Raw genomic sequence first — 282530 nt, forward strand, 5'->3', positions numbered from 1 at the left:
TGCTGAGTGGGAGAAGACAGAGAGTGGTTGTGGATGATTGTTTCTCAGATTGGAGGCCTGTGACTAGTGGTGTGCCTCAGGGATCTGTGTTGGGGCCATTGTTGTTTGTTGTATATATCAATGATCTAGAAGATAATGTGGTAAATTGGATTAGTAAATTCGCGGATGACACTAAGATTGGAGGTGTAGTGGACAGCGAGGAAGGCTTTCAAAGCTTGCAGAGGGATCTGGACCAAATGGAAAAATGGTCCAGAAAATGGCAAATGGAATTTAATGCAGACAAGTGTGAGGTGTTGCATTTTGGAAGGACAAATCAAGGGAGGACATACACAGTAAATGGTAGGGCACTGAGGAGTGCGGAGGAACAAAGGGATCTGGGAGTTCACATACATAATTCCCTGAAAGTAGAGTCACAGGTAGACAGGGTTGTAAAAAAGGCTTTTGGCATCCTGGCATTTATAAATCAAAGTATTGAGTACAGGAGTTGGAATGTTTTGGTGAGGTTGTATAAGTCATTGGTGAGACCAAATTTAGAATATTGTGTGCAGTTCTGGTTGCCGAACTACAGGAAGGATGTCAGTAAGACTGAAAGAGTGCAGAGGAGATTTACAAGAACATTACCGGGTCTTCAGGAGTTGAGTTATAAGGAAAGATTGAGCATGTTAGGACTTTATACCTTGGAGCGGAGAAGAATGAGGGGAGATATGATAGAGGTTTACCAAATGATGAGGGGCATAGACAGAGTTAATGCAAGTAGGCTCTTTCCACCTAGATTAGGAGAGGGAAGTACGAGAGGACATGGCTTTAGGGTGAAAGGGGAAAGGTTTAGGGGGAACATTAGAGGGAACTTCTTCACTCAAAGAGTGGTGGGAGTGTGGAATGGGCTGCCATCTGATGTGGTAAATGCGGGCTCGCTCTTAACTTTTAAGAGTAAATTGGATAGATACATGGACGAGAGAGGTCTGGAGGGGTATGGGCTGGGGGCAGGTAGATGGGACTAGCCGAATGGCCTGTTTTCTGTGCTGTAGTTTTCTATGGTTCTAATTCCATTTTCCAGCATTTGGCCCATTGCTTTCTCTGGCATGGCAATTCAAGTGTTCTCTAAGTAGTTAAATGCTGTGAGAGCACCTATCTCCACCATCCCCTTAGGTATTGCCATCCAGATTTCAAACACCCTTGGTGAAAACTTTCTTCCTCAGATCTAAAGGTGATCTTAAAACACAAGATTCTGCAAAGGATTGATTGAGTGGGTTCTGAGAGGTTGTTTCATCATACAGGAGAGTCTGGAACTGGACAACAAAGTCACAGGATAAGGGGCCAACTATGTAGGTGTGAGGTGAGATACGTATTTTGGAAAGTTTTACTGTAGAGGATTTTTGATACTCAGATACTGAGCATTGTCAAGGCAGAGACTATAGATTTTTAGACAAAAGGGATTCAGAACGAGAATCAAGAGCCATGGGGTTCAGGCAAGCATGTGAACAAGATACTCTGAACATCTATGATGCTGAGAACATCACAGGAGCTTTAGTGAGGTGGTTACACCTTAGGTGCAGGAAGCTGGTAGATGGGTGATCACCAGGAAAGATCAAGGGTGTATGCAGGGAGTGCAGGGTTCTCTTGTGGCCATTCCCCTCAGAAACAAGTATCTTGTTTTGGATGCTGCTGGAGGGTTGGCTGTTCAGAAGAGAGCAGCAGCTAGGTCTGGCACAACAGGCTCTGATGCACAGTGGTGAAGGGTGGAGACAAGGAGAGTTGTAGCGATAGGAGGCTCAATAGTGAGGGGGACATACAGAAGATTCTGTCACCGCGAATGAGACTCCAGGATGGTTTGTTGCCTTCTGGGTGCCAGGATGTTTCCGAGTGGTTGTAGAACATTCTCAAGGGGGAAGGGTGAGCAGCCATGTCGTTGTACACATTGGTACCAGTGACATAGGTAGAAAAGGGGATGAGGTCCTCCAGAGTGAATGTCGGGAGTTAGGCAGAACGTCAAGAAACAGGACCTCAAGGGTTGTAATCTCTGAATTACCCTTGGTGCCATGTGCTAATAAGAGTAGGAGGACAGGACAGATGAATGTGTGGCTGAAGAACTGGTGCAGGAAGGAGGGATTCAGATTCTTGGACCATTGGGATCTCTTCTGGGGCAGAGTTGACCTGTACAAAAGGGATGGGTTGCACCTGAAGGGAGTGCCATATCCTGACTGGGAGATTTGCTAGTGCTACTTGGGAGGGTTTAAAATAGTCTGGCGGAGGGGTAAGACCCTAATCAGTAGTGTAAGCAGTTGGGAAAGTTGAGGCAAATATAGAAGTTAAAGCAAGCAAGTTCAGTAGGCAGGCCAGGCAGGGGCAGGATAAGGAGTGAGAAATGTCTGATGGAATAAACTGCATTTATTTTAATGCAAGAAGCCTGACAGGTAAGGCAGATTTGATAGAAGTGTACAAAATTACGAGAAGCATAGATTGAGTGGACAGCCAGCACCTGTTCCCCAGGGCGGCAATGACCAATACCAGAGGAAATCAGTTTAAGGCCAGAGGAGAAAAGTTTTAGGGGAGATGTCAGAGGTAGGTTTTTTTACCCAAAGAGTGGTGGGTGCCTGGAATGCACTGCTGGCTGGTGGTAGAGGCTGATACAATCGGGACATTTAAGAGATTCTTAGATATGCACATGGATGTAAGAAAAACGGAGGGTTATGGGCTGAGTAGGAGGGAAGGGTTAGATTGATCATGGAGGAGGTTTATATAGGTCGGCACAACACCGTGGCCCGAAGGGCTCATGCGGTGCTGTACTGTTTTATGTTCTAACTGGGAATGTGGGCAAAGGAATGGCAGGTGGGATTTAATTTGGACAAATGTGTGGTGCTGCATTATGGGAAGTTAAACCAGTGCAGGAATTGCACAGTAATTGGCAGGGTCCTGGAGAGCACTGTAGAACAGAGAGACAGAGGGGTTCATGTACATAGTTCCCTGAAAGTGGTGACGCTGTTGGATAGGTGGTGAAGAAGGTATTTGGCACACTTGCCCTCATTGGTCAGAGCATTGAGTACATGAGTTACAGCATCATGTTACAATGTACAAGGCAGTGAGACCACACTTGGGGTACTGTGTGCAGTTCTGGTTGCCCAACTATAGGTAGGATGTCATTATGTTGGTGAAGGTACAGAAGAGACTTACAAGGATTTTGCTGGGATTGGAGGGCTTGAGTTCAGGGAGAGGCTAGAGTCTTTTTTTTTAATACAGTCTGAGAGGCTGTGTCTGTTTTTTTATAGTCATAGAACTATCCAGCATGGAGACATGCCCTTTGGCCCAATTCGTCCATGTGGACCAAGTTGCCTAACTGAGCTAGTCCCATGTATCTGTGTTTGGCCCATATCCATTAAAACATTTCCTATCAATGTAACTCCAAATGTCTTCTAAATGTTGTAATTGTACCCACCTCTACCACACCTTCTTTCAGCTTGTTCCTTATACCCACCCTCATCTGTGTGGAAAAAGTTGCCGCTCTGGTCCCTATTAAATCTTTCACCTCTCACTGTAAACCTATGCCCTCTAATTTTGGACTCCCCTACCCTGGAGAAAAGGCTGGCTTTTCACCTTATTTATGCCCCTCATGATTTTATAAAAGGTCACCTCTCAGCCTCCTTCGCTCCAGGGAAAACAGTCCCTGCCTATCCAGTCTCTCCTTATAAATAGTCCCAGTCACATCCTTATGAATCTTTTTCTGCACCATTTTCAGTTTAATGATATCCTTTCTATTGTAGGGCAACCAGAACTGTACACGATACTCCAGGTGTAGTCTCAGCAACATCTTGTTCAGCTGTAACATGACATCCCAACTCCTGTACTCAGTATCCTGATAATGAAGGCAAGTGCCAGAAGCTACCTATGTCACCACTTTCAAGGAACTATATACCCGTACCACTCGGTCTCTCTGTTCTACAACACCTCATGGGGTCCTACCATTTGCTGTGTAAGTCCTGCCCTGGTTTGTCTTGCCAAAATGTGACACCTCACAGTTATTGGAATTAAACTCCACTTCCTAGAGCATAGGAATCTGAGGGGTAACCTTACAGAGGTATATAAAATATGAGAGGCATAAATAGGGTGAATGATCTCTGTCTTTTTCCCAGGGTAGAGGAGTCTAAAACTTGAGGACGTTGATTTAAGATGAGAGGGGAAAAATTTAAAGGGAACCTTTCACACAGAGGTTGGTGGGTACGTGGAACGAGCTGCCAAAGGAAATAGTAGTGGTGGATATAATTACAATATTTATATGGCATTTAGGAAATATTTAGAGGAATTTGAGCGAAACACAGGCAAATGGGACAAGCTCAGGTAGGCAACTTGGTCGGCCTGTTTCTCTGCTGTATAAATTTTGACTCCATTCAGTCATTGAATAGTGAAGCAGGCTTGAGAGGTCAAATGGACCCTCTACTTCTGGTCTCATTGGCCTTGATTTATATTGTATCTCATCTCCGTTTTCAACATGGTTGCCCAATTTAAATTGATTTTGCATTCATTTTTTGAAATCAGGGTATCAGTGGTAAGCATCTTCATGGATCACTGCATGCTTTCTAGTGAATGAGCTCCCATAGTACAGAGGGGAAGGGAGTTCCAGAATTTAGGCCCAGTGACTATGAAAGGACAAAATATTTCCAAGTCAGGTTAGTAATTGGAGCGACCTGCAAGTGGTGGCATTCCCATGCACCTGATGGTAGAGGCATAATGTTTGGGTGCTATCAGGGAAGTCTAGGCAAGTATCAGCAACACATTTTATATAAGGTGCTCAGAAGCCACACTATAATGGTGGTGGAGGGAATGAATGTATAGGTTTGTAGATGGGATGCCTGTCATGTAGGCTGCTTTGTCTTGGATGGTATTGACTATACGGTATTATTGTAACTGCACTCATCTAGGCTGGTGGAAAATATTCATTAAACTACTGAATTACTGAATTATGCCCTGTAGATGGTGGAAAGATTTTGGGAAGTCGGAAGATGAGTCATCCACCACTAAATGCCCATCCCCTGACCTGCTATTGCAGCCATAACATTTATGCTGCTTGTTCACTTGGGTTTCTAGTCAATGATGTTCAAGGGGCTCAGTGACGGTAATGCTGTTGAATAAGAATACGTATTGAACATAAGAATTAGCAGTGGGAGTATGTTCAAGCCTGCTCTGCTGTTTATCCAAATCAGTACTGATCTTTGACCTCAGCTCCATTTCCCTGCCCTATCCCCTTTCTGCCGTGATTCCTTTCATACCCAGATATCTACAGTTTCTGTTTTGAATGAATTAAATGACTGAGCCTGCAATGCCCTGGACTGCCCAAAGTACCACCCTCTGAGTGAAGCAACACATAAAGGCACTGGAGGAACTCGGTGGGTCAGGCAGCACTTATGGAGAGAAATGGACAGTTGACGTTTAGGGTCGAGACCCTTCATTGGAACTGGAAAGAAAGAGGGAACAGGTGGGGGGGGGCAAGAGCTGGCAGGTGAGGGAAGGGGGAGAGTGGGAATGATGTAAGAAGCTGGGAGGTGATAGGTGGAGGTGAAGATGATGGAATCTGATAGGAGAGGAAGGTGCAGCATGGAATAAAGGGAAGGGGGTGGGGAGGGGAACCGGAGGGAGGAATGTGTGGGTGATGGGCAGATGGGAGGGGGTGAGGGAGGGGAAAGAGATGGGTGATGGGGGCTAGTGGGATCAGGAGGAAAAAAGGAAAAAGGGACAGAGGGGAGTGGTTACCGGAAGTTAGAGAATTTGATGTTCATACCACCAGGTTGGAGACTGCCCAGGCAGAATATGAGGTGCTGTTCCTCTAATCTGTGTCTACCTTGACCTGGCAATGGAGGAGGCTGTGGACAGACATGTTGGTGTGGGAATGGGAAATGGAATTAAAAAGGCTGGCCACCAGGAGATCCCAGCTGGTGTGGCAGACAGAGCAAAGGTGTTCGATGAAGCGATTTCCCCCAATCTGCATTGGGTCTCACCGATGTAGAGGAGGCCACACCGGGAGCACTGGATACAATAAATAACACCGAGGGATTTGCATATGAAATTATATTCCGCCTGGGTAGTCTCCAACCTGATGCGGTCTGGTGAATCCTCTTATCACTCCCTCAATGGGAAATACATCCTTCTGGAGACCAAAGCTGTACAGAATATTCCAGGTGAAGTCTCATTAAGGCCCTTAATGATTCCAGTAAGACATCTTTATTTTTATACTCAAAACATTCTGCAAAACAGATCAACATGCAGTTTACCCTCCTAATTCTTAGCTGGACCTTTTTGTTGGCTTTCAGTGACTTGTGTACAAGGATAGCCGGGTTCCTTTGAACATAAACATCTCTCACAATTTAGAAGAATACTTGAAATTTTTGTTTTGTGCACCAAAGTGGATAACTTTTTCACATTATGTTCCATCTGCAATGTTCTTGCCCAATTTATTTAGCTTCACCGTATTTCCTTGAATACTCTTTACATTCTCCTTTCTACTGACAATACCACCTAGTTTATTCTCTGCAGCAAACTTTGAAATATGTACTTTAGTCTAATCAGCCAAATCATTGATGTAGATTACACATGGCTTTGTCTAAAGCATTGATTGCTGCGGTACCCCAACAGTCACAGTATGCCATCCTGAGAAAGACCCATTTATTCCCACTTTTTCTGCTCTCTTTGAGTTCTCAATCCATGTCGGTATATCTTACCTCCAACTCCATGTGTTCTAATGTGGTTGACAACCTCCTGCAAGTGACTTTATCGACAGCATTCTGAAAATTTAAATATAGCATGTTCTCTGCTTCAGCCTTATCCATTCTTCTAGTCATATTCTCGGATCAACAAGCTGTAGTTTGATGTAGTCATGCCTGGCACTTTGGTGGCATGAATGTCACTTGCCATTTATCAGCCATGATTGCATGTTGTCAAAGTCTTGCTGCACGCAGGCATGGACTGTTCCATTTGCTGAGGAGATGTGAAGGGAATGGAACACTGCAATCATCAGCAAACGTACTTTGGGTCTAATGATGGTAGGAAGGTCACTGATGAAGGAGCTAAAGATGGTTGGGCCCAGGACACTGCCTTGATGTGCTGGGGATGGGCTGATAGATCTCCAGCTACCAGAACCATGGAACATAGAAAAGTACAGCACAGGAACAGGGCTGACCATGATGCCAATTTAAACTCATCCTATCTCCTGCACATGGTCTAAAATCTTTCCATTCCCGGCCTGTTCATGTGTCTGTCTAATGCCTATCATTGCTATCATACCTGTCTCCATCACCTCTCTGGCAGTGGATTCCAGGTAGATGTAAGGTTCACCAACCTATAATTTCCTGGTTTATCTCTCTGTACCCTTCTTAAACAAAAGAATAATGTTGGCTATTCTCTAGTCTTCTAGGACCTCGCCTGTGACTAAAGAGGATACAAAGATCTCTGACAAAGCCCCAGCAATCTTGTCCCTTGCTTCTCTTAGTATTCTATGATAGATCCCATCAGACCCTGGGGTCTTATTCAAATTAGTATTCTTCGAGACATCATAAGTTGTTGGTGAGGCCGCACTTGGAGTACTGTGTACTGTTTTGGTCACCCTGTTAGAGAAAAGGCATGGTTAAACTGGAAAGAGTGCAGAAAAGATTTATGAGGATGTTGCCAGGACTAGAGGGCCTGAGTTATAGGGAGAGGTTGTCCAGGCTAATCTTTATTCCTCGTAGGAGAATGAGGGGCGGCCTTATTAGAAATGTTTAAAATTATGAGGCATAGATAAGGTGTGGGTAGCAGTCTTTTCCCCAGAGTAGGGGAGTCCAAAACTGGGGTGCATAGATTTAGGGTGAGAGGGCGAAGATGTAAAAGGGACCCGAGGGGCAACTTTTTCACGCAGAGTGTGGTGAGTATATGGAACGAGCTGCCAGAGGAAGTGGTTGAGGCAGGTACTATAGGATTATTTAAGAAGCACTTGGATAGGTACATGGAGGGGACTGGGCTTGGAGGGATATGGGCTGAACTCAGGAAAATGGGACAAGCTGGATGGGAACCATGGTCAGCATGGACTTGTTGGGCCAAAGGGCATGTATCTGTGCTGTATTACTCTATGACCATCTCCTTCTCGATATTGACGTCCTAGAATATCAACATACCCCTCCCCAATCGCACCATCATCCATGTCCTCTTTGGTGAATACTGATGTTGAGTGCTCATTAAGGACCTCAACTACTTCCTCTGGCTCACATATAATCCCCCCCTTTGTCAATGAGTGGACCTACCCTTTCCCTAGCTACCCTCTTGTTCCTAATACACGTATAAAAACCCTTGGGATTCTCCTTAATCCTGCTGCCATGGACATTTCATGGCTCCTTTTAGCCCTCTCATTTCTTGTTTTTTTTCCTGTTTCCTTTATATTCATCAAGGCCACGTCTAATTTCAGCTTCCTAAACCTTACACGTGCTTCCTTTTTCTTTTTGACTAAACTTACAATATCTCTTGTCATCCAAGGTTCCCGATCCTTGCCATCCTTATCTTTCATCTTCACAAGGACTTGCTGGACCTGAACTTTAATAAACTGTCAGATGTGGATTTTCCGTCAAATAGCCGCTCCCACTCTCCCCAGCTTCTGCCCAACACTATTGTAATTGGCTTTCACACCACCTAGGCTGCATTGAGATCTGGAGCTGAGTAGTTCTAACAAAACCCAAACCTGGTGGTCAGGTAACTGGAGAATAACTGCAGTTTGGCAGCACTGTTGTTAATATCTTCCATACTGTTGTGAGTAGACAGGGTGATAATTAGACCAATAGGAATTTTCCTGCATTTTCTGGAAATGAACATGCAAGGAAAGATTAAGAAACAAGCCATTTGCACCTAAACAATATCTTCATGGACAGGGTCGCAAATGCTGTGGATAAGGTGGAGGTAATGAAGCCTTTACTAACAAAAAAAGGGGATAGGCGTGGGTTCTAAATATGCCAGAATTCAGGACAGGAAGGAGTTGGAATGTTGATTTTAGGAGATCAAATGCAAGAGGAAAGTATACAAGAAGTGGCAGAGCCCTTAGTAGCAATAATGTACAGAGAAATTTTGGGGTGCAAGTCCATAGCTCACTGAAAGTGTAACACAAGTACTTAGGGTGGTAATACAGGCGTACGGCATGCTTGCCTTTATCAGTTGGGGCATTGAGTATAAAAGTTGGGAAGTCGCGTTGCAGCTGTGGTTAGACCACATTTGGCCATGTGCAATTCTGGACGCAACACTGGGAAAGATGTGGAGGCTTTGGTGAAGGTGCAGAAGAGGTTCACCAGGATACTGCCTGGATTGGAGTGTATAAACTATAAGGAGAGTTTGACAAAACTTGGATTGTTTTCTCTGGAATGTTGTAACCTGAAGGGCGGCCTGATAGAGGTTTATAAAATTGTGAGAGACGTAGGCAGGGTAGAGGGTCAGAGTCAGGGATGTACAGCAGAGCCACAAGCCCTTTAGACCACCATTTCTGTGCCAACCATCACACCTGTCTATACCAATCCCACTTACCTGCAGTAATTCCATATCTCTATATGCCTTGTTCATTCGAGCTCATTCATTTTTTTTTGCAGTTCCAGCAGCCAGAGCAGCGGAGGGGAGGAGCCAGCAGCTTTTTTTTGAGTTGTTTCTGATTGGCTAAATGTGTGGCAACTCAGCCAATAAAAGGCAGGTAGGGTAAAGCGGAGCAGCTATTGTATGAGAGGGCCTGTGTAAGAGTGGGGAGCTGAGGCTTTGGCTCAAGAGGCTGAGGTGTGGAGGTCGAGGCTAAGGTGAGGTTCTGTTGTTCTCTTTCTTTCTTTATTATTGCACAGGTAGAGCAATGGGAATGACACCTAGTGCAGTGGTGTGCTCCTCTTGCATGATGTGGGACACCTCCAGTGTCCCTGATGACTACATCTGTGGGAAGTGCATCTGGCTGCAGCTCCTTACAGACCATGTTAGGGAACTGGAGCTGGATGACCTTCACATCATTCAGGACACTTGAGGGGTTGATAGACAGGAGTTACAGGGAGGCAGTCACACCTAAATTGCAGGAGGCAGTCAGTGCAGCATACCCCTGTGGCCTTTCCCCTCAATAACAAGTATATCATTTTAGATACGGTTAGGGGGGAGGAGGGGGTTGGGGGGGGGGGGGATGACCTACCAAGGGAAAGCCCCAGTGGTCAGGTCTCGGGCACTGAGTCTGGCTCTTTGGATCAGAAAGCAAAGGGGGAGAAGAGGCAAGCAGTATTGAGAGGGGATTCATTGGTTAGGGAAGCAGACAGGAGGTTCTGTGGACAAGAAAGAGACCCTCGGATGGAATGTTGCCTCCCAGGTGCCAGGGTTAGAGATGTCTCTGATCGAGTCCACAGCATTCTTAAGGGGAGGGTGAGCAGCCAGCAGTCATGGTACACGTTGGTGTCAATGACACAGGCAGGAAAAGTCCTGCAAAGTGAATTCAGGAAGTTAGGTGCTAAGTTAAAAGACAGGACTTCCAGGGTGGTGATCTCAGGACTGCTACCCGTGCCATGTGCTAGTGAGGCAAGAAATAGGTAGATAGTGCAGTTTAACACGTGGCTAAGCAGATGGTGCTGGATTGAAGGCTTCAGATTTTTAGATCATTGGGCTCTCTTCCAGGGCAGGTGGGACCTGTACAAACGGGACGGTTTGCACCTGAACTGGAGGGGGACCAATATCCTTTTGGGAAGGTTTGCTAGTGCTGCTTGGGGTGGGGTGGGGTGTGGGAGTTGGAGTTTAAACTGCAGTTGCTGGGGGATGTGAACCAGAGTGGCAGGGCAGCAAGTGGTGAGGCTGTGGGGAAAGTAGATGTTAAGACTACAAGCAAAGATGCAACCCGAAAGGTTGAGTGTGGTGGGACTAATGTTATGAGTTGTGTCTATTTCAATACAAGGAGTATTGTAGGGAAGGCAGAAGAACTTAGAACATAGATCCGTCTGTGGAATTATGATGTTGTAGCCAACAGTGAGACTTGGTTGCAGGAGGAGCAGGACTGGCAGCTCAATGTTCCGTGGTTCTGTTGTTTTAGACAGGATAGAGGGGGAGGTATTAAAGGGGGAGGGGTGGCATTACTCATCAGGGAAAATGTCACAGCAGTGCTCAGAGAGGACATACTGGAGGGCTCGACTACCGAGGCAATTTGGGTGGAACTGAGGAATAACAAAGGGATGACCATGTTAATAGGACTATATTGTAGACCTCCCAATAGTCAGCGGGATTTAGAGGAGCAAATTTGTAGAGGGATAGCAGACAGCTGCAGCAAATATAAAGTTGTGATAAAAGGTGATTTTAACTTTCCACATACTGACTGGGACTCCCACACTGTAAAACGACTGGATGGGATTGAGTTTGTCAAATGTGTTCAGGAAAGTTTCTTTAATCAATACATAAAGGTCCCAACTAGAGAGAATGCGATATTGGATCTCTTCTTAGGGAATGAGACAGGGCAGGTGACAGAAGTGAGTGTGGGGGAACACTTTGGATCTGGTGATCATAATTCCATTAGTTTCAAGATAGTTATGGAAGAGGATAGGACTGGTCCTAGGGTTAAGATTCTAAACTGGAGGAAGGCCAATTTTGATGGCATCAGAAAGGATCTGGCAGGCGTGGATTGGAACAGGTTGTTTTCTGGCAAAGAGATGCTTGGTAAGTGGGAGGCCTAAAGAGTGAAATATTGAGAGTACAGAATCTGTACAGAACTGAGGAAAAAGAGTAGTGGTGTCATGGACCATATCCAGATTACGGAAGAGGAGTTGCTGACTTTCTTGAGACAAATTAGGGTGGATAAATCCCCAGGGCCTGACAAGTTGTCCCCTTGGACCTTGTGGGAAGCTAGTGCAGAAATTAGAGGCCGTGGGATATTTAAAACATCCTTAGCCAGGGGTGAGGTTCCAGAGGACTGGAAGGTAGCTAATGTTGTTCAAGAAAGGCTCTAAGAATAAGCGGGGAAATTATAGGCCGTTGAGCCTGACATCAGTTGTGGGTAAATTATTGGAAGCTATTTTGAGGGACGGGATATATGAGTATTTGGATAGATGGGGCCTGATTAGGGATAGTCAACATGGCTCTGTGCATGGCAGGTCATGTCCTACCAGTCTTATTGTTTTTCAAGGAGGTTACCAAGAAGGCTGATGAAGGGAAGGCAGTGGACGTTGTCTACATGGACTTTAGCAAGGCCTTTGACAAAGCCCCACATGGGAGGCTGCTCCAGAAGGTTAAGTCGCTTGGCATTCAGGATGAGGTAGTCAATTGGATTCAAAGTTGGCTTAGCAGGAGAAGCCAGAGAGTGGGAGTTGATGGTTGTCTCTCTCACTGGAGGTCTATGACTAGTGGTGTTTTGCATGGATCATGCTGGGACCATTGTTGTTTATCATCTATATTAATGATTTAGATGATAATGTGGTAAACTGGATCAGCAAATTTGCAGATGATACCAAGATTGGGGGCATAGTGGACAGTGAGGAAGTCTATCAAAGCTTGCAAAGTGATCTGGGCTAGCTGGGAAAATGGGCTGAAAAATAGCAGATGGAATTTAATGCAGACAAGTGTAAGATGTTGCACTTTGGGAGGACAAATCAGGGTAAGACTTACACAGTGAATGATGGGGCTCTGAGGTGTGTGGTAGAAGAAAGGGACCTGGGAATACAGATCCATAATTCCTTGGAAGTGGCATTGCAGGTAGATAGGATCGTAAAGAGAGCTTTTGGCACACTGGTCTTCATAAATCAGGGCATTGAGCACAGGAGTTGGGATGTTATTTTGAAGTTGTATAAGATGTTGGTGAGGCCGAATTTGGAGTATTGTGTGCAGTTCTGGTCACCTACCTGCAGGAAAGATATCAATGAGCTTGAAAGAGTGAAGAGAAAATTTACACGGATGTTGCCAGGACTTGAGGACCTGAGTTACAGGGAAAGAATGAATAGGTTAGGACTTTATTCTCCAGAGTACAGGAGAATGAGGGGAGATCTTGTAGAAGTATACAAAATTATGAATGGTATAAATACAGTGAATGTATGCAGGCTTTTTCCCCTCAGGTTGGGTGAGACTAGAACTAGAGGTCATAGGTTTAGGGTGAAAGATTAGATATTTAAGGGGAATCTGAGGGGGAACTTCTTCACTCAGAGGGTGGTGCAAGTGAAGTATGGATCGGTACATGAATGAGAGAGGTATGGAGGGCTATGGTCCGGGTGCAGGTAGATGGGACTAGGCAAAAAACTAGGCTGGCATGGGCTAGATGGGCCGAAGAGCCTGTTTCTGTGCTGTTGTGCTGTGTGACACCTGTTCTCATATTGTTGCTGTTCCTAGTTTTAGACTCCCTGCCATGGGAAACCAACACTATCTCCCATATCCATTCCTCTCTTAATTTAATATTCTTGCATCAGGTCACCCCTCAGCCTCTTTCGCTCCAGGGAAAACAGTCTCAGCCTCTCCGGTCTCTCCTTGTAACTCAGACCATCCAATGCAGTAAACATCCTTGTGAATCTTTTCTGCACCCTCTATAGGTTAATCACTACCTTCCTATGATGTGATGACCAGAATTGCACATGATACTCCAAGTGCAACCTAACCGATGTTTTGTACAACTGTAACATCACCTCCCAACTCTTGTACTCACTGCCTACGTTTGCCAAGGCACTGTGCCAAACCCCTTCCTCACTACCCTGTCTAACTATGTTGCCACTTTCTGGGAACTATGTGAAACCACACAGTCTTCTGCCCAGGGAAAGGGAACCTAAAACTAGAGGGCATAGGTTTAAGGTGAGAGAGGAAAGCTTTGAAGGGGACCTGAGAAGCAACTTCTTCATACAGAGGGTGGTATGTATATGGAATGAGCTGCCAGAGAAAGTAGTTGAGGCAGGTACAATGACAACATTTCAAAGACTTTGAATAAGTATGTAGATAGGAAGTGTTTAGAGGGATACAGGCCAAACACAGGCAAATAGGACCAGCTTATTCGTGGGTGTCTCGGTCAGCATAGACAAGTTGGGCCGAAGGGTTTGTTTCCATGCTGTATTACTCTATCACACTATGTAACTTTACCCCTTGCTCTTTCTGTTCAACAACGCTCCCGAGGGCCCTAATATTTATTGATCAAGCCAGCTCTGCTTTGTCTTACCATCTGCCATTTTCTTGCACAATTTCCCAGTTCATCTATATCCTGTTGAACCTTAGACAACTTTCTTCACTGTCCACTATACCACTAATTTTGGTGTTGTCTGCAAACTTATCATGCCACCTACATTTTCATCCAAATTGTTAATATATATGGTAGCAGCACTACCACTCAGCTAGACTTTGCCAGAGGACTGTGGAGGGTAGCTCACGTTGTTCTGTTGTTTAAAAAAGGCTCTAAAAGTAAATCAGGTAATTACAGGCCAGTGAGCCTGACATCAGTAGTAGTTAAATTATTGGAAGGTGTTCTGAGAGATCGGATATACAAGTATTTGGACAGCCATGGGCTGATTAAGGATAGCCAGCATGGCTTTGTGTGGGGTAGATCGTGTTTAACAAATCTTGTAGGGTTTTTCGAGGAGGTTACCAAGAAAGTAGATGAAGGAAAGGCTGTGGATGTTGTCTACATGGACTTTAGTAAGGCCTTTGACAAGGTCCCACATGGGACGTTAGTTCTGAAGGTTCAGACACTAGGTATCCATGGAAAGGTTGTAAATTGGCTGTGTGGGAGAAGACAGAGTGGTAGTGAATGACTGTTTCTCAGACTGGAGGCCTGTGACTAGTGGTGTGCCTCGGATCTGTGCTGGGTCCATTGTTGTTTGTTGTCTATATCAATGATCTGGATGATAATGTGGTAAATTGGATGAGCAAGTTTGCTGATGACACTAAGATTGGAGGCATTAGGGACAGCGAGGAAGGCTTTCAAAGCTTGCAGAGGGATCTGAACCAACTGGAAAAATGGTCCAGAAAATGGCAGATGGAATTTAATGCAGACAAGTGTGAGGTGTTGCATTTTGGAAGGACAAATCAAGGTAGGACATACACAGTAAATGGCAGGGCACTGAGGAGTGTGGAGGAACAAAGGGGTCTGGAAGTTCAGATACATAATTCCCTGAAAGTGACGTCGCAGGTAGACAGGGTTGTAAAGAAAGCTTTTGGCATCCTGGCATTCATAAATCAAAGTATTGAGTATAGGAGTTGGGATGTTATGGTGAGGTTGTATAAGACATTGGTGAGGCCAAATTTGGAGTATTGTGTGCAGTTCTGGTCACCTAACTATAGGAAGGGTATCAGTAAGATTGAAAGAGTGCAGAGAAGATTTACTAGAATGTTGCCAGGTCTTCAGGAGTTGAGTTACAGGGAAAGATTGAACAGGTTAGGACTTTATTCCTTGGAGCGTAGAAGGATGAGGGGAGATTTGATAGAGGTTTACAAAATTATGAGGGGTATAGACAGTTAATGCAAGTAGGCTCTTTCCACCCAGATTAGGAGAGATAAGTATGAGAGGACATGGCTTTAGGGTGAAAGGGAAAAGGTTTAGGGGGAACATTAGGGGGAATTTCTTAACTCAGAGAGTGGTGGGAGTGTGGAACGAGCTGCCATCTGACATGGTAAATGTGGGCCTACTCTCAAGTTTTAAGAATAAATTGGATAGATACATGGACAGGAGAGATCTGGAGGGTTATGGACTGGGTGCAGGTCAATGGGACTGGCAGAATAAAATATTGGCACAGACTAGAAGGGCCAAATGGCCGGTTTTCTGTGCTGTAGTGTTCTATGGTTCCCTGCTGTACAACAGAGCTAGTTGTGGTGCCGCTGATCTGACTGCTGCTATCACTTTCTCCTGCTGGGTTAAAAGAAAGAAAAAGGAAAGACCTTGCCTTGATGTACCATACCTTGTCACTGCTCAGCCTCTTTGCCAAAGCCACTCATCAAAGCCTCTGCAGTAGGACCTCAAGCATAGCACTTACTTCTAAACATAACCACTCTAAAATGGGCTGCTCTACTGCAGCTTACAACCTTTTTAAAATGGACCTTTCCTTCCTTGCAAGTGCTCACAACTCTGTCTCCCAGAGTGGAAATGTTGAATACTACAGGGCATAGCTTTAAGGTGAGGAGGAAAAGTTTAAATGAGTTTTTTTTTATACAACAAGTGATACATGCCTGGAACACGTTGCCAGGGAAGCAGATTGGCAATGTTTAGGAGGGATTTAGACAGACACATGAACAGGCAGGGAATGGAGGGATGCAGTCCATGTGCAGGCAGATGGGATTAGTTTAATTTGCCATCATAGTTAGCATGGACATGGTGGGCTGAAGGGCCTGTTCCTGTTCTGTACTGTTTTATATTCTATTATTAGAGTTATACAGCATGGAAACAGGCCCTTGCAATAGAGTCCATGCTGACCAAGTTGAGGAGAATAATGCAGTGCTGGGTAGAAAGACTGTTCTAAAATAATAGGATTTAATTTGCCTGTTTAGAATCAAGAGGCAGACTTGGACCTCTTCTTAGGCAGTCCCTCGGGTTTGCAGATAACTTGGATTACTATTCTCTCGGCTGCCAACTAGTGGGAATCACAGAAAATTTATTACACAGGAGAAGGCCATTCAACCCATTGTCTGTGCCGGTTAAAACAGCCCTCAAAATAACATTGAGGCACAGAATTGCAGGGAAATCACAGCTTGTATAAGCCTTAGGAGTGGAAAGGACGGGTGATTTCGACTATCTAGATATAGATAAAACAGCAACAACATAAGGGACAAAGAGAGGGAGGACTTTTTGAAGCATGTTCAGGGGAATTTTCTTAATCGGTCTGTCTCCCATCCAAGGAAGGGGGTGTTACCGGCCTTGGTTTTAGGAATGGAACCAGGCTAAGTGGAGCAGGTATCAGGGGGACACTGGCAAATGGAAAATGTTTAAAATACTAACCATGTCAGGCAGTATCTGTGGAGAGAAACAATCAAGATATCATGTCCATCAGAACAGATGATGAAGAGTCAGTGACATGAAACATTAACTGTTTCTTTTTCCACAAATGCTTTCTGACCTGCTCTGTATTTCTAGCACCTACAGTGTTCTTGTTTTTCATTCTAGGAAACAGCAGTCATAATATCACCAGGCTTAGAATTGTTATAGAAAAGGATATAAACCTCTCCAAGGTAAAAATAGTCTATTGCAGAAAGGCTGATTTTTGTTGTGATGAGAACAGATCTGTTTAGGGTTCAGATTCAAAGCTTGGCAGACAAGACGGTAATTGATCAATGGAGGCCTTTAAAGGAAGGTGTTTAGCTACAGTCTAGGCATATTCCTATGGCAAAGAACTCAGTGGCAGAGCTTCATAGATAGAACAGGTCATAGAGTAACAGCATCAACAGAAAAGCAAGTAAAACAGTGGAAAGAGGGAGCATAAGACAAATACAAGGTGATTAATATTGTTGAACATGAGGGTGGCTATGGAAGGTTCAGACTGCACCTGGAATATTGTCTGCAGTTCTGGTTGCCACATTATAGAAAGGGTGTGATTAAGTTAGAGAGAGTGCAGAAAAAATTCACAAGGATGTTGTCAAGACTGGAGGGCTTGAGTTACAAGGAGAGACTGGATCGCCTGGAACTGTTTTCCCTGAAGCAGAGGAGGCTGAGGGGTGACCTTATCGAGGTTTATAAAATCATGAGGGGCAGAGATAAGGTGGATGGTCACAGTCTTTTTCCCAGGGTCAGGGAGTCTAAAACTAGAGGGCACAGGTTTAAGGTGAGAAGGGAAAGATTTAAAGGGGACCTGAGGATAGGTGTGTGAAATGCTCTGCCAGAGGAAGTGGTAGTGGTGGGTACAATTATAACATTTAAAAGATACTTCGACAGGTTAGTGGATAGAAGAGGTTTAGAGGGATATGTGTAAAATGGCAAATGGGACTAACTCGGGAAAGCACCTTGGTCAGCATGGATTAGTTGGGTTTCCATGCTGTGTAACTCTGAATCTATGACCTTACTGAATAGTAGAATGACCACCTGCTGCTGTTTTTTACGCTCTTAAATTAGGTGGACATGAGGGCCAAAGTCCAGGGGATGAGAATGATTAACAGAAGAACCAAAAGTGATGTGAGCAAAGGCCTTTTACACCGCGAGTATTTAGGATCCAGACTGCACCAACAGAGCGAGTAGTGGAGGCACGTGCAACTATAGAGTTCAGAAGGGGAAAGGATATGTACTTGAAAGGAGGGAATTTGCAAGTTTATGAGGAGTGGATAGTGGGATTATCTAGACTGTTCTATGTTCCAAGTATATGAGAACAATACAGCACAGCAACAGGCCCTTCAGCCCACCATGTCTGTGTTCACCATGATCTAACCCCATCTGCCAGCACCTGGTCTGTATCCATCTACTCCCTGCCTTTTCATGTGTCTGTCTAAATGCCTCACAAACATACTATCATATCTGCTTCCATCATCTGTTTTCCCCACCCCCACCAACGTTTTATACAGCTGCAACATGACTTCCAAACCTTTATACTCAATGCCCTGACTGGTGAAGGGCAATGCCATATGCCGCCTTTACCTCCCTATCCACTGTGATGCCATTTTTAGGAACCTATGGACTTGGACCCCAAGATCCCTCTGTACATCAATGGTCCTAAGGTGCCATTTGACCTCCTAAAATGCAACACCTCACACTTGCCCAGATTAAATTCCATCTGCCATTTCTCCACCCGTATCTGCAACTGATCTATATCCCGCTGTATCCTTTGACAATCTTCTTCACTGCCCACTACTCCACCAATTTTTGTGTCACCTGCAAACTTACTAATCAGTCATCTACAATTTTGACCAAATCATTTATATATTTTTACACGTATAAGGTTCCAACACTGATCCCTGTGGAACACCACTTGTCAGAGACCTCCAGTTAGAAAAACCCCCCTTCCACCACTACTCTCTATGGCCAAGCCAATTTTGAATCCAGTATACCAAGTCACCATAGATCCCATGTGGCTTAATCTTCTGGATCAGCCTACCGTGAGGAGCCTTGTCAAGTAGACAATATCTACTACCTTATCCTCATGAATCATCTTTGTCAGTTCCCCAAAAAACTCAGTCAAGCTCATAAGATATGACCTGCCCTGCACGGTCATGCTGACTATCCTTTATAAGTCTATGCTTTTCCAAATGCAACTAAATCCTGTCACTAGGAATCCTCTTCAACAGATTCCCTTCCACTGATATAATGCTCACGAGCCTATAATTTGCTGGATTATTCCTATTGCTCTTCTTAAACAAAGGAACAATATTGGTACTGCCCAGTCCTCTGGGACCCTGCCTGTGGCTACAGACATTACAATGTCTCTGTTAAAATACCAGTAATCTCCTCTCTTGCCTCTTTCAATAATCTGTGACAGATCCCATCAGGCCCTGCGGATTTATCCGCCTTAATGTTCTTTCACAGACCCAGCTCCTCCTCCCTGATATCAACATGCCCCATAATATTAGCATACTCCACACTGATCTCACTATCCTCCATGCCCTTCTCCTTGGTGAATACCACTGTGAAGTACCTATTTAGTGCTTCCTCTGGCTCCAGGCATAAATTCCTCCTTTGTCCTTGAGCTGGTCCTAACCTCTCCTTTGTGACCTTCTTGTTTTTAACAAAATACCATGGCCCCTTTTGGCCCTCATGAATCCCTGTTTGAGTTCTTTCATTATATTCCTTAAGGGCCCTGTCCCATTTCAGCTTGAAGCATTTGATAGACTAAACCGCTTCCTTCCATGCATTAATTTCTATGATTTTTGTCATTCTGCTTCTGTGCTTACTATTAGTTATTGCCTGGTTATTGTTCAATCTACTTACAGCAGTGTTTCAGGCAGCATATCCTAGATCATGACATGTGTCAAGTTTTCTCTGGCTCACCTGCCAGTTATTTTATATCCATGTCCTGTTTCCCTATTTTATTCCAGTACTCAGTATCTTTGTTATTTTTCTCTGGCTTGTTTCTCATAGGAAGCACAGTGGGGAGAAACCGTATGTCTGTGACCGGTGTGGACAGCGGTTTGCTCAGGCCAGTACACTCACATACCACGTCCGTCGGCACACTGGAGAGAAACCCTACATCTGCGATACATGTGGAAAGGCATTTGCCGTCTCCAGTTCCCTCATTACACATGCACGCAAACACACAGGTAAGATATACTAACTGCAAGGTTCCTCATCAACACCAGTTTCAAAAGCAATCTTTTATGAAGTTAAGTTCCACGTTGATTTAAGTTGACTTATTTGCTGTTCACTGTAACCACAAAAGCTCGTCATTCAATAATAGTTGTGGGTTCCCCAGTTCTCAGGTAGTAAATATTTCTTGTCTCTTTATTAAACCTCTGCATCAAATAGTGGACCCTGCAAGCAAAATTATAAGTGAAGTCTCAGTCCTTCAATGGATCACTCTTCAACTGATTTGTGTGCATTGGTCTGTTGGCCACCAGTCCTCCTGCACTCTGGCCACACTCTGGGTGTTATAGTATGATGCTAGTGTTGGAGCATTCGGTCAGCCCTTGTATCTGCATAAACCAGTCAACATAGTCTGTGGATTTTAATCCCACTTTCTGGGACTTCTCTTCCTTGCAGACAGTGAGTTGCAGGCTCCCAGTACCCTTGTATGAAAACGTTTCCTTTTCTATCTTCTAGTCCTTCCGCCAACTATTTTGAATCCATGCCTCTGGTATTTGACCCATCTGCAGAGAAATAGGTCCTTCCTGTTTAATCTATCTAGGCCCTGCATAATTTTATTTCTGGGCACACAGGCATAAATATCTGCCTTTTTCTTGTCTTATCTGTTGGCCGTGCAAACAAATTAGATTTTATGAGATTGACTTTATGTCAGCAATCCAGCACAGGTTCTGTCCCCACCATCCCGCCTCCCACCCACCACCCCCCCCCCCCCCCCCCCCCCCCCCCCCCCCCCCCCCACCTCCTGTGAGCACCATACTGGAGTGATTAACAGCAGGGACACAAGTTGTGATGCTCAAGCTGCTCTCTGGGTTAGTGAGAGGAAGAATAAGCCAGTCGTCTGCTGACCCAAATCACCATCACTGTGCCATGGGATACTGATCCAAACCTTTGGTAGTGGCTCCCAATCCCGGTGCTGTAGGTAACGATTTGTGGACAAGTCTTGTAAGAACAGAATGGTCTGTGATAGTCCCCAGTGACACAGAAATCAATTCCTAATGGATACTGGAACCCAGGGGCAAGTTCATAGCTACCTCCAAGGTATTGATCCAGAAATGATGGACCACATTCAAGAGTATGTTTACTAGTGTGAGAACAGCATGCTTCCCATGGTCCTTTACAAATCGAGGCTCAAGTATTTAAGTAACTTCTCATTGATAGTGGAAGAAAAGAAATGTCCGTCTACAGCAAAAAACTGCAGGTTCTGGAAATCAAACATTCTCTCTGTTCACTCCAGCCTTTCCCTTCTCTGCAACATAAAACATGTTTGTTTTCTAAATTTCCCTCATTTTAATGAAAGATCATCAGTCTGAAATGATAACAGTTTCTCTGTCCACAGATGTTGTCTGACCTGAGTATTTCCAGCATGTTCCATTTTTGTTTTCTGTCTTGTTTCCTGTGATTGTTTCAACCAATTCATTTATAGATTTAAGAAAAAAAATGAATTTGCAGTTATTTCAGGGCTCCCTAAAGCCGTGGGTTAACCCATAACATTGGTGGTATGGTAATGTAGTTGTAATGTTACTTGAAAACATAAACAAGAAGTTGGACTAATGATCTGAAGATGTGCATTCAAATCCTGCCACTGAAGCTGGGGAGTTTTAATTTGGTTAAATAAATCTGGAATAAAATGTTGTTCTTCATGAAAGTGAAAATGAAATTGGGTAATTATTTATTATTGTCACATGTACCAAGGTACAGTGGAAAATCTTTCTTAAGCTGTCCATACAGATCATCTCGTCACTTCAGTACATGGAGGTAGTACAAGGGAAAATCAGTAACAGAATGCAGAATATAGTGTTACAGTTACAGAGAAGGTGCAGTGCAGGCAGACAATAAGGTGCAAGGCCATATTGAGGTAAATTGTGAGGTCTTATTGTACAAGAGGTCCATGGAATAGCCTTGTAACAGTGGGATAGAAGTTGTTCTTGAGCCTGAGCCTGGTGGTACATTCTTTCAGGCTTTTGCATCTGCTCAATGTTGGGGGGGGGGGGAGGTGTTGGGAGAGAAGAGAGAATGTCTGGGGTGGGTGGGGCCTTTGATTATGTTGGCTGCTTTATTGAAGCAGTGAGAAGTATAGACAAGAGTCCATGGAGGCTGGTTTCCGTGATGTGCTGAGCAGTGTCCACAACTCTCCAGTTTCTTGCGGTCCCGGGCAGAGCAGTTGCCATACCAAGCCGTGATGCATCCAGATAGGATGCTTTCTATAGTGCTTCTAGATTGGTGGGGGTCAACAAGGACGTGCCAAATTTCTTTAGAACATAGAATAGTTCAGTATGGGCCCTTCAGCCCACTATGTTGTGCCGACCTATATAAACACCTGCTCTGCAATCAATTTAACCCTTCCCTTCAACACAGCCCATAACCCTCCATTTTTCTTACATCCATGTGCATATAGAACCATAGAAAACTACAGCACAGAAAACAGGCCATTCGGCCCTTCTAGTCTGTGCCAAAAAATTATTCTACTAGTCCCATCTACCTGCCCCCAGCCCATACCCCTCCAGACCTCTCTCGTCCATGTATCTATCCAATTTACTCTTAAAAGTTAAGAGCGAGCCCGCATTTACCACATCAGATGGCAGCCCATTCCACACTCCCACCACTCTTTGAGTGAAGAAGTTCCCTCTAATGTTCCCCCTAAACCTTTCCCCTTTCACCCTAAAGCCATGTCCTCTCGTACTTATCTCTCCTAATCTAGGTGGAAAGAGCCTACTCGCATTAACTCTGTCTGTTCCCCTCATCATTTTGTAAACCTCTATCATATCTCCCCTTATTCTTCTCCACTGTAAGGAATAAAGTCCTAACATGCTCAGTCTTTCCCTATAACTCAACTCCTTAGTTGTAACTCAACTCCTTAGTCTCTTAGATGTCCTGATTGTATCAGGCTCTACCACCACCCCGGCAGTGTGTTCCAGGCACCCACCACTCTCTGTGTAAAGAACCTACCTCTGACATCTCCCCGGAACATTCCTCCTCTGACCTTAAACTGGTGTCCTCTGGTATTGGTCATTGCTGCCCTAGGGAAAAGGTGCTGGCTGTCCACTCTATCTATGCCCCTCGTAATCTTATACAATCTATCAAGTTGCCTCTCATCCTGCTTCACTCCAAAGAGAAAAGCCTGAGCTCGCTCAACTTTTCCTCATAAGACATGTTCTCTAATCCAGGCAGCATTCTGGTAAATCTCTGCACCCTCTCAAAAGCTTCCATATCCTTCTTATAATGAGGCAACCAGAAGTCAGCACAATACTCCAAGTGTGGTCTAACAGAATTTTATAAAACGTTACCTCATGGCTCAATCCCCCGACTAATGAAGGCCAGCACACCGTACGCCTTCATAACCACCCTATCAACTTTTGCGGTAACTTTCAGGGATCTATGGATGTGGACCCCAAGATCCCTCTGTTCCTCCACACTGCTAAGAATCCTGCCATTAACCTTGTACTCCCCCTTCAAGTTCAATCTTCCAAAGTGTATCATTTCACACTTTTCTGGATTGAACTCCATCTGCCACTTCTCCGCCCAGCTCTGCATCCTGTCTATATCCTGTTGTAACCTACGGCAACCTTCAACACTATCCACAACACCTTCAATCTTCGTGTCATCTGCAAACTTACCAACCCATCCCTCCACTTTCTCATCCAACTCATTTATAAAAATCACAAAGAGCAGGGGTCCCAGAACAGATCCCTGTGGAACATCACTGGTCACTGACCTCCAGGCAGAATACTTGCCATCTACTGCCACCCTCTGCCTTCTGTGGGCAAGCCAATCCTGAATCCATGCAGCCAAGTCTCCATAGATCCCATACTTGACGACTTTCTGGATAAGCCTACCATGGGGAAACTTGTCAAACGCCTTACTAAAGTCCATATGCACCACATCCACTGCTCTACCTTAATCAATTTGTTTTGTCACCTCCTCAAGAAACTCAGTTAGGTTCGTGAGGCATGACCTGCCCCTCACAAAGCCATGCTGACTGTCCCTAATAAGAATATGCTTCTCCAAATGCCCGCAAATCCTGTCCCTAAGAATTCTCGCCAGTAGCTTGCCTGCCGCTGATGCAAGACTCACTGGCCTATCATTCCCAGGATTATCCCTATTACCTTTCAAGCAGGTGATAGCTTCCTGAGGAAGCACAGGCACTGGTGCGTTTTCTTAACCGTGGTGCCTACGTGGTTGGACCAGGACAGACAGCGGAAGTCCCAATTGGTTGAGCCATGTGGATACAATGTATAAACAAAAACTGTTCCTTTGTAACTGGTGTTTCTGGAGAATGTCTGATCTTGGATTATGTTAGTTCACACATTCTCTGGTGAGTTTAATTGATTTAAGTAATTGTGTAAATTGAAATATTTTTTTCTGATTCTGCTCCCCAATGAGGCAATTGAACAATAGAACATAGAACAGTACAGCACAGGAACAGGCCCTTCGGCCCATGATGTGCCAAACTAATTAAACTAATAATTTAAACACCAAACTAAACTTAGGCCTACACAATGTCCATTTCCCTCCATTCTCTGCACATTCCTGTACCAATCAGAGCTTTTTAAATGTCTCTACCGTATCTGCCTCCACTACAACCACTGGCAGCACCTTCCAGACACCCACCATTCTCTGTGTTTAAAAAAAATCTTTCTGCACATCTCCTTTGAACTTCCCCCTATTACATTAAATGCATGCCCTCTAGTATTAGACATTTCAACCCTGGGAAAAAGATACTGGCTGTGTACACTATCTATACCTCACATAATCTTAAACTGCTGTCAGGTCTCCCTTCACATTTTGCCACTCCAGAGAAAACAACCCAAGTTTGTCCAATCTCTCCTTATAGCACATGCCCTCTAATCCAGTGTCTTGGTAAACCTCTCCTAAACCTCCACATCCTTCCTGCAACAGGGTGACCAGAATTGAATGCAATACTCCAGATATGGCCTAACCAGAGCTTTATAAAGCTGCACATAACTTCCTGGCTCTTGAACTCAGTGCCTCAACTGATAATGGCAAGCGTGCCATATGCCTTTTTTACCAACCTATTGACTTGTGCAGCCACTTTCAGGGAGAAATATGAGATTAGTATGGGAGGGTGGCACTGATGTCAAAGATCAGCTGTGATCTCATGGAATGGTGGTGCAGGTGGGAGGTCAGGTTCACTCTTGTGGTTTTTTAATGGTGTTATGACTTTTGCAGTGCCTTGAGCTTGCTCACTCTTATACTCCCTCTCTCCCATCTCCCATTCTCACACATTTATCTCCTGCCCTGTGACCTCTCCACTCCACCGCCCTGTGCCTGCTCTACTCCGTCTCTGCCGTCCTGCTCCATCCCCACCACCCTGTGCCTGCCCTACTGTCCCTGCTGCCATGTGCCCGCTCTAATCCATCTCCGCCACCCTGTGCCTGCCCTACTGCCTCCGCCGCCCTGTGCCTGCCTGACTGTCCCCACCGCCCTGTGCCCGCCTTACTCCACTCCACTGCTCTGTGCCCACCCTGCTCTGTCCCCGCCACCCTGTGCCTGCCCAACTGTCCCCACCGCCCTGTGCCCACCCTTCTCCATCTCTGCTGCCCTGTGCCCGCCTTACTCCACTGCTCTGTGCCCACCCTGCTCTGTCTCTGCCACCCTGTGCCTGTCCAACTGTCCCCGCCGCCCTGTGCTGCCCTACTGTGCCCGCCCTACTGTCCCCACTGCCCTGTGCCTGCCCTACTGTGCCCACCCTACTGTCCCCACCGCCCCACTCCACTCCACTGCCCTGTGCCCACCCTGCTCTGTCCCCGCCACCCTGTGCCCGCACTACTGTCCCCACCGCCCTGTGCCCGCCCTTCTCCATCTCTGCTGCCCTGTGCCCGCCCTACTGTCCCCACTGCCCTGTGCCCGCCCTACTGTGCCTGTCCTACTCCACTGCACTGCCCTGTGCCCACCCTACCCTCTCCGCCCCCCTGTGCTCGCCCTATTGTCTCCACCGCGCTGTGGCTGCTCTACCTCCCAAACTCACCTGCACATTTGTCATAGCGCTCTCACATGCCGTTCTTGCTGGCCTCCCTGCCTCTCACACTCCCTCCATGGTGTCCCATTCTCTACCCCACTTCCCCTCCCTCGCCCTTACTGACTCCTTTGCCCTCTCCATTTGTTTGTCTCACTCATCTTTGTCTGTCTGTCTCTCTCAGGTGAAAAGCCGTACAGCTGCCGCTCATGTAACAAAAGCTTCATTTCTTCAGGAGAGCTGAATAAACACACCCGATCCCATACGGGTAAGTGTCCGGATCCCTGAGGTCACTGGGAACCAACTTCATGGATCCTCATTCAGCAGAGCTTCTGACCTTAGAAAAAGTATTTATCTGGAAGCTTTCCTGCTGGGCAGTTAGTACATGGAATGGCAGCAGTAGACACCCCTACAACTGGACTGGGTACAGGCACTGTTGTGATAGAACAAACAGTTCCTGAAACAACCTTGGGAGGGTACAATTAGCCAATGAATTGCTTTTGAAATGCAGTGTGCAAAGTAGGGAAGAGATCCTGTGGTATTTAGTCTCCTTCAGTGCCTGGTAATGTATGAGAGATGAGATTTGTATCTTCTAATTGTGTTTTTATAAGCTCTGTACAGTCTTAAAGCAAGTGATCCCTTAAAGAAGGCTGAACATCTGTTGTATTAAGAGCAAAGAAACCAGATTCAATGAATTGTTATATTTTTTAGGGTTGTTAGAATACTCTGGTAAAGCTACATTTATCAATTACCTTGCAGTAATGTGAAAACGGAATCACTGAGGAGCCAAATCAGTTTTGAATCAGCAATGTCCCTTTGAATCAGCAAACGTATGAGTTCTTACAACAAAATTCAGTCTTGATAGCCAACTATTACCAGATCCTCTTTGGATTACGTTTCCCAAGGTGCCCTTGCGAGATTTCATATCAAACTCAGGAGCAGGGCTGGTTCATTCACCCCAAAACCCCCACCATTCACCCCAACACCCTTCCCCACCATTCACCCCAACACCCTTCCCCACCATTCACCCCAACACCCTTCCCCACCATTCACCCCAACACCCTTCCCCACCATTCACCCCAACACCCTTCCCCACCATTCACCCCAACACCCTTCCCCACCATTCACCCCAACACCCTTCCCCACCATTCACCCCAACACCCTTCCCCACCATTCACCCCAACACCCTTCCCCACCATTCACCCCAACACCCTTCCCCACCATTCACCCCAACACCCTCCCCCACCATTCACCCCAACACCCTTCCCCACCATTCACCCCAACACCCTTCCCCACCATTCACCCCAACACCCTTCCCCACCATTCACCCCAACACCCTTCCCCACCCTTCACCCCAACACCCTTCCCCACCATTCACCCCAACACCCTTCCCCACCATTCACCCCAACACCCTTCCCCACCCTTCACCCCAACACCCTTCCCCACCATTCACCCCAACACCCTTCCCCACCATTCACCCCAACACCCTTCCCCACCATTCACCCCAACACCCTTCCCCACCATTCACCCCAACACCCTTCCCCACCATTCACCCCAACACCCTTCCCCACCATTCACCCCAACACCCTTCCCCACCATTCACCCCAACACCCCCACCATTCACCCCAACACCCCCACCATTCACCCCAACACCCCCACCATTCACCCCAACACCCTTCCCCACCATTCACCCCAACACCCTTCCCCACCATTCACCCCAACACCCTTCCCCACCATTCACCCCAACACCCTTCCCCCACCATTCACCCCAACACCCTTCCCCCACCATTCACCCCAACACCCTTCCCCCACCATTCACCCCAACACCCTTCCCCCACCATTCACCCCATCACCCTTCCCCACCATTCACCCCATCACCCTTCCCCACCATTCACCCCATCACCCCCACCATTCACCCCAACACCCTTCCCCCACCATTCACCCCAACACCCTTCCCCCACCATTCACCCCATCACCCTTCCCCCACCATTCACCCCATCACCCTTCCCCCACCATTCACCCCAACACCCCCACCATTCACCCCATCACCCTTCCCCACCATTCACCCCATCACCCCCACCATTCACCCCATCACCCCCACCATTCACCCCAACACCCTTCCCCCACCATTCACCCCATCACCCTTCCCCCACCATTCACCCCAACACCCCCACCATTCACCCCAACACCCCCACCATTCACCCCATCACCCTTCCCCACCATTCACCCCAACACCCTTCCCCACCATTCACCCCAACACCCTTCCCCACCATTCACCCCAACACCCTTCCCCACCATTCACCCCAACACCCTTCCCCCACCATTCACCCCAACACCCTTCCCCCACCATTCACCCCATCACCCCCACCATTCACCCCAACACCCCCACCATTCACCCCATCACCCTTCCCCCACCATTCACCCCAACACCCTTCCCCCACCATTCACCCCAACACCCTTCCCCCACCATTCACCCCAACACCCTTCCCCCACCATTCACCCCAACACCCCCACCATTCACCCCAACACCCCCACCATTCACCCCATCACCCTTCCCCCCACCATTCACCCCATCACCCTTCCCCCCACCATTCAGTATGATTGTGGTTGATCATCAGTACCTATCCCACCTTCTTCCCATATTGCTTGAGTCCTTTAGCACCACCTCAGGCAGCACATTCCAGATATTAACCATGATCACATGGAATGGTGACTCACTCCTGGAATTTTTTAGTGTTGTGATAAAGGTGAAGTGGTTGGTATCAGGGAATTGTAAACTGTCAGAGTGGTATAGGGTTGGTTGGTATCAGGGAATCGTAAACTGTCAGAGTGGTATAGGGTATCAGAAGTGTCACAGGTAAAAGTGGGGAGGGCTGGACCAAGGAAGGGGTCAAGGTGGGAAGAAATCAGTTGGGTGAGGCAAGAGAAGGCGGAAATGGTGAGTGTCTGTCTTGCTTGTGGATCTTAGGCAGAAGTAGGCTCTGTGGGGTGAAGGAAAGTGAGGTCTGTGGCCATCTGGGAGATAATGACGTGACGTTCAGTGGTGGAATCAGAGGGAGATCAAGTATTTGAGAGCTGATATTTGACCTTGGTGTCAGTTAATCAGACCACAGCAGCATCATCCTTGTCAGCTGGTATCAGGGTTGGTTCTGAGTGAGCAGAGCGTTGCAAGGTTAGAAGGGGGGAGTAAATAATCAAGATGGTCATTGCCCTGTATGCTGTTAGCAATGAATAGATCTAGAGAGGGTAGAGGCCAGAAGGAGAAGTTCAGGTGGATTGGGAATTCTGGAAAGAGGAGAGGAGACCGGTGAGATGACTCCTGGCCAATGCAATGGGAACGGAGGCAGAGGCAACAGAAGGAGGGTTCAATGTCATGTCAACTTAGAATCCACTAAGAAGAGAATGTAGGGGGTTGAAGCTGAGGTCGCTGTTGAAGACTGATCATCTGAGGTCAGAGATTGGGAAGATCAGAAGGAATAATGAAACCACATCAGGAATTCCATGTGTTTTAGCCCTTCTGAAAAGGATGTGTTTCCAGATTATCCTTTGGAACGCAGAATTGTACCAATGGAAATAAAGAACAAATTCTTTGTGACCAGCTGCACACACTGGTTTTGAGTGTCTGCACAGAGAGCAGAATAGATTTAGAGCAGACCGACTTTCTTCACTACATCCTTTATGTCGCTGTGACAAAATGCAGGCAATAGAACACAGAACAGTACAGCACAGGAACAGGCCCTTCGGCCCACAATGTTTGTGCCAAACCAATTACATTAGTAATCAAATGCCCAACTAAATTAATCCCTTCTGCCTCCACAATGCCCATATCCTACCATTTCACTTACATTCATGTATTGGTATTGGTTTATTTTTGTCACTTGTACCAAGGTACAGTGAAAAACTTGTCTTACAAACCGATCTTACAGGTCAATTCATTACACAGTGCAGTTACATTAAGTTGGTACAGGGTGCATTGATGTAGTGCAGGTAAAAAAACAATAACAGTACAGAGTAAAGTGTCACAGCTACAGAGAAAGTGCAGTGCAATAAGGTGCGAGGTCACAACAAGGTAGATTATGAGGTCATAGGTCATAGTCCATCTCATTGTATAAGGGAACCGTTCAATAGTCTTATCACAGTGGGGTAGAAGCTGTCCTTAAGTCTGGTGGTCCGTGCCCTCAGGCTCCTGTATCTTCTACCCGATGGAAGAGGAGAGAAGAGAGAATGTCCCGGGTGGGTGGGGTCTTTGATTATGCTGGCTGCTTCACCAAGACAGCGAGAGGTAAAGACAGAGTCCAAGGAGGGGAGGCTGGTGTCCGAAATGCGCTGGGCTGTGTCCACAACTGTCTGCAGCTTCTTGCAGTCTTGGGCAGAGCAGTTGCCATACCAAGCCATGATACATCCTGGTAGGATGCTTTCTATGGTGCATCAGTAAAAGTTGGTGAGAATCAAAGGGGACAAACTAAATTTCTTGAGCCTCCTGAGGAAGTAGAGGCGCTGGTAAACTTTCTTGGCATCCACGTGCCTACCTAAGACCTTCTTGAATGCCCCTATCGTACTTGCCTCCATCACCACCTCTGGCAGCGCATTCCAGGCACCCACCACTCCCTGTGTAAAAAAAAAACACAAACTTGCCACACACACATCTTTTGAACTTGCCCCCTACCACCTTAAATGCATGCCATCTGGTATTAGACATTTCAACCCTGGGGAAAAGATAGTGGCTGTCTACTATGCCTCTCAATCTTATGAACCTCTATCAGATCTCCCCTCAGCCTCCGCCGCTCCAGAGAGAACAACCCAAGTTTGTCCAACCTCTCCTTATAGCACACACCCTCTAATCCAGGCAGCATCTTGGTGAACCTCTTCTGTACCCTCTCCAAAGCATCGACATCCTTTCTATAATAGGGCGACCAGAACTGAATGCAATACTCCAGATGCGGCCTAACTAACGTTTTATAAATCTGCTGCACAACTTCTTGACTCTTGAACTCATTGCCTCGACTAATAAAGGTAAGCATGCCGTATGCCTTCTTTAACATACTATCAACCTGTGTAGCTACTTTCAGGGAGCTATGGGCTTGGACCCCAAGATCCCCCTGCTCATCAACACTGTTAAGGGTCCTGCCATTAACTGTGTACTGTCTCTTTACATTTGATCTCCCAAGGTGCAATACTTCACATTTGGCTGGGTTGGGCTCCAACTGCCATTTCTCCGCCCATATCTGCAACTGATCCATATCCTTTGCCAGTCATCTATGCTATCCACAACACCACCAATCTTCATATCATCTGCAAATTTACTAACCCACCCGTATACATTTTCATCCAGGTCATTGATATACATCCCAAACAGCAGAGGTCCCAGTATGGATCCCTGAGGAACACTACTAGTCACAGACCTCCAGCTAGAATAAGTCCCCTTGACCACTACCCTCTGCCTTCTACGGCAAGCCAGTTCTGAATCCAAATGGACAACTCACTGTGGATCCCGGCACGGTAGCATAGCGGTTAGCGCGATGCTATTACAGCGCCAGCAATCGGGGTTCGATTCCTGTCTCTGTTTGTAAGGAGTTTGTACGTTCTCCCATGTCTGTGTGGGTTTCCTCCGGGTGCTCCGGTTTCCTCCCACATTGCAAAAACGTACGGGTAGGTTAATTTGGGTTTAAAATGGGCGGCACAGACTCATTGGGCCGGAAGGGCCTGTTACCACGCTGTAAATAAAATTTTAAAAAATTTAAATTTAAATTTAAAAAATTCTGGATGTGCCTCCCATGAGGGACCTTGTCAAATGCCTTACTACAATCCATGTAGACAACATCCACAGCTCAACCTGCATCAATCACCTCGTCATCATGTCAAAAAACTCTATCAAGTTAGTAAGACACGACTTTCTATGCACAAAGCCATGCTGACTGTCCCTAATTAGGCCATGATTTTCCAAATGTTCATAAATCCTATCCCTAAGAATCCTCTCCAGCAACTTCCCTACCACTGATGTGGGACTCACCGGTCAGTAGTTACCAGGATTAAATAAGATATCTTTATTAGTCACATGTACATCGAAACACACAGTGAAATGCATCTTTTTGCGTAGAATATTCTGGGGGCAGCCCACAAGTGTCGCCACACTTCCGGCACCAACATATCATGCCCACAACTTCCTAGCTCGTACCTCTTTGGAATGTGGGAGGAAACCGGTGCACTGGGAAGACACCCATGCAGACACAGGGAGAACGTACAAACTCCTTACAGACAGTGGCTGGAATTGAATCCAGGTTGCTGGTGCTATAATAGCGTTACACTAACCGCTACACTACCGTGCCTGCCCAGTTTCCCTTCTTGAATAATGGAACGACATTAGCTACTTGCCAGTCCTCCAGGACCTCGCCTGTGGCTAAAGAGGACACAAAGATATTAGTCAAGGCCCCAGCGATCTCTTGTCATGCCTCTCTCAATAATCTGGTGTGTATCCCATCAGGTCCCAGGGACATCCCACGTTAATGCTCTTTAAGAGACCCAACACTACCTCCTCCTTTATCTCAAAATGCCCTAGCACGTTAGCATGCTCCGTATCCCTGCACTGATCTCCCTATCTTCCATGTCCTTCTCCTTGGTAAATACTGATGCAAAGTACTCATTAAGGACCTCACCCATATCCTCCACTTCCAAGCACATGTTCCCTCCTTTATCCTTGTGGCTCTACCCTCTCCCTAGTTATCCTCTTGCGCTTGATGTATGTATAAAATGCCTTTGGATTCTCTTTAATCCTACTTGCCAAGAACTTTTCATGGCCCCTCCTGGCTTTCCTAATTCCCTTCTTGAGTTCCTTTCTGGCTTCTTTATAATCCTCAAGTGCTCTGTTTGATCCTAGCTTCCTAAACTTTATATACTTTTCCTTTTACTTCTTGACTAAATTCACCACCTCTCTCGACATCCAAGGTTCTCTTCCCCTGCCATCCTTGCCCTTCCTTCTTACTGGAACATCCCTGTCCTGTACTCTGTGCAGTTGGTCTTTAAACCCCCTCCACATGTCAGATGTGGACTTGCCCAAAAACAGCTGTTCCCAATTAACTCTCCCTAGTTCCTGCCTAATGCTCCCATAATTTGCCCTGCTCCAATTTAATACTCTCCCACAAGGTCCATACTTATTCTTATATATAACTATCTTAAAACTTAAGGAGTTGTGGTCACTGTTCCCTAACTGTTCTCCCACTGAAAGGTTGGTCACTCGGCCAGGCCCGTTACCCAACACCAGGTCCGGTACAGCACCTCCTCTCATTGGACTATCTACATATTGATTTAAGAAACCCTCCTGGATGCACCTAATAAATTCTGCCTCATCTAAATGTCTTACACTTAGGAGGCCCCAGTTTATATTGGGGAAGTTGAAGTCCCTCACAACAACAACCCTATTAGTTTTACACCTTTCCCTAATCTGCTTGCATATCTGTTCCTCAATGTCCCCATGGCTAATGGTAGGTCTGTAGTATAATCCCATCAGGGTGATTGCACCTTTCTTATTTTTCAGTTCTACACATATAGAGTAAGTGGACGAGCCCTCGATTATGTCCCCTCTGGCCCGGTGCTCTGGTTCCCATCCCTCTGCCAACTAGTTTAATGTTTCATGCGTTGAGGTGTTTCCTCTTGCCAAAGTCACAGGAACAATACTGAACTCAGAAACTGTAGGAGCCTTGTCTTTTCTGCAGGTATGACTTCACTAAGTAATAAACAAGAACAAGTGGGGCAATGATGTAGGTTTGGGACTGATGCAGGAGTATGGGGACAGAGCACATAGTGGGATTGGATTGGAACTGATCAATCAAACAGTGAGAGATTGAAATATTGAAGATAGCATAAACGAGCTTTCTGGAAAGGGAGATAGATTATAATAATTTGCAAAAATATCCATTTTACTGAGAGTTTCTTTTAGGTGAGAAACCTTTTGTCTGTGAATTGTGTGGGAACTCCTACTCTGATGTGAAGAATTTAAAGAAACACAACAGTAAAGCTCATGGTGAGTATTTCCTGGGAATCATCTAATCTCAGGTTACAGAAGGAGACCATTCTGCCCATCCTGTCAGGGCTGGTGTTTAAAAGTGATGCCCAATTTGTCCTTCACCCTTGTTTCTCCCAGTAATCCTGCAAATCATTTCTCAACTTGTAGAGCTGCCTTCAGAAGGCATATATTAATTGTTCATATATCTACACCTCTCTGGGAACTTCTTAAATAAAGACCAGCTGTATTTTTTTGATCACCCATTCATGGTACAGTCTGTCTTGAAGGATATAGACCATGGAACAGTACAGCACAGGAAGAGGCCCTTCGGCCCACCATGTCTGCGTTGAACACGATACCAATCTAACTAATCCCACCTGCCGAGCATGGCCCGTATCCCTCCATTCCTTGCATTTTCATGTGTCTGTCTGAATGTTTCTTAAACAAGGCCATCATATCTACTTCCACCACCTTCCCTGCCAGGACGTTCCAGGCACCCGCCACTCCCTATGTACAAAAAATAATTGCCTCACACATCTTCTTTGAACTTCCCCCTTCTCACCTTAAAGCCATGGCCTCTAGTATTTGACATTTCCACCCTGGGAAAAAGACTCTTATCTGCTCTATCTATGGCTCCCATAATTTTATAATCTTCTTTCAGGTCTCCTCTCTGCTTCCTATTGAGAATCTCAACAATTAAAGTCTTAAATGTGCTGGTGAGGGAGGAGATTGGGAGATTTCCAGGATTCCTGACCTTGTTTGATCCGTTTTCCTTGACAGCTGTGAAGAGGAGTGATGATGGAGTCGACTTTGTGGAGCATGAATCTCAGGATGACTCTGAGTTGAACTTACCCCTCAGTGTGGCTGTGGGAGCAGATCAGCAGCAAATGTTGCTCCCCATGACCGATGGATCGTCCTTATCCACAGAGCACTTGTTGCGACCATCTGCGTACCCAGAGACACAACTCATCTTCTTGCAGCAGTTGTACTGACAGGGTTACAGCTCAGCACAGACAGGGCAACTGGGAGAGGAAAGAGTAAAGGAGACAGAAAGGGGGGTGGTGCAGCAAGGTAGACACTGTAGGGTAGAGAGAGCACGATTGGGGGAGAGGGGAGAGGGGTCACGGTGAGAGAGAGAGGTGGGGTCAGGGAGAGAGGGGTCGGGCAAGAGAGAGGGGGTCAGGGCAAGGGAGAGAGAGGGGTTGGGCGAGAGAGAGGGGTCAGGGCAAGGGAGGGGTCGGGGCCAAGGGGTGAGGGTTGAGAGGGGTTGAGGGGAGAGAGAGGAGGGGTGTGGGAGAGAAGGGTCGGGGGAGAGAAGAGAGGGAAGAGAGGGGTTGGGACAAGGGAAGGAGAGTAGTCAAGGCAAGAGAAAGGGAATGGTGGGGGCATTGGGGGGAAGTGGTGGGAGATCAAGGGGAGGGGAGGGGTGAGTCTATGAGCCTGCAGGGGGCAAAGGGAGTTCACTTCTTTGGACTGGCTCATGAGACGCGTATAAAGCACTATATTCAGACTTCTGACTCTCCCTCACCGTGTTGCTGCTAAATGGCACTGTTGCATTGTTAGTCTAGTTGTATGTATATTTAGTATACAGGGTCTAGGCAAAGCAATATAATCATTGTAACCGAGACATTGCATTGTTCTTGGGATGTGTTCTTTTACTATAGGCAGAGAGTAAACCTGTCCAGTCTTTGTGCTTCTTCCTGCCCCAGCACCTAACTGTACCACCAGCTTTCAGTAAGATTCTCTGAATGCACACAAACCTGCAGAACTGTTCTCTGGTGCAGAATGTCTGGGGTACTGGAGGAAAAAACAAACTGCTGGAGGAACTCAGTGAGTCACAAGATCACAAGACAAGGGAGCAGAAGCAAGCCATTCGGCCCATCGAGTCTGCTCCAAGGAAAGGGAAATAGAAATGGGGAATGGGGGAAGAAAAAAAACTATTCTAATCCCAATTTCCAGCCTTATCCCCATATCCCTTGATATCCTGACTATTTAGATATCTATCTATCTCCTCTTTGAACGCCCCCACTGATCTGGCCTCCACTGCTGTACGTGGCAAGGAGTTCCACAAATTCACCACCCTCTGGCTAAAGAAATTTTTTCTCATCTCTGCTTTGAAACTGTACCCTCTACCAGCATCTGTGGAGACAGAGGGATGGTTTATGTTTTGGGTCAAGACCCTGCATCAGGACTGATCTGAATCAGATTATTATAGCACTGATCACAAAAGCTGATTAAATTGTGCTTTACAGAACAGTACAGCACAGGAACAGCCCACGATGTCTGTGCCAACCATGATGCCAAGTTAAAGTAAACCCATTACCTGCACATGATCCACATCCGTCCATTCACTGCCTGTTCATGTGCCTGTCTTAGTGCCTCTTAAACAATACTGTTGTATCTACTTCCACCACCACCCCTGGCAGTGCATTCCAGACATCCACCACTCTCTCTAAAAGAAATGACCCCGTACATCTCCTTTAGCTCTCTCCCCCTCATCTTAAAGCACCTCTAGTATTTGACATTTCTACCCTGGGAAAAAGACTGACTGGCTACCCTATCTATGCCTCTCATAATTTTATAAATCTCTATCAGGTCTCCCACCCTGGCCTCTGACACTCCAGAGGAAACAATCCAAGTTTGTCCAACCTCTCCTTACAAGCTCATGCCCTCTAATGCAGGCAGCATCCTGGTAAAACTCTTCTGTACCCTTTCCACATCTTCCTTGTAATAAGGCAACCAGAACTGCACACAATACTCCAAGTGCGACCTAACCAAAGTTTTATACAGCTGCAAAATGATTGCCTGACTCTTATACTCAAGCCCCACACACTGAAGGCAAGCATGCCATAAGCCTTCTTTACCACCCTATCTACTTGTTTTGCCACTTTCAGGGAGCTATGGATTTGGACCCCAGGATCCCCCTGTACATCAATGCTCCTAAGAGTTCCGCCATTCACTGTATACTTTTCCTCTTACATTTGACTTCCCAAAGTGCAACACCTCAGACTTGCCCATATTAAACTCCATCTGCCATTTCTCAGCCCGTGCCTCTAACTGATGTATGTTCTTTGACACCTTCTCACTGTCCACAGCTCCACCAATCTTTGTGTCATCTGCAGATTTACTAATCAGACCATCTACATTTTCATCCAAGCCATATGTATCACAAACAACTGAGGTCCCAGCACTGATCTCTGTGGAACACCACTGATCACAGACCTCCAGTCGGAATAACACCCTTCCACTACACTTTGTGTTCCACAGCCAAGCCAATTTTGGATCTAAGCTACCAAATGACCATGGATCCCATGCATCTTAATCTTATGGATCAGCCTACCATGAGGGACCTTGTCTGCAGTCCATTTAGACCATATCCACTGTCCCACCCTCATCTATCACCCTCAACTCCTTGCCACGCACAGCAGTGGAGGCCAGATCAGTGGGGGTGTTCAAGGAGGAGATAGACAGATATCTAAATAGTCAGGGTATCAAGGGATATGGGGATAAGGCTGGCAAATGGGATTAGAATAGTTTTTTTTTTTCTCTCTCTTTTTTTCCCACCCCATTTCTTTTTCCCTTTTCCTTGGAGCAGACTCGATGGGCCGAATGGCCTGCTTCTGCTCCCTTATCTTGTGATCTTGTGATCATCTTTGTCACCTCCTCAAGAAAACTCGATCATTTGGAAGGCATGACCAGCACTACACAAATCCATGCTATCTCTAATAAGTGCATGCTTTTCCAAATGTGAGTAAATCCTATCCCTAAGAATCCTTTCCAATAGTCTCTACCACTATTATGAATGAAATTGCTAGTGCATACAACAAACAGTAAGGGTCTTGAAGCTGATCAACTGTGTCTGAAACTGATCACAGGATTCCAGTCTCAAAAACAACCCTTCACCCTGACTTTCTACCTGTTACCAACCCTCACTCTCTACCTGCTATTACTAACCCTCACTCTTTATTACCTCCCCAATTTTGGTTCCAATCTGCTAACTTGACTTTGATCACATGGGCTTTAACCTTTTGCGGCAGTTTCCTCGATGAGACCTTGTCAGAGGTCTTACTGAAGTACATGTGGACTATACAACTGCACTGCACTCATTAATGCATTTTGTTACCTCTGAAAATTTCAATCAAATTGGTCAGATAAAATCTACATAACAAAGCCATGCTGACTATCTTTGATGAATCCCTGACTTTCCAAGTAAAGCACAGAAATGGGCCCTTCGGCCCATCAGGTCCATGCCGACCTTTTTGTCCATCTACACTAATCCCATTTGCCTGCATTAGGTGTGTATCCTTCTATGCCTTACCTATTTCAGTGCCTGTCCAAATATCTCAAATGTAGTGATCATATCTGACTCCACCACTTCCATTGTTATCAGGTTCCAGATATCAACCACTCTCTGCACAAAAAAACGTTCCCCTCAAATCTCCTTTAAAACTCTTTTCTCACCTTAAATCTATGCCCTCAAGTTTTTGATTCCCTTTCCTTGGGGGAAAGAATGAGGTCACCCCTCAACCTCCTACACGCCAATGAATAAATCCAAGCCTGCCCAAATTCTCCCTATTACTCAGTCCCTTGAGTTCGAGCAACATTAGAACATAGAACAATAGAGCACAGTACAGGTCCTTCGGCTCATGATGTTGTGCCAACATTTTATCCAGCTGTAAGATCTAGCTAACCCTTTCCTCCCTCGTAGCCCTCCATTTTTCTGTCATTCATGTGTCTGTCAAAGAGTCTTTTAAATGTCCCTAATGTATCTGCCTCCCCCACCTCTGCTGGCAGTACATTCCATGCATCCACCACTCTCAGTGTAAAAAAACTAACCCCTGACATCCCCAATCACATTAAAATTATGCCGCCTCATGTTAGCCATTGTCGCCCTGGGAAAAAGTCCATGACTGTCTCGATCTTTTGTCATCTTATACACCTCTGTCAAGTCAACTCTCATCCTCCTTCTCTCCAAAGAGAAAAGTCCTAGCTTGCTCAACCTATCCTCATGAGACATGCTCTCCAATCCAAGCAGCATCCTGGTAACTCTCCTCTGCACCCTCACCAAAGCTTCCACATCCTTCCTATAATGAGGCGAACAGAACTGAACACAATACTCCCAAGCATGGTCTAACCAGAGTTCTATAGAGCTGCAACATTAACTCGCGTCTCTTGAACTCAGTACCCCAACTAATGAAGGCCAACGCACCATACGCCTTCTTAACAAGCCTATCAACATGCACGGCAACCTTGAGGGATCTATGGACGTGGACCTCAAGATCCCTTTGTTCCTCCACACTACTAAGAGTCCTGCCATTAACCTTGTATTCTGCCTTCAAATTTGATCTTCCAAAGTGTATTGGTTCACACTTATCCAGATTGAACTCCTTTTGCCACTTCTCAGCCCAGGTCTGCATCCTATCAATGTCCTGTTGTAACCGACAACAACCTACACTATCCACAACACTACCAACCTTTGTGTCATCTGCAAACTTACTAACCCACCTTTCCACATCCTCATCCAAGCATATAAAAATCACAAAGAACAGGGGTCCCAAACAGATCCCTGCAGAACACCACTGGTCACCGACCTCCAGGCAGAATATGCTCCATCTACAACCACCCTCTGTCTTCTATGGGCGAGCCAATACTGAATCCACACAGCCTAGTTTCCCTGCAACCCATACATCCTGACTTTCTAAATGAGTCTTCCATGAGGAACCTTACCAAACACCTACTAAAATCCATGTACACCACATCCACTGCTCTACCTTCATCAATGTGCTTTGTCACATCCTCAAAGACTTCAGTCAGGCTCGTGAGGCATGACCTGCCCCTCACAAAGCCATGCTGACTGTCCCTGATCAGCCTATGCTTCTCCAAATGCTCATAAATCCTGTTTCTATGAATCTTCTCCAGTAATTTGCCCACCACTGAAGTAAGACTCACTAGCCTGTAATTCCCAGGGTTATCCCTACTCCCTTTCTTAAACAAAGGAACAACATTTGCCACCCTCCAATCATCTGGCACTACTCCTGTGACCATTAAGGGCACAAAGATCATAACCAAAGGCACAGCAATCTCTTCCCACGCTTCCCGTAATAACCTTGGATATATCCCGTCCAGTCCCTGTTACTTACTGTATCTATTCCAAATGTTTTTCAACATTCCAGCACTAGAGCCCTGTCTGATCCTTGCTTCTTAAACTTTCCTAAAGAAGCTTCCTAAAGCTTCTTTTCTTGACAACATGATTACAGACCAGTGAACCTTACATCTGTGGTGGGCAAGTTGTTAGAAAGAATTCTAAGAGATAGGATCTATGAGCATTTAGAGAACCATGGACTGATTAGGGACAGCCAGCATGGCTTTGTGAAGGGAAGATCTTGCCTCACAAGCCTGATAGGGTTCTTTGAGGAGGTGACCAGGAAGATTGATGAGGGTAGTGCAGTAGGTGTGGTCTACATGGATTTTAATAAGGCGTTTGACAAGGTTCCACATGTTAGGCTTCTTCAGAAGGTCAGAGGGCAAGGGATCCAGGGAGGCTTGGCCGTGTCGATTCAGAATTGGCTTGCCAGTAGAAAGTAGAGGGTAGTGGTGGAGAGAGTGCATTCAGATTGGAGGGCCGTGACTAGTTGTGTCCCACAGGGATCGGTTCTGGGACCTCTACTTTTTGTGATATTTATTAATGACTTGGATGAGGGCGTAGAAGGGTGGGTTAGTAAGTTTGCAGATGACACAAAGGTTGGTGGTGGTGTGAGTAGTGTGGAGAACTGTTGAAGCTTGCAGAGGGATATTGATAGGATGCAGAGCTGGACTGACAAGTGGCAGATGGAGTTCAATCCGGAGAAGTGTGAGGTGGTACACTTTGGAAGGACAAACTCCAAGGCGGAGTACAAGGTTAATGGCAGGATTCTGGGCAGTGTGGAGGAGCAGAGAGATCTGGGGGTTCATATCCACAGATCCCTGAAAGTTGCCTCACAGGTGGATAGGGTAGTTAAGAAAGCTTATGGGATGTTAGCTTTCATAAGTCATGGGATCGAGTTTAAGAGCTGCAAGGTAATGATGCAGCTCTACAAAACTCTGGTTAGGCCACAGTTGGAGTACTGTGTCCATTTGTTGTCGCCTCATTATAGAAAGGGTGCAGAGGAGATTTACCAGGATGCTGCCTGGATTGGAGAGTATGGATTATGAGGAGAGACTAAGGGAGCTAGGGCTTTACTCATCGGAGAGAAGGAGGATGAGGGGAGACATGATAGAGGTATACAAAATATTAAGAGGAATAGATAGAGTGGAAAGCTAGCGCCTCTTTCCCTGGGCACCAATGCTCAATACAAGAGGGCATGGCTTTAAGATAATGGGCGGGAAGTTCAAGGGAGATATCAGAGGGAGGTTTTTCACCCAGAGAGTGGTTGGTGCATGGAATGCGCTGCCTGGGGTGGTGGTGGAGGCTGATATGTTGGTCAAGTTCAAGAGATTGTTAGATAAGCATATGGTGGAATTTAAAGTAGGGGGATATGTGGGAGGAAGGGGTTAGTTAGTCTTAGGCGTAGTTTAACTGTCGGCATGACATGGTGGGCCAAAGGGCCTGTATTGTGCTGTATTGTTCTATGGTTCTAAGGTATTCTATGTCTTGTGTCAACCACGGTTCCTTCACTCTTCCATCCTTACCCTGCCTCAATGGGACAAACCTATCCAGAACCCCATGCAAGAACACCCTAAACAACCACATTTCCACTGTGCACTTCCCCAAGAACATCTGTTCCCAATTTACACTCCCAAGTTCCTGCCTAATAGCATCATAATTCCCCCTCCCCCAGTTAAATTCTTTCCCATATCGTCTGCTCCTATCCCTCTCCAAGGCTATGGTAAAGGTCAAGGAGTTATGGTCACTGTATCCAAAATGCTCTCCCACCGAGAGATCTGAAACCTGATCAGGCTCATTGCCTAGTACCAGGTCCAGTATGGCCTCTCCTCTAGTTGGCCTGTCCACATACTGTGTCAGGAATCCTTCCTGGACACACCGAACAAACTCCATCCCATCTGTCCCCCTTACACTAAGGAGGTGCCAACCAATATTCGGGAAGTTGAAATCACCCATGACAACAACCCTGTTATTTTTGCACCTTTCCAAAATCTGCCTCCTGATCTGCTCCTCAGCATCTCTGCTGCCATTGGGGGGGGGGGGGGGGGGGGGGGGTCTGTAGAATACTCCCAATAGAGTGATCGCTCCCTTCCTGTTTCTGACTTCCACCCACACTGACTCAGTGGACGATTCCTCCAGGACATCCTCCCTTTCTACAGCTGTGACACTGTCCCTGATCAGCAAAGCCACTCCCCCACCTCTTTTACCTCCATCCCTGTCCCTTTTGAAACATCTAAACTCTGGAATATCCAGCAGCCATTCCTGCCCTTGTAACAGCCAAGTCTCTGTAATGGCCACAACATCGAAGTTCCGTGCACTGACCCATGCTCGAAGTTTGTCAGCCTTGTTCCTGATACTTCTCGCATTAAAGCCCATCCAACTGACTGCAATTTTGTCTTTTCAACTGCCTATCCCTCCTCACAGTCTTTCTACACTCTGCATCTACTTGTACACTAAATGCAGCAACCTCCAACCTATCACTCAGGTTCACACACTACCTGCCAAACTAGTTTACATTCATTTCAGTCAACATTCAGTTAACCCTCTCATAAATCTGTGCAACTCTTCCAGCTTAATGACACCTCCTGTGTAACAGGGTGACCTACACTACACAATACTGCAGATGTGGTCTCTTCAACATCTTGAATAACTGCAGCACAACATCCCAACTCCTCGAGCATAGAAGACACCAGAGACTGCAAATGCTGGAATCTGGAGCAACAAAAGTCTGCTGGAAGAACTCAGCGGGTCAAGAACATCTGTGGGAGGAATTGTCAACATTTCAGGTCAAAACCCTGTATCAGGAATGAGAGGGGAAATGGCCAGTATAAAGAGGAAGAGGGGATGGTGAGAAATGATTCCAAAGTGATTGGTGGACTGAGGAGGGGTGTAAGATGACAGGCAGGTAGTACCAGGGAGGGGAGGGGAGGGGGTGGGGTTGGGGGACAGTGGCAGGTGAATGATAGATGGAAGCAGACAGAGACGGGGAAAACACAGAGGGAGTGAGGTGAGGGGAGGGGAGGTTGAAGGTGGAGACAGCTGCTGGAGGGAAATATGCAGGAACACAAAAATCTACCTGTGCTGGCTTCGGATAAGTAAAGAAGGTCAGAATGGGAGCCATTAGGAGTGAGGTGTATTGCAGATGGACCAGATTGTGGGGTGGGTTTGGGGGAGGGGACGGTGGCAGAGAACCTCTGAGTGAAGTGGGTGGATGGAACCAGAGGTGGGTGGGGGGGGGGGGGGTGGTGTGGGGGTGGCTGGGGGTTATGTGAGAGGGGACAAAGATGGGAGGACCGGAGAGGCTGAACAGGCTCGGGCTTGCTTCATTGGAGCATCAGAGGAGGAGGGATGATAGAACATAGAACAATATAGCACAGTGTGGGCCATTCAGCCCACGATGTTGTGCCGACCTATATAAACCTACTCTGTGATCAATCTAACCCTTCCGTCCTACACAGCCCACAACCTCCATTTTTCTTGCATCCATGTGCCTATCTAAACCCCAGCAGTGCATTCCAGGCACCCACCACTCTCTGTGTCAAAAAACCTACCTCTGACATCTCCCCTAAACTTTCCTCCTCTAACCTTAAACTGACCTCCTCTGGTATTAGCCATTGCCGCCCTGGGGAAAAGGTGCTGACTGTCTACTTTATCTATGCCCCTCATAATCTTATACACCTCAATGAAGTCGCCTCTCATCCTGCATCGCTCCAAAGAGAAAAGCCCTAGCTCACTCAACCTATCCTCATAAGACATGTTCTCCACTCCAGGCAGCATCCTGGTAAATCTCCTCTGCACCCACTCTAAAGCCTCCACATCCTTCCTATAATGAGGTGACCAGAACCAAACACAATACAGTCCAACCAGAGTTTGGTAGAGCTGCAACATTACCTCACGACTGTTGAACTTAATCCCCAACTAATGAAGGCCAGCACGCCATAAGTCTTCTTAACCACCCTATCAATTTGCACAGCAACTTTGAGGGATCTATGGACTTGGACCCCAAGATCCCTCTGTTCCTCCACACTGCTAAGAATCCTGCCATTAACCTTATACTCAAGTTGAATCTTCGAAAGTGTATCACTTCACACTTGTCTGGACTGAACTCCATCTGCCACCTCTCTGCCCAACTCTTCATCCTGTCTATATCCTGTTGTAACCTACGACAACCTTCTACACTATCCACAACACCTCCAAGCTTCATGTCATCTGCAAACTTACTAACCCATCCCTCACTTCCTCATCCAAGTCATTTGTAAAAATAATAAAGAGTAGGTGACCCAGAACACATCCCTGCGGAACACCACTGGTCACTGACCTCTAGGCACAATACTCTCCATCTACTACCACCCTCTACCTTCTGTGGGCAAGCCAATTCCAAATCCACACAGCTAAGTCTCCATAGATCCCACGCCTCATGATTTTCTGGATGAACCTTCCATGGGGAATCTTGTCAAACGCTTTACTAAAGTCCATATACACCACATCCACTGCTCTACTTTTATCAATTTGTTTTGTCACCTCCTCAAAAAACTCAAACAGGCTCGTGAGGTACAGCCTGCCCCTCACAAAGCCATGCTGAATCTGGTTAGCATAATGCTTTACAGCGCCAGCGACCTGGGTTCAAATCCGGCCACTGTCTGTTAGGAGTTTGTACATTCTCCCCGTGTCTGTGTGGGTTTCCTCTGGGTGCTCCAGTTTCCTCCCACATTCCAAAGATGTACAGGTTAGGAAGTTATGGGCATGCTATTGTTGGCGCCGGAAACGTGGCGACACTTGCGAGCTGCCCCCCAAAATCACTACGCGATAGATGTATTTCACTGTGTGTTTCAATGTACATGTGACTAATAAAGATCTTATCTTATCTATCTTATCCCTAAGAATCCTCTCCAATAGCTTGCCCTCCACTGATATAAGACTCACTGGTCTATAATTCCCAGGATTATCCCTATTACCTCTCTTGAATAAGGGAACAACATTTGCCATCCTCTGGTACTACTCCTGTGGCCAGGGAGGATGCAAATATCATCAACACCTCAGCAATCTCTTCCCTCGCTTCCCATAGTATCCTGAGGAAAGATTTGATAGGCTTGTTTTTATGGGTTTATTTCCTTGGAACAGAGCAGGAGGAGCACTTGAATTTCCAAGGCACAGGCCAAGTGCTGGAAAATGGGATTAGTTTAGATGGGTACTTGAGATGGTTTGCATGGACACAGTGGGCTGAAGGGCCTGTTTCTGTGCTGTTTGCCTCCATGACTTATCTTCCATGGAATCATAGAACATTTTGTGACAGAAGGTCGATATTCAACTTTTGATCCATCTGCTCAGGCAAATAGGTACTTTCTATTTAGTGTATCATATCTCTTCATAATTTTATACACCTCAGTTGAGAGTGCCCACAGTTTCACGTTCCAGACAAAAGAACCCAGTCTATTTTAATTCCCACTTCTCACAACATTCTTGTAAATCTCCCCTGCATCCTCTCCAGTGGAATCTCATGTTTTCATTAATTTGTTCATGGAATCTGTATGTCACTGGTAACAGCAGCTGTCCACTCCCAAGTGTCTCTAAATTAATCATAGAACATAGAATCATAGAACATAGAATCATAGAACAGTACAGCACAATACAGACCCTTCGGCCTGCAATGTTGTGCTGACCTTTAAACCTCGCCTAAGACTATCTAACCCCTTCCTCCCACATATCCCTCTATTCTAAATTCCACCATATGCTTATCTAGCAATCTCTTGAATTTGACCAATGTAGCTGCCTCCACCACCGCCCCAGGCAGCGCATTCCATGCACCAACCACTCTCTGGGTAAAAAACCTTCCTCTGATATCTCCCTTGAACTTCTCACCCATTACTTTAAAGCCATGCCCTCTTGTATTGAGCCCTGGGAAAGGGGCACTGGCTGTCCACTCTATCTATTCCTCTTAATATTTTGTACACTTCTATCCTGTCTCCTCTCATCCTCCTTCTCTCCAAAGAGTAAAGCCCAAGCTCCCTTAGTCTCTCCTCATAATGCATCCTCTCTAAACCAGGCAGCATCCTGGTAAATCTCCTCTGCACCCTTTCCAACGCTTCCACATCCTTCCTATAATGAGGCGACCAGAACTGGACACAGTACTCTAATTGTGGTCTAACCAGAGCTTTTTAGAGCTGTATCATTACCTCGTGGCTCTTAAACTCGATCCCTTGACTTATGAATGCTAACATTCCATAAGCTTTCTTAACTAACCTATCCACCTGTAAGGCAACTTCCAAGGATCTGTGAATATGAACCCCCAGATCCCTCTGCTCCTCCACACTACCCAGAATCCTGCCATTAACTGTGTACTCCCGTCTGTCCTTCCAAAGTGTACCACCTCACACTTCTACAGATTGAGCTCCATCTGCCACTTCTCAGCCCAGCTCTGCATCCTATCAATGCCCCTCTGCAATCTTCTATAATCCTCCACACTATCCACAACACCACCGACCTTTGTGTCATCTGCAAACTTGCCATACCACCCTTCTACCCCCTCATCCAAGTCATTAATAAATATCACGAAAAGTAGAGGTCCCAGAACTGATCCTTGTGGGATACCACTGGTCACAGCCCTCCAATCTGAATGCACTCCCTCCACCACAACTCTCTGCTTTCTACAGGCAAGACAATTCTGAATCCACACGGCCAAGTCTCCCTGGATCCCATGCCCTCTGACCTTCTGAAGAAGCCTACCATGTGGAACTTTGTCAAATGCCTTACTAAAATCGATGTAGACCACACCTACTGCACTACCCTCATCAATCTTCCTGGTCACCTCCTCAAAGAACCCTATCAGGCTCATGAGACATGATCTGCCCATGCTGGCTGTCCCTGATCAGGCCATGATTCTCTGAATGCCCACAGATCGTATCTCTAAGAATCCTTTTCAACAGTTTGCCGACCACAGATGTAAGGCTCACTGGTCTGTAATTCCCTGGACTATCCCTACTACCTTTTTGGAATAAGGGGACAACATTTGCCACCCTCCAATCCTCCGGTACCATTCCTGTGGACAACGAGGACTCAAAGATCCAAGCCAACGGTTCCGCAATCTCCTCCATCGCTTTGCGGAGCAGCCTGGGGAATATTCCGTCAGGCCCCAGGAACTTATCTGTCCTGGTATTTTCTAACAGCTCCAACACATCCTCTCTCTTGATATCAACATGCTCTAGAACATTACCCTTACCAACACTGTCCTCAGCGTCATCAAGGCCCCTCTCCTTGGTAAATACTGAAGAGAAGTATTCATTGAGGACCTCACCCACTTCCACAGCTTCCCACCTTTGTCTCTAATCAGACCTACCTTTACTCCCGTCATCCTTGGGATTTTCCTGAACCCTACTCGCCAAGGCCTCTTTATGTCCCCTTTTTGCTCTCCTCAGCCCCCTCTTAAATTCCTTCCTTGCTACCCTATATTCCTCATGAGCCCTATCTGATCCTTGCTGCCTACACCTTATGTGTAGGTATTAAGAGGATGAATCAAAGGATGGCAGACTTTCTTGAAGGATAAAATGAATTGGATAGAAATTTACAATCCCCATTAGTTTCATGGTTACTGGTATTCAGATTGTCTTCAGACACAGATTTAATTCCATGAATTCACATTTCCCAGCTGCCTCTGGATCAATAGTCCAGATCCCTGACTGTTGGTCCAGTAAGTTAACCATGCGCCCACTGCATAATCTCACCACAGGAGACACAAGAGAATGCAGATTCTGGAACCTGGAGCAAAAAATAATCTGCTGGAAGAACTCATCAGGTCAAGCACCATCTGTGGAGGCAAAGGGATAGTCAATGTTTGGGGTGAAGACCCTTCATCAGGACACAATAATAGTTATAGAGCAGTACAGCATAGATACAGGTCCTTTGGCCCAACCAGTTCATGCAATAATGTGACCACAACTGTGCACAGTAAACAAGCTGTGAATCCAATTTTAGAATAATCTCCCTGCTCTTATATTCTATGGCTCCAGTCCGAAAAACAATTATTTGCATTTATCCTCTGCTTTTGTCTTTAAGTAAGTTCCAGTTGGTGGTGCTTCTGTCCCTGTCCATTCATGGGGCTCAGTTTGCTAGGAGAATTTATCACACATGTTGAGAACATACACTCCCTTCATCAGTGTTCTTCATATCATCTATATTTTAATGTTAATTTGTTTTTACAAACTCAGATTTCTCCAAAGGCCTATTAAAATTTTCCCTGAACGTTGTTTCCAAATTTCCCAGCAGTTCAGCTATACGTCCTGTCACTGTTGGGTGGTTTAATGCAGGAAAGGCGCCGCCCATTCCTCTCCCATAGACACTGGCCGACAGCTGGGTTTCCCAGTTGTTGTTGTTGTTGCTGCTGCTCCAGGTTCCGAATCCGGAACCAGAATCTCCCAGCTGTCTCCACACGGGGGCGCGCTTCCCGCCCGCGTCCCGGTCGCCACGGAAACGTGTTAAACATGGCGCTGGCAATGGATCAGAGGGAGGTGAGGGGGTGGGGGATGGAGGGGAGGGAGGGAGGGAGGTGAGGGTGGGAGGGGGAGGGAGGAGGAAGTAGGGGAGGGAGAGGGAGGGAGGTGAGGGGGTGGGGGGAGGGAGGTGAGGGAGGGAGGGAAGGGGAGGTGAGGGAGGGAGGGAAGGGGAGGTGAGGGGGTGGGGGGAGGGAGAAGAGGGGAGGGGGAGGAGGGAAGGAGAGGGAAGGGAGGGGAGTGGTGAGTGACTGAGGGGTGTGAAGGGGTATAGGGATGGGATATTGTGTGTTTAGGGAGGAGAAAGAGGGAGGAACAGAGTAGAGTTGAACAAAGATTTATATAGAGGGAGGTACATGGTGTGAGGAGTCAAAGAGCAATACAGCACAGATACAGGCCCTTTGGCCCAACCAGTCCATGCCGTCCACGGTGCCCACCCAGCTAGTCCCAATTTCCTGCGTTCGGCCCATACCCCTCTGAGCCCCACCTCCTCCATAAGATAAGATCTTTATTAGTCACATGTACATCGAAACACACAGTGAAATGCATCTTTTTGCAGCCTACAAGTGTCGCCACGCACATCCAGAATTTTTTAAATTTAAATTTAAATTTTTTAAAATTTTATTTACAGCGTGGTAACAGGCCCTTCCGGCCCAATGAGTCCGCGCCACCCATTTTAAACCCAAATTAACCTACCCGTATGTTTTTGCAATGTGGGAGGAAACCGGAGCACCCGGAGGAAACCCACACAGACACGGGGAGAACGTACAAAGTCCTTACAGACAGCGGCCGGAATTGAACCCGGCTCACTGGCGCTGTAATAGCGTTACATTAACCACTACCGCGCCTGCCCATGTACTATGTACCTATCCAAGTGTTTCTTAAATGATACTATTGTACCTGCCTCAACCACTTCCTCTGGCAGCTCGTTCCATATACTCAGCACCCTCTGCGTGAAAAAGTTGCCCCTCAGATCCCTTTTAAATCTTTACCCTCTCACCCTAAACCTATGCCCCCTAGTTTTGGACTCCCCTACCCTGGGGAAAAGACTGTTACCATCCACCTTATCTATGCCTCTCTTAATTTTAAACATCACTATAAGGTCTCCCTCATTCTCCTACATTGCAGGCACGGTAGTATAGTGGTTAGCATAATGCTTTACAGCGCCAGCGACCCAGGTTCAAATCCGGCCACTGTCTGTGAGGAGTTTGTACGTTCTCCCCGTGTCTGTGTGGGTTTCCTCCGGGTGCTCCGGTTTCCTCCCACATTCCAAAAGACATACAGGCTAGGAAGTTGTGGGCATGCTATGTTGGCGCCAGACGCATGGCGACACTTGCGGGCTGCCCCCCAAATCACTACGCAAAAAGATGTATTTTACTGTATGTTTTGATGTACATGTGATTAATAAAGAAATTTTATAATCTTATCTTATCCAAGGAATGAAGACCCAGCCTGGCCAACCTCTCCTTATAACTCAGGCCCTTTAGTCCTGGCAACATCCTTGTAAATCTTTTTTGCACTCTTTCTAGTTTAACCATGTCTTTCCTATGACAGGGTGACCAAAACTGTACACAGTACTCCAAGTGCGGCCTCACCAATAACTTGTACAACTGCAACATAACGTCCCAACTCCTATACGTAATGCCTTGACTGATGAAAGCCTATTTCACCACCCTTTCTAGCTATGATGCTGCTTTCAACAGACTATGCACTTGTACACCTAGTTCCTTCTGTTCCATTACACTCCCCAGTGCCCTACCATTCATGGTATAAGTCCTAAGCTGGTTTGATTTTCCAAAATGCATCATCTCACACTTATCTGTATTGAAATCCATTTGCCGCTCCTCAGCCCACTTCCCGAACTGATCAAGATCCCCTTGTAATCAAAAATAACCTTCTTCACTATCAACAAAACCTCCTAATTTCGTGTCATCCACAAACTTACTGATCAAGCCTTTTGCATTCACATCCAAATCATTTATATAAATAACGAATAACAAGGGTCCTGGTCCCCACTGTCTTTATCATTGGTAGGCCGAATTAATGCGGTTAAGATGAATATTTTACCAAAATTTTTATATTTATTTCAAGCGATTCCAACTTTCGTCCCGAAATTTTTTTTGACACTATTGATTATAAAATTCTTTCATATATTTGGCAGAATAAAAACCCAAGGTTAAGTAAGAAATATTTACAAAAAGTAAAAAAGGATGGTGGTATGGCCCTGCCTAACTTTAGATTATACTATTGGGCAATTAATATCAGATATTTAATTTTTTGGATACAAGATTTAGATGTAATTCAATGTCCCAAATGGGTGCACCTTGAGAATCAATCAGTACTTGGATTTTCATTAGTTTCTATTTTAGGAGCTTTACTCCCTTTTGCACTTACCAAATTGAGTAAACATATGACTAACCCAATAGTTAAACATACAATATGAATATGGTTTCAATTTCGTAAATTTTTTGGATTGAATAAATTTAACTTGTCAAGTCCCATTCAATCTAATTTTTTCTTTCAACCATCCAGAGTTGACTCAGCTTTTTCTTTATGGAAAAGGAAGGGAACAGTATGTTTTCGTGATTTATTCATTGATAACTGTTTTTCATCTTTTGAACAATTGTCTAACAAATACAATTTGTCTAGATCACACTTTTTTCAATATTTGCAGATTAGAAATTTTTTAAAAGCTACTATACCCTCTTTTCCGTCACCATATAAAACTGAAATTACGGAAAAAATTTTAGGTCTTAATCCTTATCGGAAGGGCTTGATAGCAATAATCTATGATTTAATTATGAAAATACATCCAGAATCACTGGACAGAATTAAGAGTGAATGGGAAAGTGAACTCCAGACATCTTTACTGACAGAGACATGGAAGAAAATTCTTCATTTAGTTAATTCATCTTCAATGTGGGCCAGACACTCGCTGATACAGTTTAAGGTAGTTCACAGGACCCATATGTCAAAAGATAAGCTAGCTCGTTTTTATCACCATATAAATCCTATATGTGACAGATGTAAATCGAATGTGGCTTCTCTGACACATATATTTTGGTCCTGTCCTCTTTTGGAAAAATATTGGAAAGACATTTTTAACATTATCTCAACTGTATTGAATATTGATTTACAACCTCACCCCATCACTGCAATTTTTGAATTACCAAGGATAGAGTCTGGCCATTTATCTGCCTCCGCTAACCGTATGATTGCCTTTGTTACATTAATGGCCAAACGATCCATTTTGCTTCAATGGAAGGATCCAATACCCCCTACTACTTTTCAATGGTTCTCTCAAACTATATCATGTTTAAACCTGGAAAAAATTAGGAGTGGTACTGTCGATCCTTCGCTTAAACTTGAAGATATTTGGAGTCCATTTATTCAATATTTTCATATGATATAGATCCCTTTTCAATAACTTTCCAATTTAGAGGAACGGAGTTGACAACTTAATATTGCTCTGTTTCTATTGAGAAATTTCAGTCCAGTTTTTTTTCTTTTTTTTTGAAATTTTCTTTTTAGTTTGGTTTGATATATTATTTACATTTTTTTATTGATTTGTGTTTTTTTCTTTTATATACGCAATAAGTCTTTCTTTCCTTTCTTTTATATTATATTCATTTACTAAGAGATCAAGAGATCTATAGATTTTTTTTATATTTTATTATTCTTTATGATCATCCATGACGTGATTGTTCTCCTGATCTCTTTGTATTACATGTACAAGTATCGATGTTATATATTAATCTGTATTAATTTGGAAACTAATAGAAAGACTGAAAAAGGAAAGGAAAGGGTCCCAACACCAACCCCTGCGGCACAGCACTAGTCACCAGCCTCCATTCCAAGAAACAACCTTCAACCACCCTCTGCTTCCTACCTCCAAGCCAATTTTAAATCCACCTAACTGGGTCTCCCTGGAGGGCGTGCAGCCTAGGTTTACGAGGTTAATTCCGGGGATGTCGGGACTGTCTTATGCTGAGAGGTTGGAGAGACTGGGATTGTACACGCTGGAATTGAGAAGATTGAGAGGGGATCTGATTGAAACATACAGGATTATTAAGGGATTGGACAAGATAGAGACAGGAAATATGTTCCAGATGTTGGGGAAGTCCAGGACCAGGGGGCATGATTTAAGAATAAGGGCTAGGCCATTTAGGACAGAGGTGAGGAAAAACTTCTTCTCCCAGAGGGTTGTGAATTTGTGGAATGCACTGCCTGAGAGGGCAGTGGAGGCCACTTCTCTGGGCACTTTCAAGACGGAGCTAGATAGGTTTCTTATAGATAGGGGAATCAAGGGATATGGGGACAAGGCAGGAACAGGAAGGCGGATTGTTGAGGATCAGCCATGATCTCAAAATGGCGGTGCAGACTCGAAGGGCCGAATGGTCTACTTCTGCTCCTATTGTCTATTGTCTAACCTTCTAGACCAGCCTAGCATGTGGGACATTGTCGAACGCAAGACAGGGAGACAGTTGAATATAGGAATGAAGAGTAAGAGGGGATGGATGGGAGGTGGATAGAAATGGGGGGTGAATAATGGGCTTACTTTTGGGGTGGGGGTTGGAGGAGATTGTGTGGACTCTTGGCCACAGCCAGGTGACTGTCCTTTGCTGTGTTTCAGTCGAGGGTGAGTAGTCCTAGTGGACTAAAGGCTCGTTATCTGGACATCTGTGCAGAGGTGCAACAGGACGTCAACCCATACATTGAGAATGTGGTACAACAGGTCGAATCCTCTGCAGGGTAAGTCTGCCCAATACTTGGGCTTGTAAACCAAGGTCCCTTTGTCAGGCACGGTAGTGTAGCGGTTAGCATAATGCTTTACAGTGCCAGCGATCCAGGTTCAATTCTGGCCACTGTCTGTAAGGAGTTTGTACGTTCTCCCCATGTCTGTGTGGGTTTCCTCCGGGTGCTCCGGTTTCCTCCCACATTCTAAAGACGTATGGGTTAGGAATTTGTGGGCATACTATGTTGGCGCTGGAAGCGTGGCGACACTTGCGGGCTGTCCCCAGAACACTCTATGCAAAAGATGCATTTCACTCTGTGTTTCGATGTACATGTGACTAATAAAGATATCTTATCTTATCCTTTGTCCTCAATACACCTAGGGCCCTACCATTCATTGTGAATGACCTACCCTTCATAATCCTCACAATACTCATCAGAATTAAATTCCACCTGCCTTTGCTCTGCTCTGCATATCTTTCCAACTCATCAATATCGTCCTGCAGCCTGACCATTCTCTTCATTGTCAACACCACCAATTTTCATGTAGCTTGCACACTTACTGTTCATACCTTCTATATTCATATCCGTAAATAACACATAGTAATGGTTCCAGCACTGATCCCTGTGGTACACCACTGGTTATAGGCTTCCAATCACAAAAACGTCCTTCCACCAGCACCCTCTGTCTCTATTACCAAGCCAATTCTGGATCCATTTTGCAAACTTGCCTTGGATCCCATGGACTCCAACCTTTTGGACCGGCCTTCCAAGTGGGTCCTTGTCAAAAGCCTTACGAAAGTCCATGTAAACCATATCAAATGTGCTGACCTCAACAATATACTTAGTTACCACTTCAAGGTAAATTAGTCAGACAGAATCTTTCACCGATAAATCCTGACTATCCCAGATTAATCTCTGCCTTTACAAGTGTAGATTGATTACACCCCTCAGAACCTTTTCCAATAATTTCCCGACCTCTGGCATTAGACCATCTAGCCTAGCCTATAATTGCCTGGTTTATCCTTGTTGCCCTTCTCCAATAAAGGTACCACATTTGTTGTCTTCCAGTCATCTGGCACTTCAGCTTAAATCACAAAGATTTAACTATCAGTGCCCTTCGCAATCTCCCCCCATGCCTCCAGTAGCAAGCTGGGATACATCTCACAGGCCCTGGGGACTTATCCACTTTAATGTCTGCTAAGACCTCTAATGCCTCCTATTTTTTAATCTTAATCTGCTCCAGAATTTCACTGTCCCAGCTGAAAACTGTGGCTACAAAATGATTTTCCTTTGTGAATACATATGAAAATTATTTACTTCAGACCTCATTTGTGTCCTTGGCTCCATTCATAGATTGCTCCTTTGATCCCTAATGGGCCTCACTCTTATAGAGTCATACAGCATGGAATCAGACCTTTCGGCCCAACTTGTCCATGCCGACCAAGTTGCCCACCTGAGCTAGTCCCATTTGCCTGTGTTTGTGCCACGAAAACACAGGCAAATTTCTTTCCCTGGTTACTCTCTTGCTCTTAGTAAAATGCCTTACTCATATCTGGCAATGGTATTTTCTTTTTTAAGCACCCTCTACACTCTATACTCCTGAAGGGTCTCCCCTGCTTTCAGTGCTTTGTACCTTCTGTATGCTTCCTTTGTTTAATTAATCAAACCTTTGAGATCCCTGGACTTGCTATACCCTTCATCCCTACAGGAACACGTTGGCCCTGAACTCTCACTATTACACTTTTACAAAACTCCTACTTTCTGAATGTAGATTTAGCCATGTTGCTCCTCCCAGTCTATATTTGCCAAGTAATGTCTTTTCCCCCAGTTCAGACACTTAACCTCCAAAGTATTCTTGTCCCTTTCCATAATTATTTTAAACATACCAAATTATGGTCACTCTCCAACGTGCTCTCCCACTGACACTTCTACTTGGAATCATAGAGTGATACAGCATGGAAACAGGCCCTTTGGCCCAACTGGTCCATGCCGACCAAGATTCCCATCTAAGCTAGTCCCATTTTCCTGTGTTTGGCCCATATCCCTCTAAACCTTTCCTATCCATGTACCTGTCCGTACCTTTTAAATGTTTTTATGTCCATAGAAGTCCATAGAACCATACAGCACAAAACAGGCCCTTCGGCCCACTGTGTCGTGCCGTCCATCAGACCACCCTCACACTACCTAACCCCTTCCTCCCGCATATCCCTCTATCTCACGTTCCTCCATACGCCTATCCAACAAGCTCTTGAACCTGTTCAATGTATCTGCCTCCACCACCACCCCAGGCAGTGCATTCCATGCACCAACCACTCTTTGGGTGAAAAACCTCCCTCTGACATCTCCCCTGAACCTCCCACCCATAACCTTAAAGCCATGACCTCTCGTCTTGAGCATTGGTGCCCTGGGAAGGAGGCGCTGACTGTCTACTCTATCTATTCCTCTCAATATTTTATATACCTCTATCATGTCTCCTCTCATCCTCCTCCTTTCCAGTGAATAAAGCCCTAGCACCTTAAGCCTCTCCTCATATTCAATACTCTCCAATCCAGGCAGCATCCTGGTAAATCTCCTCTGCACCCTCTCCAACGCCTCCACATCCTTCCTATAATGAGGCGACCAGAACTGAACACAGTACTCTAAGTGTGGCCTAACTAGAGTTTTGTAAAGCTGCATCATAACCTCGCAGCTCTTAAACTCAATCCCGCGACTTATGAAAGCCAACATCCCATTGGTCTTCTTAACTGCTCTTTCCACCTGTGAGGCAACTTTCAACGAACTGTGAATATGAACCCCCAGATCCCTCTGCTCCTCCACACTGCCAAGTACCTTGCCGTTTACCCTGTACTCTGCCCTGGAGTTTGTCCTTCCAAAGTGTACCACCTCACACTTCTCCAGATTGAACTGCATCTGCCACTTGTCAGCCCAGCTCTGCATCCTATCAATATCCCTCTGTAAGCTCCAACAGCCCTCCACACTATCCACAACACCGCCTATCTTAGTGTCGTCCGCAAACTTACTAACCCAGCCCTCCACCCCCTCATCTAAGTCATCTATAAATATCACAAAAAGTAGAGGTCCCAGAACCGATCCTTGCGGGACACCACTAGTCACTGCCTTCCAATCCGAGGGCACTCCCTCCACCACAACCCTCTGCTTTCTACATGCAAGCCGATTCCTAATCCACACAGCCAAGCTTCCTTGGATCCCTCGGCCTCTGACCTTCTGAAGAAGCCTACCATGAGGAACCTTATCAAACGCCTTACTAAAATCCATGTAAACCACATCCACCACACTGCCCTCATCAATCTTCCTGGTCACCTCCTCAAAGAACTCTATCAGGCTTGTGAGGCAAGATCTTCCCTTCACAAAGCCATGCTGGCTGTCCCTAATCAGTCCATGATTCTCAAGGTGTTCATAAATCCTATCCCTTAGAATCCTTTCTAACAGCTTACCCACCACAGACGTGAGACTCACCGGTCTATAATTCCCTGGCCTATCCCTATTACCTTTTTTGAACAAGGGGACCACATTCGCAACCCTCCAATCCTCCGGCACCACCCCCGTAGACAACAAGGACTCAAAGATCCTTACCAGCGGTTCAGCAATCTCCTCCCTAGCCTCTCGAAGCAGCCTGGGGAAAATCCTGACAGGCCCCGGAGATTTATCTGTCTTAATATTATTTAACAACTTCAACACATCCTGTCTCTTGATATCAACAACCTCGAGAACATTACCCCTACCAGCACTCCCTTCCGCATCATCAAGACCCCTCTCCCTGGTGAATACCGAAGAGAAGTACTCATTGAGAACCTCCCACTTCTGCCGCCTCCAGGCAAATTCTCCCACCTTTGTCCTTAATCGGACCTACCTTCACCCTAGCCATCCTCCTACCCTTCACGTACTTGAAAAAGGCCTTGGGATTTTCCTTAACCCTACTAGCCAAAGCCTTTTCATGTCCCCTTCTAGCTCTCCTCAGCCCTTTCTTAAGTTCCTTCCTCGCTACCCTATATTCCTCACGGGCCCTGTCTGAACCTTGCTGCTTATACCTCACGTACGTTACCTTCTTCTCCCTAACTAGTCGTTCCACCTCTCTCGTCACCCACGGTTCCTTCACCCTGCCATTCCTTCTCTGCCTCACCGGGACATATTTATCTCTAACATCCTGCATAAGATCCCTGAATATCGACCACATCCCCATGGTACATTTTCCTTCAAAAAGGACATCCCAATTTACACTCCCATGTTCTCTCCTTATAGCCTCGTAGTTAGCCCTTCCCCAATTGAAAAACCTCTTGTCCTCTCTGCACCTGTCCCTGTCCATGACAATTTTAAAGGTTATGGAGCAATGGTCACTGTCCCCCAAATGCTCACCCACCAATAGATCCTTCACCTGTCCCGGTTCATTTCCTAAAACTAGATCTAACATGGCATTCCCTCTAGTCGGCCTGTCAACATACTGCGTCAGGAATCCCTCCTGGACACACTTAACAAATTCTGTCCCATCTAAACCTTTGGCACTAAGCAGGTTCCAGTCTATATTTGGGAAGTTGAAGTCTCCCATTATAATAACCCTGTTATTTCTGCTTCTCTCCAAACACTGCCTGCCAATCTGCTCCTCTATATCTCTACTGCTACCGGGGGGCTTATAGAATACTCCTAGTAGAGTAACTGCTCCTTTCTTGTTCCTTAACTCCACCCATACGGACTCTAGAGATGATCCTTCTACAACATCCATCTTTTCCACAGCCGTAACAGTGTCCCTGACCAGTATCGCCACCCCTCCCCCTCTTCTCCCCCCTTCCCTATCCCTCTTAAAACACCGAAAACCAGGAATATTCAATATCCACTCCTCTCCTGACGTCAGCCATGTCTCAGTAATAGCCACGATATCATAGTCCCCCATACTTATCCAAGCCCTCAGTTCATCCCCCTTATTCCTGACACTTCTTGCATTTAAGTAAACACACTTCAGTCCATCTATCTTACTACTTTTACAGCCTGTATTCTGCTTCTCCTTCCCCAAAGCCTCCCTGCCTGTTTGATCTAACTTTTCCCCATTCCCTTCTTCCTCTGACCTACTCCTCCGGTTCCCTTCCCCCTCACAAACTAGTTTAAACCCTCCTGTACCACCCTAGCAAATCTCGCCGCAAGGATATTGGCCCCCTTCTGGTTCGGGTATAACCCATCCTCTCTGTACAGGTCCCACCTTCCCGAGAAGAGATCCCAATGATCCAGAAATCTAAAACCCTCCCTCCTGCACCAACTTCTCAGCCACACATTTATCTGCCACCTCCTCCTATTCCTACCTTCACTATCACGTGGCACTGGCAGCAATCCCGAGATTGCTACCCTTGAAGTCCTGTTCCTCAATTTTCTGCCTAGCTCCCTGAACTCACTCTTCAGGACCTCATCCCCCTTCCTACCTATGTCATTGGTGCCAATATGGACCACAACCTCTGGCTGCTCTCCCTCCCACTCAAGAATTCTGTGGACCCGATCAGTGACATCCCGGACCCTGGCACCTGGGAGGCAACATACCATCCGGGATTCATGCTCACTGCCACAGAACCTCCTGTCTGTTTCCCTGACTATCGAGTCCCCTATCACTACCGCACGTCTCTTTCCCACCCTTCCCTTCTGAGCAGCAGTACCAGTCCCAGTGCCAGAGACCTGGTAGCTGCAGCTAGGCCCCTGCAGGTCATCCCGCTCAACAGCTTCCAAGGCAGAAAACTTGTTACTGAGGGGAACAGCCTCCGGGGCTCTCTGTCCTGTCTGCCTGCCTGACTTCTTCTTCCTCTTCCCTCCCCTGACCGTCACCATTCTATCTGCCTCCTGAACCTCAGATGTACCTACCCTAAGGGGGGTGACTGTCACCTGATGCACAGTGTCTACATAACTCTCTCCCTCCCTTATGCTGCGCAATGTTTGTAGCTGCGACTCCAGCTCATCAACTCTGAGCCGAAGTTCGTCCAGCCTCAAGCACTTACTGCAGATGTGGCCATCTTGGACCGCAGCAAGGTCCACGAGTTCCCACATCAAACAGCTGCAGCACACCACCATGTCCTCCATCTGACTACCTTTCTTTTTTCCCTAGTTAGTCCCACCTACAAATCTATAATGACCAAAAGCTAAACCTTGCCTTTACCTACTTACCAGCTACTTACCCTCCTTGCCCCTTCGCGCCGAAGCCCCTTGAGCCAAAGCCCAGAACACTCTGCTGCCACTCACTCCGCTGCCTGCTCCGACGCTGCCCGCTCTCTAGGCTGTTTGCTTTTTAAGCTGCCCGCGCCGCGCCTGCGCAGTCCAGCCCCCACTCGACTACTTAAAAAACTTACTAAAAAATCTAAACCTTACACTAAAAACCCTAACAAAAAACTTACCCTCACACTAACCTGCCTCAACCAATTCCTCTGACCACCTCCTGGGTGAAAAAGTTGCTCCTTAGGTTCCTATTAAATCTCTCCCCTCTCATTTTACACCTATGCCCTCTAGTTCTTGCACATCATTGCACATAGGTCAAGGACTCTTCATCAGAATTGTGAAAGTGAAAAACAAGTGTGTTAACTTGCAGAAGGGGGAGGGGTGCAGAGAGAACAGGAATGTCTGTGATGGGGGGCAGACAACAATTACTTTAAAACTGGCAGTCAGAGACAAATAATAAAAAAAAACGATGAAAAACACGATGATGCTGGAGGAACTCAGCAGGCTGAGCAGCATCTGTGGAGAAAAGCAGGCGGCGAACGTTTCAGGTCAGGACCCTTCTTCAGGACTGAAGATAGGAAAAGGGGAAGCCGATATATAGGAGGGAAAAGCAGCAGTGATAGGTGGACAAAAGAGGGAAGGTGGGGTGGGCCACAGGGTGGTGATAGGTAGATGCAGGTAAGAGATAGTGATGGGCAGGTGGGGGGGAGGAGGGGAGAGCAGATCCACCGGGGGATGGGTCAAAGGTAAGGAGAGAAAGGGGGAAAAATGCGTAGAAAATAGAGAGATAGGCAAGGAAGGGGAAGAAGAGAAGAAGCGTGGTGGGGGTAGGAGGCTTGTGGGGAAGGGGGGGGTGGGGATTACTTAAAGTGGGAGAATTCAATGCTGTTAGGCTGCAAGGTTCCAAGATGGAAAATGAGGTGCTGTTCCTCCAGCTTATGCTTGGAATTCTCCTGGCAGTGAAGGAAGCCGAGGACTGACATGTCAGTGATAGTGTGGGAGGGGGAGTTGAAGTGACTGGCAACGGGGAGATGCAGATCGCGGTTACGGACAGAGCGCAGGTGTTTTGCCAAATGGTCACCAAGTCTGCGTTTGGTCTCACCAATATGGAGGAGGCCACACTTGGAGCACCAAGTGCAGTAGGTGATATTAAGGGAGGTGCAGGTGAATCTGTCTCACCTGAAAGGACTCTTTGGGTTCCTGAATGGAGGTGGTGTAGGGGCAGGTGTTGCATCTATGGTGGGGGCAGTGGAAAGTTCCCGGGATGGGAACGGGATGGGTGGGGTGGTGGGAGGAGTGAACTAGAGAGTCACAGAGAGAGTGGTCCCTGCGAAAGGCAGGAAGGGGTGGGGAGGGGAAGATATGCTTGGTGGTGGGGTCCTGTTGGAGATGGCAGAAGTGGCGGAAAATGATGTGTTGGATACGTAGGCTAGTGGGATGAAATGTGAGGACAAGGGGGACCCTATCCCTGCTGGGTCTGGGAGGGGTGGGAGTGAGAGCGGAGGTGCGAGAAATGGCAGAGATGTGGGTGCGAGCTCTCTCAACCACAGTTGGGGGGAAGCTCCAGTTAGAAAAGAAGTTGGACATCTCGGATGTCCTGGAGTGGAAAGCCTCATCATGGGAGTAGAGGCGGCGGAGGCAGCGAAATTGAGAAAAAGGGATAGCATCCTTTCAAGAGACGGTGGGAGGAGCTGTAATCGAGGTAGCTGTGGGTGTCAGTGGGTTTATAGAAGATGTCAGTGGATAAGGAATCTCCTGAGATGGAGATGGAAAGATCGAGAAAAGAGGTGTCAAAGATAGTCAGTGAATTGGAGAGCAGAGTGAAAATTAGTGGCGAAATATATGAAACTGTCGAGTTCCACACGGATACAAGAGGTGGCACCAATGTAGTCATTGATACAGCGGAGAAAGAGTTGAGGAATGGGGCTGGAGTAGGCTTGGGACAGAGACTGTTCAACGTAGCCAACAAAGAGGCAGGCATGGACATCTGAGGTGCCCAACTTCTTTTCTAAACAGGGCTTCCCCCCTACTGTGGTTGAGAGAACTTGCACCCATATCTCTGACATTTCCAGCACCTCTGCTCTCACCCCCACCCCTCCCAGACCCAACACGGATAGGGTCTCCTTTGTCCTCACATTTCATCCCACCAGCCTACATATCCAACACATCATTCTCTGCCTCTCGCCACTTTCACCATCTCCAACGGGACCCCACCACCAAGCATATCTTCTTCTCCCCACCCCTTTCTGACTTTAGCAGGGACCACTCTCTCTGTGACTCTCTCATTCACTCCTCCCCGCCCCCCCAATCCATCTCGCTCCAACCCCGGGAACTTTCCACTACCCCCGCCATAGGTACAACACCTACCCCTACACCACCTCCATCTCCTCCATCCAGGGACCCAAACAGTCCTTTCAGGTGATACAGAGATTCATCTGCATGTCCCTTAATATCTATGCATTCAGTGCTCCAAGAGTGGCCCCCTCTACATTGGTGAGACCAAACGCAGACTAGGTGACCATTTCGCAGAACACCTGCACTCTGTCCGTAACCGTGATCTACATCTCCCTGTTGCCAGTCACTTCAATTCCCCCTCCCACACTATCACAGATATGTCAGTCCTCAGCCTCCTCCACTGCCAGGAGAATTCCAAGTGCAAACTGGAGGAACAGCACCTCATATGATTGAGTTTAGTTTCAAGTTTGAGAAGGAGAAGCTGATAACTGGTGTATCGATATTTCAGTGGAATAAGGGAAATTACAAAGGTATGAGAGATGAGTTGGCCCAAATTGATTGGAGGAGTAAGTTAGCTGGAGGGATGGCAGAGGAAAAATGGAAGAAATTTCTACAGGAAATAAGGACAATGCAGGACAGATATATTCCAAGAAAAAAGAAGGTTTTGAATGGAAAAAAGGCACAGATGTGGATAACGAGGGAGGTGAAGGATAAAATAAAAGCAAAAGGGGCGGCGTACAAAGTAGCAAAAATTAGTGGGAAAACAGAAGATTGGAACGATTTTAAAAATCTGCAGAGAGAAACTAAGAAAGTCATTAGGAAAGCAAAGATGAGTTACGAAAGGAAGCTGGCGGACAACATTCGGAAGGATTCTAAGAGTTTTTTTAAATACATAAGGAATAAAAGAGAGACACGGGTTGACATAGGACCAATTGATAACGGTGCAGGAGGTATTATAATGGATGATAGTGAGATGGCAAGGGAATTGAATGAATATTTTGCATCGGTCTTCACCGTGGAGGACATAAGCAATGTGCCCATTAGTCAGGAGTCTCACGAATTGGAGCTGAGTTCAATTGAGATTAATAGGGAGAAGGTGCTTGGAAAACTAAAGGGGCTTAAGGCTGATAAGTCTCCCGGACCGGATGAGGTGCATCCCCGGGTTCTGAAGGAGGTGGCTGTGGAGATAGCGGAGGCGTTGGCAATTATTTTTCAGGAATCGATAGATTCTGGCATGGTTCCGGAGGACTGGAGGGTAGCGAATGTAGTTCCGTTGTATAAGAAAGGTGGGAGGCAGCACAAAGGCAATTACAGACCTATTAGTCTGACGTCAGTGGTGGGAAAATTATTGGAGTCTATCCTCAAGGAGGAGGTTACCGAATACCTAGAGGCGCAAGGCAAGATAGGACCTAGTCAACATGGTTTTGTGAAGGGGAGGTCCTGTCTGACCAACCTATTGGAGTTTTTTTGAAGAAATCACAGGTAGGGTGGATAAGGGAGAGGCGGTAGACGTTGTGTATTTAGACTTTCAAAAGGCCTTCGATAAGGTGCCTCACAAGAGACTGATTAATAAGATGAGAGGTCATGGAATTATGGGCAGGGTAGCAAAATGGGTGGAGCATTGGCTGGTTGGCAGGAAGCAAAGGGTGGAAATAAAAGGATCTCGTTCTGGTTGGTTACCGGTTACTAGTGGTGTGCCGCAGGGGTCGGTGTTGGGGCCACTCCTTTTTACCTTGTACATCAATGATTTGGATGATGGAATAAATGGTTGTGTGGCTAAGTTTGCGGATGACACCAAGATAAGTGGAGGAGTAGGGAGCATAGAGGAAATAGAAAGAATGCAGAGGGACCTAGACAGTTTAGGAGAATGGGCAAGGAAATGGCAGATGAGATTCAATGTTGAGAAATGTGCAGTTGTACACTTTGGAAGCAGAAATAAGCGGGTAGATTATTATCTAGAAGGAGAGAAGATTGATAGTGCGGTAGTACAAAGGGACTTGGGGGTACTCGTACAAGATACCTTAAAAGTTAACCACCAGGTTGGATCGGTGGTTAAGAAAGCGAATGCTATGTTGGCATTCATCTCGAGAGGTATAGTGTATAAAAGTAAGGAAGTGTTGATGAGGCTCTACGGGGCGCTAGTGAGGCCTCATTTGGAATACTGTGCGCAGTTTTGGGCCCCACATCTTAGGAAGGATGTGCTGACGTTGGAGAGGGTTCAGAGGAGATTTACGAGAATGATTCCAGGAATGAAAGGTCTTAAGTATGATGAGCGTTTGTCGGCTCTTGGACTGTACTCGCTGGAGTACAGAAGGATGAGAGGGGACCTCGTAGCGACATTTAAAATGTTGACAGGTAAGGATAGAGTAGATGTGGCTAGGCTGTTTCCCTTGGTGGGCGTGTCCAGGACCAGAGGGCACAATCTTAGAATTAGAGGGTACAGTTTCAAGACAGAGGTGAGGAGAAATTTCTTTACCCAGAGGGTGGTGAAATTGTGGAACTCCTTGCCACGCACAGCAGTGGAGGCCAGATCAGTGGGGGTATTCAAGGAGGAGATAGACAGATATCTAAATAGTCAGGGTATCAAGGGATATGGGGATAAGGCTGGAAAATGGGATTAGAATAGTTTTTTTTTCTTTTCTTCTTTTTTTCCCACCCCATTTCTTTTTCCCTTTTCCTTGGAGCAGACTCGATGGGCCGAATGGCCTGCTTCTGCTCCCTTGTCTTGTGATCTTGTGATTTTCCATCTTGGAACCTCGCAGCCTGTCACAAACCAGCAACAAAAGAAACACACTGAGCATGATTCAGTGTTAAAAACTATTTTATTAATCACTACTTATGATAATACGTAAAATAAAAGTAAAAATGTTAGTATGTTAGAATTCAAAAATGTTAAACCTCGAACGTTAACCCCAAAACTAAACTCGTCGTGTGTGTGTGTGACAAAGTCCAAAACTCCCAGTTCCTGAATGGTTCTTAAAGTTCAGTTCCGCAAGCCATAAGGTGAAACATGAGCAAGGGCTTCTTCAACAACCACCGTTGTCTGAAGATAAGATGTAGATGTAGAAAAACATAGAGAGAGTACATACGAAATCCAAATGTTCCACGATGGAACCCAAACGACACTTCAGTGTTTACTCGGTAGTGACTTCCTCACCCCGAAAAGCATCCGAACCGTGGTCGTCCACATACAAATACCTGTTTCCTTCTACAGGTCAGCAACAAAGTGAACTCCACCGGATTACTTCCAACTTCCATACATGGATTTCAGTGGCAAACACAGTTATTGTTTCTCATCCATCGATAGAGAAAACAAGCAGGCTGGTGTCTCTCTCCCTTCTCTCTCTCTCCTTCTTCTTCTTCTTCTTCTACAACGTCATTACGTCCTTTATCTTCTATTGACGTAAGCACGCCCCACACACACATACACACACACTCTCTATCTTAAAGGGACTTTCACTGAGTCCGTAACACCTCCCACCTAAAAAAAAATTTTCCCAAGAAAAATTTTAACCGCGCATAGTTAGTAATGTTAATAATTATCATGCTACACAACTACAGACTATCAGATTAGTACAGATACATGTTTCCCATTTAACATCGAGAAAGACAATCAGCAATCACATTATCTTTGCCTTTAATGTGAGTTATCCTGAGATCAAACTCTTGCAAAATTAAACTCCAGTTTAACAGCCTTCTGTTCTTGTTTTTGACTCGGCTCAGAAACACCAATGGGTTATGATCTGTATACACAGTCAATGGTTTCTGAGCGGTGCAAACATATACACTGAAATGTTGCAAGGCTAAAACAAGCGACAGTAATTCTTTCTCTATGGTGGAATAATTCTTTTGATGCTCATTAAATTTCTTTGAAAAGTAAGCTACAGGATGGTCAATATCATCAAGGTCACCCTTCTGCAACAACACAGCTCCTGCAGCTTCATCACTGGCATCTACTGCTAATGAAAATGGCTTTTCAAAGTCAGGTGTTTTGAGCACAGGATGGTAGCATAAAATGGCTTTCAGTTTCTCAAATGCTTCTTGACAAGAATCTGTCCAAACAAACTTTACTCCCTTCTTCAGAAGATTAGTTAGGGGAAGAGCAATATCAGCAAAGTTTTTACAAAATTTTCGATAATATCCAACCATTCCCAAAAATCTTCTAACAGTCCTCGTACCTGTGGGAATAGGGAACTCAGATATTGCTTAAACTTTTGCCTGAACAGGAGCTTGCTTGCCTTGACCTACAACATAACCAAGATACGTCACAGTGGCATGGCCAAATTCACTTTTAGCCAAGTTAACTGTAAGGTTAGCCTTGGAAAGTCTTTCAAACAACCTTTCTAACGCAGAGATGTGATCCTCCTATGTATCATTCCCAGTCACTAAGTCGTCAATGTAGGCATCTGTATGTTTTAACCCATGAATCACTGAATTAATCATTCTTTGAAATGTTGCCGGAGCATTTTTCATTCCAAATGGCAAAACATTGTATTCATACAATCCAGAAGGGGTTACAAAGGCTGAAATCTCCCTTCCTCTATCTGTTAATGGAACACACCAGTACCCTTTTAATAGGTCAATCTTTGTAAGAAATTTTTGCCTTTCCCACTCTGTCTATGCAATCATCCACCCTAGGAATAGGGTAAGCATCTGACTTTGTTACAGCATTCACTTTCCTGTAATCTGTGCAAAATCTAACAGTTCCATCAGGTTTAGGTACAATAACACAGGGCGAACTCCAATTTGAAGTAGAATGTCTAATAATATCATTTTCCAACATGTATTTTATTTCCTGATCAACAAGTTTACTTTTTTCTACATTCATTCGATATGGGTATTGTTTGATTGGTTTTGCATCCCCAACATCAACATCATGGGTAATTATCGATGTTCTGTTTGGAACATCTGGGAACAAATTTTAAAATTTTAAAATTAATTCTCTCATCTGTTGTTTTTGTGAAACTTGTAAATGATCCAACTTCGTTTCAAGGTTCTCCATGATATTTTAGTTTTTTAGTTTCGATGGAACAATATTTGGTCTAAATTGGCCTTCCTCAACATCAACATCAGGCATTCTAGAAACAACCTTTACACCATCCACCAAGGCCACAACTGAATCCCTCTCATAATAAGGTTTTAGCATGTTTACATGACAGAGTTGTGTTTTCTTGCGTCTATCTGGTGTTTTGATTATATATGTTAGATCAGTCACTCGAGATTCAATAACATAGGGTCCAGAAAAACGAGCTTGCAAGGGATTATTTTGGCTAGGGAAAAATACCAACACCTTTTGCCCCACTGCAAATGTCCTAGGCCGAGCACGTCTATCAAAATATGTCTTCATTCTTATCTGGCTTGTTTTCAGATTCTCTCTCGCTAGCTGGCAGACTCTCTCCAACCGAGTTTTAAATTTTTGGACATAGTCCAACAGACTCAAGTGAACTTCCTCATTAACCCATTGCTCTCTTAACAACTCCAAAGGTCCTCTCACCCTATGTCCAAATACAAGCTCAAACGGACTAAATCCTATTGACTCCTGGATCGATTCTCTAACGGCAAACAAAAGTAAATGGATACCTTCGTCCCAATCCTTTGTGTTTTCAAAGCAATAAGTCTTCAGCATATTTTTGAGAGTAGAATGAAATCTCTCCAGAGCTCCTTGAGATTCTGGGTGATATGCAGATGATACAATCTGCTTTGCTCCCAGCTCATAGACTATTTGTTGAAAAATTTTTGACATAAAATTACTACCTTGATCAGATTGGATTTCTTTTGGCAAACCAAACAAGGTAAGAAATTTTACAAGAGCCTTTGACACCGTCTTGGCCTTAATATTTCTAAGGGGTATTGCCTCTGGAAATCTAGAAGTGGCACACATGATGGTTAACAAATACTGATTTCCAGTCTTAGACTTTGGTAAGGGGCCAACACAGTCCACAATCACCTTCGAAAAGGGCTCCCCAAAAGCAGGAATTGGTTTCAATGGAGCCACAGGGGGTTTTTGATTTGGTTTACCTACCATCTGACATGTGTGGCAGGTTCGACAAAACATCACCACATCTTTTCTCAAACCAGGCCAATAGAATTGTTTCAAGATCTTCCCTACAGTTTTATTCACACCAAAATGACCACCCAAAGGCATACTGTGGGCCAGGTTTAAAATCTCATCCCTATAAACTTTTGGAACAACAACCTGATGAATAACTTCCCATTCCTCATTAACAGGAACATGAGGAGGTCTCCATTTCCTCATTAACACTCCATTTTTGACATAGTATCCAGTTGGCACTTTTTCAATCTCCTCACATGAGAGTGCTTTTTCTTTCAATTCTGTCAACTCAGGGTCCTTTGTCTGTTCCACCATAAAATCTTTCCTCGACAAAGACAAATCTTTAAATTCAGGCTCACTATAAGGATGTTGATCCTCCAGTGAAGACAGAAAAGTCTCAGACAAGGCATCATAATTTTCTTCCTGTTTAGGACTGTCACAAGGAACTACATCAGACTGCACCGGATTGTCTGTCTTGGCTAATTCTCTAGCTCTAGCTCGAGTCACCGCACATGATGGGTAAACATCTGGATCATTCTCAGACTCATCAATCCTTGGTTTGGTTGTTAACCGTACCACAGGATCACTTTCTCCATCTGCAAGGTCATTTCCCAATAACAAAGAAACTCCTTCCACTGGCAAACTAGGTCTTATCCCTATCTCGACTGGTCCTTCTACGAACTTTGACTTTAAAATCACCCTGTGAAAAGGGACAGACATGGTCTCACCTGTAACGCCTCGTACTAGATTTACTTCACCAGTGTCACTTTCTTCACCAAAATTTAAAACACTGTCCAGCAAGAGAGATTGACTAGCCCCAGTATCTCTAAGAATTTTCACTGGCACCTGGGGTGACTCATCATTCAGTGAAACAAAACCCTCTGATACATACGAACGGAATTCTTTTCTCACCTCCTCCAACTTTTCCGCTTTTCCCTCTTGCAAGGACTGATCTTTAACAGCATCTCCTAAACCTTTTTGATTTTTAATTGCCTGAAAGCAAGCATTGGGCCCAGCTTCCTTCTTTTTCTTCAAAAGGGCACAATTAGATATCACGTGGCCAGGTTTCCTACAGTAATAACAAGTACGCTCAACAGGTTTCTCCAGCCCTGGCTTCTTTTCATCTTTTCCTTTTTGATTACCTCCCAATTTAATCTCTGGTTTACCTGGATTGTCTTTGTAACTCTTTGGAAAGGTTTTAAGTTGTCCCCATTTGGATTTATGGGTTAAAGCATAATCATCTGCCAACCTAGCAGTTTCTTGTAAAGTTTCCACTGCCTTTTCATTTAAATATGTTGTTAATTCAGCTGGAACACATCTTTTAAAGTCTTCCACTAGTATCAATTCTGTCAATTTATCATAATCCCCATCTACATTTTTAGCCAGGCACCATCGTTCAAAACATATTCTCTTTCCATTGGCAAATTCCATATAAGTCTGATCTGCAGATTTCCTCAAGTCTCTGAATTTTTGTCTATAAGCCTCAGGGACCAATTCATAGGCCTTCAAAATAGCTTGTTTTACCTTGGTATAATCAGCTGCATCCTCAGCAGACAAAGCAGAATAAGCTTTTTGAGCTTTACCTTTAATCACACTCTGTACCATAAGAGCCCATCCTTTCCTTGGCCAGTTTGAACTCACAGCAACCTTTTCAAAATGTTGGAAATACTGATCAACCAGATCTTCTTCAAACGGAGGGACTAATCGAACCTCCCTGCTGGCTGAAAAACCATCATCAGAATCAGATTCCAAACTCCTACGCTTCATTTGTAACTCATGCTGCCTCTGTTTTTCCTTCTCCTCTGCCTCAAACTTTAACCGAATTAGTTCCCGTTCCCGTTCAGCCTCTAACTTCATCCGAGTTATCTCTTGTTCAGTCTCTAATTTCTTTTGTTCGGCCTCTAATCTCTTTTGCTCTCGTTCAGCTTCTATCTTTAACTGGGTTTGTTCTCGTTCAGCTTCTAATTTATTTTGCTCTCGTTCAGCCTCTATCTTTGCCAGCTGCACCTGTGCCTCAGAAATTGCTATTTCACTGCCAGGAAACTGTTTTAACACTTCCTTCTCAAACACCACCTTTTCCACATAATGGCCAGCTATCAGTCTCTGAATATCTGCTTTTCTCATAGACTGCTTTACTTCAGTAAGGTTTAGCCTTGTAGCAATCTTTATCAAATCATCCTTTTTCGCCACCTCCAATCCCTTTTGGGTTGGTGACTCCAAAAATGCCTTAATATCCATTGCTGCTGGTTTCCACACACACAAGCCAATTAAAAAGAATTTATCAGACCTCCCTCAAAAATCTTTGGATTGAATCTCGAACAAATCTCGTCAATCTGGGGTACAATCCCAGACGACACTCGTTAACCTTGGGAACTATCCCGGACGAGCCCCCAATTTGTCACAAACCAGCAACAAAAGAAACACACTGAGCATGATTCAGTGTTAAAAACTATTTTATTAATCACTACTTATGATAATACGTAAAATAAAAGTAAAAATGTTAGTATGTTAGAATTCAAAAATGTTAAACCTCGAACGTTAACCCCAAAACTAAACTCGTCGTGTGTGTGTATGACAAAGTCCAAAACTCCCAGTTCCTGAATGGTTCTTAAAGTTCAGTTCCGCAAGCCATAAGGTGAAACATGAGCAAGGGCTTCTTCAACAACCACCGTTGTCTGAAGATAAGATGTAGATGTAGAAAAACATAGAGAGAGTACATACGAAATCCAAATGTTCCACGATGGAACCCAAACGACACTTCAGTGTTTACTCGGTAGTGACTTCCTCACCCCGAAAAGCATCCGAACCGTGGTCGTCCACATACAAATACCTGTTTTCTTCTACAGGTCAGCAACAAAGTGAACTCCACCGGATTACTTCCAACTTCCATACATGGATTTCAGTGGCAAACACAGTTATTGTTTCTCATCCATCGATAGAGAAAACAAGCAGGCTGGTGTCTCTCTCCCTTCTCTCTCTCTCCTTCTTCTTCTTCTTCTTCTACAACGTCATTATGTCCTTTATCTTCTATTGACGTAAGCACGCCCCACACACACATACACACACACTCTCTATCTTAAAGGGACTTTCACTGAGTCTGTAACACAGCCGAACGCATGAACATTGAATTCTCCCACTTTAAGTAATTCCCACCATCCTTCACCACAACCCTCCCCCTCCCCCTCCCCCCCATGCTTCTTCCCTTCTTCCCTTTCCTACCCTATCTTTTTTTCTCTACCCTTTTTTTTATCCCTTTCTGTCCCTACCTTTGACCGGTCCCCTGATGGATCTGCACTCCCCACCTCCCCCGCACCTGCCTATAACTATCTCTTACATGCATCTACCTATCACCACCTTGTGCCCACCCCACCTCCCCTCTTTTGTCCACCTATCACTGCTCTGCTTTTCCCTCCTATATATTGGGCTTCCCCTTTTCCTATCTTCAGTCCTGAGGAAGCGTTCTGCACCGAAACATTGACCGCATGTTTTTCTCCACGGATGCTGCCTGGCCTGCTGAGTTCCTCCAGCATCATCGTGTTTTTTATCTAAGTTCTTCCAGTGTTCTGTTTTTGTTCCAGATTCCGGCATCTGCAGTCCTTTGTTTCTCTAGTAAACGAAACAAATTGGAACAGAAAAATACAACAACATTGGAGAGAGAGAGAGAAAGAGAAAATGGGGATTACCTGAAATTGTTAAATTCAAATTAAGTTCCAGGTGCTGCAATGTGCCCAGTTGGTGCAATGCTATTCTTCGAGTTTATGTTGGGCACAGCACCTCATTTTCCATCTTAGAACCTTGCAGCCGAATGGCATGAACATTGAATTCTCCCACTTTAAGTAATCCCTGTAGCTGTGACACTTTACTCTGTATTCTGTTATTGTTTTTACTCTGTACTTCCTCAATGCACTGTGTAATGAAGTGATCTGTATGAATTGTATGCAAGACAAGTTTTTCAATGTACCTCGGTACAAGTGACAGTAATAAACCAATTTCAATTTCAATTCCAATTAACCTTCTGGACCACCCTACCATGCAGGACCTTGTTAAAGGCCTTGCTAAAGTCCATGTAGTCCATTGTAGCTGTTATTGTGTGCTGTTCTGGTCACCTAGCTATAGGAAGGATGTCATTAAGGTGGAAATGGTGCAGGAAAGGTTCACAAGGATGTTACCGGGACTGGAGGGTAGGCAACTTGGTCAGCATGGATGAGTTGGGCTAAAGGACATGTTTCCGTGCTCTATGACTCTTTTCATTCTATTAAAATTAATAATTTCACACTTCTGTATTAAATTTCATTTACCTTTCCAAAAGTCTCCCTCTGTCCTCCTAAAGTCTGGTACATTCCTGCTCAGTTCACAAGTTGTGTCATCTGCAAACATTGAAATTATGCACCAGAACTATAGTTCAGTCATTGGTCTTCATCAGGAAGAACAGTGGTCCTGGTATTCAATCTGGGAACCCCACAGCTAACTTTCCTCTAGTCTAAGAAACAGCAGTCCACCAGAAGTATATTTTCTGTACATTGCCTAAATTTCATATCTATGCTGTCATATGATCTGTAAATTGGCTATTTTACTTTATCAAACTCCCTTTGCAGGTCCATACAAGATCCCGCTCACTACCCTTGACAACATACATCCAAAGACCCATTAATTAAATGCAATTTCCCTTCAACAAATTTACTATGTTATCAATTATTAATTCATATTTTTCCAAAACTCAATGTTTGCCTAAGATCATTGCACTTAATTGTCCATCACGACCAACAATTGTCTTGTTGCCTTGTGGGTGATTGAGATTGACTGATGTTGTGGGAAGTGAGTCCTGGCTGGATTGCTATTCCGTGAACTAAATTATCTACCTCTCCCTGTAGGGCCCTTTATGAGGGATTCACATTGACACTCAGTGGAAATTCGCTGCTGTTCCCAGTGCAGAGACTGACAGATGATGACATTGTGGTTCTGGTTCGTCTCCTGCATCAAAGCTCCTTCATCACAGGTAACTTCTCACAGATTAGCCTTCACCCTTCAATCTGTTTCCTTTTGCCAAGTGGCTTCTGTGTCTAAAGGAGAATGAAGAAATGTCGGAGCTATTAAACAAATACTTTGGTTCTGTCTTCATGGAAGAGAAAACAAATTCCCAGAAACTGAAATCCAAAAAACTGAACACGAAACATAGAACACAGAACATTGAACGGTAAAGCACAGGAACAGGCCCTTTGGCCCACCATGTCTGTGCTGAGCTAATTACACTGATCATTAAATGCCCAACTAAGCTAATCTTTCCGCCTACACAATGTCCATATCCCTCCATTCTCTGCACATTCATGTGCCTATTTAAGAGCCTCTTAAATGTCTCTATCGTATTTGTCTCCACCACCACCCCTGGCAGCGCATTCCAGTCACCCACCACTCTCTGTGTAAAAAAAAAACTTGCTCCACACATCCCCTTTAAAAATTCCCCCTCACCTTAAATACATGCCCTCTGGTATGAGACGTTTCAACCTTGGGAAAAAGATACTGGCTGTCTATCTATGCCTCTCATAATCTTATAAACTTCCATCAGGTTTCCCCTCAGCCTCTGCTGCTCCAGAGAAAACAACCCAAGTTTGTCCATCCTCTCCTTATAGCACATGCCCTCTAATCCAGGCAGCATCCTGGTGAACCACTTCTGCACCATCTCCAAAGCCTCCACATCCTTCCTATAAAGACAGGAAGATGCTGCAAATCTGAAATAAAAACAGAAAAAAACCAGAAATGCTCATTGAGTCAGGCAGCATCTGTGGAAGGAGAAGCAGAATGAATGTTTCAGGTCAAAGACCCTTCATCAGAACTGGAAATGTAAGAATGGTTGAATGTGATGTTGAGACAAAGATTCACCACCCTCTGAAGTTGAAATGTTTTCTCATCGCAGCCCTGAATGGTCAGTTCCTTGTTTTGAGCTTGTGATATAGGTTCTTGTCACCCCAGCATGCCCACATCTACCCCATCAAACCCTATGAGAATTATGTACGTTTAAGTTGTATCACCTTTCATTCCTCAAAATCAAGCATGTAGAGGCCCCATCTGCTTCATCTCTCCTCATACAACAAACTTACCTTCACAGGAATCAACCTGGTGAACCTCCATGGCATCCTTTATTGCAAGAATATTTGTGTATCTGAATAAAGACACCTTGCTCTAATTATATAAAGTCTTGGTGAAACTTCATCTGAAATACCATGTACAGGTCTGGTCTCCCTACCTAAGGCAGGATATACGTACAATAAAGGACAACATTGTGTTGGCCATCCTTATTACTTTCAATGATACAGGTACAAACACGGGTTCTTCTGAACACAAACACCTTTGTCTCCAGGGTCAGTGGTGTATTCAGCTTGTGAGATGTGGGAGTTCTGGGAGACATCCAGTCTCCCTGATAACTATATCTGTAGGAGGTGCATCCAGCTGCAGCTCCTTACAGACCGTGTAAGGGAACTGGAGCTGCAGCTGGGTGACCTTCGGCTCCTACAGGATACCGAGGAGTACATAGATAAGAGCTACAGGGAGGCAGTCACTCCGAAGCTGCAGGAGGCAGGTAGCTCGGTGACTGTCAGGAGAAGGACTGCGAATTGGCAGGTAGTGCAGAGTACCCCCGTGGCTGTTCCCCTCAACAACAGGTATACCACTGGATACTTTTGGTGGTGGGGGGGAGGGGGGGGAGGGGGATGCTGTGGTGGGGTGGTGTACCTACCAGGGGAAAGCTGCAGTGACCAGGTCTCTGGCACTGAGCCTGGTCATGTGGTGCAGAAGGGAAGGGGGGAGAAGAGGAGGGCGGTAGTGATAGGGGATTCCATCGTAAGGGGGGCAGACAGGAGATTCTGTGGACGTGAAAGAGACTCCAGTATGGTATGTTGCCTCCCTGGTGTCAGGGTCAGGGACATCTCAGATCGAGACCACAGCATTCTGAAGGGGGAGGGTGAACAGCCAGAGGTCATGGTACGTATTGGTACCAATGACATAGGTAGGACAAGAGATGAGGTCCTGAAGGGGGAATATAGGGAGTTAGGTAGGAAGCTGAAAAGCAGGACCTCAAGGGTCGTAATCTCTGGATTGCTGCCTGTGCTACGTGCCTGTGAGGGTAAGAATAGGATGATTTGGCAGATGAACGTGTGACTGAGAAATTGGTGCAGGGGGCAGAGTTTCAGATTTGTTGATCATTGGGATCTCTTCTGGGGAAGGTACGACCTGTACAACAGGGACGGGTTACACCTAAACTGGAGGGGGACCAATATTCTTGAGGGCAGGTTTGCTAGAACTGTTGGGGAGGGTGTAAACTAGTTTTGGCAGGGGGGTGGGAACCAGTGATAGGTCAGAGGTTGGTTTATTTGGTGAACAAGTAGATGCAGAGTGTAGAAAGACTGTGAGGAAGGATAGGCAGTTGAAAGGGCAAAATTGCAGTCAGTTGGATGGGCTGAAGTGTGTCTACTTTAATGCGAGAAGTATCAGGAGCAAGGCTGATGAACTTAGAGCATGGGTAAGTACATGGAACAATGACGTGGTGGCCATTACAGAGACTTGGCTGTTGCAAGGGCAGGAGTAGCTGCTGGATATTCCAGGGTTTAGGTGTTTCAAAGGGGACAGGGGCGGAGGTAAAAGAGGTGGGGGAGTGGCTTTGCTGATCAGGGACAGTGTCACAGCTGTAGAAAGGGAGGATGTCCTGGAGGGATCGTCCACTGAGTGTGGGTGGAAATCAGAAACAGGAAGGGAGTGATCACTCTATTGTGAGTATTTTACAGACCAACACCCACCACCCCCCCCCCCCCCCCCCCCCCCCAATAGCAGCAGAGACGCTGAGGTGCAGATCAGGAGGCAGATTTTGGAGAGGTGCAAAAATAACAGGGTTGTTGTCATGGGTGATTTCAACTTCCTTAATATTGATTGGCACCTCCTTAATGTAAGGGGCTGAGTTTGTTAGGTGTGTCCAGGAAGGATTCCTGACACAGTATGTGGACAGGCGGACTAGAGGAGAGGCCCGGTAGTAGGCAATGAACCTGATTAGATTTCAGATCTCTCGGTGGGAGAGCATTTTAGAGATAGTGACCATAACTCCTTGACCTTTACCATAGCCTTGGAGAGGGATAGGAGCAGATGATATGGGAAAGTATTTAACTGGGGGAGGGGGAATTATGATGCTATTAGGCAACAACTTGGGAGCGTAAATTGGGAACAGATGTTCTTGGGGAAGTGCACAGTGGAAATGTGGAGGTTGTTTTAAGGAGTAGTTACATGGGGTTCTGGTTAGGTTTTTCCCATTGAGGCAGGGTAAGGATGGTAGAGTGAAGGAACCGTGGTTGACACGAGATGTAGAATGTCTTGTCAAGAGGAAGAACGAAGCTTACCTGAGGTTTAGAAAATATGGATCAGACAGGGCTCTGGAGAGTTACAAGGTAGCCAGGAGGGAGCTTAAGAATGGACTTATAAGAGCTAGAAGAAGGCATGAGAGGTCATTGGTGAGTAGGATCAAGGAAACCCCCAATGCGTTCTGCACGTATGTGAAGAATAAGAGGATGACTAGAGTGAGGGTAGGACCGATCAGGGATAAAAGAGGAAACATGTGCCTGGAGTCAGAAGAGGTAGAGGAGGTCCTTAATGAATACTTTGCTTCAGTATTCACCAGAGAGAGAGAGACCTTGACGTTTGTGAGGATGGCGTGCGACAGGCTGATGTGCTGGGCCATGTCGATGTGAGGAAAGAGGATGTGCTGGAACCTTTGAAAAACGTGAGAATACGTAAGTCATCAGGGCCGGACGGGATATGTCCAAGGTTATTACGGTAAGCAAGGGAAGAGATTGCTGCGCCCTTGGCGATGATCTTTGCATCCTCACTGGCCACAGGAGTAGTGCCAGATGATTGGAGGGTGGCAAATGTTGTTCCTTTGTTTAAGAAAGGGAGTAGGGATAACCCTGGGAATTAGAGTGGGAGTAGGGATAACTCTGGGAATAACCAGTGAGTCTTACTTCAGTGGTGGGCAAATTACTGGAGAAGATTCTTAGAGACAGGATTTATGGGCATTTGGAGAAGCATGGGCTGATTAGGGACAATCAGCATGGCTTTGTGAGGGGCAGGTCATGCCTCACGAACTTGATTGAATTCTTTGAGGATGTGACAAAGCACATTGATGAAGGTAGAGCAGTGGATGTGGTGTATATGGATTCTAGTAAGGCGTTTGAGAAGGTTCCTCATGGAAGGCTCATTCAGAAACTCAGGCAGCATGGGATCCAGAGTAAACTTGGCTGTGTGGATTCAGAATTGGCTCGCCCATAGAAAACAGAGGGTGGTGGTAGATGGAGCATTTGCTGCCTGGAGGTCGGTGACCAATGGTGTTCCGCAGGGCTCTGTTCTGGGACCCCTGCTCTTTGTGATTTTTATAAATGACTTGGATGAGGATGTGGAAGGGTAGGTTAGTAAGTTTGCTGATGATACAAAGGTTGGTGATGTAGTTGATAGTATAGAAGGTTGCCGTGGATTACAATAGGATATTAATAGAATGCGGATCTGGGCTGAGAAGTGGCAGATGGAGTTCAACCCAGATAAGTGTGAAGTGTTACACTTCGGGAGATCAAACTTGATGGCAGAAATCAAGGTTGATGGCAGAAATCAAGGTTAATGGCAGGACTCTTAGCAGGATGGAGAAACAGAGGGATCTTGGGGTCCAGGTCCATAAATCCCTCAAGGTTGCTGCGCAAGTCGATAGGGTTGTTAAGAAGGTGTATGGAGAGTTGGCCTTCATTAGTCTGGGTATTGAGTTCAAGAGCCATGAGGTGATGTTGCAGTTCTATAGAACTGTGGTTAGACCACACTTGGAGTATTCTGTTCTGGTCACCTCATTATGGGAAGGATTTGGAAGCTTTAGAGAGGGTGAAGAGGAGATTTACCAGGATGTTGCCTGGATTGGACAGCATGTCTTATGAGGATAGGTTGAGTGAGCTAGGGCTTTTCTCTTTGGAGAGAAGGAGGATGAGAGGAGACTTGATAGAGGCGTACAAGATGATAAGAGGCATAGATCGAGTGGACAGTCGACAATGGCTAACACCAGGGGACATAATTTTAATGTGATTGGAGGAAGGTATGAGGGGGATGTCAGGGGTAAGTTGTTTACACAGAGAGTGGTGGGTGCGCGGAACGCACTGCCTGCAGAGGTTGTGGGGACAGATACATTAGAGACATTTAAGAGACTCTTAAATAGACACATGAATGATGGAGACATGGGGGGCTATGTGGGAGGGAAGGGTTAGATAGATCTTAGAGCAGGATAAAATGTCAGCACAACATTATGGGCCAAAGGGCCAGAACTGTGCTGTTGTGTTCTATGTTCTATGTTTCGATCTTTCACCATTTAAAAAATACAATGTTTTTCTACTTTTTCTACCAAAGTAGATGACCTCATATTTTTCCACATTATATTCCAACTGCCATTCCTGCCCATTCACTTATGCTGTCTATGTCCCCAAAAACCTCTGCCTCTACAGCAGGGTCGGGCAAAGTCTAGGTGAGTGGTAGTGATAGGGGACTGTCTAGTCAGGGGCACAGATCAGTTTCAATGGCCACGAGTGAGACTCCAGGATGGTGTTTTGCCTCCCTGGTGTCAGGGTCAAGGATTTCTCTGAGCGGATACAGGACATTCTGAAAAGGGAAGCTGAGCAGCCAGAGGTCATGGTCTTTATTGGTACTTACGACATGGACAGGAAGAGAGAATAGGTCCTGCAAAGAGAATTTAGAAATTTGGGTCAAAAGTTTAAAAAACAGGACCTCTAAGGTTGCAATCTCTGCTAGCAAGGCAAGAAATAGGAGCTGGTCCAGGAGGGAGAGCTTCAGGTACATAGATCACTGGGCTGTCTTCCAGGGCATGTGGGACCTGTACAAGAGGGACAGGTTGCACCTAAACTGGAGGGGAACCAAATTCCTTGTAGGGAGGTTTTCTAGTGTCACCCAGGAGGGTTTAAACTAACAGGGGGGTGGGAACCAGAGCAAGTGAAAGGATTGAGGGGAAGGTAAGGGTTAGGCCAACTAAGTCTAATTGGAAAGACAAGCAAGGCCAGGTTAATGAACGTGGTGGGACTGATGAGCTGAAGTATGTTTATTTCAATGCAAGGAGCACTATGGGTAAGGCAGATGAACCTAGATCCTGGATCAGTTCATAGAACTACGACGTTGTGACCATTACGGAGACTTGGTTGAGAGAGGGACAGGACTGACAGGTCAACATTGCAGGGTGTCAATGATTCCAATGTGATGGAGGGGAATGTAAAAGAGGTGGGGGAGTTGCATTACTGCTCATGGGGAATGTCACAGCTGCACTTAGAGAGGACATCCTGGAGCACTTATCCAGTGAGGCAATATGGATCGTGCTCAGGAATAAGTAAGGTGCAGTTACTCTGATGGGGTTATACTATAGACCTCCCAACATCCAGTGGGAGAGGAACAGATATGTAGGCAGCTTATGGAAAGCTGTAAAAGCAAAAGGGTTGCTGCAGTGGGAGACTAATTTCCCCAATATTGACTGGGATTTTCTTAGTGCAAGAGACTTAGATGGGGCAGAATTTGTTGGATACATCGAAGAGGGTTTCTATACAGTATGTAAAAGGTCCAACCAGTTAAGGGCATGCTGGACCTTGTATTGGGAAATAAGCTTGACCAGGTGATTGGAGTCTCAGTGGAGAACATTTTGGGAACAGTGATTACAACTCCTTAAATTTTAAGATGGTTATGAATGGACCTCAGCAGAAAGTGCTAAACTGGGGGAACAACACTGGCTATTGCTGGGGCCATAACAGAAATCTTTGTATCCTCTTTAGCCACAGGTGAGGTGTTGGTATTGGTTTATTATTGTCACTTGTACCGAGGTACAGTGAAAAACTTGTCTTATGTACCGTTCATACAGATCAATTCATTACACTGTGCATTGAAGTACAGGGTAAAAACAATAACGAAATGCAGAGTAAAGTGTTACAGCTACAGAGGAAGTGCATTGCAGGTAGACAATAAGGTGCGAGGTCATAACAAGGTAAATTGTGAGGTCAAGAATCCACCTCATCGTATAAGGTAACCGTTCAATAGTCTTATCTCCGTGGGATATAGGCTGTCCTTGAGCCTGGTGGTATGTGCCCTCAGGCTCCTGTATCTTCTGCATGATGGGAGAGGAGAGAAGAGAGAATGACCAGGTGGGTGGGGTCTTTGATTATGTCGGCTGCTTCACCAAGGCATCGAGAGGTATAGACAGAGTCCATGGAGGGGAGGCTGGTTTCTGAGATGTGCTAGGCTGTGTCCACAACTCTGCAGTTTCTTACAGTCCCAGGCAGAGCCATACCAAGTTGCCATACCAAGCCAAGATACATCCAGATAGGATGCTTTCTATGGTTCATTGATAAAAGTTGGTGAGTGTCAAAGGGGACATGCCAAATTTCTTTATCCTCCTGAGGAAGTAGAGGCGCTGGCGAGCTTTCTTGGCCATGGCGTCCACGTGATTGGACCAGGACAGGCTATTGGTGATCTTCACTCCTAGGAACTTGAAGCTCTCAACCCTTTTGACCTCAGCACCATTGATGTAGACAGGTGCGTGTACACCGCCCCCTTCCTGAGTCAATGACCAGATCTTTTGTTTTGTTGACATTGAGGGAAAGGTTGTTGTCATGACATCATGTCACTTATCTCCCTATCTCCTTCCTGTACTCCGACTCATTGTTATTTGAGATATGGCCTACTATGGTGGTATCATCTACAAACTTGTAGATGGAGTTAGAGCAGAATCTGGCTACGCAGTCATGGCTATATACCGTAAGTAGTAGAGTAGAGGGCTGAGAACGCAGCCTTGTGGGGCACCATTGTTGAGAATAATCGTGCTGGAGGTGTTGCTACCTATCCTCCATGATTGTGGTCTGTTGGTCAGAAAGTCAAGGATCCAGTTGCAGCGGGAGGTGTTGAGTCCCAGGTCTCGGAGTTTGGTTATGAGTTTGCTTGGAATTACAGAGCTGTAGTCATTAAACAGTAGTCTAACGTAGGTGTCTTTACTGTCCAATGCTCCAGAGCTGAGTGTAGGGCCAGGGAGATGCCATTGTTATGGACTCAGTGAAAGTCCCTTTAAGATAGAGAGTGTGTGTGTATGTGTGTGTGGGGCGTGCTTACGTCAATAGAAGATAAAGGACGTAATGACGTTGTTGAAGAAGTCAGAAGAAGAAGAAGAAGAGAGAGAGAGAAGGGAGAGAGACACCAGCCTGCTTGTTTTCTCTATCGATGGATGAGAAACAATAACTGTGTTTGCCACTGAAATCCATGTATGGAAGTTGGAAGTAATCCGGTGGAGTTCACTTTGTTGCTGACCTGTAGAAGGAAACAGGTATTTGTATGTGGACGACCACGGTTCGGATGCTTTTCGGGGTGAGGAAGTCACTACCGAGTAAACACTGAAGTGTCGTTTGGGTTCCATCGTGGAACATTTGGATTTCGTATGTACTTTCTCTATGTTTTTCTACATCTACATCTTATCTTCAGACAACGGTGGTTGTTGAAGAAGCCCTTGCTCATGTTTCACCTTATGGCTTGCGGAACTGAACTTTAAGAACCATTCCGGAACTGGGAGTTTTGGACTTTGTCACACACACACACGAAGAGTTTAGTTTTGGGGTTAACGTTCGAGGTTTAACATTCTTGAATTCTAACATACTAACATTTTTTTTAACTTTTATTTTACGTATTATCATAAGTAGTGATTAATAAAATAGTTTTTAACACTGAATCATGCTCAGTGTGTTTCTTTTGTTGCTGGTTCGTGACAAAATTGGGGGCTCGTCCGGGATAGTTCCCAAGGTTAACGAGATTCGTCTGGGATTGTACCCCAGATTGACGAGATTTGTTCGGGATTCAATCCAAAGATTTTTGAGGGAGGTCTGATAAATTCTTTTTAATTGGCTTGTGTGTGTGGAAACCAGCAGCAATGGATATTAAGGCATTTTTGGAGTCACCAACCCAAAAGGGATTGGAGGTGGCGAAAAAGGATGATCTGATAAAGATTGCTACAAGGCTAAACCTTACAGAAGTAAAGCAGTCTATGAGAAAGGCAGATATTCAGAGATTGATAGCTGGCCATTATGTGGAAAAGAAGGTGTTTGAGAAGGAAGTGTTAAAACAGTTTCCTGGCAGTGAAATAGCAATTTCTGAGGCACAGGTGCAGCTGGCAAAGATAGAAGCTGAACGAGAACAAACCCAGTTAAAGATAGAGGCTGAACGAGAACAAACCCAGTTAAAGATAGAGGCTGAACGAGAGCAAAAGAGATTAGAGGCCGAACGAGAACAAAATAAATTAGAGGCCGAACGAGAGGAAAAGAGATTAGAGGCCGAACAAAAGAAATTAGAGACTGAACAAAAGCTAACTCAGATGAAGATAGAGGCTGATCTAGCAATGAAGCAGATGGAATTGAAGAGGATGGAGCTGGATAGTGAGGAGAAGGAGAAACAGAGGCAGCATGAGTTACAAATGAAGCGTAGGAGTTCGGAATCTGATTCTGATGATGGTTTTTCAGCCAGCAGGGAGGTTCGATTAGTCCCTCCGTTTGAAGAAGATCAGGTTGATCAGTATTTCCAACATTTTGAAAAGGTTGCTGTGAGTTCAAACTGGCCAAGGAAAGGATGGGCTCTTATGGTACAGAGTGTGATTAAAGGTAAAGCTCAAAAAGCTTATTCTGCTTTGTCTGTTGAGGATGCAGCTGATTATACCAAGGTAAAACAAGCTATATTGAAGGCCTATGAATTGGTCCCTGAGGCTTATAGACAAAAATTCAGAGACTTGAGGAAATCTGCAGATCAGACTTATATGGAATTTGCCAATGGAAAGAGAATATGTTTTGAACGATGGTGCCTGGCTAAAAATGTAGATGGGGATTACGATAAATTGACAGAATTGATACTGGTGGAAGACTTTAAAAGATGTGTTCCAGCTGAATTAACAACATATTTAAATGAAAAGGCAGTGGAAACTTTACAAGAAACTGCTAGGTTGGCAGATGATTATGCTTTAACCCATAAATCCAAATGGGGACAACTTAAAACCTTTCCAAAGAGTTACAAAGACAATCCAGGTAAACCAGAGATTAAATTGGGAGGTAATCAAAAAGGAAAAGATGAAAAGAAGCCAGGGCTGGAGAAACCTGTTGAGCGTACTTGTTATTACTGTAGGAAACCTGGCCACGTGATATCTAATTGTGCCCTTTTGAAGAAAAAGAAGGAAGCTGGGCCCAATGCTTGCTTTCAGGCAATTAAAAATCAAAAAGGTTTAGGAGATGCTGTTAAAGATCAGTCCTTGCAAGAGGGAAAAGCGGAAAAGTTGGAGGAGGTGAGAAAAGAATTCCGTTCGTATGTATCAGAGGGTTTTGTTTCACTGAATGATGAGTCACCCCAGGTGCCAGTGAAAATTCTTAGAGATACTGGGGCTAGTCAATCTCTCTTGCTGGACAGTGTTTTAAATTTTGGTGAAGAAAGTGACACTGGTGAAGTAAATCTAGTACGAGGCGTTACAGGTGAGACCATGTCTGTCCCTTTTCACAGGGTGATTTTAAAGTCAAAGTTCGTAGAAGGACCAGTTGAGATAGGGATAAGACCTAGTTTGCCAGTGGAAGGAGTTTCTTTGTTATTGGGAAATGACCTTGCAAATGGAGAAAGTGATCCTGTGGTACGGTTAACAACCAAACCAAGGATTGATGAGTCTGAGGATGATCCAGATGTTTACCCATCATGTGCGGTGACTCGAGCTAGAGCTAAAGAATTAGCCAAGACAGACAGTCCGGTGCAGTCTGATGTAGTTCCTTGTGACAGTCCTAAACAGGAAGAAAATTATGATGCCTTATCTGAGACTTTTCTGTCTTCACTGGAGGATCAACATCCTTACAGTGAGCCTGAATTTAAAGATTTGTCTTTGTCGAGGAAGGATTTCATGGTGGAACAGACAAAGGACCCTGAGTTGACAGAATTGAAAGAAAAAGCACTCTCATGTGAGGAGATTGAAAAAGTGCCAACTGGATATTATGTCAAAAATGGAGTGTTAATGAGGAAATGGAGACCTCCTCATGTTCCTGTTACTGAGGAATGGGAAGTTATTCATCAGGTTGTTGTTCCAAAAGTTTATAGGGATGAGATTTTAAACCTGGCCCATAGTATGCCTTTGGGTGGTCATTTTGGTGTGAATAAAACTGTAGGGAAGATCTTGAAACAATTCTATTGGCCTGGTTTGAGAAAAGATGTGGTGATGTTTTGTCGAACCTGCCACACATGTCAGATGGTAGGTAAACCAAATCAAAAACCCCCTGTGGCTCCTTTGAAACCAATTCCTGCTTTTGGTGAACCCTTTTCGAAGGTGATTGTGGACTGTGTTGGCCCCTTACCAAAGTCTAAGACTGGAAATCAGTATTTGTTAACCATCATGTGTGCCACTTCTAGATTTCCAGAGGCAATACCCCTTAGAAATATTAAGGCCAAGACGGTGTCAAAGGCTCTTGTAAAATTTTTTACCTTGTTTGGTTTGCCAAAAGAAATCCAATCTGATCAAGGTAGTAATTTTATGTCAAAAATTTTTCAACAAATAGTCTATGAGCTGGGAGCAAAGCAGATTGTATCATCTGCATATCACCCAGAATCTCAAGGAGCTCTGGAGAGATTTCATTCTACTCTCAAAAATATGCTGAAGACTTATTGCTTTGAAAACACAAAGGATTGGGACGAAGGGATCCATTTACTTTTGTTTACCGTTAGAGAATCGATCCAGGAGTCAATCGGATTTAGTCCGTTTGAGCTTGTGTTTGGACATAGGGTGAGAGGACCTTTGGAGTTGTTAAGAGAGCAATGGGTTAATGAGGAAGTTCACTTGAGTCTGTTGGACTATGTCCAAAAATTTAAAACTCGGTTGGAGAGAGTCTGCCAGCTAGCGAGAGAGAATCTGAAAACAAGCCAGATAAGAATGAAGACATATTTTGATAGACGTGCTCGGCCTAGGACATTCGCAGTGGGGCAAAAGGTGTTGGTATTTTTCCCTAGCCAAAATAATCCCTTGCAAGCTCGTTTTTCTGGACCCTATGTTATTGAATCTCGAGTGACTGATCTAACATATATAATCAAAACACCAGATAGACGCAAGAAAACACAACTCTGTCATGTAAACATGCTAAAACCTTATTATGAGAGGGATTCAGTTGTGGCCTTGGTGGATGGTGAAAAGGTTGTTTCTAGAATGCCTGATGTTGATGTTGAGGAAGGCCAATTTAGACCAAATATTGTTCCATCGAAACTGAAAAACCAAAATATCATGGAGAACCTTGAAACGAAGTTGGACCATTTACAAGTTTCACAAAAACAACAGATGAGAGAATTAATTTTAAAATTTAAAAATCTGTTCCCAGATGTTCCAAACAGAACATCGATAATTACCCATGATGTTGATGTTGGGGATGCAAAAACAATCAAACAACACCCATATCGAATGAATGTGGAAAAAAGTAAACTTGTTGATCAGGAAATAAAATACATGTTGGAAAATGATATTATTAGACATTCTAGTTCAAATTGGAGTTCGCCCTGTGTTATTGTACCTAAACCTGATGGAACTGTTAGATTTTGCACAGATTACAGGAAAGTGAATGCTGTAACAAAGTCAGATGCTTACCCTATTCCTAGGGTGGATGATTGCATAGACAGAGTGGGAAAGGCAAAATTTCTTACAAAGATTGACCTATTAAAAGGGTACTGGTGTGTTCCATTAACAGATAGAGGAAGGGAAATTTCAGCCTTTGTAACCCCTTCTGGATTGTATGAATACAATGTTTTGCCATTTGGAATGAAAAATGCTCCGGCAACATTTCAAAGAATGATTAATTCAGTGATTCATGGGTTAAAACATACAGATGCCTACATTGACGACTTAGTGACTGGGAATGATACTTGGGAAGATCACATCTCTGCGTTAGAAAGGTTGTTTGAAAGACTTTCCAAGGCTAACCTTACAGTTAACTTGGCTAAAAGTGAATTTGGCCATGCCACTGTGACGTATCTTGGTTATGTTGTAGGTCAAGGCAAGCAAGCTCCTGTTCAGGCAAAAGTTCAAGCAATATCTGAGTTCCCTATTCCCACAGGTACGAGGACTGTTAGAAGATTTTTGGGAATGGTTGGATATTACCGAAAATTTTGTAAAAATTTTGCTGATATTGCTCTTCCCCTAACTAATCTTCAGAAGAAGGGAGTAAAGTTTGTTTGGACAGATTCTTGTCAAGAAGCATTTAAGAAGCTGAAAGCCATTTTATGCTACCATCCTGTGCTCAGAACACCTGACTTTGAAAAGCCATTTTCATTAGCAGTAGATGCCAGTGATGAAGCTGCAGGAGCTGTGTTGTTGCAGAAGGGTGACCTTGATGATATTGACCATCCTGTAGCTTACTTTTCAAAGAAATTTAATGAGCATCAAAAGAATTATTCCACCATAGAGAAAGAATTACTGTCGCTTGTTTTAGCCTTGCAACATTTCAGTGTATATGTTTGCACCGCTCAGAAACCATTGACTGTGTATACAGATCATAACCCATTGGTGTTTCTGAGCCGAGTCAAAAACAAGAACAGAAGGCTGTTAAACTGGAGCTTAATTTTGCAAGAGTTTGATCTCATGATAACTCACATTAAAGGCAAAGATAATGTGATTGCTGATTGTCTTTCCCGATGTTAAATGGGAAACATGTATCTGTACTAATCTGATAGTCTGTAGTTGTGTAGCATGATAATTATTAACATTACTAACTGTATGCGCGGTTAAAATTTTCTTGGAAAAATTTTTTTTTTTAGGTGGGAGGTGTTATGGACTCAGTGAAAGTCCCTTTAAGATAGAGAGTGTGTGTGTATGTGTGTGTGGGGCGTGCTTACGTCAATAGAAGATAAAGGACGTAATGACGTTGTTGAAGAAGTCAGAAGAAGAAGAAGAAGAGAGAGAGAGAAGGGAGAGAGACACCAGCCTGCTTGTTTTCTCTATCGATGGATGAGAAACAATAACTGTGTTTGCCACTGAAATCCATGTATGGAAGTTGGAAGTAATCCGGTGGAGTTCACTTTGTTGCTGACCTGTAGAAGGAAACAGGTATTTGTATGTGGACGACCACGGTTCGGATGCTTTTCGGGGTGAGGAAGTCACTACCGAGTAAACACTGAAGTGTCGTTTGGGTTCCATCGTGGAACATTTGGATTTCGTATGTACTTTCTCTATGTTTTTCTACATCTACATCTTATCTTCAGACAATGGTGGTTGTTGAAGAAGCCCTTGCTCATGTTTCACCTTATGGCTTGCGGAACTGAACTTTAAGAACCATTCCGGAACTGGGAGTTTTGGACTTTGTCACACACACACACGAAGAGTTTAGTTTTGGGGTTAACGTTCGAGGTTTAACATTCTTGAATTCTAACATACTAACATTTTTTTTAACTTTTATTTTACGTATTATCATAAGTAGTGATTAATAAAATAGTTTTTAACACTGAATCATGCTCAGTGTGTTTCTTTTGTTGCTGGTTCGTGACACCATCCAATGTCGACCTGTTTCGGCAGTGGGCGAATTGCAGTGGGTCGAGGTTTTCCGGGAGGCTGGAGTTAATGTGTGCAATGACCAGCCTCTCAAAGCACTTCATGATGGTGAATGTCAGAGCCGCCGGTTGGTAGTCATTAAGGCACATTACCTCGTTTTCCTTGGGTACTGGGATGATAGTGGTCTTCTTAAAACAGGTGGGAACCTCAGATCAAAGCAGCGAGAGGTTAAATATATCTGCAAATACCCCCACCAGCTGATCAGCACAATATCTGAGCACACGGCCAGGGACACCATCTGGACCAGATGCTTTCCTTGGGTTCACTCTCCGGAAGACTGACGGTGACCATGGGCTCAGTTGCATTGCGGTCAGGGTGGATGAAGACAATCCACTCCCCTTCTGTTCAAAACGTGCATAGAATGCGTTTAGCTCATCAGGAAGGGATGCGCTGTTGTTGGTTATTGTTCCTGACTTTGTTTTGTAGCCCATTATAGCATATAAGCCCTGTCATAACTGGTCTGGGACTCTATTTTGAACCGGTATTGTCTCTTGGCATTCCTGATAGCTTTATGGAGATCGTAAGTCGATTTCTTGTAAATGTCAGGGTCACCTGATTGGAATGCAGCAGTCCTCGACTTCAGTGAGGAGTGGATCCCCCGGTTCATCTCTGGTTTGGGAACACCCATATTGTCCACTTTGGTACACAGTCCTCAACACACTTGCTAATAAAGTCCGTGATGGTGGTGACTTACTCACCAAGGCTGGCAGCTGAGTCTTTGAACATGGACCAGTCCACTGACTCAAAGCAGTCACGTAGAAGCTCATCCTTTCCCTTTCAGGTTCCCTTCAGGTCCAGTGAGTGTATTTAAAAAGCTTGTGTGTTTTGCGGGCTTTCCTTTTACAGAAGCAGCCCAGGAGCCATTGGAGTAGCAGTTCCCTTTCAGGTCCGGTGAGTGTATTTAAAAAGCTTATTAAGTGGAGGGCAACTGAAGGGTTAAACAGAGTGTTGAGTGGTTGATTAGAGGGATTGTGTACTTGAGATAATTGGCAGGGACAAATATAAGGAAGGGTAACTGAAGAGGAGTGGCAAGTGTGTGAGTGGCTCAGGGTAGGAGTGGAGCTTTGAGGCTTTGGCGAGCAGAGGCTGAGGAAGAGCTTGCACCCAGAGAGCTAAGGACGTTAAGTTCCTTTAATTTAATTAATTTAGGAGTAAGTAGTGATGGCAGCAGTTAGGGCAGTCGTGTGCTCTGTATGCAGTATGTGGGAAGTCAGGGACAGCACACGTCCCTGATGACTACACCTGTAAAAGGTGCATCCAGCTGCAGCTCCTGACAAACCGAGTTATGGAGCTGGAGCTGGATGAACTCTGGATCATTCGTGAGGCAGAGGCAGAAATAGACAGGAGTTTCAGGGAGATAGTCACCCCTAAAAGTCATGAGGCAGGTAGCTGGGTGACTGTCAGGTAAGGGAAGGGGTATAGACAGAAAGAGCAGAGCACCCCTGTGGCCATTCCCATCAACAATAAGTATACCGTTTTGGATACTGCTGGTGGGGACAACCTACCAGGGACAAGTTGCAGTGGTCGCGTCTCTGGCACCGAGACGGGACCCTCGGCTCAGAAAGGAAGGAGGGAAAAGAAGAGAGCAGTAATGATAGGGGATTCGATAGTTAGGGGGACAGATAGGAGGTTCTGTGGGAGAGATCGAGAATCCCGGATGGTCTGTTGCCTCCCTGGTGCCAGGGTCCAAAATATCTCGGATCGAGTTCTCGATATTCTCAGGAGGGAGGGTAAGCAGCCAGATGTCATGGTCCACAAAGGGACCAATGACGTGGATAGGAAAGAGGAGGAGGTCCTGCAAAGAGAGTTTAGAGAATTAGATGCAAAGTTAAAGGACAGGACCTCCAAGGTTGCAATCTTGGGATGGCAACCCGTACCACGAGCTAGTGAGGCTAGAAATAGGAGGATCATGCAGCTAAATACGTGGCTAAGGAGATGGTGCAGGAGGGAGGGCTTCATGTTTCTGGACAATTGGGCTTTGTTCCAGGGAAGGTGGGACCTGTTCCAACAGGACGGTTTGCACCTGAACTGGAGAGGGACTAACATACTTGCGGGTAGGTTTGGTAGTGCTGCTCAGGGGGGTTTAAACTAGATTTGCAGGGGGAGGGGAACCAGAGTGTTAGAGCAGATAGTGAGGTGGAGGAGGAAAAAGGTCATGCGAGGACCGCAGGTATCGACAGAAATCAAAGGTTTGTACGTGATAGAAATGTTCTCAGGTGCATCTATTTCAATGCAAGAAGTATTGTAGGTAAGGCAGATGAGCTTAGGGCGTGGATTGGCACGTGGGATTACGACATTATTGCTATTAGTGAGACTTGGATGCAGGAGGGGCAGGACTGGCAGCTTAATGTTCCGGGGTTCCGTTGTTTCAGACGTGATAGAGGGGGAGGGATGAAAGAGGGAGGAGTGGCATTTAGGGAAAATATCACAGTTGTGCGTAGACAGGACAGCCTGGAGGGCTCGTCTACAGAGGCCATATGGGTGGAGCTGAGGAACAGGAAAGGTGTGGCCACACTGATAGGGTTGTATTATAGACCACCCAATAGTCAGAGAGAATTGGAGGAACAAATTTGTAGTGAGATAGCAGACCGATGTAAGAAACAGGAAGTTGTAATAGTAGGGGTTTTAACTTTCCACATATTGACTGGGATTCCCACACTGTGAAAGGGCTGGATGGCTTGGAATTTGTCAAATGTGTTCAGGAAAGTTTTCTAAATCAATATATAGAGGTGCTAATGAGAGAGAATGCAATAAATGATCTCCTATTAGGGAACCAGACAGGTCAGGTGACAGAAGTATGTGTAGGTTAGCATTTTGGGTCCAGTGACCATAATGTCATTAGTTTCAAGTTAATTATGGATAAGGACAGGTCTGGTCCTCGGGTTGAGGTTCTAAGTTAGAGAAAGGCCAATTTTGTGGAAATGAGAAAGGATCTAGGAAGAGTGGATTGGGATAAGTTGTTTTCTGGCAAGGACGTGCTCAGTAAGTGGAAGACCTTCAAAGGTGAAATTTTGAGAGTGCAGAGTCTGCATGTTCCTGCCAGGATTAAAGGCAAAGTTAACAAGCATAGGGAACCTTGGTTTTCAAGGGATATTGGCGATCTGGTTAAGAGAAAGAGAGAAGTGTATAGCAGGTATAGGCAACTAGGAACAAATGAGGTACTTGAAGAGTGTAGAAAATGTAAGAAAATACTAAAAAAAGGAAATCAGGAAGGCAAGAAGACATGAGGTTGCTTTGGCAGATAATGTGAAGGTAAACCCGAAGGGTTTCTACAAGTATATTAAGAGTAAAAGGATAGTAAGGGACAAAATTGGTCCCCTAGAAGATCAGAGTGGTCATCTATGTGTGGAGCCTCAAGAGATGGGGGAAATCTTAAATAGTTTTTTTGCATCAGTATCTTGCATCAGAGGCCAAGGGATCCAGGGAAGCTTGGCTGTGTGGATTAGGAATTGGCTTGCCTGTAGAAAGCAGAGGGTTGTGGTGGAAGGAGTGCCCTCGGATTGGAGGGCAGTGACTAGTGGTGTCCCACAGGGATCGGTTCTGGGACCTTTACTTCTTGTGATATTTATAGATGACTTAGATGAGGGGGTGGAAGGCTGGGTTAGTAAGTTTGCGGACGACACTAAGATCGGCGGTGTTGTGGATAGTGTGGAGGGCTGTCGGATATTGATAGGATGCAGAGCTGGGCTGACAAGTGGCAGATGAAGTTCAATCCGGAGAAGTGTGAGGTGATACACTTTGGAAGGACAAACTCCAAGGTGGAGTACAAGGTAAATGGCAAGGTACTTGGCAGTGTAGAGGAGCAGAGGGATCTGGGGGTTTATATTCACAGTTCACTGAAAGTTGCCTCACAGGTGGATAGAGCAGTTAAGAAGGCCTATGGGATGTTAGCTTTCATAAATCGTGGGATTGAGTTTAAGAGCCGCGAAGTGATGATGCAGCTTTACAAAACTCTGGTTAGACGACACTTAGAGTACTGTGTTCAGTTTTGGTCGCCACATTATAGGAAGGACGTGGAGGCGTTGGAGAGGGTGCAGAGGAGATTTACCAGGATGCTGCCTGGATTAGAGCGTATGGAATATGAGCAGAGGCTTAAGGTGCTAGGGCTTTATTCACTGGAAAGGAGGAGGATGAGAGGAGACATTATAGAGGTATATAAAATATTGAGAGGAATAGATAGAGTAGACAACCAGCGCCTCCTTCCCAGGGCACCAATGCTCAAGACGAGAGGGCATGGCTTTAAGGTTATGGGTGGGAGGTTCAGGGGAGATGTCAGGGAGAGGTTTTTCACCCAGAGAGTGGTTGGTGTATGGAATGCACTGCCTGTGGTGGTGGTGGAGGCAGATACATTGGACAGGTTCAAGAGTTTGTTGGATAGGCACAGAGGAATGTGAGATAGAGGGATATGCGGGAGGAAAGGGTTAGATAGTGTGAGGGTGGTTTGATGGACGGCACAATATGGTGGGCCAAAGGGCCTGTTTTGTGCTGTTTGGTTCTATGGTACTCAGGAAACTGGTATAGTGGATATGGAAGGAAGGGAAACAAGCATAGTGTCATGGAACATACAGAGATTAAAGAGGAGGAGGTGCTTGCTGCCTTACAACGAATAAAGGTAGATAAATCCCCCGGGCCTGATATTTCCTCGGACATTGAGAGAGACTAGTGTAGAAATTGCAGGGGCCCTGGCAGATATATTTAAAATGTCCTTAACCATGGGTGCGGTGCCAGAGGACTGGAGGGTAGCTCATGTTGTTCCGTTGTTTAAAATAGGATCTAAAAGTAAACCAGGTAATTACAGGCCAGTGAGCCTGACATCAGTAGTAGGTAAATTATTGGAAGGTATTCTGAGAGATGGGATATACAAATATTTGGACAATCAAGGGCTGATTAGGGATAGTCAGCATGGCTTTGTGCGTGGTAGATTGTGTTTAACGAATCTCGTAGAGTTTTTTGAGGAGGTTACCAAGAAAGTAGATGAAGGAAAGGCTGTGGATGTTGTCTACATGGACTTTAGTAAGGCCTTTGACAAGGTCCCACATGGGAGGTTAGCATGAATTTAGTGCTGTGTAATGAGCAGGATATGATAAGAGAACTCGAAGTAAAGGAGCCATTGGGAGGTAGTGACCATAACATGATAAGTTTTTATCTGCAATTGGAGAGGGAAAAGGGCAAATCAGAAGGGTCAATTTTGCAGTTGAACAAAGGAAACTATGGAGCCATGAGGGAGGAGCTGGCTAAAGTTGACTGGGCGGCATCCTAGCAGAATTGTCAGTGGAACAGCAATGGCAGGTATTCTTGGGAATAATGCACAAGGTGCAGGATCAGTTTATTCCCCAGAGAAGGAAAGACTCAAAGAGGGGGAAGGGGCCACCGTGGCTGACAAAGGAAGTCAGAGATAGCATTGTGTTAAAAAGGAAGAAGTATGGCAGAGCCAAGCTGAGTGGGAAGATAGAAGATTGGGAGATTTTTAAGGTGCAGCAGAATTTAACTAAAAAGGTAATTCGGGAAGGAAAAATGAGGTACGAAGGCAAGCTAGCCAGGAATATTAAGGAGGATAGCAAAAGCTTTTTTAGGTATGTGAAGGGAAAGAAGTTAGTTAGGAACAACGTTGGGCCCTTGAAGACCGAATCAGGTGAAATTATTACAGGAAACAGGGAGATGGCAGTCGAATTTAATAAGTACTTTGGATCTGTCTTCATGGGGGAAGATGTAAGAAGTCTCCCAGAAGTGAGGATGGACAAAGGGCAGAGGGTGACAGAGGAACTGAAGTGGATTGACATTAGGAAAGAAATGGTGATGGGTAGACTAATGGGGCTGAAGACTGACAAATCCCCAGGTCCAGATGGTCTGCATCCCAGGGTACTAAAGGAGGTGGCTCTAGAAATTGTGGATGCATTGGTGATCATTTTCCAATGTTCCTTAGATTCGGGGTCAGTTCGTGAGGATTGGAGAATGGCTAATGTTATCCCACTTTTTAAGAAAGGAGGGAGGGAGAAAACGGGGAACTATGGTCCAGTTAGCCTAACATCTGTGGTGGGGAAGATGCTAGAGTCCATTATTAAGGATGAAATAGTGGCATATTTGGATAGCAATGATAGGATTGGGTCGAGTCAACATGGATTTACCAAGAGCAAATCATGCTTGACTAATCTACTGGAGTTTTTTGAGGATGTAACCAGGAAAATAGACGAGGGAGATTCAGTGGATGTTGTATACCTTGACTTTCAGAAGGCATTTGATAAAGTGCCGCACAGGAGATCGGTGGGTAAAATTAGGGCTCATGGAATTGGGGGGCGGGTATTAACATGGATAGAAAACTGGTTGGCGGATAGGAAACAAAGGGTAGGGGTGAATGGATGTTTCTCAGAATGGCAGGCTGTGACTAGTGGGGTGCCACAGGGCTCAGTGCTGGGACCACAGCTGTTTACGATCTATGTTGATGATTTAGGTGAAGGCATTGTGAATAACATTAGCAAGTTTGCTGATGATACAAAGTTGGGTGGCAGTGCGACATGTGTAGAGGAAGTTAGGAGAATTCAAGGTGATTTGGATAGGTTGGGTAAGTGGTCAGATACTTGGCAGATGAAGTTTAATGTGGATAAGTGTGAGGTTATCCACTTTGGGAGCAGGAACAGGAAGGCGGATTATTATCTGAATGGTGTGGAGTTAGGTAAGGGGGAAATACAAAGGGATCTAGGAGTCCTTGTTCATCAGTCACTGAAAGTGAATGAGCAAGTGCAGCAGGCAGTGATGAAGGCTAATGGAATGTTGGCCTGTATTACAAGGGGAATTGAGTACAAAAGCAAAGAGATTCTTTTGCATTTGTACAGGGCCGTGGTGAGACCACTCCTGGAGTATTGTGTACAGTTTTGGTCTCCAGGGTTAAGGAAGGATATCCTGGCTATAGAGGGCGTGCAGCGTAGGTTTACGAGGTTAATTCCGGGGATGTCGGGACTGTCTTGTGCTAAGAGGTTGGAGAGACTGGGATTGTACACGCTGGAATTGAGAAGATTGAGAGGGGATCTGATTGAAACATAGAGGATTATTAAGGGATTGGACGAGATAGAGACAGGAAATATGTTCCAGATGTTGGGGAAGTCCAGGACCAGGGGGCCATTTAGGACAGAGGTGAGGAAAAACTTCTTCTCCCAGAGGGTTGTGAATTTGTGGAATGCACTGCCTGAGAGGGCAGTGGAGGCCAATTCTCTGGGCACTTTCAAGACAGAGCTAGATAGGTTTCTTATAGATAGGGGAATCAAGGGATATGGGGACAAGGCAGGAACAGGAAGGCGGATTGTTGAGGATCAGCCATGATCTCAAAATGGCAGTGCAGACTCGAAGGGCTGCATGGTCTACTTCTGCTCCTATTGTCTATTGTTCAGACACTAGGTATACATGGAAAGGATGTAAAGACACATGTTAGACTATTGTTTATTGACTACAGCTCTGCCTTCAATACAACAATTCCAAGCAAGCTTGTCACCAAACTCCGAGACCTAGGACTCAACACCTCCCTCTGTAACTGGATCCTTGACTTTCTAACAAACAGACCGCAATCAGTGAGGATAGGCAGCAATAACTCCGGCACGATTATTCTCAACACTGGTGCCCCACAAGGCCGTGTCCTCAGCCCTCTACTCTACTCCCTATACACTCACGACTGCGTGGCCAAATTCTGCTCTAACTCCATCTACAAGTTTGCAGATAATACCACCGTCATAGGCCGTATCTCAAACAGCGATGAGTCGGAGTACATGAAGGATATAGAGAGCTTAGTGGAATGGTGTCATGACAACAACCTTTCCCTCAATGTCAACAAAACAAAAGAGCTGGTCATTGACTTCAGGAAAGAGGGCGGTGTACATTCACCCGTCTACATCAATGGTGCTGAGGTCGAGAGGGTTGACAGCTTCAAGTTCCTGGGAGTGAACGTCACCAACAGCCTGTCCTGGTCAAATCACGTAGATGCCACAGCCAAGAAAGCTCACCAGTGCCTCTACTTCCTCAGGAGGCTAAAGAAATTTGGTTTGTCCCCTTTGACTCTCACCAACTTTTACCGATGCACCACAGAAAGCATCCTATCTGGATGTATCATGGCTTGGTACGACAACTGCTCTGCCCAAGAAGCTGCAGAGAGTTGTGGACACAGCCAGCGCATTACGGACACCAGCCTCCCCTCCTTGGACTCTGTCTTTACTTCTCACTGTCTTGGTGTAGCAACCAGCATAATCAAAGACCCCATGTACTCTGGACATTCTCTCTTCTCTTCTCTTCCATCCGGTAGAAGATACAGGAGCCTGAGGGCAACGTGCCACCAGACTTAAGGACAGCTTTTACCCCACTGTGATAAGACTATTGAACAGTTCCCTTATACAATGAGATGGACTATGACCTCACGTCACTTGTTGTGACCTTGCACCTTATTGCACTGCACTTTCTCTGTAGCTCTGACACATTGTACTGTTACTGTTTTTACCTGTACTACATCAACGCACTTTGTACTAACTCAACGTAACTGCACTTTGTAATGGATTGACCTGTATGATCGGTTTGTAAGACAAGCTTCTCACTGTACCTCGGTACAAGTGTCAATAATAAACCAATACCAATACCAATAAACTGGATTCGAAATTGGCTGTGTGGGAGAAGACAGTGAGTGGTAGTGGATGATTGTTTCTCAGACTGGAGACCTGTGATTGGTGGTGTGCCTCAGGGATCTGTGCTGGGGCCATTGTTGTTTGTTGTCTATATCAGTGATCTAGATGATAATGTGGTAAATTGGATCAGCAAGTTTGCTGATGACACTAAGATTGGAGGCATAGTGGACAGCGAGGAAGGCTTTCAAAGGGATCTGAACCAACTGGAAAAATGGGCCAGAAAATGGCAGAAATGAATTTAAAGCAGACAAGTGTGAGGTGTTGCATTTTGGAAGGACAAATCGAGGTAGGACATACACAGTAAATAGGGCACTAAGGAGTGCGGAGGAACAAAAGGATCTGGGAGTTCAGATACATAATTCCCTGAAAGTGGCGTCACAGGTAGACAGGGTTGTAAAAAAGGCTTTTGGCATCCTGGCATTTATAAATCAAAGTATTGAGTATAGGAGTTGGGATGTTATGGTGAGGTTGTATAAGACATTGGTGAGGCCAAATTTGGAGTATTGTGTGCAGTTCTGGTCACCTAACTGTAGGAAGGATATCAGTAAGATTGAAAGAGTGCAGAGGAGATTTACTAGAATGTTGCCGGGTCTTCAGGAGTTGAGGGAAAGATTGAACAGGTTAGGACTTTATTGCTTGGAGTGCAGAAGAATGAGGGGAGATTTGATAGAGGTTTACAAAATTATGAGAGGTATAGACAGAGTTAATGTGAGTAGGTTCTTTCCACCTAGATTAGGAGAGGTAAGTATGAGAGGACCTGGCTTCAGGGTGAAAGGGGAAAAGTTTAGGGGGAACTTCTTCACTCAGAGAGTGGTGGGAGTGTTGAACGGGCTGCCATCTGATGTAGTAAATGTGTGCTCACTCTTAAGTTTTAAGAATAAATTGGATAGATACATGAATGGGAGAGGTCTGGAGGGTTATGGACTGGGTGCAGGTCAGTGGGACAAGCAGAATAGCATTTTGGGACAGACTAGAAGGGTGGAATGGCCTGCTTATTGTGCTGTAGTGTTCTATGTTCTACCTATTTCCTCAGACCAGCACTGCACGACTCTGGATCCTCCCGTTTCCATTTCTGTTTGTATGTGGGGAGGAGGAGCACAGCTTGGTGGTCTGATTTACCAAAGTGAGGGGGAGGGGTGGCTCAGAAGGCATCTTTGATGGTTGTATAGCTATGGTCAAGGGTGTTAGGGCCCCTGGTGGGACAGGAGACGTGCTGGTAGTACTTTGATAACACAGTCCCAGAAGACTGGAGAATAGCCAATGTTGTTCCTTTATTTAAGAAATGAAACAGGGATAATCCAGGGAATTAATAGGCCAGTGGGCCTCACATCAGGGGTAGGGAATCTATTGGAGATGATTCTTACATAGGATTGATGTGTATTTGGAAAGGCACGGTCTGATTAGGGACATTCAGCATGGCTTTGTGTGAGACAGGTCATGCCTTACAAACTTGATTAATCTTTTTGAGGAGGTGATGAAGATGATTGATGAGGGTAGGACAGTGGATGTTATCTACATGGATTTTAGTAAGGATTTGACAAGGCCCCTCATGGTGGGCTGATCCAGATGATTAAGATGCATGGGATCCCTGGTGACTTGGTAGTTTGGATTAAGAATTGGCTTGGCCATTGAAAACAGAGGGTAGTGGTGGAGGAGTGTTTTTGTGACTTGCGGTCTGTGACCAGTGGTGTTCCACAGGGATCAGTGCTGGGATCTCATTTATAGATATGATTTGGACAAAAATGTAGGTGGGCTGATTAGTAAGTTTGCATGTGACACAAAAGTTAATGGAATTGTGGATAGTGAAGAAGGTTGTCAAAGAATACAGATCAGTTGGAGCTAATTGGCAAATGGTTTTCAATTCTGACAAGTGCAAGTGTTGCAGTTTGGGAAGTCAAACCAGGGTAGGACTCATATGGGAAATGGTTGGGCCCTGGGGTGTGTTGTGGAACAGAGGGATCTAGGAGTACAGGTACGTAGTTCACTGAAAGTGCCGTCACAGGTAGACAGGTTGGTGAAGAAGGTGTTTGGCACTCTGGCCTTCATCAGTCAGGGCACTGGGTATAGGAATTGGGACATTATGTTGTTGTTGTAAAAGATGTTGGTGAGACCACATTTGGAGTACTGTGTACAGTTTTGGTCACACTGTTATAGAAAATACATCATTAAACTGGAAAGAGTGCAGGGAAGATTTACGAGGATGGTGCCAGGACTCGAGGAGCTATAGTGAGAGGTTGGGCAGGCTAGGACTTTATTCCTTGGAACGTGGGAGATTGAAGGGTGATCTTGTAGAGGTGTATAAAATCCTGCGGGGTATAGATAGGGTGAACACACAGTCTTTTTCCCAGAGAAGGGGAACTAAAAACTAAAGGGCATACATTTAAGGTGAGTGGTGAAAGATTTAAAAGCAACCTGAGGAGCAACTTCTTCAAGCAGAGGATGGTGCGTCTATGGAATGAGCTTTCAGAGGAAATGGTTGAGGCATGTGTAATAACAACATTTAAAAGACATTTGGATAAGTACATGGATAGGAGGGGTTTAGAGGGATATGGGCCAAACATGGGAAAATGGGACTAGCTTGGTGGGCACTGTGGTTGGCATGGATGAGTTGGGCCAAAGGGCCTGTTTTTCCATGCTGTATTACTCTGACTCTATTGGCAGAGAAATGGCAGATGGAATTTAATCTGGACAAGTAAGAGGTGTTGAACTTTTTGCAGGTCAACTGTAAGAGGAAAGTATACAGTAAATGGAAGGACCATTAATGTACAGAGGGATCTTGGGGTCCAAGTCCATAGCTCCTTGAAAGTGGCCACGTAAATAAATAGGGTGGTAAGAAAGGCATACAACATGCTTTTGTCTTCATCAGTCGGGGTATTAAGTATAAGAGTCAGGAAGTCACGTTACAGCTATATAAAACTTTGGTTGGACCACATTTGGAGTATTGTGTGCAGTTGTGGTCACACCATTACAGGAAGGATGTGGAGGCTTTTACAAGGATGTTGTCTGGGCAGTATTAGCTAGAAGAAGAGGTTGGACAAACTTGGATTGTTTCCTCTGGAGCGTTGGAGGTGCGTCGGAGGTTGAGGGGAGGCCTAATAGAAGTATAAACAGGGTAGGTTTTCTCCCGGGGTTAAAATGTAAAATACGAGAAGGCATCACTTTCAGGTGAGAGGGGGAAAGTCTAAAGGAGATTGTCAAGAGTATAAAAAGTGTAGGGAGGTGCTTAAACAGGAAATTAGGAATGCTGAGAGGGTTCATAAAAAATCACTAGCACACAGATTAAAGGTAAATCTGAAAAAGTTCTATAACCGCATTAAGGACAAAAGAATAATCAGGGAAAAAGTAGAGCTCATAATAGATCACAGGGACATTCTGTGCACTGGTATTCACAAAGGAAACAGACTTTGTAGTGGAGAATTCAGTGAAGGGGTAGGTGAAAGTCTAGTTCATGTCTCCATAAATAAAGAGGAGGTAATCTTATAATTGATACTCTAAATTTAGTCAAAAAGAAAAAGGAAGCATATAGGTTCATAGATTCCCTTAAGTCCAACTTGTCCATGATGACTATGATGCCAATCTAAACTAATCCATTTTCCTGCACAAGGTCCATATCCCTCGATTCCCTGTCTGTTCAAGTGCCTGTCTCAAAAAAATCCCATTTGCCTGCATGTGGCCCATATCCCTCCAAACCTATCCTGTCCATCAATGTGTCTAAATGTCTTTTAAATGTAATTGTACCCCCCTCTACCACTTCCTCTGGCAGCTTGTTCCACATACCCACCACCCTCTGTGTGAAAAAGTTTTCCCTCAGGTCCACTTTAAAACTTTCCCCCCTCATCTTAAACCTATGCCCGCTAGTTTTAGAGTCCCCTACAATGAGAAAAAGACTGTGATTATCTATCCTATCAATGTCCCTCATCATTTCATAAACCTTTATCAGGTCAGCCCTCTGCCTCCTTTGCGCCAGGAAAAATGGTCTTTTATTTTATGGATCAGCCTTCTATGTGCCATATTAAATGCCTTCTAGAAATCTGAATATACTACACCTATGGTTTACTGCTTTTCTGTCTTCCTTCCTTCTTGAAAAAGGGAGTCATGCTTTCAGTTTTCCAACCTGCTGATACCTTCTTGGACCTCAGTGAGTTTTGTAAAGCTTCTACCAATGGCTCCAACATCTCTGCAGCCACTTCCTTTAAGGCCATTGGGTGGAGGCTGTCGGGTCCTGGCAACTCGTCTGCATTTAATCCTGTTAGTTTTTCCACAGTCTCACTTCCTGGGGTGTCCCTGTTAGCTCCCTCTTCAAGCTAGTCAATCCTGCGGCATGTGCCGCAGATATAGTCATCCAGAATACAGGAACACCTCGGGATTCGCACTCTGCAGGTTGTTCAACAGTCCGATTGAGCTCCTTGCCAGACCTTTATGTTAAAAAAAACACCATTTTTTTAAAAAGGTAATCCAAGTTGAAAATAATTACTTTTGAATTAAACTCCTAGTTATCCCTCTTAATTAAAGAATACTAATCACACTACTAATCACCTTATTTTTATTTCAGTTTAAACTTACTAATAATGCAGTAGAAATCCTCACCTGGCCCTCCTTAGCTAATCAGCTTTGTATCACTTTCTGAAAATCACCTCCAAGTCTGCTCCTGGTCTCAGTACATTAGTTCACTCGCAGGTCAGTCCTCCTCCCTTCGCCAGCTGTAAGCCTCACTGCAGCTTCCAGTTTGTTGGGCTTGAGTTTGTTGCTAGGCTTGTAACTCTTGTATGAACCAAGGGCTGCTGGGAGGTGGGATTAACCTGAACTCCAGTTTGGGTCTGCATTATCACATTGGACAAAATGCTTTTCAACTGTAAATTACTTTTGATTCAATGATTGGAAATGGGCAGTGGGATTGGTGTGGACTTCATCTCTTTATGCTTAATGTTTAAGGGTTAGGTGTGGGATTCTGGTGTTACGACATGAAGAGGAAGCATTTACAATTTTGACTTTTGATTCTCCAGGTCTTGATTTAAGATACAACAATTTATCCAACTGTGGAGCGGAATTAATTGCAAAATTGCTTCTGGTAAGTGAATGGTTGCTATAGGATTAGTTCAGGTTTGATACACGGTCTGTGGAGCATGTGTAGCTGCGGGATTAGATTTTTTTATTGCTGTGGTAACAACTCAGCATCAAGATAGTTGAATGGCTCTGAAAGAAAATTTAAATATTATAGATGCCAGAAACCTGAAATAAAAGCAGAAACACTCAGTGGGTCAGGTAGCATCTGTGGAAAGAGACTTAACATTTCAGGTCCAAGAACTAAGAAAGAGAGAGAAAGCAAGTTAGTTTTCAGAAGGTAGAGGAGGCTCCCTGTGAATGTATATTGAATGATGTTAATGTGGAGATGTCTCTCCTGAATGTTGATATCATTAAACATTGACACTCAGATCTTCATCTCTCAGGAAACCAATACACTCAGCGATCTCAACCTGATGTGTAATGACATTGGCAGCAATGGAGCAGAGTGGCTTGCCAAAGCCTTACAGGTAAGTAGCTGAATCTCTTTCTCTCAGTTATAGATTTGGAAACGCTCTCATCCTGGCAGATTCTTAAATCTGAATGAGGGAAACTACAAAACCAAGGCGAGTGCATTGGCTGTTGTAGGTTGTAAAACTACATGAACAAGTATGGCAGTGGGCCAACAATGGCCAACTTTTAAACAATTTATTCATAAGGATGTGATTGCTCTGGAGAGGATCCAGAGGAATGGCAATAAATCCCCCTGACCTCTTGACCTGCATCCTAAGGTTTTGAAGGAGGTAGCTATGGAAATAATGGATTCAGTCTGGTCATCTTCCAAAATTCCAAATCTTGGGATTTATTGCCATTCAGTTCCATTAATTTCTCCAATATTAGTTTTTTTTACTAATGCTAATCAGCTTCTCATTTACTCTAATCCTATAGCCCTCTTCTTTTTCTGGTAGTTTTTTGATGTCTCCATCATGAAGAATTTTCTATGTGCTGAGAAAGTGAAAAGAATTCAATGTTCCATGAACCAGAGAAGTAAATTCCAGGGTGAAGTGAGAGTGACTGCCCTTAACATCAAGACAGCATGTGATTGAGTGTGACATCAAGGATCCCTGGAAGAGTTTAATCAGAACTCTTTAATCAGAATCAAATGAAACTCTGGAGTGGCTGGAGGCATGCTTTGCTCAAAGGAAGATTGTTGTTGATCATCCCAGCCCCAGGATATCACTGCAGGAGTTCCCCAGGGCAGTGCTTTAGGCACAACTATCTTCACCTGCTTCATCAATAACTTTCCTCAAATCATAATTTCTGCATTGAAGATGTTTAGTTTAATTCCATTCATAGTTTCTTGGACAATGAGGCAGGTGCACAGTTTCACGTAGACTTAGGCCCTTGTTATCTACCAGCATTACCACCACTGAGACTGTCACCATCAACAACATATCCCATTCGTTTTTGGTAATCAGTAACTCAACTGGACTGGCCATATAAAGACAAGGACTATAAGGGCAGATCAGAGGCTGGGTAACCTGTAGTGAGTGACTTAGAACATGGAATGTACAACAAACAGTACAACACAGGAGCCCATGAGGTCTGCACCAACCATGGATGCTAATTTAAACTCTTCATTTGCCTACACATGATCCATATCCCTCCATTCCCTGCCTGTTCATGTGCCTATCTAAATGCCTTTTAACCTTTGCTGTTGTATCTGCTTCCACCATTTCCCACAGCAGCACATTCCAGGCAACATAGACATAGAACACTACAGCAAAGTACAGGCCCTTCAGCCCACAATGTTGTGCTGACATGTTATCCTGCTCTAAGATCTATCTAACCCTTCCCTCCCACACAGCCCCCTATTTTTCTATCATTCATGAGTCTATCTAAGAGTCTCTTAAATGTTCCTAATGTTTCTGCCCCCACAACCTCTGCAGGCAGTGCGTTCCACGTACCCACCAATCTCTGTGTAAAAAAAAAACCCTGACATCCCCCATATACCTTCCTCCAATTACCTTAAAATTATGTCCCCTCATGTTAGCCATTATCACACTGGGAAAAAGCCTCTGACTGTCCACTTGATCTATGCCTCTTATCATCTTGTACACCTCTATCAAGTCTCCTCTCATCCTCCTTCTCTCCAAAGAGAAAAGCCCTAGGTTGCTTAACATATCATAAGACATGCTGTCCAATCCAGGCAACATCCTGGTAAATCTCCTCTTCACCCTCTCTAAAGCTTCCACATGCTTCCTATAATGAGGCGACCAGAACTGAACACAATACTCCAAGTGTGGTCTGACCAGAGATCTATAGAGCTGCAACATCACATCGTGGCTCTTGAACTCAATACCCGTATTAATGAAGGCCAACACTCCATACACCTTCTTAACAACCCTATCAACCTACGTGGTAACCTTGAGGGATCTATGGACCTGGACCCCAAGATGCCTCTGTTCCTCCATACTGCTAAGAGTCCTGCCATTAGCCTTGTATTCTGCCTTCAAATTCAATCTCCCGAAATGTATCACTTCGCACTTATCCAGGTTGAACTCCATCTGCCACTTCTCAGCCCAGATCTGCATTCTATTAATATCTTATTGTAATCCACGGCAACCTTCTATACTATCGACTACATCACCAACCTTTGTATCATCAGCAAACTTACTAGCCCACCCTTCCACATCCTCAACCAAGTCATTTATAAAAATCAAAAAGAGCAGGGGTCCCACACTGACCTCCAGGCAGCAAACGCTCCATCTACCACTACCTTCTGTTTTCTATGGGCGAGCCAATTCTGAATCCACACAGCCAAGTTTCCCTGGATCCCATGCCTCCTGATGTTCTGATTAAGCCTTCCATGAGGAACCTTATCAAACGCCTTAATAAAATCCATGTACACCACATCCACTGCTCTACCTTCATCAATGTGCTTTATCACATCCTCAAAGAATTCAGTCAGGCTCGTGAGACACAACCTGCCCCTCACAAAGCCATGCTGACTGTCCCTAATCAGCCCATGCTTCTCTAAATGCTCATAAATCCTGCCTCCAAGAATCTTCTCCAGTAATTTGCCCACCACTGAAGTAAGACTCACTGGTCTGTAATTTTCAGGGTCACCAGGATGTTGCCTGGGTTAGAGAATATTAACTATAAGGAGAGGTTGGACAAATTTGGATGCTTTTGTCCGGAATGTCAAAGGCTGCGGAGAGACTTGACAGAAGAATGTAAAATCTTGAGAGACATAGACAGAGTAGGTAATCAGAGTCTTATTCCCAGGATGGGAATGCTAAATATAGAGGGCATATGTTTAAGGTGAGAGGGGCAAAAGTTTAAAGAAGATTCACATGGCAAATTTTTGTTTTACACATAGAGTGAATGAATGTTCTTAAATAAAGGAACAACATTTGCCACCCTCCAATCATCTGGCACTACTCCTGTGGCCAGTGGGGACGCAAAGATCATTGCCAAAGGCACAGCAATCTCTTCCCTAGCTTCCCGTTATAACCTTGGATATATCCCATCTGGCCCCAGTGATTTATCTATCCTAATGTTTTTCAAAAGTTCCAGCACTTCCTCTTTCCTCACATTGACATGCCCTAGCGTATCAGTCTGTCATTCTCCATCCTCACAAACATCAAGGTCTCTCTCTCTGGTGAATACTGAAGCAAAGTATTCATTATGGACCTCCCCTACCTCTTCCGACTCCAGGCACATGTTTCCTATTTTATCCCTGATCGATCCTACCATCACTCTAGTCATCCTCTTATTCTTCACATACATGTGGAGCGCCTTGGGGTTTTGCTTGATCCTACTCGCCAAGGACTTCTCATGCCCCCTTCTAGTTCTCTTAAGTCCATTCTTAAGCTCCCTCCTGGCTACCTTGTAACTCTCCAGAGCCCTGTCTGATCCATGCTTTCTAAACCTCAGGTAAGCTTCTTTCTTCCTCTTGACAAGATACGCTACATTTCGTGTCAACAACGGTTCCTTCACTCTACCATCCTTACCCTGCCTCAATGGGACGAACCTATCCAGAGCCCCAAGCAAGTGTTCCTTAAACAACCTCCACATTTCTGCTGTGCACTTCCCCAAGAACATCTGTTCTCAACTTACGCTCCCAAGTTCCTGCCTAATAGCATCATAATTGTCCCTCCCCCAGTTAAATACTTTCCCATATCGTCTGCTCCTATCCCTCTCCAAGGCTATGGCCATGACCCAGTGAATGTCCCAGCTCTTATATTCTATGCCATGACCTATGAAGTGGCAACACTTTATCAACCTGTGTTGCCACTTTCAGGGAACAATCGTTTTGGACCCCAAGGTCTCTCTGTTCATAAGGATATAAGAAGTAGAAGCAGGAGTGGCACAGCAGTACCATGACAGTTGAGAGATTTAAATTCAAATAATTAGGTAATTAAGAAAAAACAATAAATAACATAGAAAACCTACAGCACAGTTCAGGATCTTCAGCCCACAAAGCTGTGCCGAACACATCCCTACCTTAGAAATTACAAGGCTTACCCATAGCCCTCCATTTTTCTCAGCTCCATGTACCTATCCAAAAGTCTCTTATAAGAGGATGTGACAAAGCACATTGATGAAGGTAGAGCAGTGGATGTGGTGTACATGGATTTTATTAAGGCATTTGATAAGGTTCCTCATGGAAGGCTTATTCAGAACATCAGGAGGCATGGGATCCAGGGAAACTTGGCTGTGTGGATTCAGAAATGGCTTGCCCATAGAAAACAGAGGGTGGTGGTAGATGGAGCATATTCTGCCTGGAGGTCGGTGACCAGTGGTGTTCTGCAGGGATCTGTTGTGGGACCCCTGCTCTTTGTGATTTTTAAAAATGACTTGGATGAGGATGTGGAAGGGTGGGTTAGTAAGTTTGCTGATGATACAGAAGTTGGTGGTGTTGTGGATAGTGTAAAAAGTTGCTGTAGATTACAACAGGATATTGATAGGATGCAGGGCTGGGCTGAGAAGTGGCAGATGGAGTTCAACCCGGATAAGTGTGAAGTGTTACACTTCGGGAGATCGAATTCAAAGGCAGAATACAAAGTTAATGGCAGGACTCTGAGCAGTGTGGAGGAACAGAAGGATCTTGGAGTCCACGTCCATAGATCCCTCAAGGTTGCCACGCAGGTCGATAGGGTTGTTAAGAAAGCGTATGGATTGTTGGCCTTCATTAGTTGGGGTATTGAGTTCAAGAGCCGCGAGGTGATGTTGCAGCTCTATAGAAATCTGGTCAGACCACACTTGGAGTATTGTGTTCCGTTCTGGTCGCCTCATTATAGAAATGATGTGGAAGGTTTAGAGAGGGTGCAGAGGAGATTTACCAGGATGTCACCTGGATTGGACAGCATGTCTTATGAGGATAGGTTGAGTGAGCTAGGGCTTTTCCCTTTGGAGAGAAGGAGGATGAGAGGTGACTTGATAGAGGTGTACAAGATGATAAGAGGCATAGATCGAGTGGACAGTCAGAGACTTTTTCTCAGGGCGACAATGGCTAACATGAGGGAACATAATTTTAAGGTGATTGGAAAGGGGATGTCGGGTAAATTTTTTACACAGAGCGGTGGAAGCGTGTATTGCACTGCCAGCAGAGGTTGTGGTGGCAGATACATTAGGGACTTTTAAGAGACTCTTAGATAGACACATGAATGATAGAAAAATAAGGGGCTATGTGGGAGGGAAGGGTTAGATAGATCTTAGAGCAGGATAACATGTCGGCACAACATTGTGAGCCAAAGGGCCTGTACTGTGCTGTAGTGTTCTATGTATGTATGTCTATGTAAAATTCCATAACGTCACTACCTCTGCGTGTAGAAATTGCTTTTCATTCATAGAATTACACTCATCAGTACATGGGTGTAACGGGCAGTGCGGGCTCGTTGGACCAGGAGGGCCTGTTACTGTGCTGTATAAATTAAGAAGTTCAAAAAGTTTTATATCCTGAGTGGCTGATCTCTTGGAGGCTGTGAATCCTGGGTTCTCTGTACTGCAGCCAGAGAAAACATTCTATCTATTCTGTCAAACACTTTATATGATTCAGTGAGATCACCTTTCTTTCTTCTAAAATCAGGGAAGTCTTGGTGTAGTCTGTTTAATCTCTTTTCATACAATAAACCTACCTTCCCAGAAATCGTCTGGTGAAACTGAAATGCACCAGATGCATTTGGTGATCTGATGATCTCTCTACCTTCCTTAGGTAGGGAGTTCAGACCTGTACAGAATATTCATGTTCTGTTCTTAACCAGGACTTTATATAACTGGAGAAAATCCTCTTGAAATAAAGACCAACATATGTATATAGACCATGTGCAGGAAGGTGGGATTAGTTTACATTGACATCATGGACAGCACAGATGTTATGGGCTGAAGGGCCTGTTCCTGTGCTGTACTGTTCTTTGTTCTATGGTTTTATTTTTCTAATTGCTCGCTCTACCTGCATGTCACCTTTTGTGCTTCATTTTGTCACGAACCAGCAACAAAAGAAACACACTGAGCATGATTCAGTGTTAAAAACTATTTTATTAATCACTACTTATGATAATACGTAAAATAAAAGTAAAAATGTTAGTATGTTAGAATTCAAAAATGTTAAACCTTGAACGTTAACCCCAAAACTAAACTCGTCGTGTGTGTGGGTGGCAAAGTCCAAAACTCCCAGTTCAGGAATGGTTCTTAAAGTTCAGTTCCGCAAGCCATAAGGTGAAACATGAGCAAGGGCTTCTTCAACAACCACCGTTGTCTGAAGATAAGACGTAGATGTAGAGAACATAGGGAGAGTAAATACGAAATCCAAATGTTCCACGATGGAACCCAAACAACACTTCAGTGTATACTCGGTAGTGACTTCCTCACCCCGAAAAGCATCCGAACTGTGGTCGTCCACACACAAATACCTGTTTCCTTCTACAGGTCAGCAACAAAGTGAACTCCACCGGATTACTTCCAACTTCCATACATGGATTTCAGTGGCAGACACAGTTATTGTTTCTCATTCATCGATAGAGAAAACTAGCAGGCTGGTGTCTCTCTCCCTTCTCTCTCTCTCTCTCTCTCCTTCTTCCTCTTCTAACTTCTTCAACAACGTCATTACGTCCTTTATCTTCTATTGACGTAAGCACGCCCCACACACACATACACACTCTCTATCTTAAAGGGACTTTCACTGAGTCCGTAACAGTATACAAAGACAGTTGGTTAGACCTAACTCTCTCAACCTTTCTGTACATGTCAATCCCTTAATCCGATGAATCAACATAGTGAAAGTTCTCTGTACTGTCTTCAGTGCAAGTCATGGAATAATATACAGGCAGGTGTGACCCTTGTGGAAGTGGTCACACTGCAAATGGGTTAGCTCTCGCTTGCTTGCCTCTGTGACTTGATTGCTATCTATACGGGTTGTTGGGGCATCCTGGACTAATGTAGAGAGTGTTGTGGGTAAGTCATGGTTAATTGGGGAGGGATAGGAGGAGGGCTTTCTCGTAAGAGGAAGTTGTCAGTAGAGATATGTATCGAGAATAACTGGGTGCACGATGCTGTGGGTAAGAAGGTTCCAGGGCAAATCAAAGATTAAATGCTGGAACCAATCTGCCACTCATGTCTGTCAGAGAACCTTTATCTGTAGTCACAGGACTATGAACTCATTGTGAAAATATCTGTTTACATAGCTGAACCGATCATTGAAGCATTTGAGGATGAATGGGAATAAAATTGGCAATAAAGGTGGAATGCATTTTGCGACAATGCTGCAGCTCAACAAAACACTGGAGTCTCTGGACCTTGGCGACTGTGATTTGGTGAGTGGGCCAAGAAAATTCAGTAACGTTCCCCCATGGTACAGGAGGAGGCCATTTGGGTCCATGGAGTTTTGCCAGCTCACAATCCCATTCTCCAGTAATTCTGGGTCCACCTGGTTCATTTGATTCCACATCTCATCATGTAGAACATGGAATACAGAACAGTACAGCACAGAAACAGGTCCTTCGGCCCATCATGTCTGCACCGGCCATGATGTCAGTCTAAATTAATCCCATCTGCCTGCACATGGTCTATATCCGTCTGTTCCCTGCCTGATCATGTGCCTGCCTAAATGCCTCTTAAACATTGCTGTCATATCTGCTTCCAACATCTCCCCTGGCAGTACGTTCCAGGCACCCACCACTCTCTGTGTAAAAGAAAACTTGCCTTGTACATCTTTAAATGTTCCTCCTTTCACCTTAAACCAATACTCTCTAGTATTTGATATCTCCACACTGGGAAAAAGGCTGACTATCTACCCGATCAATGCCTCTCATAATTTTATTTATATTTTTCTATCAGGTCTCTCTTCAACCTCCCATGTTCCAGAGAAAACAATCTAAGTTTGTCTAATCTCTTCCTACTGCTAATACACTCCAGTCCAGGCAACATCTTGGTGAACCTCTTCTGCACCTTCCCCAAAGCCTCCACATCCTTCCTATAGTGTATCACCAAAATGCATCACCTCACAGTTGTCCATATTAAACTCCATTTGCCATTTCTTTGCCCACATCTATGTCCGGCTGTGTCCTTTGACGACCTTCTTCACTTATCCACAACTCCACCAAATTTTGTGGCATCTACAAACTTACTAATCAGCCCACTAGATTTTTATCCAAATCATATATATCACAAACAACAGAAGATGTCCCAGCAATGATCCATGTGGAACACCACTATTCACAGGCCTCCAGTCAGAGAAACACCTCTCCACCACTACCCTCTATAGCCAAGCCTTGAACTTGGTTTATGTTCTTTGAATTCATTTGCATTTATCCAGGATAATGTCCTTTTTGTGCTGAAGAACTGAAGGTTTCTGCTTTCTGTCTTTTCAGGGAATTCAAAGTCTGATTGGATTAGCAACAGTTCTAAACCATAACAAATCGCTCAAAGCCATCAATGTTGGGCGACCTTTGGTTTATACCCTACAGGTATGACGTAGACTCATTCAAAGGAACTTTAAATTTAATCAGAGCTTAAATATCTGAACCTCTGTTCCTAAAGTGTCAACAAATTCTCCAAATTTTACACATTATTGATTCATGTACAAAGAGCGCTATCTGGTGTACTTATTCTGCCATAACCACATGCAATATTTCTTCAGTTGGTGTTCTAATCTCAGGTCCCCTTGGCAACAGTTTGTTTCTCAAAGAGTCTAGCTGATTTTCTTTGTTGAAGTGTTTTTTTTCATTTTTCTCTTTCATCCCTTTCCGTACATGCACCATCAAAGTGTCTCCACTCTCAGTCCCGATGCAGGGTTTCGACCCTAAACATCGACAATTCCTTCTACAGATTCTGCTTGACCCACTGCATTCCTCCTGCAGATTGTTTGTTGCATCAAAGTATTTCTGTTATGAGCCCTGATCTTTGTCATTTTAACTCATTCCAGTAAATCTGCATGACATCCTTTCAGGCCAATATCTCCTTCTTATAGCAATAGAGTCATAGAGTTATACATCATGGATACAGGCCCTTCAACCCAACTTGTCCATGCCAACCAAGATGTTTATCCGAGCTAGTCCCATTTGCCTGCATTTGACCCATATCCCTTTGAAACTTTTCTGTCCATATTACCTGTCCAAATGTCTTTTAAACATTGTAATTGTAAGGAGTGATACTCAGAATTGCTCGCAGTGCTTCAGGCATGGTTCTAGGAAGTATCGGGAATAATCCAGGCTCGGAGGAGCAGGTGCAGGAGGATGGGGGTGATAACTTTTCTTGGTATTGTACCACAGATCTCTTAACAGTCTGTAGGAGAGAGAAGAGCAGGTATGTAGGCATCTAGGAACAGAAGCAGACATTTCAATTCTTCAAGCCTGCTCTGTCATTCAACATGATGGTGGCTGATTATCAAAGTTCAGTACCCTGCTCCAGCTTCCTTCCCATATCCCTTGATTCCTTTATCCTTAGAAAAATATTCAACTCCTTGAACGTATTTAATAATTTGGCTTCAAATGCTTTCTGTAGTAGAGAACGCCACAGGTTCACCATTCTCTATGACCCCTGATCCTGGCCCTTCTTCCTGCACCTAATCTGTCCTGTCCAGTTAGAGTTCTATAGGCTTCTGTGAAATCCCCTATCATGTTTCTAAACTCTCGGGAATACGTCTAATTCACCCAGTCTCTCTTTATACATCAATCCTGCCATCCCATGAATCAGTCCACTGAACTCCCTCCACAGCAAGAACATATTTCCTCAGATAAGGAGACCAAAACTGCACACTACCCAAGGTGCAGTGTCATCAAGGCTCCATACAATTGAAGCTTTACATCCCTAGTGTACAATTTGCTTTCTTAATCGCCTGCTGCATGTTTACCCACACAAAGACACCAGGTCTTGTTGTACCTCCCCCTTTCCCAATCCATTGCCTTTCAGATAAACTACCTTCCAGTTATTGCCATTGAAGTGGATAACCTCACATTTATCCCCATTATATCATTTTTGCCATAAATCTGCCCACTCCCTCAACCTATCCAAATTGGTATTGGTTTATTGATATTGGTTTATTATTGTCACTTGTACCCAGGTACAGTGAAAAACTTGTCTTGCATGCCGTTCATACAGATCAATTCATTACACAGTGCATTGAGGTAGTACAGGGTAAAAACAATAACAGAATACAGTGTCACAGCTACAGTGCATTGCAGGTAGACAATAAGGTGCAAGGTCAAACAAGGTAGATTGTGAGGTCAAGAGTCCATCTCATCATATAAGGGAACCGTTCAATAGTCTTATCACAGTGGGATAGAAGCTGTCCTTGAGCCTGGTGGTATGTGCCCTCAGGCTCCTGTATCTTCTGCATGATGGGAGAGGAGAGAAGAGAGAATGATTATGCTGGCTGCTTCACCAAGGCAGAGAGAGGTATAGACAAGAGTCCATGGATGGGAGGCTGATTTCTGTGACATGCTGAGCTGTGTCCACAACTCTCTGCAGTTTCTTGCAGTCCTGGGCAGAGCAGTTGCCATACCAAGGCGTGATGCATCCAGATAGGATGCTTTCTATGGTTCATTGATAAAAGTTGGTGAGTGTCAAAGGGGACATGCCAAATTTCTTTAGCCTCCTGAGGAAGTAGAGTGCTGGTGAACTTTCTTGGCTGCGGTGTCTATGTCGTTGGACCAGAACAGGCTATTGGTGATGTTCTCTCCAAGGAACTTGAAGCTCTCAACCTGCTTGACCTCAGCACCATTGATGTAGACAGGTTCATGTACACTGCTCCCTTTCCTGAAATCAATGACCAGCTCTTTTGTTTTGCTGACATTGAGGGAAAGATTGTTGTCATGATACTATGTTACTAAGCTCCCTATCTCCTTCCTGTACTCCAACTAATCATTATTTGAGACACGACCTACTACAGTGGTATCATCTGCAAACTTGTAGATGGAGTTAGAGCAGAATCTGGCCTCGCAGTCATGAGTATATAGGGAGTAGAGTAGAGGGCTGAGGATGCAGCCTTGTGGGGCACCAGTGTTGAGAATAATCGTGCTGGAGGTGTTGCTGCCTATCCTCACTGATTGCGGTCTGTTAGTCAGAAAGTCAAGGATCCAGTTGCAGAGGGAGGGGTTGAGTCCCAGGTCTCAGAGTTTAGTGATGAGTTTGCTTGGGTTTATAGTATCGAAGGCGGAGCTGTAGTCAATAAACAGTAGTCTGACTTAGGTGTCCAGATGGTCCAGAGATGTGTAGACAGTAGGTAAATTGCAGTGGGTCGAGGTTGTCTGGGAGGCTGGAGTTAATGTGTGCCATGACCAGCTTCTCGAAGCACTTCATGATGGTGGATGTCAGAGCCACCGGTCGGTAGTCATTAAGGCACGTTACCTTGTTTTTCTTAGGTACTGGGATGATAGTGGTCTTCTTAAAACAGGTGAGAACCTCAGATTGAAGTAGGGAGGGGTTAAATATGTCTGCAAATACCCCCGCCAGCTGATCAGCACAAAATCTGAGCACGTGGCCAGGGATGCCATCCGGGCCAGATGCCTTACTGGGGTTCACTCTGCAGAAGACTGATCTTACGTCCTTGATGGTGACCACCGATTCAGTTGCATTGGAGGCTGTCAGGGTGGGTGGTGACAATCCACTCCCCTTTTGTTCAATGCGTGCATAGAATGCGTTAAGCTCATCAGGAAGGGATGCACTGTTGTTGACTTTGCTGCCCGACTTCATTGTGTAGCCTGTTATAGCGTGTGAGCCCTGCCACAACTGACACTGGTCTGGGACTCTGTTTTGAACCAGTATTGTCTCTTGGCATTCCTGATAGCTTTATGGAGGTTGTATCTCAATTTTTTGTAAATGTCAGGGTCACCTGATTGGAATGCAGCAGTCCTCGACTTCAGTAAGATAAGATATCTTTATTAGTCACATGTATATCGAAAGAAACAGTGAAATACATCTTTTGCGTAGAGTGTTCTGGGGGCAGCCCATAAGTGTCGCCACACCTCCCGTGCCAAAATAGCATGCCCACAACTTCCTAACCTGTACGTCTTTAGAATGTGGGAGGAAACCTCAGCACCCGGAGGAAACCCACACAGACATGGGGAGAACGTGCAAACAGACAGTGGCCGGAATTGAACCTGGGTCACTGGCGCTGTAATAGTGTTACACAAACCTCTACACTACACCTCCAGGAGTGGATCTTCTGGTTCATCCATGGTTTCCAGTTTGGGAACACCCAGATTGTCCTCTTTAGTACACAGTCTTCAACACACTTGCTGATAAAGTCCATGATGGTGGTGACATACTTATCAAGGCTGGCAGCTGAGTCTTTGAACATGGACCAGTCCACTGACTCAAAGCAGTCATATACAAGCTCATATATTTCCTCAGACCAGCACTGCATGACTCTCTGTACTGGATCCTCCTGTTTCAGTTTCTGTTTGTATGCAGGGAGGAGAACAGCCTGGTGGTCAGATTTACCAAAGTGAGGGTGAGGGGTAGCTTGGAAGGCATCTTTGATGGTTGCATAGCAATGGTCAAGGGTGTTAGGGCCCCTGTTGGGACAGGAGACGTGCTGGTAGTACTTTGGTAACGCACTCTTGAGGTTGGCCTGGTTGAAGACACCTGCAATAATGAAGAGGGCCTCAGGGTATCCTGTCTCAAAGTTGTTGATCACAGAGTATAGTTCATTGAGAACTATACAAATTAAACTAGAGCTTCTCTCATCTCCTCAAGGCTTTCTGTCCTACACAGCTTGGAGATAATTCCATCATCCAACCATGAATAGTTGTGGTCCCAGCACTACCCCAGTGGTATCCCACTAGTCACTGCCTGGCAACTGGAAAAAGTCCTGTTTATTTCTATTTTTTGTTCCCTGCTACCCAACCGGTTGTCTATCTATATCAGCACCTTGCCTCTAGTCCCGTGTGCTTTAATTTTGCTTGCTAATGTAGGATCTTATTGAAAGCTTTCTGAAAATTCAAATACACCATATCCACTGGTGCTTCCTATCTCTCTCCCTTTCACAAGTCTCGTCTATTCACATACCTAAAGTCCCTCATCTCCAGAGTTTTGGTAAACCTCGTCTGTAGCATTTCCAAAGCTTTCACATCTTTGCTAAAGTATGGAAACTAGAACTACATACAATTGTTTTAAGTAAATGCAGTTACAGTGGTTTAAGGGAAGAATTGTGTAAACTGTGAAAACAGATTACAAATTTAATAAAAAATTAAAGATTAAAAAGAGGAATATAGAGAAATGGTAGATTCTAAATAATCTGGATCAGTCTTGAGAGTAGAAGACTAAAACATTCCAATCATAATAGATAATCAGGGAGGAACTTAAAACAGTTTGTGTCACTAGAGAAAAACCACAAGACAAACTAATTGCAAAAACATTAGGTGTTGGGGGAACTCTGTCAACCATCCTTTCACCCTCTACAGATGCTGCTTGACCCACTAAGTTCCTCCAGCAGCTTGCTTTTTGCTCCACATTCTGGCATCCACAGTCTCTGGTGTCTCAGACAAACCAATAGGACTAACTAAAAACAATAAATGCTGGAAACACTAAGCAGGTAAGGCAGCATCTATGGAAAGAGAAAATGAGTCAACGTTTCAGGTTGAAAACTCTCTTTCCACAGATGCTGCCTGGCCTGCTGAGTGTTTCCAGCATTTTCTTTATCTCAGAATTCCACCACATACAGTTTTTTTTTACACCCCCTAAGGGTTGTATACACACACACTAAGGGGGTGCAATCAATGTCCTTGAATATGTTTAAGTTAGAGGTAAATAACTACTTGATAATCAAGGAGTTAAAGGATCATCATGAGGATGCAGATTTGAGGTTACAGTCAGATCAGCCAAGATCATATTAAATTATGGAGAATACTCAGGGGTCAAATGACCTACCTCTCCTCCTAATTCATATATTTGTGTGCTTCCTGAGTGACTGGGTATTCCAAGGAGCCTTCTTCCTTTCTCTCCATTTGTTTACTATCTACCTTGGGTATGGGCCTTGCCTAGATGATGCCTCAATGTGCTCTGACTACTCTCTTCCTTCTCCTGCCCTCCTCCTCTACCAGTCTTTGATCAGTGTGATACTCGACATGTTTTGCAACAGCTGTTCCTTTTGACACACTGAACTGACAATAATCCTGATTTGCTCGGTGGCTAAATAACTGGACAACCTGATCAAAGTGTCATGTGAATGGGGTGTTGATTGACACCTTATTTAATTTTTCGTAAGTGTTTAAGCTAAGTGGGATTTTTGTAAAAGTTTGCAGCACCAAGGTATGAAAGAGCAATGTGTAAGGAGAGATTGAATTCCAAGATGCAATCACAAGAAAGGTGTGCCAGCGTCTTTACTTTCTTAGATGGTTAAGTAGGTTTGGCATGTCACCGAACACTCTAACAAATTTCTACAGATGTTCTTTTAAAGTATGCTGACTGGTTGCATCATGGTCTGGTACAGCAATTCGAATGCACAGGAACGTAAGAAGCTGCAGAGAGCTATGGACTCTGCCCAATACATCACGAGCACATCCCTCCCCACCATTGGTAGTATCAACAGGAAGCACTGCCTCGAGAAGGCAACATCCATCATCAAAGATCCCCACCATCTGGGCCATGCCATCTTCTCACAACTACCATCGAGCAGAAGTCCCACACCACCAGGTTCAAGAACAGCTACTTCCCTTCAACCATTCAGTTCTTAAACCAACTGGCCAACCCTAATCACTACCTCAGTAGAGCAACACTGTGACCACTTTGCACTATAATGGACTTTTATTTTGTTCTAATTGTGTTCTTTCTTGTGTAATTTGTATAATTTATGTTTATGTTTTTCTTGTGAATGTTGTGCATCTGATGCTGTGTGCCAGTGATGCTGTTGCACGTTGTGCACCTGTGCATACATGTACTTGTGCATATGACAATAAACTCGACTTTGACCATTAATGTTAGTGAATTTTTGACCAGATATATTAATGAACAGAAGAATTCCTAGCCCAATCTGATAATCTTTGCTAGAGTTGTACTGTATTCACTTTATCAGAGAAATTCATAGCAGCATCATTCATTGGTCTTGAGCATCTTTATTGTATGTTTACTCTATCGCATTGCTTGCCTTTAGGAAGAGATGACTGTGCACATGGCTAACATGCTTCAAGTCAACCAATCCCTACAGGAGCTGCACTTAACGAAAATGGGAATGAAAGACTTTGGTGTTCAGCAACTTTGTGAACAACTAGTTAAAAACAAGACTCTCCGGTTCCTTGATCTCCGCTGGTAATGGACGTACTATTACATTTTCTGTCTGACATGGCTGGCTGAATGGCTTGTCCTCTTTTCCATGTTTTTCTGTGATTCAGTATTGTCTGATGGCAGAGAAATGAAGAACTACTGCTCCAATTAAAGCTATAAAAATCTTGTTGTACCTCCCCCTTTCCCAATCCATTGCCATTCAGATAATCTCCCTTCCTGTTATTGCCAAAGTGGATAACCTCACATTTATCCTCATTATGCCGTATTTGCCATGTATCTGCCTACTCCCACCACCCATCCAAATTAAACTAGAGCTTTTCTCATCTCCTCAGGGCTTTCCATGTACGAGAGAAAAGAGTGACAGAGCTTCACTAACAAAAGTGAAAACAGCAAATGCTACAAACACTCTGCAGGTCAGGCAGCACCTGTGAAAGGACCAAAAACATTCTGTTTCCACAAATGTTGTCTGATATGCTCAGTATTTCCAGCATTTCCTGTTTTTATTTTCGATTCCCAGCATCTGCAGGTTTTTTGTTGAGTCTTCCCACTCACTTGCTTTCAACACCTGAAATATACAACTTACTCACTGATACATCATCAGAAGCATTTAAACTTCAGAAGAAGACTTGCAGATAACATTCATGCTACACACGTGCCAGGGAATGAGCATCTGCCACAGCAGAGGGACTAACCACCTACCCATGATATTCATAGAGTCACACAGCATGGAAACATTTTGGCCACCACGTCCACACAGACCAGTGGGCACCCATCTGTATTAATCTCGTCTTCCAACACTTGGCCCGCAGCTTTCAATGCTTGGTGTTTCCAGAGCTCTTCTTAAATGCTCAGCAAAAAACAGAATGCTGGAAGAACTCAGTGGGATGCAGGGTCTCAACCCGAAACATTGACTCACGCCTATTTCCCTCACCTTTGCAGATTGACCCACTGAGTTCTTCCAGCGTCTGTGGTCTCCTCTTCATATTTCTTAAATGCTGTCAGTAACTCAGGCAGTGCATTCCAGGTACTCATCACTCTCTGGGTGAAAAAGGTACCCCTCAGATTCCTTCTTAATCTCTTACCCCTTATCCCAAATCTATGTGCTCTAGTTTTATTCACCTTTACTAAGGGGAAAAGTTTCCAGCAGTCTACCCTATCTCATCTCCTCATAATTTTATATATCTCGGTCGTGCCCCCTCTAATCTCCTCCGCTCTAGGGAGAACAGACCCAGCCTCTCAAGTCTCATAGACCATAGAACATAGAAAAAATACAGCCCAATTCAGGCCCTTCGGCCCACAAAGCTGTGCCGAACATGTCCCTACCTTAGAAATTACTAGGCTTACCTATAGCGCTCCATTTTTCTCAGCTTCATGTACCGATCCAACAGTCTCTTAAAAGACCCTATCGTATCTGCCTCCACCACCATTGCTGGCAGCCCATTCCACACACTCACTACTCTCTGAGTAAAAAACGTACCCCTGACATCTCCTCTGTACCTACTCCCCAGCACCTTAAACCTATGTCCTCTTGTGGCCACCATTTCAGCCCTGGGGAAAAGCCTCTGACTATCTACCCGATCAATACCTCTCATCATCTTATACACCTCTATCAGGTCCCCCTCATCCTCTGTCTCTCCAAGGAGAAAAGGCTGAGTTCCCTCAACCTACTTTCATAAGGCATGCTCCGCAGTCCAGGCAGCATCCTTGTAAATCTCCTCTGCACCCTTTCTATGGCTTCCACATCCTTCCTGTAGTGAGGCGACCAGAACTGAGCACAGTACTCCAAGTGGGGTCTGACCAGGGACCTATATAGCTGCAACAATACCTCTCGTCTCCTAAATTCAATTCCCTGATTGATGAAGGACAATACACCATATGCCTTCTTAACCACAGAGTCAACCTGCGCAACCGTTTTGAGTGTCCTATGGACTCGGACCCCAAGATCCCTCTGATCCTCCACACTGCCAAGAGTCCTACCATTAATACTATATTCCGCCAACATATTTGACCTACCAAAATGAACCACTTCACACTTATCTGGGTTGAACTGCATCTGCCACTTCTCAGCCCAAATTTGCATCCTATCTATGTCCCTCTGTAACCTCTGACAGCCCTCCAAACTATCCACAACACCCCCAACCTTTGTGTCATCTGCAAACTTACTAACCCATCCCTCCACTTCCTCATCCAGGTCATTTATAAAATTCACAAAGAGCAAGGGTCCCAGTACAGATCCCTGAGGTACACCACTGGTCACCGACCTCCACTCAGAATACAACCCTTCAACAACCACTCTTTGCCTTCTGTGGGCCAGCCAGTTCTGGATCCACACTGCAATGTCCCCTTGGATCCCATGCCTCCTTACTTTCTCAATAAGCCTTTCATGGGGTACCTTATCAAATGCCTTGCTGAAATCCATATACACTACATCTACTGCTCTCCCTTCATCAATGTGTTTAGTCACATCCTCAAAAAATTCAATCAGACTCGTAAGGCAGGACCTGCCCTTGACAAAGCCATGCTGACTATTCCTAATCATATTATACCTCTCCAAATGTTCATAAATCCTGCCTCTCAGTATCTTCTCCATTAGCTTACCAACCACTGAGGTAAGACTCACTGGTCTATAATTTCCTGGGCTATCCCTACTCCCTTTTTTGAATAAGGGAACAACACCTGCAACCCTCCAATCTTCTGGAACCTCTCCTGTCTCCATCAACAATGCAAAGATCATCGTCAGAGGCTCCGCAATCTCTTCCCTCACTTCCCACAGCAGCCTGGGGTACATCTCATCCACTCCCGGCGACTTATCCAACTTGATGCTTCCCAAAAGTTTCAGCACCTCCTCTTTCCTAATATCTAAATGCTCAAGCTTTTCAGCCCGCTGCAAGTCCCCACTATAATCCCCCAGATCTTTTTCCGTAGTGAATACTGACGTAAAGTATTCAGTAAGTACCTCCGCTATTTCTTCCAGATCCATACACACTTTCCCACTGCCGCACTTGATAGGCCCTATTCTTTCGCATCTTATCCTCTTGCTCTTCACATACTTGTAGAATGCCTTCAGGTTTTCCTTAATCCTGCCCGCCAAGGCCTTCTCACGCCCCCTTCTGGCTCTCCTAATCTCCTTCGTAAGCTCCTTCCTATTAGCCTTATACTCTTCCAGATTTCTAACATTACCTAGCTCTCTGTACCTTTTGTAAGCTTTTCTTTTCCTTTTGACTAGATTGATTATAGCCTTTGTACACCACGGTTCCTGTATCCTCTCATGACTCCCCTGTCTCATTGGAACATGCCTGTGCAGAACTCCACACAAATATCCCCTGAATATTTGCCACATATCTTCCGTACTTTTCCCTGAGAACATCTGTTCCCAATTTAATCTTCCAATTTCCTGCCTGAGAGCCTCATAATTCCCTTTACTCCAAGTAAACGCCTTTCTAGTCTGTCTGTTCCTATCTCTCTCCAGTGCTAACGTAAAGGAGATAGAATTATGATCACTATCACCAAAATGTTCACCCACTGAGAGATCTGACACCTGACCAGGTTCATTTCCCAATAGCAAATCAAGCACAGCCTCTCCTCTTGTAGGCCTATCTACATATTGTGTCAAGAATCCTTCCTGAACACACTTAACAAACTCCACCCCATCGAAACCCCTCACTGTCTGGAGCTGCCAATCAATGTTTGGGAAATTAAGATCCCCCATCAAAACAACTCTGTTATTCTCACACCTTTCTAGGATCTGCTTCCCTATCTGCTCCTCGATATCCCTGTTACTATTGGGCGGCCTATAAAAAACACCCAGTAAAGTTATCGACCCCTTCCTGTTCCTAACCTCCACCCACAGAGACTCCATAGACAGTCCCTCTACGATGTCCACCTTTTCCGCAGCCGTGACACTATCTCTGATCAACAGTGCCACTCCCCCACCTCTTTTGCCTCCCTCCTTGTCCTTTCTGAAACATCTAAAACCCGGCACTTGAAACAACCATTCTAGTCCCTGAGACATCGAAGTCTCCGTAATGGCCACCACATCATAGCTCCAAGTATTGATCCAAGCTCTAAGCTCATCCGCCTTGTTCACAATACTCCTTGCGTTAAAATAGACACATCTCAAACCTGTCTGAGCACGTCTCTTCACCTGCCTATCGTACCTACTACTAGCTTTCTCTATTTGAGAGCCAAACACCTCTTCCCCCGTCTCTCCAGTTTGGATCCCACCCCCCCATCAATTCAACTCTTCTCAAACTCCATCCCAGGCAACATCCTGGTGAATCTCCTCTGTACCGTTTCCAGCACGATCATTCTCTTTTTTATTGTGTGGCAACCAAAACTGCATGCACTACTCCAGCTGTAACCTAACTAATATTTTATAAAATTGTACCATATCCTCCTTGCTCTTGTGTTTAATGACCCAACTAATGAAAGCCAATATCCCATCTGTTTTCTTAACCATGTTATCTACCTGCACTGTCACTTTCAAGGATCTTTGGACTTGCTTGCCAAGGTCCCTTTGTCCTCAATACTCCCTAGGACCCTGGAGTACCTGATGGAAATACACATGTTCATGGTGCATGGCCTAGCCTCCTTAGAACATAGAACAGTATAGCATAGGAACAGGCCCTTTGGCCCACTATGTTGTGCCGAATTAATTAACCTAACAAAAGCCTAACTAAACTAGTCCCTTCTGCCTACACAAGTCCATATCCTTCCATTCTCTGCATATTCATGTGCCTGTCTAAGAGCCACTTTAACACTTCTACTGTATTTGACTCCACTACTAACCCTAGCAACACATTCCAGACACCCACCACACTCTGTGTAAAAAAAAACTTGCCCTGCACGTTTCTTTTAAACTTAACCCCTCTCAACTTAAATGCATGCCCTCTGGTATTAGACATTTCAACCCTGGGAAAAAGATACCCCCCAGTACTCCCAAAGTCAATCCCATTTTAGTGCTTCTCACATTTTATCAGGATTAAACTTAATAAATGTGAGTTTATCACATGGGCGGCATAGTAGCGTAGTGGTTAGCGCGACGCTATTACAGCGCCAGCGATTGGGGTTCAATTCCCATCGCTGTCTGTATGGAGTTTGTACGTTCTCCCGCGTCTGCATGGGTTTCCTCCGGGTGCTCCGGTTTCCTCCCACATTGCAAAGATGTACGGGTAGGTTAATTTGGGTTTAAGATGGGCAGCGTGGACTCATTGGGCCGGGAGGGCCTGTTACCACGCTGTAAATAAAATTTAATTTAAATTAAATTTAATTTTTTTAAAAATTAATTTAAAAATGTAATTTAAAATTTAATTTAAAATTTAATTTAAATTTAATTTAAACTTTATCTGCCATTTCACAGCCCATTTCACCAACACATTGATATCACCCTGTAGCCTAAGACTGCCCTCCACATTGTCAACAACTCCACCAATCTTCATGTCATCTGTAAACTTACTGATGCTTCCTACCTCCACATCCAAATCATTCATGTATATTTCAAACAGCAAGTGTTCCAGTATTAATCCATTTGGAACACCACTAGTCACAGACATCCAATCACAAAACAACCCTCTGCTATCACACTTGCCAAGTCAATTTTAGATCCAATTTGTCTACTTGCCCTGGATCCCATGGACCCCAATCTTTTGGACAGGTCTAGCTATATTCTATTAACGTTGTATACAGTTCAAGCACAAGCTTTCTGTTCCTGTGTTGTGTGCCTCAGCCAGTAAAGGCAATTATCCCACATATCTTATTAACAACATCCATCTGTCCTTCTACTTTCAAGGACCTGTGGTCATGAACTCCAAGATTTCACCGTTCCTCCTCCTCTCTCAGCATCTTACTATTCATTTATCCTTCTGCCCTGTCTGCCCTTCCTAAATTCATTATCTAACACATTGGTGCCCAGCTAACCACTTCTTTGATAACTTTCTGGAGCCTACAATGTTATACCTCACTTTCAAATGCAGCACCAACTTTGGCATCAACAAACTTCTAAATCATGGTACCTAATTTTAACTCCATTATATATCACGAGAAGGAAGAAGCCCAGTATCAAGTCCTGCTGTGCCCCACACCATACAATCACTAATATCCCAATGATCATTACATTTTGTTTTTTACCAACAAGCTCCAGTCCTTGGATCCCAAGACTAGTTTAATGAGTTCCCCTCATTCATTCTGCTCATTGTAAACTTAAAGTCAATCAAAACTCACACCCATCACCCCATAACCATTGAATGATATCGCTGCTGATCTGATAACAGCTACAGTTTATAATCTCTGAGCCGTTGTTCAATTTACTCTCTGACACACACCCCTCCCTATTCTGTAACCTCCTCCAGTCCTGCAACTCTCCAAGATCTCTGTCCTTCTTCATTTCTGGGCAGTTGATCATCTATCATTTTAATCACTGACACTCCTGAGCTCTGAAAATCCCACCCTAACCCTCTGCACCTCTTTCTGTTCTAAGATGCTTCTTAAATCATACATTTTCAATTCCATATTTTCATACTTCCATGTCACTTTTTGACATAGAAGGCAGCTATTCGGCCCATTGAGTCTGTGCTAGCTCTCTGGGCAATTCCATTCCCCACCTGCATACCAGCACAATCTACAGTGCCAATTAGCCTACCAACTCGCACCTATTTGGAATGTGGGAAGAAACTGGAGCACGTGATGGAAACCCACATGTTCACATGGAGAACATACAAACTCCACACAGACAACACCAGAGGTCAGCATTGAACCCAGGTCACTGTGAGGGTTTCAGTATCAGATGTTACATAGTTGTGTTGCTCTCAGTATTTAGGCTGAATACTTAAAAAATTCTTTTTATGATGTGTAACCATTTGTTCCTACAGTAACCAGATCTCCTGCGATGGAGCAAAGTTTTTGGCTGAGCTGCTGAAACACAATACTCCCCTAAAGATTCTGGATTTGGCATCAAACAGAATTGGTGATGATGGACTGGTTTACATAAGTGAGGCCCTTCGTTACCTGAACGACCAACTAATAGCGTGAGTTTGTTAGCATTACAATCTAATACACCAAAAATCTACCATCATTAGTGTGTGTCTAATAATATAGGGCCTTCAAGTGAAATACTTTACCCTTCAAGAAAAAACCTGGGTAAAATATTTCTTCTCCACAGGATACTGTATTGCAAGAGAAAGGACTTCATTCCAAAGATTGGTACAATGAATTCAATCAACAGGTGCAGGGAAAGGGGGCTGAAGGTTTTGTACATTTTGTCTCCAAACTCCTTGTGTAAATGGGCTGAATCACCAGCAAGTGGCTGAGTACTGAGATGCTGTTCCTCTTGAGGGTATTGGATGGGGTGGGGTACAGCCATGAGAGTAAGAGATAGAGAAATATCTTCAATGTTTTGGACACATTACTGGTGATTCTGATCAATGGGAATCTGTGGGTTTTTGAAGAAAATATTGATTTCTACAAATAAAATAGGTAAATAAATTAATGCAGAGTACAAAAACAGTTGAATAAGTTAAAATGAGTTGAAATCAATTTTAAATACTGTGTAAATAAGTTACCTGTTGATATAATTCAGTGAAAGGAAATCCATGATTTTACCTTAAAATGGTAGAATAACACTGCAGAGGAGAATAAGTTCCTCCTGCTCCAATGTCCCATCCTGCACTGTTGGTATTTATTTCGTCATTAGTGATGAAACCTAAAGAAACGATTTCTCTTCAACAGCTTGGAAAAATTCAGCACTACCTTCAAGGTGCTGAAGTCTTAAGGTGTGTCTGCCACACAGGAGTGTGACATACAGTATGGAATGTCTCACAATGGAACATGACATACAGCTTGCAATCCATGCATGACCCACCCCAGAGACTCCAAAATGGCCATCAGAATTACATAGATGAGTGGTGCTACCAATCTATAAACTGAGATTACAACTGCTCTACAGAGTTAAACTGTTTACATTTAGTTAATTAAATACCAGCTGCAGCCCTCTGCCTATTTGATGATCTTCTCTCATTAGACTAAGTTCAGAAAACCTGTAAATGGTGAGATCAAGGCTTGCAGCAAAATCATGTGAATAGCATACCTAGTAAACAGAAATTCTTCAAGTTTATATATTTTTTTTCGGTGGTTTGAATTGGAAACTCTTAAGACAATGCATATTTATTTGTGGTGAAGAAGGCAAAAGAGACTGCAGATGCTGGAATCTGAAACAAAAACAGAACACCGGAAGAACTCAGATGAAAAACACTCTGATGCTGGAGGAACTCAGCGGATCAGGCAGCAGCTGTGGAGAAAAGCAGGCGGTCAACATTTCAGGTCAGGACCCTTCTTCAGGACTGAAGATAGGAAAAGGGGAAGCCCGATATATAGGAGGGAAAAGCAGAGCAGTGATAGGTGGACAAAAGGGGGAGGCGAAGTGGGCAAAAAGTGGTGATAGGTAGATGCAGGTAAGGGATAGTAATAGGCAGGTGCAGGGGGAGGAGGGGAGAGCAGATCCACCAGGGGAGGGGTCAAAGGTTAGGAGAGAGAGTTTAAAAAGGGTAGAAAAAAGAGAAACCGGCTAGGAAAGGGAAGAAGAGAAGAAGCGTGGTGGGGGGGTGGGGTGGGTTGGGTTGTGGGGAAGGGGGTGGGGATTACTTCAAGTGGGAGAATTCAATGTTCATGCTGTTAGGCTGCAAGGTTCCAGGATGGAAAATGAGGTGCTGTTCCTCCAGTTTGTGCTTGGAATTCTCCTGGCAGTGGAGGAGGCTGAGGACTGACATATCAGTGATGGTGTGAGAGGGAGAGTTGGAAGTGACTGGCAATGGAGAGATGCAGATCACGGTTACGGACAGAGCGCAGGTGTTCTCTGAAACGGTCACCTAGTCTGCGTTTGGTCTCACCAATATAGAGGAGGCCACACTTGGAGCACCAAATGTAGTAGATGATATTAAGGGAGGTGCAGGTGAATCTCTGTTTCACCTGAAAGGACTGTTTGGGTTCCTGAATGGAGGTGGTGTAGGGGCAGGTGTTACACCTATGGCGGGGGCAGTGGAACGTTCCCGGGGTGGTTGCAGGATGGATGAGAGGAGTGAACTAGGAAGTCACGGAGAGAGTGGTCCCTGCGAAAGGCAGAAAGGGGTGGGGAGGGGAAGATATGCTTGGTGGTGGGGTCCCGTTGGAGATGGTGGAAGTGGTGGAGAATGATGTGTTGGATATGTAGGCTGGTAGGATGAAATGTGAGGACAAGGGGGACCCTATCCCTTATGCATCTGGGAGGGGTGGGGGTGAGAGCAGAGGTGCGGGAAGTGGCAGAGGTACGGCTGCGAGCTCTCTCAACCACAGTAGGGGGGATGCCCCAGTTAGAAAAGAAGTTGGACATCTTGGATGTCCTGGAGTGGAAAGCCTTGTCCTGGGAACAGATGTGGCGGAGGCAGAGAAATTGAGAAAAAGGGATTGCGACCTTGCAGGAGACAGGGTGGGAGGAGCATAATTGAGGTAGCTGTGGGCGTTAGTGGGTTTGTAGAAGATGTTGGGGGATAAGGAATCAGAGATTGTCCAAGTGAATTGGAGAGTAGGGTGAAAATTTGTAGCGAAATTTATGAAACTGTCAAGTTCCGCACAGGTATGAGAGGTGGCACTAATGCAGTCGGCGATATAGCAGAGAAAGAGCTGAGGAATGGGGCTGGAGTAGGCTTGGAACAGAGACTGTTCAACATAGCCAAGGAAGAGGCAGGCATAGCTGGGGCCCATGTGAGTGTCCATAGCTACACCCTTTGTTTATAGAAAGTGAGAGGAATTGAAAGTGAAGTTGTTTAGGGTGAGGACAAGCTCAGTCAGGCAGAGGAGAGTGTTAATGGAAGGGGACTGGTTCTGTCTCTGGTCAAGAAAGAAGCAGAGGGCACTATCACTGAGATGTCAGTCCTCGGCCTACTCCACTGCCAGGAGAATTCCAAGTGCAAACTGGAGGAACAGCACCTCATTTTCCGTCTTGGAACCTTGCAGCCTAACGGCACGAACATTGAATTCTCCCACTTTAAGTAATCCCACCCCCCTTCCCCACACCCACCCTACCCCACCACGCTTCTTCTCTTCTTCCCTTTCCCAGCCGCTCTCTTCTTTCTACCCTTTTTTCTCCTTTCTCTCCTTACTTTTGACCCATCCCCTGATGGACCTGCTCTCCCCTGTACTTGCCTATCACTTTCTCTTACCTGCATCTACCTGTCACCATCCTCTGCCCACCCCACCCCTCTTCTTTTGCCCACCTATCACTGCTCTGCTTTTCCCTCCTATATATTGGGCTTCCCCTTTTCCTATCTTCAGTCCTGAAGAAGGATTCTGACCCAAAACGTTGACCGCCTGCTTTTCTCCACAGCTGCTGCCTGACCTGCTGAGTTTCTCCAGCATCATCGTGTTTTTCATCTGGATTCCAGCATCTGCAGTCCTTTGTTTCACTGGAAGAATTCAGTGGGTCAAGAAACATCTGTGGCGGCAAAAGTTGTTAAGTTGATGTTTCAGGTTGAGACACAGGGTCAGTTGATGCAGGGTCTCGATCTGAAACACCAACAAACACCTTTTGCCTCCACAGATGCTGCTTGACTCACTGAGCTCTTCCAGTGATGGTTTTTATTTGTGGTTAGACAGTCAACATGCCAAAAAAAAACATTAATGTTAAGCACTTGTAATAGTGTAGATTAGAATCCCTTGGAATCATATAATCACAAATAAGTTACGAAACCCATGGAGGCCTGGAACAATCAAGAACAGATCAGCTGCTTTACAGATCTGTTGCTTTGGTTATCATTATGGTTGGCTACAGACCATGCTGGTAAATGGGATCTCATCACCAATTGTAATGGATACTTAGTTACTTCTGGATTTATGGCAAGTTCTACTTTTTTATATATATTCATTTAAGGGATGTGGGCTTCACACGCTGAGCCAGCACTTCACTGCCCATCCCTCGTCACCCATGAGGTGGTGTTGGTGAGCTGCCTTCTTGAACCACTGCAGTCCTTGAGGTCTGGGTATATCCAGGGAGAGTGTTCCAAGATTTTGACCCAGTGACAGTGAAGGAACAGCGATATATTTCCAAGTCAGGATGGTGTGTCACTTAGAGGGCTGCTTCCAGGTGGGGGTGTTCCCGTGCTTTTGCTGCCTTCTAGCTGGTAGAGGTCATAGGTCTGGAAGGCGCTGTTTAAGGAGTCTTGGTGAGTTGCTGCAGTGCATCCTGTAGATGGTACAAACTGCTGCTACTATGCGTCAGTGGTGGAGTGAGTGAATGGTTGTGGATGGAGTGCCTATCAAATGGGTTGCTACGACCTGCATGTTTTCAAGCTTCTTGAGTGTTGTTGAAGCTGCACTCATTCAGGCAAGTGGAGAGTGTTCCATCACACTCATGGCTTGAGGCTCGTAGATGGTGGGCAGGCTTTGGGGAGTTAGGAGGTGAGTTGTTTGCTGCAGGATTCAGAGCCTCTGACCTGCTCTTGTAGCATGTTGTGTATATAGAGCTATACAGCATGGAAACGGGTCCTTTGGTCCAACTCATCCATGCTGACCAAGTTGCCTACCTGAGCTAGTCCCATTTAACTGCATTTGGCCCATATCCCTCTAAATCTTTCCTATCCATGTACCCATCTAACTTGTCTATGTGGCTACTTCAGTTCAGTTTCTGGTCAATGGTAACCTCCAGGATATTGATAGTGGGGGATTCAGTGACAGAAATGTCACTGATTGTCGGGGGTGACGGCTGGATTTTCTCCTGTTGGATATTGTCATTGCCTGGAATTTGTGTGGCATGAATGTTACTTGCTGCCTATCAGCCCCAGCCTAGATACTTTCCAGGTCTTCCTGCATTTGGACATGGACTACTTCATTATCTGAGAAGTCACAAATGGTGCTGAACATTACATGATCATTAGCAAAAAAAAATCACTACTTCTGACCTTGTGATTGAAGGACGGTCATTGATGAAGCAGCAGAAGCTGGTTGGGCCAAGGACACTACCCTGAGAAACCCACGTAGAGATGTCCTGTAGCTGAGATGATTGACCCCCAACCACCACAACCATCTTCCTTTGTCTACGTATGATTTCACCAGCAGAGGGTTTTGCCCCCAATTCCCATTGACTCCAGTTTAGCCAGGGCTCCTTGATGCCATATCGATCAAATACTGCCTCGATAGCAAGGGCAGTTACTCTTCATTTCACCTCTGGAGTTCAGCTCCTTTGTCCATGTTTGGACTAAGGCTAAAATGAGGTCAGGAGCTGAGTGACTTTGGCAAAACCCAAAGTGAGCTTCTGTGAGCAGATTTTTGCTAAGTTGTTTCAACTGTACAAGGCGTTGGTGACCGCACTTGGGAGCATTGTGTACAGTTTTGTTCACCCTGTTACAGGAAAGACATCATTAAACTGGAAAGAGTGCAGAGAATATTTATGAAGATGCTGCCAGGACTCAAGGGCCTGAGTTATAGGGAGAGGTTGGGCAGGCCAGAACTTTATTCATAGAACATAATGGTACAGTACAGGCCCTTCAGCCCACAATGTTGTGCCAACATTTTATCCTGCTCTAAGATCCATCTAACCCCTCCCTCCCACATAGACACATGAATGATAGAGAAATGGGTGGCTATCTAAGAATCTCTTAAATGTCCATAATGTATCTGCCCCCACAACCTCTGCTGGCAGTGTGTTCCACGCACCCACCACTTTCTGTGTAAAAATTTTACCTCTGACATCCCCCTTACAACTTCCTCCAATCACCTTAAAGTTATGCCCCCTCATGTTAGCCATTATCGCCCTGGAAAAAAGTCTGACTGTCCAGTCAATCTATGCCTCTTATCATCTTGTACACCTCTATCAAGTCACCTCTCATCCTCCTTTGCTCCAAAGAGAAAAGCCCCAGCTCACTCAACCTATCCTCATAAGACATGCTCTCCAATCCAGGCAGAATCCTGGTAAATCTCCTCTGCACCCTCTCTAAAGCTTCCATATCCGTCCTATAATGAGGTGACCAGAACAGGTCTAACCAGGGTTTTATAGAGCTGCAACATTACCTCTGGGCTCTTGAATTCAGTACCCAACTAATGAAGGCCAACACACCTGGTCTAACCAGGGTTTTATAGAGCTGCAACATTACCTCTGGGCTCTTGAATTCAGTACCCAACTAATGAAGGCCAACACACCATACGCCTTCTTAACAACCCTCTTGTCCTGCGCGGCAACCTTGAGGGATCTATGGACGTGGACCTCAAGATCCTTCTGTTCCTCCACACTGCTAAGAGTCCTGCCATTAACCTTGTATTCTGCCTTCAAATTCGATCTTCCAAAGTGTATTGATTCACACTTTTCCAGGTTGAACTCCATCTGCCACTTCTCAGCCCTGGTCTGCATCCTATCAATGTCCTGTTGTAATCTACAGCAACCTCCTACACGATCCACAGCACCACCAACCTTCGTGCCATCAGCAAACTTGCTAACCCACCCTTCCACATCCTCATTCAAGTCATTTATAAAAATCACAGAGCAGGGGTCCCAGAGCAGATCCCTGCGGAACACCACTGGTCCCTGACCTCCAGGCAGAATACGCTCCATCTACCATCACTATGGGCGAGCCAATTCTGAATCCACACAGCCAACTTTCCCTGTATCCCATGCCTCCTGAATATCTGAAAAGAGCCTTCCATGAGGAACCTTATCAAACACCTTACTAAAATCCATGTACACCACATCCACTACTCTACCTTCATCAATGAGCTCACAAAGCCATGCTGACTGTCCCTAATCAGCCTATGTTTCTCCACAGTACATGAATGATAGAAAAATGGGGGGCTACATGGAAGGGAAGGGTTAGACAGATCTTAGAGCAGGATAAAATGTCAGCACAACATTGTGGGCCAAAGGACCTGTACTGTGCTGTAGTGTTCTATATATGTTCAAATGCCCATAAATCCTGTCTTTAAGGATCTTCTCCAGTAATTTTCCCACCACTGAAGTAAGACTCACTGGTCTGTAATTCCCAAGGCTATCCCTACTCCCTTTCTTAAACAAAGGAATAACTTTTGCCACTCTCCAATCACCTGGCACTACTCCTGTCGCCAGTGATGATGCAAAGATCATCGCCAAAGGTGCAGCAATCTCTTCCCTCAATTCCCATAATAACCTTGGATATATCGCATCCAGTGCCGGTGACTAATTTATCCTAATGTTTTACAAAAGTTCTAGCACATCCTCTTCCCTCACGTCAACATGCCCTAGCATATCAGCCTGTAGTACGCCATCCTCACAAAAGTCAAGGTCTCTCTTACTGGTGAATACTGAAGCAAAGTATTCATTAAGAACCTCACCTACCTCTTCTGACCAGGCACATACTTTCTCTTCTATCCCTGATCAGTCCTACCCTCACTCCAGTCATCCTCTTATTCTTCACATTGGAGTAGAACACCTTGGGGTTTTCGTTAATCCTACTCACCAAGGCCTTCTGATGCCTCCTTCTAGCTCTCCTAAGTCCATTCTTAAGCTCCCTCCTGGCTACCTTGTAACTCTCCAGAGCCCTGTCTGAACCATGCTTTCTAAACATCAGGTAAGCTTCTTTCTTCCTCTTGACAAGATATTCTATGTCTCTTGTCAACCACGGTTCCTTCACTCTACCATCCTTACCCTGCATCAATGGGACAAACCTATCCAGAAGCCCATTCAAGTACTCCCTAAACAACCTCCACATTTCGACTGTGCACTTCTGCAAAAACATCTGTTCCCAATTTATGCTCCCAAGTTCCTGCCCAATAGCATCAAAATTCCCCCTCCCCCAATTAAATACGTTCCCATATCTATGGTAAAATACCAAGGCTATGGTAAAGGTCAAGGAGTTATGGTCACTGTCTCCAAAATGCTCTCCTACCGAGAGATCTGAAACCTGATCAGGCTCATTACCTCGTACCAGGTCCAGTATGGCCTCTCCTCTAGTCAGCCTGTCCACATACTGTGTCAGGAATCCTTCCTGGACACACTGAACAAACTCTGCCTCATCTATCCCCTTTACACTAAGGAGGTGCCAATCAATATTAGGGAAGTTGAAATCACCCATGACAACAACCCTGTTATTTTTGCACCTCTCCAAAATCTGCCTCCTGATCTGCTCCTCAGTGTCTCTGCTGCTACTGGGGGGTCTGTAGAATACTCCCAATAGAGTGATCGCTCCCTTCCCGTTTCTGACTTCCACCCACACTGACTCAGTAGATGATTCCTCCAGGACATCCTCCCTTTCTACAGCTGTGACACTGTCCCTGATCAGGAAACATCTAAACCCCTGAATATCCAGCAGCCATTCCTGCCCTTGTGACAGCCAAGTCTCTGAAATGGCCACATCATAGTTCCATATACTTACCCATGCTCTAAGTTCATCACCCTTGTTTCTGATACTTCGAATTAAAGTAAACGCACTTCAGCCCATCCAACTGATTGCCATTTTGCCCTTTCAACTGCTTTTCCTTCCTCACTGTCTTTCTACACTCTGCATCTACTTGTACACTAAATGCACCAATCTCTGACCTATCACTGTTGTTCCCACACCCCTGCCAAACTAGCTTAAACCCTCCAGCAGTTCTAACAAACCTGCCCACAAAATATTGGTCTCCCTCCAGTTCAGCTGTAACCTGTCCCTTTTGTACAGGTTGTACCTTCCCCAGAAGAGATCCCAATGATCAAATCTGAAACCCTGCCCCCTACACCAACTCCTCAGCCATACATTCATCTGCCAGATCAACCTATTCTTACCCTCACAGGCATGCGGCACAGGCAGCAATCCAGAGATTAATACCCTTGAGGTCCTGCTTTTCAGTTTCCTACCTAGCTCCCTATATTCCCCCTTCAGGACCCCATCTCTTGTCCTACCTATGTCATTGGTACCAATATGTACCACGACCTCTGGCTGTTCACCTTCCCCCTTCAGAATGCTGTGGACTCGATCTGAGATGTCCCTGACCCTGGCACTCAGGAGGCAACATACCATCCGGGAGTCTCTTTCATGTCCACAGAATCTCCTGTCTGCCCTCCTTACTATGGAATCCCCTATCACTACCACTCTCCTCTTCTCCCCCCTTCCCTTCTGCGCCACACAACCAGGCTCAATGCCAGACACCTGGTCACTGCAGCTTTCCCCTGGTAGGTTGTCTCCCACAGCAGTATCCAAAGCGGTATACCTGTTATTAAGGGGAACAGCCACAGGGGAACTCTGCACTACCTGCCTATTCTCAGTCCTTCTCCTGACAGTCACCCAGCTACCTGCCTCCTGCAGCTTAGGAGTGACTGCCTCCCTGTAGCTCTTGTCTATGAACTCCTTGTTCTCCCGTAGGAGCCGAAGGTCATCCAGCTGCATCTCCAGTTCCGTAATGTAGTAAGGAGCTGCAGTTGAATGCACCTCGTGCAGATGTAGTTATCAGGGATACTGGATGTCTCCCAGAACTCCCACATGATGAACACACCACTTACCCTGGAGCCATTCTAACTATTCTGGCCTGTCACTAAAGGAAACACCAATGCAAGAAAGAAAGACTTACCTTCGCCTCCTCTCACTGAAGCTTCATGAGGATAGGTTGAGTGAGCTAGGGGTTTTCTCTTTGGATAGGAGGAAGATAAGAGGTGACCTGATAGAGGTGTACAAGATGATAAGAGGCATAGATCAAGTGGACAGTCAGAGACTTTTTCCCAGGGCGACAATGGCTAACACAAGGGGGCATAATTTTAAGGGGATTGTAGGAATATATAAGGGGGATGTCAGGGGTTAGTTTTTTTTACACAGAGTGGTGGGTGCATTGAAACACACTGCTGGCAGAGGTTGTGGGGGCAGATACATCAGGGAGATTTTTTTTCCCCTTTACAATATTTTTATTAAATCCATGAAAAAAAATACAGAGTACATGCATCAAAAAAGAAAGTAAAAATACTACTGAATACATTGTACTCATTAGGGAGATTTAAAATACTCTTAGACACATGAATATTAGAGAAATGGAGGGCTATGTGGGCGGAAAGGGTTAGATAGATCTTAGAGCAGGATAAAACATCAGCACAGTGGCCATTCCCAAAATGGCCACTCCACTCAGACCTACTTTCCTTTTATTTGCTGCTGTTAATTAGCCAATCACTGGTAACAATTTGCAAATGTGCCTCATTTAGACTCTTGCAAGGAGAAACTCACAAGCACATGCACAGAGACTAAACTCTTTTCAACCTCTTTGGAACGAAGGAGATTAAGAAATGACCTTATAGAGGTGTATAAAATCATGAGGGGTATAGATAGGGTGAATGGACACTGTCTTTTTCTCAGAGATAGGAAACTAAAAACTAGAGGGCACAGGTTTAAGGTGAGAGGTGAAAGATTTAAAAGGGCCCTGAGGGGCAACTTCTTCACACAGAGGGTGGTGTATATGTGGAATGAGCTGCCAGAGGAAGTGGTTGAAATGGGTACTGTAACAACATTCAAAAGACATTTGGATAAGTACAGGGATAGGAAGGATTTAGAAGGATATGGGCCAAATATGGGCAAATATGACTAGCTTGGTGAGCACCATGGTCAGCACAGGCATCATGGGCTAAAGGGCCTGTTCCTGTGCTGTACTATTCTCTGTTCCATGTGTCAGACCATGTTTGTTTCTAACAAAGAGTATAACCACCCACCTTTGGCATTACTGTCACCACGTTAATATAAAGGCTTCTAAAAACAAAAAAATATATATAATTAAAGTATTGAAATCTGTTTTATGGAATTAAGGTAATTTTCTTTTTCACCAGATTGTCTGTGACCAGGAATAGCATCACTGGCATTGGTTTGGTAGCTTTTGCAAATACCTTGAAGTCCAACACTACCCTAAGGAATGTCTACATCTGGGGTAATGACTTGGATGAACCAGCCTGCTCTGTAAGACAAATACATCATTTCCTCTTAGTAATTATATTCCAACACATTGAGAAACTGAAGTGAAAATGAGAGAAGGGCATTCACCCTTTAAATATGTTGTGCCATTTGATTGAAACATGACTCCACACTCCTGATGTCCCTAAATACACAGCTAATGAAAATGGTCAGTGAGCACAAGCTGACTTAAGCATCTTAGCAGAGAGGGATTGGGGGTATTAATTAAAGATTACTATGACTCATACTCTATGTTACCAAACTTGGTTGATTTTGTAAGAATCATCAAGGTTATATGAACTTTTCAAGATCTGAAAAAGCTAAATAATCTGCTCTGGGCACTTGCTTTGAGTGGTGAAGTACTGGCTCACAGGAGGCATGACTATTCTACATGCATTTAAATCAAAAACTAGGCTGAGAAGGGATTTTTCCCTCTGAACCCATGGGTGAGATGGAGTGTTCTGGATGTATTGTAGCTACTGCTGGACAGTGTTGAGGGGGCTGATAATGCAAAGGACCCACATCAGGGGTTATGGACCAACCTCCATGTGACAGCATCTTGCCCCACCAGAGCAACCTGGCCCCACCACCTTCAGTATGGTTGGAATATTCCTCCCTCCCTCATTGTCAGTTGGGGTACCTGTCCCCACCCTACCTCAGTGTGCAAGAGGTCCCTCCACCTCACATTAGTGTGGATAGTGATTCCCTGCAATGTGGGCAGAGGGTTATCACTCACCTCACTCTCCTCCACTATCTGTAGTTAGAGCTCAAGGTCCTACTCCTTACCTCTCAATGTGGCTGGGGACTTATTTCACCTGGTATGTTGGATGTCCGTTCCTTCTGCTTCTGAGAAATGATGCTTATCTATTACCCTTTCCACAAAGTGGGTGGGTGTGTTCCTCTCATTGTGCTGGGGATCACTGATGGAATTGGAGTCAAGGGAGTCGGGGATAGGTTTCATGAGTGGTGAGTTTCAAGAGGGTGAGGAGAAATGGGAAAGAAATTCCATGAATAAAAATATTTCAGGAGCTGAACAGAGAATCCATAGCCATTATCCTTTACCATTTTAGGAGTTTGCAAATCTTTTAAAAGTTGGACGTCTGAAGCCAAACCAGACAGATGTTAGTCCATATTGGATTGATGGACGGGTCTACCTGGCTGAGCTTGCTCATGGGCTCCAGATGTTCTATTACTGGATACCTCAGTATGGAGAACAGGATGAAGCAGCCTGTAATGCCAGTAAAGTTCTACTGATGGAGCCACAATCTTCCAGTAGCCAGATCAACACAGAAGACGTAATAGAAACTTCCAGCACAGAAGGAGGCCATTCATCTGGTAGTACCTCTGCTGGTTCTTTGCATCTGCTAACCAATTGACCCCTCTACTTTATTATTCTGCAAATGTTTTTTGTCTAATATTTGAAAAAGAAAAAAATTCTGCAGATGCTGGAATCCGGAGCAGTACACAAAGTGCTGGAGGAATTCCATTCTTGTGTATTTTTCAAATATTTATCCAGTTCCCTTTTGAAAGTTCCTATTGAATCGTCTTCCACCAACCTGTCTGCACTCCCAGATCATCACACTGTCATGTAAAGAAAGGAATTCCATTTTTTAATGATTATCTTAAATCAGGACGTCTGCCAGTGGAAATTTGTCATTTACCCTTATCAAAACCCCGGTAATTTTGAACACCTCCAGAAAGAACAACCATAGCTCTGTAAAATTGAAGTTTCACATCTGTGCCTTTATTTATAAAGCCAAGGATGCCTTATTAAAAGCCTTTCAACTTGTCTCATCACCTTCAAAGATTCATATACAGTCATTCTGAGATCTTTAACCTCCATTCTTCAACTTTTAACAGTATACCATTTAAGGATTTGGAATTGCTGATTGTTTGAAGCAATAAATTGGATTGGAACAGATTATTATTGCATAAGTGTGCTGTTTCTGTTAATTATATAAACTAATAGAAGTTTGATTAATTGACACACAGTATATGTGCTACCTCCCCAATGAACCTGCACACCTTAGCACAGATGATGTAGTTTTTTGAATTACAAAATACAGAATAGATGTTGAATGACCTTCTCTAGCTAAACTGTGTTGCATAGAATTTTGAGCCCCTGGTTTGATGAAATGAAATGGGCACCAGTTTCACTGCAATCTCAGAACTGTAGCCTCTGATCCCTGGCAACATCTCAGTGAATCTCTCCCAACCCCACTCCTCAGCCTCCATAAACTTCCACCCAAAATTGAACTCAGTCATAACAGCCAAGCTGACACTTTGTTCAGCTTTTGCCTCACCTTGTTTAGCACTCTGGCCTTCATCAGTTAGGGCAGTGAGTTGGGACATTATGTTGCAGTTGTATAAGTCATTGGTGAGGCTGCACTTGGAGTAATGTGTACAGTTTTGGTTACCAGTTTTGGTATATCTTCAAGAGGCAGTACCTCAAGAAGGCAGCATCTGTCATTAAGGACCCTCACCATCCGGGACATGTCCTCTTCTCATTAGTACCATCAGGGAGGAGGTACAGGAGCCTGAAGAGCCACACTCAACATTTTAGGAACAGCTTCTTCCCCTCTGCCATCAGATTTCTGAAAGGTCCATGAACCCATGAACACGACCTCATTATTCCTCTGATGCACTATTTCATTTGTTTACTTTTTGGTAACATAGTCATTTTAATGTCTTGCACTGTATTGCTGCCACAAAACAACAAATTTCTCAACATATGTCAGTGATAATAACCCTGATTCTGACCCTGTTAAAGGAAAGATGTGATTAAACTGGAAAGAGTGCAGAAAAGATTTACAAAGATGTTGTCAGGACTAGAGGGCCTGACTTATAGGGAGAGGTTGTCCAGGCTAGGTTTTTATTCCTTGGAACAAGGAAGAATGAGGGGTGACCTTATAGAAGTGTTTAAAATTATGAGAGGCATAGATAAGGTGGACGGTAATAGTCTTTTCCCCAGGGTAGGAGAGTCTAAAACTAGGGGCATAGATTTAGGGTGAAAGGGGAAAGATTTAAAAGGGACCTGAGGGGCAACTTTTTCACGCAGAGGGTGGTGAGTATATGGAACGAGCTGCCAAAGGAAATGGTTGAGGCAGGTACAATAGTATCATTTAAGAAGCAGTTGGATAGGTACATGGAGGGGTAGGGCTTCAAGAGATATGGGCCGAACGCAGGAAATTGGGACTAGCAGGGTGGGCACCGTGGTTGGCATGGACCGGTTGGGCTGAAGGGCCTGTATCCATGCTGTATTACTCTATGACTCTATGACTCTATGCAAGTTGGGTTTTGGTACATTATACAAAACAATAGGGTTGTAGGGACAGAACCAGCTGTCAGCCCATCTTATCCAAGCTGACTAAAAAACTGGTCAGCCAAATCCTACTATCAGCTCTCATCCCTTAACCTTGCAGATAGTGACACATCAAGAGCTTCTCCAGGTACTTTTTCAATGTGGTGACAGTTTGTGGCTCCACATCCCTTCAGGCTTTGATGTCCAGACCCCACTATTCTTCGGGTGAAAAATAATCTCTCCTCATCGTCCCTCTAATCCTTCCACCAAATACCTTCAATCCATGCTCTGTAACTATTGACCTCTCTACTAAAGAAAATAAATCATTCTTGTTCATCCTATGTAGTCCTTTTATAAGTCCTGATCCAAGGTTTTGATCCGAGACGTCAACAATTCCTTTCCCCCCACAAATGCTGCTCCACCCACTGAGTTCCCCCAACAGATTGTTTGTTGCTCCAGATTCCAGCATCTACAACCTCTTGTGTCTCCTCCCAACCTTCCTCATTCTGAAGATAACAAAGCTAGCCTATTTGGTGTTTTCCCATGCTATCATTCTCTAACACTGGTAAATCTCCTGTGCACTCACATGTAGGCTGCAATGGAAAGTTAGATTACATGGGATCCAGGGAAAGATAGCTGATTAGATACAGAATTGGCTTGATGGTAAGAAGCAGAGGGTGATGGTGGAAGGTTGATTTTTAGACTGGAGACCCATGATTACTGGTGTGCCTCAGGGCTCGGTGCTGGGCCCATTGTTATCTGACATCTGTATCAATGATTTGGATGAGAATGTACATGGTTAGTAACTATGACACAGAAATAGGTGATGTCATAGACAGTGACGATGGTTATCAGGATTCACAGAGGGATCTTGATTAGGTGGGTAAGTAGGCCAAAGAATGGCAAATGGAGTTTAATTCAGATGTGCATTATTGTATTTTGGGAAGACAAATGAGGTAAGGACATTCACAGTGGCCAGTGTGCCAAAAGCATTCTTCACAACCCTGTCTACCTGTGACACCACTTTCAGGGAACTATGTACTTGTAATCCTTGGTCCCTCTGTTCTACAACACCCCCCCAGGACGCTACCTTTCACTGTGAAAGTCATACCCTCATTTGTCTTCCCAAAATGCAACACCTCACAATTATCCAAATTAAACTCTATTTGCTATTCCTCAGCCAACTTACCCAGCTGATCAAGATCCCTTTTAAATCCTGAACCATCTTCACTGCCAACCACACCACCTATTTCAGTGTCATCTGCAAACTTACTAACCATGCCTTGTACATTCTCATCTAAATCATTTATATAAATAACAAACAACAAAGGTCCCAGCACTGACCCTTGTAATACCCGCTGAAAGCATCTGGCCTGGATGGTGTCCTGTCCCTGGCCGTGTCCTTAGATACTGCATAGATCAACTGGTGTGAGTATTTGCAGACATTTTTAACCTCTCCCTGCTTATATCTGAGGTTCCCACCTGCTTTAAGAAGACCACTATCATCCCTGTACCTAAGAAAAACAAGGTAACGTGTCTTAATAACTACCGCTCAGTGGCTCTGACATTCATGATCGAGAGGCTGGTCATGGCACGCATTAACTCCAGCCTCCCAGACAACCTCGACCCACTGCAATTTACCTACCACCAAAACAGGTCTACGGTGGATGCCATCTCCCTGACCCTACACTCATCTCTGGACCATCTGGACAGTAAAGACACCTATGTTAGACTATTGTTTATTGACTACAGCTCTGCCTTCAATACTATAATTCCAAGCAAACTCATCTCCAAACTCCTAGACCTGGGACTCAACACCTCCCTTTGCAACTAGATCCTTGACTTCCTGACCAACAGACTGCAATCAGTGAGGATAGGCAGCAACACCTCCACCACGATTATCCTCAACACTGGTGCCCCACAAGGCTGTGTCCTCAACCCTCTACTCTAGTCCCTATTTACTCACAACTGCGCAACCAGATTCTGCTCTAACTCGATCTACAAGTTTGCAGATGATACTACCATAGTGGGCCGTATCTCAAATAATGATAAGTTGGACTACAGGAAGGAGAAAGAGAGCCTAGTGACGTGGTGTCATGCCAACAACCTTTCCCTTAATTCTTCAGCAAAACTAAAGAGCTGGTCATTGACTTCAGGAAGGGATGGGGGTGGTACACATGCTTCTGTTTACATCAATGGTGCTGAGGTCGAAAGGGTTGAGAGCTTCAAGTTCCTAAGAGTGAATATCGGCAATCGCCTGTCCTGGTCCAACCACATTGATGCCACAGTCAAGAAAGCTCACCAGTGCCTCTATTTCATAAGGAGGCTAAAGAAATTTGGCATGTCCCCTTTGACCCTCACCAGTTTTTATAGATGCACCATAGAAAGCATCCTATCCAGATGCATCACGGCTTGGTACGGCATCTGCTATTCCAATGACTGCAAGAAACTGCAAACAGTTGTGGACACAGCCCAGCACATCATGGAAACCAGCCTCCCCTCGATGGACTCTGTATACAATTGTTGCTGCCTCCTTAAAGCAGCCAGTATAATCAGCGACCCCACCCACCTCGGACAATCTCTCTTCTGCCCTCTCACATTGGACAGAAGATATAAAAGCCAGACAGCACGTACCAACTGGCTCAAGGGCAGCTTCTGTCCACTATTACAAGACTATAGAATGGGCAACAGGAGATAGAAAAGGCATATAAAAAAGGCAACGTTAGGGTGGTCATGGGAGATACCAATATGCAGGTGGACTGGGAAAGTCAGGTTGGCACTGAATCACAAGAGAAGGAATTTGTAGAATGCCTATGAGATGGCTTTTTAGAGCAGCTTGTAGTCAAGCCCACTAGGGAAAAGGCAATTCTGGATTTGGTGCTATGCTGAAGGTAAAGGAACCCTTAGGAGGCAGTGATCATAATATGATAGAATTCTCCCTACATTTTGAGAGGGAGAAGTTAAAATCGGATTACAGTAACTACAGAAGCATGAGAGAAGAGCTGGCCAAAGTTGACTGGAAGGGAAGCCTAGCAGGGATGACGGTAGAGCAGCAATAGCAGAAGTTTCTGGGAGTAATTCGGAAGACACAGGATCACTTCATCCCAAAGAAGAAGAAGCATTCCAAAGGGAGGATGAGGCAACCATGGCTGATAAGGGAAGTCAAAGACAGCATAAAAGCAAAAAAAAAGGGCATACTATATTGCAAAAATTAGCGGGAAGCTGGAGGATTGGGAAGGTTTTAATAACCAACAGAAAGCAACTAAAAAAGCAATAAGGGGAGAAAAGATGAAATATGAAGGTAAGCCAGACAATAATATAAAAGAGGATACCAAAAATATTTTTGGATATATAAAGAGTAAAAGAGATGCAAAAGTGGACATCGGACCACTGGAAAATGATGCTGGAGAAGTAGTAATGAGGAACAAAGAAATGGCAGACAAACTGAATAAGTATTTTGGGTTAGTCTTCACTGTGGAGGACACCAGAACCATGCCAGAAATTCAAGAGAGTCAGGGGGCAGAAGTCAGTGTAGTCACTATTACTAAGGATAAAGTGCTTGGGAAACTGAAAGGTTTGAAGGCAGATATGTCACGTGGACCGGATGGACTACACCCCATGGTTCTGAAAGAGGTAGCTGAAGAGATTGTGGAGGCATCAGTCGTGATCTTTTAAGAATTACTAAAGTCAGGAATGGTTCCAGAGGACTGGGAAATCACTAGTGTCACTCCACTCTTTAAGAAGGGAGGGAGGCAAAAGACAGGAAATTATAGGCCAGTTAGCCTGACTTCAGTGGTTGGTAAGATTTTAGAGTCCACTATTAAGAATTCGGTTTCGGGGTACTTGGAAGCACATGATGAAATAGGTCGACGTCAGGCCGAAATCTTGCCTGACGAATCTGTTGGAATTCTTTGAAGAAGTAACAAGCAGGATAGACAAAGGGAGTCAGTGGATGTTGTTTTCTTGGATTTTCTGAAGACCTTTGACTAGATGCCGCACATAACGGAAGGACAGCTAATGTTGTTCTGTTGTTTAAGAAAGGCTCTAAGAATAAGCCAGGAAGTTATAGGCCGGTGAGCCTGATGTCAGTTGTGGTAAATTATTGTAAGATATTCTGAGGGACAGGATATATAAGTATTTGGATAGATGGGACCTGATTAGGGAGAGTCAACCTGGCTTTGTGCGTGGCAGGTCATGTCTAACCAATCTTAGAGAGTTTTTCAAGGAGGTTACCAGGAAGGTTGATCAAGGGAAGGCAGTGGATGTTATCTACATGGACTTTAGTAAGGCCTTTGACAAAGTCCCGATGGGAAGCTGGTCTAGAAGGTTAAGTCGCTTGGCATTCAGAATGAAGTAGTCAATTGGATTCAACGTTGGCTTAGCAGGAGAAGCCAGAGAGTGATAGTAGATGGTTGTCTCTCTGACTGGAGGCCTGTGACTGGTGGTGTGTCACAGGGATCAATGCTGGGTCTGTTGTTGTTTATCATCTATGTTAATGATTTAGATGATAATGTGGTAAACTGGATCAGCAAATTTGCAGATGACACCAAGTTTAGGGGCGTAGTGGACAGCGAGGAAGGCTATCAAAGCTTGCAAAATGATCCGGACCAGCTGGGAAAATGAGCTGAAAAATAGCAGATGGAATTTAATGCAGACAAGTGTAAGATGTTGCACTTTGGGAGGACAAACCAGGGTAAGACTTACACAGTGAATGGTAGGGCTCTGAGGTGTGCGGTAGAACAAAGGGACCTGGGAATACAGATCCATAGTTCCTTGAACGTGGTGCCACAGGTAGATAGGGTCATAAAGAGAGCTTTTGGCACTTTGACCTTCATAAATCAGGGCATTGAGTACAGGAGTTGGGATGTTATGTTGAAGTTATATAAGACATTGGTGAGGCCAAACTTAGAGTATTGTGTGCAGTTCTAGTCACCTACCTAAAGGAAAGATATCAATAAGCTTGAAAGAGTGCAGAGAAAATTTACAGGAATATTGCTGGGACTTGAGTTATAGAGAAAGGTTGAATAGGTTAGGACTTTATTCCCTGGAGGGGAGATCTCATATACAAAATTATGAGGGGTACAGATAGGGTGAATGAATGCAGGCTTTTTCCCCTCAGGTTGGGTGAGACTAGAACTAGAGGTCATAGGTTTAGGGTGGAAGGTGAAATATCTAAGGGGAATCTGATGGGGAACTACTTCACTCAGAGGGTGGTGCAAGTGTGGAACAAGCTGCCAGTGGAAGTGGTGGATGTGGGTTCAATTAAGTTAAGTTTGGATAGGTGCATGGATGAGAGAGGTTTGGAGGACTATGGTCCAGGTGCAGGTAGATGGGACTAGGCAGAAAACCAGGCTGGCATGGACTAGATGGGCTGAAGGGCCTGTTTCTATGCTGTAATGCTCTATGACTCTGAGGCTGCTAAACAAGATAGCCCACGGTATTACAGGAAAGTTACGAGCATGTATAGAAGATTGGCTGACTAGCAGAAGGCAAAGAGTGGGAATAAAGGGGCCCTTTTCTGGTTGGCTGTTGGTGACTAGTGGTGCTCCCCCGAGGTTGATTTTGGGTCCACTACTTTTCACATTATATGCTAATGATCTGGATGATGGAATTGATGACTTTGTGGCCAAGTTAGTGGATGATACAAAGATAGGTGGAGGGGCAGGTAGTGTTGAGGAAACAGGGAGTCTGCAGAAGGACTTGGACAGGTTGGGAGAATGGACAAAGAAGTGGCAGATGGAATACAGCGTAGGGAAGTGTACGATCATGCACTTTGGTAGAAGGAACAAAGGTGTAGACAATTTTCTTAATGAGGAGTGAATTCAGAAATCAGAGGTGCAAAGGGACTTGGGAGTCCTAGTGCAGGATTCCCTAAAGGTTAACTTGCAGGTTGAGTCGGTAGTAAGGAAGACAAATGCAATGTTAGCATTCATTTCAAAAGGACTAGAATATAAAAGCAAGGATGTAATGCTGAGGCTTTATAAGTGTTAGACCACAATTGGAGCCCTGTGAGCAGTTTTGGGCCCCATATCAAAGGAAGGATGTGCTGGTCCTGGAGAGGGTCCAGAGGAAATTTACAAGAATGATCTCGAGGATGAAAGGATTAACATATGAGGAGCATTTGATGGCTCTGGGCCTGTACTCGCTGAAGTTTAGAAGGATGAGGGGGATATCATTGAAACCTAGAATATTGAAAGGCCTGAATAGCGTGGACATGGAGAGGATGTTTCCAGTAGTGGGAGAGTCTAGGACCAGAGGGCACAGCCTCAGAATAGAAGGACATCCGTTTAGAACAGAAATGAGGAAGAATTTCTTTAGCCAGAGGGTGGTGAATCTGTGGAATTCATTGCCACAGACGGCTGTGAAGGCCAAGTCATTGGGTATATTTAAAGCAAAGGTTGACAGGTTCTTGATTAATAAGGGCATCAAAGGTTACGGGGAGAACGCAGGAGAATCGGGTTGAGAAGGAAAAATAAATCAGCCATGATCGAATGGCGGAGTAGACTTGTTTCTGCTCCTATGTCTAATGGTCTACCCTTTGATTCAAATTACTTACATATATCACAAGCAACAGAGGTCCCAGCACTGATCCTTATGAAACAGCACTGGGTGCAGACCTCCAGTCAGAAAACACCCCTCTACCACTACCTTCTGTCATTTTTGATCAAGCCAATTTTGTATCCAACTTACATCGTCGATCCCATGTCACTTCATCCTCTGGACCAGCCTACCATGAGGGATCTTGCTGAGCGCTTTACTGATGTCCATGTGCACAACACCCTCATCAGTGGCACATGATTAATGATCAATTGGAAAGGCAGGGAATAATCAGAGAAGGACAACATGGTTTTGTCAAGGGCATATTCTGTCAAAGTCGAGTTTATTGTCATCTGCACAAGTCCATGTATGCACAGGTGCAATGAAGAACTTACTTGCAGCAGCGTCACAGGCACAGAGCATCATACAGAACATAGAACATTACAGCACAGTACAGGCCCTTCGGTCCACAATCTGTGCTGACATTTATCCTACTCTAAGATCTATCTAACCCTTCCCTCCCACATAGCCCCCCCATTTCTCTATCATTCATATGTCTAAGAGTCTCTTAAATGTCCCTAATGTATCTGCCCCCACAACCTCTGCTGGCAGTGCGTTCCACGCACCCACCACTCTCTAAGTAAAAAACTTACGTCTGACATCCCCCTTATATCTTCCTACAATCACCTTAAAATTATGTCCCCTTGTGTTAGCCATTGTCACCCTAGCAAAAAGTCTCTCACTGTCCACTCGACCTATGTCTCTTATCATCTTGTACACCTCTCATCCTCCTCTCCAAAGAGAAAAGCCCTAGTTCACTCAACCTATCTCCAATGCAGGCAGCATCCTGGTAAATCTCCTCTGCACCCTCTCTAAAGCTTCCACATCTTTCCTATAATGAGGCGACCAGAACTGAACACAATACTCCAAGTGTGGTCTAACCAGAGTTCCATAGAGCTGCAACATCACCTCACAGCTCTTGAATTCAATACACCGACTAATAAAGGCCAACACACCATACGCCTTCTTAACAACCCTATCGACCTGCGCAGCAGCATTCACAAGAAAACAAATTCAACATAAATTGTACACAATTTTTACAAGAATAAGAAACACAATTAGAACAAAAAAAAAGTGCAAAGTGATAAGAGTGGTCATGGTGTTGCTAAACGGTGGTGATTGGGGCTGTGTTCAAGAACCAGATGGTTGAAGGGAAGTAGCTGTCAACCTGGTGGTGTTGGACTTCAGGCTTCTGTAGCTCCTGCCCTATGGTAGCAGCGAGAAGCTGGCATGGCCTAGATGGTGGGGATCTTGATGATGGATGTTGCCTTCTGTCTGATCAATTTGACTGAATTCTTTGAAGAGCTAACAAATTGTATGGATGAGGGCAGAGTGGTAGACGTGAAGTGTGTGGACTTTAGTAAAGCCTTTGACAAAGTCTAATATGGGAAACTGGTTGAAAATAAGGTTTCTTTATTAGTCACATGTACATTGAAACACACAGTGAAATGCATCTTTTGCGTAGAGTGTTCTGGGGGCAGCCTGCATGTGTCGCCATGCTTCTGGCACCAACATAGTACGCCCACAGCTCCTAACCTGTACGTCTTTGGAATGTGGGAGGAAACCGGAGCACCCGGTGTTAGGATCCATGGGATCCAGTGCAAGTTGGCAAACTGAATCCAAAATTGACTAGCCAATAAGAGATAGAGGATGATGATAGAGGGTTGTTTTGCAATTGAATACCTGTGATCAGTGGTGTCCCATAAGAATCGATGCTGGGACCCATCACTCTCTGTGCAAAAAAACTTGCCCCACACATCTCCTTTGAACTTACTCCCTCTCACCTTAAATGCATATCTTCTGGTATTAGATGTCATAACCCTGGGAAGAGGATACTGGCTGTCTATCTATGCCTCGCTAACCTTATAAACCTCCATCAGATCTCCCCTCAACCTCTGCCGCTCCAGAGAATACAACCCAAGTTTGTCGAACCTCTCCTTACAGCTCATGCGCTCTAATGCAGGCAGCATCCTGGTGAACCTCTTCTGCATCCTCGCAAATGGGACTAGCTTAGATAAGAATCTTGTTCAGCATGGACTAGTTGAGCCGAAGGGCCTTTTCCTGTTCTGTACAACTCCATGACTCTAAGAGTCAATATGTCCCTGTTGGGTAAGAAGTAAAGATGGTAAGTTTAAGGAAACTTGGTAAACAAAAGATGTTGAAAGTTTGCTCAGGGAAAGGAAGTGTAAATTAGGTACAAGAAATTGGTATCAAGTCCTATGAGGTTTATAGGGGATATAGGTGAGATCTTTAGAAAGCAGTTAGGAGGTATAACAGGGTGACCAAAACTGTACATAGTACTCCAAGTGAGGCCTCACCAACAACTTATACAACTGTAACATAATGTCCTAACTCCTGTACTCAGTGCCCTGACTGACGAAGGCCAGCTTTTGCCAAACGCCCTTTTCACCACCCTGTCTACCTGTGACGCCGCTTTCAACAAACTATGTACTTGTATTCCTAGGGAGGGGGGCGCAGATAAATTTAGATATTTATTTATTTGTCACATGTACATTGAAACACACAGTGAAATGCATTTTTTTTGCATTACTGAGAATGTGCTGGGGGCAGCCCGTAAGTGTCGCCACTCTTCCGGTGCCAACACAGCATACCCACAACTCCTAATCTGTACGTCTTTGGAATGTGGGAGGAAACTGGAGCACCCAGAGGAAACCCACACAGACACACGGGGAGAACATACAAACTCCTTATAGACAGTGGCGGGAATTGAACCCAGGTCGCTGGCGCTGTTTTAGCCTTACGCTAACCGCTACACTACAGTGCTGCCCCAGGAGGGAGGTCGGGGAAGGAGGTGGAGGGATTGAGAGGTGGAGGAGGGAATGAAAGGGAGGGAGGTGAAGGTAGAGGAAGGGAGGAGGGGTGGGAGCTGGAGGAGGTGGTAGAGGGAGAGAGGAGGAGGGGAGTTGGTGGAGGGAGGTAGGTAGTGGATGAAGGGTGAAGGAAGGAGGAGGAGGGAAGGGAGGGAGGTAGAGGTGGAGAAGGAGGGAGGGAGATGGAAGGGAGGATGGAGAAAGGGAGATGCAGGTAGGAGGAAAAGGACATGGAGAAGGGAGAGAGGGAGGGGAGGGAGGTGGGGAAGCTGGTGGAGGGAGGAGGAGGGCAGGGGGAGGAGCAGGGAGTGGGAGGGAGGGTGAGGAGGTGGGAGGGTGGATGAGGAGGAGGAGGATAGAGGAGGGGCAGGACGAGGGGCGAGGAGGGGGGGAGGGGGAGCGGGAGGGAAGGGTGGAGGAGGAGGAAGGAGGGATGGAGGGGGAAGGGGAGGGTGGGGGGTGGAGAGGGGGGTGGGGGGAGGAGAGGGGGGAGGCGGGAGAAGGGGGAGGGGGAGGAGGAGGAGGAAGGGAGGGGGAGGAGGGGGGAGGGAGGAGGAGGGGAGGGGGAGGGGGGAGGAGGAGGGGAGGGGGGAGGAGGGAGGAGGGGAGGGGGGAGGAGGGGGGAGGGGGAGGAGGAGGAGGGGGAGGAGGAGGAGGGGGGGAGGGAGGGGGAGGAGGAGGAGGGGGAGGGGGAGGAGGAGGAGGGGGGGAGGGAGGGGGGGAGGAGGAGGAGGGGAGGAGGGAGGGGGGGAGGAGGAGGAGGGGAGGAGGGAGGGGGGAGGAGGAGGCCGTGGGCGGAGCTGCTGCCGGACCGGTTGCCCCGGGCACCAGTCGCCGCGTCTCTCCCATTGCGGGTTTGCTGACGTCAGGCGGCGGCTCCGTCCGGTCCCCGCTCTGGTTTCCATGGTGACAGCTGTCCGCGTTTCGCCGGAAGTGATCTCGGAGAGTGGGTGGCGGGGAGAGGGAGAGGGAGAGGGAGAGGGAGATGGGGGGGGAGGGGGAGAGGGAGATGGGGGGGAGGGGGGGAGAGGGAGATGGGGGGGAGGGGGGGAGAGGGAGGGAGGGAGGGGGGGGAGGGGAGAGGAGAGGGAGGGGGGAGGGGAGAGGAGAGGGAGGGGGGAGGGGAGAGGAGAGGGAGGGGGGAGGGGAGAGGAGAGGGGGGGAGGAGAGGGAGGGGGGAGGGGAGGAGAGGGAGGGGGGGGAGGGGAGGAGAGGGGGGGGGGAGGGGAGGAGAGGGAGGGGGGGAGGGGAGGAGAGGGAGGGGGGGAGGGGGAGGAGAGGGAGGGGGGGAGGGGGAGGAGAGGGAGGGGGGGAGGGGGAGGAGAGGGAGGGGGGGAGGGGGAGGAGAGGGAGGGGGGGAGGGGGAGGAGAGGGAGGGGGGGAGGGGGGAGGGGGGGAGGGGGAGGGGGAGAGGGGGAGAGGGGGAGGGGGAGAGGGGGAGGGGGAGAGGGGGAGGGGGGAGGGGGAGAGGGGGAGGGGGGAGGGGGAGAGGGAGGGAGGGGGAGGAGGGAGGGAGGGGGAGGAGGGAGGGAGGGGGAGGGGGAGGGGGGAGGGAGGGAGGGGGAGGGGGGAGGGAGGGAGGGGGAGGGGGGAGGGAGGGAGGGAGGGGGAGGAGGGGGGGAGGGGGAGGAGGGGGGGAGGGAGGGAGGAGTGGGAGGGGAGGAGGGGGGAGGGAGGGGGGAGTGGGGGAGGGAGGGGGGGAGAGGGGAGGGGGGGGAGGGGAGACTGGGTGGGGGCAGAGTGGTAGGTGGAGGGGGTTGTGGGGAAATTAGGGTGGGGAGGGGTGTTTGGGGGTGGGTGTGGGGGGGTTGGGCAAGTGAGGGTGGGGGAGGGAGTGTGGGGGAAGGGGGATGGGGTGGGGAGGGTGGAGGAGGGAGTAAGGGGGAGAGGGTGGGGGAGAGGTTTAGGGTGTGGGAGAAGGGCTAATGGAGGGGTTCGGGGTGAGGATGGGGAGAGGTGGGAGCCGAAGGAGAGGAGTGGGAGAGGGGGTGAGTGGGAAGGGAGGGGGTGAGGGTGGGGAGTGTGAGGGGAAGGGATGGGGAGTGAGGATGAGGGTGGCAGGGTGTCACATAGGGAAGGCATGGGCAGTGAGGGTGGGGAGAGAGGGGCAGTGCGGAGAGCGGAGAGGTGGGAGAACTGAGGGTGGTGTGGGGGGAATGTGGTGAGGATGGGGAGGGGATTGGTGGAGGAACAGGGTGGGGAGTGGCGGGGCCGTGTGGTCGAGGGAGCCTATATCGAGGATATGCTGTGTAGTGGGTGAATGTGGAGAATATGTGGGGAGCTGGAGGTGAGGAGTGGTGGGAGGGAGTGAGGGGCTGGGGACAGGGGACAGGGGACAGGGTGTTGGGAGGGAGAAGGGAAGGGAAGAAGTAGGTATGGGTGGGGATGGTCGTAGAGGGGAGGGTAATATGGTTGAGATTAGTTGAAGTGGATTAGGGAGGTGTTGAAGAGGGAATGGAATGGTGAGCATGTGGGAGTGTTTGGTCGGAGGGAGAGGAGTTACTGGTTGAGTGCTGGAGAAGGAATGATGTGAGGAGTAAGGGAGTTGGACAGTGGTTGGCAAATAGAGAAGAGGGATTGGTAGGTGAATGTGCGGCTGGGATGAGGGAGGGTGTAGAGTTTTAGTTCGAGGTGGAATAGGGTAGTAGTGAGGAGCAGTTATGGTGGGAAGGCAATAGATGTGTTCTTGGGAATGTGGGATGGAGGGAATAGATGTGGGGGAACGGCATTGTGGGTTAGTGAGTGGAATGGGGTGGGTGAAAGGAAGAGGCTGGTTTAGGGAGAGTGAGTGGGTAGATAGATGATGGAGGGAGTGGGTTGAATGAAGGAGCAGGATGACTGTGCAAAAGGAGGGTGGAGGAGGTATTAGATTACTAGTACTACTACTAGAACTACTTCACTCAGAGGGTGGTGCGAGTGTGGAACGAGCTGCTAGCGGAAGTGGTGGATGCGGGTTCATTTGTAACATTTAAGAGAAGTTTGAATAGGTACATGGATGGGAGGGGTTTGGAGGGCTATGGTCCAGGTGCAGGTAGATGGGACTAGGCAGGAAACCAGGCTGGTATGGACTCAATGGGCCGAGGGGCCTGCTCCTGTGCACTAGTGCTCTATGACACTATATAGAGGATATGCTGTGAATTAGAGTGAGTGAGAATATGGGGTTGCGAAAGGGGCTGAATTGAGGAGGTAATAGAGATGGTGGGGAGGTTGACGGTCAGTGTTGTGGGGAGGATTGTTGGAAGAGGTGAATGTGGGATGGAAGTGGAGTTGTGATGTGGATTATGAGGAATGTTGAAAGGTGATGTGGGCTGTGGTAGTGAAGGAGGGAGGATGTTGATGAGGTTACAAGGGAGAAATAGTGGTAGAAAGGGAGGTTGGAGGAGATGCTTTTGAGGTGAGGTTGCAAAGAATGAAGATGGGGCAAAGATAAGGTTGTCCATGTTGTATTGCATAACATATGGTTCATGGGTGGGGCTGTTCTGTCTCATTGGGAAGAATTTCCATCATTACTGGAAATTCTTGCCCAGTTTTTGCTTAATTGGGGTTCCTTGGGAAAGTCCTGCTGCTGTAGGAAAACTATGAGGGAAAAGGCATTCCTTTCTGATATAGTTCTAGCCAGCCCACCTGCTTTGGAAATGTATCTGTTACAGTAAGAGATTGTTGACAATGCTTGGTAGAGTGGATGGATGTGTGGCAGAAGGGTGAGTGGTGTAAGTGGGGTTGGTATGTGGAGGATGAAGGGGTACAGAATTGGTGTAGGTGAGGGTGATGAGGGTAAGGGTCAGAAGTTAGGGTGGAAGAGGGTGGGGAAAGGAATTCGGGAGTGCAATGATGAAGAGAGTGTGGAATGGAGGGCTGGGATTTCTGCTTTTGGGCTAGACTCATAGGGCTTCTGTTTCCAGATGTCGACTGTGGGACGGTGCGGCAGTCAGGCAGATATAAATTTTCGGGCTGTTACATGTTTGTTGGGTGCCTCTGAAGCCAGTCCAGATGTTGTGCAGCTGCTGAGGGGCCACATATTGTTTCAGGATCTGGGAAGCACAGGGCTGCACTTTATTCCACCAGCGGTCCTGCGTCTCCAGTACTTGGAGGAGCTGCACCTGGAGGGCAACCAGATCGAGGAGATCCCACCTGAGATTGGTTCGCTGCAAAAACTCCGGGTTTTGTACCTGAACAACAACAAACTGAGCAGCATCTGTGATCAGCTTGTGGACTGCCAGAACCTCCAGAGTTTGGATTTGAGTGACAATCCGCTGGATTGTGGAATCCCCACACAGACCCTGTGCCGTCTCCAGGCGCTGAGGGAACTACGCCTGTCCAATCTGAATTTAGTGCAGCTCCCAGCCCAGATCTGTAAGAAGCTGCATCATCTTCAGTTGCTGGGATTATCAGGGAACAATCTGACAACTTTACCCTGTGAAATCAGGAACCTGACCCAACTGCAACAACTCCACTTGAAGAACAACAAATTGCACGGTTTGCCACCAGGATTTTGCCAACTGCCAAAGCTGGAAGTTTTGAATTTGAGGCAGAATTTATTGAATTGTCTTCCTGATGATATTGGTTCTCTAAAAAACTTGAAGCATTTATACTTGAGCCATAACCAGCTCACAACCATCCCTGAATCCCTTGGCAAATGTTGCAGTATGTGTGCATTGGATATAAGTGGAAATAGACTGCATTCCAACCTCAAAGCATTCCCAGCCAGTCTGACTGAACTGGCTGTCTCTGAAAATCAGCTCCACATATTCCCAACAGCTATCTGCAACTTGGCTGACAGCTTACAGCTCCTCTATCTAAAAAACACACAGTTAAAGAAATTAAGCTGCTGCTTCTCCAATTTGACAGAAATTCGCCTGTTGGATCTCAGTCAAAATCCTCTTAGGTACTTTCCAAAGCAAATCTGTGACCTGGCTCAAATGGAGATGCTCTCACTGGATGACAGTAAACTGAAAGAGGTACAAGTCTTCATACCTGAGTATTCAAACCAGAAGATGGGGAAGGGGTGCTAGAGACAGTGTAAGGCAGAGAAAAGTGTATGGTATCAGGGAGGGAAATGTGGAACCATAGATATGAAATGCAGAATGATTGAAATGGAGTAGAGGAGGAGGCAGAACCAGAGTGGAGGAGACACAAGAGATTCTGCAGCTGCTGGCATCTGGAGCAACACACACAATGTGCTGGAGGAACTCAGCAGGTCAGGCAGCATCTATGGAGGGAAATAAACAGTTAACGTCTCAGTTCGGGACCCTTCATTGGGACTAATGAAGGGTTAGGTATTGATCCGAAATATCGACTGTTTATTTCCCTCCATAGATGCTGCCTAACCTGCTGAGTTTCTCCAGCACCAGAGTGGAGGAACATGTTGCCAGAGTCAGTGTAAGAGTTTATAAGAATGAAAGAAATAGAAGCAAGAGTCGGCCATTTGGCTTCTTGACCCTGCCCCATCACCAAAAGATTATAGCTGATCTTTTACCTCTTTCCTGAATGAATCCATATCCCTTGACCATAGTCAGTGACTAAGCCTCCACAGCCTCTTCAGTAGAGAATTCCCAATATCTTCTACCCTCAGGGATTAGGAAATTTCTCCTCATCTCTGCCCCTGAATGGTCAACTCCTTACTTTGAAATTGTGACTCCTGGTTTCAGATACCCCATCCACAAGAAATACCAACTCTTCATTCTGTCCTGTTTTGATCAGTAAGAATTTTATACATTTTAATTAAATCACCTCTGACTATAGAAAATGCCAAGGAGACAGATAGGGTGGATAGTAAGAATCCTTTTCCCTCTGTGGGGTGTCTAAAACAAGAGGGCATGTGTATAATGTTTAGAACATAGAACAGTACAGCATAGGGCAGGCTCTTGAGCCCACGGTGTAGTGCTGAACAAATTAAACCAATGACTCCAAATTAATCTAATCTCTCTTCCCCGCACACTGACCGTATTCCACGCATCTCTGCATATTCCTGTGCCGACCTGAGTGTCTCTTAAACGCTCCGATGCAATCTGCCTCCACCACTACCCCTGGCAGTGCATTCCAGGCCCCCACCATTCTCTGTTTAAAAAAAAATTGCCTCGCACATCTCCTTTGTACTTTCCCCCTCTCACCTTAAATACATGCCTACTAGTACAAGATATTTCAATCCAGGAAAAAGATACTGGCTGTCTATCTATGCCTCGCATAATTTTATAAACTTCTATCAAACCTCCCCTCAGCCTCAGCCACTCTAGAAAAAACAGCCCAGCTTGTCCAACCTCTCCTCATAGCACACATCTTCCAAACAAGGCAGCATCCTGGTAAACCTCTACACCCGCCAAAGCCTCCACATCCTTCCAATAATGAGGTGACCAGAACTGAACGCAATATTCTAAATGTGGCCTAACCAGAGTTTTATAAAGCTGTAACATATCTTCCTGGCTCATGAACTCAGTGCCTCAACTAATGAAGGCAAGCATGCCATATGCCTTCTTTACCACCCTATCAACCTGTGCCGCCAGTTTTAGGGAGCCATGTACCTGGACCGCAAGATCCCTCTGTTCATCAACGCTGTTAAGGATCCTGCCATTAACTGTGTACCTTCCCTTTATGTTGGATCTCCCAAAGTGCAGCACTTCACACTTGTCCGAATTAAACTCCATCTGCCACTTCTCCACCCATATCTGCAACTGATCTATATCCCACTGTATCCTTTGGCAACCTTCTATGCCATCCAGAGTGCCACTAATCTTTATGTCATCTGAAAACTTACCCACTCTACTACATTTTCACCCAGATCATTTATATATATATATATGTCAAACAACAGAAGTCCCAGTACATAGCCCTGCGGAACACCACTAGTCACAGACCTCCATCCAGAATAAGACCCATCAACTACTACCCTCTGTCTTCTATGGGCAAGCCAATTTTGGATCCAATCAACCAAGTCTCCGTGGATCCCATGCATCCTAATTTTCTGGATGAGCCTACCATGTGGGACCCTGTTGAATGCCTTACTAAAATCTACGTATACAACATCCACTGCTCTACCTTCATCAATCACTAATGGATGGGACAGGTTTGGAGGGATATGGTCCAGGTGCAGGTAGATGGGACTAGGCAAAAGATCAGGTTGGCATGGACTTGATGGGCTGAAGGGCCTGTTTCTGACTCTAATCACCTTGGTCACCTCCTTAGAAAAACTCAGTGAGATTAGTCAGACATGACCTGTCCTGCACAAAACCACAGTGACTGTCCCTAATTAGACCATTCTTCTCCAAATGCTCATCCCTAAGAATGGATAAGTACAATGGACATGATGGGGCGGAGAACCTGTTTCTCTGCTGTGTGACTCTATAGGCCCAAGAAAGTGAATGACTTCACATTAGAGGCATAGAATCATACAGCACAGAAACAGGCCATTCAGCCCAGCTTGTCCATGCCGACCAAGATGTCCATCTAAGCTAGTCCCATTTGCCTGCATTTCACCTATTTCCCTCTAAACCTTTCCTATCCATGTACCTGTCCAAGTGTCTTTTAAATGTTGTTAATGTACCTATCTCTACCAGTTCCTCTGGCAGCTTGTTCCATATACTGATCACCCTCTGTGTGAAAAGGTTGCTCCTCAAGTTCCTATTAAGTCTTTCCCCTCTCACCATAAACCTATCTCCCCCCCCCCCCCAAGTTCTTGATTCACCAACCCTGAGAAAAAAAATAGTGTGCATTCACCCTATCTATACAACTTCATGATTTTATATAGCTCTATAGGGTCACCCCTCCACCTCCTACATTCCAAGGAATGAAGTCCTAATCAGCCCAACCTCTCCCTTTAACTCATGCCCATGAGTCCTGGCAACATTCTCGTAAATCTCCTCTGGACACTTTCCAACTTAATGTCATCTTTCCCAAAACAGGGTGACCTAAGCTGCACACAATACTCCAAATGCAGCCTCACAACATGCTGTACAATGTAACATAACATCACAACTTCTATTCTTGATGCCCTAACTAATGAAGGCCAGCATGCCAGTGATGTCACTTTCAGGGAACTATGTACTTTCTCCTAGGTCCCTTTGTTCTACAACACTCTTCAGGGCCCCACCATTCACTGTCCTACCCTGGTTTGACTTCCCAAAATGCAATGACTCACATTTATATGAATTAAACTCCATTTGCCCACTTACCCAGCTGATCAAGATCCTGCTGTAATTCCTGATAACCTTCTCGCTGTCTACAATACCATTTATTTTAGTGTCATATGTATCGTACTAACCATGTCTTGTACATTCTCATCCAAATTGTTGATATAGATGACAGACAACGGACCCAGCACCGACCCTTGAAGCATGCCAGTAGTCCAAGAAACAAACTACTACCATCACCCTCTACTTCCACCATCAAGCCAATACTGTATCCAGTTAGCTAGCACCCCCTGGATCCCATGTAATCCAACCTTCCAGAGCAGCCTACCATTCAGTACCTTATCAAAGGCCTTTCTGGTCCATACAGACTACGTCTACTGTCCTGCCCTCATCAACCTTCTTGGTTATATTTTTAAAAAACTCAGTCAAATTTGTGAGACATGATCTCCCACAAACAAAGCCATTCTGGCTATCCCTAATCAATCCCTGTTTTTCCAAATACATGTATATCTTATTCCTCAGAATCCCCTCTAGTAATTTACCTACCACAGATGTTAGGCTTACTGGTCTATAGTTCCCAAGTTTTTCTTTGCAGCCCTTCTTAAATAGAGGCACAACATTTGCCACCCTCCAGTCTTCTGGCACTTCACCCGTCACTACCCACCATCAAGCCAATACTGTATCCAATTAGCTAGCACTCCCTGGATCCCATGTGATCACCCGTTTTCCGTCACCCGTCATCCCATCACCCGTTTTCTATTTTTATTTTAGTTTTCTAGTATTTGCAGTTTTTTAAATTTTTACTCCTAATTGTTTTTCAGAAGCCTCATTGGCTCTCAGGATTTGTTAGACAAATGATCAATTTTAAATGTTGTGACAATGTGCTTTGAAAGTTCTTTTAATATACTCCCACCACACACAAGTAGAGGACTATGTTGTACCTGCAATAAGCAAGAAGACAACACAACTTGTGTGCTTAGATAGTGCAATCACATTGCTACTAATAGGCATAGCAAATTATCAATATGTGCATACATCCTTTGCTATCCCCAGGAATGATATACAACATCAAAACAAAATGTAGATTTTATTCACTGCTTTAACAAGAATTTGACTGGGCTGATTACTCCTCTTAGTAGAACCTTTATGATTTTCATTCTATTACCATACAGCGCCCTGGGAAGTGTTGTAGAACAGGTATACAAGGTGGTGAAGCCTTCAGCAGATGGGACCATGAGTACCAGAGCTGGGATGTCATGTTACAGCTGTACAAGACATTGATGAGACCACAACTGGAATATTTTGTGCAGTTCTGGTTGTCATTCTCAGGGAAAGATGTGATTAAGCTGGACAGAGTGCAGAAAAAATTTACAAGGATGTTGCCAGGACTGGAGCGTTTGAATTATAAGGAGATTCTGATCAGACTGGGGCTGGTTTCTCTGAAGCAAAGGAGGCTAAGGGGTGATCTTAAAGAAGATTATCAAATCATGAGGGGCATTGATAAGATGGATGGTCACAGTCTTTTTCCCAGGTTAGGGGAGTCTAAAACTAGAGGGCACAGGTTTAAGGTGAGAGGGGAAAGAATTAAAAAGGGACCTGAGAGATTTTTTTCCCACACAGAGGGTATTGGATATATGGAGCAAACTGCCAGAGAATGTGGTAGAAGCAGGTACAATTACAACACTTATAGGACATTTGGACGGTACATAGTTAGGAAAGCTTTAGAGGGATATGGGCCAAATGCAGGCAAATGGGGCTAGCTCACGAAGATACCTTGGTTGGCATGGATGAGTTAGGCCAAAGAGCTTGTTTCCATGCTGTATAACTCTATCACACTAACAATGATGCATATACTGTATCTCAGCCAGGGTTTCTGCTATTTCTTCTCTAGCTTTTCACAGTGTTCTTGGAGATACCTGATCAGACCACAGACATTTATCTACCTTCATATGTTTTAAGACATCCAGCACCTTCTCTAATGTTGACTATCCCCAAGACCTCCCCATTTACTTCTCCTAGTTCTGAAGTCTTCATGTCTTTTTCCATCGTAAAAACAGGAGAAATATTAATATTTCCTGGACCTTGCTCATCTTCTGCGGTTCCACACAGAGATGTCCACTTTGGTCTTTGATGGGCCCTATTCTCACCCTTGTTATTCTCTTTCCTTTAATATATAAAATCTCTTTGGATTCTCCCTAAACTTCTCTGCCAAAGCTATCTCATACTTGCTTTTTGCCCTCCTGATTTCCTTCTTAACGTGTACTCCTGCAACCACGACATTCAAGCGATTCATTTGACTTCAGTTGCCTGTACCTGACCCTTGCCTCCTTTTTTTCTCCTGATCACAGCCTTAATATCTCTTCTTATCCCTGCTCCTGTGTTCCATACTCCTGCCAGCCTTGCCCTTCACTCTAATGGGAATATGCAGACCTTGAACTCTCACTAACCCACGTTTAAAAGCATCTCACTTGCCAGACATCCCTCTGCCCACAAACAACATACTTCAATGAACTTTTGCAAGTTCCTGTCTAATATCATTAAAATCTACCTTGCCCCAATTTAGAACTTCAACTTGTGGGCCATTTCCATCCTTTTCCATAACTTTTTAAAAACTAATAGAACTATGGTCAATAGTCCCACTGACACTTCAGTCACTTGCTCTGCCCTATTTCCCAAGAGTAAGTCAAGCTTTGCCCTCTCCATAGTAGGGCCCTCTATATATTGCCTGAGGAAACTTTCCTGATTACACTAAACAAATTCCATCTTACCTAAGCCCTTAGCAATACGGCAGACCTAGTCTATATTGGGAAAGTTAATATCCCTACTATGACAACCCTATTGCAACTCTCCACAATAGAACATAGAACAGTACAGCACTGGACAGGCATTCAGCCCACAATGTTGTGCTGATCTTGATGCCAATTTATACTAAATGCCCTCCTCCTATGTATCATCCATATCCCTTCCTATTTATGTATCTATCTAAAAGCCTCTTAAACTCCACCAAAGTGCCTCTTCCACTACTTCCCCCCTCTAACCTTAAAAGCATGTACTCTGGTCACTGCATATTTGTACATCTACATAATCTCACTGTATGTTTGTTCCTCTAATTCCTGTTGACCAACAAGGTGATTATCCCCTTCTTATTTCTCAGGTCCACCTATAAAGCCTCACTGGATGATCCCTCACTAATTTAATCTCGGACTACTGTCATGTTCTCCTTAATAAGAAATGCAATTCTTCCATATTATATTCTGTCTTCTATGTTCTTTTCCATTCATTCAACTTGTTTATATCACCTAGAAATATCTCTGCTTCCTCCTCGCAGACTGTACTGCCTCTTAGCTTTGTCTCACTAGTACAAATTTTGTTAAATGGTGAGAGATTGGGTAGTGTTGATATTTAAAGGGACCTAGATGTGCTTGTACGCAAATCATTGAAGGCCACCATGCAGCTGCAGCAAGAATTTAGGAAGGCATATGGTACTTCAGCCTCTATTACATGATTAGAACCAGAATCAGTATCAGGTTTATTATCACCGACATATGTCGTGAAATTTGTTGATTTGTGGCACCAGTACAGTGCAAGACATAAAGACATAAAAATTACTGTAAGTTACAGAAATAAATAGTGCAAAAGAGAAACAATGAGGTAGTGTTCATGGGTTTATGGGCCATTCAGAAATCTGATGGCAGAGGGGAAGAAGCTGTTCTTGAAACGTTGAGTGTGGGTCTTCAGACTCCCATACCTCCTCCCCGATGGTGGTAATGTGAAGAGGGCATGTCCTGGGTGGTGAGGGTCCTTAATAATGGATGCCACCTTCTTGAGGTACCACCTTTTGAATATGTCCTCGATGGCGGGGAGGGTTGTCTACAACCCTGTGCAGCCTCTTTTGATCCTGCACATTGGAGCCTCCATACCAGGCAGTGATGCAACCAGTCAGAATGCTCTCCACTGTACATCTGTAGAAATTTGTAAGAGTCCTTGGTGACATACCAAATCTCCTCAAACTCCAGCAAATTTATAGATGGCGTTTGAGTTGTGCCTAGCTACACAGTCATGAGTGTAGAGAGAGAGTAGAGCAGTGGGCTAAGCATGCATCCCTGAGGTGCGCCTGTGTTGATTGTCAGTGAGGAGGAGATGTTACTACCGATCTGCACTGAGTAAGGAAGACTTATTGCGATTGTATGGGGCTTGGTGAGGTCGCGCATGGTGTTAAGATGTAGAGTTTGGTCTCCTTACTGGAGAAAGGATGTTCTTATAGAGGGAGTTTAGTGAAGATTCATTAGTCTGTTTACAGGGATGGCATGTGAAGAGAGGTGGAGTAGAATAGGACTGTATTCTTTTGAGTTTAGGAGGATGAAAGATGTTATTGAAACTTATAATATTGCTAAAGAGCTTGACAGGCTAGATGCAGGGAGGACATGTCCCCTGACTGAGGACTTTAGGACCAGGGGGCACAGTTTGCAGATAAGGGGTAGATTTTTAAGTGAGATGAGGAGTAGTTTCTTCACTAAGAGGGTGGTATTTCTTAGTTTATTATACTTGGTCCCTTCATCCAAATTATTGATACAGACCATCAACAGCTGAGGCCCAACCACTGATCCACGCGATACTCAGTGATCAGAGCCTTATACACTGACCCATTTATTCCTACTCACTTCTATTAACCAACACTCAATCCATGTCAATATGTTGCCCCCAATATTATGCATTCCAAATTTGTTTAATAATCCCTTGCATGGCACCTTATTGAAGGGCTTCTGAAAGTATACGTCAAATCAACTAGTTCACCCTTGCCTATTCTCACAAGTCAGACATATCATAGAATCATAGAACAGTACAGCACAATACAGGCCCTTCGGCCCACCATGTTGTGCCGACCTTTAAACCTCGCCTATCCAACCCCTTCCTCCCACATATCCCTCTATTTTAAATTCCTCCATATGCTTATCCAGTAATCTCTTGAATCTGACCAATGTAGCTGCCTCCACCACCACCCCACGCAGCGCATTCCATGCCCCAACCACTCTCTGGGTAAAAAACCTTCCTCTGATATCTCCCACCCATTACTTTAAAGCCATGCCCTCTTGTATTGAGCATTGGTGCCCTGGGAAAGAAGCGCTGGCTGTCCACTCTATCTATTCCTCTTAATATTTTGGACACGTCTATCATATCTCCTCTCATCCTCCTCTCCAAAGAGTAAAGCCCTAGCTCCCTTAGTCTCTCCTCATAATCCATACTCTCTAAACCAGGCAGCATCCTGGTAAATCTCCTCTGCACCCTTTCCAACGCTTCCACATCCTTCCTATAATGAGGTGACCAGAACTGGACACAGTACAAATGTAATATCAAATGTAATTTCTCTTTCATAAATCCAATCCTATTGTTATTGGTATCCTCCTATTACCACTTATTAATAGGTTCCAGCATTTTCTCTACTCCTGTTTTTTGACACTTGATTGAGTTTTTGAAGAAGTAACCAAAAAGGTTGATGAAGGCAGGGTGGTAGACGTAGTCTATGTGGACTTCAGTAAGGCCTTTGATAAGATTCACATGGTAGGCTGATTGGAAAGTTAGTTTGCCTGGGATCCAGGGGGAACTGGCTAATTAGACACAGAATTGGCTTGATGTTAGGAAGCAGAGGGTGATGGTGGAAGGTTATGTTTAGGACTGGAGGCCCGTGACAAATGGTGTTCTCCAGGGATCGGTGCTAAGCCCATTGCTATTTGTCATCTATATCAATGATTTGGAAAAGATTATTCAAGGCATGATTAGTAAGTTTGTAGATGATACTAAAATAGGTGGTGGTGTTGATATTGAAGATGGTTATCAGGATTTACAGAGGAATCTTGATCAGCTGGGTAAGTGGGCTGAGGAATGGCAAATGGAGTTTAATTTGGATAAGTGGGAGAAGTTACATTATGGGAAGACAAATACGGACAAAGACTTATACGGTTCCATTATACCATGAGATGGACTCTTGCCCTCACAATCTACCTTGTTATGACCTTGCATGTTATTGTCTACCTGCACTGTACTTCCTCTGTATTCTGTTATTGTTTTTACCCTGTACTGCCTCAATGCACTGTATAATGAATTGATCTGTACGAATGGTATTAAAGACAAGTTTTTCACTGTACTTCGGTACAAGTGACAATAATAATAAACCAAATGAGATTAGGACTTCCACAGTGAACGGTGGTGTCCTGGGGAGTGTTGTAGGACAGGGGTACTTAGAAGTACAAGTACATGGTTCCCTGAAAGTGGTGTCGTTGGTAGACAAGGTGATGAAGAAGGCTTTTGGCATGTTGGCCTTCATCAGTTAGGGCACTGAGTATAGAAGCTGGGATGTTATGTTACAGTTGTTGGTGAGGCAGCATTTGGAGTATTATGTTCAGTTTTGGTCACCCTGACATTAGATACCATTAAAGATACCATTAAGCTGGAAAGGGTGCAGAGGAGATTTACAAGGATGTTGCCCAGACTCGAGGGACTAAGTTATGGAGAGAGGTTGAGCAGGTTGGGACTTTTTTCATTGGAGCGTAGGAAAATGAGGGGTGACATTAAAGAGGTGTATAAAATCATGGGGGACGTAGATAGGGTGAATGCACACAGTCTTTTTCCCAGGGAAGGGAAGTCATGAACTAGAGGGTATCGGTTTAAGGTGGGAGGGGAGAAATTTAATTGGAATCTGAAGGGCAACCTTGTCACACAGTGGTCAGTTAATGGAATAAGCTGCCAGTGGAAGTGATTGAGATAGGTACATTAACAACATTTAAAAGACTAGCTTGGATGGGAATGCTGGTCGGCATGGACCAGTTGGGCTGAAGAGCCTGTTTCCATGCTCTAAGACTCTGTGTACAGATGACGCGTGAGTAACATGGGGGTCACCTGTTGTTAGGGTATATTTGATATATATTTTTGGACTGTGGAAAACATTCTAGAATCAATAGAAATTTGAAAGCAGTATGTCCACTATTATCATAGTATTCTTGTTCAAAACTCTGGAATGAACACCATCAGGTCCTGGATATTTACAGCTTTTCAGTGCTACAGATTTTTCACTACTAATTTTTGATAATTTCTTTAAGTTCCTCATGGACTGGAGATCTGTAGTTCTTCTCTGTTTTAGTGATATTTTCTCTTCTGTGAAGACAGAAACAATATATATGTTTACTCTCTCTGCCACTTCCTTATTACTCTCTACTCTTATTTCCCTCTGTACATCAATGCTCCTAAGGGCCCTGCCATTTATTGTAGATTTTCCCCTTACATCTGATCTCCCAAAGCCACCTCACACTGGCCCAGTTTAAACTCCATCTGCCACTTCTCTGCCCTGATAGATATCCCATGCATGTTAATCTTGTTAGTAATAGGGTGACTGCTTCATCAAGCACCTTCGCTCTGTCTGCCACAACAGCCAGGACTTCCCAGTGGCCACCCACTTCAATTCCACATCCCACTCCCATGCTGACCTGTTTATCCACAGCCTCCTCTACTGCTACATTGAGGCCGGATGCAGATTGGAGGAACAACACCTCATATTCTGCCTTGGGAGCCTCCAACCTGATGGCCTCAACATCGATTTCTCTAACTTCCGGTAACCCTACCTCTTCTTTTTCTTCCCCTCACTCCTTTGTCTTCCCTTATTCCTGTGGCTCCCTACTCCACCTTGATGACCTGCCCATCTCCTCTCCTCCTCTCCTCCCCTCCTCCATCCTTTATTCCACAGCCCATTACCCTCTCCTCCCGGATTCCTTCTTCTACCTATCACCTCCCAGTTTATTAATCTTCCCCCCTCCCCCATCTACCCACCTTTCCCCTCTCACCTGGGCTCACTTATCAACTGAACTCACCTATCACCTGCCTGCGTGTGCTCCTCCCCCTCCCCCCACCTCCTTATTCTGGCTTCTGCCCTCTTCCTTTCCAGTCCTGATGAAGGGTCTCAGCTCGAAACATCGACTGTTTATTTCCCTCCATAGATGCTGCCTGACCTGCTGAGTTCCTCCAACACTTTTTGTGTATTGCTCCAGATTCCAGCATCTGCAGAATTTCTTGTGTCTTAGTAAAACAGACTATTCCCTAATAAGGCCATGCTTTTCCAAATATGAGTAAATCCTATCCCTAAGAATTCTCTCCAATGGCTTTCCTTCCAGTTATGTGAGTCTCACAACCCTATAATTTCCTGGATTATTCCTATTGGCCTTTGTAAACAAAGAAACAACAGTGGCCACTCTCCAGTGCTCTGGGACCTCACCTGTGGGTAGAGAGGATACAAAGATCTTTGTCAAGGCCCAGCAAATCTCCTCTCTTACTTCTCCCAATAACCTGGGATAGATCCCTTTGGGACTTATCCACCTTAATGTTCTTTAATAGACCCAGCACCACCTCCTTTTCAACATGCCCTAAATTACTTAAACACTGATCTCCAAGTCATTCTTGGTGAATACTGACACAAAGTACTCATTTAGTACCTCACCCATATCCTCTGGCTCCAGTCATAAAATTCTTCCTTTATCCTTGAGTGGTCCTACATTCTCCCTAGTTACCCTCTTGTTTTTAATGTATGCATAAAATGCCTTGAGACTTTCCTTAATACAACTTACCAAGGAAATTTCATAGCCCCTTTTGTCCCTCCTGATTCCCTGCCTGAGTTCTTTCATGATTCCTTTATATTCCTTAAGGGTCCTGCTGATTTAGAGTGGTAGAGTAATACAGCACGAAACAGGACCTTTGGCAGAAAAAGATGCCCATCTAAACCAGTCCCATTTATCTTTGTTTGGCTCATATCCCTCTAAACCTTTCCTATCCATGTACCTGTCCAAGTGTCTTTTAAGTGTTCTTATTGTACCTGCCTCAACCTCTTCCTGGGGCAGTTCATTCCACATATGCAACACCCTCTACATGAAGTAGTTGCCCCTCAGTTCCCTTTTAAATCTTTAAACCTATGACCTTTTGATTCCCTTTCCCTGGGTAAAAGACTGCACATTCACCCATTCTCTGACCATGTTTTATACCCCTCTGTAAGATCACCTCTCAGTCTCCTGTGCTCCTGTCCAACCTCTCCCTATAAGTCAATCCCTCGAGTCCTGGTAACATTCTCATTGCAATACTAGCAATTTTTGCACTCCCCACAGCTCTCAAGAAAGCAACTAAAACCTCATGTCATTTGCAGGTGGCTCCAGAAATAAAGAACTTAACTAAGCTAAAGATTCTCGGTCTGACTGGAAACAGGTTCCGGGCCTTTCCACAGGAGATTTGCTTCATTGATTCTCTAGAGAAATTGTACTTGGGACAAGATCATGGGATGAAATTAACCCATGTACCAGAGGAGATCTCCCAACTTGTGGTAAGAGGCAGAAGACTGTTGGAGTGACTTCTCACTGAGCTGTAGCAGGATCAGATCTGGCTGGATGGCTTTGGAGCACAGTTCTGAGAACTGGTTGCAATTCACCCAATTGCTATCTGAGGCTCAAGGTTCCTACGGGAATGATTGGGACTTCAGAAAAGCACCTAAGGCAAAGTTTTGGTGTGGAGCTCAATATTTCGTTATTTGATGAGGAACAACTTGAGGTATTTCTGTCAGTAAAAATGTGACAAATAGAAATTATTGTGAATTTCCAAGTTGAAGCCTGATTATTATTGGGCCACTATAATAAGCAGTGGTTTATAAATATTTGAATTATTCCATGCTTAGTTGCTCAGTGCTCCAAGGCTGAAACCGATGGACTGTTCAGCACTAATAGTATCCGACAACATGCAGGTCAGTCACCATTGTGAATGAGGCACAGGATAAGCAATGGTCTTCATGAATGCGAATAGATATATGGTTGATTTCTTCATCTGTTATCATTAATACGATAGACTATATACTATCTACTGCTGGCCATGGTGATATTGGTTTGTGTGTTCAAAGTTTCATGCAGAAAATATTTAAAATTTTATCTTGTGCTTTATTCCATCCCAGGCAACATCTTGCTAAATCTTCTTTCCACCTGCTCCAGTGCAATCATATCCTTCCGATGCAGGGGCAATGGATGAGATGTACCCCAGGCTGCTGTGGGAGGCAAGGGTGGAGGTTGCGGAGCCTCTGACGATGATCTTTGCATCATTGATGGAGATAGGAGAGGTTCCAGAAGATTCGAGGGTTGTGGATGTTGCTCCCTTATTCAAGAAAGGGAGTAGAGATAGCCCAGAAAATTATAGACCAGTGAGTCTTACCTCAGTGATTGGTAAACTGATGGAGAAGATCCTGAGAGGCACGATTTATGAACATTTGGAGAGGTGTAATATGATTAGGAATAGTCAGCATGGCTTTATCAAGGGCAGGTCCTGCCTTACGAGCCTGATTGAATTTTTTGAAGATGTGACTAAACACATCGATGAAGGGAGAGCAGTGGATGTAGTGTGTATGGATTTCAGCAAGGCATTTGATAAGGTACCCCATGCAAGGCTTATTGAATAAGTAAGGAGGCATGGGATCCAAGGGGACATTGCAATGTGGATCCAGAACTGGCTGGCCCACAGAAGGCAGAGTGGTTGTTGAAGGGCCATATTCTGCATGGAGGTCGGTGACCAGTGGTGTACCTCAGGGATCTGTTCTGGGACCCTTACTCTTTGTGATTTTTATAAACGACCTGGATGAGGAAGTGGAGGGATGGGTTAGTAAGTTTGCTGATGACAAGAAGGTTGGATGTGTTATGGATAGTATAGAGGGCTGTCATACAGCGGGACATAGATAGGATGCAAAACTGGGCTGAGAAGTGGCAGATGCAGTTCAACCCAGATAAGTGTGAAGTGGTTCATTTTGGTAGGTCAAATATGATGGCAGAGTACAGTATTAATGGTAGGACTCTTGGCAGTGTGGAGGATCAGAGGGATCTTGGGGTCCGAGTCCATAGGACGCTCAAAGCAGCTGGACAGGTTGACTCTGTGGTTAAGAAGGCATATGGTGTATTGTCCTTCATCAATCGGAGAATTGAATTTAGGAGCCGAGAGGTATTGTTGCAGCTATATAGGACCCTGGTCAGACCCCACTTGGAGTACTGTGCTCAGTTCTGGTCACCTTACTACAGGAAAGATGTGGAAGCCATAGAGAGGGTGCAGAGGAGATTTACAAGGATGCTGCCTGGAATGCGGAGCATGCCTTATGAAAGCAGGTTGAGGGAACTCGGCCTTTTCTCCTTGGAGTGACGGAGGATGAGGGGGGACCTGATAGAGGTATATAAGATGATGAGAGGTATTGATCGGGTAGATAGTCAGTGGCTTTTCCCCAGGGCTGAAATGGTTGCCACAAGAGGACATAGGTTTAAGGTGCTGGGGTGTAGGTATAGAGATGTTAGGGGTAAGTTTTTTACTCAGAGAGTGGTGAGTGCATGGAATGGTCTACCAGCAACGGTGGTGGAAGCGGATACAATAGGGTCTTTTAAGAGACTGTTGGATAGGTACATGGAGCTGAGAAAAATAGAGGGCTATGGGTAAGCCTAGTAATTTCTAAGGTAGGGACATGTTCGGCACAGCTTTGTGGGCCGATGGGCCTGAATTGTGCTGTAGGTTTTCTATGTTTCTAGAACTCCACACAGTACTTCAGCTATGGCCTGACCAAAGTTTTATATAGTTGTATAATGACCTCCATGTTCTTATATTATGTATCCTGTGATTAAAATGCCAGCACCTCATATGCCTTATTCACCTGTGCTGTCACCTTTAGAGATCCATGCCAACCACGATGCCCACCCAACTAGTCACAATTTCTCGCGTTCAGCCCATATTCCTCCAGGCCCCTCCCTTCCTTGTACCTATCCAAGTGCTTTTTAAATGACACTGTTGTACCTGCCTCAACCACTTCCTCTGGCAGCTTGTTCCACATACTCAGCACCCTCTTTGTGTGAAAAAGTTGTCCCTCAGGTCCCTTTTAAATCTTTCTCCTCTCACCCTAAACCTATGCCCCTCAGTTTTGGACTCCCTTACCCTGGGGAAAAGACTGTTACCATTCACCTTATCTATGCCTCATAATTTTAAACATTTCTATAAGGTCTCCCTCATTCTCCTATAAAATAAAGACCCAGCCTGGCCAACTTCTCTCTATATCTCAAGCCCTCTAGTCCTGGCAACATCCTTGTTAATCTTTCCTGCACTCTTTCCAGCTTAACCACGTCTTTTTAATAACAGGGTGACCAAATCTGCACACAGTACTCCAAGTGTGACCTCACCAACAACTTATACAACTGCAACATAACATCCCAACTCCTATTCTCAATAAACTGACTGATGAAGGGCAGCATGCTAAACGCCCTTTTCACCACCCTATCTACCTGTGACGCCGCTTTCAACAAACTATGCACTTGTACTCCTAGGTCCCTCTGTTCCATTACACTCCCTAGTGCCCTACCATTCATAGTATAAGCCCTATCCTGGCTCACACATCCAAATCATTTATATAAATAACAAATAACAAGGGTCCCAACATTGACCCCTGTGGCACACCATTAGTCACTGGTCTCCATTCCGAGAAACAACCTTTAACCACCACCCTCTGCTTCCTACCTCCGAGCTAATTTTGAATCCACCTAACTAGCTCTTGCTGGCTTCCATGGAACCTCACCTTCCAGACCATTCTGCCATGTGGAACCTTGTCGAAGGCCTTGCTAAAGTCCAAATAGACAACATCCACTACCCTACCCTCATCTACCCTTTTAGTTACCTCTTCAAAGAACTCTAAAAGATTTGTCAAACACGACTTCCCACACACAAAGCCATGCTGGCTCCTCCTGATCAGACTCTATGTCTATCCAAATGCTGGTAGATCCTGTCCCTCAGAATACCCTCCAGTAACTTCCCCACTACTGATGTCAGGCTGACCAGTCTGTAGTTCCCTGGCTTGTCCTTGATATCCTTCGTAACAACGGAATGACATTAGCCACCTTCCAGTCTTCGGGGACTTCACCAGTGGCTAACGATGAAGCAAATAGCTCTGCAACAGCCTCTGCAATTTCTTCTCTAGCCTTCCACAAAGTCCGAGGATGTACTCGGACAGGCTTTGGGGATTTATCCACCTTACTATGCTGTAAGGCTGCAAGTACCTCCTCCCTTGTAATATGAATATTCTCCAAAACATCTCTACTTGTTTTCCTTCTCTTGAGCAACCATGATTTTCTCCTCAGTAAACACCTAGGAGAAATATTCATTAAAAACTCTACTCATTTCCTGTGGCTCAAGACATAGGCAGCCCTGCTGATCTCTAAAGGGACCAACTCTCTCCCTAGCCACCCTTTTAATATGTCTATAGAACTTCTTGCGATTTTCCTTAACCTTACCTGCCAGATCCATTCCATACCCTCTCTTTGTCTTCCTGATTTCCCTCTTTAAGTATATTCTTAATCATTTTATAGTCATCAAGGGATTCACTCGTCCCTGATCTCCTAAACCCAATGTATTCTTCCTTCTTTTTATTGACCAGAGCCTCGTTATCTCTCATCAGCCAGGATTCCCTAAACTTGCCAAGTTTACGCTTCACCCTAACAGGAACATGCTGCCCCTGGACTCTTGATATCTCACTCTTAAAAGCCTCCCACTTGCCATTCATTCCTATCCCTTCAAACAGGCTCACCCAATCAACCTCTACTAAATCCTGCCTAAATACCTCAAAATTAGCCCTGCTCGAGTTTAGAACATAGAACAGTACAGCACAATACAGGCCCTTCGGCCCACAATGTTGTACCGACCTTTAAACCTCGCCTAAGACTATCTAACCCCTTCCTCCCACATATCCCTCTATTTTAAATTCCTCCATATGCTTATCTAGTAACCTCTTGAATTTGACCAATGTACCTGCCTCCACCACCGTCCCAGGTAGTGCATTCCATGCCCCAACCACTCTCTGGGTAAAAAACCTTCCTCTATTATCTCCCTTGAACTTCCCACCCATTACTTTAAAGCCATGCCCTCTTGTATTGAGCATTGGTGCCCTGGGAAAGAGGTGCTGGCTGTCTACTCTATCTATTCCTCTTGATATTTTGTACACCTCTATCCTGTCTCCTCTCATCCTCCTTCTCTCCAAAGAGTAAAGCCCTAGCTCCCTTAGTCTCTCCTCATAATGCATACTCTCTAAACCAGGCAACATCCTGGTAAATCTTCTCTGCACCCTTTCCAACACTTCCACATCCTTCCTATAATGAGGTGACCAGAACTGGACACAGTACTCTAAGTGTGGTCTGACCAGAGTTTTATAGAGCTGCATCATTACCTCGCTGCTCTTAAACGCGATCCCTCGACTTATGAAAGCTAACATCCCACAAGCTTTCTTAACTACCCTATCCACCTGTGAGGCAACTTTCAGGGATCTGTGGATATGGACCCCCAGATCCCTCTGCTCCTCCACACTGCCTAGAATCCTGCCATTAACTTTGTACTCTGCCTTGGAGTTGTCCTTCCAAAGTGTACCACCTCACACTTCTGCGGATTGAACTCCATCTGCCGCCTCTCAGCCTAGCTCTGCATCCTATCATTGTCCCTCTGCAGGACCATAACCTGCAGACCTGTCCTATCCTTTGCCATCACTATCTTAAAACTAATAGAATTATGGTTGCTAAAGCCAAAGTGTTCCCTAACTGTCACCTTAGTTGCTTGCCCTGCCTCGTTCCCCAAGAGGAGGTTCAGTTTTTCAATGGGTTGAAAGCATCTTGCCTAGGTAAATTGGGGCCTCTGTATATTGACTCATGATTTTATAAATTTATATAAGGTCATTCCTCAGCCTCCTATGTTCAAGGGAAATAAGTCCCAGAGTCCCAGCTTGTCCAGCCTCTCCTTATAACTCAAGCCCTCCAGTCCCTGTAATATCTTCATGAATCATTTCTGCACCTTGTGATTTCCTTCATCTCCATGGACACTTTTATACTGATGTTAGTTGATGCTGCGGAGAGAGTTTCTTTCACATCTGATGCTCTTCCTAGTGATCAGCATTGTAATATGTGGCAGCTGTGAGCTTTATAATCAGCTCCTGCTGGGAACTGCACAGGTTCTATGTCCAAACCACTACTGCTTCTAACAAACTTTTGCCCACTTTCACAATTATTTGAGGGAGGGTCTAACTTAGTACAATTTTCAGCAAATATTTAGCATACCAAAAGAAGATGAAATCCAATTTCAAACTATCTTAATTAAAAAGCCATCACTGACATCAGGGGCTTTTCTGAAAGTTTCCAGTCACCATGAAAGTTAGGGAATATCTACTCGCAGTGGATCCCTAAAGCTTCTAACTTGGAATCATATTTGATCAAGTTGTACTACTGTTAGAGAAGGAAAAGAAAGCATAGTAAAGCTTAATATTCCAGAGATCACAGTCAATCTAACTACAGCCTGAACTTGTTTTGTGTTTGCAGAACCTGAAGGAATTGTATATTGAAAACAATGAGATTGAGTTTTTGCCATCAACAATTGGGTTGCTACAGAACCTGACCGTGCTTGACTGTCATGAAAACCGTCTGCTGAAGATTCCCGACTCAATATCAGATATTCACGGTACACAGTTCCATCTTCCCCTCAGCTCAGTGTCAATCTCCAGCCCAGGCTGAGGATAGCTCAGGAAGTGGAAATAATTCTTCCAGTAAATTCAGAGAAAAATTATGAGAGCAATATTTGAGGATCAGTTCAGAACTGCAAGGCTAACCAGTTATAGGAATGGAGAATCATAGACTCACCAGCATAGGAACAGACCCTTTGGCTTAATGTGTCCAAACTGGCCAACAAATTGGGTGGGTTAGTAGGTTTGCAGACAATCCAAAGATTGGAGGTGTTGTAGACAGTGTAGAAGTTTGCGAAAGGATATAGTGGGATATGGATCAGTTGCAGATATGGGCGGAGAAATGGCAGGTGGAGGTTAATCTGGCCAAATGTGAAGTGTTGCACTTTGAGAGATCAAACGTGAAGAGACAGTACACTGTTAATGGCAAGACCCAAATAGGGTTGATGTACAGAGGGATCTTGGAGTCCAAGTCTATAGTTCCCTGAAAGTGGCTATACAGGTTGATAGGGTGGTAAAGAAGGTATATGGCATGCCTGCCTTTATTGGTTGAGGCACTGAATTCAAGAGTTGGGAAGTTATGTTGCAGCTTTATAAAACTCGAGCTAGGCCACATCTGGACTATTTCATTCAGTTCTAGTCGCCCCATTATGGGAAGGATGTGGAGGCTATGGAGAGGGTGCATAAGAGATTTACCAGGATTCTGCCTGGTTTACAGGCACGTGCTATGAGGAGAGGTTAGACAAACTTGGACTGTTTTCTCTGGAGCAGTGGAGGCTGAGGGGAGACCTGATAAGATTATGAGATGCATAGATAGACAGCTGGTATACTAGAGGGCATGTATTTAAGGTGAGAGGGGGTAAGTTCAAAGGAGATGTATGAGGCAAGTTTCTTTTTTACACAGAGTGTAAAAACAGACTGGAATGTGCTGCCAGGGATGGTAGTGGAGGCAGATATGATAGAGGTATTTAAGAGGCTGATAGATAGGCACATGAATGTGCAGAGAATGGGCCCGGGGGTGGGGGGGGGGCGCGCGGAGATATGCACATTGTGTAGGCAAGAGGGATTTGTTTAGTTAGGCATTTAATAACTAGGTCATGGCTATCCCTCAAGGTCGAGGATGATGGTCTTCGTTCCATTGATCTATTTATGGGCTCTCAAGCCCACGGAGCGGAGATGCCTGTGCATGTATTTGTTCAACGTGTACTTGATGTTGCACTACAAAAAGCACACAATACTTCACAAATCAACCAACTGATTCCAATGGCGTGGAAACCTTGACAATTGGAGCTGATGGATTTGATGCAGCCTTCATCTGCCTTCACAGCCGTTGAGTTCGAAATAACTTCGTCCGCCTGTTCCACCGTTGAAATTACCAGGTTAATTAGTTCGGCACAACATCGTGAGCCAAAGGGCCTGTTCCTGTGCTGTACTGTTCTATGTTCTCCCCAGTCTCTCTGTATAACTGAAGAGCTCCATCACCAGCAACATCCTGGTAAAACTCCTCAGCACCCTCTCCAGTGCAATCATGTCTTTCTTAGAGTGCCTCAATCAGAAATGCACAGAATATTAGAACATAGAACACTACAGCACAGTACAGGCCCTTCGGCCCACAGTGTTGTGCCAACATTTTACCTGCTCTAAGATCTATCTAACCCTTCCCTCCCACATAGCCCCCTATTTTTATATCATTCATGTGTCTATCTAAGAGTCTCTTAAATGTCCCGAATGTATCTGCCCCCATAACCTCTGCCAGCAGTGCGTTCCACGCGCCCACCGCTCTCTGTGTAAAAAACTTACGTCTGACATCCCCCTTATATCTTCCTCCAATCACCTTAAAACTATGTCCCCTCATGTTAGCCATTTTATTGGCCCCAGTTATTGGCCTAACTAGTACTTTATACATTTGTACCATAACCTCCCTGCACTTAGTCTATGCCCTAGCTAATGAAGGCAACAATCCTGTATGCCGCCTTCTTCACAATATCTACCTGCACTGTTGCCGTCAGGGATCCTTGGACAGGTTCACCAAGGTCCCTCTGTTCCTCAATATTCCCTAGAGCCTTACCCTCAATTGTGGATATCACATCCTTATTAATCCTTCCAAAAAGCATCTCTATGCAATTTTTCAAGATTCAATTTTTTTCTGCCATTGTTCTGCCCCTCTCACCACCTCGTCAATATTGTTCTGTAGCCTGAGACTCACTCCTTATCTATTAACAACAGCAATTTGTGTGTCATTTGTGAAGCTCAATGAATCATACAGCGTAGAAATGGGCCCTTTCAGCCTGCCTTGTCCACGTCAACCATGATGCCTATCTATGCTAAACCCATTCGGCCTGTATCCTCTATGCCTTTCCTATCTGTGCACCTGTCCAAATGCCTTATAAGTGTTGTAATTATGTCTGCCTCCACCACCTTCTCTAGCAGTTCATTCCAGATACCCACCACCCTCTGTGTAAAAAACCTAGCCCTTAGATCTTCGGGTCACACTGCATGGAAACAGGCCCTTCGGCCTAACTGGTCCAAGCCGACCAAGATGCCCATCTAAGCTAGTCCCATTTGTTCAAGTTTGGCCCGGACCCCTCTAAGTCTTTCCTATCCATGTACCTGTCCAAGTTCCTTTTATATGTTGTTAATGTACCTGCCTCAACCACTTCCTCTGGCAGCTCCTTCCAGATATGGACCACACATGTAATTTTTTTTCACACAAAAAATTTAATTTTAAGACAATAGTTTCAGACAAGTGTCTCACCCACAAACTGAATTTGAAATTCTACCAGGACCTTAAGGGTTCCTTTACTCTAAGATTATTAATTAATCCTGCATCGTTGCATAATAGCCAGCTCCTTGGTTGGTTCCTCAAGATTTTGCTTTAAGAAACCATTCCAAATACACCCTATAAACTAGTCCTCAAGGTTATCCTTGCCAGTGCAATTTGTCCACATTATATGATGATTATAATCATCAATCTTATAAACACCCATTATTTCTTGATTTATATTCTGTCCTACAGTATTTACACTGTTAAGAGGCCTCGACACAATTACCTCTCGTAGCTTCCAATTTCTTTTCCTGACCCAGACTCTTTCCAGGTGAGTTGCTTCTACTTCTTTCAATGTAATACATTGCATATAATGTGCCTAATATTGAAATCTCATTTCCAATCAACACTGCAGAGAGCTGGATAAATTTAATGTATGATAGGACCCAATAGAAAGCAATGGAAACACTTTAAAATTGGGTGCAGCTAACATTAGCTTTTTATATTGTTTAAACTTGTTATGTTCCCACAGGATTACAGAAACTTCTACTGAACTGTAATCGAATATCTCTTCTCCCAGAAAACTTGGATCATTTGCAAAATCTGGAAATTCTATCCCTGGAGAGAAACCCATTGGAGAAGCCATTAGATGAAATATGCCTTCAGGGAGTTTCTGCCATATTCCAATACCTACAGACAAAGAAGATCCAAAAGCTCAATGCAACAAAGGTTCTGGGAATTGTATTGTTAAGATTTAAAAGTAGAGCTGCAAAACACTCAGGTTGTTAGCAGCACTTCCTATTTGGTGTGATTGCTATAATCCCCAAAACCAGGGTATAAAACAGATTCCCTGGGCTAATTACTGCCCAGGCAGTCCTGGATTAAAAGGGAGAACAATCATTCTGAGATAATTTATTTAAATCTGTATCTAGTCCAGTGATCCAGACTGGGCCCAGGGCCAATACCTCACACAGTGATGAACTGTCCAACCTGACATAGATTATGGGGTAGAGGAAATCTGCAGAGCAGAATTTCAGTGAGTGGATGAAAATAAATGAACTGTGTGGAAGTGGGAAATAGAAAGTGGAACAGTCGGTTGGCAAGTCAGGAAGTTGCAGCTATATAAAACTTTGGTCAGGCCATATTTGGACTATTGTGTGCAGTTCTGGTTGCCCCATTACAGGAAGTGTGGTAAATTGGTTTATTATTGTTACATGTACCAAGGTACATAACTGTTTTAAAACTAATCAAATTATGGCCACTGGTCACTTCAGACAGAAGCACTTCAGACAATTGCCCAGCATCATTTCCCAAGAGGAGGCCGAGTATTGCCCCTTTTTACTGGGGCCATCTGCATGTTACTTGAGAAAATTTTCCTGTACATGTCTGCACTGGCCATGATCCCAATTTTAACTACATATCTATCTATCTATATATATTCAATATTCTCCACGAGCCTCTGTATCCAACATATTCTCCGCAACTTCCGCCATCTCCAGTGGGATCCCACCACCAGGCACATCTCCCCTCCCCTCTCTGCTTTCCGCAGGAATCGCTCTCTCCACGACTCCTTTGTCCGCTCATCCCTCCCCACCAATCCCCCTCCAGGCACTCATCCCTGCAACGGTCCCAAATGTTACACCTGACCCTACACATCCTCCCTCACCACTGTTCAAGGTGAGACAGTCCTTTACATGTGAATCCACCGTTGTCATTTATTGCATCCAGTGCTCCTGGTCCAACCTTCTCTACATCGGTGAGACCTGACGCAGATTGGGTGGTCGCTTCGTTGAGCACCTTCGCTCCATCCGCCGCGACAGCCGGGATCTCCCAGTGGCCAGCTATTTTAATTCCACTTCTGATTCCCACACTGACATGTCTGTCCACGGCCTCCTCTACTGCCACATTGAGGCAAGATTAGAGAAACAACACCTCATATCCCATCTTGGGAGTCTCCAACTTGACGGCATCAACATCAATTTCTCTAACTTCTGGTAACCCCTTCCTCTGTCTCCACTTACCCCACCCCCTTTCTTTTCTCTTATCTCTCTGGCCCCATTACCCTTTCCCCTCCCCCACCATCACGACCTGCCCATCACCCACATCTTCCTCAGAGGTTCCCCACCTTCCCTTTATTCCATGGTCTACTGTCCTCTCCTATCAGATTCCACCTTCTTCAGCCCTGTGCCTCTTTCACCTCTCACCTCCCAGCTTCTCACATCATTCCCACTCCTTACCCCCCCCCCCCCCCCACCTACCCATCTTCCCGCCCCCCTCACCTGGACTCACCTATCACCCACCAGCTCATGCTCCATCCCCTCCCCCCACCCTTTTATTCTAGTTTCTTTCTTTCCAGTTCTGATGAAGGGTCTTGGCCCGAAACGTCGACTGTTCATTTCCCTCCATAGATGCTGCCTGACCTGCTGAGTTCCTCCAGCACTTTTGTGTATTAATCCATATTCTTCCATTCCCCTGCTTTTGAGATACAGAGGAATCTTGGGGTCCAAGTCCTTAGCTCTCTGAAAGTAGCAACACAGTAAGGTGATAAAGAAGGCATACAGCATGCTTGCCTTATTTGGTTGGGGCACTGAATGAAGAAGTCATGTTGCACCTAAGTAAAACTTTGGTTAGGCCGCACTTGGAGTATTGTATGCAACTCTTGTCACCCCATTATAGGAAGGATGTGGAAGCTTTGGACAGGTTGCAGAAGAGGTTCACCAGGATGCTGCCTGGATTAGAGAGTACGAACTAAAAGAAGAGGTTAGACAAACTTGGGTTGTTTTCTCTGGAATGTCAAAGGCTCGAGAGACCTGATAAAAGTTTATAAAGTTTGTGGGATAGATAGGGTAGACAGTTGGAATTTTTTTCCCAGGGTAGAAGTGTTAAATACTAGCAGGACTAGCATTCAAGGCGAGTGGGGGAAAGTTTAAAGGAGATTTATGAGACACTTTTTATATAAACAGTAGTAGTGTCTGGAGCGCACTGGCAGGGGAGGTGCTGGAGACAGCTGTATAAAACTTTGGTTTGGTCACATTTGGACCATGAACAGGCAGGGAAAGGAGGAATACAGACCATGTGCGGGAAGATGGCAGTAGGTTAGGATGGCAATAATGGTCAACACAAATGTCATAGGCCAAAGGGCATGGTCTTGTCTCTACTGTCCGATGATCTAGGTTCTTTGTGAATGAAAAACACGATGATGCTGGAGGAACTCAGCAGGTCAGGCAGCATCCGTGGAGAAAAGCACGCGGTGAACGTTTCAGGTCAGAACCTTTCTTCAGGACTGAAGATAGGAAAAGGAGAAGCCCAATATATAGGAAGGAAAAGTACAGCAGTGATAGGCGGACAAAAGAGGGGAAGCAGGGTAGGCACAGGGTGGTGATAGGTAGATGCAGGTAAGGTACCAGGAGAATTCCAAGTGCAAACTGGAGGAACAGCACCTGATTTTTCCATCTTGGAACATTGCTCTCTTATCTGCATCTACCTATCACCATCTTGTGCCCACCTGCCTCCCCTCTTTTGTCCACCTATCACTGCTCTGCTATATATTGGGTTTCCCCTTTTCCTATCTTCAGTCCTGAAGAAGGGTCCTGACCCGAAACGTTGACCGCCTGCTTTTCTCCATGGATGCTGCCTGACCTGCTGAGTTCCACCAACGTCATCGTGTTTTTCATCTAGATTCCATCATCTGCAGTCCTTTGTTTATCTAGGTTCTTTGTTCTTTCTCCTCCACCCCAAAAGGCAAAAAAAAAGGTGAAAAACAACTTCCAAGCTGAGCCAAGATCACAGACAGAAATCAAGTTAGCTGAAATTGTAGAATTCAACACCATGGTCTCCTTTACAGTGGAGAAACCAAACACAAACTGGGCAATGGCTCTGCTGGAAACCCGCATTCAGTCCACTGAACCTTCTGCTGCCTGCCACCTTAAATCCCCATCCCACTCTGCTGTCTGTCTGTTGCCTCCTGTACTTAGACCATAAAACAGTACAGCACAGGAGCAGGTCCTTTAGTCCGCCATATCTGTGGCGACCATGATATCAGTTATCGTGATATTGGTATTGGTTTATTATTGTCACGTACTGAGGTACAGTGAAAAACTTGTCTTGCATACCGATCATACAGGTGAATTCATTGCACAATGCAGTTACATTGAGTTAGTACAGAATGCATTGATGTAGTACAGGTACAAACAATAACAGTACAGAGTAAAGTGTCACAGCTACAGAGAAAGTGCAGTGCAGGTAGACAATAAGGTCACAACAAGGTAGATCGTGAGGTCAGAGTCCATCTCATCAAATAAGGGAAGCATTCAATAGTCTTATCACAGTGGGATAGAAGCTGTCCTTAAACCTGGTGGTATGTGCCCTCAGGCTCCTGTATCTTCTACCTGAAAGAGGAGAGAAGAGAGAATGACCCGAGTGGGTGGGGTCTTTGATTATGCTGGCTGCTTCACCAAAGTAGCAAGAGGTAAAGACCAGAGTCCAAAGAGGGGAGGCTGGTTTTCATTATGTGCTGGGGCTGTGTCCACAACTCTCTGCAGTTTCTTGCAGTCCCGGGCAGAGCAGTTGCTGTACCAAGCCGTGATGCATCCAGATAGGATGCTTCCTATGGTGCATCGATAAAAGTTGGTGAGTATCAAAGGGGACAAACCAAATTTCTTTAGCCTCCTGAGGAAGTAGAGGCACTGGTGAGCTTTCTTGGCCATGGCATCTACGTGATTTGACCAGGACAGGCTATTGGTGATGTTCATTCCCAGGAACTTGAAGCTCTCAACCCTCTTGACCTCAGCACCATTGATGTAGACAGGTGCATGTACACTGCCCCCTTTCCTGAAGTCAACGACCAGCTCTTTTGTTTTGCTGACATTGAGGGAAAGGTTGTTGTCATGACACCAGGTCACTAAGCTCTCTATCTCTTTCCTGTACTCCGACTCATCATTGTTTGAGATACGGCCTACTATGGTGGTATCATCTGCAAACTTGTAGATGGAGTTAAGAGCAGAATCTGGCCACACAGTCATGAGTATATAGGGAATAGAGAGCTGAGGATGAAGCCTTGTGGGGCACCTGTGTTGAGAATAATCGTTCTGGAGGTGTTGCTGCCTATCCTCACTGATTGTGGTCTGTTGGTCAGAAAGTCGAGGATCCAGTTACAGAGGGAGGTGTTGAGTGTCAGGTCTCGGAGTTTGGTGATGAGTCACATCTGCCTGCTCATGGTCTATATCCCTCAATTCCCTGCCTGTTCAGGTGCCTGTTAAAATGCCCTTTAAAAGTTGTTGTCGTTTCTGCATCCACCACTTGGTGAGGCCACAACTGGAATATCATGTGCGGTTCTGATTGCTCCAGATTAGAAAGTTTGAGATTGCTGTGGAGAAGGTGAAGAGGTTGTTACTGGGGATGGAATGTTTCAGTAATGAGGGGAGACTGGATAGGCTGGGTTTGTTTTCAGTCCAGCAGAAATGGCTAAGTGAGGACTGATAGAGGTATGAAAAATTATGAAAGGCATAGATAGGGTAGACAGTGGGAAACCCTTTGCCATGCAAGCAGTGTCAATAACCAGTGGGCATTGGTTTGAGTTGCAACATGTTCAGAGGGAATACAAGGCAGGACATTTTCACTTAGAGGCGGTGGTGGAGACTCTCACAACTTAAGTATCTAGACCAACTCTCGAGGTGCCATTGCCAAACCAGGTGCCGATAAAAACAGAAATGGTATGAGACAGGAGCTCGCAAAGGTTGATTAGAGTAGGTTGTTTGTGGCAAAGGGACCTCTGGCGAATGGGAGGCTTTTAAATATGACATGGTGGCCATCTTAAAATGCATGAAGGTAGACAATTCTCCAAGAGGCTAGAGAAGGAATTGTGGGGTTGATTAGGGGTTTTCAGCGTGGCCTTGTGCATGGGAGATCATATCTTGATTAAGTTTTTTGATGACGTGACCAAGAAGATCAATATGTGCCTCAGGGATCAGTGCTGGGCCCATTGTTGTTTGTCATCTGTATCAACGATTTGGATGAGAATGTACAAGGCATGGTTAGTAAGTTTGCCAATGACAGTAAAGTAGGTGGTGTAATGGACAGTGAAGGTGGTTATCAAAAATTACAGGGGGATCTTGATCAGCTGAGTAAGTGGGCCAAGGAATGGCAAATGGAGTTTAATTCAGATAAGTGCAAGGTTTTGCATTTTGGAAAATCAAAGGAGGGTAGGACTTTCACAGTGAACAGTAGGGCCCTGCAGAGTGTTGTAGAACAGAGGGACTTTGGAGTACAAGTACATGGTTCCCTGAAAGTGGAGTCACAGGTAGACAGGACGGTGAAGGTGGCTTTTGCACTGTGGCCTTCATAGGTCAGGGTATTGAGTATAATAGTTGGGAGGTCATGGTGGAGTTCTACAGGAGGTTGGTCAGACTGCACTTGGAGTATTGTGTTCAGTGTTGGACACCCTGCTCGAGGAAAGATGTTATTAAACTGGAATGAGTGCAGAAAAGATTTACATGGATGTTGCCAGGACTTAAGGGACTGAGATATCGGGAAAGGTTGGGCAGGCTAGGACTATTCCTTGGAGCATAGGAGATCGAGAGGTAATATTGTAGAGGTGTATAAAATCATGCGGGGCATAGATAGGGTGAATGTGCTCAGTCTTTTTTCCAGGGTTGGAGAATCAAGAACTAGAGGGCATAGGTTTAAGGTGAGCGGGGAAAGATTTAATAGGAACTTGAGGGGCAACTTTTTTAACACACACAGGGTGGTATCCATGTGGAATAGCTGCCAGAGGAAGTGGTAGAAGCAGGTATAATAATAACTTTTAAAAGACAGTTGGACAGGTACACGGAAATGTTTAGAAAGTCATGGGCCAAATGCTGACAAATGGGACTAGCTTAGATGGACATCTTGGTCGGCGTGGACCAGCCATTGCTTGTTGTATAATGTGATTAGTCTACGATTTGATGGGCAGAATGGACAGGTGGGCCAATAGGCCTACTCCCATCTTGTACAACTTTATAACATGTCTGTAAGTTTCTGATGAAGGGTCAATGACATGAAACATTATTTCCTTCCATGGCGCTTTCCTGATCCATGTGTTCCTGCATTTTCTGGTTTTTATTTGTAATTTGTGGCAAATTTATAAGCCTGTTTCTTGGATGTGGCACTATCTTGAATAGGTACCATCCATCGTACGCTCAGAAATCATGTCTAACAAGAGACTCACTATTAATTCCATCTTCTTTCCTTTGTCCAACAGATCCAGGCTTGGTGGCGTGGCTTAATGGTGCGGAAGGAACTGGGTCCTTTCCAAAATTTGTTTCCAAAGAAAGACAAGAAAGGGAAAAAGGACAAGAAAAATATAAACAAAGGAAAGAAAAAGTAATAAACATTAGAAACTGTGAAATCAAATCACATAAAATAGTGGAGCTTCTGATGTTAGGCCTCTAGTTTATGGACTTGGAAGGAAAAAAAAACTACTGATGCGGCACAAGTCTGTAGTTGCTGGGTGTTATCCTGCTGCTTTCTGATAAAGTACTCGCTATCTCTTACTTGTGGGCTAATTCTGGCAACGCAAGTAGCGACAAGGAAAACTTGGAATATTTGGCTAAGTGGACTGAGTTTCAATGGGAGACAAGAGAAAAGCATTAGTAAAATGGTCTGCTCCCCCGTTAAGACATAGTAAATTTGGGTTTGGTTAGCAAACCAATCACAGCATCTCATCAATTAACTTTTTATTGAAGTAAGAGGAAAAAAAATAAAGTTTTTGCAGTGCATACAATGTAGACGGGGCAAAAAATACTTCTGTGCAGAAGTTGTTAATAATGTCATCAAACTGCACGGACTTGCCAATATCTTGCTCAGATGCCCAGTCTGAGTTTTATCAGAACCACTCAGCTCCATCAAGGCAGCATATGACAGCAGGGTTCCTCAGGGAGGTGTAGGGCCCATCATCAGTTGTATCAGTGACCTTTATTCGACCACAACATCAGGATATTTGTTTGGTGATGATTGCGCAACATTTGTAACACCTCAGAAACTATAGCCCATGCCTGCATGCAGTAAGACCTTCACGCTTTCTTTTTCACACAGAAAGTAATGAATGTTTGAAATTCACTATCCAAGAGAGCTGTAGAGGATCATTTGTTGAGTATAATTTAAGACAGACATCAATAATTTTTTTAAACATTAAGAGAATCAAGGGAAACAGATTTGGCCTAGGAAGGTAGCACTGAGGTAAAAGATCAGCCATGACCTTGGTCGCTGGCACTGTAATAGCATTACTGCTACACTACCGTGCCTGCCCCACAGGTGCCAGGCAATGAACAACTCAGATGCACTGACAGAAAGATAGCTTGAGGACAGGACTGTTGTTATTGTTGGGAATTTGGATCTTCCAAACTGTCTGACTATACAGAAAAGCAAATTAGTATGAAAGGTTTTAATGTGCAAAAATAACAGGATTAACAGTGGGGTATTTCAATTCACGTTATTAAAAAAAAACAAGAAGGGTGTAGATTTAAGGTGAGAGGAAGGAGAGAAAGGGAATTGGAGGAGTAAGGTCCACCCCAACACCAGAGTGATTGATATCCGAAATGCACTTCGGGAGGAGTTGGTGTAATCAGATGCAATGTCTAAGAGGCAATTAGACAGGCACTTAAATCAGCAAGGATACAGACCCAGTGTCGATGGGCTAAAAAGTTGACATGGACATGCTGGGCCAAAGTGCGCACTGCTGCTGTACAACTCTGACTAATATTAACTGGGATACAGAGGCCACAGATTTCTTAAATTGCAATCTGGAGAATTTATTTAAAGCAATTATTCAACTAGATGGGATGAGAGTGGGATTCCATTCTGGATTTAGTTTCAGGGAATCAAGGTAAGCAGGTGGAAAGTCTTATTGGAAAATTTTTATGGCATTAATCATAATTCACCAAAAATAAATAAATGAACCAAAACCATTGAGCTATATTACTAGAGCAAGCATTTTGAATGCCAATGATATGCAGGCATCTTGACAAGTATGGTAGGGTAGCCCTGCATACTCTCCAGCTTCAAAGACTGTTTCAGAATGGCCACATCAAGTTCTCCCACCCCTTCCAAACCTTATTTTCTCCAGTATCTGCATCCTATACAATTATTCTTTAATGGAGCGTGATAGTGCCACTTAATTTACCCACAGCCTCGTCAACTGAGTGTACAGATGAATTTTGGAGGAATGGAAGGATGTATTGAACCAGAATCAGTATTAGGACTGAATGGTGTGGAAGGTTACCTAAAGTTGAATTACTTTAACCATGACTGGGTCAATTTTTAAATTACCGGTGATTTGTATTAGTCCACGTCCAGCAGTTCACCTTTCAATGTTTATTTCTGACAGACTAATACGTAAAATGGATATTCCGCTGATTTTGCTTGTTGAAGGTGTCCAGAAGCTCACATTGTGAAGCAGTGATGACCCAGTGGTGCATCCCCAATTCCAAGAGTGAGGGAAGCCGAGACAGACAGCAAAGTAGGACAGCCAACCAGGGGCTGCATTCTCGATGACTTAAAGGCATTAGGCCAATGTCCAGTTCAGAGAGGGCCTTCAGCCCATTTATTTCCTGGAAAAACATCACCCATGATTGGTCATCGACTGTGTTATTATATGTTAAATGCAGCATTTCGAGGCTTGATAGAAATCCGGCACATGAGAGGGACACTAAAGAGAAAGCAAAGGCTGGAGTGAGTTAGATCTTTTTTGTCCCACATTTCATGAGGGAAATCTACAGATTGAACTTTATGTCTCTTCTCCCTAGCAGATACATTATAGTCTCTGCAACCTTGCCTGTAGTACGTGAAAGAAACAAAGCCTAACTGCATGCGTGACACTCACTCTCAACCCTGCTGGAATCAGTAATCCACTGCACAGTACACATATCAGTGGCTTATCATGCTAAAAATCAGACATTTAAGAAGATATTGCTCAAACTCAAAGATATAACCTGATGAGAAAGACAAGGATGAACCATCTTTGACAAAATAATGAAGGTATCAAGTTGAAAGCACACAAATTTGCAAAGACAGGCCAGAAGATTGGGAAATGTTTGTAAATAGCAAAGGATGACTAAAATAATATATTTAAAAAGGGTAAAGTGGAAAATAAAACAACATAATTAAAAGCTGTGCCGAACATGTCCCTACCCTAGAAATTACTAGGCTTACCCACAGCCCTCTATTTTACTCAGCTCCATGTACCTATCCAACAGTCTCTTGAAAGACCCTATCATATTAGCCTCCACCACTGTTTCCGGCAGCCCGTTCCACACACTCACCACTCTCTGAGTAAAAAACTTACCCCTGACATCTCCTCTGTATCTGCTCCCCAGCACCTTAAACCTATATCCTCTTGTGGCCACCAATTCAGCCCTGAGGAAAAGCCTCTGACTATCTACCCTATCAATACCTCTCACCATCTTATTCCTTAGAGTGTAGGAGACTGAGAGGTGATTTTATTAGCGGTATATAAAATTATGAGGGGCATAGATAGGATGAATGCACCCTTTCTTCCACTGCAGCCCCCCCACTCCACTGTGTTGGGGAATCAAGAATTCGAGGGCATGGGTTTAAGGTGAGGGGGTAAGATTTAAGAGGAACTTGAGGGGCAACCTTTTTAAAAAAAAAACATGACATAGGTAGACAGAAGGATGAGGTCCTGAAAAGTGAGTTTAGGGAGCTAGGCAGAAGGCTGAAGAACAGGACCTCAAGGGTAGCAATCTCAGGATTGCTGCCAGTGCCATGCGATAGTGAAGGTAGGAATAGGAGGAGATGGCAGATGAATGCGTGGCTGAGAAGTTGGTGCAGGAGGGAAGGTTTTAGATTTTTGGATCACTGGGATCTCTTCTGGGGAAGGTGGGACCTGTACAGAGAGGACGGGTTACACCTGAACCCGAGGGGGGCCAACATCCTTGCAGGCAGGTTTGCTAGGGTGGTTCGGGAGGGTTTAAACTAGTTTGCGAGGGGGATGGGAACCAGAGGGGTAGGTCAGAGGAAGAAGGGGATGGGGAAACATCAGATCTAATGTGCAGAGAGGCTTTGAGGAAGGAGAAGCAGAGTACAGGGTACAAAAGTAGAAAGGTGGATGGGATAAAGTGCATTTACTTAAATGCAAGAAGTATCAGGATTAAGGGTGATGAACTGAGAGCCTGGATAAGTACATGGGACTATGTTATTGTGGCTCTTGCAGAGACTTGGCTGTCACCAGGGCAGGAATGGATATTAAATATTCCTGGTTTTCAGTGTTTTAGAAGGGATGGGGGGGGGGGGGGGGAGAAGAGGAGGAGGGGTGGCAATACTAGTCAGGGATACTATTACAGCTGCAGAAAGGGTGGATAATGTAGAAGGATCCTCTCTAGAGTCAGAATGGGTGGACGTTGGGAACAAGAAAGGAGCAGTTACTCTACTGGGAGTATGCTATAGGCCCCCCGGTAGCAGCAGGGATACTGAGGACGAGATTGGGAGGCAGATTTTGGAAAGATGCAAGAATAACAGGGTTGTTATCATGGGAGACTTCAACTTCCCAAATATTGATTGGCACCTGCGTAGTGCCAAAGGTTTAAATGGGGCAGAGTTTGTTAAGTGTGTCCAGGACGGATTCCTGTCACAGTATGTTGACAGACCGACTAGAGGGAATGCCACATTAGATCTAGTATTAAGTAATGAACCGGGTCAGGTGACAGATCTCTCAGTGGGTGAGCACTTGGAGGACAGTGACCACTGCTCCATAACCTTTATCATTGTCATGGATAAGGATAGGAGCAAAGAAGATGGGAAGATATTTAATTGGGGAAAGGCAAATTATGAGGCTATAAGGCTAGACCTTGAGAGTATAAATTGGGATGACATTTTTGAAGGGAAATGTACTATGGAGATGTGGTCGATGTTCAGGGATCTCTTGCAGAATATTAGGGATAAATTTGTCCCGGCGAGGCAGAGAAAGAATGGCAGGGTGAAGGAACCATGGGTGACAAGAGAGGTGGAACAACTAGTTAGGAAGAAGGCGGCAGCATACATAAGGTGTAAGCAGCAAGGATCAGACAGGGCTCGTGAGGAATAGAGAGTAGCAAGGAAGGAACTTAAGGGGCCTAAGGAGAGCAAGGAGGGGACATGAAAAGGCTTTGACGAGTGGGGTAAAGGAGAATCCCAAGGCTTTTTTCTCGTACGTGAAGAGCAGAAGGATGATGAGAGTAAAGGTAGGTCCGATTAAAGACAAAGGTGGGAGGATGTGCCTGGAAGTTGTGGAAGTGGGTGAGGTTCTCAGTGAATACTTCTCTTCAGTATTCACCAAGGAGAGGGGTCTTGATGACGCTGAGGAGTGTTGGTAAGGTTAATGTTCTAGAGCATGTACATATCAAGAGAAAGGATGTATTGGAGCTTTTAGAAAATATTAGGACAGATAAGTCCCCGGGGCCTGACGGAATATTCCCCAGGCTGCTTCACGAGGCGAGGGAGGAGATTGCTGAACCATTAGCTAGGATCTTTAAGTCCTCGTTGTCCACAGGAATGGTACCAGAGGATTGGAGGGTGGCAAATGTCCCCTTATTGAAAAAAGGTAGTAGGGATAAGTCCAGGGAATTACAGACCAGTGAGTTTTACTTCTGTGGTGGGCAAGCTGTTAGAAAGGATTCTAAGAGATAGGATCTATGAGCATTTAGAGAATCATGGACTGATTAGGGACAGCCAGCATGGCTTTGTGAAGGGACGATCTTGCCTCACAAGCCTGATAGGGTTCTTTGAGGAGGTGACCAGGTAAATTGATGAGGGTAGTGCAGTAGATGTGGTCTACATGGATTTTAGTAAGGCATTTGACAAGGTTCCACATGGTAGGCTTCTTCAGAAGGTCAGAGGCCAAGGGATCTAGGGAGGCTTGGCCGTGTGGATTCAGAATTGGCTTGCCTGTAGAAAGCAGAGGGTTGTGGTGGAGGGAGTGCATTCAGATTGGAGGGCTGTGACTAGTGGTGTCCCACAAGGATCGGTTCTGGGACCTCTACTGTTCGTGATATTTATTAATGACTTGGACGAGGGGGTGGAAGGGTGGGTTAGCAAGTTTGCAGACGACACAAAGGTCAGTGGTGTTGTGGATGGTGTGGAGGGCTGTCAAAGCTTACAGAGGGATATTGATAGGATGCAGAGCTGGGCTGACAAGTGGCAGATGGAGTTCAATCTGGAGAAGTGTGAGGTGGTACACTTTGGAAGGACAAACTCCAAGGCGGAGTACAAGGTTGATGGCAGGATTCTGGGAAGTGTGGAGGAGCAGAGAGGTCTGGGGGTTCATATCCACAGATCACTGAAAGTTGCCTCACAGGTGGATAGGGTAGTTAAGAAAGCTTATGGGATGTTAGCTTTCATAAGTTGTGGGATCGAGTTTAAGAGCCGCGAAGTAATGATGCAGCTTTACAAAACTCTGGTTAAGCCACACTTAGAGTGTTGTGTACAGTTCTGGTCACCTCATTATAGGAAGAATGTGGAAGCATTGGAAAGGGTGCAGAAGAGATTTACCAGGATGCTGCCTGGTTTGGAGAGTATGGATTATGAGGAGAGACTAACGGAGCTAGGGCTTTACTCATTGGAGAGGAGGAGGATGAGGGGAGACATGATAGAGGAATAGATAGAGTAGACATCCAGCGCCTCTTTCCCAGGGCACCAATGCTCAATACAAGAGGGCATGGCTTTAAGATAATGGGTGGAAAATTCAAGGGAGATATCAGAGGGAGGTTTTTCACCGAGAGTGGTTGGTGCATGGAATGTGCTGCCTGGGGTGGAGGCTGATACGTTATCAAGTTCAAGAGATTGTTAGATAAGTATATGGAGGAATTTAAGATAGAGGGATATGTGGGAGGAAGGGGTTAGTTAGTCTTAGGCATGGTTTAAAGGTCTGCACAACATGGTGGGCCAAAGGGCCTGTATTGTGCTGTATTGATCTGTGGTTCTATGGTTCTATAGGGTGGTATCTGTTGGAATGAGCTGCCAGAGGAAGTAGTTAAGGCAGGTACAATAACAACTTTTAAAAGACAGTTTCTCAGGAACATGGATTGGAAAGGTTTAGGTTATGGACCAAACACTGGTAAATGGGACCAACTTGGATGGGGCATCTTGGTTGGCAAGGACCAGTTGGGCCAGAGGGCCTGTTTCCATGCTGTATGACTCTTTGACTAAAGTGGTGTTAAGAAAGAAGATCAGTCACAACCTTGATCGATGTAGGTGCAGGGCCGAAGGGCTGGATGGCTCACTCCTGCTCTTTTTTCTTGTTCTTAAAGCAGCAGAAAAAAAAGAGCATTCAAAGTGCAGGAGTAAAATTAAAAAGGAGTTTAGGAAAGCAAAGATAATGGATAAAAAGTACTGGCACACAGCAGTCAAAAGATGTGTGTTGTTCTGGTCTCCACATTGCAGGAAGGATGTGAGGGCTTGAGAGAGGGTGCAGAAGAGATTCACCAGGAAGCTGCCTGGATTAGAGGGTATTTGCTATAAGGAGGTTGGATAAACTTGAGTTGTTTTCTCTGGAGCGTCAGAGGCTGAGGGAAGACCTGATAGAAGTTTATAAAAATTAGGCGAGGCGTAGATAAGATTTTTACCAAGGAAAAATTAAAGGAGATTTACTTGGCAAGATTCCATTCCCCCCGACAGAGTTGCAGGTGCCTGGAACATGCTGCCAAGGGGAAATGGTGGAAGCAGATATGATAGCAATGTTTAAGAGGCATTTAGACAGACACATGAACATGCAGGGAATGGAGGGATATAAACTATGTGCATGCAGATGGGATTAGTTTAATTTGGCATCATGGTCAGCCGAGATGGAGGCCAAGGGATCCAGGGAAGCTTGGCTGTGTGGATTAGGAATTGGCTTGCCTGCAGAAAGCAGAGGGTTGTGGTGAAGGGAGTGCCCTCGGATTGAAGGTCAGTGACAAGTGGTGTCCCACAGGGATTGATTCTGGGACCTCTACTTTTTGTGATATTTATAGATGACTTAGGTGAGGGGGTGGAAGGCTGGGTTAGTAAGTTTGCGGACGACACTAAGATCAGCGGTGTTGTGGATAGTGTGGAGGGCTGTCGGAGCTTACACAGGGATATTGATAGGATGCAGAGCTGGGCTGACAAGTGGCAGATGGAGTTCAATCCGGAGAAGTGTGAGGTGGTACACTTTGGAAGGACAAACTCCAGTGCAGAGTACAAGGTAAATGGCAAGGTACTTGGCAGCGTAGAGGAGCAGAGGGATCTGGGGGTTCATATCCACAGTTCACTGAAAGTTGCCTCACAGGTGGATAGAGCAGTTAAGAAGGCCTATGGGATGTTGGCTTTCATAAATCGTGGGATTGAGTTTAAGAGCCGCGAAGTGATGATGCAGCTTTACAAAACTCTAGTCAGACCACACTTAGAGTACTGTGTTCAGTTCTGGTCGCCACATTATAGGAAGGATGTGGAGGCATTGGAGAGGGTGCAGAGGAGATTTACCAGGATGCTGCCTGGATTAGAGCGTATGGAATATGTGGAGAGGCTTAAGGTGCTAGGGCTTTATTCACTGGAAAGGAGGAGGATGAGAGGAGACATGTAATACCTCTATATAAAATATTGAGAGGAATAGATAGAGTAGACAGTCAGCGCCTCCTTCCCAGGGCACCAATGCTCAAAACAAGAGGGCATGGCTTTAAGGTTATGGGTGGGCGGTTCAGGGGAGATGTCAGGGGGAGGTTTTTCACCTAGAGAGTGGTTGGTGCATGGAATGCACTGCCTGGGGTGGTGGTGGAGGCAGATACATTGGACAGGTTCAAGAGTTTGTTGGATAGGCATATGGAGGAATGAGAGATAGAGGTATATGCGGGAGGAAAGGGTTAGATAGTGTGAGGGTGGTTTGATGGACAGCACAACATGGTGGGCCGAAGGGCCTGTTTTGTGCTGTATAGTTCTATGGTTCTACGGAGATATGGTGGGCTGAAGGGCCCAATTTTTAAGTGTAAAAATGGTAAATGGAATGTATTTCTAGGAAGTGTGGATTAATAATAGACTGGTGAGTCTCATGTCAGTGTAGGGAAGCTCAGGGATAGGATTTATGAGCATTTGGGAAACCATAGCCTAATGGGGACAGTCAGCATGGCTTTGTGCAGAGCAAGTCATGTCTTACTAACTTGATTGAGTTTTGAGGAGGTGATTAAGGTGATTAATGAAGGTAGAGCTGTGGATGTTGTCTACATGGATTTCAGTAAGACATTTGACAAGTTCCCTCATGGTAGGCTCATCCAGAAGATGAGATGCATGGTATCCAAGGTGAATTGGTCGTTTCCGTTTAGAATTAGCTTGCCCGTAGTAGACAGAGGGTAGTGGTCGATGGGTGTTATTCTGGCTGAAGGTCTGTGACTAGTGGTGTTCCGCAGGGATCAGTGCTGGGACCTCTGCTGTTCATGACATATATAAATAACTTGGATGAAAATGTGGAATGATGGATTAGTAAGTTTGCAGATGACACAAAGATTTGTGGTTTTATGGTTAGTGTGCAACATTGCCACAGGATACAGCGGGATAAAGATCAGTTGCAGATATGGGTGGAGAAATGGCAGATGGAGTTTAAGACCATAAGACATAGGAACAGAATTAGGCCATTCGATCATGGCTGATTTATTTTTCCCTCTCAACCCCGTTCTCCTGCCTTCTCCCCATAACCTCTGATGCTCTTACTAACCAAAAACCTATCAAACTCTGCTTTAAATATAGCCAATGTCTTGGCCTCCACAGCCATCTGTGACAATTAATTCCACAGATTCACCACCCTCTGGCTAAAGAAATTCCTCCTCAGCTCTGTTCTAAAGAGACTTCCTTCTATTCTGAGGCCGTGCCCTCTGGTCCTAGACTCTCCCATTACTGGAAACATCCTCTCCACGTCCACTCTATCCAGGTCTTTCAATATTCTAAATTTCAATAATATCCCCCTCATCCTTCTAAACTTCAGCAAGGACAGGCCCAGGACCAAACGCTCCTCATATGTTCTACGATGTGTCACCGGCCGCGTCACCAAAAAAGATCATTATCTCAACAAAGGATAAAATAAACAATGAAGCACAAAAACATGAAGATTTTTCATTTGAACAGGATCATAAAGACGAGGTTCTTGACCAACCAGAGGGAGAAGACCAACAGAAGAACAGGCTAAAAGCTGAAACCTCAGAAACTGTTAAAGAGGAGAACAGTTTAAAATCTGATGGGGTTGCACTTTCTGTTTTAGCTGAAGCTGATCTGCTCAGCAACATTTCCGGGCTTTTGAACATTGATCAGCCATTATGTGCAAAGCCAAAGAATTTAACAGAGCAAAGCAGCTCTGATGTAAAGACTGAGCAGACAGAAGTTCTGCCAGATACTGAGACAGCTCTGCCATCTTTAGAAACATTCTCAGTGGTGTCATGTAATGATGGGGATGCAGCATCAACAAATGTTAATACAGTGTGTCTGGATAAATCCAGTGGGGACTGCAATTCACCTTCTCAACAGCCATCAGAGGAGGTCAAAGGAGACAAAGCAGACATTTTGGAACATGTTTCTAGAGATCGCTTTGCTTTGGAAGATGTGTTTATGGCTGAACAGTTACAACATCCAAAACCACTAAGGCAGATAACTGTGGAACCTGACATAGTAGCTAGCACCAAGAAACCTACACCAATACGACCTCCACCACCAGGATCAAGTATTCCTCCACCACGACCACCACCATCTGTGCGACCTGCTCCCCCTCCTCGAAAAAAGAAAAGTGAATCTCCCTTAGATGTGCACAGTCCTTTAGGCCTAGAAGGTCCTACGGATCCTGAGGCATCTATCGGACTTGTAAGTCCCAATACAGCTGTAGAGAATCTAACCAAAGAACTGCAACATTCTTTAGATCTTGCAAGTGGAACTAGTGGGGACAAAGTTGTTACTGCACAAGAAAATGGAAAAGGGACTGGAGAGTTGACATCGGGTGTTCCTGAAACTGAAGAGTTGGGACCTCAAAGACCAAGGTCAAACCCAGGGCGAGAACTTACAGATGAGGAAATTCTAGCAAGTGTAATGGTGAAAAATCTGGATACAGGGGAAGAGATCACTCTCAATATGGCTGAGGAGAAACTTCCTAAAGGTCTTAACCCATTGACATTACATATTATGCGTCGGACAAAGGAGTATGTAAGCAATGATGCTGCACAGTCAGATGATGAAGAGAAGATCCAACCTGCTCAGACTGAGCAAGATGGCCATAAAATCAAACAGAAAACTAATCAATTAAAGAAGTTTTTGGGAAAATCAGTGAAGAGAGCAAAGCATCTTGCTGAAGAGTATGGTGAAAAAGCTGTAAATAAAGTTAAGAGTGTCCGAGATGAAGTGTTTCATATCGACCAAGATGATGCTTCTTCGAGTGATGATGAGGGTATGCCTTACACAAGACCTGTCAAGTTTAAAGCAGCGCACAGTTTCAAAGGGCCTTTTGACTTTGATCAGATTAAAATGGTCCAAGATCTAAGTGGAGAACACATGGGAGCTGTGTGGACAATGAAGTTTTCACACTGTGGTCGATTACTTGCAACAGTTGGTCAAGACAAAGTTGTGCGGAAATGGGTTTTAAAGAATGCTTGGGACTACTTCAACAATATGAGAATAAAATACAACACTGAAGGTCGTGTGTCACCATCACCCTCACAAGAAAGCCTGAGTTCTTCAAAATCTGACACTGACACAGCATACAGTGGAACTGAGGATTCTGATCCTGAAGACAAAAATGCACCTTTTAGGCAGCACCCATTTTGTAAATACAAGGGACATACTGCAGATCTTTTGGATCTCTCCTGGTCAAAGAACTACTTTCTGCTGTCATCTTCCATGGACAAAACAGTCCGTTTGTGGCATATATCAAGGGTCAGCTCTTGGACTGTACTCACTGGAGTACAGAAGAATGAGAGGGGACCTCACAGCGACATTTAAAATATTGATAGGAAAGGACAGAGTAGATGTGGCTAGGCTGTTTCCCTTGGTGGGTGAGTCCAGGACCAGAGGGCACAATCTTAGAATTAGAGGGTACAGTTTCAAAACAGAGATGAGGAAAAATTTCTTTAGCCAGAGGGTGGTGAATTTGTGGAACTCCTTGCCACGTACAGCAGTGGAGGCCAGATCAGTGGGGGCGTTCAAGGAGATAGATAGATAGATATCTAAATAGTCAGGATATCAAGGGATATGGGGATAAGGCCGGTAATTAGGATTAGAATAGTTTTTTTTTCTTCTTCCCCCATTCCCCATTTCTCATTTCTATTTCCCTTTCCTTGGAGCAGACTCGATGGGCTGAATGGCCTACTTCTGCTACTTTGTCTTGTGATCTTGTGATATGTTAACCCTTTCATTCCCAGGATCATTCTTGGAAACCATCTCTGGACCCTCTCCAATGCTAGCACATCCTTCCTTAGATACGATGCCCAAAACTGCTCACAATACTCCAAATGTGGTCTGACCAATGCCTTATAATGCCTCAACATTACCTCCTTGCTTTTATATTCTGGTCCTCCTGAAATGAATGCTAACATTGCATTTGCCTTCCTTACTACCTACTCAACCTGCAAGTTAACCTTTAGGGAATCCTGCACTAGGACTCCCAAGTCCCTTTGCACCTCTGATTTCTGAATTTGTTCCCCATTTAGAAAATAGTCCACACCTTTGTTCCTTCTACCAAAGTGCATGACCATACACTTCCCTACGCTGTATTCCATCTGCCACTTCTTTGCTTATTCTCCCAACCCGTCCGAGTTCTTCTGCAGACTCCCTGCTTCCTCAACACTACCTGCCCCTCCACCTATCTTTCTATCAGCTAGTATCTTTCCTGTAATACCATGAGCTCTTATCCTGTTTAGCAGCCTCATGTGCGGCACCTTGTCAAAGGCCTTTTGAAAATCCAAGTAAACAACATCCACTCTCTGACTCTCCTTTGTCTATTCTGCCTCTTACTTCCTCAAAGAATTCCAACAGATTTGTCATCCAACAGATTTGTCAGGCAAGATCTCCCCTTATGGAAACCATGCTGACTTCACCCCATTTTATCATGAACTTCCAAGTACCCCGAAACCTCATCCTTAATGATGGAGTTTAACATCTTACCAACTACTGAAGTCAGGCTAACTGGTCTATAATTCCCTGTCTTTTGCCTCCCTCCCTTCTTAAAGAGTGGAGTGACACTAGCGATTTCCCAGTCCTCTGGAACCGTTCCTGACTCTAGTGATTCTTGAAAGATCACGACTGATGCTTCCACAATCTCTTCAGCTACCTCTTTCAGAACCCTCGGGTGTAGTCCATTCGGTTCAGGTGACATATCTGCCTTCAAACCATTCACAAGCACTTTCTCCTTAGTAATAGTGACTACACTCACTTCTGACCCCTGACTCTCTCTCAAATTTCTGGCATGTTGCTGGTGTCCTCCACAGTGAAGACTGATGCAAAATACTTATTCAGTTTGTCCGCCATTTCTTTGTTCCCCATTACTACTTCTCCAGCGTCATTTTCCAGTGGTCCGATGTCCACTTTTGCATCTCTTTTACTCTTTATATATCTGAAAATATTTTTGGTATCCTCTTTTATATTATTGGCTGGCTTACCTTCATATTTCATCTTTTCTCCCCTTATTGCTTTTTTAGTTGCTTTCTGTTGGTTTTTAAAAGCTTCCCAATCCTCCAGCTTCCCGCTAATTTTTGCAATATAGTATGCCGTTTTTTGTTTGCTTTTATGCTGTCTTTGACTTCCCTTATCAGCCATGGCTGCCTCATCCTCCCTTTAGAATGCTTCTTCTTCTTTGGGATGAAATGATCCTGTGTCTTCCGAATTACTCCCAGAAACTACTGCCATTGCTGCTCTACCGTCATCCCTGCTAGAGTCCCTTTCCAATCAACTTTGGCCAGCTCTTCTCTCATGCCTCAATAACCTTTACTCAACTGTAATACCAATGCATCCGATTTCAGCTTCTCCCTCTCAAACTGTTTTGCCACTTCTTTTTAAGGATTTGATTTCATTTTTTAACCAACAGAGCAACCCCACTCCACCTACCTGTCTTTTTTATAGGATGTGTATCCTTGGATGTTTAGCTCCCAGCTGTGATCTTCTTTCAACCACGACTCTCCGATGCCCACAACGTCGTACCTGCCAATTTCTAACTCTGCTATGAGCTCACCTACCTTATTTCATATACTGCGTGCATTCAAATATAACATCTTCAGTCCTGTATTCACCACCCCTCTTCTCAAATTTGTCTCCATGTTGCCTGAAGGTAAATTCTTATCCCTTTCTAAACAGTGTCTTATCCTTTATTCTGGAGACTTCAGTAACCTCTCCTGCACTCTCCTTCCCTTTTACTTCATCCAAACTCTTCCAATCTATTGAACCCATCCCCCTACTATTTAGTTTAAAGCCCTATCCACAGCCCTGGTTATGTGATTCACCAGGACCCTGGTCACAGCGTGGTTCAAGGTGGAGCTTGTCCCATCGGAACAGCTCCCTCCTTCCCCAATACCGGTGCCAATGTCCCACAAATTCAAACCCACTTCTCCCATACCAATCTTTGAGCCACACATTTGACTCTCTGATCTTATTTAGCCTGTGCCAGTCTGCATATGGCTCAGGTAGCAATCCAGAGATTATTACCTTTTCTGCCTACGTTGTTGTTACCCATAATAACCACGACAACTGGATCCTTCCCCTCCCATTCCAAATTTCTCTGCAGATCAGATGAGATGTCCCAAACCTGGGCACCAGGCAGGCAACAAGAGCCTTCAGATCTCTCGACCCTTGCAACAGAGAATCGTGTCTATTCCCAGCTATACTATCCCCAATTACAACTACATTTCTCTTCTCTGCCCACTCTTGAATGGCTCCCTGAACCACGATGCCACATCCTCCCAACATCTCCCACTCACGGTGGTGTAGCATAATGCTATTACAGCGCCAGCGACCCAGGTTCAATTCCCGCCACTGTCTGTAAGGAGTTTGCACGTTCTCCCCGTGTCTGCGTGGGTTTCCTCTGGGTGCTCCGGTTTCCTCCCACGTTCCAAAGACGTACAGGTTAGGAAGCCGTGGGCATACTACGTTGGCACTGGAAGCATGGCAACACTTGTGGGCTGCCCCCAGAACACTCTACACGAAAGATGCATTTCACTGTGTGTTTTGATGTACATGTGACATCGAAAAACACAGTGAAATACATCTTTTGCGTAGAGTGATCTGTGGGCAGCCCGCGTGTCTTATCATCTGCACAGAGAGCAAGAATCAGATCTGTTGGATAAGTTCAAGGGTTGAGGCTCCTCCAGCACTACCTCTTGGATCCCCCTACCTGCCTCACTCACAGTCACACCCTCTTGTCCCTGACCACAGACTGAACTTGAAGTAGTTAATCTAATGGGTGTGATTGCCTCCTGAAACACAGCGCCCAGGTAACTCTCCCCTTCCCTGATGCATCGCAGTGTTTGAAGCTCAGACTCCAGGTCATCAACTTTGAGCCGGAGTTCCGCAAGCAACCAACACTTGCTGCAGATGTGGTCACTAGGAACCACAACGGGGTCCACCAGCTCCCACATCATGCAGCTACATTACCTGATCCTGCATCCCTTTATTTAATTAGTTATAATTTGATGTCTTTTATTTAACTACTATATAAAAAAACACCTGCTACACACCTGTGCCTCCAGGCCGAAGCCGGCCCACTCATGCAATGGCCGCTCCACTTTACCCTACCTTCCTTTTATTGGCTGAGTTGCCACACACTTAGCCAATCACACAATTTAAAAAAAAACTGCTAGCTCCTCCCTTCTGCTGCTCTGGCTGCTGCACCTGGAGAAAAGCAAGCTCCCATCTCCGGGCAAGTGCGAGGTGTTGCACTTTGGGAGATCAAATGCAAAGGGCAAGTACACAGTTAATAGCAGAACCCTTAACAGCATTGATGTACAAAGAGATCTCAGGGCTAAAGACTATAGCTCCCTGAAAGTGGCTGCACAAGTCGACAGGTTAGTAAAGAAGGCGTATGGCAAGCTTGCCTTTATTAGTTGAGGCATTGAGCTCAAGAGTCAAGAAGTTGTGTTGCAACTTTATAAAACTCTGGTTAGGCCGCATCTGGAGTATTGTATTCAATTCTGGTCACCCCATTTCAGGAAGGATGTGCAGGCTTCAGAGAGGGTGCAGACGAGGTTCACCAGGATGCTGCCTGGATTAGAGGGCATGTACTATAAGGAGGTGTTGGACAAACTTGGATTGTTCACTCTGGAGTGGTGGAGGCTGAGAGGAATCCTGATGGAAGTTTATAAAATTATGAGAGGCATAGAGTAGACAGCCGGTATCTTTTTCCCAGGGTTGAAATGTCAAATACTACAGTGCATGCATTTAAAGTGAGAGGGGGCAAGTTCAAAAGTGAATTGGAGTGTTAGAGTTACCCTAATGCTGGAATGTGCTGCCAGAGGTGGTGGTGGAGGCAGATACAAGAAAGTTCTAAAGAGGCTCTCAGATAGGCACATGAATGTGCAGAGAAAGGAGGGATATGGACCACGTGCAGGCAGAAGGGATTAGGTGTCATTAGTTTCATTCATATGACACAACATTGTGGGCCGACGGGCCTGTTCCTGTGCTGTACTTTTCTACATTTTACCTTCTAATGCCTTTGGGGACATTGAACAAGAAATGGGAGGTCATTGAGTGGTGTGGAGGAACAGGAGAATCTTGATATGAATGCCCACAACTCCTAAAGAGATAGTAATATCGGTGAATTGGTGGTTAACACAGGACACTATATCTTTAAATACTCATTAGACCAGAGCTTGAGAACTGTGTGCACTCCTAGTCACTGCATAACAGGAAGATACAACTGCAATGGAGAGGGTGAAAAGAAGACTCATCAGGATGTTGTCATGACTACAACATTTCAAATGAGGAAATAGTTGATAAACTTGCAAGATCTAACCAATGAGTGTGAAATTACAAAGGGCCAACATGGAATAAATAGGAAGGACCCATTTCCCTTAGTAGAAGTGTCAATGACCAAGGGATTAGATTTTAAATAATTGATAGAAAGATTAGTTGGGTGGGGGGAACAAGGGACATCTAGTACTCACTGTCTGGACAGGGTGGTAGAGGCAGAGAGCCTTGTCATACGTACTAAGATAGCTGAGACTTGCATGGCTATGGACCGGACCATGGAAGGCATGATTACATTGGTAAGCACCAGGATTTTGAGACAAGTATGGCAGAAAATCACAGAGCATTGACTATAACCTTTCGATTCTCTTTGGACACTTGTTCGAAAATGGGATCGAGGATAAACTCAGCAACTGCAAGCTAATCAGTTGAACCACGGTGGTAGGAAAGACTTTAGAAACATTGATCAGGGAAGTACAAATAGTCACCTCGGGGAACAAGCTAGCAAGCCCAGATATGTTGGGTTTAACCAATCTGACAGAGTTTTTGATGAGTTGAGGTAATGCAACCAGTGTTGGACTTCCAGAAAGCTTTCAATAAGGTGCCACCTAACAGGCTTATCAGCAAAGTTGAAGCATATGTTAATAAAGGAAAACTTGACAGCAAGGGTACAAAGTTGGCTAAGTAACAGACAAGAAAGGGTAATGGCAACAATCTAGAAGATTAAGATGCATGGGATACCCAAGAACACAATATAAGGCACGGTATGTCCGTACTTTCAGTTTAGCTAATTTCAACTAATTGGGTGATTACCAAGAGATGCCAAATCCTGGCCTGTCAGGTTGCAGCTACACAGCTTGAGCACACGGAGACGAGTCTCATTTTGCAGCATCTGGATAAGTACTCCCAGATTTCCACCAAGGCATTTATTCCAAGACAAGTCCAAGGTCTCCAGCTCTGTCATGTTTGGAAGGGTGTCAGCTGTAAGATTACAACATTTCAAACACTTTAATAAACTTCATTCATCTCAAGACAGGTGGAACTGAGCATATAAAAAACTGGAAAATATTGGGTCAGATGACACTGGATCATGCCCAGTGTCTGGACATTACTCAGGACTTTCCTCTCAGGATGTGGGCCAAAAAGGGCCAACACTTTACAACTGAGAAGCACCCCTTGAGGCAGAGGGGGTCAAAGGAGTCCTGGTCCACACAGCAGGTAGAAGGTACAACTGGACTTCAAGTAGAATGGCTGAGACCCTGCCCCTAGAACACACACAAGAAAATGAGAAGGCCACTCGGTCCCAAAGATTGTCCCACCATTCAGTGTGATCAAGGCTGATCTATGCTGGCTTCAACTCCTCTTCTGTGCCAGTTCTCCATAATCCTTGATCTTTCAAATAATTATCTTATTTTCAAAATCTAATGATCCAGCCTCCACCACTCTCAGGGCAGCGAATTCCAAAGATTCACTACCCTCTGAGATAAGTTTCTACACAACTCAGCTTTAAATGACCAACCCCTTGTTTTAGACAATAGACAGTAGGAGCAGAAGTAGACCATTCGGCCCTTCGAGTCTGCACCGCCATTTTGAGATCATGGCTGATCCTCAACAATCAATATCCTGTTCCTGCCTTGTCCCCATATCCCTTGATTCCCCTATCTATAAGAAACCTATCTAGCTCCTTCTTGAAGGTACCCAGAGAATTGGCCTCCACTGGCCTCTGAGGCAGTGCATTCCACAAATTCACAACCCTCTGGGAGAAGAAGTTTTTCCTCACCTCTGTCCTAAATGGCCTAGCCCTTATTCTTAAATCATGCCCCCTGGTCCTGGACTTCCCCAACATCTGGAACATTATTAAGGGATTGGACAAGATAGAGACAGAAAATATCTTGTCCAATCCCTTAATAATCCTGTATGTTTCAATCAGATCCCCTCGTTTGTGACTCTCAGGGTGGTGGAAACATTTCAACATCTACCTGCCAAGCCCCCTTAGGACCTTGTACAGAATCATAGCATAATACAGCACGGAAACAGGCCCTTCGCCCCAACTGGTCCATGCCAACCAAGATGCTCATCTAAGCTAGTCCCATTTGCTCGTGTTTAGCCCATATCCCTCTAAACTGTTCCTATCCTTGTACTTATTCAATGTATGATTGAATAAGATCACCCCTCATTCTTCTGAACTTGAAGGAATACAAACTTAAACTGTCCAACCTCTCTCGATAGGACAACCCACTCATCCCATGAACTACCCTGGTGAATCTCCTGGACTGCCTCCAACGTAGCGTACTATTACAGCACCAGCGACCTGGGTTAAATTCCAGCCTGTAAGGAGTTTGTACATTCTCTCAGTGTCTGCGTGGGTTTCCTCCGGGTGCTCCGGTTCCCTCCCACATTCCAAAGACGTACAGGTTAGGAAATTGTGGGCGTGCTATATTGGCACTGGAAGTGTGGCGACACTTGCGGTCTGCCCCCAGAGAACTCTACGCAAAAGATGTATTTCACTGTGTGTTTCGATGCATCTATGACTAATAAAGAAATCTTATCTTTTAGTTTAGGTAAGGTGAGCAAAACTGGGCAACAGTACTCCAGGTGTGGCCTCACCAACACTTTCTTCAACCCATAACAAAATCTCCTTATTCTTAAACTCCAAGCACTTTGCAATAAAGGTCCATTTCCAAGAGCCAGTCATGAGGGTTTAAACTAGTCTGGTGGGGAGGGTGGGACCTAAATAGCAGTGTAGCAGATGAGAAGGTTGAGACGAAAATACAAGTTAAAGTGAGCAAGTTCAGTAGGTAGGACAGGCGGGGACAGGACAAGGAGTGAGGAAGGTCTGATGGAATAAACTGTATTTATTTTAGTGCAAGAAACCTGACAGGTAAGGCAGATGAACTCAGGACATGGATCGGTACATGGGACTGGGATATTATAGCTACTGCAGAAATATGGTTGAGGGATGGGCAGAACTGGCAGCTCAGTGCTCCAGGGTACAGATGCCACAGGTGTGATAGAGAAGGGGGTAAGAGAGGAGGGGGAGTTGCTTTTTTGACTAGGGAGAACATCATGGCAGTACTTACGGAGGATATTCCTACCAGCCGTGCCCTTCACTCTAACAGGAACATGCTGACCCTGAATTCTCCCTATTTCACTTTTAAAAGCTCCCACTTGCCAGACATCCCTTTACCTCCAAACGGCCTCTCCCAATCAACCTTGCAAGTTCCCGTCTAGTGCAATCAAAATTTGCCTTGCCCCAATTTAGCACTTTAACTTGTGAACTAGAAGTTATTAGAAATAAGAATTTTTTTATTATTATTATTATACAGAGAGTGGTGGGTGCGTGGAACACACTGCCGGCAGAGGTGGTGGAGGCAGATACATTAGGGATATTTAAGAGACTCTTAGGCACATGAATGACAGAAAAATGGAGGGCTATCTGGGAGGGAAGGGCTAGATAGATCTTAGAGTAGGATAAAACGTTGGCATAACATTATGGGCCAAAGGGCCTGTACTGTGCTGCAGTGTTCTATGTTCTCGATGTTTATAATCACTTTGATGGGATTGTACTATAGGCCCTCCCAAATAGTCAGTGGTAATTAGAGGAACAAATATATAAGGAGATTGCAGGTAGCTCTAAGAATAATAGGGTTGTCATAGTAGGTAATTTTAACTTTGGGGTGGAATTTGTTAAGTGTGTCCCAGAAAGTTCTCTCAGCCAATACGTAGATAGCCCTACTCAACAGGGAGCAACACTGGATCTCCTATTGGTAAACAGGGCAAGAGACTGAAGCATCAGTGGGGAAACACTGAGACCAGTTACCATAATCTTATTAGTTTTTAAATAGTTATGGAAAAAGATAGGTCTAGTTCACAAGTTAAAGTGCTAAATTGGGGCAAGGCAAATTTTGATGGCACTAGACGGGAAGTTGCAAGGTTGATTGGGAGAGGCCGTTTGCAGGTAAAGGGATATCTGGCAAGTGGGAGCTTTTAGAAGTGAAATAGGAAGTGTTCAGGGTCAGCATGTTCCTGTTAGAGTGAAGGGCACGGCTGGCAGAATTAGGGAACACTGGTTCAAGAGGAATATTGAGGCTCTGGTCAGGAAAGCGGAGGCATACGTCAGGTATAGGCAGCTGAGGTCAACTGATTCCCATGAGTACAAGGGATGTAGAAATACCCTTGAGGGAAATCAGGAGAACAAGACGACATGAGGTAGCTTTGGCAGACAAGATAAAGCAGAACCCCTAGAGATTTTATAAGAATATTAAGAGCAGAAGAGTAACTAGGGAGAGCCACAGGAGATGGGTGATGTCTTAAATGAATATTCCTCATCTGTATTTATCAAGAAGATCATAGAAGCTAGGGAATTCAGGGAAGAAAATTGTGATGTCTTGGAACACATCCACATTACAAAAGAGGAGATGCTGGCAGCATTTAAAGGTAGACAAATCTATGGGGGCCTGACCAAGTGCATCCTAAGACATTGTGAGAAGTTAGGGAAGGAATTGCTGGGGCAATTTTTGTATCACTGTTAGCCATGGATGAGGTACCAGAAGACTGGAGGGGGGCTAATGTTGTGCCTTTATTTAAAAAAAGGCAAGGACAAGCCAGGAACTACAGGCTGGTGAGCTTAACATCAGTGGTGGGAAAGCTACTGGAGGGGATTCCGAGTGACAGCTTCTACCTGCATTTGGAAAGATGAGGACCGATTAGGGATAGTCAGCATGGCTTTGTGTGTGGGAAATAGTCTCTCATGAATTTGACTTTTGTTTTGGCAGAGGTGACCAAGAGTACTGACAAGGTCAGGGCAGTGGACATCGTCTACATGGGCTTTAGCAAGGCCTTTGACAAGATCTTGCATGGTAGCTAGTCCAGAAGGTCAGATCACATGGGATCCACAGGGTGAGCTAATCGATTGGATCCAAAATTGGCTTGATGGTAGGAGTCAGAGGGTTGTAGTGGAGGTCTTTTTTCCCCCCGGATTGGAAGCCTGTGACCAGCAGTGAGTATTGGGTCCACTGTTGTTCATCATCTATAGTACATTAATGACTTGGATGAGAATGTATTTGGCATGGTTCGTAAATTTGTGAATGACATCAAAATTTGTAATATAATGGACAGTGAAGAAGATTACTTAAGATTACATTAAGATCTAGAACTAGGAAATTAGGCCAAGGAATAACAGATGGACAAGTGTGAAGTGTTTCATTTTGGGAAGTTATACCAGGGCAGGACTTGCATAGCAAATGACAGGGATCTGGAGAGTGTTGTCAAAAAGACAGACCCAGGGGTACAAGTACATTGTTCCCTGAAAGTGGCAACACAGGCAGACGGGGTGGTAAATAAGGCATTTGGCCCACTTGCCTTCATTGGTCAGGGCATTGAGTACAAGAGTTGGGTTGTAATATTTCAATTGTACAAGTCATTGGTGAGACCATAGTTGGAGTTATCTCACCTTGGTAGTCTCCAACCTGACGGCCTCAACAGCAATTTCTATAACTTCCGGTAACCCCTCCCTTCTTCTTCCCACCCCCGCCCCCCCCCCCACCACTTCTCTCTTTTTTTTCCTCCTATCTTCCTTCATTCCTGTGGCTGCCTGCCCCTTCTCTCACCCCTTTCCCCACCCCCATGACCTTCCCATCCCTTCCCCTGCCATGACGGCCCACCTATCTACTCCCCACCACCTTCCCTTTGTTCCATGGCCCACTACCCTGCCAGATTCCTTCTTCTTCAGCCCTTTGCCTCTTCTACCTATCACTTCTCAGCTTCTTACTTCTCCACCCTCCTATCTTCCCCCCTCACCTGCCTGCATGTACTCCCCCCCCTCTCCATGGATGCTGCCTGACCTGCTGAGTTCCTCCAGCACTCTATGTGTTGGTCCAGATTCCAGCATCTGCAGAATCTCGAGTTTGTGTGTAGTTCTGGTCACCAAGCTATAGGAAGAATGTCATTAAGCTGGTAAGGGCGCAGAAGAGATTCACGAGGATGTTGCTGGAACTTGAGGGTTTGAGTTGTAGGGAAAGACTGGATAGGCTGGGTTTTCTTTCCCCCCCGAGTGTAGGAGACAAGGGGTGACCTTAGGTATGTAAAATAATGAGGGACACAGATAAAGTGACACGAGATTCTGCGGATGCTAGAATCTGGAGCAACACACAGATAAGGTGGATGGTTACAGTCTTTACCTAGGGTAGGAGAGTCTAAAACTAAAGAGCATAGATTGAAGGAAAGAGGGGAAAAATTTAAAGGTGACCTGAGGGGCAAAAATCACACAAATTATGGTTGGTCTATGGAACAAGCTGCCAGAGGAAGTGGTGGAGTACAATTAAAAGATACTCAGACAGGTCCATGGATAGGAAAGGTTTAGAGGAATATGGGCCAAACACTAGCAAATGGGACTCATTCAGGGAGGCAACTTGGTCAGGATGGACAAGTTGGGCGAGAAGGTCTGTTTCCATGCTGTATAACTATGATTCTATGACTCTAACATGCCATTTGTTTTCTTACCTACTTGTCAGATCTGCCTGGCAATGTTTTGTGATTCACGCACTAGGACACCTAGAACCCTCTGAACTTCACTCAATTGCAGTTTCTCTGCATTTTGATAATAATCTGCCTTTTGATTCCTCTTACCAAAGTGCATGACCTCACATTTCCCAAATTTTTCACCCAGTCTATTCATATCTTGTTGCAGAACCTCACAGTTTGCTGCAATCAAAGGCTTTTAAACTGTTGAAAGATCTATGAGACATTTAAAATATTCAAATTTTTTTTTTAAAATTCAAACATTTTAATATACCAATATTTGGTAAAAGAGTCAAACACTAGGCTAAACCTATCATTTTCCAATTAGTAACATCATTGACTGGGGTCACATTGTGTGCCATCCCACTGTGGGAAGTACATCCAGCCCTCATCCCACTACGTCCCCAGCACATGGGGCCAGTGGTGGATCAGTGCTGGCCTGCACATCCAAGATGAGACATGCTGCAAACTAGCAAACAGTTTGCATAGAAACCCTGGAAATTTCCAGCGAAAACTTTGACCAGAAGGACTGCAGCACTCAAGTTGGCTGCTTGCCACCACCTTTAAGGGCACTTACAGGTTGGCCAGAAATGCTGGCCTCTGAAGAAAACCCACATCCCAAAAAATGAACAAGTAACTCGGCCATTCCCAAATGTAGGAAGGTTACAGAGGAAAAACATTCCACTTGTAACATACAAATGTTTATGTTAATATCTGGAAACACTAGCTGGTGACTGAATAATAAAAAATCACATTCTCACCTAATTCCACAATGGATTCTTTGGTTAAATTACAGTTGCTGGCAGTAAGATCTTTGAACCTTGGTAAAAAGCGAATCCGTGCAATCAAATGCCTCACAGCATCTCCGATATTCTTATTCAGTGCTAAGTTCAGCACTTGTAGATTCTTCAGTAAAGGAATTATCTGTGCTGCAAGAATAAAAACAGCAATCATTTTCTTTAATTAATACCTGCTGTTGTGTTCAGACAGCCCCAAGCAAAACCTATAGTCAGCACAATAGCTGGAAACACTTTGGATACAGGTTCATTCAAATAACATCCAAGTTGAGCACATTTAGAACACAGAACAGCACAGTACAGGCCCTTCGGCCCACGACGTTGTGCCGACATTTTATCCTGCTCTAAGATCTATCTAACCCTTCCCTTCCACATAGTCCCCCATTTCTCTATTATTCATGTGTCTATCTAAGAGTCTCTTAAATGTCCCTAATGTATCTGCCACCACAACCTCTGCCGGCAGTGCGTTCCATGCACCCACTCTCTGTGTGTAAAAAAAAAACTTACCCCTGACATCCCCCTTATATCTTCCTCCAATCACCTTAAAATTATGCCCCCTCGCGTTAGCCACTGTCGCTCTGTGAAAAAGTCTCCAACTGTCCACTCGATCTATGCCTCTTATCATCTTGTACACCTCTATCAAGTCACCTCTCATCCTCCTTCTCTCCAAAGAGAAAAGCCCTAGCTCACTCAACCTATCAAGACATGCTCTCCAATCCAGGCAGCATCCTGGTAAACCTCCTCTGCACCCTCTCTAAAGCTTCTACATCTTTCCTATAATGAGGTGACCAGAACGGAACACAATATTCCAAGTGTGGTCGAACCAGAGTTCAATAGAGCTGCAACATCACCTTGCGGCTCTTGAACTCAATACCCCAACTAATGAAAGCCAACATACCACAGGCCTTCTTAACAACCCTATCGACCTGCACGGCAACCTTGAGGGATCTATGGACGAGGACCCCTAGATCCCTCTGTTCCTCCACACTGCTAAGAGTCCTGCCATTAACCTTGTGTTCTGCCTTCAAATTCGATCTCCCAAAGTGTATCACTTCACACTTATCCAGGTTGAACTCCATCTGCCACTTCTCAGCCCAGCTCTGCATTCTATCAATATCCTGTTGTAATCTACAGCAACCTTCTACACTATCCACAACACCATCAACCTTTGCATCATCAGAAAACTTACTAATCCACCCTTCCACATCCTCATCCAAGTCATTTATAAAAACCACAAAGAGCAGGGGTCCCAGAACAGATCCCTGCGGAACACCACTGGTCACCGACCTCCAGGCAGAATACGCTTCATCTACCACCACCCTCTGTCTTCTATGGACAAGCCAATTTTGAATCCACACAGCCAAGTTTCCCTGGATCTCATGCCTCCTGACTTTCTGAATAAGCCTTCAATGAAGAACCTTATCAAACGCCTTACTAAAATCCATGTACACCACATCCACTGCTCTACCTTCATCAATGTGCTTTGTCACAACCTCAAAGAATTCAATCAAGCTCGTGAGGCATGAACTGCCCCTCACAAAGCCATGCTGACTGTCCCTAATCAGCCTATGCTTCTCCAAATGCCCACAAATCCTGTCTTTAAGGATCTTCTCCAGTAATTTGCCCACCACTGAAGTAAGACTCACTGGTCTGTAATTCCCAGGGTTATCCCTACTCCCTTTCTTAAACAAAGGAACAATATTTGCCACCCTCCAATCACCTGGAACTACTCCTGTGGCCAGGGAGGATGCAAAGATCGTCGCCAAAGGCGCAGCAATCTCTTCCCTCGCTTCCTGTAATAACTTTAGATATATCCCGTCCAGCCCTGGTGACTTATCTATCCTAATGCTTTTCAAAAGTTGCAGCACCTCCTCTTTCCTCAGGTCGACATGCCCTAGCATATCAGCCCGTCATACGCCATCCTCACAAACATCAAGGTCTCTCTCTCTGGTGAATACCAAAGCAAAGTATTCATTATGGTCCTCCCCTACCTCTTCCGACTCCAGGCACGTTTCCTTTTTTATCCCTGATCAGTCCTCCCCTCACTTTAGTCATCCTCCTATTCTTCACATATGAGTAGAATGCCTTGGGGTTTTGCTTGATCCTACCCGCCAAGGTCTTCTCATGCCCCCTTCTAGCTCTCTCAAATCCATTTTTAAGCTCCCTCCTGGCTACCTTGCAACTCTCTAGAGCCCTGTCTGAACCATGCTTTCTAAACATCAGGTAAGCTTCTTTCTTCCTCTTGACAAGATATTCTACATCTCCTCAACCACGGTTCCTTCACTCTACCATCCTTACCCTGCCTGAATGGGACAAACCTTTCCAGAACCCCATGCAAGTATTCCTTAAATAACCTCCACAGTTCCACTGTACACTTCCCCAAGAACATCTGGTCCCAATTTACACTCCCAAGTTCCTGCCTAATAGAATCATAATTCCCCCCTCAAAGGCATTGTTATTGCCTTTCCCTTGTACTACCTTGATGTACTGATGCTTTGAAATGGATGGCATGCGAAATTGTTTCTCACTATCTCGGTAGATGTGACAATTGTATACCAGTTAAATTACTCCTTTATTTGAATCCTCTCACAATAGAGTTCAATGTACCACAAGCTTTCCTCATTGCTTGTTGTACCTGTATGTTGGCCATCACTGACTGTACACAAGCACCCTTTGAATATCAACATAAGACAGTCTTTCACCATGTAAAAAAACTCTGCTTTTTTTGTGCACCAGTGGATAACTTCACCTTTTCTCACATTTTATTGCTCTACCGCATTCAAGGTCACTTATCTCCATCCTCCTAAAGGTTCTTTGCATCCTCCTCCCTTCTTGCAAACCCACTAAGTTTAATTTCACAAGCAAACTTGGAAGTTTGACATTTGGTCCCCTCAGCCGAATCATTTGATATTGTGAATAGATGGGGTCAAAGCAGAGAGCCCAATGGTACTGCAGTAATCACAGAAAGGATGGAGACAACTGGAATGTGATGCTTCTGAGACTGCTATGGAAGGTGAGAGAGGAGATTGCTTGGGCTCTGATAGATTTTTAATTCTTCATTAGCCATTGGTGATGTCCAGAAAACTGGATGAACGCAAGTGGTTCCTTTACTTCCCCCAAAGGAGAGTAGGGATAAGCCAGGTAATTACAAGCCACTACAAAAAATTCTGAGCAATGGGATTCATCTACACTTAAAAGGGCAGGGATTGATCAGGAATAGTCAGCATGGTTTTGTTGCTGGGAGATCCTATCTGAATAATTTGCTGACGTGTTTGAAATTAGGTGACAAGATATATTAGGTGTTAGGTAATAATTGTCCACCAAATTTCCTTAATCCAAAGTACAAAACTCTAACATCAAGTGTCTCCAACATTTGTGTCATTGATTTTCTCAACAAGATCAATTTACATTTAGCACATCATTCTGAAGACCTTGCTCTTGGAGATACCGAGTTTCTCAAGAACTGTGTTCCCAGAGTTGATTGGAAGTTTACTCACTCAGAGCAGAAATATCACCTTCAGTCAATGAACAATCATGGACATCAAACACCTGGAGTTGTGTGACGTTCAGTAAATGTGTTGCTGTCTCCTTGAAGCCACCACCAATGCCATTACAGGATAAAACCATTTTCTTCATACCAGGTACATAATTCAGTGCAATACCTGCAGGAATCAGAACAATCCATGTTTTCTGCATCAGCTTTAGAATTCAGGTCAGAAGGGACAACTATACTTAAAGTTCTTGCAAGGTTTGTTCTCATGTTGGAGGTAACCTGATAATTTTACATACTTCTATAACAGGCAATAGATAGAGTAGTTTTCCCTGAATTGGAACTGTCAAATACTACAGGGTGTAGCTTCAAGGTGAGATCGGGAAAGTTTGAGAGAGATTTACAAGGCAAGGTGTTTTTTTTTATATAAAGACTCAGTGGTAGGTGCCTGGAACGTGCTGCCAGGGGAAGTGGTGAAAGCAGATATGATAGTAACTTTTCAGAGGCACTTGGACAGGCAGAGAGTTTGGGGGGTGGGGGGAAGCGGAGATATAGACATTGTGTAGGCAGATGGGATTAGTTAAAATTGGCACAGACAACATTGGCCGAAGAGCCTGTTCCTGTGCTGTACTGTTCTATGAAATCTGCCAGATGCAGACTCAATAAATGAGAATGGAGGATACATTTGTCAAGACATATTTGAAGTGACCAAAAAACAAAGTGAAAGTATGGGGATTTAGGGGGGAAAAAAAAGACGGAGTTGTTGACAGCGTGGACGGTAGTCAGATTATGGAGTGATATCAACATGTTGGAGAAATGGGCTGAGAAATGTGCAGTGTTACATTTTTGGAGTACTAATGAAGCCAGGACATACACCAGTGTCCTAGTGAGTATTGAGGAGCAGAGGGATCTTGGTGTGTAACCTAAAAATCCTTGAAGGCAGCAGTGCAGGTAAATAACATGCTTTAGGCACATAATATGCTGGTCTTAGTCAGGCGTTGAATACAAAAGCAGGAAAGTTATGGTCCAACTTTATAAAACATTGGTCAGACCTTAGCTGGAGTACTGTGTGCAGTTCTGGTCACCACACTTTTGGAAAGATGTGACAGTGCTGGAGAGGGTGCAGAGGGGATTCCCCAGGGTGGTGCCTGGGACGGAGCAGTTCAGTTATGAGGAGAGACTGGAGAGGCTGGGTCTGTTCTCCCTGGGGTAGGGGAGATGACGGTACATGATTGTGGTATATAAAATTGTGAGGTGCTCGGATAGGATAAGACTACAGGAAACTTTTCCCCTTATCAGATGGGAATAAAACTATAGATTTAGAGTAAAGGGGAATGGGGGTGGGGGGGGAGATTTAGAGGGAATCTGAGGGGGATCTTTTTCACCCAGAGTGTGGCAAGAACTGGAATACACTGCTGAAGAGAGTGATGGAAGCAGAATCACTGACAGCGTTTAAGGGATGTTTGAACAAGCACCTGAATCACTTAGGCATAAGGCTACAGGCCAGGTTCTGGAAGGTGAGATTAATATGGATGGGTCCCCACAAGTCAGCATGGATTTGGTGGACCAAATGGCCTTTTTCCATGCTGTATGACTATGACAATATTTGGTTAAGATCACCAGTTCAAAGACCAACATTTTTTATTGGGAGAATGTAGGAATATGGTTGGTGAGGTCCAAAGTCAGACTTGCACATGAGAAGCATTTCAAACAATTAACCATCTAAAAGTAAACATTGAAACAATTAGGTCCAAGCTAAGATCAAGTGAAGCAGACTTCAAGAAGGGAGATGTACAAAGAAAAAGAGGAAGACTTAAAAATACATCATCAGTAAATTGTATATACAGCACTTCATGCAGTGAAGTGTCAAGACCATTCAAGGATTATTATTGAACAAGCCTTTCTGGTGAAGGTGTTCCTTGGCATTATGGAGTCGAGTTCCAAGATTTAGATGCAATGTTGAAAAAAAAATGTTTCCAAATCAGGATGGTGTGCAACTTGTTGGGGAATGCACGGGTGGGTATCATTGGAACAATACAAGTGGCCAAAAACAGAGATTAGACATGGGGTTCTATAAAATGACTGTGCACTGTTCTGCTTCCAGCTCTTCATTCTCATGCCCTCTTCTCTCACTCAGAACAAAGATAAGGTTCCCCTTGTCCTCAGCTTCCATGTTGAACAGATCATTATGTACTTTCCACCCTCTTCAATGTGATGAAACCAACAGACTTCTTTTCCTTTCTTAACATTCCAAAAGGGACCACTCCTTCTGTGTATCCTTTGTTTACTCTTCCATCTCCAGCAATGCCCACCTAAGCAGCTCGTAGTACTACATACAATACCCTACCCTTTTACCTGTTCCCTTCACACCTGCAGGGACCCTCCTTACAGGTGAAGCACTATTTGTATTTCCACCTTAGTGTATTGATTTGATGCACAGGAGACCCCAGACAGACTGGGTGACTACTTTGCAGAACTTCCAAACAGTCCAAAAGGAGGATCCTGAGCGTCCTCTTGTCCAATGCAAATTTTTTGAGCTATTCAAACTGTTAATTCAGCAGATGCAGGATTTTGTTGGTGTTGAACCAGTGGATTATCCAAGTGATTAGATGTTTTCCTATTAATACCTTAACATACTTTCTATTCCTTTTTTTAAATAAAAGAGGTTACACGGTGGTATAATAAATTTTCCAGTTTGTTGGGAACACAGGAAGCAGCAGCCTGTCACCCAAATGCTGGACCACTGGATTTCCAAACAATTGGAAAGCAGATTATGAAAGTTTTAGAACACAAAACAGTGCAGCACGGGCCCTTCAGCCCACCATGTTGTGCCAAACCATACGAACACCTATTCCATGATCAATCTAATTCTTCCCTCCTGCACAGCCCATAACCCTCCATTTTACTTACTTCCATGTGCCTATCTAACAGCCTTTTAAATGTCCTGATTGTATCAGCCTCTACCACCACCCCTGGCAGTGCATTCCAGGCACCCACCACTCTGTGTAGAGAACCTACCTCTGACATCTCCCCTGAACATTCCTCCTCTAACCTTAAATGGATGTCCTCTGGTATTGGCCATTGCTGCCCTGGGGAACAGGTGCTGACTGTCCACTCTATCTATGCCCCTCATGATCTTATACACCTCTATCAAGTCGCCCCTCATCCTGCGTTGCTCCAAAGAGAAAAGCCCCAGCGCGGCAACTTTGAGGAATCTATGGACATGGACCCCAAGATCCCTCTGTTCCTCCACCCTGCTCAGAATCCTGTCATTAACCTTGTTCTCCCCCTTCATGTTAATTCTTCCAAAGTGTGTCACTTCACACTTTTCTGGATTGAACTCCATCTGCCACTTCTCCGCCCAGCTCAGCATCCTGTCTATATCCTGTTATAACCAATGTCAACCTTCTATACTATCCACAACCCCTCCAACCTGTGTGTCATTTGCAAACTTACTAACCTATTCCCCCCCACCCCCGCCATTTCCTCATCCATGTCATTTATGAAAACCAGAACAGATCCCTGCTGAACAGGCAGAATATTATTCATCTACGACCACCCTCTGCCTTCTGTGGGCAAGCCAATTCCAAATCCACTCAACCAAGTCTCCATGGATCCCATGCCTCATGACTTTCTGGATGAGCCTAACATGGGGAACCTCGTCAAGCACCTTAGTGAAGTCCATATATTGTAGTAACAATGAGAGTTAATGAGGGGGCAGCACAAGTGATGCTGTCCATGTAAATTTGGCAAGTCTTCTGTCAAATTCACACATGCCACATTGGTTATGAAAGTAAAAGAACATAGGATCCAAAGGAATGTGGCAAATTGAATTTAAAAATTGCTCAAAGGCAAAAAAGTAAAGTATAATCATTGACAGGAGTGTTGGTGCTTGAAGGACTATGCACAATGGAGACCTTCAGGTCAAAGTAAGGGTTCCTTGCTTTTAATGATATAGAATGTAAGGAAAAAAATTGCTGATGCCCCGGCAGAGATATTTGTATGATCATTATCCATGGACAAGGTACCAGAAGACTGGAAGGTGGTGAATGTTGTGCATTTAAGAAGGGCTGCAAGGTCAAACCAGGTGAGCCTGACATCAGTGGTAGGAAAGTTACTGGAGGGGATTTTGAGAGAGAGGAGCTACCTGCATTTGGAAAGGCAAGCACTGATTAAGAATAGTCAGCATGGTTTGTGCATGGGAAATTGGGCCTCACAAATTTGATTGAGCTTTTTTTTTGAAGAGGTGACCAAGAAAGTTGTCAAGGGCAGTATGATAGACATCATCATCATGGACTTTAGCAAGGCCTTTGAAAAGGTCTAACATGAAAAGCCAATCCAGAAGAACTAGATTTGCAGGGGGAGGAGAACCAGAGTGTTAGAGCAGATAGTGAGGTGGAGGAGGAAAAAGGTCATGCGAGGACTGCAGGTATCGACAGAAATCAAAGGTTTGCACGTGATAGAAATGTTCTCAGGTGCATCTATTTCAATGCAAGAGTATTGTAGGTAAAGCAGATGAGCTTAGGGCGTGGATAGACACGTGGGATTACGACATTATTGCTATTAATGAGACTTGGTTGCAGGAGGGGCAGGACTGGCAGCTTAATGTTCCGGGGTTCCGTTGTTCCAGATGTGATGGGGAGGCATGAAAGGGGGAGGAGTGGCATTACTAGTCAGGGAAAGTATCACAGCTGTGCGTAGACAGGAAAGCCTGGAGGGCTCGTCTACAGAGGCCATATGGGTGGAGCTGAGGAACAGGAAAGATGAGGCCACACAAATAGGGTTGCATTATAGACCACCCAATAGTCAGAGAGAATTGGAAGAACAAATCTGTAGTGAGATAGCAGACCGATGTAAGAAACAGAAAGTTGTAATAGTAGGGGATTTTAACTTTCCACATATTGACTGGGATTCCCACACTGTGAAAGGGCTGGATGGCTTGGAATTTGTCAAATATGTTCAGGAAAGTTTTCTAAATCAATATATAGAGGTGCCAACGAGAGAGAATGCAATAAATGATCTCCTATTAGGGAACCAGACAGGTCAGGTGACAGAAGTATATGTGGGTGAGCATTTTGGGTCCAGTGACCATAGTTTCAAGTTAATTATGGATAAGGACAGGTCTGGTCCTCGGGTTGAGGCTCTAAATTGGAGAAAGGCCAATTTTGTGGAAATGAGGAAGGATCTAGGAAGAGCGGATTGAGATAAGTTGTTTTCTGGTAAGGATGTGTTTCAGTAAGTGGAAGGCCTTCAAAGGCGAAATTTTGAGAGTCATGTTCCTGCCAGAATTAAAGGCAAAATTAACAAGCATAGGGAACCTTGGTTTTCAAGGGATATTGGCAACCTGGTTAAGAAAGAGAGAGGTGTATAGCAGGTATAGGCAACTAGGAACAAATGAGGTACTTGAAGAGTATAGAAAATGGAAGAAAATACTAAAAAAAAGGAAATCAGGAAGGCAAAAAGAAAACATGAGGTTGCTTTGGCAGATAATGTGAAGGTAAACCCGAAGGGTTTCTACAAGTATATTAAGAGTAAAAGGATAGTAAGGGACAAAATTGGTCTCCTAGAAGATCAAAGTGGTTATTTATGTGTGGAGCCTCAGGAGATGGGGGAGATCGTAAGAAGTTTTTCTGCATCAGTATTTACTCAGGAAACCGGCACAGTAGATATGGAAGGAAGGGAAACAGGCAATAGTGTCATGGAACATATAGAGATTAAAGAAGAGGAGGTGCTTGCTGCCTTACAGTGAATAAAGGTAGATAAATCCCCCAGGCCTGACAAAATATTTCCTCGGACATTGAGAGAGACTGTGTATAAATTGGAGGGGCCCTGGCAGATATATTTAAAATGTCCTTAGCAACAGGTGCAGTGCCAGAGGACTGGAGGGTAGCTCAGATTGTTCTGTTGTTTAAAAAAGGCTCGAAAAGTAAACCAGATAATTACAGGCCGGTGAGCCTGACATCAGTAGTAGGTAAACTATTGGAAGGTGTTCTGAGAGATTGGATATATAAGTATTTGGACAGCCAAGGGCTGATTAAGGATAGTCAGCAGGGCTTTGTGCGTGGTAGATCGTGGTTAACGAATCTTGTAGAGTTTCTCTGAGGAGGTTACCACGAAAGTAGATGAAAGAAAAGCTGTGGATGTTGTCTACATGGACTTCAGTAAGGCCTTTAACAAGGTCCCACATGGGAGGTTAGTTCAGAAGGTTCAGACACTAGGTATTCATGGAAAGGTTGTAAACTGGATTCGAAATTGGCTGGGTGGGAGAAGACAGTGCGGTAGTGGATGATTGTTTCTCAGACTGGAGGCCTGTGACGAGTGGTGTGCCTCAGGGATCTGTGCTGGGGCCATTGTTGTTTGTTGTCTATATCAATGATCCAGATGATAATGTGGTAAATTGAATCAGCAAGTTTGGTGATGACACTAAGATTGGAGGTGTAGTGGACAGTGAGGAAGGCTTTCAAAGCTTGCAGAGGGATCTGAACCAACTGGAAGAATGGGCCAGAAAATGGCAGATGGAATTTAATGCAGACAAGTGTGAGGTGTTGCATTTTGGAAGGACAAATCAAGGTAGGACATACACAGTAAATGGTAGGACACTGAGGAGCGCAGAGGAACAAAGGGATCTGGGAGTTCAGATACATAATTCCCTGAAAGTGGCATCACAGGTAGACAGGGTTGTAAAAATGCTCTTGGCATCCTGGCATTCATAAATCAAAGTATTGAGTACAGGAATTGGGATGTTATGGTGAGGTTGTATAAGACATTGGTGAGGCCAAATTTGGAGTATTGTGTGCAGTTCTGGTCACCTAACTATAAGGAAGGATATCAGTAAGATTGAAAGAGTGCAGAGGAGATTTACTAGAATGTTGCCAGGTCTTCAGGAGTTGAGTTACAGGGAAAGGTTGAACAGGTTAGGACTTTATTCCTTGGAGCGTAGAAGAATGAGGGGAGATTTGATAGAGGTTTACAAAATTATGAGAGGTATAGACAGAGTTAATACGAGTAGGCTCTTTCCACCTAGATTAGGAGAGATAAGTACAAGAGGACATGGCTTTAGGGTGTAAGAGGAAAGGTTTAGGAGGAACTTTTCCACTCAAAGAGTAGTGGGATTGTGGAACGGGCTGCTATCTGATATAGTAAATGCGGGCTCACTCTTAAGTTTTAAGAATAAATTGGATAAATACATGGACAGGAGAGGTCTGGAGGGTTATGGACTGGGTGGAGGTAAATGGGACTAGGAATAATGTTTCCACAAGACTAGAAGGGCTGAATGTCCTGTTTTCTGTGCTGTAGTGTTCTTTGGTTCTATTAGATCACATGGGATCTTGACTGGCAGATTGGCAATAACATCTCCTCCTCACTGACGATCAACACAGGTGCACCTCGAGGATGTTCTACTCTCACTACACTCATGACCGTGTGCTTGAGCACAGCTCATACTCCATCTACAAATTCACTGATGACACCACTGTTGTCAGTAGAATCTCAGATGGTGATGAGGAGGCTTACAGGAGTGAGATAGATCAGGTGGTTGAGTGGTGTTGCAGCAAACTCGCACTCAACAGCAGCAAGATCAAGGAATTGATTGTGGAATTCAGGAAGGGAAGTCAGGAGAACACACACCAGTCCTTATTGAGGGGTCAGCGGTGGAAATGGTGAGCAGCTTCAAGTTCCTGGGTGTCAACATCTCAGAGGATCTATCCTGGGGCCAACACATTGATGCAATCATGAAGAAGGCATGCCAGCGGCTCAACTTTGTTAGGAGTTTGAGGGGATTTGGTATGTCACCAAAGACTCTTGGAAATTTCTATTGATGTACAGTGGAGAGCATTGGTCTGAGCTCCTGGTACAGGGGCTTGGGATCATGCACAGGATCACAAGAGAGTGCAGAGGGTTGTATACTCACCCAGCTCCATCACAGGCACAACCCTCCCCACCATCAAGGACATCTTCAAGAGTCAGTGCCTCAAGAAGGCAGGACTCTCACCATCTGGGACATGCCCTCTTCACGTTACTACCATCACGGAGGTATTGGAATTGGTTTATTATTGTCACTCGTACCGAGGTACAGTGAAAAACTTGTCTTGCATACCATTCATACAGGTACAGGAGCCTGTAGACCCAAACTCAACAATTCAGGAACAGCTTCTTGTCCTCTGCTATCAGATTTCTGAACTATCCACGAATGCTACCTCATTATTCCATTTTTCTTTGCACTATTTATTTTTGTAATTTATAGATTTTTATGTCTTTGCACTGTATTGCTGCCACAAAACAGCAAACTTTACGTCATGTAAGTCAGAGAAAATAAATCTGATTCTGATAGTCCATCAATCACTCAACATACACTCTCTAGCATTGACAGTTGTGTACCAAAGGTTGTTTAACATCAGCCCCTGCCTCACTCCCCCAACTAAACCTATCTAGAAAAAAAACAAAGGCACATGTGAATGACTTGAAGGGCAACTTGCGGATGTTGACATTCATTATTCTGCAAATGTATTGCTATACATTTATTGTCACTGGGTTTTAATATAAACTCTCTCCTCAACAGCACTACGAAAATATCTTCACCAGACCAACTGCAACAGTTAACCTAACTCAGAGTTATCTTTTCAGATGAGCGAGTGAATGAGGGAAAAAGAAATAGAAAAAGGCAACAGAACCCAAGGGTATAGAGAATAAAGAAAAACCATAGAAGAAATGACGTGACCTCAGACCACAGTAGAGAACTTACCCAAGTCTTGGATACTATCTTGCGTTAAGCCACAGTTGTACAATTTTAACACTTGCAGATGTGGAACATGCCTCAGCTCCTGAAATAAAGTTGCTAAACCACATCCAACACTTTTATTCATGGAGAGGTCCAGAATCTCCAAATTTGTGGTGACAGATAAAGCCTTCCCTTCAAAATAGAATAGAAAATTTTTAAAAAAGTTAGTGCTAAGGGTACATTGATTACACAGTTCCAAGTATAATATTTTGCCAACTTTAACTAAACAATGGTGGTGGTTGTTACTTGAATTACAAGATCTTGCAGAAAAGTGTCTAGAACCAAGGATCACAGTCTCAGAATACTAGTTTAGAAATAAAATGTCTTCACAGAGGTTAATGAATCTTTGGAATTCTCGACAGAAGGTGACTATGGAGGTTCAGTGGCTAGAAGTTTTCAAGAGAGATTGATGGATCAAAAAACTAATCACTGGAGGAACTCAGTGGGTCAGGCAGCATCTGTGGAGCAAAAAGGACAGTCGATGTTTTGGGTCAAGATCCTTCCAGATGAACTTTTTTTTGCTCCAGATTGCAGCATCTCCAGTCTCTTGTCTCTCCAGATTGACACAAGGAGGAAACAAGGGACATCGGGTTAGTGGAGAAAAGTGGTGCTGAGGTAATAATAATATACTGTATAAAAAATTCAGCCATGATCTTATTGAATGATGAAGCCGACATGAGGTGGCAAATGATGTACAGCAGCTTCTATTTATGACGTCCACTAAGTCCATGTCCATAATATCTCAGTATTACTCTTGAGCATGATAAAGTAGCCAACAGATGATTAAAATAAAAATCCATGCGGCTGTCAGTGAGGAGGAGAGCTTCAGAGTAAATAACTAGATATTACATTTACTACGCATTACCTTAGAAGACATCAAAGACTAATTATTACTACACAGACACGAGACACTGCAGATGCTGCAATCTAGAGCAAGAAACAATCTGCTGGAGGAACTCAGCAGGTCAAGAGGCATCTGGAAGGGGAAAGGAATTGCTGATTGAAGCAGGGTTTTGCCACAAAATGTCGACAATTCCTTCCCTCTCACAGATGCTGCTTGACTCACTGAGTTCCTGCAGCAGATTCTTTGCATAATGCAATGTGAATTCTGTACAAGTGGGAGAAGTAGCATCAATACAGTTGTCAGTAAAATTGAAAAAGGGGGTTTAAGAAGGACTGAAACGTGCACAGATACAATATAGAACATGAAGCAGTACAGCACAGGAAAAAGCCCTTGGGCCCGCGATGTCTGTGCTAAACACGATGCCAAATTAAACCAAGTCTCTGATGCCTGCAGATGATCCATATCCCTCCATATTCATGTGTCTGTGTAACAGCCTCTTAAAAGCCACAATTATATACAGTATGCTTAAACCACTACTCTAGGCAGCCCATTCCAGGCACCTACCACTCTCTCTGTAAAAACACTCTCCCCCTCTAATCTTAAATGCATGTCCTCTAGTACTTGACACTTCTACCCTGTGAAGATGATTCTGACCATCTACCCTCTCATAATTTTATAAATTTCTACCAGGTCTCCCCTCAGCCTCCAAAGCTCCAGAGAAAACAACCCAAGTTTGTCCAACCTTTCCTGATAGCTCATACTCTCTAATCTAGGCAGCATCCTGGTAAACCTATACTGCACCCTTTCCAAAGCCTCCACATCCTTCCTATAATGGAGTGACCAGAATTGCACACAATACTCCAAGTGTGGCCTAATCAAAGTTTCATACAGCTGCAACATTACTTCCTGACCATTTTACTCAATGCCCCAACAAATGAAGGCAAGCATGCATCAAGCCTTTTTTTATTACCCAAACTACTTGCATGGCCACTTTCAGGGAGTTATGAACTTGGACCCCAAGGTTCCTCTGTACATCAGTGCTGTTAAGGGTCCTGTCATTAACTGTATACTTTCCCCTTACATTTGACCTCCCAAAGTGCAACACCTCACACTTGGCCAGATTAAACTCCATGCATGTGGGGAAAGACTGGAAAAGGAGCAAAAGGATTGTCTTGGCAGTAAGTAGCCAAGTTTTGCTGGGCAGGGACAGACTGAAACAATGTGTCTACCAGGATTGTCCTGCTTGTGGACCTTGGCTCTGCATGGTTGGGGTACTGAGGCTGGAGGTTATGGAGGGGAGAACACTACAGGAAATTAAGTAAGAGAAAATATCTTTATTAGTCACATATACATCAAAACACACAGTGAAATGCATCTTTCTGTGTAGAGTGTTCTGGGGGCAGCCCACAAGTGTCGCCACGCTTCTGGCGCAACATAGCACGCCCACAACTTCCTAACCCGTACGTCTTTGCAATGTGGGAGGAAACCAGAGCACCCGGAGGAAATCCACGCAGACACGGGGAGAACATACAAACTCCTCACAGACAGTGGTGGGAATTGAACCTGGGTCGCTGGCACTGTAATAGTGTTACGCTAACCACTACACTACTGTGCCTGCCCTGTGCATCACCATCTGTCTGGGAGACAATAACCCATGTTCAAATGTGAAGTCAAGATCCAGAAAGAGGTTCAAGAGAAATATTCAGGTGAAGAGTTTCTATGTTTCTATGTTCTAAGAGGTAGAGGTCAGAAGTCAGTTCACCAAACACCACCTCCATTGCCCTTGTCAGAAGATTGGGATAATGAAAACACGAGCAAGGAGTGGGACTGGGATGACAACTGGGTCAGAAAAAAGTACGACAACACGAGAAAAGGCCCTTCAGCCCAACTCGTCCATGCCAACCAAGCTGCCTACCTGAGCTATTCCCATTTGCCTACATTTGGCCCATATCCCTCTAAACCTTTCCTATCCATGTCTAAATGCCTTTTAAACATTGCAATTGTACCTGCCTCTACCATGTCCTCTGGCAGCTCATTCCATATACCCACCACTCTTTATTTGAAGAAGTTGCCCCTCGTGTCCCTTTTACAACTTTCCCTTCTCTCCTCAAGCCTGTGCCCTCTATTTTAAGACTCCTCTACCCTGGGAAAAAGACTATGACCATTGACCTTATTGGTGCCCCTCAATTAATTTATATACCCCTATAAGGTCATCCATCAGCCTCCTATACTCCAGGGAAAACAGTCCCTGCCTATCCAACCTCTCCTTATAACTCAAGCCTTCCTGTCCTGATAACATCCTCATGAATCTTTTCTGCACCCTTTCCAGCTAAATGGTATCCTTCCTATAGATGGGTGACCAGAACTACACACAATACCATAATTTCACCAGTGACTTGTACTGTTATAGAGCTCAGAGCCACAGAATCGGAGCTATACAGCATGGAAACAGGCTCTTCAGCCCAACGTCCGTGCCAACCAAGTTGCCTACCTGAGCATTCCCATTTGCCTGCATTTCACCCATTTCCCTTTTAAACATTTTCCTATCCATGTACCTATCCAAACGCCTTTTAAACATTGTAATTGTACCCACCTCAACCACTTCCTCTGACAGCTTGCTCCATATACCACCACCGCTGTTTGAAACAGAGGAGAGATTTAGAGGGATTATAGAATTGAAGCGTCATTTAAGTTTTATATTGTTTGAAAGAAGAGGTTTTGAGGCACAGAATGTGGCCAAAGATAAAGTGAAACTGCAGACCATGACAACTTTTAGAGCAAGTCAGTACCACTGCAGAAGCGAAAGAGCATACAAGAGTCGACATATGGCATGAGCATTGTTCTCAGAAGGCAAGGAAGCAGTAATTCAAGAAACGTTGATAGTTTGAACATACCTATGATCTTTGGTGGACCCAGATATTGAAGGATGCCACTTTATTTGGAATCTACATTGAATAAGTTGGAAAATGACACATTTGGTAAGAGTAGAGATGTGGCTATGAAAGCAAATTCTGTCAACACATCAAAGGCAAGAAGAGGAGCAGAAATCACTAAGGCTGAACAAGGTAAATGAGACAGATGGAAATCCCATCAGGGAGGAGACAAGTATAATCTGAACATTATTGGAAGAGGAGTGGCAATGAATTGAACAGTAATTGGAGCAAAAATTGCTGATGTTACATAGAACAGTACAGCACAGGAACAGGTCCTTTGGCCCATGATGTCTGTGCCAATCAAGATGCCAATACAAACTAACCTTTCTCATTTCCACAACATTGGCCTTTCTCCAATTTTGAACTCCCAACTCGAGGACCAGACTGATTCTTATCCATAATTAACTTGAAACTATCTGCTTTGCCACTTCTCCTGGTAGCGCGTTCGAGGCACCTACCTCTTTGTTAAAAAATTGCCATAAATCTCCTTTAAACTTTCTCTCCCTCACCTTAAAGCCATGTCCTCTAGTAATTGACATTTCCACCCCAGGGAAAAGACTATCTACCCTATCTATGCCTCTCATAATTCTACCAAATCATTAATATTTTACAACCAAGGTCTCCCCTCACTGTCCACACCACTACTAGTTATATCTGCAACATACTAATCATATCTCCTGTATATGGTCAACTGTGTGCTCAACAGGCACAACACTCCCCACCATCGAGGACATCTTCAAGAGGTGGTGCCTCAAGAAGGCAACATCTATCACTAAGGTCCCTCGCCATTCAGAACATGCCGTCTTCTCATTACTACCATCAAAGAAGATGGTACAGGAGCCTGAAGGTCCACACTCAACAATTCAGGTTCAGCTTCTTCCCCTCCATCATCAGATTTCTTAATGGTCCATGAACCCATGAACACTACCTCATTATTCCTCGTTTTTTTGCACCATTTATTTTTGTAATTTACAGTAATCTTATGTCTTTGCACTGTACTGCTGCCACAAAAAAACAAATTTCATGTCATCTAAGTCAATGATAATAAATCTGAATTTGATTCTGATCTTGAACTTTAAACTGATTCTGAAATGGCCTAGTGAGCCACAGTTGAAAGGCAAATAAGCATGGCAGTAAATAAATGCCCCAAGTGAATAAAAACATCCTTAAATTTGAATTACTTCCCTCTAAGGAACTTCAAAATAAAAAAAAAATCATACTCTGCTTGCTTTGACAGAAAACATAACCTTTAAGTCACACACTTACAAGATAAAAATTTTAAAACAGAGTACCTAAGCTGTGATAAGCAATTATTACCCAAGGCAATTCCATCTTCTCTTGTTAGATTACAATCAACTAGCTTTAGAATCTTCAGTGTAGAGCATGGCTGGAGTTTCTGAGAAAAGAGAGAAAGGTTCCCTCCCAAGTCACTATTCCAGGATAAATCGATCTTTTCAATGTTGACCAGAAGCTGGAGAGAGTCACCTGCAATGTAATTCCACAATTATCCTTCTGTTTAATTCCCTGTAAACATTTGCATTAGAAATAGTATTTATTATCTTTTTGTCACTAATCAGGTGAGGGTTCAGACATTATTGAACAGACAATGTTTTAACACATGGAGAAACTGGAAAGAAAACTGCACCTTCAAGCTTCACCCAAAAGTCTGTAATACAAATTTGCAAAAAACTTGTCAACTAAGTGCACCTACCCAGTGAGGAAATGTCCAGACCAGAGAGACCACAACTAGCCAGCTCAAGCACCCTCAGCTGAGGTGTATGTTGCAGATGACTGGTCAGCAGTTTCAGAGCTCCACCAATTAACTCATTCCATGACAAGTCCAGCTCCTCCAAGGTTGGCAAATTGGGCAGTAGAGCAGCTGTGAAAAACCAATTGACTGCCAATTACTGTAAGATATGGTTCAACTATGTAGTGTTAGCAATACAACCAGGACCATCTCAATCTCAAGCATGAGCAGGCTGAAAGTATATGACTACAAGAGTCACACTCTAACAAATGCTCCCATTTGGATAATGTTGGTGGGTGATGTTAGGGCCTATTAAGGACAAGAGTGGGAACTTTCACATGGATGCTGAAGGGAGTGCAAAGATACAAACGAGCACTTTGCATCTGGCTTCACAAGGAAGAAGGTGTTTCCAAATGAATAATAGAGCTCCAGTAAAATAATGAAAGTTCTGATGCAGGAATATGACCTGAAAAATCAACAATTCTTTTCCTCCAAAGAGGCTGCTCAACCCACTACTCTACTCCCTATACATTCATGACTGTGTGGCCAGATTCCGCTCTAACTCCATCTACAAGTTTGCAGATGATACCACCGTTGTAGGCCATATCTTAAACAGCGATGAGTTGGAGTACAGGAAGGAGATAGAGAGCTTAGTGGAATGGTGTCATGTCAACAACCTTTCCCTCAATGTCAATAAAACAAAAGAGCTGGTCATTGACTTCAGGAAAGGAGGCAGTGTACATGCACCTATCTACATCAATGGTGCTGAGGTCGAGAGGGTTGAGAGTTTCAAGTTCCTGGGAGTGAACATCACCAACAGCCTGTCCTGGTCAAATCACGTAGAAGCCATGGCCAAGAAAGCTCACCAGTGCCTCTACTTCCTCAGGAGGCTAAAGAAATTTGGTTTGTCCCCTTTGACTCTCACCAACTTTTACAAATGCACCATAGAAAGCATCCTATCTGGATGTATCATGGCTTGGTACGGCAACTGCTCTGCCCAGGACCGCAAGAAACTGCAGAGAGTTGTGGACACAGCCCAGCACATTACGGACACCAGCCTCCCCTCCTTGGACTCTGTCTTTACCTCTCACTGTCTTGGTGAAGCAGCCCGCATAATCAAAGACCCCACCCACCCAGGACATTCTCCCTTCTCTCCTCTTCCATCGGGTAGAAGATAAAGGAGCCTGAAAGCACGTACCACCAGACTTAAGGACAGCTTCTACCCCACTGTGGTAAGACTATTGAATGGTTCCCTTATACAATGAGATGGACTCTGACCTCATGATCTACCTTGTTGTGACCTCGCACCTTATCGCACTGCACTTTCTCTGTAGCTGTGACACTTTACTCTATTGTTATTGTTGTTAGCTGTACTACATCAATGCCCTCTGTACTGACTCAATATAACTGCACTGTGTAATGAATTGACCTGTATGATCATTTTGTAAGACAAGCTTTTCACTGTACCTTGGTACAAGTGACAATAATAAACCAATACCAATACCTAGTTCCTCCAGCAGATTGTTTGCTCCTCCAGATTATGGCATCTGCAGTCTCATGTCTCTAATAATAGAAGAGACACGAGACTACTTATTTTAGAAATTGATAAAATGGGATATATTAGAAAAATTGGCTGACTCAAAGAGGACCAGATGGGTTGTTTCCTCGGATTTTGAGAGAAGGATGGGAGGAAACCACAGTGGCAATGACCACAATGCCCATTAGGGGATTAATGAGGGCAGGGCAGTGGTCATTGTCTACATGGATGTTAGCAAGGCCTTTGACAAGGTTCTGTATAGTAGGCTAGTCTGGAAGGCTACATCACATGGGATCCAGGGTAAGCAAGCCAACTGGGTCAAAATTGGCTTGGTGATGTCAGAGGGTGGTAGTGGAGGGTTGTTTTTCAGATTGGGAGGCCTGAGACCAGCAGTGAGCCACAGGGATTGGTGTTGGTGCTACTCTTGTTAACATCCATATTAACAACTTGGAACAGAACAGAGTTGGCATGGTTAGTAAATTTGCAGGTGACACCAAAATTGATGGTATAGTGGACAGTGAAGAAGGTTACTTAAGATTACAACAGGATCTAGAACAACTGGGTAAGTGGGCCAAGGAATGGCAGATGGAATTTAACTTGGACAAGTGCGAAGTGTTGCATTTTGGGAAGTTAAACCAGTCTGGACTGGCACAGTAAATGGCAGGGCCCTGGAGAGCATTGTAGAACAGAGAGAGCTAGGGGTACAAGTACATAATTCTTTGAAAGTGGCAACAGATGTAGACAAGGTGGAGGTGTTTGACAGGGCATCTATTGCAAGAGTGGGGACATCATGGGGCAGAATTTGTTTTGTGTGTCCAAAAGGATTTCTTGAAGCAGTATGTGGATAGTCCAACAGAGGGGAGGCTATACTGGATCTTGTACTAGGGAATGAGCCTGGCCAAGTAACTAACCTTTCCGTGGGTGAACACTTGGGAAACAGTGATCATAACTCCTTAAACTTTAAAATAGTGATGAATAAGATTGGACCTTGCAGGGAAGTATTAAATTGGGGGAGGGCAAATTCTGAGGAGATCAGACAGGAACTAGGAAGAGTTAACTGGGAATTGTTGTTTCCGAGCAAATCCACATCTGACAAGTGGAGTTTGCTTAAAGACCACCTGCACAGAGTTCAGGGACGGTTTGTTACAGAGTGAAGGACAAGGATGGCAGGGCAAGGGATCCGTGGGTAAGGAGAGAGGTAGTTAGTCACGAAGTGGGAAGCACTGCAAGGCTTAAGAAGCTGGAATGAAACAGATCATTTGGCTACCATAAAGGAGCCAGAAGGGAACTCAAGAAGGAAGAAGTGAGCCAGGAGGGGTGATGAAAAGTCCTTGGTAAGTGGGATTAGAGAGAATCCCTAGACATTCTGCACATTCAACACATTCCAAAGCATTCTCAACACCTGTGCCTCACAAGGCTACATCCTCAGCCCTCTACTCCCTATATACTCATATGACTGTGTGGACAGATTCTGCTCTAATTCCATCTACAAGCTTGCAGATGATACCACAGTCCGTAGTAGGCCGTATCTCAAACAATGATGAGTCAGAGTACAGGAAGGAGATAGGGAGTTTAGGTACACAGTGTCATGACAACAACTTTTCCCTTAATGTCAGCAAAACAAAAGAGCTGGTCATTCACTTCAGGAAAGGGAGCAGTGTACATGCACCTGTCTGCATTGATGGTGCTGAGGTCAAGAGGGTTGAGAGCCTCAAGTTCATAGGAGTGAACATTCTCAATAGCTTGCCCTGGTCCGACCACGTAGACGCCATGGCTAAGAAAGCTCAACAGCACCTCTACTTCCTCAGGAGGCTAAAGACATTTGGCATGTCCCCTTTGATAGTCACCAACTTTTATCAATGCACCATAAAAAGCATCCTATATGGATGCATCACAGCTTGGTATGGCAACTGCTCTGCCCAAGACTGCAAGAAACTGCAGAGAGTTGTGGACACAGCCCCAGCACATTACAGAAACCAGCCTCCCCTCCATGGACCTCCCTCTGCCTTGGTGAAGCAGCCAGCATAATCAAAGACACAACCCACCCAGGTCATTCTCTTTTCTCCCCTCTTCCATCAGGCAGAAGATACAGGGGCCTGGGGGCACATACCATCAGGCTCAAGGACAGCTTCTATCCTGCTATACAAGATTAATGGCAGGACACCTAGCAGTGTGGAGGAACAGAGGGATCTTGGGGTCCACGTCCATAGACCCCTCAAGGTTGCCACACAGGTCCAGAGGGTTGTTAAGAAGGCGTATGGAGTGTTGACCTTCATTAGCTGGGGTATTGAGTTCAAGAGCCACGAGGTGATGTTGCAGCTCTACAGAACTCTGGTCAGACCACACTTGGAGTATTGTGTTCAGTTCTGGTCGCCTCATTATAGAAAGGATGTGGAAGCTTTAGAGAGGGTGCAGAGGAGATTTACCAGGATATTGCCTGTTTAGAGAATATGTCTTATGAGGATAGGTTGAGCGAGCTAGGGCTTTTCTCTTTGGAGAGGAGAATGATGAGAGGTGATTTGATAGAGGTGTACAAGATGATAAGAGGCATAGATCGAGTGGACAGTCGACAGCGGCTAACACGAGGGGACATAATTTTAAGGTGATTGGAGAAAGGTTTCAGGGGGATATCAGGGGTAAGTTTTTTTGCACAGAGAGTGGTGGGTGCATGGAATGTATTGCCGGCAGAAGTTGTGGGGGCAGATACATTAGGGACATTTAAGGGACTCTTAGATAGACACATGAATGACAGAAAAATAGGGAACTATGTGGGAGGGAAGGGTTAGCTAGATTTTAGAGCAGGATAAAATGTTGGCACAACATTGTGGGCTGAAGGCCCTGTACTGTGCTGTAGTGTTCTATGTTCTGCTGTGATAAGACTATTGAATGGTTCCCTTGTACAATGAGATGGATTCTTGACCTCACAATCTACCATGTTATGACCTTGCATCTTATTGTCCACTTGCAATGCACTTCCCAGTAGCTGCGACACTTTACTCTGTATTGTTATTGTGTTTACCCTGTACTACCCCAATGCACTGTGTAATGAATTGATCTATACAAAGGGTATGCAAGACAAGTTTTTCACTGTACCTTGGATGTCAGTAATGACTTAGAGTCATTTCAAAGCTGTCTGGCAACAGAATCTGAAAGGATTCAGAGTTCCAGGTAAGAATGATACAAATTTGGTAGCAGACAAGACTTGATAGGAAAGAATTTTGAGATAGAGCACAAGTTTGCAAGGACTCAGGCAATGTAGTTGATGCTGCCCTTTGATTTGGTACAGCAAGGCACCCAAAGGGCAATTTATTCTTGCCAGGAACACCTGTGAAAAATTAACTTACCCAACTGGACAATATCATTTGTGGTGAGCCGACTGTTATTGAGGTTCATTCACTTGTGGTGTGGCTTCTTTCCCAGCTTGTCCATGAACTCAACAACTTGTTCCCATCTTGCTGTAGTGCTCTCAACATCTGCAATAATTCAATTCATCTCAATTCAATACAATGCAAGTGCACATGCAGAAAGAGGCAAACGTTTCATTGTTGATAAATTCATTAAACTATAATGTACAGCTACAACCTCCATTACTTTGCCACCCATCCTCCACACTGAGTTCCTAATAGTTCAGCAACCTTCCTTATTGCTTAATCGCACACAGTATTACCAAAATTTAAAAGCAACTGATCAATGCATACAATGACAAAGTCAACATTATAAAACATACCCCTCCAAAACTATCCAAGTGATTTTGCATCAAGCTTTCAATAGCACCCCTCACCCACTGCAACCACTTAAGCTTTCAAGATAGGACCTGCAAACAATCCCTTTGTTCGAGGCACAATCCTTGGGAGGCCCAATTTTCTAAGTGTTGGGAAATGGCTACTTAATAATGGCATCCAATGTGCACAATTAAAAAACACACTGTACTTGGACCAAGAGCTTTATTATTGGTACAATGCCTGATATCTGTTTCTATAATAGAATAGAAACGACATAGGTAGGAAAAGGGAAGAGGTACTGAAAAAAGACTACAGGGAGTTTGGAAGGAAGTTGAGAAGCAGGACCACAAAGGTAGTAACTTCAGCATTACTGCCCGTGCCACACGACAGTGAGTATAGGAATAGAATGAGATGGAGGTTAAATGCGTGGCTGAGGGATTGGAGTGAGGGGCAGGGATTCAGATTTCTGGATCATTGGGCCTCTTTTGGGGCAGGTATGACCTGTACAAAAAGGACGGGTTGCACTTGAATCCCAGGGGGACCAATATCCTGGCAGGGAGGTTTGCTAAGGCTACTGGGGAGAGTTTAAACTAGAATTGTTGGGGGGTGGGATCCAAATCGGAGAGACTGGAGAAGAGGTGTTTGGCTATCAAATAGAGAAAGCTTGTAGCCGGTATGAGAGGAAGGATAGGCAGCTGATAGAGAAGGGACGAGCTCAGACAGACGGTTTGAGATGTGTCTATTTTAACACAAGTTGTGAACAAGACGGATGAGCTTAGAGCTTGGATAAATACTTGGAGCTATGATGTGGTGGCCAGTACAGAGACTTAGATGGCTCAGGGACAGGAATGGTTACTTCAAGTGCTGGGGTTTAGATAGAACCATAGAACCATACAGCACAATACAGGCCCTTCGGCCCACCATGTTGTGCCGACCTTTAAACCACACCTAAGACTATCTAACCCCTTCCTCCCACATATCCCTCTATCTTAAATTCCTCCATATGCTTATTGAACAATCTCTTGAACTTGACCAACGTATCAGACTCCACCACCACCCCAGGCAGCGCATTCCATGCACCAACCACTCTCTGGGTGAAAAAACTCCCTCTGATGTCTCCCTTGAACTTCCCACCCATTACCTTAAAGCCATGCCCTCTTGTATTGAGCATTGGTGCCCTGGGAAAGAGGCACTGGCTGTCCACTCTATCTATTCCTCTTAATATTTTGTATACCTCTATCATGTCTCCCCTCATCCACCTTCACTCCAATGAGAAAAGCCCTAGTTCCTTTAGTCTCTCCTCATAATCCATACTCTCTAGTCCAGGCAGCATCCTGGTAAATCTCCTCTGCACCCTTTCCAACGCCTCCACATCCTTCCTATAATGAGGCAACCAGAACTGGACACAGTACTCCAAGTGTGGCCTAACCAGAGTTTTGTAAAGCTGCATCATTACTTCGCAGCTCTTAAACTCGATCCCATGACTTATGAAAGCTAACATCCCATAAGCTTTCTTAACTACCCTATCCACCTGTGAGGCAACTTTCAGTGATCTGTGGATATGCACCCCGAAATCCCTCTGCTCCTCCACAATGCCCAGAGTCCTGCCATTTACCTTGTACTCTGCCTTGGAGTTTGTCCTTCCAAAGTGTACCACCTCACACTTCTATGGATTGAACTCCATATGCCACTTCTCAGCCCAGCTCTGCATCCTGTCAATATCCCTCTGTAAGCTTCAACAACCCTCCACACTATCCACAACACCATCGACCTTTGTGTCATCTGCAAATTTGCTAACCCACCCTTCCACCCCCTCATCTAAGTCATTAATAAATATCACAAAAAGTAGAGGTCCCAGAACCGATCCCTGTGGGACACCACTAGTCACAGCCCTCCAATCTGAATGCACTCCCTCCACCACGACCCTCTGCTTTCTACAGGCAAGCCAATTCTGAATCCACATGGCCAAGCCTCCCTGGATCCCTTGGCCTCTGACCTTCTGAAGAAGCCTACCATGTGGAACCTTGTCAAACGCCTTACTAAAATCCATGTAGACCACATCTACTGCACTACCCTCATCAATTTTCCTGGTCGCCTCCTCAAAGAACCCTATCAGGCTTGTGAGGCATGATCTTCCCTTCACAAAGTCATGCTGGCTGTCCCTAATCAGTCCATGATTCTCTAAATGCTCATAGATCCTATCTCTTAGAATCCTTTCTAAGTTTACCCACCACAGACGTAAGGTTCACTGGTCTGTAATTCCCTGGACTATCCCTACGACCTTTTTTGAATAAGGGAACAACATTCGCCACCCTCCAATCCTCTAGTACCATCCCCGTGGACAACAAGGACTCAAAGATCCTAGCCAATAGTTCAGCAATCTCCTCCCTCGCCTCATGAAGCAGCCTGGGGACTATTCCGTCAGGCCCTGGGGACTTATCTGTCCTAATATTTTCTAACAGCTCCAACACATCCTCTCTCTTAATATCCACATACTCTAGAACATGACCCTTACTAAAACTGTCCTCAGCATCATCAAGACCCCTCTCCTTGGTGAATACTGAAGAGAAGTATTCATTGAGAACCTCACCCACTTCTACAGCTTCCAGGCACATCTTCCCACCTTTGTCTTTAATCAGACCTACCTTTACTCTCGCCATCCTTCTGCTCTTCACATACGAGAAAAAAGCCTTGGGATTCTCCTTAACCCTACTCGCCAAAGCTTTTTCATGACCCCTTCTCGCTCTCCTCAGCCCTTTCTTAAGTTCCTTCCTTGCTACTCTATATTCCTCACAAGCCCTGTCTGATCCTTGCTGCTTACACCTTATGTATGCTGCTTTCTTCTTCCTAACTAGTTGTTCCACCTCTCGTCACCCACAGTTCCTTCACCCTACCATTCCTTCTCTGCCTCACTGGGACAAATTTATCCCTAACATCCTGGAAGAGATCCCTGAACATCAACCACATCTCCATAGAACATTTCCCTTCAAAACTGTCATCCCAATTTACACTCTCAAGTTCTCGCCTTATAGCCTCATAATTTGCCTTTCCCCAATTAAATATCTTCCCGTCCTCTTTGCTCCTATCCTTGTCCATGACAATGCTGAAGGTTATGGAGCAGTGGTCACTGACCCCCAAATGCTCACCCACCGATAGATCTGTCACCTGACCCGGTTCATTACCTAAAACTAGGTCTAATATGTCATTCCTTCTAGTCAGCCTGTCAACATACTGTGAAAGGAATCCGTCCTGGACACACTTAACAAACTCCACCCCGTCTAAACCTTTGGCACTGAGCAGGTGCCAATCAATATTAGGGAAGTTGAAGTCTCCCACGATAATAACCCGGTTATTTTTGCCTCCCAGTCTGCTCCTCAGTATCCCTACTGCTACCGGGGGGCCTATAGTATACTCCTAGTAGAGTAACTGCTCCTTTCTTGTTCCTAACTTCTACCCATATTGACTCTAGAGAGGATCCTTCTACATTATTCACCCTTTCTGCAGCTGTAATAGTGTCCCTGACCAGTATCGCCACCCCTCCTCCTCTTCTCCCCCCCTCCCTATTCCTTTTAAAACACTGAAAACCAGGAATATTCAATATCCATTCCTGCCCTGATGTCAGCCATGTCTCTGTAATAGCCACAATATCGTAGTCCCATGTACTTATCCAAACTCTCTGTTCATTTCCCTTATTCCTGATGCTTCTTGCATTTAAGTAAATGCACTTTAGCCCATCCACCTTACTACTTTTATACCCTGTACTCTGCTTCTCCTTCCTCAAAGTCTCTCTACCTGTTAGATCAGACTTTTCCCCATCCGCTTCTCCCTCTGACTTACTCCTCCAGTTCCCATCCCCCTCGTTTCAGAAAGGACAGGGAGAGAGGCAAAAGAGGTGGGGGAGTGGCACTGTTGACCAGAGATAGTGTCACGGCTACAGAAAAGGTGGACGTCATGGAGGGACTGTCTACGGAATCTCTGTGGGTGGAGGTTAGGAACAGGAAGGGGTCAATAATTTTACTGGGTGTTTTTTATAGGCCGTCCAATAGTAACAGGGATATCGAGGAGCAGATAGGGAAGCAGATCCTAGGATGGTGTGATAATAACAGAGTTGTCGTGATGGGAGATTTTAATTTCCCAAATATCGATTGGCATCTCTATACAGTGAGGGGTTTAGATGGGGTGGAGTTTGTTAAGTGTGTTCAGGAAGGATTCTTGACACAATATGCAGATAAGCCTACAAGAGGAGAGGCTGTGCTTGATTTAGTATTGGGAAATGAACCTGGTCAGGTGTCAGATCTCTCAGTGGGAGAGCATTTTGGAGATAGTGATCATAATTCGATCTCCTTTACGAAAGCATTGGAGAGAGATAGGAACAGACAGACTAGAAAGGCGTTTACTTGGAGTAAAGGGAATTATGAGGCTCTCAGGCAGGAAACTGGAAGCTTAAATTGGGAACAAATGTTCTCAGGAAAAAGTATGGAAGAAATGTGGCAAATATTCAGGGGATATTTGTATGGAGTTCTGCATAGGCATGTTCCAATGAGACAGGGAAGTTACCATAGGATACAAGAACCATGGTGTACAAAGGCTATAAGAAATCTAGTCAAAAGGAAAAGTTTACAGAAGGTTCAGAGAGCTAGGTAATGTTAGAAATCTGGAAGAGTATAAGGCTAACAGGAAGGAGCTTCAGAAGGAAATTAGGAAAGCCAAAAGGGGCCATGAGAAGGCCTTGGCGGGCAGGATTAAGGAAAACCCCAAGGCATTCTACAAGTATGTGAAGAGTAAGAGGATAAGACGCGAAAGAATAGGACCTATCAAGTGTAACAGTGGGAAAATGTGTATGGATCCGGAGGAAATACCAGAGGTACTTAATGAATACTTTACTTCAGTATTCACTATGGAAAAGGACCTTGGTGATTGTAGTGATGGCTTGCAGCAGACTGAAAAGCTTGAGCAAGTAGATATTAAGAAAGGGGAGGTGCTGGAGCTTTTGGAAAGCATCAAGTTGGATAAGTCGCCGGGAGAGAAGGAATGGCAGGGTGAAGGAACCGTGGGTGACGAGAGAGGTGGAACGACTTGTTAAGGAGAAGAAGGTAACATACGTGAGGTATAAGCAGCAAGGTTCAGACAGGGCCCGTGAGGAATATAGGGTAGCGAGGAAGGAACTTAAGAAAGGGCTGAGGAGAGCTAGAAGGGGACATGAAAAGACTTTGGCTAGTAGGGTTAAGGAAAATCCCAAGGCCTTTTTCAAGTACGTGAAGGGTAGGAGGATGGCTAGGGTGAAGGTAGGTCCGATTAAAGACAAAGGTGGGAGAATTTGCCTGGAGGCGGCGGAAGTGGGAGAAGTTCTGAATGAGTACTTCTCTTCGGTATTCACCAGGGAGAGGGGTCTTGATGATGCGGAAGGGAGTGCTAGTAGGGGTAATGTTCTCAAGGTTGTTGATATCAAGAGAGAGGATGTGTTGAAGTTGTTAAATAATATTAAGACAGATAAATCTCTGGGGCCTGACGGGATTTTCCCCAGGCTGCTTCGAGAGGCTAGGGAGGAGATTGCTGAACCGCTGGTAAGGATCTTTGAGTCCTCGTTGTCTACGGGGGTGGTGCCGGAGGATTGGAGGATTGCGAATGTGGTCCCCTTGTTCAAAAAAGGTAATAGGGATAGGCCAGGGAATTATAGACCGGTGAGTCTCACGTCTGTGGTGGGTAAGCTGTTGGAAAGGATTCTAAGGGATAGGATTTATGAACACCTAGAGAATCATGGACACCTAGGGACAGCCAGCATGGCTTTGTGAAGGGAAGATCTTGCCTCACAAGCCTGATAGAGTTCTTTGAGGAGGTGACCAGGAAGATTGATGAGGGCAGTGTGGTGGATGTGGTTTACATGGATTTTAGTAAGGCATTTGATAAGGTTCCTCATGGTAGGCTTCTTCAGAAGGTCAGAGGCCGAGGGATCCAAGGAAGCTTGGCTGTGTGGATTAGGAATTGGCTTGCATGTAGAAAGCAGAGGGTTGTGGTGGAAGGAGTGCCCTCGGATTGGAAGGCAGTGACTAGTGGTGTCCCGCAGGGATCGGTTCTGGGACCTCTACTTCTTGTGATATTTATAGATGACTTAGATGAGGGGGTGGAGGGCTGGGTTAGTAAGTTTGCAGATGACACTAAGATAGGCGGTGTTGTGGATAGTGTGGAGGGCTGTCAGAGCTTACAGAGGGATATTGATAGGATGCAGAGCTGGGCTGACAAGTGGCAGATGGAGTTCAATCCGGAGAAGTGTGAGGTGGTACACTTTGGAAGGACAAACTCCAGGGCAGAGTACAGGGTAAACGGCAAGGTACTTGGCAGTGTGGAGGAGCAGAGGGATCTGGGGGTTCATATTCACAGTTCGTTGAAAGTTGCCTCACAGGTGGAAAGAGCAGTTAAGAAGGCCAATGGGATGTTGGCTTTCATAAGTCGCGGGATTGAGTTTAAGAGCTGCGAGGTTATGATGCAGCTTTACAAAACTCTAGTAGGCCACATTTAGAGTACTGTGTTCAGTTCTGGTCGCCTCATTATAGGAAGGATGTGGAGGCATTGGAGAGGGTGCAGAGGAGATTTACCAGGATGCTGCCTGGATTGGAGGGTATTGAATATGAGGAGAGGCTTAAGGTGCTAGGGCTTTATTCACTGGAAAGGAGGAGGATGAGAGGAGACATGATAGAGGTATATAAAATATTGAGAGGAATAGATAGAGTAGACAGTCAGCGCCTCCTTCCCAGGGCACCAGTGCTCAAGACGAGAGGTCATGGCTTTAAGGTTATGGGTGGGAGGTTCAGGGGAGATGTCAGAGAGAGGTTTTTCACCCAGAGAGTGGTTGGTGCATGGAATGCACTGCCTGGGGTGGTGGTGGAGGCAGATACATTGAACAGGTTCAAGAGCTTGTTGGATAGGCATATGGAGGAACGTGAGATAGAGGGATATGCGGGAGGAAGGGGTTAGGTAGTGTGAGGGTGGTCTGATGGACGGCACGACACGGTGGGCCGAAGGGCCTGTTTTGTGCTGTATGGTTCTATGGTTCTATGGACCAGATGAGATGTACCCCAGGCTGCTGTGGGAGGCGAGGGAGGAGATTGCAGAGCCTCTGGCAATGATCTTTGCATCATCAGTGGAAACAGGAGAGGTTCCAGAGGACTGGAGGGTTGCAGATGTTGTTCCCTTATTCAAGGAGGGGAGTAGAGATAGCCCAGGAAATTATAGACCAGTGAGTCTTACCTCAGTGGTTGGTAAGCTGATGGAGAAGATCCTGAGAGGGAGGATTTTTGAACATTTGGAGAGGTATAATATGATTAGGAATAGTCAGCATGGCTTTGTCAAGGGAAGGTCCTGCCTTACGCGCCAGATTGAATTTTCTGAGGATGTGACTAAACTCATCAATGAAGCGACAGCAGTGGATGTAGTGTATATGGATTTCAACAAGGCATTTGATGAGGTACCCCATGCAAGGCTTATCGAGAAAGTAAGGAGGCATGGGATCCAAGGGGACATTGCAATGTGGATCCAGAACTGGCTGGCCCACAGAAGGCAAAGAGTGGTTGCCGAAGGGTCGTATTCTGCGTGGAGGTCGGTGACCAGTGGTGTACCTCAGGGATCTGTTCTAGGATCCTTACTCTGTGATTTTTATAAACAACCTGGATGTGGAAGTGGAGGGATGGATTAGTAAGTTTGCTGATGACACAAAGGTTGGAGGTGTTGTGGATAGTGTGGAGGGCTGTCGGAGGTTACAGTGGGACATAGATAGGATGCAAAGTTGGGCTGAGAAGTGGCAGATGGAGTTCAACCCAGATAAGTGTGAAGTGGTTCATTTTGGTAGGTCAAATATGATGGCAGCGTATAGTATTAATGGTAGGACTCTTGGCAGTGTGGAAGATCAGAGGGATCTTGGGGTCCAAGTCCACAGGACGATCAAAGTAGCTGCACGGGTTGACTCTGTGGTTAAGAAGGCATATGGTGTATTGTCCTTCATCAACCGTGGAATTGAATTTATGAGCCGTGAGGTAATGCTGCAGCTCTATAGGACCCTGGTCAGACCCCACTTGGAATACTGTGCTCAGTTCTGGTCGCCTCACTACAGGTAGGATGTGGAAGCCATAGAAAGGGTACAGAGGAGAGTTACAAGGATGCTGCCTGGATTGCGGAGCATGCCTTATGAAAGCAGGTTGAGGGAACTCAGCCTTTTCTCCTTGAAGCGATGGAGGATGAGGGGGATCCTGATAGAGGTATATAAGATGAGAGGCATTGATCAGGTAGATAGTCAGAGGCTTTCCCCCAGGGCTGAAATGCTTGCCACAAGAGGACATAGGTTTAAGGTGCTGGGGAGTAGGTATAGAGGAGATGTCAGGGGTAAGTTTTTTACTCAGAGAGTGGTGAGTGTGTGGAATGGGCTGCCGGCAACAGTGGTGGAGGCGGATACGACAGGGTCTTTTAAGAGATTTTTGGATAGGTACATGGAGCTGAGAAAAATGGAGGGCTATGGGTCTCTAAGGTAGGGACATGTTCGGCACAGCATTGTGGGCCGAAGGGCCTGAATTGTGCTGTAGGTTTTCTATGTTCTATATTTCTAATAATATGCCAGAACAAATAGATATTCTGTTCTTAATTAGCTGTATGGTGTAGATACTACTCAGTAACTTGGCTTGTGTAGCACAAAACAGAGGATAGATATTTAAATAAGAGGCAACATAAAGATCAGCCAGGATTTAAACAGTAATGGGCTGGGCGTGAAGGGATTTTAACAGCAAGCTGCAAATTATTTATCTTATGTTTGTTCAAAACAAACCGATGATAACATGTCAATCTCTATACACTTAACTTAATGCCTTCAATCCTTTCCTAAAAAGATCATTTGCACAATGCTAGTTTGAGCAAGTATTTTTGCCAGACCAGCCAGTGCCCATTCAGTGGCCCACGACTACAAACATTCCTCACTCCCATCAGTACTACTGGAAGAAAGTCTTGCAAAATTCTTAAATATATTAGGATTTGAGACCTTTTATATCCAAAAGGTGGCAAGTACCTGGAATACACTGCCAGAGAGTGGTGGAAGCAGTGTTGCTGACAGCATTTAAAAAGCGTCTCAATGAACATTTGAATCACCTAAGCATAGAAAGCCACGGGCCAAGTGCTAGAAGATGGGATTAACATGGATGCCCACTGATCAGCATGAATAGGATGGGCCGAATGGTCCACTTCCATCCTGTATGACTTTGACTATGACTAAAAGGGCTTCAGTAAAGTCTTACAACAACTATGTTGGTGAGGCAACATCTGGACTACTCTGTCCAGTTTTCATCCCATATAGTCATATAACATGACACAAGTCCTATGGCCTCCTGAGTTCACACCAACCATCAAGCACATTACAGCATCCCAGATTCCCATCAATTCCCTAGAGATTCAATCACTCACCTACACACTGAGGGTAATTTAAATGGATAATTAACCTACCAATGCATACATCCTTTGGAACATAGTAGGAAACTGGAGCATGCGGAGAAAACCCACAAGGTCAGAGAGATGCACAAACTCCACACAGACACCACTGGAGCAGAGGCAAGAGCTCTGCCAGCTGTGTCACCCCATTAGGGAAATTGAACAAGTTGGGAGTCTATCTCCCTCACTATCTGCCTGCCTCCCTCCCTCATGGGTATGTCCAGGAAGACTTTTCTCTCAGAGTCACTTTTGCCCCCAAAATCTTCAACTGGAACAACTTTGCAGGAACAACAGAGCAGAGCAGAAACAAAATACTGTGGATACCAGAAATCCAATCCAAATGCAGTGGGGTGCTCTGTGTTTATTTATGAATCATAAGTGCTTGACGTGTTAATAGCTATGCTTACCTGATATTACTGACTTGTTCTCATTGGTTTCAGAATCTGGTGATATTTCTTCCAGTTCATCCTTTCCTGTAGAGCAGTCAGTTTTAGTAGAATTATCAGACAACTTGAAAAAACGGGACACTGATGACTGTGGCCATCTCTCTGCAAAAGATTTATTCCTCCAGATCTGGTTCACAATCAGATCAAAGGGGGACCTTGATTGCTTGGTACTTTCTTTCTTGTGATGTTTGGAATCTAAAACAAAAACAAAATATTCCCAAGGAACAATTTTCAGATACTGAAAATCAAAATAAAATGGAACTTGCTGAAAACATACAGGTCAGACAGCATCTGTAGAGAGAGAAACAACTAACACTGAAATATTAAATTTGTTTCACTCTCCAGATGCTACCAGACATGCTGAATATTTCCAGTTACCCCCAACACTGGCAGCTCGCTCCATATACCCACCACCTTCTGTGTGAAAAAGTTGCCCTTCAGGCCCCCTTCATATCTTTCCCCTCTCACCTTAAATCTATGCCTTCTAGTTTTAGACCCTCCCCCTACCCTGGGAGAAAGACTGTGATCTCACCAACAACTTGTGCAGGTATAACATGACGACCCAAGTCTCGTACTCAGTGCCTTGTACGATGAAGGCAAGCATGCTATACACTTTCACCACCACTGTCTCGAACCATGTTGCCACTTTCAGGGAACTATGTACTTGTAGGCCTATGCCTCTTTGTTCTACAATACTCCTCAGTGCCCTGTCATTTACTATGCAAATCCTGCCCTGGTTTAACATCCCAAAATTCATCACTTCGCACTTGTCTGAGTTAAATTCCATCTGTCATTCCATGACCCACTTTCCCAGTTGATCGAGATCCTGTTTTAACACAAGACAACCTTCTTCACTGTCCACCACACCACCAAGTTTGGTGTCATCCACAAACTACCCACCTACATTCTTATCCAAATTGTTTTATATATATTATATATATAAAAAGCAGGGAACAGCGGACCCAACACTGATTGTTGTGGCACACCACTGGTCACAGACTTTCAATCTGAAAATAACCTTCCACGAGCACCCACTGACTCCTTCCACCAAGCCAATTTTGTATCCAATTGGCTAGCTCATCCTGGATCCAAGCAATATCTACAGCCATGCCCTCAACAACAGTCACCTCTTCAAAAATAAAGTACTCAAATTTTTCAGATAAGATTTCCCATGCACACAGCCATGCTGACTATCTCTAATCAGACCTTGCCTTTCCAAACATCTGAAACTATAAGGCATGGGTTTAAGGTGAGATGGAAATTTAAAGAGGATTTGAGGAGTAAATGTTTCCACACAAAGAGTAGCTGGTTTCTGGAATGAGCTGCCAGAGGTGGTGGGAGAGACAGAAATGGTAATAATATTTAACATTTATCTGAACAGGTACTTGAATAAGCAAAGCTTAGAAGGATAGGGAATTAATGCAATCAAGTGGGATTAATATAGAGAGAGGCACGATAGTTGGCATAGACACAGTGGGCTGAAGAGCAAGTTCTATGCTGTACAACTCAAAGAATCTAGACTCAAATGGATTCGGGAAAGATAAATAAAAACTGATACTCACTGGATCATTGGTTCTTTAGTATGAGGAATTGAGGGAAGTATTCATAACATCATCACACAAAAGAACTAGTATTTAAATAAAACACCATCAGAAAGGTGAACTGGGCCTTGGGTTAAGTTTCCAGCTAGAGCAACAGTAGGGAGAGTCCAATTTTTTTTGGAGCAGGGCGAAGGAAGCATTTCTGATTGGCTAATTGTGAGACATCAACCAATAAAAAGGCAAGGTATTGCGGAGCGGCCTTTTTGGAAGTGGTTGTTTTTGTTCCAAGTAATGTGTTTGAGGAATAAGTGCTGAAGCTTTGGCTTTTGAGGCTTCGTCAAGGAGGTGGAGCAGAGGTATACACTAGAACAGGCAAGGTCTTTCAACTTTACTCTTAGTCGGGATGGCACTTAAGCCAGCAATATGCTCCTCCAGTAGGATGTGGGAGATCAAGGAAAGTTTGTGTCCCTGAGGACAACATGTGCGAAGCTGCAGCTCCCGACTGACTGCGTCAAAGAATTGGAGCTGGAGTTGGTTATGAAAGCATCATAGATGAGAGTTTTAGTGAGGTGATACGATCAGCCTAATAGCTTTGTATGCCAGGAACACAGTGGGCCCAATAGCTCTTTGATCTTTCACATTCACCCAAGTCCACATCCAAAACTACAGATCATGCAATCATCATCCCAGTGCTGAAGAAAAGCAAGGTATCATGCCTCAATGACTACCAACCAGTGGCTCTGACATCCACCATCATGAAGTGCTTTCAGAGGTTGGTCATGGGACGCATCAACTCCAGCCTCCCAGACAACCTGGACCCATTGCAATTTGCCTATCACCGAAACAGGTCTGCAGCGGATGCCATCTCCCTGGCCCTACATGCAGCTCTGGAGCATCTGGACAGTATAGACACCTATGTTAGACTATTGTTTATTGACTACAGCTCTGCCTTCAATACAATAATTCCAAGCAAGCTTGTCACCAAACTCCAAGACCTAGGACTCAACACCTCCCTCTGTAACTGGATCCTTGACTTTCTAACAAACAGACCACAATCAGTGAGGATAGGCAGCAATACCTCCGGCACGATTATTCTCAACACTGGTACCCCACAAGGCTGCATTCTCAGGCCTCTACTCTACTCTACTCCCTATACACTCATGACTGAGTGGCCAGATTCTGCTCTAACTCCATCTACAAGTTTGCAGATGATACCACCGTTGTAGGCCGTATCTCAAACAGCAATGAGTTGGAGTACAAGAAGGAGATAGAGAGCTTAGTGGAATGGTGTCATGACAACAACCTTTCCCTCAATGTCAACAAAAGAGCTGGTCATTGACTTCAGGAAAGCAGGCGGTGTACGTGCACCTGTCTACATCAATGGTGCTGGGGTCGAGAGGGTTGAGAACTTCAAGTTCCTGGGAGTGAACATCACCAACAGCCTGTCCTGGTCAAATCACGTAGAAGCCATGGCCAAGAAAGCTCACCAGCGCCTCTACTTCCTCAGGAGGCTAAAGGAATTTGGTTTGTCCCCTTTGACTCTCACCAACTTTTACAGATGCACCATAGAAAGCATCCTATCTGGATGTATCACGGCTTGGTACGGCAACTGCTCTGCCCAGGACCGCAAGAAACTGCAGAGAGTTGTGGACACAGCCCAGCACATCACGGACACAAGCCTCCCCTCCTTAGACTCTGTCTTTACCTCTCGCTGTCTTGGTGAAGCAGCCAGCATAATCAAAGACCCCACCCACCCGGGACATTCTCTCTTCTCTCCTCTTCTATCGGCTAGAAGATACAGGAGCCTGAGGGCACGTACCACCAGACTTAAGAACAGCTTCTACCCCACTGTGATAAGACTATTGAACTGTTCCCTTATACAATGAGATGGACTATGACCTCACGATCTACTTTGTTGTGACCTTGCAACTTATAGCACTGCACTTTCTCTGTAGCTGTGACATTTTACTCCGTGCTGTTACTGTTTTTACCTGTACTACATCAATGCATTCTGTACTAACTCAATGTAACGGCACTGTGTAATGAATTGACCTGTACGATCGGTTTGCAAGACAAGTTTTTCACTGTACCTTGGTACAAGTGACAATAATAAACCAATACCAATACAGTACTCCAGAAATACAAGAGTGCCTTTACAACAACATAAGCAATCTTGAAGGGGAAAACTTTTCAGTTATGAGGAAAGTTGATAGGACTGAAACCAATTAGATGACTTCTTGTTTTTAAAAAAAAGAATTGATGTCTTCTGCAGAGTTCTTTGGCTATTGAATTACCAGCCCAAATGTTACGCTGGTATTTGTTCACCAGACTGATCCCTGGGACTCAAGACATATTAGATCAAATAAGCTTGAATTCTCTCGAACATAGAACAGTATAGCACAGAACAGGTCCTTCAGCCCACAATGTTGTGCTGACATAGCTAATCCCTCCTACCTACAGAATGCCAATATCCCTCTATTTTCCTCTCATTTATGTGCCCATCCAAGCCCCTCTTAAAAGCCCCCACTGAATTTGCCTCCACCGCCCTATCAGACAACGCATTCCAGGCATCCACCGCTCTGAGAAAAAAAAACCCTCACGAGCTAGTGAGGCTAGAAATAGGAGGATCACGCAGCTAAATACATGGCTAAGGAAATGGTGCAGAGAGAGGGCTTCATGTTTCGAGACAATTGGGCTTTGTTCCAGGGAAGGTGGGACCTGTTCCAACGGGATGGTTTGCACCTGCACTGGAGGGGGACTAACATACTTGCGGGTAGGTTTGATAGTGCTGCTCAGGGGGATTTAAACTAGGTTTGCAGGGGAAGGGGAACCAGAGTGTTAGAGCAGATAGTGAGGTGGAGGAGGAAAAAGGTCATGCGAGGACTGCAGGTATCGACAGAAATCAAAGGTTTGTGCGTGATAGAAATGTTCTCAGGTGCATCTATTTCAATGCAAGAAGTATTGTAGGTAAGGCAGATGAGCTTAGGGCGTGGATTGGCAGGTGGGATTACAACAATATTGCTATTAATGAGACTTGGTTGCAGGAGGGGCAGGACTGGCAGCTTAATGTTCCGGGGTTCCGTTGTTCCAGATGTGATGGGGGGGAGGGATGAAAGGGGGAGGAATGGCATTACTAGTCAGGGAAAATATCACAGCTGTGCGCAGACAGGAGAGCCCGGAGGGCTCGTCTACAGAGGCCATATGGGTGGAGCTGAGGAACAGGAAAGGTGTGGCCACACTAATAGGGTTGCATTATAGACCACCCAATAGTCAGAGAGAATTGGAGGAACAAATCTGTAGTGAGATAGCAGACCAATATAAGAAGCAGAAAGTTGTAATAGTAGGGGTTTTAACTTTCCACATATTGACTGGGACTCCCACACTGTGAAAAGGCTGGATGGCTTGGAATTTGTCAAATATGTTCAGGAAAGTTTTCTAAATCAATTATATAGAGGTACCAATGAGAGAGAATGCAATAAATGATCTCCTATTAGGGAACCAGACAGGTCAGGTGACAGAAGTATATGTCGGTGAGCATTTCGGGTCCAGTGACCATAATGTCATTAGTTTCAAGTTAATTATGGACAACGATAGGTCTGGTCCTCGAGTTGAGGTTCTAAATTGGAGAAAGGCCAATTTTGTGGAAATGAGAAAGGATCTAGGAAGAGTGGATTGGGATAAGTTGTTTTCTGGCAAGGATATGTTCAGTAAGTGGAAGGCCTTCAAAGGTGAAATTTTGAGAGTGCAGAGTTTGCATGTTCCTGCCAGGATTAAAGGCAAAGTTAACAAGCATAGGGAACCTTGGTTTTCAAGGGACATTGACGATCTGGTTAAGAAAGAGAGAGGTGTGTAGCAGGTATAGGCAACTAGAAACAAATGAGGTACTTGAAAAGCGTAGAAAACGTAAGAAAATACTAAGAAAGGAAATCAGGAAGGCAAAAAGACATGAGGTTGCTTTGGCAGATAATGTGAAGGTAAACCTGAAGGGTTTCTACAAGTATATTGAGAGTAAAAGGGACAAAATTGGTCCCCTAGAACATCAGAGTGGTCGTCTATGTGTGGAGCCTCAGGAGATGGGGGAGATCTTAAAGTTTTTTTTGCATCAGTATTTACTCAGGAAACTGGTATAGTGGATATGGAAGGAAGGAAAACAAGCAGTAGTGTCATGGAACATACAGAGATTAAAGAGGAGGAGGTGCTTGCTGCCTTACAGTGAATAAAGGTAGATAAATCCCCTGGGCCTGATAAGATATTTCCTCGAACATTGAGAGAGACTAGTGTAGAAATTGCAGGGGCCCTGGCAGATATATTTAAAATGTCCTTAGCCACGGGTGCAGTGCCAGAGGACTGGAGGGTAGCTCATGTTGTTCCATTATTTAAAAGAGGCTCCAAAAGTAAACCAGGTAACTACAGGCCCGTGAGCCTGACATCAGTAGCAGGTAAATTATTGGAAGGTATTCTGAGAGATGGGATATACAAATATTTGGACAATCAAGGGCTGATTAGGAATAGTCAGCATGGCTTTGTGCGTGGTAGATCATGTTTAACGAATCTTGTAGAGTTTTTCAAGGAGGTTACCGCAAAAGCAGATGAAGGAAAGGCTATGGATGTTGTCTACATGGACTTCAATAAGGCCTTTGACAAGGTTCCACATGGGAGGTTAGTTCAGAAGGTTCAGACACTAGGTATCCATGGAAAGGTTGTATTGGTATTGGTTTATTATTGTCTCTTGTACCGAAGTATAGTGAAAAGCTTGTCTTAGAAACCGATTGTACAGGTCAATTCATTACGCAGTGCAGTTACATTGAGTCAGTACAGAATGCATTGACGTAGTACGGGTAAAAACAGTAACAGCACAGAATAAAGTGTCACAGCTACAGAGAAAGTGCAGTGCAATAAGGTGTAAGGTCACAACAAGGTAGATCGTGAGGTCATAGTCCATCTCATTGTATAAGGGAACCGTTCAATAGTCTTATCACAGTGGAGTAGAAGCTGTCCTTAAGTCTGGTTGTACGTGTCCTCAGGCACCTGTATCTTCTACCTGATGTAAGCTGGCTTCGAAATTGGCTGTGTGGGAGAAGACAGAGAGTGGTAGTGGATGATTGTTTCTCAGACTGGAGGCCTGTAACTAGTGGTATGCCTCAGGGATCTGTGCTGATGCCATTGTTGTTGGTTGTCTATATCAATGATCTTGATGATAATGTGGTAAATTGGATCAGCAAGTTTGGTGATGACACTAAGATTGGAGGTGTAGTGGACAGCGAGGAAGGCTTTCAAAGCTTGCAGAGGGATCTGTACCAACTGGAAGAATAGGCCAGAAAATGGCAGATGGAATTTAATGCAGACAAGTGTGAGGTGTTGCATTTTGGAAGGACAAATCAAGGTAGGACATACACAGTAAATGGTAGGACACTGAGGAGTGCAGAGGAACAAAGGGATCTGGGAGTTCAGATACATAATTCCCTGAAAGTGGCATCACAGGTAGACAGGGTTGTAAAAAATGCTCTTGGCATCCTGGCATTCATAAATCAAAGTATTGAGTACAGGAATTGGGATGTCATGGTGAGGTTGTATAAGACATTGGTGAGGCCAAATTTGGAGTATTGTGTGCAGTTCTGGTCACCTAACTATAGGAAGTATATCAGTAAGATTGAAAGATTGCAGAGGAGATTTACTAGAATGTTGCCGGGTCTTCAGGAGTTGAGTTACAGGGAAAGATTGAACACGTTAGGACTTTATTCCGTAGAAGAATGAGGGGAGATTTGATAGAGGTTTACAAAATTATGAGGGGTATAGACAGAGTTAATGCGAGTAGGCTCTTTCCACCTGGATTAGGAGAGATAAGAACTAGAGGACATGGCTTTAGGGTGAAAGGGGAAAGGTTTAAGGGGAACATTAGGGGGAACTTCTTCACTCAAAGAGTGGTGGGAGTATGGAACGGGCTGCCGTCTGATGTAGTAAATGCAGACTCACTCTTAAGTTTTAAGTTTTAATAATAAATTGGATAGATACATGGATGGGAGAGGTCTGGAGGAATGGACTGGGTGCAGGTAAATGGGACTAGCGGAATAGCATTTCGGCACAGACTAGAAGGGCCAAATGGCCTGTTTTCTGTGCTTTAGTGTTCTATGGTTCTATAGTTCTACGTCTGTTCTGAACCTACTCCCTCTGCACGCCCTATGGTATTGGATTGCTCAATAATGGGAAAAAGATATTGCTTGTCCACCCTATCTATGCCCCTCAAAATTTTATACACTTCCAACAGATCACCCCTCAGCCTCCGCCGCTCCAGAGAAAAGAACCCAAGTCTGCCCAGCCTCTCCTGATAGCACATGCCTTCTAATCCAGGCAACATCCTGGTAAACCTCCTCTGCACCCTCTCTAAAGCTTCGACATCCTTCCTATAGCGAGGTGAGCAGAATTGCATGCAATACTCTAAACGCGGCCTAACCAGAGTTCTATAGAGATGCATCATAACTTTTTGACTCCTGTACTCAATACCTCGATTAATAAATGCAAGCATTCCATAAACCTTCTTAAACACCCTATCTACCTGTGTTGCCACTTTCAATGAGTCATGGACGCACCCCAAGGACTCTCTGTTCTTCAACGCTGTTAAGGGTCTTGCCCTTAAGAGTGTCCTGCCTCTTGACATTAGGCCCACCAAGGTGCAACACCTCACATTTAGAACATAGAACATTACAGCACAGTACAGGCCCTTCGGCCCACAATGTTGCGCCGACATTTTATCCTGCTCTAAGATCTATCCAACCCTTCCCTCCCACATAGCCCCCAATTTCTCTATCATTCATGTGTCTATCTAAGAGTCTCCTAAATGTCCCTAATGTATCTGCCCCCACAACCTCTGCTGGCAGTTTGTTCCATGCACCCACCACTCTCTGTGTAAAAAAAACCTACCCCTGACACACCCCTTATATCTTCCGCCAATCACCTTAAAATTATGCCCCTTTGTGTTAGCCATTGTCGCCCTGGGGAAAATGTCTCTGACTGTCCACTCATCTATGCCTCTCATCATCTTGTACACCTCTATCAAGTCACCTCTCATCCTCCTCCTCTCCAAAGAGAAAAGCCCTAGTTCACTCAACCTCTCCTCATAAGACATGATCTCCAATCCAGGCAGCATCCTGGTAAGTCTCCTCTGCACTCTCTCAAAAACTTCCACATCCTTCCTCTAATGAAGCAACCAGAACTGAACACAATACTCCAAGTAATCCGGGTTAAACTCCATCTGCTATTTCTCTGCCCACATCTGCAGCTGATCTATATCACACTGTATCCATCGCCAGTCTTCTACGCTATTCACAACTCCACCAATCTTGGTATTACTAAACTATCCATCAACATACACATCCTGGTAATTTATGTACATCACAAACAGCAGAGGTCCTGCAGAACACCACTACTCACAGGCCTCCAGCCCAAATAAGTCCCTTCAACCACCACCCTGTCTTCTACAGGCAAGCCAGTTCTGGATCCATACAGCCAATTCTCCACTGACCCCATGCATCCGAACTTTCTTGATTAATCGATTATGTGGGACCATGTCAAATGCCTTACTGAAGTTCATACAGATGACATCTACAGCTCTACTTTCATCAATCTCTCTCATCACCTTGTCAAAAACCTCAACCAGGTTAGCAAGAAATGACGTCTCGCACAAAGCCATGCTGGCTTTCCCTAATCAAGCCACTGGATTCCAGATGCTTGTATATCCTATCTCTAAGAATTTTCTCCAGCAATTTCCCAACAACTGGTGTGAGGCTCACCGGTCTGTAGTTCCCTGGATTTTCCCTTGTTCCTTTCTTAAATAGAGGAACAACATTAGCCACTCGCCAGTCCTCCGGGACCTCACCCATGGTCAAAGAGGACACAGCGATACTGGTCAAGGCCCCAGCAATTTCCTCTGTCGCCTCCCTCAGTAACCTGGGGTATATCCCATCGGGCCCCGGGGACTTATCCACCTTAATACCATTTAGGAGACCTAAATGACCTTGACCTCTAAATGCCCTAACATGTTTCCGCCCTCAGTTCCACTTTCTGTGTCCTGCATGTCCCTTTCCTGGGTAATACTGAATAGAAATAGCTCTAGAATTTAAAAGATTGGGAAGGAATCGCAGAGACCTCAAATTCAACAGAACCTTGATATAGATACAGAAGGGATGTTCCTCATGGCTGGGGTGTCCACAACCAGGAGGCCAATCCAAGGATAAGAGGTAAACCATTTAAGAGTCAAATGGGGAGAAACTTCTTCTTCCAGAGAGTGGTGACCCTGTGCAATCCTCTAACACTGAAAGAGGTTGAAGCCTGATTATTAAACATATTCAAAGGATCAACAGATACAAGAAGAAAGCTGGAACAGAGTATTGCATTTGGATGATCAGCCATGATGATCTTGAATGATGGAGCAGGCTCAAAGGGCTGACCACCTTGGCCTCTCCTATTTCTCAGTTTCATAAGCTGGTCTAGAGCAAGTTTCCAGAGTGATGCAGCAATGGAGGCAGATCCACATAATCAGTAATTCACCAAATCTTATTCCAAGTAATAATCATACCTGTAGTCTCCATTTCTATAACAAAAGCACAATCCTGGACCACTATTTCCTTTTGCTGGCACCTTAAAAACAGAAAAATATTTCAGAACCAAGACTTTTATTGAGAAAGGCCAACAGTTGCAATAACTTTTGTACAATAAACAGCCCAAAAGCTCTGCACAAATCAATCAAGTATGGATCCTTTAGGCTGGGATAAACTTTTGCAGAACACTGAGTCAAAGTGAGGCAGAGTACTTGGAAAAATCTTTAAGATCACTTGATAATTAAAAAGTGCTGCAAGATACAGGCACGAAGTAGAAGGAAACTATTTTAAAAACTTACCTTTTCAATCCAAACCATGGGAGAGAAGTTTCATAAATTTTAATTGCAAGGAAAGCAAGACATTCAACCACTAACTTATTACTTTCACTGGAAAAATACAGAGCAGCACAGCTTCATGTCTACTTCTGAGGACACTGCTGATACATGCCTGGGTTATCAGCAGCCAAACGACTGGAAAAGCACTAAATTTTTTAAAAGAATTTTTTTTTTTAAAAAAAGACACTTTTGTTTCTGCATCTGTTGATATTACGTAGAGTCACAGAACATCAAGTACCCACCTATACTAAAAGCTGTTTATCAGCATTTGTTCTATAGCCTTCTCTGCCTTGACAATACAAATGCTTGTCACGATACTTAAAAGTTGTGAGCCTACTAGTCTCCACCATCTACTCAGACAGTGTACCAGATTGCAAACATCTTCTGGATGAAAAAAATGTTCTACATTCTATATACATCAACCACACTGTTCTCATCAATACACAATCTCAGAGAAGGTGCAGAACATTCTGAAAGGGAAGGATGTGCAGGCGGAGGCTGTAGGCCATGTTGGTACTAATGACATAGGCAAGAGAGACGGGGTCCTGCAAAGGGAACTTAAAGTTGGAGAGAAAGTTGAAAAGCAACTTTCTCTTCATGCCACACATTATTGAGTATAAAAATAGAAAGAACAGCTGAATGCAGGGCTGAGGAGCCAGTGCAGGAGGGAGGTATTCAGATCTTTGCACCACTGGGATCTCTTCTGGGGCAGAGGTGACCAGTACAAGAGGAACAGGTTGCACTTGAACTGGAGGGTGAACCAATATCCTGGTGGGGAGATTTGCTAGAGATACTTGGCTTTAAACTCATCTGTCAGGGTGTGTGTGTGTGTGTGGTCATGTGTGGCGTGTGTGTGTGGGGTATGTGTGTGTGTGTGTGTGTGTGTTGGGGGGGGGGGGGGGGGGGGAAAAGAGACCCAGAGTAGTATTGTGGCAGATGAGGAAAATATAGAAGTTTAGTAGGCAGGACAGGCAGTGGAAGTAGAGGAAGCAAGGCAAGTCTGATAGACTAAACTGCATTTATTTTAGTGTGAGAAGCCTGACAGGTAAGGTAGATGAACTCAGGGCATGGACTGGTACATGGACTGGGATATTACAGCTATTACAGAAACATGGTTTAGGGATGGGCAGGACTAACAGGTCAATGTCCCAGGGTACAGATGCTACAAGTGTGATAGAGGTGGAGGTATGAGGGAGAACATTGTGGCAGTACTGAGCGAGGGTGTTCCTGGGGAAATGTCTAGTGAGGCTCTATGGGTAGAACTTGGGAATAAGAAGAGGGTGATCACTTTGATAGGATTGTATTCCAGGCCTTCCAATAGTCAGCTTAAATTAGAGGAGCAAATAGGTAAGGAGACTGCAGATAGCCATCAGAATAATCGGGCTGTAATGGCAGGTAATTTTAACTTCCCTGATATTGACTGGGACTGCCACAGTGGTAAGGGATTAGATAGGGCAGAATGTGTTAAGCGTGCCAAGTTTTCTCAAGCAATATATAGATGGTCCTATAAAGAGGAGCAAAACTCAAATTCCTCTTGGGAGTCTGGGGAAGTCACAGAACATAGAACACAGGCCCTTCATCCCATGACGTCTGCGCCAAACACGACGCCAAGTTAAACTAAATCTCTTCTGCCTGCACTTGACCCAAATCCCTCCATTCCCTGCATTTTCATGTGCTCATCTAAGAGCCACTATCGTGTCCGCTGCCACCACTATTACTGGCAGCCCGTTCCAGGCACCCACCACTCAATGTAAAAAAACTTGGCCTGCACATCTCCCTTAAGCTTTCCCCCTCTCACCTTAAATGCATGTCCTTTAGTATTTGACATTTTCACCCTGGGAAAAATATTATGACGTGTCTACCCTATGCCTCATAAATTTTATAAACTTAGAACATAGAACACTACAGCACAGTTCATGTGTCTATCTAAGAGTCTCTTAAATGTCCCTAATATGTCTGCCCCTCAACATCTGCAGGCAGTGCGTTCCACGCACCCACCACTCTCTGTGTAAAAAACTTACCCCTGACATCCCCCTTATACCTTCCTCCAATCACCTTAAAATTATGTCCCCTCCTGTTAGCCATTATCGCCCTGGGAAAAAGTCTCTGACTGTCCACTCGATCTATGCCTCTTATCATCTTGCGCACCTCTATCAAGTCACCTCTCATCCTCCTTCTCTCCAAAGAGAAAAGCCCCAGCTCACTCAACCTATCCTCATAAGACTTGCTCCCCAATCCAGGCAACATCCTGATAAATCTCCTCTGCACTCTCTCTAAAGATTCCACATCCTTTCTATAATGAGGCGACCAGAACTGAACACAATACTCCAAGTGTGGTCTGACCAGAGTTATGTAGAGCTGCAACATCACCTTGCGGCTCTTGAACTCAATATTCCGACTAATGAAGGCCAACACTCCATACACCTTCTTAGCAACCCTATCAACCTTCGTGGCAACCTTGAGGGATCTGTGGATGTGGACCTCCAGATCCCTCTGTTCCTCCACACAGCTAACAGTCCTGCCATTAACCTTGTATTCTGCCTTCGAATTCGATTTCTAGAAGTGTATCACTTCACACTTATCCAGGAACCAGCTGGATCTTTGTTAGGTGAGCATTTTGGGAAAAGTGAACATAAGTTTGTAGGTTTTAGGATAGTTACGGATAAGACTGGGCATCAGATAGAAGTGTTAAATTGAGGGAAGGCTAATTACAACAGTATTCGGCAGAAATTGGGTAAGGTAGATCTGGGGCAGCTGGGGGTAAATCCACAAAGATGTGGGAGTTCTTCAAAGGCCAGCTGGATTGAGTTCAGGACCAGCATGTTCTTGCAAGGATGGAAGATAACGATAGCATGGATCAGGAACCTTGGATGACAAGAGCTATTGTAAACTTGATCAAAAAGAAAAAGGAATCATGTGTAAGATATAATCGCACAAGACCCTCCAAGAATATAAAGGGAGCAGGAAACAACTTAATAAGGAATCAGGAGGGCTAAAAGGGGCTATGAAATGTCCTTGGCAAGTAGGATGAAGGAGAATCCCAAGGCATTGAGTATTTATATTAGAAGGAAGAGTCAGAGTTTTTTTAAAAAACATTACAGCCTAGTACAGGCCCTTCAGCACATGATGTTGTGCCAACATTTTATCCTGCTCAAATATCTATCTCACCCTTCCCTCCATTTCTCTATCATTCATGTGCCTAAGAGTCTCTTAAATGACCCTGATATATCTGCCCCCACAACCTCTACCAGCAGTGCATTTCACACACCCACCACTCTCTGTATGAAAAACTAACCTCTGACATCCCCTCCATACCTTCCTCCAATCACCTTAAAATTAAGCCCCCTCATGTTAGCCATTTTCACCCTGGGAAAGTCTCTGACTGTCCACTAGACACAGCATGGAAACAGGCTCTGCAGCCCAAGACATTTAAGAGTAAAAGGGTGGCGAGGGAGAGAATAGATCCTCTTAGGGATCAGCATAGCCATCTATGTGTGGAACCAAAGGAAATGGGGGAAATTTTTAATGAATATGTCTCTCCAATTTTAATGAGATGAGGGAAATGAATGGTAATGTCTTGGACAAATATGAATTAGCAGGGAGGCGATATTGGAAGCATTAAAGTAAGTTAAGGCGGATAAGTCCCAGGTACATTCTTGGTCTTCGTGAGAGGCTAGAGAAGAAATTGCGGAGGCCCCTACAGAGACTTTTGCTTTCAGGCACGGTTCCAGAGGACAGGAGAGCGGCTAATGTGGTACCATTGTCTAAGAAAGGTAGCAAAAACAAGCCAGGAATCTACAGGCCAGCGAGTCTGACATCGGTGGTGGGTAAATTGCTGGAGGGGATTCCGAGGGACAGGATCTAACAACATTTGGAGAGACAGGGTCTGATTTCAGACAGTCAGCATGGCTTTATATGTGGGAAGTCTGACAAATCTCTTGGGGTTCTTCGAGGAGGTAACCAAGAGGGTAGATACAGGTAGGGCTGTAGATGGTATCTATATACACTTAAGCAAGGCCTTTGACAAGGTCCCTCATGGGAGGCTAGTCTGGAAGGTTAGATTGCCTGGGATCCAGGGGGAGATAGTGGCTTGGATTCATATTTGGCCCAGTGGTAGGAAGCGGAGGGCAATGGTTGAGGTTGTTCTCAGACTGGAGGCCTGTGTCCAGTGGTGCGCCACAGGGGTCAGCACTGGGATCTTTGTTGTTTGTAATTTATATAAATGATTTGGATGTGAATGTATAAGGCACGGTTAGTAAGTTAGTGGATGATACTAAAACAGGTGTTGTACAGTATGGAAGGTTATGAAAAATTACAGGGGGAACTTGATCAGCTGGGTATGCGGGCTGAGGATTGGCAAATGGCATTCAATCCAGGTAAATGTGAGATATTTTGATTTGAGAGTTCAAACCAGGGTAGCACTTAATGGTAGGGCCCTGGGGAGTGTTATGGAACAGAGCAACCTAGGAGTGCAAGTGCATAGTTCGCTGAAAGTAGAATCTCAAGTAGATAGAGTGCTGAAGGCAGAGTTTGGGACACTGGCCTTCATTGGTCAGGGCATTGAGTATAGGAGCTGGGAAGTTACATTGCAGTTATGCACGAAGTTGGTGAGACTACACTTGGACTATTGTGTACAGTTTTGGTCACCCTATTATCAGGGAGATGTTATTAAACTACAAAGAATGCAGAAAAGATTTACCAAGATATTCCCTGGACTCAGGGGCCTGAGTTACAAAGAGAGGTTGCGTAGACAAGGACTTTATTCCCTGGAATATAGCAGATTGAGGGGCAACCTGATATACTAGATCATAAGCGGCATAGACAGGTGACAGCACAGTCTTTTCCCCCAGGGAGAGGTGCTAAAAACAAGATGGCATAGGTTTAAGATCAGAGGCGAAAGATTTAAAAGGGACATCAGGGGCAGCTTCTTCATGCAAAGGGTGGTGCACTTTACGAATGAGCTGCCAAAAATATTGAGACGGGCACTATCGAACTGTTCCCTTATACGATGAGATGGACTCTGACCTCACGATCTACTTTGTTGTGACCTTGTACCTTATTGCACTGCACTTTCTCTGTAGCTATGATACTTTACTCTGTACTGTTATTGTCTTTACCTGTACTAAATCAATGGGCTCTGTACTAACCCAATGTAACTGCACTGTGTAATGAATTGACCTGTATGATTGGTATGCAAAACAAGTTTTTCACTGTCCCTTGGTACAAGTGACAATGATAAACCAATACCAATCAGTAATGTTTAAAAGCCATCTCGATATGTACATGGATAGAAGAGGTGTAGAAGGCTATGGGTGAAACACAGGCAGAAGGAACTAGCTCACTGGGCAATAGTCAGCATGGACAAGTTGGGCCGAAGGGCCTGTTTCCATGTTGTGAGACTCTATGACATCCTGCCAACCAAGGCACCTTCCTGAGCCAGTCTCATCTGTCTGCATTTGGTCCAGATCCCTCCCAACCTTTCCTATCCAAATGTCTTTTTAATTGTAATTGCACCCACCTCTGCCATTTCCTCTGATAATTTGTTCTGTTTACCCACCAACGTTTGTGGAAAAAACTCACCCCTCAGGTCCCTTTAAATCTTTCCCCTCTCACTTTAAGCCTTTGCCCTTTAATTTCCCCCTCCCTGGGAAAAAGACTGACCATCCACAATGTCCAAGTCCCTCATGGTTTTATAAACTTCTACAAGGTCACCCTCAGCCTCCTTCACTCCAAGGCAAACAGTCCCAGCCTAACCAGTCTCCCCTTAAAACTCAAACCCTACAGTCCCAGCAACATTCTTGTGAATCTTTTCTGCACCCTCTCGAGCTTAATCACATTCTTCCTCCAGTAGGGCAGCCAAAACTGCACACACTACTCCATGTATGGTCTCACCAATGTCTTATATAGCTGTAACACAATGTCCCAATTCTTGTACTCATTGCCTTGCCCAATGAAGACAAGCATATCATACATCTTCTTCACCACCTTGTTTACCTGTGTCGCTACCTTTGGAAACTATGTACTTGTACCCCTAGGTCTCTGTTCAACAAATGCAGATGAGTGTGCGGTTTAAACTGGCATCACGGTTGGCACAGACATCCTGTGCTGTACTGTTCTATGTTCTAGCACTTCCCAGGGCCCTGTCATTTACTGTGCACTAATGTTTAGTGACCGAGCATTGATCCCTGCAGCACTCCACTGGTCACAGGCATCCAATCTGCATAACAACCCACCACCACCACGCCAATTTTGTATCCAACGGGATACCTCACCCTGGATCTCATGTGATCTAAACTTCCAGAACAGCCTACCATGTGGGACCATTCAGAGGCTTTGCTAAATTGTTTACCACCCTGCCCTCATCAAACCTCTTGATCACCTCTTCAAATAACTCAATCAAATTCATGGAACATGATTTCCCATGCACAAAGCTATGCTGACTAACCCCAATCAGTTTTTACCTTTCCAAGTGCAGAAAGATTGTCTCAGAACTCCCCACCACCCCCAGTAACATTCCCACCACTGATGGTAGGTTCACCGGCCTGTAGTTCCATCCAGAGTAGGTGATATCTAAATACAAGTAGGGGGCTTTGGAAGTTGTGAAAACAAACTTAGAAGTTGTGTAACTATGTAATAACTAAATGAGTTGATGGGTTTTATTTGAAATTATGTAATGAATCTTTGAATTGTTTGCCCCAATTGTGGTTAATAAGGTATCACTACTGGACATGTCATTGCCTGATGTGGTTTTATCAGGAGCTGAATTTTAATTGGCAATAGACCCCAGCCACAAATACAAAAAAAATTCAAAACATTGTGGTGATAATGACTAAAGCCCAAAGAGGGAGTCTCAGTTTGATCTCAAGGACAAGACTGCTGACCAGGGAAACAACACCACTATTTTTCAAAAAGTAACTTCAAACTGTTGTAATGCAAGAAATACAACCGCCAATGTATGCGTTTAGGATTTCACAAGCAGCATTGATAATTACTAGACAATCTGCTTAAACAAATATTGTTGAAAAGTCAACATTAATTGTTGGACTTTTTTTTAAAAAAGTCTTTATTTTTCTTGCAATCTTTCCGTTTTGCCTTCGGTACCTGTTTCAGCATTTGGCCAACTTCCTACTTTTGTATTGTTCTCTAAGAACTGCTCTGCGACTCTATTTGGAACAAGCTGGGTGGGCACCGTGACCGGCATGGACTCGTTGGGCCGAAGGGCCACATCCGTGCTGTATTGCTCAATGATTCTAATTCTTCCGTGCAGGCACCTGCCGAGCAGGGTGTAGCCTGCACATTCTGACTCGGGCTGTAGTGGTGTTGGAATAGAATTGGTGCTTGTTCGTTAACCCTTGCTGCACCGCAGGCCCAAAAGAAGCCATTTCCATCCAAATACTGTTTGTTTAATTACCTGTTTTCCGTTGGAGAGAACATAGAGCGCCACAGCCTCTCCGGAATGTTCTCCCGAATTCGTCACAAATGCAGTGAAAATGAAACAAAGAAATCGCCAGGCACAATTTAAAACGCCTGTGGTTGAGCCACAGCCCAGCGAGCGTTCACACCACACACAGGTCAACCTTTCATCAGCCGGAAAGATGAAGGATTTGTCTGAGTTGGAAGGGATTGCCTGGAGGACCGCGTTGTACAAACATTCACCGAGGTTCAGGGGCTTCCCTCTCGCCGCTAATGAAAGCGAAGCAGAAAAGCAGATCGGCAGCGAGAACCTACCCGGCTCGGTCCGTGTCCGGGCTGGCAGAGTCTCTGCAGGAAGCTGAGCTGCTGTAACTGAAGTTCCCGGGCGAGAATTCACCCGGACCAGGACTGACACTGGGATTGGGATTCAGGACGATCCCGGATCACTCGACGTCTCTTCCGACCTGCAAAGTACAAACTCGCTCCCAGGAAGCTGCGCGCTGAGCGTTAAAGTGCTTTAACTAAGGATCCCAGCAGGGAACAATCTACATCAGGGACTAATTCAACAAGCATCATTCTCTAGAGGAGTCAGTGATTATTCCTGTATCAGAGCCATTGGAATTCCATTAAGACTTCCGTTTCTCTTCAAATTGGTCCCACCTCACCGCCCACCACCGTAAAACATCGTCCACTTCCCAGGGGGGCAGAACAAACCATACAATGAAATGATATTTACCATGTTGGCAACATTCCTGCCCTTGGAGTTAAAGAGGGTTAAGAAGAATTGAGTTCTTAAAAGCGACTTATTCTGTGATTTTAAAAGTACAGAGACCGTAAATTCATCTGGAAACCGTAGAAAGTCTGAACCTACCTTCGACAAGCTCCCACACAGCAGACTAGTCTGGATGGTTAGAGCACACGGGACCCAGGAGAGATAGCTAACTGGATTCATCATCTGCTCAATGGTAGGAAGCAGAGGGTGATGGTGCAAGGTTGTTTCTTGGACTGGAAACCTGTGACTACTGGTGTGCCATAGGGGTCGGTGCTGGGACCTGTGTCGTTTGTTATTTATATAAATGATTTGGATGAGGATGTGCAAGGCATGGCTAGTTTGTAAATGATACTAAAATACAAAGACAGTGAAGAAAGTTATAAAAAATTACAAGGGGATCTTGATCAGCTGGGTAAGTGAGCTAAAGAAATGGCAAATGGCTTTCAATTCGGATGTGCAAAGGTCAAACCAGGGTAGGACTTATACAGTGAAAGGTAGGGCCCTGGGGAGCATTGTGGAACAGAAAGACCAATGAGTACAAGTATGTAGTTCACTGTAAGCGGCATTGCTGGTAGACAGGGTGGTGAAGAACATACTTAGCATGCTGGCCTTCATCAGTCAGGGCACTGGGGATAGAAGTTGGGACGTTATGTTGCAGTTGTACAAGATATTGGTGAGGCTGCACTTGGAGTATTGTGTACAGTTTTGGTCACCCTGTTATAGGAAGGACATCATTAAGCTGGTAAGAGTACAGAGAAGATTGACAAGAATGTTGTAAATTTTTAGTTCCCTCTTACAAGAAGGGAACTAAAAACTGGAGGACCTGGATTAGGGTGAGAGGAGAAAGTCTTAAAAAGCGACTTGAGGGGCAACTTCTTCATGCTGAGGGTGGTGCGTATATGCAACAAGCTGCCAAGGAAGTGGTTCCGGCGGGTACAATAACAACATTTAAAAGACATTTGGACAGGTACATGCTTAGGAAAGGTTAAGAGGGTTATTGGCAAATGGGGCTAGCTTAGGTGAGCACCTTGGTCAGCATGGACAAATTGGGTGGAAGGGCTGGTTTCTGTGCTGTATTACTCTATGATTCTAATTGTTTTTGTCTGATCCTGACTGAGCTGTTCAAAGTTTCCAATGTTTACTATTTATATTCACAGGCTCATGCTCAATCCAGAGTCATAGAGTACTACAGCAGTACATGGCAGAAATTTGAGAGAGTCGGAGGCAGAAGTGAGTGTAGTTGTGGTTATGAAGGAGAAGGTGCTTGGGAAGCTGAAAGGCCTGAAGGTCGAAAAGTCACCTGGACCGGATGGACTACACTCCAGGGTTCTGAATGCGGTAAAAAAACACTATGATGTTGGAGAAGCTCAGCACCCAGGCAGCATCCGTGGAGAAAAGCAGGTGATCAACTTTTCAGGTCGGACCCTTCTTCAGAACTGAAGATAGGAAAAGGAGAAGCCCAATATATAGGAGGGAAAAGCAGAGCAGTGATGTGGACAAAAGAGGGGAGGCAGGGTGGACACAAGGTGATGAGAGATAGATGCAGGTAAGAGATAGTGATAGGCAGATGCGGGGGAGGAGGGGAGAGCAGATACACCGGGGAGAGGGACTCCAGTCCAGGGCACCCACTCCAGGACATCTGAGATGTCCAACTTCTTTACTAACTGTGGCTTCCCCCCTACTGTGGTTGAGGTGTTAACCCAATTTTGAAGTTCTCCTTCTGTCTGTTGGAAGATCACACAGTGTCACAGTTTACTTCAAGCGCATTTATTTAGCAATATATTGCTAGGGAGAAATCTCTTCACTCTATCGTGGAGCCTGCTGCGGAGTTCTCCAAGGTACAGAGGGGGCAGACAGTAATTTATTCAAACATTGTCATGCACACTTTAATGAGTCAGGTGCCAGAGTTCTTGGTTGAGCAGGAAACGGACGAAGGGCTACTGCAGATGGACAAAGATCAGCCTCACACCCCAGGTTCAGCTAATTGTTTTGCAATCGGGTGAGACAAAGGCAGATATCACCTTCATTGTTTGAGACAGCCTTCCCATTTCCCGTTAAGATTGACCATCATCTCCATAGTCAAACATAATGGGAATCCAATTAAGTTCCAGACACAGCAATTACCACACAGCACCCAGCCCAGGTAAGCAGTGGTGTGGCTGTTCTGGCCTGAAGGGCACATTTTAAATCAGTATTTGGAGCAGCCATAATTCTCATCCGTCTTAAGATATGAATACAGTTACAGGTTATTAATCCTACACCTCCTCAGAGGGAGCTCGCACCTGCATCTCTGCCATCTCCCGCACCTCTGCTCTCACCCCCACCTCTCCCAGACCCAGCAGGGATAGGGTCCCCCTTGTCTTCACATTTCATCCTACCAGCCTAAGTATCCAACACATCATTCTCCGCCACTTCCGCCATCTCCAGTGGGACCCCACTGCCAAGCATATCTTCCCCTCCCCTCCCCTTTCTGCCTTTTACAGGAACCGCTCTCTCCGTGACTCTGTAGTTCACTCCTCCCCTTCCATCCATTCTGCTCCCACCTCGGGAACTTCCACTGCCCCTGCCATAGATGCAACACCTGCACCTACACCACCTCTATCCAGGGGCCCAAACAGTCCTTACAGGTGAGACAGAGATTCACCTGCACCTCCCTTAATATCATCTACTTCATTCAGTGCTCCAAGTGTGGCCTCCTCCACATTGGCGAGACCAAACGCAGACTAGGTGACCATTTCACGGAACACCTGCGCTCCGTCTGTAACCATGATCTGCATCTCCCCGTTGCCAGTCACCAACTCCCCCTCCCACACTATCACTGATATGTCAGTCCTCGGCCTCCTTCACTGCCAGGAGAATTCCAAGCGCAAACTGGAGGAACGGCACCTTATTTTCTGTATTGGAACCTTGCAGCCTAACAGCACGAACATTGAATTCTCCCACTTTAAGTAATTCCCACCCCCTTCCCCCTCCCTACAGTCCCCCCACCAGGCCTCTTCTTTTCTTCCCTTTCCCAGCCTCTTTTTTCTACCCCCCTTTTTTTCTCTTTACCTTTGACCCATCCCCCGGCGGATCTGCTCTCCCCACCTGCCCCGCACCTGCCTATCACTATCTCTTACCTGCATCTACCTATCACCACCTTGTGCCCACCCACCTCCCCTCTTTTGTCCACTTATCACTGCTCTGCTTTTCCCTCCTATATATTGGGCTTCCCCTTTTCCTATCTTCAGTCCTGAAGAAGGGTCCTGACCTGAAACGTTCACCGCCTTCTTTTCTCCACGGATGCTGCCTGGCCTGCTGAGTTCCTCCAGCATCATTGTGGTTTTCATCTAGGTTCCAGCATCTGCAGTCCTTTGTTTCTCTGAATGAGATAGCTGAAGAGATTGTGGAGGAATTAGTAGTGATCTTTCAAGAATCACTAGAGTCAGGAATGGTTCCAGAGGACGCAAAATCGCAAATGTCACTCCACTCTTTAAGAAGGGAGGGAGGAAAAAGACAGGAAATTATAGGACAGATAACCTGAATTCAGTTGTTGGTAAGATATTAGAGTCCATTATTAAGGATAAGGTTTTGGAGTACTAGGAAGCACATGATAAAATGTGCCGAAGTCAGCATGGTTTCCTTAAGAGGAGATCTTGCCTGACAGATCTGTTGGAATTCTTTGAGAATGTAACAGGCAGGATAGACAAAGGAGAGTCAGTGGATGTTGTTTACTTCGATTTTCAGAAGGCCTTTGACAAGGTGCCACACATGAGGCTGCTAAACAAGATAGGAGCCCATGGTATTATAGGAAAGGTACTAGCTGATACAAAGATAGGTGGAGGGGCAGGTAGTGTTGAGGAAGCAGGGAGTCTGCAGAAGGACTTGGACACGTTGGGAGAATGGGTAAAGAAGTGGCAGATGGAATACAGCGTAGGGAAGTGTACGGTCATGCACTTTTTTAGAAGGAATAAAGGGATAGACCATTTTCTAAATGGGGAACAAATTAAGAAATCGGAGGTGCAGAGGGACTTGGGAGTCCTAGTGCAGGATTCCCTAAAGGTTAACTTGCAGATTGAGTTAGTAGTAAGGAAGGCAAATGCAATGTTAGCATTCATTTTGAGAGGACTAGAATAAAAAAGCAAGATTATAATGCTGAGACTTTATAAGGCATTGGTCAGACCACATTTGGAGTATTGTGAGCAGTTTTGGGCCCCATATCTAAGGAAGGATGTGCTGGTATTGGAGAGGGTCCAGAGGAAGTTTACAAGAATGATCCCAGGGATTAAAGGGTTAACGTGTGAGGACCATTTGATGGCTCTGGGTCTGTATTTGCTGGATGACAGGGATATCATTGAAACCTACCGAATATTGAAAGGCCTGGATAGAGTGGACGTGGAGAGGATGTTTCCTGTAGTGGGAAAGTCTAGGACCAGAGGGCACAGCCTCAGAATAGAAGGACTTTAGAACTGAGATGAGGAGGAATTTCTTTATCCAGAGAGTGGTGAATCTGTGGAATTCATTGCCTCAGGCCAAGTCATTTGTTATATTTAAAGTGGAGGTTGATAGATTCTTGATAAGAAAGGACGTCAAAGGTTATGGGGAGAAGGGAGGAGGAAAATAAATCAGCCATGATCGAATGACAGTGCAGACTTGATGAGCTGAAAGGCCTAATTCTGCTCCTCTTGGGGTACACATCTATGGATTGCTCAAGGTTGCCGCGCAGGTCGATAGGGTTGTTAAGAAGGCGTATGGTTGTTGGCATTCATTAGTCGGGGTACTGAGTTCAAGAGCCGCGAGGTAATGTTGCAGCTCTATAGAACTTTGGTTAGACCACACTTGGAGTATTGTCTTCAGTTCTGGTCGCCTCATTATAGGAATGATGCAGAAGCTTTTGAGAGGATGCAGAGGAGATTTACCAGGATGCTGCCTGGATTGGAGAGCATGTCTTATGAGGATAGGCTGAGTGAGCTAGGGCTTTTCTCTTTGGAAAGAAGGAGGATGAGAGGTGACTTGATAGAGGTGTACAAGATGATGAGAAGCATAGATCAAGTGGACAGTCAGAGACTTTTTCCCAGAGCGACAATGGCTAACACAAGGGGGCATAATTTTAAGGTGATTAGAGGAAGTTATCCCCCTTAATGTCATGGGTAAGTTTTTTACACAGAGAATGGTGGGTGCGTGGAACACACTGCCGGCAGAGATTATGGAGGCAGATACATTAGGGACATTTAAGAGACTCTTAGATAGCCACATGAATGATAGAGAAATGGAAGGCTCTATGGGAGGGAAGTGTTAGATAGATCTTAGGATAAAATGTTGGCACAACATTGTGGGCAGAAGGGCCTGTACTGTGCTGTAATGTTCTATTCTGCATTCTGTAATTGTGTTACGTTATACTACCTCAATGCTCTGTGTAATGAATTGATCTGTATGAACGGTATGCAAGACAAGTTTTTCACTGTACCTCAGTATATGTGACAATAATAAACTAATTGCAATTCCAATTTTCTGCCTTCGGCCCATATCCCTCCAAGCCCCACCCCTCCATGCATCTATCCAAGTGCTTCTTAAATGATACAATTGTAACTACCTCAACCACTTCTTCTGGCAGCTCCTTCCATATACTCACCACCTTCTGCGTGAAAAAGTTGTCCTTCAGGTCCCTTTTAAATCTTTCCCTTCTCACCCTAAACTTATGCCCTCTAGTTTTGGACTCCCGTATCCTGGTAAAAGACTGTTACCGTCCAGCTTATCCATGCCTCCCATAATTTTAAACACTTCTTTAAGGTCGCCCCTCATTCTTCTACATTCCAACGAATTAAGACATAGCCTGGCCAACCTCTTCCTTTAACACAGGCCCTCTAGTCCTGGCAACAACCTCGTAAATCTTTTCTGCACTCTTTCCAGTCTAACCATGTTTTTCCTGTAACAGGGTGACCAAAACTGTACACAGTGCTCCAAGTGTGGCCTCACTAATTACTTATATAACTGCAACATAATGTGGGATGGCAAGAACAGACATGTGGGAAATGGAGGAATGTGTGTGAAAATCAAAAAGTCGACTATAATGGGAAAGACTGCAAATGAGTACCATACAGAGGGATTAAGGTGTTCTTGTGCTTGAAGGACAAAATGTTAGGATGCAAGTACAGCAAATAACTCAAAAGGCAAAGAGCATACTTTATAGTTTAAAAATGGAGAAGTATTGTAATATTTGTGCAGAGTGTTGGCGAGGCCGCACCTGGAGTATCGTGCATACTTTTATTCCCTTTATTTAAGAAAGAATATACCAGCATTGGAGGACGTCTAGAAGAGATTCATGATGCTAATTCCTGGGATGTGTGGGTCATCCTATCACGTGCTTTTAAAAATATTAGACATATTGGAATTCAGAAGAATGAGGGCTAATTTAATTAAAACATATATGACCATAAGGGGGCATGAAAAGGTAGACGTTGAGATATTTCCAGTAATATGAGGGTCTTAGATGAGGGGACATTGTCACAAGATAAGGGGTGGACATTTCCTCTCACAGAGGGTGTTGAGTCTCTGGAATTTTATGCTCTGTAAACTGGATTAGTGAAGATATTTAAAGAGGAGGATGATACATTTTGAAGGATCAGGGAATTGAGAGCTATGTGGAAATGACATAGAAGGGGAGACAATGCCTGTGGTAATCAACTGATTAGCTTAACAGTGAGGCAGACTTGAGGTGCGAGGAGGTTCATTCCTAATCTGAATTTATTGTGTGTGTTTTTGTTTGAATTTTTTGAATTCCTCCAAGAGAACTGTGGAGGATCATTTTCTGTGTATATTCAAGGCAGAGATCTCAGGTCACTGTGGGAATGGGAAGGGGAATTGAAATGGCATGCAACCAGAAATTTGGGATGGTCACTCTGGACAGAGTGTAGGTGCTCTTCAAATTGGTCACCTAGTCTGTGCTTGGTCACACTGATGTAGTGAAAGCCACATCTGGAGCACTGAATGTAATTGATCAGGTTGGAGGAGGTACACATGAATCTCTGCCTCATCTGGATGGTGGGGAGGGAGGAGTTGTAGCGACATGTGTTGCACCTCCTGTGGTTGCAGTAGCTTGTGTCTCTTGCTTATCAGATGCTGTTTTTCTCTCAAGCAGCTGCTCCCAATCCACTTTCTCCAGGTCTGTATCATACTGTTGAAATCAGCCCTCCTTCAGTTTAAGCCCCCAACTCTTGGACTGACTTTATCTTTTTCCATGATTACCTTGAAACTTACTGAATTGTGGTCTCTGTTCCCAAAGGATTCCTCCACAGATAGTTGCACCATTTGCCCATCCTCATCCCCAACAAAAGGCTGAGTAAAGCCCTTTCCATGGTAGGATTCTCTATGTACTGGTTTAAACATTTTCCTCATTTATGCGATCCCAGTCAATATTGGGAAAGTTAAAATCCCCACTACCATTACCCTATTGTTTTTGTATTGTACTGTGATTTGCCTGCATATCTGACCTTCTAATTCCCACTGCTTACTGGGAGGCCTGAAAAATAACCCTATGAAAATGATCACTGCTTTCTTATTTCCAAGTTCCACCCATACAGCCTATCGCATATCCTCCCTGAGTACTGGCATTATGCTCTCCCTGATCAGCAGTGCAACTCCCTTTTGTACTTCCGTTGTTATGCCTGTTGCCTAGGTTTGGGGAATCAAGAACAAGAGAGTGAGAGGGGGGAGACTTAATAGGAACCTAAGGCACAACTCTTTCACCCAAAGAGTGGTCAGTATATAGAATGAGCTGCCAGAGGAGGTGGTTGAGGTAGGTACATTAACAGCATTTTAGAGGTACTTGGACAGGTACATGGAAAGGAAAGGTTTAGAGGGATATGGGCCAAATGTGGGCAAATGGGACTAGCTTAGATAGGAATCCTGGATGGCATGGACCAGTTGGGCTGAAGGGCCTGCTTCTGTGCTGTATGACTCTATGACTTTACAACTGAACCAATTCAAAGACATTAACCATGAGTAACTAAAAAATTGAGAGGGAAAATAACCACACTCAAGAAATTCCATGTGCTGCCCAGGAAACAATACCAGGGAAAGTATCTGCAGGAAGTCCCAAAGTGTAGGGATAGTGGAAGTCAATATGGAGTACAAAGCCCAAAGTCAAATGGGTTAGGAAGTTGTGGGCATGCTATGTTGGTGCCGAAAGCGTGGCGACATTGCGGGCTGCCCCCAGAACACTATGCGAAAAAGATGTATTTCACTGTGTGTTTCGATGTACATGTGACTTATAAAGAAATCTGATCTGATCTGACCTGAACACGACAATATACACTGAGTCTTTTCTAAACTCTCTGTCCCCACCCCCCATCCCTGCCACCCACCACCACCACCATCAAAATGTCCAAGTTACATCATGGATAAGTACCATTTTGTGAAGAATGAATATTTGCTCCTCTTGTAGGATGTCGGAAGTCAGGGACCTCCTGTGTCCCTGATGACTACACCTGCGAGAAATGCATCCGGCTGCAGCTCCTTACAGACCGTGTTAGGGAACTGGAGCTGCAGCTGGATGAACTCTGGATCATTCGGGGCAGTCACACCTTGGTTGCAGGATGCTGATAGCTGGGTGACCGTCAGGAGAGGGAAAGGGGATAGGCAGTCAATGCAGGGTACCACTGTAGCTATTCCTCTCAATAACAAGTATATCATTTTGGCTATTGATGGAAGGATGACTTACCAGAGGAAAGCCATGGTGGCCAGGTCTCAGGCACTGAGTCTGGCTCTGTGGCTCAGAAGGGAAGGGGTGGAGTGCAGTAGTGACAGGGGATTCATTAGTTGGGGGAACAGTTAGGAGATTCTGTGGATGAGAATGAGACTCCCAGATGGTATGTTGCCTCCCAGGTGCTAGGATCAGAGATATCTTGGATCAAGTCCACAGCATTCTTAAGGGGGAGGGTGAACAACCAGAAGTCGTAGTACACATTGGTATCAATGACATAAGCAGGAAGGGTGACGTCCTGCAAAGTGAGTTCGGAGAGCATGGTGCTAAGTTAAAAGACTGGACTTCCAGGGTGGTGATCTCAGAATTGCTACATGTGCTATGTGCTAGCAAGGCAAGAAATAGAAAGATAGTGCAGTTTAACATGTGGCTAAGCAGATGGTGCAGCAGGAAGGGCTTCAGATTTTTGGATCATTGAGCTCTCTTCCAGGGCAGGTAGGACCTGTACAAATGAGATGGTTTGCACCTAAACTGGAGGTGGACCAATATCCTTGCGGGAAGGTTTGCTCGTGCTCCTCGGGGGGCGGTGGGGTGGGTTTAAACTAGAGTTGCAGGGGGGTGGGAACCAGAGTGTCAGGGCAGCAAGTGGAGGGGCTGTGGGGAAAGTGATGTAAAGCTGACAAGGAAAGACAGAAATCGACTGGTTGATGAGCATGGTGGGACTAATGTTCTGAGATGCATCTATTTCAATGTAAGGAGTATTGTAGGAAAGGCAGAGCATGGATCGGCATGTGTAATTATGATGTTGTAGCCATTAATGAGACTTGGTTGCAGGAGGGGCAGGACTGGCAGCTCAGTGTTCTGGGGTTACGAAGTTTTAGACCTGATAGAGAGGGAGGTTATTAAAGGGGGAGGGGTGGCATTACTTATCAGGGAAAATGTCACGGCAGTGCTCAGAGAGGACATACTGGAGGGCTCGACTACTGAGGCAATATGAATGGAACTGAGGAATAAGAAAGGGACGACCACGTTAATGGGACTATATTATAGACCTCCCAATAGCGGGATTTAGAGGAACAAATTTGTAGAGAGATAGCAGACAGTTGCAAGAAAAATAAGGTTGTGATAGTAGGTGATTTTAACTTTCCACATATTGACTGGGACTCCCATACTGTAATGGGATTGGATGGGACAGAGTTTGTCAAATGTGTTCAGGAAAGTTTCCTTAATCAATATGTGGAGGTCCCAACTGGAGAAAGCGTGATACTGGATACCTAGAGAACCATGGACTGATTAGGGACAGCCAGCATGGCTTTGTGAAGGGAAGATCTTGCATCACAAGCCTGATAGAGTTCTTTGAGGAGGCGACCAGGAAGATTGATGAGGGCAGTGTGGTGGATGTGGTTTACATGGATTTTAGTAAGGCATTTGATAAGGTTCCTCATGGTAGGCTTCTTCAGAAGGTCAGAGGCCGAGGGATCCAAGGAAGCTTGGCTGTGTGGATTAGGAATTGGCTTGCATGTAGAAAGCAGAGGGTTGTGGTGGAAGGAGTGCCCTCGGATTGGAAGGCAGTGACTAGTGGTGTCCCGCAGGGATCGGTTCTGGGACCTCTACTTCTTGTGATATTTATAGATGACTTAGATGAGGGGGTGGAGGGCTGGGTTAGTAAGTTTGCGGATGACACTAAGATAGGCGGTGTTGTGGATAGTGTGGAGGGCTGTCAGAGCTTACAGAGGGATATTGATAGGATGCAGAGCTGGGCTGACAAGTGGCAGATGTTCAATCCGGAGAAGTGTGAGGTGGTACACTTTGGAAGGACAAACTCTAGGGCAGAGTACAGGGTAAACGGCAAGGTACTTGGCAGTGTGGAGGAGCAGAGGGATCTGGGGGTTCATATTCACAGTTCATTGAAAGTTGCCTCACAGGTGGAAAGAGCAGTTAAGAAGGCCAATGGGATGTTGGCTTTCATAAGTCGCGGGATTGAGTTTAAGAGCCGCGAGGTTATGATGCAGCTTTACAAAACTCTAGTTAGGCCACATTTAGAGTACTGTGTTCAGTTCTGGTCGCCTCATTATAGGAAGGATGTGGAGGCATTGGAGAGGGTGCAGAGGAGATTTACCAGGATGCTGCCTGGATTGGAGGGTATTGAATATGAGGAGAGGCTTAAGGTGCTAGGGCTTTATTCACTGGAAAGGAGGAGGATGAGAGGAGACATGATAGAGGTATATAAAATATTGAGAGGAATAGATAGAGTAGACAGTCAGCGCCTCCTTCCCAGGGCACCAATGCTCAAGACGAGAGGTCATGGCTTTAAGGTTATGGGTGGGAGGTTCAGGGGAGATGTCAGAGAGAGGTTTTTCACCCAGAGAGTGGTTGGTGCATGGAATGCACTGCCTGGGGTGGTGGTGGAGGCAGATACATTGAACAGGTTCAAGAGCTTGTTGGATAGGCATATGGAGGAACGTGAGATAGAGGGATATGCGGGAGGAAGGGGTTAGGTAGTGTGAGGGTGGTCTGATGGATGGCACGACACGGTGGGCCGAAGGGCCTGTTTTGTGCTGTATGGTTCTATGGTTCTATGGAACGAGACAGGGCAGGTGACAGAAGTATGTGCAGACGAACACTTTGGACCTAGCGATCATAATTCCATTAGTTTCAAGATAATTATGGAGAAGGATAGGACTGGTCCTCAGGTTGAGATTCAAAATTGGAGTAAGGCCAATTTTGATGGCATCAGAAGGGATCTGGCAGGCGTGGATTGGGATAGGTTGTTTTCCAGCAAAGCGAAGCTTGGCAAGCGGGAGGCTTTCAAAAGTGAAATATTGAGAGCACAGAAACTGTATGTTCTTGTTAGAATAAAAGGCAAGGCTAACAGGTTAAAGGAACTTGGTTATCAAGGGATATTGAGGCCCTGGTAAAGAAAAAGATGGTGACGCATATAAGGTATAGGCAGTTAGGATAAAATGATGTGCTTGAGGCATAGAAGAAATGCAAGAGAACACTTAAGAGAAAAATTAGTAGGGCAAAAACAGGACACGAGGTTGCTCTGGGAGACAGGGTGAAAGAGAATCCCAAGGGTTTCTCTGGCTATATTAAGAGCAAAGGGGTAGAAAGGGACAAAATTGGTCCTCTTGAAGATCAGTGTGGGCATCTATGCATGGAGCCAAGAGAGAGGGAGGAGATCTTAAATGAATTTTTTGCCTCCGTATTTACTCTGGAGACAGACACAGAGACTACAGAACTGAGGCAAAAGAGTAGTCAGGCCATGGACCATATCTGGATTACAGAAGAGGAGGTGCTGGCTATCTTGAGGTGAATTAAAGTGGATAAAACCCCAGGAACTGACAAGGTGTCCCCTCAGACCTTGTGGGAGGTTAGTGCAGAAACTGCAAGGTCCCTGGCAGAGATATTTAAAATGTCCTTAGCCATGGGTGAGGTGCTGGAAGACTGGAAGATAGCTAATGTTGGTCGGTGGTTCAAGAAAGGATGAAGAATAAGCTGGGAAATTATAGGCTGGTGAGACTGACGTCGGTTGTGGCTAAATTATTAGAAGGCATTTATAAGTATTTGGATATACAAGTATTTGGATAGACAGCACCTTACTAGGGATGGTCAAGATGGCTTTGCGCTTCGAGAGTTTTTTGAGGAGGATACCAAGAAGGTCAACGAGGGAAAGGCAGTGGACGTTGTCTACATAGACTTTAGCAAGGCCTTTGACAAAGTCCCGCATGGGAGGCTGGTCCAGAAGGTTAAGTCACTTGGCATTCAAGATGAAGTAGCCAATTGGATTCAACATTGGCTTGGTGGGAGAAGCCAGAGATTGGTGGTAGATGGTTGTCTATCTGACTGGAGGCCTGTGACTAGTGGTGTGTCGCAGGGATCAGTGTTGAGCCCGTTATTGTTTATCATCTATATTAATGATTTAGATGATAATGTAGTCAGCTGGATCTGCAAATTTGTAGATGACATCAAGATTGGGGGTGTAGTGGACAGTGAGGAATGCTATCAAAGCTTGCAGCATGTTCTTGACCAGCTGGGCAAATGGACTCAAAAATGACTGATGGAATTTAATGCAGACAAGTGTGAGGTGTGCACTTTGGAAGGACAAACCAGGATAGGACTTATACAGTGAGTGGTAGGACTCTGAGGTGTGCGGTAGAACAGAGGAACCTGGGAATACAGGTCTATCGTTCCTTGAAAGTGACATCACAGGTAGATAGGGTTGTAAAGAGAGCTTTTGGCACTTTGGCCTTCATAAATCAGGGCATTGAGTACAGGAGTTGGGTTTGTTATGCTGAAGTTGTACAAGACATTGGTGAGACTGAATTTGGAGTATTGTGTGCAGTTTTGGTCACCTACCTACAGGAAAGATATAAATAAGCTTGATAAAGTACAGAGAAAATTTACATGGATGTTGCCAGGACTTGAGGACCTGAGTTATAGGGAAAGGTTGAATAGGTTAGGACTTTATTCCCTAGAGCACAGGAGAATGAGGGGAGATCTCAAAGAGGTATACAAAATTAGGAAGGGTATAGATAGGGTGAATGCATGCAGGCTTTTTCCCTAAAGGTTGGGTGAGACTTGAACTAGAGGACATAGGTTTAGGGTGAAAGGTGAAATATTTTAGGGGAATCTGAGGGGGAGCTTCTTCACCCAGAGGGTGGTGTGAGTGTGGAACGAGCTGCCAGCGATAGTGGTGGATGCAGGTTCAATTGTAACATTTAAGAGAACTTTGGAGAGATACATGGATGGGAGGGGTTTGGAGGGATATGGTCCTGGTGCAGGTAGATGGGACTAGGCAGTAGATCATGTCGGCATGGACTAGATGGGCCGAAGGGCCTGCTTCTGTGCTGTATGAATCTGTAACACTATCAATGACCAAAGCGGTACAGTGGTGCAGCTAATACAGCTGCTGCCTCACAGTTCCAATGACATGGATTCAACCTTGACCTTAGGTGCTATCTGTGTGGAGTTTCCACATTTTGTTGTGAGTATGTGGGCTTCCTCCAAATGCTCCACTTTCCTCCTACATCCCAAAAATGTGTGGTTTAGCAGGTTAATTGGCCACTGTAAATTGCTCTTAGTATGTAAATGAGTGGCAAAATCTGTGGGGTGTTGCTGGGGAGAATAAAATGGGTCAGGATAGGATTAGCGTTAATGGATGTTTGATGGTTGGCATGAACTCAGTGGGCTAAAGGGTCTGTTTCCTTACTGTGTTTCTTTATGACTCTACATCTCCATACCCAACAATTCTTCAATTATTACAACATTCATTCAGATCTGCAATACAAATTTAGAATCATAGAATCATAGAACAGTACAGCAAAGTACAGATTCTTTGGCCCACAATGTTGTGCTGACATTTAAACCTCGCCTAAGACTATCTTACCCCTTACTACCACATATTCCTCTATTTTAAATTCCTCCATATGCTTATCTAGCAATCTCTTGAATTTGACCAATGTACCTTCCTCACCACCCCCAAGCAGCACATTCCATGCCCCAACCACTCTCTGGGTAAAAAATCTTCCTCTGATATCTCCCTTGCACTTCCCACCCATTACTTTAAAGCCATGCCCTCTTGTATTGAGCATTGGTGCCCTGGGAAAGAGGCGCTGGCTGTCTACTCTATCTATTCATCTTAATATTTTGTGCACCTCTATCATGTCTCCTCTCATCCTCCTTCTCTCCAAAGAATAAAGCCCTAGCTCCCTAAGTCTCTCTTCATAATCCATACTCTCCAAACCAGACAGCATCCTGGTAAATCTCCTCTGCACCCTTTCCAATGCTTCCACATCCTTCTTATAATGAGGCAACCAGAAATGGACACAGTACTCCAAGTGTGGTCTAACCAGAGTTTTGTAGAGCTGCATCATTACCTCATGGCTCTTAAACTCAATCCCACGACTTATGAAAACTAACATCCCATAAACTTTCTTAACTACCCTATCCACCTGTGAGGCAACTTTCAGGGGTCTGTGGATATGAACCCCCAGATCCCTTTACTCCTCCACACTACCCAGAATCCTGCCATTAACTTTGTACTCCACCTTGGAGTTTGTCCTTCCAAAGTGTACCACCTCACACTTCTACGGATTGAACTCCATCTGCCACTTCTCAGCTAGCTCTCCATCCTATCAACATCCCTCTGCAATCTTCAACAGTCCTCCACACTATCCACAACACCACCAACCTTTGTGTCATCTGCAAACTTGCCAACCCACCCTTCTACCCCCTCATCCAAGTCATTAATAAAAATCACGAAACGCAGAGTTCATAGAACTGATCCTTGTGGGACACCGCTAGTCACAGCCCTCCAATCTGAATGCACTCCCTCCACCACAACCCTCTGCTTTCTACAGGCAAGTCAATTTTGAATCCACATAGCCAAGCTTCCCTGGATCCCATACCTTCTGACCTTCTGAAGAAGCCTACCATGTGGATCTTTGTCAAATGCCTTACTACATTCCATGTAGATCACATCTACTGCACTACCCTCATCAATCCCCCTGGTCACCTCCTCAAAGAACACAATCAGGCTTGTGAGACATGATCTGCCCTTCACGAAGCCATGCTGGCTGTCCCTGATCAGACCATGATTCTCTAAATGCTCATAGATCATATCTCTAAGAATCCTTTCCAACAGCTTGCCCATCACAGATGTAAGGCTCACTGGTCTATAATTCCCTGGACTACCCCTACCACCATTTTTGAAAAAAGGGGGACAACATTTGCCACCCTCCATTCCTCCGGTACCATTCCCCTGGAAAACAAGGACTCAAAGATCCTAGCCAGCAGTTCAGCAATCTCCTCTCTCACCTCACAGAGCAGCCTGGGGAATATTCCGTCAGGCCCCGGGGACTTATTGTCTAATATTTTCTAACAGCTCCAACACATCCTCCCTCTTGATATCCACATGCTCTAGAACATTTACCTTACCAACACTGTCCTCAGCGTCATCAAGTCCCCTGTCTTGGTGAATACTGAAGAGAAGTATTCATTGAGGACCTAACCCACTTCCACAGCTTCCAGGCACATCTTCCCACCTTTGTCTCTAATCAGTCCTACCTTAACTCTTGTCATCCTTCTGCTCTTCACATAACTGAAAAATGCCTCGGGGTTTTCCTGAACCCTCCTCACCAAGGCCTTTTCATGTCCCCTTCTTGCTCTCCTCAGCCCCTTCTTGTTCCTTCCTTGCTACCCTATATTCCTCAAGAGACCTATCTGTTCCTTGCTGCCTACACCTTATGTGGGCTGCCTTCTTCCTCCTAACTAGATGTTCCACCTCTCTTGTCACCCATGGTTCCTTCACTCTGCCATTCTTTCTCTGCCTCACCAGGACAAATTTATCCTTAACATCCTGCAAGAGATCCCTGAACAACGACCATAGTACATTTCCCTTCAAAAATGTCATCCCAATTTACACTCGCAATTTCTAGCCTTATAGCCTCATAATTTGTCCTTCCCCAATTAAATATCTTCCTGTCTGCTTTTCTCCTATCCTTATCCATGACAATGCTAAAGGTTAAGGAGCGGTGATCACTGTCCCCCAAATGCTCACCCACTGAGAGATCTGTCACCTGACCTGGTTCATTACCTAATACTAGATCTAACATGGCATTCCCTCTAGTCGGCCTGTCAAGATACTGTGACAGGAATCCATCCTGGACACATTTAACAAACTCTGCCCCGTCTAAACCTTCGGTACTAAGCAGGTGCCAATCAATATTTGGGAAGTTGAAGTTTCCCATGAAAAAGGAGAACAGTTTCGCAATTACAATTCCCTGGGACCATCATGGTAGCCTGTTAAGGGATGGTGGACAACATTTATCCAGGGCATATGTGTCCTCACTGTTATTCTGTTGATAATAGTGTTTTCACGGTGCTCTTGTATGCTACACTCCTGTCTTAAGTTAAATTTGCTCTAAGTGGTTATCATGGATTGATAAAAGGAGGGAATGTAGAAGACAATAGGAGGGGAGCTCTGGTGAACAAAAGGTTACTCTCTCTGTGCTGGTAAACAGCTTGAGCCACCTGCTCGTGTAAGGAGTTGTTCAGCTTGGCTGATAAGGAGTTGTTGAGTTTCAAGGCCACATGGAAACCGTTGTTTTTGACTAAATGTGAAAGATGAGTTAACCTGTCTGGCTGCGCACAGCAGCCTCGGCTTGACCAATGGTAGCATGAGCTGGTCAAGCATACCAAAATATGGGTATGCCTGTGCAGTAGGTGGGCACCCACTGGAGAACAATGTATTTAAGTTTGTTAGCACTCTGCATTCCTTGAGTCGAGCCATGTGCAGGGAAGAGCAGCACTGACTGTTTTCTCAACCATGTACCCCATAGTCCCACTAGTGTTAAACAATAAAGAACTTTTTGTACGCTCCTTGGTTCTGCTGTTGTTTGCTTTATTACAGCGCGGGTCGACTTTCACACGGTAACCTGGAATACATCCCATCAGGCCCTGGAGAGTTGACAACGTTAGTATTTTTCAAGAGACCTAATAGTGCCTCTTTTTTCTAATCTCAAAATACCCCAGCATCTTGGCATGCTCCACTCTATCACTATTGCTCTGCATCCTTCTCAGTTAATACCAACACAACAGTCACTTAGGATCTCGCCCACATCCTCTGCCTCCAAGCATGTTTCCCTCCATTATCCTTGAGTGCTCCTATCATCTCCCTAGTTATCCTCTTGCTCTTAACGTGTGTGTAGAATGCCTTGGGATTCTCTGTAATCCTACTAACCAAGGATTCTACATGGTCCTTTCCAGCTCCAAGTCCCTTGTGGCTCCTTTATAGATCTCAAGTACCCTGTTTGATTTCAGATTCCTAAGCCTTGTATATGTTCCTTGACCAAATTAACTACCTCTTTCATCATCCAAGGTTTGCATACCTTGCCAACCTTGCTTTACAGAATCAGCCCGGGAGACATTGGAGCAGTGGGTCCCTCACAGGCACAGTCAGAGTATTTGAAAAGCTAGTGTGTTTCGTGTGTTTTCATGGGCTTTTTATTTCTTGCAGAATTTAGAAGGGCCAATAAAAGGGAGGTCGTGTCAAGCGGAGCAGCCAGTTTGGAGCGGCCATAGTCAAAATGAGTGGCTTTGGCACAACAGGCTCTGGCATCAAGGGACAGAAGCCATCTGCAACAACACTGGTGAGTAGCTGGTAAGTAAAGGTAAGGTTTACTGGTATTGTTATAACCTTTAAGCAGACTACAGCTAGATAAGAAAAAATTGTTCAGATGGAGGGCAAGGCGATGTGCTGCAGCTGCATGATGTGGGAGCTCGTGGATCCTGCTGTGGAGCATGGTGACCACATCTGCAGTAAGTGCTTGAGGCTGGAGGAACTTTGGCTCAGAATTGATGAGCTGGAGTTGCAGCTTCAAACACTGGGAAGCATCAGGGAGGGAGAGAGTTATGTAGATGCTGTGCATCAGGAGGCAGCTTCCCCCCCCCCCCCCCTTAGAGCAGGTACTTCTAGGGTCCAGGAGGCAGATAGATGGGTGAATGTCAGGGGAGAGAAAGAGAAAGGGAACAGGCAGACAGTGCAGAGGACCCCGGAGGCTGTTCCCCTCAAAAACAGGTATTCTGCTTTGGATGCTGTTGAGGGGGACGACCTACAAGGATCAAGTGGAAGAAGCCAGGTCTCTAGCACTGGGACTGGTCCTGCTGCTCAGAAGGGAAGGGAGGAGAAAAGGAGGGCAATAGTGATAGGGGACTCAATAGTCAAGGGAACAGACAGAAGGTTCTGTGGACGTGAGCGAGAATCCCGGATGGTATGTTGCCTCACAGGTGTCAGGGTCCAGGATGTCTCTGATCGGGTCCACAGCGTTCCTGAGTGGGAGGGAAAGCAGCCAGAAGTTGTGGTACATGTTGGTACCAAGGACATAGGTAGGAAGGGGGATGAGGTCCTGAAAAGGGAGTTTAGGGAGCTAGGCAGAAGGCTGAAGGACAGGACCTCAAGGGTAGTAATCTCAGGATTGCTGCCAGTGCCACATGATAGTGAAGGTAAGAATAGGAGGAGATGGCAGATGAATGTGTGGCTGAGAATTTGGTGCAGGGGGCAAAGTTTTAGATTTTTGGATCATTGGGATCTCTTCTGAGGAAGGTGGGACCTGTACAGATTGGATAGGGTACACCTGAACTCGAGGGGGACCAATATCCTTGCAGGCAGCTTTGCTACCATGGTTCGGGAGGGCTTAAACTAGTTTTCAAGGGGGATGGGAACCGGAGGGATAGGTCAGTGGAAATAGTGCCTGGAGTAAAGTCAGATCTAACATATAGAGAGGCTTTGAGGAAGGAGATGTAGAGTATAGGGTATAAAAGTAGAAAGGTGGATGGGCTAAAATGCATTTACTTAAATGCAAGAAATATCAGGAATAAGGGTGATGAACTGAGAGCTTGGATAAATACATGGAACTATGATATTGTGCCTCTTGCAGAGACTTGGCTGTCACAAGGGCAGGAATGGATACTGAATATTCCTGGATTTCAGTGTTTTAAAAGGGATTGGGGGGGGGGGTGGGGAGAAGAGGAGCAGGGGTGGCGTTACTGGTCAGGGATACTATTACAGCTGCAGAAAGGGTGGATAATGTAGAAGGATCCTCTCAAGAGTCAGTATGTGTGGAAGTTAGGAACAAGAAAGGAGCAGTTACTCTACTGGGAGTATTCTATAGATACCCTGATAGCAACAAGGAAACTGAGGAGCAGATTGGGAGGCAGATTTTGCAAAGGTGCAAGAATAACAGGGTTGTTATCATGGGAGACTTCAACTTCCCAAATATTGATTGGCACCTGCCAAGTACCAAAGGTTTAGATGGGGCAGAGTTTGTTAAGTGTGTCCAGGATGGATTCCTGTCACAGTATCTTGACAGGCCGACTAGAGGGAATGCCATATTAGATCTATCATTAGGTAATGAACCGGGTCAGGTGACAGAACTCTCAGTGGGTGAGTATTTGGGGGACAGTGACCACCGCTCCCTAACCCTTAGCATTGTCATGGACATGGATAGGAGCAAAGAGGACAGGAAGATATTTAATTGGGGAAGGGCAAATTATGGGGCTATAAGGCTAGAACTTGCAAGTGTAAATTGGGATGACATTTTTGAAGGGAAATGTACTGTGGAGATCTGGTCGTTGTTCAGGGATATCTTGCAGGATATCACGGATAAATTTGTCCCGGTGAGGCAGATAAAGAATGGCATTGTGAAGGATCCATGGGTGACAAGAGAGGTGGAACATCTAGTTAGGAGGAAGAAGGCAGCATACATAAGAAGGGGCTGAGGAGAGCAAGAAGGGGACATGAAAAGGCCTTGGCGAGTAGGGTTAAGGAAAACCCCGAGGCATTTTTCAGTTATGTGAAGAGCAGAAAGATGACAAGAGTTAAGGTAGGACCGATTAGAGACAAAGGTGGGAAGATGTGCCTGGAAGCTGTGGAAGTGGGTGAGGTCCTCAATGAATACTTCTCTTCAGTATTCACCAAGGACAGGGGACTTGATGACGCTGAGGACAGTGTTGGTAAGGTAAATGTTCTACAGCATGTTGATATTAAGAGAGAGGATGTGTTGGAGCTTTTAGAAAATATTAGGACAATAAGTCCCCAGGGCCTGACGGAATATTCCCCAGGCTGCTCTGCAAGGCAAGGGAGGAGATTGCTGAACCGTTGGCTAGGATCTTTGATTCCTCGTTGTCCATGGGAATGGTACTGGAGGATTGGAGGGTGGCAAATGTTGTCCCCTTTTTCAAAAAAGGTAGTAGGGATAGTCCAGGGAGTTATAGACTAGGGAGCCTTACGTCTGTGATGGGCAAGCTGTTGGAAAGGATTCTTAGAGATATGATCTATGAGCATTTAGAGAATCATAGTCTGATCAGGGACAGCCAGCATGGTTTTGTGAAGGGCAGATCATGTCTCACAAGCCTTATTGTGTTCTTTGAGGAGGTGACCAGGGGGATTGATGAGGGTAGTGCAGTAGATGTGGTCTACATGGATTTTAGTAAGGCATTTGACAAGGTTCCACATGGTAGGCTTCTTCAGAAGGTCAGAAGGTATGGGATCCAGGGAAGCCTGGCTGTGCGGATTCAGAATTGGCTTGCCTGTAGAAAGCAGAGGGTTGTGGTGGAGGGAGTGCATTCAGATTGGAGGGCTGTGACGAGTGGTGTCCCACAAGGATCGGTTCTGGGACCTCTACTTTTAATGATTTTTATTAATGGCTTGGATGAGGGGGGTAGAAGGGTGGGTTAGCAAGTTTGTAAACGACACAAAGGTTGGTGGTGTTGTGGATAGTGTGGAGGATTGTCGAAGATTACAGAGGGACATTGATAGGATGCAGAGCTGGGCTGAGAAGTGGCAGATGGAGTTCAATCCGTAGAAGTGTGAGGTGGTACACTTTGGAAGGACAAACTCCAAGGTGGAGTACAAAGATAATGGCAGGATTCTGGGTAGTGTGGAGGAGCAGAAGGATCGGGGGGTTCATATCCACAGATCCCTGAAAGTTGCCTCACAGGTGGATAGGGTAGTTAAGAAAGCTTATGGGATGTTAGCTTTCATAAGTCATTGGATTGAGTTTAAGAGCCACGAGGTAATGATGCAGCTCTACAAACCTCAGGTTAGACCACACTTACTGTGTCCAGTTCTGGTCACCTCATTATAAGAAGGATGTGGAAGTGTTGGAAATTGTGCAGAGGAGATTTACCAGGATGCTGCCTGGTTTAGAGAGTATGCATTATGAGGAGAGATTAAGCGAGCTCGGGCTTTACTCTTTGGAGAGAAGGAGCATGAGAGGACACATGATAGAAGTACACAAAATATTAAGAGGAATAGATAGAGTAGACAGCCAGTGCCTCTTTCACAGGGCACCAATGCTCAATACAAGAGGGCATGGCTTCAAAGTAATGGGTGGGAAGTTCAAGGGAGATATCAGAGGAATGTTTTTTACCCAGAGAGTGTTTGGGGCATGGAATGCACTGCCTGGGGTGGTGTGTGAAGGCAGGTACATTGGTCAAATCCAAAAGGTTGCTAGAGAAGCATATGGACTTATTTAAACTAGAGGGATATGTGGGAGGAAGGGGTTAGATAGCCTTAGGCGAGGTTTAAAGGTCGGCACAATATTGTGGGCCGAAGGGTCTGTATTTTGCTGTACTGTTCTGTGATCTATGATCTATGACCTGATCTCCCAAAAATGCAACACCTCGGATTTGGATTGGTTTGTTATTGTCAATTGGACCAAAATAGAGTAAAAAGCTTTTGTTTGCTTGCTCTCCAGGGAGCTCATGTACAGCTGTAATGTCATGTCCCAACTTCTATCCTTTAATGCCCCAACCAGTGAAGGGCAGCGCACAAAACGTGTTATTCACTGCCCTCTCTGAGTGTGTTGCCACATTCGGGGGACTATTTACTTAGACACGGAGTTAATCAGCGCAGAAACAGGCCCTTCAGCCCCACTGGTCCATGCCGTCCAAGATGCCCCATCCAAGCTAGTCCCATTTTCCAGTGTTTAGCCCTTATCCCTCTAAACCTCATCGATCCAAGTGCCTGTCTGACTGTCTTTTAAAAATTTTATTGTACCTGCCTCAACCATTTCCTTTGGCAGCTCATTCCACATACATACCACCCTTTATGTAAAAAAAAGTTGCTCCAGAAGTTCCGATTAAATCTCTTCCCTATCACCTTAAACCTATGTCCTGTTGTTCAGGATTCCCCAACCCTGGGAAAAGGACTGACTGCATTCACCATATCTATGCCTTTCATTATTTTATACACCTCTATAAGATCACCCCCATCCTCTTATGCTCCAAGGAATAAAGCCCTATAACTCAGTCCTTCAAGTCCCACCAGACCGGTCCTAGTAGATAAGGACCTCAGGTACCAGGGTAGAGTCTGCAGCAGACTGGTTCCAGTTCGGAAGTGAATTAGAACTACCGGTCCCAGGGTGGAGTTTACACCAGACAGGTCCGCAGTGTGGAGGTGGATCAGAAATACCGATCCCAGGGTGGAGTCGACACTGGACATGTCCCCAGTGCGGTGATGGATTGGAACTTCTGGTTCCAATGTGGAATTTACACCTGACTGGTCCTCAGTGCAGGGTGAGATCGAACCTACAGATCCCAGGATGGTGCCTACACCGGTCATGTCCCCATTGCGGAGGTAGATCGTACCTATAGGTCCCAGAGTAGAATTTACATCAGATTGGTCCTCACTGCTGAGGGCTATTGGAACTCTTGGTTCTAGGGCAGGGTTTACATCAAACCGGTCCCCACTAGGGAGGTGGATCGTAAATACTGATCCCAACGCGCACCTTAGACGAGAGTCCCCACTGCGGAGGGGGAATGAGGCAATTGTCCCAGTGAGGAGCTGTTCCTGCAGTGGAGTGAGATGGGAAAAGTAGGTCCCAGCGAGGAGCTTTTTCCTGACCTGTCCCCACAATGGAGGGAGGTGGGACCATAAGTGCCAGTGACTGGTCCCAACTGCGGAGTGAGATCGATACAACTGGTTTCAGGGTCACGTTTATACCATGTCGGAGGGATTTGTGTGTTTAAACTGCTCCTTGAATGTGGCTTTCACGTGGAGCGCAGTCGCCCTCTTAATTACGGCTCCGTTCGGGACAACACACAAAGAAAATCTGTTGTAGAATAGTGGTGAATTTCTCAAACATGTCGGTTTATTCAGGCCTGTTACAGTGTACACTGGGGAGCACTTCGAGTGAGAGCTCAAAGATACCCCACTGATCCAAAGGATTTCCAGCAATTTAGAGCATGCGCGTTACAATAGTTACAGGCATATTTCACAATTTCATCATTGACCCACTTCTCTTTTTTGTATTTAATATTTGTTTTTATCTCTGCAGAGGTTTCCTCCAACTGCCTGACAAATGGGACTTATTTCCTTTGCCAGAAAGAGCTTCCATTCTCCGTGCAATTAGGTGCTCTGGTTTCTGTCGTGATTTAGCTTATCTTACGTCAGTTGTCCTGCACTTAAGCTGTATTTCTGAATTCCATCTGTTGATCTCTGCTCCAGCCAGCTATGTCCTGTTATCTAAACACTTCCCTGCCCTTAGTATTAACCTACTTCTTCTGTGACCTTTAAGCCATCTCCACTATTGGCCAATTTTCCCATCATCCCTTTCGAATTCATATGACACTTAAGTTGACCATATTACAAACTTGCCCAATTTTCCTATAATTCCTCAGATTTCTTGTACACACCAGAGCAGACCTATTGTAAATAACTGGAGCACGCCGACTGTGAACAGTGAAATCCTTTTATTAACTTGCTGACAAGGGAGCTGTTGAGGGAAACCGCCATGTTCTCAACCAAAGTTGACTCAAACTCCTTTCTTACAATTCCTTTTTGTTCAGTAACTTTCCATGACCGGAGCTGGGTCACATGAAGGTCAGATGCAGACAGGCAAACACAATGTCAAAAAGCAGACTCAACCAAAACTGCAAAAGAATCAATTCATTCAAGCGGTTATTGGGTCTTGACAAATTTGTCGGTGATGTCGCAAGGATATGCAGTCAACAATGAACCGTTTTGCAACCATGTTGTTCATGTTTTTCCACAGACTCACTGGAGGTGGAGATTGGAATAACTGGTCCCAGGGTGGATCCTATATCGGACGGACCCCACTACGGATGGAGTTGGGACAATTGGTCCCAGGTAGTAGCTTATACCGGACGGATCGCACACGGGATGGAGGTTGGACGATTGGTCTCCAGGGTGGAGATTATACCGGATGGTACCCACTGGGGAGGGAGAGAAGACGATTGGGGACAGGTATCAATGAGATGGATATGATGGCCCCAAGCTGGCTGTCGATGGGACAATCCGCCCGGGAGTGACAGCTGGGAGATCAGGCGGTCAATGTGTGGAGACACTGCATCCGCCTCCGATTTGTGCTCATGGTGCGGCTTTATAAATGAACTCAAGCACTGAGGTGACCGGATATTTCACCACGCTCTTTACCTTCTCCCGGAACTTAGACTCAGTCACGGCGTAAATAAATGCGTTCAGACGACAGCTGAAAGTTACCAGCAAATACTCTACCTTGTTGAAGATCCATTGAGAATCACTGGGATGTGTTCTTGTGAGCCGAGGACAGACGAATTCTGCAACAGTCGTCATCCACAGGAGGATGACGCTGCCGGAAAGGGTGCAGGGTAAAACCACAGACTTCCTCCTGTTCTCAATGTCCGGCTAACTGCGGGTTCTCCCCCTTGCTCTGACCCCTCAGCCCCTTACGGGCCCGCTTGGCCACTAACATCTGCCAGACTATCAGAGCGTTGACCGGCAGAATTACAGCGAAAGAGAGGAACGGAGATAAAACCATTTGGAACCAGTTTAATTGATCGCCTCAGACATAAATGTCCCGTTCACTCTGCTTCTCAAATCAATATGATTGAGGCTCATCTGACTGTAACCACAATTCCACACTCCCAGCAATCCCGGTAACCATTCACTCCTTGCCTGGAATGTATCTAACTCTGCCTTGGGACAGTAGCACTACCTGCCTCCGTCACCTTTCAGGAAGAACCTCATGATCCTCTGGAAAAATAAATATTGCCGCCTCAGATTTTACTTATACGTACAGAGAACAGAGAAATGTACAGTCTATGAACAGGCCTTTCGGCCCAGAATGTCTGTGCCGACCATGACGCCAAATTAAATTGATCCCACTTATCTGCACATGGTTCAGCTCCCTCCACTCCCTGCCTGCTCATCTGTCTGTCGAAATTTCTCTTGAACATTGCTCTCGTAGCAGCTTCCACACTTCCCCGGCAGTGTGTTTCAGACATCACCCTTGTGTAAAATGATTTGCCTCATACATCTTTCATATTTCCCCTCTCAACTTAAACCTATGATTTTTAGTATCAATACTATCTACCCTACCTGCGCGTGTAATAGTTTTACATATTTCTATCAGATCTCCCCTCAAGCCTTGGACGATCCCAGTTTGTCCAAACTTTCTTTATTGATAAA

General features: G+C 45.0%; 5 protein-coding genes across 7 annotated transcripts; 4 read left to right on the top strand and 1 right to left on the bottom strand.

Moving 5' to 3' along the window:
• The first annotated feature begins 18004 nt into the window (after positions 1-18004).
• LOC127571926 (myoneurin-like) lies at positions 18005-35256 on the top strand. The gene is made up of 5 exons (XM_052018675.1): positions 18005-18117; positions 19952-20130; positions 26332-26415; positions 34081-34164; positions 34927-35256. Exons 1-5 carry the CDS (start codon positions 18005-18007, stop codon positions 35136-35138), a joined length of 672 nt encoding a protein of 223 aa, XP_051874635.1. The 3' UTR covers positions 35139-35256.
• Positions 35257-48752: 13496 nt separating this feature from the next.
• lrrc34 (leucine rich repeat containing 34) lies at positions 48753-136749 on the top strand. The gene is made up of 11 exons (XM_052018960.1): positions 48753-48789; positions 53405-53523; positions 72871-72995; positions 101299-101363; positions 101743-101826; positions 108985-109113; positions 110170-110265; positions 116892-117046; positions 123889-124044; positions 134787-134913; positions 135978-136749. The coding sequence occupies exons 1-11, from the start codon at positions 48763-48765 to the stop codon at positions 136281-136283; spliced, it is 1389 nt and encodes a 462-aa protein (XP_051874920.1). The 5' UTR covers positions 48753-48762; the 3' UTR covers positions 136284-136749.
• A 13107-nt stretch (positions 136750-149856) lies between these two features.
• On the top strand, positions 149857-183345 carry LOC127571774 (leucine-rich repeat and IQ domain-containing protein 4-like). Of its 3 annotated transcripts, none has more exons than XM_052018467.1 (6): positions 149857-149923; positions 151539-152594; positions 164938-165111; positions 171143-171281; positions 174579-174775; positions 181287-183345. In XM_052018467.1, exons 1-6 carry the CDS (start codon positions 149897-149899, stop codon positions 181410-181412), a joined length of 1719 nt encoding a protein of 572 aa, XP_051874427.1. In that variant the 5' UTR covers positions 149857-149896; the 3' UTR covers positions 181413-183345. The 3 variants fall into 3 exon arrangements, with proteins under 3 accessions (XP_051874427.1, XP_051874430.1, XP_051874428.1); XM_052018470.1 differs by lacking the exon at positions 174579-174775 and adding an exon at positions 174299-174377 and having other exon boundaries at positions 181287-181413; XM_052018468.1 differs by lacking the exon at positions 164938-165111.
• A 62-nt stretch (positions 183346-183407) lies between these two features.
• Positions 183408-238321, bottom strand: lrrc31 (leucine rich repeat containing 31). Its single transcript, XM_052018471.1, has 9 exons — positions 238185-238321; positions 227938-228066; positions 223021-223188; positions 222627-222794; positions 217497-217664; positions 208764-208928; positions 205231-205398; positions 198764-198931; positions 183408-183731 (listed from the first exon to the last, which is right to left on the bottom strand). The coding sequence occupies exons 2-9, from the start codon at positions 227984-227986 to the stop codon at positions 183412-183414; spliced, it is 1374 nt and encodes a 457-aa protein (XP_051874431.1). The 5' UTR covers positions 227987-228066; positions 238185-238321; the 3' UTR covers positions 183408-183411.
• Positions 191039-194351, top strand: LOC127571285 (WD repeat-containing protein 44-like). The gene is made up of 2 exons (XM_052017549.1): positions 191039-192934; positions 194337-194351. The coding sequence occupies exons 1-2, from the start codon at positions 191039-191041 to the stop codon at positions 194349-194351; spliced, it is 1911 nt and encodes a 636-aa protein (XP_051873509.1).
• Positions 238322-282530: the final 44209 nt, after the last annotated feature.

This window comes from Pristis pectinata, chromosome 6, assembly GCF_009764475.1.
Source record: "Pristis pectinata isolate sPriPec2 chromosome 6, sPriPec2.1.pri, whole genome shotgun sequence".
In the NCBI taxonomy this organism is placed as follows: Eukaryota; Metazoa; Chordata; class Chondrichthyes; order Rhinopristiformes; family Pristidae; genus Pristis; species Pristis pectinata.

Excerpts from the sequence above, each read along its gene's own strand:
- LOC127571926 (XM_052018675.1), top strand. The coding sequence starts at position 18,005 with ATGAGGGCCAAAGTCCAGGGGATGAGAATGATTAACAGAAGAACCAAA. Across the intron at positions 26,416-34,080 it reads ACACACCCGATCCCATACGG|GTGAGAAACCTTTTGTCTGT; the intron begins GTAAGTGTCCGG and ends AGTTTCTTTTAG. Across the intron at positions 34,165-34,926 it reads ACACAACAGTAAAGCTCATG|CTGTGAAGAGGAGTGATGAT; the intron begins GTGAGTATTTCC and ends TTTCCTTGACAG.
- lrrc34 (XM_052018960.1), top strand. The coding sequence starts at position 48,763 with ATGGCGCTGGCAATGGATCAGAGGGAG. Across the intron at positions 53,524-72,870 it reads CAGGTCGAATCCTCTGCAGG|GGCCCTTTATGAGGGATTCA; the intron begins GTAAGTCTGCCC and ends CTCTCCCTGTAG. Across the intron at positions 72,996-101,298 it reads TCAAAGCTCCTTCATCACAG|GTCTTGATTTAAGATACAAC; the intron begins GTAACTTCTCAC and ends TTGATTCTCCAG.
- LOC127571774 (XM_052018467.1), top strand. The coding sequence starts at position 149,897 with ATGTGGAGAATATGTGGGGAGCTGGAG. Across the intron at positions 165,112-171,142 it reads AGGAGATCTCCCAACTTGTG|AACCTGAAGGAATTGTATAT; the intron begins GTAAGAGGCAGA and ends TTGTGTTTGCAG. Across the intron at positions 174,776-181,286 it reads AAAAGCTCAATGCAACAAAG|ATCCAGGCTTGGTGGCGTGG; the intron begins GTTCTGGGAATT and ends TTTGTCCAACAG.
- LOC127571285 (XM_052017549.1), top strand. The coding sequence starts at position 191,039 with ATGTTCTACGATGTGTCACCGGCCGCGTCACCAAAAAAGATCATTATC.
- lrrc31 (XM_052018471.1), bottom strand. The coding sequence starts at position 227,986 with ATGAACCTCAATAACAGTCGGCTCACCACAAATGATATTGTCCAGTTG. Across the intron at positions 205,399-208,763 it reads AGGTGATATTTCTGCTCTGA|CACAGATAATTCCTTTACTG; the intron begins GTGAGTAAACTT and ends TTATTCTTGCAG. Across the intron at positions 198,932-205,230 it reads AGAATCCATTGTGGAATTAG|CTGACACCCTTCCAAACATG; the intron begins GTGAGAATGTGA and ends GTAATCTTACAG.